The sequence below is a fragment of the Scyliorhinus canicula genome, chromosome 3, assembly GCF_902713615.1.
Source record: "Scyliorhinus canicula chromosome 3, sScyCan1.1, whole genome shotgun sequence".
Classification (NCBI taxonomy): domain Eukaryota; kingdom Metazoa; phylum Chordata; class Chondrichthyes; order Carcharhiniformes; family Scyliorhinidae; genus Scyliorhinus; species Scyliorhinus canicula.
The window spans coordinates 25,356,519-25,644,876 of NC_052148.1; the positions used below are offsets into that span (position 1 = coordinate 25,356,519).

The 288,358-nt window shown below is 47.9% G+C and overlaps 3 protein-coding genes across 10 annotated transcripts; 2 read left to right on the plus strand and 1 right to left on the minus strand.

Moving 5' to 3' along the window:
* The first annotated feature begins 34,399 nt into the window (after window positions 1-34,399).
* LOC119963864 (histone-lysine N-methyltransferase Smyd1-like) lies at window positions 34,400-104,768 on the plus strand. 2 transcript variants are annotated; one of them, XM_038793217.1, is made up of 10 exons: window positions 34,400-34,604; window positions 48,425-48,601; window positions 49,663-49,876; window positions 60,269-60,399; window positions 64,860-64,898; window positions 78,449-78,644; window positions 89,570-89,662; window positions 99,406-99,569; window positions 102,287-102,455; window positions 104,592-104,768. In XM_038793217.1, exons 1-10 carry the CDS (start codon window positions 34,468-34,470, stop codon window positions 104,748-104,750), a joined length of 1,479 nt encoding a protein of 492 aa, XP_038649145.1. In that variant the 5' UTR covers window positions 34,400-34,467; the 3' UTR covers window positions 104,751-104,768. The 2 variants fall into 2 exon arrangements, with proteins under 2 accessions (XP_038649145.1, XP_038649146.1); XM_038793218.1 differs by lacking the exon at window positions 64,860-64,898.
* Window positions 104,769-114,983: 10,215 nt separating this feature from the next.
* Window positions 114,984-145,629, minus strand: LOC119963868 (fatty acid-binding protein, liver-like). Of its 2 annotated transcripts, XM_038793226.1 has the most exons (8): window positions 145,410-145,623; window positions 136,563-136,735; window positions 129,689-129,781; window positions 128,651-128,700; window positions 119,698-119,765; window positions 118,705-118,877; window positions 118,422-118,514; window positions 114,984-115,107 (listed from the first exon to the last, which is right to left on the minus strand). In XM_038793226.1, the coding sequence occupies exons 1-8, from the start codon at window positions 145,474-145,476 to the stop codon at window positions 115,018-115,020; spliced, it is 807 nt and encodes a 268-aa protein (XP_038649154.1). In that variant the 5' UTR covers window positions 145,477-145,623; the 3' UTR covers window positions 114,984-115,017. The 2 variants fall into 2 exon arrangements, with proteins under 2 accessions (XP_038649154.1, XP_038649155.1); XM_038793227.1 differs by lacking the exon at window positions 129,689-129,781 and having other exon boundaries at window positions 145,410-145,629.
* On the plus strand, window positions 127,117-214,053 carry thnsl2 (threonine synthase-like 2). Of its 6 annotated transcripts, none has more exons than XM_038793225.1 (9): window positions 127,117-127,138; window positions 179,353-179,585; window positions 187,319-187,513; window positions 190,163-190,315; window positions 200,282-200,512; window positions 201,544-201,692; window positions 202,801-202,926; window positions 209,076-209,227; window positions 211,361-214,053. In XM_038793225.1, the coding sequence occupies exons 2-9, from the start codon at window positions 179,363-179,365 to the stop codon at window positions 211,563-211,565; spliced, it is 1,434 nt and encodes a 477-aa protein (XP_038649153.1). In that variant the 5' UTR covers window positions 127,117-127,138; window positions 179,353-179,362; the 3' UTR covers window positions 211,566-214,053. The 6 variants fall into 6 exon arrangements, with proteins under 6 accessions (XP_038649153.1, XP_038649151.1, XP_038649152.1 ...); XM_038793223.1 differs by lacking the exon at window positions 127,117-127,138 and adding an exon at window positions 158,597-158,740; XM_038793224.1 differs by lacking the exon at window positions 127,117-127,138 and adding an exon at window positions 169,986-170,159.
* The last annotated feature ends 74,305 nt before the right edge of the window (window positions 214,054-288,358 follow it).

Genomic DNA, 288,358 nt, shown 5'->3' on the forward strand with positions numbered 1-288,358 from the left:
TCGAGGGGCCAGATGGCCTACTCCTGCTCCTAGTTCTTATGTTCTTATGTTCTTATATCTCTCCTGACCTTACTCCCGATGGTGTATGGGCCTGGGTCTCTGTCCATGATTCCTTCTTGGTAGCATAGTGGAACAGTGGTTAACACTGCTGCCTCACAGTGCCAGGGACCCGGGTTCAATACCGACCTTGTGTGGAGTTAGAACCTTTTTATGGTGTCTGCATGGGTTTCGTCCTGGTGCTCCAGTTTCCTCCTACTGTCCAAAGCTGTGTTCATTAGGTGTATTGGCAATGCTAAATTGCCCGTTCGTGTCCAAAGATTAGATGGGATTGTGGAGATGGGGAGTGGGCCTAGGTAGGGTACTCTTTCGAGTCGGCGCAGACTCAATGGGCGAAGTGGCCTCCTTCTGCACTGTCGGGATTCTATCATTCTTCTGGTTCACAAAACTGTCGTCAAAATTTGTTTTTCTCCCATTTTGTTTTCATGGCCCAGGTCATCGTCGCCAGTTTCTCCTTTGTTATATTCTTTCTTGTAGCAGCAAGGAGAAAGAATCAAGATGGCACATGTTGAGTTCGTGTAACATGCGCAAGGGGTTTGTGTACAAGGTCCTGCTCAAACGGTGCAATTGCACTCCCGTGATACCATTGCGTAACAAGTGGCACTACACCAACCAATGGTATTACTCTTGTTAGCAGATGAGTATGGAACTTTAACAAAATGTCTTTTAAAGCCACATGCAGGTGGGAGAGCAGAAACCCGGCTGCTGTAACTGCAGCTTGGTCCAAGTCGCTCTGCCCGAACAAAGCCTATTCACATTTCTTTATACTGTTTGGATGGTACAGATTGATTCAAAGGAACACAAAGCAATTCAAAGTAATACAATGCAATTGATTATCGATACTGGCAACTTGATTAGGTCGCAGGGGCTGGTTTAGCCCACTGGGCTAAATCGCTGGCTTTGAAAGCAGACCAAGGCAGGCCAGCAGCACGGTTCAATTCCCGTACCAGCCTCCCCGAACAGGCGCCGGAATGTGGCGACTAGGGGCTTTTCACAGTAACTTCATTTGAAGCCTACTTGTGACATTAAGCGATTTTCCTTTCATTTCATAGTCATTCTCCTGATTAGATGACGTGGATCGTTCGGTGGATACATCTTGTCCATCTGCTTTACACTAGAAAGAACCAGTCCGTAATGAAGTGGTGACTGTTCTATCTCCCTGATACCTGGATGTACTGCCCCGGGCGCAAGAAGGTATCCCCCTTTTCATACACGGTCGGCACCTCCCAGGTCCTCGCAAGGGTCATCAAAGGAAGTAGGAACCTGGAAAAAGGGTAACATTAGCCCCAGTGGGACGTTAGGCACCTTTTGGTTCTTTATATAACTTTACTTGTGTATAATGTTTCCACCTCGGTGAGCCTCTCATATCTATCAGGGTGCAGGTATCTCCTGCAACAATCACCACATTGGGCGGCGTGTGGCGCATTGGTTAGCACTGGGACTGCGGCGCTGAGGACCCGGGTTCGAATTCCGGCTCTGAATCACTGTCCGTGTGGAGTTTGCACATTCTCCCCATGTCTGCGTAGGTTTCACCCACATAACACAAAGTAGTGCAGGTTAGGTAGATTGGCCACGCTAAATTGCTCTTTAATTGGAAAAAAAATGATTGGGGACTCTAAATTTATTTTTAAAAAAACAAAAACAATCACCACATAGGGCCCTACCCATTGGGGCTGCAAACCTGCTCACCCGGGAAGCACCTTAACCATTACCTTATCCCCACCTTGGGTTTTGATGCACTCTTTTTCCTTTTCTCAATCTTTAATTCTCTGCGTATATCTACCACCTTCCCTTTTAGGCTATGCAGCTGCTTGGCTAAGTGTCTGACAAAACTGAATACTCTTTCCCGGGTGCGGTACGTTTCAGCGCCGCCGTTTCAGCGCAGCTGTTTCAGCGCTGCCGTTTCAGCACCGCCGTTTCAGCGCCAGGACTTTTCAGCGCCAGAAAAATAAATTCTCCAATGTTGTCATATAGTTATGACAGAATTTTTTTTGGCACTAAGCAATTTACAAATCTGTAAGTTCATAAAATGAAATAAAACTCAAGTGTTAACAAAATGTTTTTATTGTAAAAGATCCACTTATAAAGATCCAAAAACAGTACATTAAAACAATTTACAAATCTGTAAGTTCATAAAATCAATCATTAAAAAGAAAGTTCATTGGACATTCATTTAATATTCATTGGAAAAAACGCATTTAGTTTGTTAAATTGTGCCCTATTGAACGAAGGTAGTCAATTTCATTCCTGCTGCCATATTCGGAAACAATTTTCAATATCCTCTCATCAGCTTTTCTATATTTAAGTAATTTTAATTGAAGTTCATTGCCAGCTAAAAGTTTCTCGAAGTGCTCGTCTTTTCCCTTTTGAACATGCTTAAGGACATCAATGAACTTCCGGATAGTTGGGTGTGACATTAACAGTTCACTTTTCAATCTCCTGTTGGCCGCCTCAGCATAGTTATTTGTTCTGTCATCCCCATCTAATGTTCTTTGATACATATTCCACATCTCAGTAGGAAATAAAGGACTTTGTCTGCCTGATCCTCGGCGATTAGGACGGCCGATATAATTGTCTTCGAAATAGTTTAAAACCGGAATTAACTCCTCCAGTAAATTACCTGCTAAAGAATCCATGTGACTGTCAAGGTCGCCAACTGGCACAAAACATAGGGCAGTTATCATTTTCGAATGTAATGCAAAATCGGGATTGCTCTTAAATAAACGCATGAGACCAAAACCACTTATCTGCCTAAGTATATTTTGAGACAGATGAAAAAGGCAGCCTCTTACTTCTATATTGGGGAAGGAGTCTTTCATGGCGGTAAAAGCAGTGCGTTCAAAATCACAATTGATAATGGCAGGTCCTGCGTTTGTAATCATCTCTTTTACCATCGCAAACAACATCATATAGGTCGCATACTGTTTGTTTTGTAAAAGCGTGTACAATACAGGGTGAACTCCGTTATTTTTCCTAACCATGATGATATAAACTTGATAAAATAGGTGTGGTGCTACCGCAAATGTTCCGTCAGCATACCAAGTCGTGGAAGTTGCCATGTGTTCTAACCAACTCTCTCTCCCAAATATAATAATCCGTTCGTTGTTCGTACCACTATCCTTTAAACAGAAATTTTCCTCGGTTTCTGGGGTGGGTTTATACATCATGTATTCATGAGGTAACTGAAGCTCTTGAATCGATCTTGGATTATCGGGGACCTGATTAACTTCGTCTCGTTTTCTATGAATAATTTTTCGCATTGCCTGCCTGTTTAGTAACTGTGCCATACCTGCCACGGACATTTTTTCAATGCACTTGTTGATAATCGTACTTGGAGGCTCACAAGTCTTTTCAGCCCGGTCTCTCGCATCAGTTATGTTCGTTGATCTTTTCGATTACCTCTCTTTCTAACGTGTGAATGCGGGCCTTGCACCTACCATCCTCATGGCATCGCCAAAACTTAACTTGCTTTTGTTTCTTGCTTTCTTTGTCGAAACGATATATAAAACTTTCATGACAGAACTTCTCTCTGCCTCGCTTGCTTTTCACTGATTCAGCCATGGGTTTAAAGATTTGGGGCGCGATTCTCCCAAAACGGGAGAAATCGTAAGGCTGGCGTCAAACCCGGGCGGGTTTGACGCCAGCGCGCCCCTTCCCGACCGGGAACCGATTCTGGTCCCCGGTCGGGGCTAGCAGCCCGACGCCGTAAGCTCCGGCATCATGGGCTTAACGAATTTCGTTAAGCCCGCTTGCCGGAGTTAGCGCCGGCTGACGCGTCATATGACGTCAGCCGCGCATGCGTGGATTGGAAGACTCCAACCCGCGCATGCGCGGATGACGTAATCGCGTATTTGCGCGAAACCCGCCCCTCAGCCACCCCGCGAATGGATACTGCGGGGCGGCGGAAGGAGAAATAGTGCGCGGGCATCGGGCCCATGGCACCCTTGGCACGGCCGTGGTACTGCCGTGCCAATCGGTGCCATGGTTATAAAAAGCGAGTTGTTCCCGCCGTTTTTACGAACGGCCAGACCAGGTGTGTTTGCCGTTCGTAAAAACAGCGTAAAGGGCTGGGACTTCGGCCCATTTATCAGCTGTGAATCGCTGCCGGCCGTAAAAAAACGGCGGCAGCGATTCGTGTCGGGAGTTGGGCGGGGGGGGGGGGAGAATAGCGGGAGGGCGGGAAAAATGTCGGGAAGGCCCTCCCGCTATTCTCCGACCCGTCGTGGGGGGCGGAGAATCGCGCCCATGGAACTTACCAAATTTACCAAAAGAAATTTACCAAATATTATATTTTTTTTAAATTTAGATTACCCAATTATTTTTTCCAATTAAGGGGCAATTTAGCGTGGCCAATCCACCTACTCTGCACATTTTTGGGTTGTGGGGCGAAACCCACGCAGACACGGGGAGAATGTGCAAACTCCACCACAGACAGTGACCCAGAGCCGGGATCGAACCTGGGACCTCAGCGCCGTGAGGCGGTTGTGCTAACCACTAGGCCACCGTGCTGCCCTTAAATTTACCAAATAACTAAGTAAGTATAAAACTTGTTAACAAAACTCTAACATTATCTAAACAGTAATCATAATAAAACTCCAACAAAATCTAAAGACAGTTCGAATGATGAAACGACCAAATAACTAAGTGTAAAAGCTGGTATACCTGTGTCATACCTGTGACCATACTCAAGAATGATTTCTGAATGAATGAGCGCTGAAACGTCCTGGCGCTGAAATATTTGGCGCTGAAACGTCCTGGCGCTGAAACGGCGGCGCTGAACCGTCGGCGCTGAAACGTCGGTGCTGAACTGTCCCATTCCCCTCTTTCCCTTCCATTATAAATCTATGCTCCTCCTGTTACTATAGCCTTGGGAAGCGCCTTGACCCTCCCGGTCATTATCTCAAAGGGTGTCAGTCCCATCCCTCTAGCCCTGTTGGCTCTCATTTATTTTCATTAGTATGGTTGATTAAAATCTTCACCCACCCCTGTCTGATTTCCACTAAGGCTTTGGTCAGGCTGTTTTTGAGAATCCAGTCTGTCCTTTCAATCATACCTGAGCTTTGCGGGTGATATGGGATGTGGAATCGCTGTCTGATTCCCAGCAGGGCACAAGCTTGCTTCATCCTCTGACAATCCTCAACACTATCTGCCACGTCACCAACCTTGGTGTCATCTGCGAACTTACTGATCAGACCGCCTACATTTTCCTTCAAATTGTTTATGTATACTACAAACAACAGAGGCCCTAGCACAGATCCCTGTGGAACACCACTCGTCACAACCTTCAATTCAGAAATACACCCTTCTACTGCTACTCTTTGCCTTCTGTGACTGAGCCAGTTCTGTATCCATCTTACCACCTCGTCTCTGATCCCGTGTGACTTCACCTTTTGTACCAGTCTGCCATGAGGCACCTTGTCAAAAGCTTTACTGAAGTCCATGTAAACAATACCCACCACCCTCCCCATATCAATCATCTCTGTTACTTCCTCAAAAGATTTGATTGTTAGCGAGGCACTACCTCCACTTCACAAAAACCATGCTGTCTATCGCTAACGAGTACCCTAAAACCTTTGGAATTGTGGTCACTACACCCAAAATATTTCCCAACTGAAACCTCAACCACCTGTCCAGGTTCATTCTCCAATACCAGATCCAGTGCTGCCCCTGGTGGTGGCGGTGATTCCGGTGTTGGTCTGGTCCTCGGTGACTCCGGGGGTGTGCCGAAATCCTCGTCATCCTCAGGCTTGGGCAGTGGGAGGATGGATTGTCCTGGGGCTGGAGTTGCGGCTGGGTGCTCCGTGGAAGGGGAGGGTGGCGCGGGGCCGGGGGGGGGGGGGGGGGGTGTGTGTGTGTGTGTGCGTGGAACCTGCTGGTGCCAGTTCCCTGAGGGAGGCAGTATCTTGGCGGCCGTCGGGGTACGCGACATATGGGTGGTAAAAGGGGTGGCGGAGTTGCGCTACTGGTTAGGGAGAATATCACAGCTGTACTATAGGAGGACACCTCAGAGGGCAGTGAGGCTATATGGGTAGAGATCAGGAATGAGAAGGGTGCAGTCACAATGTTGGGGGTTTACTACAGGCCTCCCAACAGCCAGCGGGAGATAGAGGAGCAGATAGGTAGACAGATTTTGGAAAAGAGTAAAAACAACAGGGTTGTTTTGATGGGAGACTTCAACTTCCCCAATATTGACTGGGACTCACTTAGTACTAGGGGCTTAGACGGGGCAGAGTTTGTAAGGAGCATCCAGGAGGGCTTCTTAAAACAATATGTAGACAGTCCAACTACGGAAGAGGCTGTACTGGACCTGGTATTGGGCAATGAGCCCGGCCAGGTGGTAGAAGTTTCAGTAGGGGAGCATTTCGGGAACAGTGACCACAATTCAGTAAGTTTTAAAGTGTTGGTGGACAAGGATAAGAGTGGTCCTAGGGTGAATGTGCTAAATTAGGGGAAGGCTAATTTATAACAATATTAGACGGGAATTGAAGAACCTAGATTGGGGGCGGATTTTTGAGGGTGAATCAACATCTGACATATGGGAGGCTTTCAAGTGTCTGTTGAAAGGAATTCAGGTCCGGCATGTTCCTGTGAGGAAGAAGGATAAATACGGCAAATTTCAGGAACCTTGGATAACGAGAGATATTGTAGGCCTCGTCAAAAAGAAAAAGGAGGCATTTGTCAGGGCTAGAAGGCTGGGAACAGACGAAGCCTGTGTGGAATATAAGGAAAGTAGGAAGGAACTTAAGCAAGGAGTCATGAGGGCTAGAAGGGTGTCACGAAAAGCCATTGGCAAATAGGGTTAAGTAAAATCCCAAGGCTTTTTACACGTACATAAAAAGCAGGAGGGTAGCCAGGGAAAGGGTTGGCCCACTGAAGGATAGGCAAGGGAATCTATGTGTGGATCCAGAGGAAGTGGGCGAGGTACTAAATGAATATTTTGCATCAGTATTCACCAAAGAGAAGGAATTGGTGGATGTTGAGTCTGGAGAAGGGTGTGTAGATAGCCATTGAGATCCAAAAAGACGAGGTGTTGGGCGTCTTGAAAAATATTAAGGTAGATAAGTCCCCAGGGCCTGATGGGATCTACCCCAGAATACTGAAAGGGGCTAGAGAGGAAATTGCAGAGGCCTGGACAAAAATCTTTGGATCCTCACTGTCTTCAGGTGATGTCCCGGAGGACTGAAGAATAGCCAATGTTGTTCCTTTGTTTAAGAAGGGTAGCAAGGATAATCCAAGGAACTACAGGCCGGTGAGCCTTACATCAATGGTAGGGAAATTACTGGAGAGAATTCTTCGAGACAGGATCTACTCCCATTTGGAAGCAAATGGACGTATTAGTGAGAGGCAGCATGGTTCTGTGAAGGGGAGGTCGTGTCTCACTAACTTGATAGAGTTTTTCGAAGAGGTCACAAAGATGATTGATGCAGGTAGGGCAGTGGATGTTGTCTATATGGACTCCAGTATGGCCTTTGACAAGGTCCCTCATGGTAGACTGCTACAAAAGGTGATGTCACACGGGATCAGGGGTGAGCTGGCAAGGTGGATACAGGACTGGCTAGGTCACAGAAGGCCGAGAGTAGCAATGGAAGGGTGCTTTTCTAATTGGAGGGCTGTGACCTGTGGTGTTCCGCAGGGATCGGTGCGGTGACCTTTGCTGTTCGTAGTATATATAAATGATTTGGAGGAAAATGTAACTGGTCTGATTAGTAAGTTTGCAGACGCCACAAAGGTTGGTGGAATTGCGGATAGCGATGAGGACTGTCAGAGGATACAGCTGGATTTAGATCATTTGGAGAATTGGGTGGAGAGATGGCAGGTGGAGTTTAATCCGGACAAATGTGAGGTAATGCATTTTGGAAGGTCCAATGCAGGTAGGGAATATACAGTGAATGGTAGAACTCTAAAGAGTATTGAAAGTCAGAGAGATCTAGGTGTACAGGTCCACAGGTCACTGAAAGGGGCAACACAGGTGGAGAAGGTAGGCAGGAAGGTATACAGCATGCTTGCCTTCATTGGCCGGGTCATTGAGTATAAAAATTGGCAAGTCATGTTGCAGCTCTATAGAACATTAGTTAGGCTACACTTGGAGTATAATGTTCAGTTCTGGTCGCCATACTACCAGAAGGATGTGGAGGATTTAGAGAGGGTGCAGAAGAGATTTACCAGGATGTTGCCTGGTATGGAGGGCATTAGCTATGAGGATCGGTTGAATAAACTTGGTTTGTTCTCACTGGAACGACGGAGGTTGAGGGGCCACCTGATAGAGGTCTACAAAATTATGAGTGGCATAGACAGAGTGGCTAGTCAGAGGCTTTTCCCCAAGGTAGAGGGGTCAATTACTAGGGGGCATAGGTTTAAGGTGCAAGGGGCAAGGTTTAGAGGAGATGTACGAGGCAAATTTTTTTACACAGATTGTAGTGGGTGCCTGGAACTCGCTGCCGGAGGAGGTGGTGGAAACAGTCACGATAGTGACATTTAAGGGCATCTTGATAAATACACGAATAGGATGGGAATAGAGGGATTCGGACCCCGGAAGTGTAGAAGATTGTAGTTTTGTCGGGCAGCATGGTCGGCACGGGCTTGGAGGGCCGAAGGGCCTGTTCCTGTGCTTTACTTTTCTTTGTTCTTTGTTCTTTATAGGCGTACTGTGGGTTGGCGTGGAGTAGCTGTACCCTTTCAACCAACGGGTCCGCCTTGTGGAGTCGTAAGTGATTACGGAGGAGTACGAGTCCTGGAGCTGCGAGCCAAGTCAGGAGCAACACCCTGGAGATGGACTTCCTGGGGACGGCAAAGAGACGTTCATAGGGTGTGTCATTAGTCGCAGTGCATAGGAGCGACCAAATGGAGTGCAGTGTGTCGGGGAGGACGGCAGGTTTAATTCATGTCCCTTTTTTTTTCAAGTTTTAGTGGTGTTTATCTTCAGGGCTAATGAAACAAAAGTTGCTGAAGTCCCATCAGCTGCGGTGCCCTTTCAGGGAGAGCTGCCCTGTGGGGATTTAACTTGAGGGTCACCCCACCTCAGGCAAGGGTGGAAAGGCGGGGCCTTCATGGATAACCTCAGCTGGTATGGGAATTGAACCTGCCCTGTTGGCCTCGCGCCACAAGGCAGCCATCCAGCCAACAGAGCTAAACCTAACGATTAAATAATGGATCAATTCTCCTTTATCCAACTTTTCCTCGTTGGAGAAACTGTTAGGGGATGTTAAATGAGTCGAGTGCTTCAGACCGTATGGAACTTTAACAAAATGTCTTTTAATGCCACATGCAGGCAGGAGAGCAAAAACCCGGCTGCTGTAACTGCAGCTTGGTCCAAGTCACTCTGTCCGAACAAACCCTATTCACATTACTTTATACTGTTTGGATGGTACAGATTGATGCAAACGAATACAAAGTAATACAATGCTTACCTATACTGGCAAATTGATTAGGTTCCAGTCATTCTCCTGATTAGATGACGTGGATACATTGTCTTACATGCTTCACTTCTAATCGTTCATGGACACATCGTGTCCATCTGCTTTACAATACGAGGGAACGTATTTTAGACATAAGAACATAAGAACATAAGAACTAGGAGCAGGAGTAGGCCATCTGGCCCCCCGAACCTGCTCCGCCATTCAATGAGATCATGGCTAATCTTTTGTGGACTCAGCTCCACTTTCCTGCCCGAACACCATAACCCTTAATCCCTTTATTCTTCAAAAAACTATCTATCTTTACCTTAAAAACATGTAATGAAGGTGCCTCAACTGCTTCACTGGGCAAGGAATTCCATAGATTCACAACCCTTTGGGTGAAGAAGTTCCTCCTAAACTCAGTCCTAAATCTACTTCCCCTTATTTTGAGGCTATGTCCCCTAGTTCTGCTTTCACCCGCCAGTGGAAACAACCTGCCCGCATCTATCCTATCTATTCCCTTCATAATTTTAAATGTTTCTATAAGATCCCCCCTCATCCTTCTAAATTCCAAAGAGTATAGTCCCAGTCTACTCAACCTCTCCTCATAATCCAACCCCTTCAGCTCTGGGATTAACCTAGTGAATCTCCTCTGCACACCCTCCAGTGCCAGTACGTCCTTTCTCAAGTAAGGAGACCAAAACTGAACACAATACTCCAGGTGTGGCCTCACTAACACCTTATACAATTGCAACATAACCTCCCTAGTCTTAAACTCCATCCCTCTAGCAATGAAGGACAAAATTCCATTTGCCTTCTTAATCACCTGTTGCACCTGTAAACCAACCTTCTGTGACTCATGCACTAGCACACCCAAGTCTCTCTGCACAGCGGCATGCTTTAATATTTTATCGTTTAAATAAGAATCCCGTTTGCTGTTATTCCTACCAAAATGGATAACCTCACATTTGTCAACATTGCATTCCATCTGCCAGACCCTAGCCCATTCACTTAACCTATCCAAATCCCTCTGCAGACTTCCAGTATCCTCTGCACTTTTCGCTTTACCACTCATCTTAGTGTCATCTGCAAACTTGGACACATTGCCCTTGGTCCCCAACTCCAAATCATCTATGTAAATTGTGAACAATTATGGGCCCAACACGGATCCCTGAGGGACACCACTAGCTACTGATTGCCAACCAGAGAAACACTCATTAATCCTCACTCTTTGCTTTCTATTAATTAACCCATCCTCTATCCATGATACTACTTTACCCTTAATGCCATGCATCTTTATCTTATGCAGCAACCTTTTGTGTGGCACCTGTCAAAGGCTTTCTGGAAATCCAGATATACCACATCCATCGGCTCCCCGTTATCTACTGCACTGGTAATATCCTCATAAAATTCCACTAAATTAGTTAGGCATGACCTGCCCTTTATGAACCCATGCTGCGTCTGCCCAATGGAACAATTTCTATCCAGATGCCTCGCTATTTCTTCCTTGATGATAGATTCCAGCATCTTCCCTACTACCGAAGTTAAGCTCACTGGCCTATAATTTCCTGCTTTCTGCCTACCTCCTTTTTTAAACAGTGGTGTCATGTTTGCTAATTTCCAATCCACCGGGACCACCCCAGAGTCTAGTGAATTTCGGTAAATTATCACTAGTGCATCTGCAATTTCCCTAGCTATCTCTTTTAGCACTCAGGGATGCATTCCATCAGGGCCAGGAGACTTGTCTACCTTTAGCCCCATTAGCTTGCCCATCACTACCTCCTTAGTGATAACAATCCTCTCAAGGTCCTCACCTGCCATAACCTCATCTCTATCAGTCGCTGGCATGTTATTTGTGTCTTCCACTGTGAAGACCGACCCAAAAAACCTGTTCAGTTCCTCAGCCATTCCCTCATTTCCCATTATTAAAACTCCCTTCTCATCCTCTAAAGGACCAATATTTATCTTAGCCACTCTTTTTTGTTTTATATATTTGTAAAAACTTTTACTGTCTTTTTTTATATTCTGGGCAAGTTTACTCTCATACTCTATCTTATTCGTCTTTATAGCTTTTTTAGTAGCTTTCTGTTGCCCCCTAAAGATTTCCCAGTCCTCTAATCTCCCAGCAATCTTTGCCACTTTATATGCTTTTTCCTTCAATTTGATACTCTCCCTTATTTCCTTAGATATCCACGGTCGATTTTCCCTCTTTCTACCGTCCTTCCTTTTTGTTGGTATAAACCTTTGCTGAGCACTGTGAAAAATCGCTTGGAAGATTCTCCACTGTTCCCCAACTGTTCCACCATAAAGTCTTAGCTCTCAGTCTACCTTAGCTAGTTCTTCTCTCATCCCCTTGTAATCACCTTTGTTTAAACACAAAACTAGTATTTGATTTTACTTTCTCACCCTCCATCTGTATTTTAAATTCCACCAGATTGTGATCGCTCCTTCCGAGAGGATCCCTAACTGTGAGATCATGAATCAATCCTGTCTCATTACACAGGACAAGATCTAGGACCGCTTGTTCCCTTACACACCGTTCTAGGAAACTATCGCGGATACATTCTATAAACTCCTCCTCAAGGTTGCCTTGACCGACCTGGTTAAACCAATTGACATGTAGATTAAAATCCCCCATGATAACTGCTGTACCATTTCTACATGCATCAGTTATTTATTTGTTTATTGCCTGCCCCACCATAACGTTACTATTTGGTGGCCGATAGACTACTCCTATCAGTGACTTTTTCGCCTTACTATTCCTGATTTCCACCCAAATGGATTCAACCTTATCCTCCATAGCACCAATGTCATCCCTTACTATTGCCCGGATACCATCCTTAAATAACAGAGCAACACCACCTCCCTTACCATCCACTCTGTCCTTCCGAATAGTTGATACCCTCGGATATTTAACTCCCAGTCGTGACCATCCTTTAACCATGTTTCAGTAATGGCCACTAAATCATAGTCATTTACGATGATTTGTGCCATCAACTCATTTACTTTATTCCGAATACTACGAGCATTCAGGTAAAGTACACTTATGTTGGTTTTTTTACCTCTGTTTTGAATCTTAACATATCCAGTTTTATTCCTTTTGTTATTACTGGGCCTATTCTCTGAGCTCCCCTCAGTCACTGTACCTTGTACTGTCGCCCTTTTAGATTTTTGACTATGTCTTCTCTGCCTTGCACTTTTCCCCTTACTTCCTTTTGCTTCTGTCCCTGTTTTACTACCTTCCAACTTCCTGCATCTGTTCCAATCCCCCTGCCACATTAGTTTAAACCCAATTAGCCAATCAGTCCGTAATGAGGTGGTGAGTGTCCTATCTCCCTGATATCTGGAAAAGGTTCTGTGCACAATGCCCCTTCCAGACATGTCGGAGCCAGGCTGAACATTTCCGATAAGTCTCTATTGCTGAGGAAATGTGTTACCTGAGATATGCCTGCGTGTATAGTGCTAATTCGTGTTTGTCCACATTTGGGTTTTGGAGACTGTCAGGTTTGCCATTTCCAGGCATCCTCTACCCTGCTGCCCCATGTGTACCTCAGATCCTCCATTTTCCCTACTGCAGAAATCATTCTCCTCTCTCTGTGCCAGAGGTTTATGGCCTCTCTGTCAATGAAAACCCATTTGCGCATTCCGAATCACTTTCTAAAACTCCCCCATATTTGTTTTGAGAGAAACCTTGTTAAGTCTTCTCTCAGATCCCTCTGCTCCTGTGAAAATCCCAGCATCTCAAGCTATTTGCAATGCCCTTGTCTGAAGATCATTCGTACATTGATTTGTTGGAGGCTGCATGTTTGGATGGTGGGAAGGCTCTCGGTTAACTTGGCTGGAATTCCCTGGTCATCGGGATTCTCTTTAACCACTGGCGGCGCACCCCTCCCAACGGGTTTCGCGGCAGTATGGAATGGCTTCAATTACAAATCCTATTGACAAACGGCAGGAGGATAGAATCTCAACGGCAGCGAACCGGCACGACTGCAAAACACGCGGCTGGACGAACGGAGAATCCCCTCCCTTGGTTGCGAGGTTGCCGTCCACAGCATCAACTCCTCTGCCATCAACAAGGGAACATCTCATCATCCTAATGTGACCTGCGGCTGGGCCCTACTTCCAGCAGATAAGGGTACCAGCCAAGGCAAATCTCAGGGCTGCTCAGCTCAGTCTACCTGTTCTTATGATCAGATTGGAAAAGCACTTTCAAAGGCGTAGCGATGGCACAATGTGTTGAAAGTGCTTGTCCTCTGCTGTACAAGTCACTGATTAGAGGCAGGGTAGAGGTAGGTTACTATAAAACAGGTTCTGGCACTGCCACATAAAAACATTGTTTGAGTAATCATGCTCCTGTTTCCATAGAATTCCAGTCGCAGGTGCAATCTGTTGTCCTTCCCTTGACTCAGAGTCACGTACAGGATTTTTTTCTGTTAGCTGCACCATGAAGGAAGTGCACAACTTTTCCACAATAGCAGCAGCAGGGATTTGGAAAATATCAGCGGATTTAATGTTTAAAGGGGCGGCTGCAGCGGGCAATGGAGAGGACTACTTAATCTATTAGCCAATGTTCCTTTTTCCTACTTCTTAGGGCTGAACTTTGCCGATTATTGGTAGTTGTGGGTGCAAACTCTATCAGCTGGACTTTCCTCATTGTGGAAAGGGGAAATAGTGATACCTGGGGCGGGATTCTCCCCTACCCGGCGGGGCGGGGGGTCCCGGTGTCGGGCCTCTCCAAAGGCGCAGAATTCTCCACACCTTTGGGGGCTAGGCCGCGCCAGAGTGGTTGGCGCCACGCCGACTGGCGGCAAAACCGGCACCAACGGCCTTTGATGCCCGCCGGCCGGCGCCGGGGCTGGCCGAAAGGCCTTCGTCGGTTCGCGCTTGCGCATGTGCGTCAGCTGCCGCCGACGTAACCACCGGCGCATGCGCGCTGGGGATTCTCTTCCATCTCCGCCATGGTGGAGACCATGGCTGCGGTGGAAGAAAAAGAGTGCCCCACGGCACTGGTCCGCCCGTCGATCGGTGGGCCCCGATCGCGGGCCTGGCCACCATGGTGGCACCCCCCGGGGTCTGATCGCCCCGCGCCCCCCCCACAGGACCCCGGGGGCCCGCTCGCGCTGCCGATCCCGCCGCCACCAGAGGTGGTTCAAACCACGGCAGCGGGAGAGGCCTCTCAGCGGCGGGACTTCGGCCCATCGCGGGCCGGAGAATCGCCGCGGGGGCACGCCAATCGGCGCGGCGCAATTCCCGCCCCTGACAATTCCCGGGCCGCGGAGAATTCTGGCCACGGCGGGGGGCGGGATTTTCGCCGGTCCTGGGCGATTCTCCGACCCTGCGGGGGGTCGGAGAATTTTGCCCCTGATCTTCACACTCACAACTCTTTGGGCAGCGCGCTAGCACTGTGGTTAGCACTGTTGCTTCACAGCACCAGGGACCCGGGTTCGATTCCCATCTTGGATCACTGTCTGTGTGGAGTCTGTACGTTCTCCCCGTGTCTGCGTGGGTTTCCTCCGGGTGCTCCGGTTTCCTCTCACAGGTCCCGAAAGACGTGCTTGTGAGGTGAATTGAACATTCTGATTTCTCCCTCCGTGTACCTGAACAGGCGCCAGAGTGTGGCGACTAGTGGTTTTTCACAGTAACTTCATTGCAGTGTTAATTTAAGCCTACTTGTGACACTAATAAAGATTATTATTATCTGTCCCAGGGATTCCTCAAGGAGGTGGAACCAGGCCTGTAAGACCTGTAAGGCTCAAAGCACCGATATAAATTAGATGAGAGTCTAACCAGAGGCAGATGTTAGAATTCCGATGAAAAAAACAACACGTGATTGGCTTTGCCACCTCACCACCCCCCCCCCCCCCCCCCTCCCCACAACCTTTGAGGCTTGAGACCCACAGAGACAAGAAGGCCCTGGCGTTGGCAGCTAAAGGCCTCTTCATGACTTGCCAGGAGGTTGGTCTATAGCAGGAGAATGCCCAGGCCTCACAACTGGGCCCAGTTGAGAAATTAGTCCACTTAATCCCCTTGTAGGTGCAGCACATGCGTTTGGTGTTTTCGTTATGGAGAGGTCAAAGGCCGTGTTACATGCTTTCTAAAGGTACAATTTCAAATTCTTCTTGTCTGGCTGTATTTTTTAAAAACTGGAACCCTTTAAAGACAATGGAAACTGCTCAGACAGCTACGGTATATAGTTTCACATTTCACCGAGTGGGATGAAAACAACACTCTCAACCCCCCCGTGGAGCATGAAAGACCCCATCCCCTGTTGGCTTTGCACCACCCTGAGTCTCTTCAAATTTTTCTGAAACAAGACATCAAAATACAATGACCTATCCTGAAATAATGACTGCAGCAGACCATGAACTAACAGCATTGCTCTGGAATTTCAGAATTTCTCACCCCACTGGAGAGAAAGAACAAAAAACAATGCTGGCATGGTTTTGAGATTGGTTGACGTTCAGCCAGCATTGATACAATCTTATTACACAAAGGTATGGGTCACGCTCAGTGGCACCTTCAGCTCAAGAACGGCATTCACTAATTTAGGATTAGTCACTGTTTGACTTCAGATATATCCCTAATAATTTAAAAGCACGGGAGAGGAGCCACCTCCTCTAACCTAAGGGGTTGAGTGAATATCAGGTAAGCTCTTCCTTTCTTTCTTTTTCTTGTTTTATCCGCAAGTTATCTCGAGGGGATAGCAGGGAAGGCAATGCAATGTTCCTCCTGCAGAATGTTTGAGGTAAGGGACGCTGTTAGTGTCCCTGCTGATATCATCTGTGGGAGGTGCACCCATCTCCAGCTCTTCAGAAACCGCGTTAGGGAACTGGAGCTGGAGCTGGATGAACTTCGGATCATTCAGGTGGCAGAGGTGGTCATAGATAGAAGCTTCAGGGATGTAGTTACTCTGAAGAACGAAGTTAGATGGGTGAGGTGAGAGGGGATGGGAGAAAGCAGTCAGTACAGGGATCCCCTGTGGTTGTTCCCCTTAGTAACAAGTATACCACTTTGGATACTGGTGGGGGGGGGGGGGGCGACAAACCAGGGGTAAGCCATGGGGTACAGGTCTCTGGCACTGAGTCTGTCCCTGTTGCTCAGAAGGAAAGGGGGGAGTGGAGTAGAGCATTAGTCATTGGGGACTCCATAGTTAGGGGGGCAGATAGGAGATTCTGTGGGAACAAGAGGGACTTGCGTTTGGTGTGTTGCCTCCCAGATGCCAGGGTCCTTGGTGTCTCGGATCGTGTTTTCGTAATCCTTGAGGGGGAGCAGCCCCAAGTCGTGGTCCACATAGGCACCAACGACTTAGGTAGGAAAAGGGGTGGGGATGTAAGGCACATATTCAGGGAGCTAGGGTGGAATCTTAGAGCTGGAACAAACTGTTATTATCTCTGGGTTGTTACCCATGCCACGTGCTAGCGAGACAAGGAATAGGGAGAGAGAACAGTTGAACACGTGGCTACAGGAATGGTGCAGGAGGGAGGGGTTCAGATACCTGGATAATTGGGGCTCATTCTGGGGTAGGTGGGACCTCTACAAACGGGATGGTCTACACCTGAACCAGAGGGGCACCAATATCCTGGGGGGGGGGGGGGGGGGGGGGGGGGGGGGGGGGGGGGGGGGGGGGGGAATTTGCGAATGCTCTTTGGGAGGGTTTAAACTAATTCAGCAGTGGATGGGAACCTGAATTTAGCTCCAGTGTACAGGAGGTTGAGAGTAGTGAGGTCATGAGTAAGGTTTCAAGGTCGCAGGAGTGTACCGGCAGGCAGGAAGGTGGTTTGAAGTATGTCTACTTCAACGGCAGGAGCATCCGGAATAAGGTGGGTGAACATGCGGCATGGGTTGGTACCTGGGATCTCGATGTTGTGGCCATTTCGGAGACATGGATAGAGCAGGGACAGGAATGGTTGTTGCCAGTTCCGGAGTTTAAATGTTTCAGTAAGCTCAGGGAAGGTGATAAAGAGGGGGAGGGGTGGCATTGTTAGTCAAGGACAGTATTACAGTGGCAGAAAGGACGTTTGATGAGGACCCGTCTACTGAGGTAGTATGGGCTGAGGTTAGAAGCAGGAAAGGAGAGGTCACCGATTGGGAGTTTTCTATAGGCCTCCGAAAAGTTCCAGAGATGTAGAGGAAAGGATTGCAAAGATGATTCTGGATAGGAGCAAAAGTAACAGGGTAGTTGTTATGGGGGACTTTAACATTCCAAATATTGACAGGAAATGCTATAGTTCGAGTACTTTAGATGGATCAGTTGTTGTCCAATGTGTGCAGGAGGGTTTCCTGACACAATATGTAGATAGGCGAACAAGAGGTGAGGCCACATTGGATTTGGTACTGGGTAATGAACCAGGCCAGGTGTTAGATTTGGAGGTAGCTGGGGGGAACGAGCTACGGTACCTGCAGCTCAAAAACTTCCTACGAGAGGAGACAAGGATGTACCCACAACCGCCACGACAGACACTACTGGAAGACCTACTGGACGCACGTATCCTAGAGAAAGGGAACTGTAGCGACATGTATGACCGACTGGTAGAAAGGGACAACACCGTACTGGACGCAACAAGAATGAAATGGGAGGACGACCTGGGGATTGAGATAGGGTGGGGACTCTGGAGTGAAGCACTGCATAGGGTCAACTCCACCTCCACGTGCGCAAGGCTCAGCCTGACGCAACTAAAAGTGGTACATAGAGCCCACTTAACGAGAAACCGTATGAGTAGGTTCTTCCCGGAGGTGGAAGACAGATGTGAACGGTGCCAAAGAGGCCCGGCCAACCACGCCCACATGTTCTGGTCTTGCCCCAGACTTGTGGAGTACTGGACAGCCTTCTTCGAGGCTATGTCCAAAGTGGTGGGGGTGAGGGTGGAGCCATGCCCGATAGTGGCGGTCTTCGGGGTTTCAGACCAGCCAGATCTATTCCTGGGGAGGATTTAGGAAAACCCTAAAGCTTTCTATAGGTATGTCAGGAATAAAAGAATGTCTAGGGTAAGATTAGGTCCAGTCAAAGACAGTAGTGGGAAGTTGTGCGTGGAGTCCGAGAAGATAGGAGAGGCGCTAAATGAATATTTTTCATCGGTATTCACACAGGAAAAAGGCAATGTTGTCGAGGAGAATACTGAGATACAGGCTAATAGTCTAGACGGGATTGAGATTCATAAGGAGGAGGTGTTAGCAATTCTGGAAAGTGTGAAAATAGATAAGTCCCCTGGGCCGGATGGGATTTATTCTAGGATTCTCTGGTAGCCGAGGGAGGAGATTGCAGAGCCTTTGGCTTTGATCTTTATAGCGTCATTGTCGACAGGAATAGTGCCATAAGACTGGAGGATAGCAAATGTTGTCCCCTTGTTCAAGAAGGGGAGTAGAGATAAGCCCGGTAACTATAGACCAGTGAGCTTTACTTCTGTTGTGGGCAAAGTCTTGGAAAGATTTATAAGAGATAGGATTTATAATAATCTAGAAAGGAATAATTTGACTAGGATAGTCAACACCGTTTTGTGAAGAGTAGGTTGTGCCTTACAAACCTTATTGAGTTCTTTCAGAAGGTGACCAAGCAGGTGGACGAGGGTAAAGCAGTTGATTTGGTGTATATGGATTTCACTAAAGCGTTTGATAAAGTTCCCCACGGTAGGCTATTGCAGAAAATACGGAAGCATGGGATTGAGGGTGATTTAGCGGTTTCGATCAGAAATTGGCTAGCTGTAAGAAGACAAAGGGTGGTGGTTGATGGGAAATGTTCAGCCTGGAGTTCAGTTACTAGTGGGGTACCACCAGGATCTGTTTTGGGGCCACTGCTGTTTGTTATTTTTATAAATGACCTGGAGGAGGGCGTAGAAGGATAGGTGAGTAAATGTGCAGATGACACTAAAGGCGGTGGAGTTGTGGACAGTGCGGAAGGATGTTGCAGGTTACAGAGGGACATAGATAAGCTGCAGAGCTGGGCTGAGAAGTGGCAAAACATAGATAAGCTGCAGAGCTGGGCTGAGAAGTGGCAAATGGGGTTTAATGCAGAAAAGTGTGAGGTGATTCATTTTGGAAGGAGTAACAGGAAGACAGAGTACTGGGCTAATGGTAAGATTATTGGTAGTGTGGATGAGCAGAGAGGTCTCGGTGTCCATGTACATAGATCCCTGAAAGTTGCCACCCACGTTGATAGGGTTGTTAAGAAGGCGTACGGTAACAGGGAACCGCTGCAAGCACCCACCCAGTACGGTCTGTGAGCAAAGGGGCCCCCCGGAGTGCAGGGAACTACCCGCGTGGCGGACACACAGTGGACGGCCATGGCGGGTGCCCCCGGGACAAGGGGAAACCCCGGAGCGCAGAGACCCGACCGCATGGGGAGAGCAGTGATAGTGGCCATCCTGGACGGCCCCCTAACAAAGGGAAACCCCGGAGGGCAGGGGTTCGTCCACCAGACAAATATGGTTAATCCCACAGGAACGAGGGGGCAGAAGCCCCCCACCAGGATAGTCACCTGGAACGTAAGGGGACTTAACGGCCCAGTGAAGAGATCTAGAGTCCTCACCCACCTCAGAAATATGAGGGCTGACATAGTCTTCCTCCAAGAGACGCACCTGAGGGAGCAGGACCAACTGCGGGTAAGAAAGGGCTGGGTGGGACAAACCTACCATTCCTGTTACGGGACAAGGGCCAGGGGGGTGGCGATCCTGATTGGCAAGAGGACAATGTTTAGGGCGACAAAGACGGTTACAGACCCAGGGGGGCGGTATGTCATGGTCAGCGGGGCCCTGGATGGGGCGCCGGTAGTTCTAGTCAACGTGTACGCGCCCAACTGGGACGACACGAGCTTCATCCAAAAGACCATGGCAGAAATCCCGGACATAGCGACGCACCGACTAATCATGGGGGGGGACTTCAACTGTGTACAGGATCCAAAGACGGACAGATCAAACCCCAGAACGGGGAAAACCTCAAACATGGCAAGGGAACTCAGTCACTATATGGAGCAGATGGGAGCAGTGGACCCCTGGAGATTCGCCCACCCAGGGGAGAAAGAATTCTCTTTCTTCTCCCCAGTCAATTTGGCCTGTACAAAATGTCGGACAAGGCTCCCATCTGCAACAATCATAGGTTCAAACCAGCACTGACTGACACCACCTTCAAAAGGTGGAGGCAGGACGGGGGGACACTGACAGTCAGGGACCTATACACGGACGACAGGATCGCAACACTGGACGAACTGACAGAGAAATTTCAGCTAGCTGGGGGGAACGAGCTACGGTACCTGCAGCTCAAAAACTTCCTACGAAAGGAGACAAGGACGTACCCACAACCGCCATGACAGACACTACTGGAAGACCTACTGGACGCAAGTATCCTAGAGAAAGGGAACTGTAGTGACATGTATGACCGACTGATAGATAGGGACGACACCGTACTGGACGCAACAAGAAGGAAATGGGAGGACGACCTGGGGATGGAGATAGGGTGGGGACTCTGGAGCGAAGCACTGCATAGGGTCAACTCCACCTCCACGTGCGCAAGGCTCAGCCTGACGCAACTAAAAGTGGTACATAGAGCCCACTTAACGAGAAACCGTATGAGTAGGTTCTTCCCGGAGGTGGAGGACAAATGTGAGCGGTGCCAAAGAGGCCCGGCCAACCACGCCCACATGTTCTGGTCTTGCCCCAGACTTGTGGAGTACTGGACAGCCTTCTTCGAGGCTATGTCCAAAGTGGTGGGGGTGAGGGTGGAGCCATGCCCGATAGTGGCGGTCTTCGGGGTTTCAGACCAGCCAGATCTATTCCTGGGGAGGAGGGCGGACGCCCTTGCCTTTGCCTCCCTGATTGCCCGCCGTAGAATCCTGTTTGGCTGGCGGTCAGCAGCACCACCCAGAGCTGCAGACTGGCTGTCCGACCTCTCGGAATCTCTCCAAATGGAGAAAATCAAATTCGCCATCCGAGGGTCGGACGACGGCTTCCACAGAACGTGGGAGCCATTCATGCAACTGTTCCGGGACCTGTTTGTGGCCAACGTACATGAGGAAGAATAGTCGGGTGGCCAAGAACCTGGGGAAAATGGACGGGAATCGGGGGAAGGTAGCCGGGGGGAGGGCGGGGGGGGGGGCTACGGGCTCGGTATGGGGGTTTGATGGCAAGCCAAGGCCCAAAACCAAACTATAAATAAATGCCTATAAACATGTGCCTCGGCCATATTGGGGAATGTAAAATATGTATGCTGGCTAAAGGGGGCGGCCACAATTATTGTTATGAAGATGCTTACCTGTAAATATTCATGTTAAATTTTTGTGTTTTCCTTTTTTTTTTCTCTCTCTCTAATAACTTGTAATTTGTCATATATAAAATATGAAAACTCAATAAAAAAACATTTATAAAAAAAAAGAAGGCGTACGGTGTGTTAGCTTTAATTGGTAGAGGGATTGAGTTTTGGAGCCATAAGGTCATGTTGCAGCTGTAGAAAACTTTGGTACAGCCGCCTTTGGAGTATTGCGTGCAATTCTGGTCGCCGCATTATAGGAAGGATGTGGAAGCATTGGAAAGGGTGCAGAGGAGATTTACCAGGGTGTTGCCTGGTATGGGGGGAAGATCTTATGAAGAAAGGCTGAGGGACCTGAGGCTGTTTTCTCTAGAGCGAAGAAGGTTAAGAATGGGTTGCACAATGTTTGGTCCCTGTTTTCCTTTGCCCACCTGCCCCACTAGGTCAGTTGTCCATTTCTTCTCACCTCACATAATTAGGTCACGGGTGTACATGACTGTCTCACTATTGTCAATGTCAATATGCGCCATCTTCACATCTGGCTTGCAGGGGTCCTTCAGCGGAGGTATGGAAGTCCAGGAGATCGTGAGGCAGCGGACAATTCACCATACAAAAGGAATTTTGAAAAATGGCCACCATCCATCCAGTGAGGAACTTGGTTGGGCCAGCACAGTTGTTGCTGACTTAGCAATGAGTGTTTGCCGATGGGACTAATATGTTCCAGGACATCTGAGTTGGTGACTTTGTCCTGACAAGAGATGTCAAGTATAGATCTGAGACAGCGGAGGTAGAAACGGTTCAGTCTTTTCTCCTGGCTATAATAATATAATAATGTTTACTGTCACAAGTAGGCTTACATTAACACTGCAATGAAGTTACTGTGAAAATCCCCGAGTCGCCACTTTACGGTGCCTGTTCGGCTACATGGAGGGAGAATTCAGAACGTCCAAATTACCTAACAGCATGTCTTTCGGAACTTGTGGGAGGAAACCGGAGCACCCAGAGGAAACCCACGCAGACACAGGGAGAACGTGCAGACTCCGCACAGACAGTGACCCAAGTTTGACTCCAACCTAGGACCCTTGGGCTGTGAAGCAACAGTGCTAACCACTGTGCTACCATACCTCCCATGACTTAGTACGGAGAACACCACCCCTTGTGTATATTTAAGGCTGAGATAGATGGATTCTTGATGAGTGCCATGGAAGTGTCCCTTTAAGAAAGGTTTTTGTCTCATCACATGGCTTCAGTGATGTCATTGTGGTGGGTGGAGCTGGGCTGTGGCTCTATGAGTTTTTACTTTCGCTTTGAGTTTGGACAGGTTGTGAAGCACAGGTTGAAAGAAGTGTTTCTCTACATTTTAAAAACTGTTTCCAGACAACTTGGTATCTTAAAATAGATCATTGCTTTCTGGAAGGAATTCAAACCTGCTGTTTGAAAAGGGGAACAGAGTCTTATACCAGTAAGAATGACGCTGCTGGGCCACACCTTTGAACAGGGATTTCTGGTTTCACTTGGATTTTGTTATTGAATTGGAACAGTTAAGGGGAAATTCATTATGGGTTATACATAGATTACTGTAGCTGTGTGGTGTCTTTATGTTTGTAGTTGATAAAAATTCTTACTGTGTGGGTTTATACAAATGTTAACTGAATTTGTTGAATACAGCTTATTTTTTGATTAAAAGCACCTAAGAACTCTGTTGAATAACACCTGAAAGGCAGGCTCTTGTGCTCATCACAACCAAATTCAATAAACAGTTGTATGTCAGGTGTCTTGCAACTAAATTTCTAAACCCTGGCCCATAACATGAGTAAGATATTAAAGGATTACGGGGAAACGGCAGGAAAGTGGATGTGATGAATGTCCGATCAGCCATGACCCGATTGAATGACAGAGCAGGCCTGAGGGGCCGAATGGCCTTCTCCTGTTCCTATTCCTTCTGGGCTTATGGTTAACACACGGAGGTCATGAGGAAGGTCTCGAGAAGATTCTGGTCAGCCTTGCATGATGACATCACGCAGACGAGTGTACCTATCATCTCGCTGCAGCAACTGCTTCAACTCCTGGGTCTGGCGGGAGGAAAGTACCACTTTCTCCATGATGTCGATGTCTGCCTCACCATCACCTTGGTCTTTGGTGGGTGAGAAAGATCCAGGACTGGACACCGGCGATGTCGGGTTTCTTGCCATGCTTGCACTGTACACTGATGTTGTTGTGTGGCAGCTGTTCAGATTCAGGATGAAGAAGTTTCTTCAAGGTGGTTATGGGCAATTGACCATCAATTTCCACAGTTGCCGGATACCCATCGATGATGTTGTGGAATTTTTGGCAAGCAAAAACCAGGGCAAGGAGCTCTTTTTCGATGTGCGGAAGCCGTGTTTGTGTGTCAGTGAATGTCCTTAAGGCAGAGGTTAGTGATCTACCATTTTGTATGTACACTGCACCAAGACCATACTGTGACGCATCTGCTGAAACTGGGACAAGAGCTTGGATATTGAAGGATTGTAAAACGGGTGGAGATGACAATGATTGTTTGAGTCTGTGAAACGTCATGGTGTTCTTGCCAACACCATTCGATGTCCTGATGTAGGAGTTGGCAAAGTGCTTCAGTGATTTCACTGTAGCAGGGAATTAATTTTGAGAGGCGATTCGCCATACCCAAGTAACTCTGTAAAGTGTGCTTGTGGATCGGAATGTCCATGTGGCGTCTGGCCGCCATCTTCTTCGGATCAGGTTTTACTCCACCATCTGTCAGCAGGGGACCCAAATACTGCACCTGAATTGACCCTGAACTGTCACTTTGCGGGGCTGAGCTTCAAATTGAGATCCCTGACTTTGTTTAGGACACGATGAAGATGCCCATCATGCTCAGCTACACCTCGATCCCAGATCAGGATGCCATCAACTATGATTTCACGTGGGTGATCGGCAAAGGGCTGTTCCATGCAGCGCTGAAAATGGCATTTGGAGAAAACCAGGGACAGGAATGTGGTCAATCTTGTTTTCAGGATATCCTTGAAGCCTTTTGTCTGGTCACTATGGGAGCATGCTCTGTTCTGCAGTTCACCGTAGAAGATTTGCTCAGGGAGTCAGGCATTCTGGTGAGATACCCAGCCCATCGGAGCAGTTTATGTCGTAACATTGCGAAGCTGCTGATCATGCCGGTTCTCCCGAAGACATGTGTGTCTGGGACTTTGTCTTGCCACTTGATGCTGAGGATCTTGCAGCGGCAACAAAGGTGGGAGGGATTGATTTTCGTTGCCTGTTGCTGATAGACAGTCCAGATCTGACTCGCATCGAGGACGATTGCTCAGTAGATCTCGAGCTTAATTTTTAGGCTCACTCCTCCACGTTCCCATGCTGGCATCGGCCTCATCACCAATATGAACACGGCATGAGAGAATGGATAGGTGAATGAAAATCATGCAGCCTATCAATGTCTATCAACACCTGGAGGCATCACAGGTTGAAAAACTCTCCGTCTATTCGATAGTTGATGTCTATTCCTGGGTCCTTATCCTGTAAGACATCAGTGAGCATGGCTGAAAACATGTTGCTGAAGAGGGCTCGACCCAATACGCAGCCCTCTTTCACTCCATTGGTGACAGGGAAGGGCAGGCCGAAACCACATTGTCATTGAGGATGTGGGCCTTCATCCCATCATGGAACTGTCAAGTCATCTGAATGAATTTGTCTGTGCACCCATCCAGAATCTATCCGACAATGGACATGAGAGATATTCCTCTGCGATCGCCACAGGACTGGCCTTTGCCTTTACAATAGTTACAGCATTCGACTGAGTAGTTGGGGGTTCCTGTAGCCACAAACGAGACTCCAGGGTGGTAATGTGCCTCCCCGGTGTTCGGGTCAAAGACGCATCGGAGCGGTTACAGAACATTCTGGAGGGGGAGGATGAACAGCCAATGGCCGTGGTGCACATCGGTACCAACAACGTAGGTTAAAAAAAGGGATGAGGTCCTGAAAGCAGAATATAAGATAGGAAGAAAGTTGATAAGTCGGACCCCAAAGGTAGTGGTCTCAGGATTACTACAAGTGCCACCTGCTAGTCAGATTTAAAATAGCATTAAATATCAAATGAATACATAGCTGAAGGGATGGTATGAGGGGGAGGGTTTCAGATTCCTGGGGCATTGGAATCGGTTCTGGGGGAGGTGCAACATGTACACAACTAGATGGGTTATACCTGGGCAGGATCAGGACTGATGTCCTGTGGCGGGGGAGGGGGGGGGGATACTTGCTAGAGCAGCTGGGGAGGGGTTAAACTAATATGGCGGGGAGATGGAAACCTATGGAAGGATTCTGAGCAGGGAGAATCAAGAACATGAGAAAAAGAGAGAAAGCAGAATAAATGATAGGCAGGGAAATCAAGGGCTGGTATCATATAATGACACTGTTAAAAAATAGTAGGCATTGGACAAGGAACGTTAAAAGGACTAGCCTTAAGGGCATTGTATTTGAATGCACAGAGCATTCAAAATAAAATGGATGAATTTTCTTCAAGAAGATGCTCAATCTCAGCGTCATTTTCATCAAACTTGTCCTGGTGATTGCACCTAGTGGGACCGAGTATCTTGTAAACTGTGCTGTACACAGTATCCTCGTACGGAAGCTCAGATTTCCTCCATGTTGTCTGAGCAGGTCTGAAAGTCACTTAGCTGCTTGTCTAGATCATCAGTGAGCTGCTGTTGGATAGAGTCGATCTTCAGTCTTGAGATGTGCATGCATTTGGGAATCTTCTCCCCTTGAGGGCATTGCTTTGGCTGAACTTTAAGACTTATTTTGGAGATGACAAGTCTGTGGTCAGTCCAACAATCAGCGCCACACATAGAGGGAGAGGGCGGGATTCTCTGTCCTTTTTTGACGGTGGGATTCTCCGATCTTTCTGAGTGAATGACGGAGGGCCAAATATTCCGTCCTTGCCAGCAGCAATAGTGGGATGGACTCACGACGGAGAATCCCAGCCATGGAGTGCTTACAGCACAGAAAGAGGTCTTTGGTCCCTTCCTATCTGTGCTGGCCATCAAGCACCTATCTATTCAAATTCAATTTTACAGCACTTGATCCATAGCCTTGTAAGTTCTGGCATTTCAAGGGCTCATCTGAATGCTTCTTAAATGTTATTAGGGTTCCTGCCTTGACCACCCTTTCAGGCAGTGAGTTCAAGATTCCCAACATCCTCGGGATGAAAAAGTATTTCCTCAAATCCCCTCTAAATTTCCTGCCCCTTACCTTAAATCCATATCCCCTGGTTATTGGCCACTCTGGTAAGGAGAAAAATTCCTTCCTATCTGTTTTATGCTCTTGACGTAGCATAAGCTGCTTCCTTGATTTCACTCTGACAAAGGAAGGTTCAGACGTGGAGATAACTTCAACACGTTTATTAAACTATTTACAATTCTCCTACTCGGGTTCGCCACTACTGTTAATCCTTTAATAGCTACTCAGACTGACAAACCAGTCTGCTACAATCCACGTGGTGGGTGTGATGTTGAATCAACCCTGTGTACTCACTGAGTGTCTCCACTGGAAAGAGGAAGATCATGTGTGCTTTTATATGGGTTGGTGTAATGCCCCCCTGTGGTAGTGTTACCTCTGTGTGTATCGTGAATGCCCATTGGTCGTGTCCTATCTTACGGACCTATTGGTTGAGTGTCTGTGTGTCATGTCTCTGGTGCTTCCTTTAGTGTCTAGCTAGTCTACGTGTACTTAAATTAACCCCTTGTGTATTTACAGTGATGCATATCACTACACTATCCATTCTATCGATGCCCTTCATAATTATGTACACCTCAATCAGGTCCCTTCCCCTCAGCCTTCTCTGCTCTAAGGTAAACAACCTCAGCCTAACCAGCCTCTCTTCATAGCAGAAACACTCCACCCCAGGCAACTTCCTGCTGAATCTCCTCTGCATCCTTTCCAGTGCAATCACATCCTTCCTAAAGTGTGGTGACCAGATCTGCACAGCGTACTCCAGCTGGGGCCTAACAAGCATTTTATACAGCGTAGTCATGGTCTTTTTGCATGGTTTTAGTCATCCTTACCTCTTGTCTGTCATTCTTCCTGACAATGACATAGTCGATGAGATGCCAGTGCCCAGAGCGAACGTGCTTCCAGTACGACTTATTCTGGTTGGGAGCTAGAAAACTGTGCTGGTGAGAAGAAGTTCATGTTCAGCACAGAATTGCAGGAGTAGAAGACCATTTTTGTGGTCTTTCCCAACTCCGCTCTTACCAGTAACATCTCTCCACGTCACGAAGTATGAGCCGTTTGCTTGACTTTAATGTCGCTATCGTCAGGAAGTAGGGATCTTCATAGGATTTCTCCTTGATGACTTCAGGATTAGTCATTGTGGCTGCCTAGGCGCTGGTGATGGGACCTTACTTCTAGTCTGCCGGTGGGATCTTGAGTGACAGGAAGCTGGTCGGCAGTTCATTTTGGACCGCGAAGCTCACACCAGCCTCGCCAGTGCTCTTTGGCTCGGCACTCCAGGATAAAGCGTATCCTGCCCCTATTCCCCTGAGGTGACCTTCCTCTACAAGGTGGGTTTCGCTGAATTCTGTAATGTCACCTTTGTATCTGGTTAGCTCTCTGCTCACTAGGGTAATTCTCTGCCATGGTCTATCAGTTTGGGTGTTGTCCATGAGAATGTGAACATTCCTTACAACAAAGGTGAGATGCGTCATATTTGCTTTCTTTCTCTTTTTGATATTGCTACAACTACAGGATGGTATGGTAGCACATTGGTTATCACTGTTGCTTCACAGCTCCAGGGTCCTGGGTTCGATTCCCGGCTTGGGACACTGTCTGTGTGGAGTCTGCACGTTCTCCCCGTGTCTGTGTGGGTTTCCTCCGGGTGCTCCGGTTTCCTCCCACGGTCCAAAGGTGTGCAGGTTAGGTGGATGGGCCGTGCTAAATTGCCCCTTAGTGCCCACAAAGGTTGGTTGGGGTTACTGGGTTACGGGGATAGGGTGGAGGTTTGGCTTTAAGTAGGGTGCTTTTTCCAACAAGGCCGCTGCAGATTTGATGGGCTGAATGACCGCCCTCTAATTCTATGATTCTACAGTGGGAAGCCGGCCAGCTGCGGTAAGCTGGCCAAGTTTTGGTGAAGCAGGCAATGTTTGGGGCACCTTTTCCAGCCCCTTCCTCAGACTAAGGATAGCAGTGCTATCCTGAAAAGGGCTGCTTGGTCACTGAGGTGACTGCTGGTTTTACCACTGCTTTGGCTCAGTGAAAGACCACCGTATGGCCAGAACCGCCTGTGTACGGGTTTGCGGCTACAGCTCCCAGTCAATTACACCGGCTGCTTCATCACTCACCCAGCGCCACAGGACTTGAGGTTCGATAGATGTATGAAGATGACTTGCGTGTGAATTCAATTTATCTTTTTATCCCGGTCTGCCTTGGTGGCAACTTTCATGACCGCCGTGGTTGATTCCGCAACCTTCTCTCGGTGACTGTCCAAAACAACATTTCCTGTCTCTCTTCTGAGCTCCGTCCAGCTCCTCAAAGAAAATTCTGCCCTGAGGTGGACCGACTTGAATCTATTCTTCTTATCTTGGCGGATTTTCCACTTCTGTTTATACAAAAGAACAGAGGTATGCCATTTATATGCAACTAACCCACCATTGACAGACAAATAGATCATCAGACTCTATGATGGGCTGATGGCTGATTATCCCAAATGACAATGGATCATGAATGGATCATCCTGGCTGAATACATCCTGTGTATTCCAACTAACAAGGTTAAGGCTGAATGGGACAAGGTAACCCAGGTTGTGGGCATATCCCTCTACCTCTTTAGTCTTTTTGACCCCGACATTGCCTGTTCCATCTTGGACCTGAGTTCTGGGCCCACATTCCTAAAATCATCCTATAATGGCACTATGGTGTGCGTGCCTGTAACTGCTTCCTACTCCAGGAATGGCCTATCTAGGGCAGTGTTTTTCAAACTTTTTTCCAGGGACCCATTTTTATCAACCGGCTGACCTTTGGGACCCACCCATGCTGGCCGACCATCGCGACCCAACAATTTCACTTACCTTTAATGTGACAGGTGAACCTGCTTGGTCCTCACGATCTCACTTGCTTTGTCATTCAATGTTATATTTCTGTATTGGCTGTTCACCAGAGGCCCTGGAGCTCACAGCATCCCTGCTTTGTCCAGCTGTGGACTCTCCTGTACAGCTCACACCACCACTGCTTTGTCCTGTTGTGGATTCTCCTGAGCCACTCTCTCCAACACGTTTAGTTGTGAGATCCTGGCTGGTTTGTGTCTCTAGCCCTCGCTTCTTTATTACAAAACGATCCATGTAAAATTTTATCACCTGTTGCTTGTTTGCTGCTGACAAAATGGAGGAATCACAATTGCGCCCAGAGGACGTGACGTCAGTGTTTGGGGCGCGTGACCTGTTCTCTGCCGTCACTTCAGGCAGGAAGACTGCATTGGATTAAAAAAAACTCTTCTCCTGGGTCAGCATGCTGGCATCAGGGGGAGGTGGTGTTTCCCGCTGGGCTCCGAGCATGCTCACTGATGAGCGGCCACGCATGCGAGGCTGGTTTAGCACACTGGGCTAAATAGCTGGCTTTGAAAGCAGACCAAGGAAGGCCAGCAGCACGATTCAATTCCCGTACCAGCCTCCCCGAACAGGCACAGGAATGTGGCGACTAGGGGCTTTTCACAGTAACTTCATTTGAAGCATACTCGTGACAATAAGCGATTTTCATTTCATTTTCATTTCATGCGCTGCTGGCCTTGTTCTGCATTACAAGCCAACTATTTAGCCCACTGTGCTAAACCAGCCCCTCTGGAGACCTGGGGCTGAATTCTCCATCACCTGTCGCCGGTAGTGGAGTTCCCAATTTGATACCTAATCCAGCGTCAGGCAAAAACAGAACAGGGCCGTGTGAAAAAGAGGAAGTGAGAGCACTTAACCGTCTTCTATGTGGTCCAGGAGCTGTAAATCAGAACAAGATTTTTATAAACATTGCAGTTAGTTTCACAGTGGATGACTTAATATTAATTTATCCTTGAAAGGGAGATGAATTAAAACATCTAGAGAGCCGGGTATATGTGGAAGCTGTCAATCACAGCCCAATGAAATCAATTTCACTTAGACATGAATGAAAGGCCTGCAGATCAATGATCTGAGGGGGTTTAAGTATAGCTGACTTGATTTCTCTTTCCAGGAATTGACAGGTGTTGCTTCCTCTGCCTGAGCCAGAAGGTGGATTGCCCGGGTGAGTGCTAAAGCAGTGATTTTTTTATCACTGCCTCTGTCTGGGTTGCTCTCTAGCTTTCAGGCAGGAAGTCTCTCTTCCAGGGGATTCCAGGCAGGAGCCTATTTCATGGAGGGTGTTCCAGGCAGGGACCTCTCTCCTGGGGAGGTCTCTGGTGGGGGTCTCTGTAATTGAGGGGTCTCTGGTGGGCACCTCTGTAATTTGCGTGGTCTCTGATGGGGGTCCCTGTCATGGGGGGTCTCTGGTGGGGGTTCCTATTTTCAGGGCTCTTTGGTGTGGGTCTCTGTAATTGGGGTGTCTCTCATGGAGGACTACAGTGGAGGGGTTGGTGGGGGGTCAGGCCACCCTCATACTGTGGAGAGGGTGAGTGGGTGACCCAGAAAATTCTATGGTGGTGGTGGGGTGAGTGGAATTACTTTCTGGGGGAGGGGGCAATCTCCGGACATCACTATTTTGAATGGACGGCCCATTAGCGGGATTTGCAAGAGAATCCGTCGCAATCCCCGCCACGCATAAATTTGCACGACGTGGGAAGCATTGAAGGTGAGAGGGGAATTCATTTTGATACGAGCACACGGGGAGAAGGCAGAGCAGGTGGAGATGGAAAGGCTAGCGGAGGAGATTCTGCAAGTGGACAGGAGGTACTCGGAGACCCTGTAGGCGGGGCTGTTGAAGGAGCAGCAGAAGCTGCAGATGGAGGTTGGGTTGTTATCCACAGGGAAGGCGGTTGGGAAGCTGCGGAGGACAAGAGGGGGGGTTTATGAATATGGTGAGAAGGTGAGCAGGATGCAGGCGCATCATTGAGGAAACAGGAGGCAGCGGGAGGGATCGGGGAAATGAAGCACAGGGTGGCGTGGGGTGGAATGCGGCTTTGGTCCCGGTGGGGGTGAATGGGGTGTTTAGGGATTTTTACAGCAGGCTGTATGAGTTGGAACTCCCAGCCAGGGTAGAGGGGATGAGGCAAATTTTGGAAGGGTTGGAATTCCAAAGGGTGGAAGACGAACTGGTGGAGGGGCTGGAGGTGATGCAGTCGGGCAAGGCCTCAGGCTCAGACGGATAACCAGTGGAGTTTTACAAAAAATTCTCAGGGGTCCTGGGGCCCTTGTTGGTGAGGGCGTTAAACGAGGTGAAGGAGCGGGGGGGGGGTTGCTCCTCCCAATGATGTTGCAGGCCTCGATCTCTTTGATTTTGAAGCGTGTTAAGGATCTTGACCTGGAACAGTGTGGGTCATATAGGCCGATCTCGTTGTTAAATGTGGATGCCAAGAACGTGGCCTCGGGAATTGTGGACTGTGTGCCAGGGGTGATAGGGGAGGACCAAGTGGGGTTTGTGAAGGGGAGGTATCTGGCGGCTAATATCAGGAGGTTGCTAAACGTGATAATGATGTCCCCCGAGGAACAAGAAGTGGGCGGGGTAGATGGTCGCCATGGATGCAGAGAAGGCCTTTGATTGGATGGAGTGGGACTATTTGTGGAGGTCCTGGAGCGGTTTGGGTTTGGGCAGGGTTTTATGGATTGGATCCGGCTGCTGTATCAGGCACCGGTGTCGAGCGTGCGGACCGACCGGATGAACTCGGCGTATTTTAGGCTGCACTGAGGGACGAGGCAGGGATGTCCACTCTCCCCACTGCTTTTTGCCTTGGCTATCGAGCCACTCGATGGCGCTGACAGTGTCGAGGGACTGGCAGGGGATAGTATGGACAGGGTGTGGAACACAGAGTTTCGCTTTATGCGGACGATCTGTTACTGTACATTTCGGATCCATTGGGTATTGGGGAGATTATGGGGATCTTTGCGGAATTCGGCATGTTTTCGAGGTATAAACTAAACATGGGAAGAGTGAGGTCTTTCTGATACAGGCGAGGGGGCAGCAGAAGAGACTGGGGGAGATGCCGTTCAAGGTGGTAGGGAGAATTTTCAATATTTGGACATCCAGGTGGTGCGGGGGTGGGAGCAGCTGCATAAATTAAATCTGGCTCGGTTGGTGGAGCAGATGAAGGGAGACTTTATAAGGTGGGATGCGTTCCCGTTGTCATTGGCGGGGAGGGTACAGATGGTGAAGTTGACGGTCCTTCCAAGGTTCTTGTTTGTGTTTCAGAGCCTCCCTATCTTCATTCCCGAGGCATTTTTCAGGAAAGTGAATGCGGTGAGCTCAGGGTTTGTGTGGGCGGGTAAAACCCCACGGGTGAAGAAGGTGCTGCTGGTGGAGGGTTGAGGCTGGCTCGCCCGAACTTTATGAATTACTATTGAGCGGCGGATATAGCAATGGTCAGGAAATGGGTGGTGGGGGAGGGGTTGGTATGTGAGCGGATGGAGGCAGACTCATGCAAGGACACGAGTTCAGGGGCACTGTTAACGGCGCCTCTGCCGTTCTCGCCGGTCAGGTACTCTACTGGCCTGGTAGTGGTGGCGGCCCTGAGGGTGTGGGGACAGTGGCAGCAGCACATGAGGTTGGAGGGGGCGTCGGTGTGGGCACCGATATGTGGCAACCATCGGTTTGCTCCGGGGAGCTGGGTGTGGGATTTTGGGAGTGGCAGCGAGCAGGGATCGAGCGGTTTGGGGATTTGTTTATAGATGGGGGCTTTCCATGCCTGGAAGAATTGGAGGAGGAATTTGAGCTGCCTGGTGGGAATGGGTCCACTACTTGCAGGTGAGCAACTTTGTGCGGAGGCAGGTATCGACTTTCCCACACCTACCACCGCAAAGACTACAGGAAAGCGGGAGTGGGGGTGGCGAAGGTATCGGATATCTGTAAAGAGCTTATGGACCGAAAGGGAGCCCCGATAGGGGAGGTGAAGCAGAAGTGGGAGGAAGAGTTGGGTTGGGAGTTGGAGGCTGGGTTATGTGAGGTTGCCCTGAGGTGAGTCAATGCGTCCTTGTCGTGTCAATGCGTCCAAGCACATGTTTTGGGACTTGTAGGAGGAAACCAGAGCACCTGGAGGAAACCCACACCGACATGGGGAGAACGTGCAGACTCTGCACAGGTTTCTGAAGCTTTTTGCAAAGTTTTCTTTAGCCTTTGCTAATGCTTCGGGCCAGTCTGCTGTTAAAATGTGCTGTAACTTTAGAAACTGGTATCTCCCTGCTATGTTTTCACAAGCCTCACAACAAATGGCTGCCACTCTTTGATGGACAAGGCCATCTGTTTTCCAAAAATAAATCCTCTGGCTGCAGGCCCTCTCGGAAGGGGGAAAGGGAGATAACATGCGACATCACGGGATTAATAAAGCACCTCGGGAAAATCTCTTCTGTCTTTGAAAAGATTTATACCATGATTCTGTTGTCAGTAGGTAAAGGGATGTGCAGTCGTTTGTTTGAATTCATCTAGATTTGAACTCCCAGCAGGCGGTGTTCCCCTACCTCTTCCCCCGCACCCCCCCGCCATTTTTGAGTTGGTACAGGCTGGACGAGCCAGACCATTTATAGAGTTTGCTTTCAGCCACCTGAATGTGCCAAGATAGCTGAAGATTAGTGGCCAAGCTTAAAGCCCATTCTAGTGAGCGCTCGCTCATTCCCTCAATGACAGTGGGTAATATGGAAAAAGTAGAAATCTTCAACACGGACAGCAGGGGCAGGGGTTTGAAGTCGAAACAAGACCTTCTGAGTGGGGATGTGGTCTTCGCTGAACCGGCATATGCTGCGGTTGTGTTTGACAAGTAAGTCAGTATGCTTAATCACTGCGCGCACGGACCTTGGGCATGTTGCTCCATTGCAGGCAATGGCATCAAGTTTGGATCTTTTGTTCGGGAGGCTATATTTAAATTGAAGTTTAATATAGTAGCACTCTTCCAATGTTTCATACGTTATTGACTGCCTAATTGACTGAGCTCCTTGACTTCATTGCCCCAATTCTTAAAGGGCATTCCCCTGTTTATCTGGCCACTCTTGATGCGTGAGCTGGTGAGGGAGATCGTTTGGGACCATTTTTTCGTTGCCGTGTGAAGCTATTCGGCTCAGCAATTGCACTTAGTACATTTTCAGGGTGGAGATGTTTCATTAGGGAATAAATTTCAGAGCTTTATCAATTATTCCATATGTTATCAAGATGCGGGCAACATTGAGAAAACCTCATCATTTTTTTGTTGGTCTGGGAAGGCGGTGAAGGGCCTTATTCTTCAAATTACTTCATCTTGATGATGAAGCACCCATTGGTGATGGTTGAGCTGCAAGGGCTCCGAACCCCAAGAAACCCCTGCAGTGACATCCTGGGACGATTACCAATAGCTTCTATCGAGTGTTGGCCGCCTTTATTTTTGTCGCACAGTTTTCCTGTTGGAGGATTTTCCTCCTGTCTCCGGTCGACTTTCTGGTTTTGCTCGAGTTTCTTGGTGTACAACTCTGACCAATGCTGTCTCGAGGGAAATTGGCGTTCTTGCACCCCATGTCATGATCAAAACTGTTACCGCATCTGGAGCGGAGAGATTCTGACAGAAGTTGAACTCAGGGTAAACTGGTTCAAGGTGTTACAAAAACAGAAACTGTTGGACAATCATCTGTAGATCTGACAGCATCTGTGGAGAGAGAATGGAGCCAATGGAGAGAACTGGAAATAGGGTCAGATTTATACTGTTTTGGAGGATGAGGGTCGGGGGGGGGGGGGGGGGGGGGGTGCAGTGGAGGAGGATAGAGGGCCAGCAACAGGTGGAGATTGACAAAGATGCTGTGGACAAAAGAGCTGTTTGGGATGTTGTTTGCTGTTTTTTTTAATACAAATTTAGAGTACCCAATTCATTTTTTCCAATTGAGGGGTAATTTAGTATGACCTACCCACCTGGCCTGCACATCTTTGGGTTGTGGGGGCGAAACCCACACAGACACGGGGAGAATGTGCAAACTCCTCACGGACAGTGACCCAGAGCCGGGATCGAACCTGGGACCTCGGCACCATGAGGCAACAGGGCTAACCCACTGCGCCACCGTGCTGCCCGTTTGCTCTCACTGTTGATGACTCTAATTTGGCAGCACAGTAGCACAGCAGGATAGCACTGCTGCTTCACAGCTCAAGGGCCCCATGTTCAATTCCCAGCTTGGGTCACTGTCTGTGCGGAGTCTGCTCGTTCTCCCCGTGTCTGCGTGCGTTTCCTCCGGGTGCTCCAGTTTCCTCCCACAGTCCAAAGATATGCAGATTAGGTGGATTGGCCACGCTAAATTGCCCTTTGTGTCCAAGAAGGATAGGTGGGGTTACTGGGTTACGGGGATAGGATGGAGGCGTGGCTTAAGTAGAGTGCTCTTTCCCAGGGCCGGTGCAGATTCGATGGGCCGAATGGCCTCCTTCTGCACTGTAGATTCTGTGTGACTTTGTAAATTGCAGTTTTATGAATTGCAAGTGCTTTCCTTAGAGAATCGGAAGAAACTAATGAAATAAAATAAGGTGGAACACTAAAATATTGAATTTATTACATTAATCAATTGGATTAAACAGGCAGATGGCAATACTTAAAAATAAACACATAGTGAATGAGGCAAACACTGTTAATTAAAGAGATATGGCAGTGGGCTGAGTAAAGTCTTGTGTCAGCTGTGGTTCAGTTCTCACACTAATTACTCTGAGTTCGGGAATCAACTTCTGCTTTAGGCTTCGAGCCTGATTTAACAGAAATGTTTCAAGTGTCAATTCAGGTTGGGAGTTTCTCCCTGGCTCTGTCTGCGAGTTCCCCATCTCTATCTAACCATACTTCCTCAATTTTTCGGGTCCTGGGAAGTTTCTTCCCGGCAAACACACACTTAGAATTTATTTCATCACTGGGGGGCTGAACGTGCTGTCCAGACCGGCTGCTCAGAGATTGGGTCACCATTTTGAAAGGGTACCCCACTCTCTAAATGAGCTTCAGGGTCACAAACAACCCCCATCCATGGGCAATGTCACCCCCCCCCCCCCCAATACACATAGGCAGTACCCCAAACTCCCCCAAAGTGAGGGCACTGCGCTATTGAGTAGCATGCCCACTTTTGCCCTCCCCACTTCCAGGACTCCCAACCCTCATGCCCCTCCAACCTTCCAGAGGCCCCTTCTTACTCACCCTTCATCCCACCTATCCTTCATAAACCCCCCCCCCCCCCCCCCCCCCCCCCACCGCCCTCATACCTCCTTCCATGGGCATGAGCCCTCAGGTCCTGACCATTGGCAGTGCCACCCCAACATGGGCATCCTGGCACTGCCACCCTGGCACCCTGGCAGTGCTTGAGAATGCACTACCTGGGAGGGTGGTAGAGGCGGGTTGCCTCACAACCTTTAAAACGTACCCGGATGAGCGCTTGGCATGTTATAGCATTTCACGCTACGGGCCAAGTGCTGGCAAATGTTATTAGATAGGCAGGTCAGGTGTCTTTCATGCATCGGTGCAGACTCGATGTGTCAAAGGGCCTCTTCTGCACTGTGTTATTCTGTGATTCTGTCCCTGGGTGCCACAGAGAGAGCGAGGGTGCCACCCTGCCCTGTCCCTGACCACCCAGAGCCTCCAATGGCCTGGGAGACACCCCAGGTACCATCCAAACATGGACCAGTACTAAATGGCACCCGGCTGATGTCTCCCTGAGGAGACGCCTGGGGAAGGCTTCTCACAGCATTTACCAGCCACGTCCCGCTCCGATTCCGGCGGGACACGGCCAGTAGATCGTAGAATTCTTACATTGCAGAAGGAGGCCATTTGGCCCATCGAGTCTGCATCGGCCCTCGGAAAAGCACCTTACTTAAGCCCACGCCTCCACCCTATCCCCGCAACCCAGTAACCTCACCAAACATTTTGGATACTAAATGAGTAATTTAACATGGCCAATCCATGGAACCTGCACATTGTTTTGACTGTGGGAGGTGTTATACCCAGCCTGAATCCTATTGGCTGGGGATTATTGGTTATCCCGTAATGTGTTTCTGGCCCAATCAACCAAATAGAAGAACAGAAATTAGCTGAGAGATAAATTAAAAGGGGCCACTCCTAAAAGGAGCACAGCCCAAAAAGAACAAAGAGGAACAGAAACTTAAAACCATTAAATCAAAATTTGAAAAGTGGGGTCGATAAAGTAATCCAACCCCTGCGGTGCCCACAAGCATGGAAGGCCTTAAGTGTGTCCGTGGACACCACATGCTCCCACTCTAGGGACATCTAGCCATGAATGAAAGAGTGACAGACTGCCCGGTTGGATGACCCCCTCGGTTGTCCGCTGCCTGGAGCTGTTTATGACGAGCTTCGCCAGGTTCAGGAACAGGTTCACGAGGGGTTCCTCTGCCTTCCCCGCGCCCCTCCCCCCCAGCCCCGCACCGAATGCCCGTAGATCAGGAGCGTGGGACTGAAGTGTAACAAAACTTACGTTGTTAAGAAACTAAAAAGGGAATGCAGCCTAGGGCATTGAACATCGACATGGCCCACAGACTTCACAAGGCCTCAAAAATGGCAGGGCTCTTGGGTGCCCGGTGAAGACGGTGGTTGCAGGATACTGCTGCGTGCATCACCCTCCACCCCAGGTGAAATGAAAATCGCTAATTGTCATGAGTAGGCTTCAAATGAAGTTACTGTGAAAAGCCCCTAGTCGCCACATTCCAGCATCTGATCGGGGAATTGAACCGTGCTGGTGGCTTGCCTTGGTCTGCTTTCAAAGCCAGCGATTTAGCCCTGTGAGCTAAACAGCCCCAGGTTTTAAGGGAAGAGCACCTCTGTAGAGGGACAATGGGCGAGGACAAGGAGGTAGAAGGTGTGCAGCAGCAAGCCGTAAGGAAACACTTCCGCGCAATGTGAAAAGTCATGGGGGGTATTTCCACGAGTCAGCAGGGTTGTGGGGAAGATCCGGGGTTTGAGACCAACATGGGCTCTGGTTATCCCCTAACTCTTGTGGAGTATGAGCTCCCCCAATATATATATATAGGTACCGGCTAGAGTAGGAATCAGTGTTGTAGAACTGCTGCTATTGGTACCGGCTAGAGTAGGAATCAGTGTTGTAGTACTGCTGCTGTGTATATATATATATATATATATATATAGTTGCAACTAAAGTTACTTTCTGTTTGAATCTACAAACTCAGACTGGATTCTTCACGGCCCTCACAAAGGAGGAAACCGGAGCACTCAGAGGAAACCCACTCTGACACGATAAGAGAAAGTGCAAACTCCACACAGCCAGTCACCTGAGGTCAAAAATAAACTCGGGTCCCTGGCACTGTGAAGTAACAATGCTAACCGCTGTGCTACCATGCTGCCCTCCCCTGTACTACCGTGCTGCCCTGTTGACGTAGAAATTTCCTATGGTAAATTTTGGCACAGAACCATAATATAACTGAAACTCATGATAGTAGAAAATAAGGTTTCTTACAAGAATTTTTTAAAATACAGACATTTAACTTTCCTGATGGTGAAGTCAGGCACCTGCGGACTTCAAGCTTTTCTCCCATGCCTGGAAAACCTGGCATGTAACCATTGTTCATTAACATTCAATGGCATTTCCAACGCTAAAACTCCCCATTATTAACATTCTGGATGTTACCATTGAGCAGAAAATGAATTGAACTAGCCATATGCACAGGGCTAAATCGCTGGCTTTGAAAGCAGACCAAGCAGGCCAGCAGCACGGTTCGATTCCCGTATCAGCCTCCCCGAACAGGCGCCAGAATGTGGCGACTAGGGGCTTTTCACAGTAACTTCATTTGAAGCCTTCTCGTGACAATAAGCAATTTTCATTTCATATAAATGCTATGGGTATAAGAGCAGCTCAGAGGCTAGAATACTGCAGTGCACCTACTGACTTCCCATGGCCTGTCCACCATCTCCAAGCCATAAGTCAGGAGTGTGACAGAATTCTATCTACTTGGCTGGATGCAGCTCCAACAACACTCAAGAAGCTCAGCACCATCCAGGGCAAAGCAGTCTGCTTCATCGCTCCCCCTTCCACGAACATTCACTCCTTCCACCACCAACGAATAGTGGCAGCCACGTGTTCCATCTGCACGATGTACTGCAAGGGCAGTATGGTGGTGCTGTGGTTAGCACTGCTGCCTCACGGTGTGTGGAGTTTTCACATTCTCCCCGTGTTTGCGTGGGTTTCACCCCCACAACCCAAAGATGTGCCAGCTAAGTGGATTGGTCACGTTAAATTGCCCCTTAATTGCAAAAAAAGAATGAAATGAAATGAAATGAAAATCGCTTATTGTCACGAGTAGGCTTCAATGAAGTTACTGTGAAAAGCCCCTAGTCGCCACATTCTGGCGCCTGTTCGGGGAGGCTGGTACGGGAATTGAACCGTGCTGCTGGCCTGCCTTGGTCTGCTTTAAAAGCCAGTGATTTAGCCCAGTGTGCTAAACCAGCCCCGAAACCAGTACCAGAATTGGGTACTCTAAAGTTTAAAAAGACAAGAAGCAGTGCAGGAATTCATCAAGACTCCTTAGACAGCACCTTCAAAACCCACGGCCACTACAAACCTGAAGACAAGGGCAGTAGACATCTTGGAATACCACCACTGGGAGGTTCGCCTCCAAGTCACTCATCCTGACTTGGAAATGTATCACCGTTCCTTCAGTGCCTCTGGGTCTAAATGCTGGAACTTCCTCCCTAACAGCACAGCGGCTGTACCTACACCACAGGGCTTGTGGCGATTCAAGAAGGCAGCTCACCACCACTTTCTCCAGGGCCAATAAGGCTGGGCAATCAATGGTGGCCCAACCAACGGCGCCCAGATCCTGGAAATTAATTTTTAAATAAAGTGCTGATCTATAAGCACAGTCTTATAGATGGGATGTTAAACTGAAGCAGATGTAAAAGATCCAATGGGAAGAGCATGAGAATTCTCCTGAAATACTGACTGACAATCGTCTCTCAACCAATTCGCGAAAGAATAAATTATCTGGTAATTTACCCCTTTGCTGTGTAAAGGTCCACCCTCTGCTGGTTTAGCTCACTCGGCTAAATCGCTGGCTTTTAAAGCAGACCAAGCAGGCCAGCAGTACGGTTCGATTCCCGTACCAGCCTCCCCGGACAGGTGCCGGAATGTGGCGACTAGGGGCTTTTCACAGTAACTTCATTGAAGCCTACTCGTGACAATAAGCGATTTTCATTTCATTTCATTTCAATTGGAGGCTGCACTGATATGCCTCAAAATTCCACATTGGCAGGCGGCTGCTTTGGGAGATGCTGAGAAGCATTCCATAACTGCCAGGACTAACTTTCCTTATATACCAAGGCAACAAGGATTTAAGGAATAGGTGGATATTGTTGTGTTATGCTGCTTTGGATAACACAGGCTGCTACTTGATGCAGTCTTAACTAAAGGATGCTCCAGACTCTGAAATGAGTTTAACATGTTTATTGAACTATTAACACAGTTCTCAAATGAGTTCGACTCTCTGCTAATCTAACTGTAGTAACTCAGTCTGTACCAGCCTGCTCTAAGCCACGTGCTGGGGTGTGATGCTGCTGATCAACCCTGTCTAACTCTCTCGATGTCTGCCTGTGGAAAGAGGCAGGGTGTGAGTGCCTCATCCCTTTTATAGTGTTTATGTCATGCCCCCTTGTGGTGATGCCACCTCTGAGTGTCCTGACTGCCCATTGGTTGTGTCCTATTCTGAGTGTTCATTGGTTGTGTGTTTGCATATCATGACAGATATCACCAAGGATATGGAGCTACTGGGCTGAGGAAAATGGAAAGGAGGAAGTGTACACTGGGTTTTGGGAGAGTAAACAATGGGGGCTTGAAAAGGGATGTGTGAGGGAGGGAAGGGAATGGAGCACTTCAGGGTGGAGAGGGAGTGGGGGAAGAGGCCAAGGTGAGACTGGATGGTGTGATTGGATCAAGGCTCTTGTTGGAAAACCTACCAAGGTAATTGAGTCAGGAGGGTGGGGGTGCTATCATTCTCCAGCCAGAACCAGCGCTTCAGGGAAAGGGTAAGATGGGTGGCTGGGGCAAATGAAGGGAGTAAAAAGGATTGCGTCACCAAATGTGTTCAGCAGATGGTGAAACTGAAGAGTAACATTGCACAAAGAAACGTGAAACATTCTTTGCTGAGAACTGACAGATGATATTTTGAAGGAAGGTTAAGATGAAATGTCAAATGAAGTTCATGGAGTTGCTGCCATCAGGGAATGCTATCATCTCGTATCACTATTTAATGCTAATGGACCACTTCTCATTGTGACTTTTAACTCCAATTACCACTATTCAAGAGTCACGTTCATGCCCTTTAGTGTACTGTGTGGTTCATTTGGTAGATATCTGGCCTTTGAAGCAGAAGTTTAAAGCGTCAAGGGAAGAAGCTCCCTCAGCTGACAGGTCAGTGCAGATCTGAGGGAGCGCTGGGCTGTCAGAGGTACTGTCTTTCAAGCTTGTAGAGGAATTTTGCAGGAGATGGAGTTCTTTCTGGGTGGCAGAAGCTGGGCATTTGGAAGGTGATGGCACAGGAGCCTTGGTGAGCTCCTGCAGTGCATCATGTAGATGGCACACACGGCCGCCATTGTGCGTCAGTGGTGGAGGGAGTGTTTAAGGTGGTGGGTGGGGTTCTAATGGAGCAGGCTTCTTTGCCCTGGATGGTGTCGAGCTTCTTGAGTGTTGTTGGAGCTGCACATCCAGGCAAGTGGAGAGTATTCCATCACCTGACTTGTGCCTTGTAGATGGTGGGCAGGCTTGGGGTTGAGGGGGGTGGGGGGGGGGAGGGTGTCAGGAGGTGAAATATTCTCCTCAGAATTCTCAGCCTCTGACCAGCTCTCGCAGCCAGTTTTATATGGCTGGTGAATGTTTTTGCTACACACCCTCTAGTTACATGCATGTCTGAAATGCCAAGGGATTACTGGTAGAGAATGAGATTTCACATTCCTTACCACCTGCTGAGAGACACAATACACAACAGTAGAGTTGTATAAACATTCCACTGCCAGTTGCTAAGGGATTAAAAGAGGGAACGCTGATAAGGGAAAGGTCATTGCAGAACACTTCAAACTGCAGATAGTGCTGTTCAATTTTATTTTCTAAAATCTTGATTTGTGCAAAGGATTGAGCACAGGAATAAACGGAATGAAGGTGATGAGGATGCGTGTTCGCGTAGAGGGGAAATGCTGACGGACCAAATTGCCTGTTGCAACCGTTAAGTAAAGTTCCAGATGACCATAGGCTGCTTTCCTCTTTGAGGGGGGAGAGCTGACTGGTGGTGATTTAACCTGAGGATCACCACACCTCAGGCAAGGGGCAAGGGTCAGAAGGCGGGGCCTTCAGGAATAACCAGGAACACAGGGCGAAGCGTTGCAAGGTTGAAGGAGGTTGCAGAGTTGGGAAGGGGTGAGGCCACGGAGAGGATTTGTACGTAAAGAGGGAAATTTTACAATCAAGGCTTGGGGGACTAGAAAGGATGAAATAATGCAGCAGAATTTGCAAACCACCCAGGCCAGCATTCCTCTCCTGAAACAAAAACAGGGAATACCGGACAATCTCAGCATGTGTGACAGCACCTGCAGAGAGAGAAGGGACCTAATGTTTCGAGTCTGGATGACTCTTTGTCAAAGCTGGAGAGAACTGGAAATGAGGTCGGGGCGGGATTCTCCCCCCCCCCCCCCCCCCCCCCCCCCCGGCCAGGTTGGAGAATCGCTGGGGGGGGGGGATCTGGCCCCAGGGGGTGACCCACAGTGGCCTGGCCCGTGATTGGGACCCACCGATCCGCAGGCGGGCCTGTGCCGTGGGGGCACTCTTTCCCTCCACACTGGCCGCTATCAACCTCTGCCATGGCCGGTGCGGAGAAGAAGCCTCCTGCGCATGCGCTGGGATGACGCCAGCACAGGCTGGCACTCCTGCGCTTGCGCCAACCCGTGCCGGCTGGCGGAGGTCCTTCGGCGCTGGTTGGCATAGCGCCAAGCCCTTCTGCACCTTCGGGGTGGCCCGACGCCGGAGTGGTTCACGCCACTCCTTGGCGCTGGAGTGGCCCGCCCGGCCGATTCGCGGAGAATCCCGCCCCAGATTTATACTGTTGTCAGGGGTGGGGGGGGGGGGGGGGGGGGGAGGTGGGGGGGATGCGCAGAGCACTGGGGCTGGATAGGGGGTCAGCGATAGGTGGAGATTGACAAAAAGTAATGGACAGAAAGACAAAGGGAATGTAAATTTTGGCAATCACAATCATGAAGGGAGCTAGTCAGGGCACATTAAGAGATCAGAATGTATTAATAGAATAAAGATAAGCAGTGTGTCAAAAGACAACGAGGAACAGGGAACAGGTGCCCCAAGTGGGGTGGGGTGTGAAGAGGGGGGATAATGGTGAGGGAAAAACAGATCGATGGAAGAATTTAAAATAAACCAGTAGAAATAAAAATGGGGTGAAGGTGGAGGAGAGCGGTCACGGTCTGTTGAATGAACCTGTCTGTAAAACCTCTGGCAAGTGTCCTTCAGACACAAGAGTTCCCTTCTAAAAATGAACAACGTCTACTTGTCTGCCAGCCTGTCTCCATATATAGGAACCTGTCAGATCCTAATTATTCAGCAAGCATTGGTGCATGACTGGCGTGAAATTCTGCTTCTTGCGCAACCGACACTGGCTGATGAATTAAAGGCAGATAACAAAGGTTGTGCAGGGGATCACATTGCTTTGCTGCTTAAACCATCGGCGCACATAACACAGCCAGGTGCTCCTGTAGTTTGCAGAAGACTTGTTGCTCCACGAGACTCTGAATCTCAGCCTACTCAGTGTGAGATGTCTGAGTGAGGCTGGTAGGCAGTACTGGATGCTCTTTTCCTTCTTCTGTTAAAGAAAGACAAGGAGGCTGAAATCCATATATTCTTTGCAAATTGTAGGCCAGCAAAATAGAGTCAAAAGTGATGGGATTCATTTCGCACCTTTAACATAGTCAAACTTCCCAACACACTTCACGGGACTGCTATCAGTGTGAAAAAAACAACATTTGACAAAAAAAGGAAGCAGTTATGTCTGAAGGACACTTACAGAAGATTTTACAGACTGATACATTGTCTTTTTTCTTCGAAAGAGGACGTTTGATGATTTTCCGTGATAGCAAATCCCCCACTGGCAAAAAAAAACAACAGCAACTTGGATTGATCGAACCAAATTGGAACAGAGTCCCGTGACAGGCGCATTTAACCAGATTCCTGGCACTCACAGCACTGAGAAACACCGCAAATCCATTGGGACTCAGTTGCAATTTGGGGCCTCAGCGGGAAACGCCTTGCCAAAGCCACACATGGTCCCATTTCCTGCACTGAGGAGATCCACTCACCTGTACTCCTAAGTGCTAGAAGAGATTGGGCGCCATTTCTAAATGTTATTATTATTATTAATATTATTATTATTATATTATGATCTTTCGACCCTCAACGTGACCCCTGAACCCCTCCAAAGCCCCAACTTACTATAAGGGTGTCCTCGGGACCTCCCCCCACACTCCAATACCCGCTGTAGGAAACCTCCAGCCTGGCACCTTGGCACTGCCAGGTTGGCAGTGCCAAGGTACCCGGGTGGCACCAGCAGTGCCAGGGTGCTACTCTGCCCAGGGACCAACCACCTGGGGGCCTCCGATCCCGAGACCTCCACAAGTGCCATTCCGTTTGGTTCCCATTCGTGGAGACCAGCACTGAACAGCATTCGCTCGAGGTGGCCAAGGCAAAAGGGTTAGATCCCAACACCTCAGGTAGATCAGGTGAGTGAATACTAGGGTGAGGCTGGTTGTCTTACTCTAATATGCAGATTTACAAAATAGTGACCCTGTCTCGTGAGATTGCTATAGATCTCACCAGGCATGACAAGCCGGGTAGATCCCAGAAGAAGTATCTCCTGGCATCTACCGGCCACGTCGCCGAATGGGTGCAACGCAGCTGGGAAATTGTGCCCAACATCTTTCACAGATAGAGAGATAGAGAGGTACAGACCCGGGGGCCCTAGACAGGTGGGAGAGCAAAGGAAGTTCAATTAATTTTGAAAGGGGCCAGTAATGGAGGCTCATGCCCCCCCCCCCCTCCCCACCCCCAATTCGCGCTCCCCTCCTCCCCCCAAACATTCTCCACTCAAGGCACAAGTAGGATAAGCTGACGGGCCTGACCTTGAACACCTCCTGCCGACCTCAAAATTGGAGAACGGTCAGGGGGCACAGGAAGGACACAGAAAGGCACTCAAGGAATTTTACTGGTCCCTCTTCCTGCACACCTGCCCATGTGGGCCCCTAAAATGCTGCCCACTGTTTCACCTAGAAGAAGTGTGCGGAGTGCTGAACAGTTGGCAGAGAGGAAGTGAGAGGGCACACTCACATTTTTCCAACCGGGAGTGGGAACTTTAGCTGAATTTCCTCCCCTCCTGAGGCACCACCTTGCAGTTCTGGTTAAGACCGGTTCATAAAAATAATCGGGTTTTTGTTCTGTATGTCAGAAATACATTCGACCATTATCAACTGAGCTTTTAGGAGTCCGATTACCGAGTATTTTTGCACTGTTTATTTTGAACACATGTTTCTAATAATTAAAGAGCTACATTTACTGCGTTCTCTTGTTCCGCTCAGAAATATGCTCCAGCCTTTCATATACATTGAATTGTTTCAATGGTAAACTAGCAGGCCTGAGGCCCTGCATTGTAAACTGTTAGTATAAATCAGGGGAATTTATATAACCCATCTACACTGAGTCTGGAATAAACACCAGAGGTCCGTGGAAACATAACGTCATTGTGATGATATGTAGACAGACATGTAACTAAAGGGTTAATCACAACACCTAGCTGTAACACTATCACTAGGCCTGTAACACTACCACTTTTTTACCTCGAAAGGCAGAACAATGCCTGAACTTCAACAAATGGATGAACATAACTATCGCAGCAGCAGGGAACTAGTAATTTGTCGCATAAAAAGTGAAGAGCGCATTAACAAATCCGAAACAAAAGAAGAGGATTTGTTAATTAAATGTGAAGAGCATTGTGGATAGCACAATCACTTCACAGCTCCAGGGTCCCAGGTTCGATTCTGGCTTGGCACAATCGCTTCACAGCTCCAGGGTCCCAGGTTCGATTCTGGCTTGGGTCACTGTCTGTGCGGAGTCTGCACATCCTCCCCGTGTATGCGTGGGTTTCCTCCGGGTGCTCCGGTTTCCTCCCACAGTCCAAAGATGTGCAGGTTAGGTGGATTGGCCATGCTAAATTTCCCTTAGTGTCCAAAATTGCCCTTAGTATTCAAAATTGCCCTTAGTGTTGGGTGGGGTTGCTGGGTTATGGGGATGGGGTGGAGGTGTTGACCTTGGGTAGGGTGCTCTTTCCAAGAGCCAGTGCAGACTCGATGGGCCGAATGGCCTCCTTCTGCACTGTAGATTCTATGATAATGATAATAACCACTAGAGGGCATTACTAGATCCACTACATAACTGAGTTCACAGAAGCTCTAGCCCTCTTTCCAAGCAGGAGTTACCAAATGGCAGCAGTGTAGCAGAGAGGATCTCAGCCTAGACACCACGTGTAGCTTAGATACAGCTTGCACAGTTGTTTATCCTTACTTTATTGCTAGAGTTAATTCAATGGAGTGTCAAACTCATTTATTAGTTTTATCGTTACTTAATAAATTCTTTCAGTTTACTTCGAAGACTCGAGTGTTCTTCAACATCATCTACAGTTAGTAACAACATATATTACTTAAACCAACATGCGACCAGGAGTAGCAATATAATATAACAGTCATGACCATGACAATTGGACAGGATTGAAAACGTGCACATGGGTGGTGTGGTGGGATTAACTTGCTCCCATTCCATCTGCTGTCATTTTATTCTGTTAAAATTGGCTCCAATATTTGTAATTTCAGCCCGCTCCCACCCACTGCACTCTTTGCTCAAATGAAAGATAGGCACATTAGGTAAAGTTAGGAACAGGAATTGCTTATTTAATCCTTTGGACCTTCCCTGTCATTCAATTAAATCGTGATTTAGCTGACCAGAACTCCTGCCTTTACTTCATATCTTCGGCCTGCTTAGTCTGTTTATCATTATTGTGGGTGTGAGCTGAGGTTGTATCTGGTCCAGACCAATAGACGCTGCTGGAGGCAATGCTGTTGATAAACTTTACCATTTATGAAGTATTTCTCTATTGATGCACAGGACAAGACTGAAAACGAGGCCTCACACAAAATCATCCTTCAGTATGGTCTGTTGTCATGTGATCTTACATCACACAGCACGGTGGCACTGTGGTTAGCACCACAGTCTATTCCAACTGTCTATTCTATTGTAAGAAAAAGCAAAATATTGCTTGATGTTAACGAGCATGATTTTCCCACCCCGTTGCCCGCGGCGCCGATCCTGTTGCACTGGGTGCATTGTGGGAAAGGCCCCAAACGAGCATTGCACAAGGCGGCAAGCTGATCACGAGTCACCCAACCATTTGTACAGCTACAGACACCCGGATACCCTAAAAAAAAAGCCTTGTCCTGCCTCCTTCAAAAGTAATTCCCTGCATGGAGCGTCTCATGTGGCTTCAACAGCACAGGCCGGTGCAAAGTAAACACAAGCTTTTCTTTCCTTCTCTCCATTGCAGCCTCACCTACCATGTGTGCCACAGCTGTTTTAAGAAGCAAGCTCGGCTCCAGCGCTGTGGGCAGTGCAAGTTTGCCCACTACTGCGACCGGACCTGCCAGAAAGCAGCGTGGACGGAACACAAGAACGAGTGCGCCGCCATCAGAAACTATGGAAAGCCCACCAATGAGACCGTCAGGTGAGCCAACAATGCTGCTCCCTCCAGCTTTGCAGCACTCTGTGAGTGGGCAAGGGGAGAAAGCAAACTGGATGGGTGGTCAGAGATAGATGGGGATGGGAGAAGTGGAGATCACTTGTGTTAAAAAAATATGGCCAAAGTCTAAGCTTAGATGTCCGGAAGTATGGCGTCCCGCAGAGAATGATCATCCTCTGGTTACTGAATGGTGCACCCAGGTGCGGATTCCCAAACATCAAAACAGAGCTGACTACGTGCCTGAGAGAGGTGGGATTTCCTGTCAAATTGGATAAACTGTGGAGAGCGAGGCTAGTTATTCCAGAGCTTGCTCGATTGCCTTTGGCGTCTGGATAGGAGCTCCCCAGGGCTTTTCTTCAGATGGGCTGTGTTTGATTTCCCCTGTTCCTTTATTTTGTTCCCCTGAGGAGATGGTGTGAATTGGTCAATGGTGCACTGTCTATATTGAAGCACCACATGATCATGTTCAAATCTTTTATATGTTCCTTTCTGAAACTCTGAGGTGGGATTGATCTTCACCACCGAAGACATCAAACAGGGGGATAGAACTTGGTTTAAAATGGGGTTGTCAGTTGGCTGGGAGCTTGTTTCGCCATGGCTGTTTTCTGGAAGTCAACTTTCTAAATTCTCTACCGTGATAATTGAGATTATAACAGGAAACTTATACTATCTTATATTAACCTCATGGGACAGGGAAAGAGTGTTTATGCATTGAGACAAATATGGGATAATTTTTTAAAAGGGGTTAAGATGAAGGAGAAGGGTCACAGTGTAAAGATGCCAAATTCAATGTTGAGTCCTGAGGGCTGTAACATGCCTATAGGATCTGAATTGCACTGCCGGAAAGGTTGATGGAAGCAGATTCAATAGGAACTTTCACATGGCAACTGGATAAATATGCTCGAAGGTGAATAGTTTTCAGGGATATGGGGAAAGAGCCAGTGCCTGGGACCATTTGGATAGCTCTTCTTAAAACACAAAAATGCCACAGGGATGATGGATCTGCTGTGTGACTCAATGCTGCTGAGCTCTTGTGCTTCTCTTAGGCTGGCTTCCCGTATCTTATGGCGGATGGCGAGAGGGGAAGACATTGTCGCTGAAGACCGTCTCTCATCCCTCAAGGACCTCCAGGACCACGTGGATGACCTCAGCGAGGAAGAGAAGACAGAGCTAGCTTCAGATGTTGAGGTTTTGAGCAGCTACTGGCACCCAAACAATCAGCACTTTGACAATCAATTCCTATCTCACATATTTGGAGTGGTAAGTTCTGTGGAATCAGTGACCTCATCCTGTTAAACAAAGATCCTTATGAAAATAACTTACAAGGACAAAGGCAATGCGAGCAGATCATTCTTGCCAGGCCATGGGAATTTGGTGTCACATTGATTGGTACATTGATACCAACTGGGTTCTATTTCAATTCTGAGCACCAATACAATGGATTCTGTCTCTCTCTTTTCACCTCGGGGATATGTGTTGAATGCAGTTTAGGTTCATGAGATAATTAGGGCGACACGGTGGTGTAGTGGTTAGCACTGCTGCCTCACATTGCTGAGGACCCGGATTCGATCCCAGCCCCGGGCCACTGTCTGTGTGGAGTTTGCAGTCTCACGTTCTGTGTGGGTATCGCCCCTTAATTGGAAAAAAATAATTGGCAACCCTAAATTTATTTTTAAAAGTTTATGAGTCTCTCCATGGGCAGCACAGTAGCATTGTGGATAGCACAATGGCTTCACAGCTCCAGGGTCCCAGGTTCGATTCCGGCTTGGGTCACTGTCTGTGCGGAGTCTGCACATCCTCCCCGTGTGTGCGTGGGTTTCCTCCGGGTGCTCTGGTTTCCTCCCACAGTCCAAAGGTGCGCAGGTTAGGTGGATTGGCCATGATAAATTGCCCTTAGTGTCCAAAATTGCCCTAAGTGTTGGGTGGGGTTACTGGGTTATGGTGATAGGGTGGGGGTGTTGACCTTGGGTAGGGTGCTCTTTCCAAGAGCCAGTGCAGACTCGATGGGCCGAATGGCCTCCTTCTGCACTGTAAATTCTATTCTATGATATTACAATATTCAGACATGAGAAATCTTTTGTACACAATGTGAGGTCGAGATTTGGAATGTATCACCAGATTCAACAGCAACATACAATGGGGAATTGGGAAAATACATGAAAGTGTTTCTTAAATAACTAACATTCCACCGCCCCACCCTCCCTGCCATTACCCTCCACCCAACCTCCCTCCTTTTTTAATCCCAGAGTCCTCCACCCTCACCCACCCGCTGACTTCTTAACTATCCTTGAATAAATGGTTTCCATCTCCGGGCAAACCCCTCCAAAGTCCCTCCCAAGGCAAACTTGATGTTTTTCCAACTGAAGGAATTCCGCGAGGTTGCTCACCCACACCCCGGGCGAAATTCTCCCAACGGGAGACTGAGTGCCGACGCCGAAGTGAAACCCGGAGTGTTTCACTCCGGCGTCGGAGGTCGCTCCTCGCATCCTATTCCCCCCCCCCAGGGGGCTAGGAGCGGGGGTTCGTGAATCCCGAATGCCCGGCCTTGACGCTTGCATCAAAGCGGTGCGCCGGGAATGACGCTGCCGGCAGCGCCGAGGTGACGTCAGCCGCGCATGCACGGTTGCCGTCTTCCCCTCCGCTGCCCCCGCAAGACATGGCGGCTTGATCTTGCGGGGCGGTGGAGGGAAAAGAGTGCGTCTCTTAGAGACGCCAGCCCGACGATCGGTGGGCACCGATCGCGGGCCAGTCACCTCATGGGCACGCCCGTGGTGTTCGATCCTCCCTCCGCCTCCCACAGGCCCCACACTTACCTGTCGCGCGCTGTTCACGACGGCAGCGACCAGGTGCGGTTGCCGCCAGTGTGAACCGGTCGGGTTCGTGAGGCCGCTCGGCCCATTCGGGCCGGAGAATCGCCGGTCGCCGCGAAAAACGGCGAGCGGAGATTCTCCGAGCGGCATGTCGAAAAACGCGACACGCCATTTATGGGGGGGTGGGAGAAACGTGCGGGATGACAGGGCGGCATGTCGTGATTCGCCCGGCCCTCCCGCGATTCTCCCACCCGGCGTGGGGAGCGGAGAATCGCGCCCCCCCCCAGTTTCGGCGGCCCCGAGTCTCTCCATTCCAGCAAGATCCATCTTTGGGCTACCAGGGAGGCAAAGACCAAGATGTCGGCCTCTCTTGCCCCCTGGACTCCCGGGTCTTCTGGCATTCCAAAAATCGCCGCCTCTGGACTTGGGACAACCTTCACCCTCAGCACCTCTGACATCACATCAGTGAACCACCGCCTGAATCCCTCTAGTTTCGGATAGGCCCGAAACATGTGGACATGCCCTGCGCACACCTATCCTCCACCCTCTCAAAATACCTGCTCATATGCGCCCTGTGGACTACTTTGAATTGAATAAGGCTGAGCCTAGCACATGAAGAGGATGCATTCACTCTCCTCAAAGCCTCCTCCCACAGCCCAGCCCAGCCTCCAACTCACTGCCCAGCTCTTCCTCCCACATCCGCTTAACTTCTCCTATCGTGGCACCATCCCAGTCCATTAATTCCTTGTAGATCTGCGACACCCTACACTCGCCAACCCCTGTTTTCGACACCACCTTGTCCTGCAACCCCGGGGGCGAAAGGTCGGGATAGGACATAATCCCGTACCTGTAAGTACCAGAACCCATTCCCGCTGAGCAGCTTATACTCCTCTACCAGTCCCTCCAAGTTTGAAAAGCTGTCCCCCATGAATAGGTCTCCAAACTGCTCAATCCCTGCCTGTCACCACCGCCCGGTACCTCTTATCCAGCCCTCCCGGGGGCAAACCTGTGATTCCTGCAAATCGGTGCCCAAGACGAGGCGCCCTCCAGCCTCAGGTGCTGCTGTCACTGTCCCGATCCCTCAGGGCTGCCACCACCACCACCGGACTTGTGGAGTGCCTGGCCAGTGAGAACAGCAGAGGTGTCATCAACAGTGCTCCTAAGCTAGTGTCCTTGCAAGAGGCTGCCTCCATCCGTCCCGCACTGACCCTTCCCCCACTACCCACTTCCTGACCATGGCCCAGTAGTCGTTCATCAAATTTATCAAGGCTAGCCCGGCCCTCCTCCCTGTGTCCCCGCTCCAGCAGCACCTTCTTCACCTGAGACGTTTTCTTCGCCCATACAAATCAATGCATTAATCTTCTTAAAGAAGGCCTTCAAAATCAAAATCGGAAGGTTCTGGAACACAAATAAAAACCTTGGTAGTAAAATCATCTTTGTGGATTGCATCCACCCCACCAACGACACTGGGAATACGTCCGACCTCTTAAAATCCCCCTTCACCTGCTCCATCAGCTATGCCAAATTCAAGTTATGTAGCTGCCCCCACCCCGCGCCACCTGGATGGCCAGATACCTGAAATGCGCCCCCACCAGCTGAATGTCAACTCGCCCATCTCCTCTCCTGCCCCCTCGCCTGAATTGGGAAGATCTCACTCTTCCCCATATTTAACTAATACCCAGAGAACCGGCCAAATTCCTCCAAAATGTCCATGATCCCCCCAATACCTTCCAATGGGTCCGATATGTAAAGCAACAGATTGTCCACCTATCGCGAGACCCTGTGCTCTACCTGTCCCGCACTATCCCTTGCCAACCCCTTAACGCTCTAAGAACCATTGCCAGTGGGAGAGTTGGCATCCCTGCATTGTCTAACGATGCAGCCTGAAATACCCTAAACTCACCCGGCCCGTCCTTACACTTGCTCCCTGCATCCGATACCATAACAGGACACAATCCCCAAACCCCTGCTCGAACCCTAACCGCCTCAGTACCTCCCACAAATATTCCCAGTCTACCCAATCAAAGGCCTTCTTTGCATCCATAGCGACTGCCACCTCCACATTCTGTCCCTCCGAGGGTACCATTGGAATGTTCAACAAACACCTAACGTTAGCCGACAGATGCCTCCCCTTTACAAACCCCGCCTGGTCTTCCCCTGGCACACAGTCCTCAATCCGTGATGCAAAGATCTTTGCCAACAACTTGCCGATTACATTCAGCAGTCATATCGGGCGGTAGGATCCACACCGTTCCGGATCCTTATCTCTCTTCCAAAGTAAGGATATCGAGGCCTGCGATAACGTGGAGAGGTGCTCCTCCTTCTCCCTCGCCTCATTAAATGTCCTTATCAGCAAGGGCCCCAGGTCTCCCTAAAACTTTTTGTGGAAGTCTACCGGGATGCCATCTGGGCCCGGGGCCTTTCCTGCCTGCATTTCCCCCATACCCTCCATCACCTCCACCAATTCAGTGGGTGCTCTAAAACCCTCTACCACTTCCTCCTCCATCTTGGGAACTCCAACCCATCCGTGCCGGGGGCCCCGATTCATATAACCTCTTATATGAAAACCCCATTCACCCCCACCGGGTCTAAGATTACTCTTCCCCTCCCATCCTTCACCTTTCCAATATCCCTCGTCACCTCCTGCTTCCTCAGTTGATGAGCCGACATTCTGCTCAACTTCTCCCCATATTAATTGACTGCCCTTCTGGTCCTCTGCAACTGCCCCCCTGCCTTACCTGTAGACACCAGCCCGAACTCCAAGTGAAGTTTCTGCCACACTTTCAAAAACACAGCCTCCGGGGCCTCTAAATATCTTCTGTCAACCTACAGGATCTCATCCACCAGCTTAGCCATCTCTGCCCGCTCCTTCTTGTCCCTATATGTCAATATCGATTTAAACTCCCCTGACCACTGCCTTAAGCATATCCCATAGCGTTGGTGGCCAAGACATCACCCATATAATTCAACACCACATACCTGCGTAAAGCGGCCCTTACCCACTTACACACCACCTCATGCCTCATGCACTATCATATCTAACACCCCCCCCCCCCCCCCCCCCCCCCCCTCCCCGGTCTACCCAATGCGTGGACCGAGACCGCAATCGGCGAATACTCCGAGCCGATCATACCGGCCAGTTGAGTCTTATCCATCACAAGGTAATCAATCTGGGAGTACACCCTGTGCACATGGGAGAAGTACGAAAACTCCTTCACAGGTCCACTCCCCCCATGCTCTCCGTAAAGCCCTTTAGCTCCCTCATCACTGCCGATATCCTCCCCGACCGTGGACATGACCGGTTCAATCTCGCTTCGATAACCGTATTAAATTCCTCCCCGATTATCAGCCGGCGCGAGTCCAGGTCTGGGATCTCCCCCAGTCATCCCAATTTGGGGCATAAACGTTCACCAAGACCACTGGCATCCCCTCCAATTTCCCTCTCACCATCAGGAACATTCCTCCCGAATCTGCTACTATATTCCTCACCTCAAATGCTACCCACTTGTTTAAGCCAACAAGGGATGGCAGAGAGAACCAACATCCCCTCGCACCTCCTCCAAAGTTCAATGTCCTCCTTCTCCTGCCAGTCCATTGTCTCTCACAAACTCCATTGCCCCCTCCTATGCTCCAAAGTAATACACGTAACCATTGTGGGTCACCCAGAGGCTGTGCCGGGTACAGCATCCCGAACTTCACCCCCTTCTTAAAGAGGGCAGCCTTGACTTGGTTGAATCCCACATTCCTCTTGGCCAGGTCCGCACCCAGGTCCTGGTATACTGGGAGCTCATTACCCTCCCAGGTGCATCTCCTCGTCTCCAGGAATCAATATAACCTCACCACCATTGCCTTGGTGGCTTGTTCGTCTGCGGCTTCCTCATCATCACCCTGTGCGCCCGATCAACCTCCAGCGGCCTGTCAAAGGCCCCCTCCCCCAAAAGCGTGTCCAGCATTTTGGCTACATAAAAGCCTGCGTCCGCTCCCTCGATGCCCTCAGGCAGCTCCACAATTCTCAAATTTTGGCTTTGGGAACTAGTCTCCAAATCCTCCACGTTCTCTTTAAGCAGCATCTGGGTCTTCCACATCATCCCAATCTCGGGCAGCAATGAGGTAAGCTGCTCCTCATGCTCACCCAAGGCCTCCTCCACCTTCATAGAATTATAGAGTTTCCAGTGCAGAAGGAGGCCATTCTGCCCATCGAGTCTTCGCTGGTCCACTGAATCCCACGCATCTACCCTATCCCCATAGCCCAGTAACCCTCACTTAACATTTTTTGGACACTTGAGGGAAATTTATCATGGCCAATCCACCTAACCCGCACATCTTTGGACCTGTGGGAGGAAACCGGAGCACCCGGAGGAAACCCATGCAGACACGGGGAGAACGCGCAGACTCCGCACAGACAGTGACCCAAGCCGGGAATCGAACCTGGGACCCTGGAGCTGTGAAGCAACAGTTCTACCCACTGTGCTACCGTACTGCCCTTCTGGATCACCTGGCTCTGGGTCCCCAACCTCAGCTCCTCACGGTCGATCCCCATGCTCAGCGGTTCTACAACCTTTGCTAGCTCCTCCAGAGCCTCCCTTCTCTGCTGACTGACCTTTTCGTTCAGAAAGCCCTCCAACTGGTCCGTTGACCATTGGGCTGGTAGGGCCAACCCCTTGCTCTCCGCCATCATTCCCTGTGTCGCACAAAGAGTTTCTTGTTCTTGCAGCTCCTTTCTTCTAAACTAACTTTTGGTCCATGAATCCATTCACCAGTGGAGTATAGTCTTCCTCCGCCACCCCTGCATCCTTTTCCTTCACAACATCCACCCGGTAACTGGGGAAAAGGACCGAAAAAACGCCACAAGCGGGAGGTGCCAAATGTGTGACCACTCACTCCATGGCCACTACTGGAAGTCATGAAAGTGTTTCTAGTGGGACCATGCCATGCAACAGATTAGCATAATTTGACATGAGGTAATCTCACAAAGAGAGGCCACAGTGTCTGGTGTGGAATATTCAAATGGTAATATGATGCAAGAGAGGTTCTTGGGAACTTGGGCTAAAATTCCTTGCATTGGGAACTTGCGTTGGGAAGGCCGAAAGGCTTTCACCGGTCCGCGCATGCGCCGGAGCGTCAGCAGCCGCTGACGTCACCACCGGCGCATACGCGGTGGAGGGGGTCTCTTCCGCCTCCGCCATGGTGGAGGCGTGGCGGCGGCGGAAGAAAAGGAGTGCTCCCACGGCACTGGCCCGCCCGCCGATCGGTGGGCCTCGATTGCGGGCCAGGCCACCGTGGGAGCAACCCCTGGGGTCCGATTGCCCCCTCGCCGGACCCCGGGGGCCCGCTCGTGTCGCCAATCCCGCCGGCACAGGGGTGGTTTAAACCACGTCGGCGGGATTGGCCTATCAGCGGCGGGACTTCGGCCCATCGCGGACCGGAGAATCGCCGCGGGGGGCACGCTGATCGGCGCGGGGGGGCACGCCGATCGACGGGGCGTGATTCCCGCTCCCGCCGATTCCCGGCTGGCGGAGAATTCCGGCCACGGTGGGGGCGGGATTTACGCCGGTCCCGGGCGATTCCCCTGCGGGGGGTCGGAGAATTCCACCCCAGATTCATGAAACTACTGTTTTGCTTGGAATTTGGTTGCAGCAAGTGACTTCCGGGAAGTCAGGGAAACGCTTTATGAATGTCCTCAAAGCATTCCTGAAGTGATCAAGCATTTGAACGGTACAGCGGCACAGTGGTTAGCACTGCTGACTTATAGCACCACGGACCCAGGCTCAATTCTGACCTTGACTGTGCGGAGTCTGCAAGTTCTCCCTGTGTCTGCGTGGGTTTCCTCCGAGCGCTCTGGTTTCCTTCCACAGTCCAAAGATCTGGCAGTTTAGCTGGATTGACCATACTAAATTGCCCCTTAGTGTCCAACCATTAGATGGGATTAGGGGACAATGCGGGGAGTGGGCCGAGGTAGCGTGCTCTTTCAGAGGGTCGGTTCAGACACCATTGGGCCAAATGGCTTCCTTTTGCACTGTAGGGATTCTCTGATTCTATGAACCCCACGACCCCATGGCTTGTGACCAACCAAAATGGAGAGCATGCATTCGGAAAGGCAGTGAAAACATCGAGACTCTGTCAGGAACACTCAGAGTCTAAGACGAGACATTGGATACAACACACAAACCTCGAAACAACTGATCAAATCCACCCTCTACTACCCAAGAGCCTCGCATGTGGCACATTGGCCTTATCAGTGATCTCAGAACTCATCGGACAGAGTCAGCCTTGATCTCGGGGGACTGTCCTACCTCTCCTCAAATATCATCATGTGTGGGCGTCACGCTGGTTCGAACTACTGCCTCACCACGCTGAGTCTCTGGAGTGGGACTTCAACCCACTACTTTCTTGACTCAGAGACAAGAATACTATTCACTGATTCACGGGTGACACCGACAAAACTGTGGTTTTACAAATATTCTGCTGGGTTCAGATGTCTGCAAGGAAAGTAAATTGATAGGGCTGGTCTCTTAGACTTACTCTGCGAGTTTGATGAATTATCCGTCAAATCGCAGAACACCTGTTCTGTCTGACTCTTGACAGTAAATAGAAAAGAAGTGAAGCATAGAACCTGCTATATGCAAACAGGAACAGAAACCCCTAATCTAAAAGCTCTTACTAATACTTTCCTTATTATAAGGAATAAAACAGAGCACCCTGTAATCTACTGCACCAAAAAAGGCAGCACGGCTAGCATAGTGTTAGCACAATTGCTTCACAGCTCCAGGGTCCCAGGTTCGATTCCGGCTTGGGTCACTGTCCTGTGCAGGAGTCTGCACATGCTCCCCGTTTGTGTGTAGGTTTCCTCCCGGGTGCTCCGGTTTCCTCCCACAGTCCAAAGATGTGCAAGGTTAGAGTGGGATTGGCGCATGATAAATTTGCCCTTAGTGTCCAAAAGTGCCCCTTAGTGTTGGGTGGGTGTTCTGGGTTATGGGATAGGGAGGGAGGTGTTGACCTAGGTGGGTAGGGAAAGCGGTGCCGATGGGCCGAATGGCCTCCTTCTGCACTGTAAATTCTATGAAATCTATGATATGATGGCAATGCCATCGCCTCCGATTTCACCTCCAAGTCGCATGCCATTCCAAATTGGACACTTTTGTAGCTGTCCCTCGCCTGGAACTCAAACCGGCGCCAGCTCCTGAAGTGCCTACCCGGCTCTCGAAGCGCCAGGCCCGGCCTCCAACCACGGGACCTGGCCTGACAGAGAGGCCCGCCCAGCATCCCGAATCCCTTCAAAGAGGAAAAGAAGATGATTGACGAGTATGCCTGACCTGACCTAGATCGAGGATTAACCTGAGGAACGCCAGAACTGATCACAGGCGACGTGACCCAGCCCGAAAGACCCAGAAAAACTCTGCCAGTGTCCCAAACCCAGCCTACAAAGAACAAAGGAAAGAACAGCACAGGAACAGGCCCTTCAGCCCTCCAAGCATGTGCCGACCATGGCGGCAGTCTAAACTAAACACTTTTACACTTCCGTATCCCTCTATTCCTATCTTATTTGTGTATTTTTCAAGACACTCCTTACATGTCACTATCGTACCTGCTTCCACCACCTTCTCCAGGCACCCACCACCCTCTGTGCAAAAATTCTCCCTCGCACATCTCCTCTTAACTTTGCCTCTCGCACCTTAAATCTATGTCCCCTAGTAATTGACTCTTCCACCCTGGGAAAAAGCTTCTGATTATACACTCTGTCCATGCCCCTCATAATTTTGTAGACTTATATCAGGTCGCCCTTCAACCTCCGTTGTTCCGGTGAGAACAAACCAAGTTCATCCTCATAGCCAAGGCCCCCCCATACTGGGCAACATCCTGGTAACCTCTTCTGTACCCTATCCAAAGCCTCCACATCCACCTGGTAGTCTGACAACCAGAATTGAACACTATGTTCCAAGTGCGACCGAACTAAGGTTCTATAAAGCTGCAACATTACTTGGCAATTTTGAAACTCAATGTCTGGCCGATGAAGGTAAGCATGCAGTATGCCCTCTTGACTACCTCCTCCACCTGCGTTGCCACTTTCAATGACCTGTGTACCTGTACTCCAAGATCACTCTGCCTGCCACTATTAACGGTTTACTGCATATTTTTCATCTGTATTAGACATTCCAAAATGCATTATCTCACATTTGTCTGGATTAAACTCCGTCTGCCAACTCTCCACCCAAGTCTCTAACCAAGTGTTCTTCAAACGTTTTTTCCGGGGACCCAATTTTACATACCGGCCAACCTTCGGGACCCAAACCGGCCGTCCTGCACGACACACGCCGGCCGACCTTTGCGACACACGCCGGCCAACCTTCGCGACATACGATTTTCTCTTACCTTGTTTGCTGCTGACAAAAATGGAGGAAGTGCGGCCTTGGTGGGGCATTCCTTGCCGAGGCCCAGAAACGGAGCTGAGTCCAGTTTAATTGCGAGGTCGGTCTCGGCGCTCCCAGCACCGGGAAACACCCAGGACCCTGTTTCATTTCCGTTAAATCGCGTCCAGAGAGAAAAATCTTCTCCCTGAGGGCTGCGAATCTTTGGAACTCGCTTCCCCAAAATGTGGTGGGAGCAGAGTCTTTGAGCACTTTTAAAGCAGAGGTGGACAAATGTTTGATAAGAAAGGTTATCGGTGAGGGCGTGGGGGCGGGGTGCAAGTGGGAATGTGGAATTGAAGTTACAATCAGATCAGCCATGATGGTATTGAATGGTGGAGCAGACCCGAGGGGCTGAGTGGCCTACTCGTGCTCCTAATTTGGATGTTCGCATGTTCACCTGTTTAAAAAAAAAACTCATGTTTTTAATTCTGCAGATAAACTGCAATGGTTTTACAATCAGTGACCAACGTGGCTTGCAGGCTGTGGGAGTCGGATTATTTCCAAACCTCTGCCTTGTGAATCATGACTGCTGGCCAAATTGCACGGTTATATTGAACAACGGCAAGTAAGTAGAAAAAAAAAGAAGTAAATATAGTTGCATGAGAACTTTCTTTCTGCGGAGAGTGAAAAATCTCTGAATGCAATTTGGCGAGTCAAATATAACGTGATTTTTATTGATGTTAGGTTGCTACTGTACAATATTTGAACCTGGCATGAACAAATAGTAGTTACTGGATTATAGGAATACTAGCAGGCCATTCTGCCCTCTTGAGTCTGTTCTATCATTCAGCTGATGTATCTTAACTCCCCCTAACTGCTTTGGTGCCGTAGTCCTGAATTCTCTAGCCGTTCATTGGCAGAGGGTTTCACCGATCCTACGCCCCGCCCACAGGATTCCCCGCAGTGTGGGTAGCTCCAATGGAAATTCCATTGGTACCGGCGGGAATAGAGAATCCCATCGCCAGCGAAGCCGCGCTGCCTCCCGACGCCGGTAAACATGCGGCCAGGAGACCAGAGAATCACGCCCTTAACCTGTAATGACCTCTTCAGTTGACTTCCCAAAGACGGGTCTGACCAGAGTGCCATAACTATAGCAAGGAGACATGTCCCAAATTCACCTCCACCAGAACAGGGATCAAACCCAAGCTGTTGGTATCAATCTGACCCAGTCCCCCCGCTGGAATCTGAGTGGTTGTGGCCAACATATACGTTTACATGCAAGCTGTTGTCTGGAGCGATATACATGGATGATAGGGGCCCCAATTTATTTCCATCGCATGGCTGACTAGGGATCTCCACCACTGGTATAAATTAGAAAAATTTACAAGTTGATAGTCAATCTGTTTGGTTGTTTGGCGAACAGACTTTCCTTGGCCATCAAGTCCTGGAGCGGGACTTGAACCCAACACCTCTGGTGGATCACTATCCACTGCACCACAAGATTTCCTTAATAACATTATTCAACACAAATCCATTAAAGTTCTCGAGCCGAGGACATCACAGACAATTGTTAGCTGATTTGATTAATGGCCTGTCAGGGTCCCTGTGCCACCCTGGCACCAGGAGGCAGCAATCCTGCCTCAAGTTCGGAAGTACATAGAGCATAGAGCATACAGTGCAGAAGGAGGCCATTCGGCCCATCGAGTCTGCACCAACCAATTTAAGCCCTCACCCTATCCCCGTTACCCAATAACCCCTCCTAACCTTTTTTTTTGGTCACCAAGGGCAATTTATCATGGCCAATCCACCTAACCTGCACATCTTTAGACTGTGGGAGGAAACCGGAGCACCCGGAGGAAACCCGCGCAGACACGGGGAGAACGTGCAGACTCTGCACAGAGAGTGACCCAGCGGGGAATTGAACCTGAGACCCTGGCTCTGTGAAGGCACAGTGCTATCCACTTGTGCTACCGTGCTGCCCGTCTAACTCCCGAACCGGAGCTGACACTGAGGGAGTGCTGCACTGTTGGAATATCTGAATTTCAAGGCCCTCTCGGATGGACATAAAAGAATCAATTTACCATTTTGAAGGAGATCACGGGGGTTTATAGCTTTGAGGAAAATGTTTATCCCTCAACGAATGTCACTGAAAAAAATATCATCTGGTTATTAATCTCATTGTCACTGTGGGAGCTTTACCTCTGCAAATGGCCTTATGTTTCCTATATTCCAGCAGCGATGAGATTTCAAAACAACTTCATTGACAGTAAAGCATTTTGACACATCATAAACAAGTGCTCAGTATATTCCTATAATTAGTTTTTAACTAGCTTCCTGTCATCGTACATACGTAGAACAGTACAGCACAGAACAGGCCCTTCGGCCCTCGATGTTGTGCCGAGCCATGATCACCCTACTCAAACCCACATATCCACCCTATACCCGTAACCCAACAACCCCCCCCCCTTAACCTTACTTTTTAGGACACTACGGGCAATTTAGCATGGCCAATCCACCTAACCCGCACATCTTTGGACTGTGGGAGGAAACCGGAGCACCCGGAGGAAACCCACGCACACACGGGGAGGACGTGCAGACTCCGCACAGACAGTGACCCAGCCGGGAATCGAACCTGGGACCCTGGAGCTGTGAAGCATTTATGCTAACCACCATGCTACCGTGTTGCCCCATGAAAGACTGTAAAAAGAACAAATAGAAATAGGCCCAAAATAGGTAGGGAGTGTAAAACTTCCACTGGCATAAAAATAGGATCCTATTAAAAAGGGAAATGCTCCTCCCTTGATTTCAGATTTATGCAGCCCACAGCTAGTCTGTGCGACTGTTGTAACAGAGTTCCTTTATTCTTTCATGGGATGTGGGCATTGCTAGCATTCCTAATTGCTCTTAAACTGAATGGCTTCCTCGGCCTTTTCAGAGCCCAGTTCAGAGTCAACCACATTGCTGTGGGTCTGGAGTCGCATGTCAGCCAGACTGGGTAAGGACGGCAGATTTCTTTCCCGAAAGGACAATAGTGAACCAGATGGGTTTTTACAACAATCGGCAATAGTTTCGTGGTCATCACTAGACTTTAATTCCAGATTTGCTGTGGTGGGATTTGTACCCTGGTCCTCAAGAGCATTACCACTACACTACTGCCTCCCTTTGTGGAATTCCTGGGATAGCCTGGAGTACCGTGCTCAAAATATGTCCTATGTATATGATGTTGATGGTACCAACTATTTGCCTTTGGGGGCATCACAATTTGTTTATATTCTTTCTTGGATATGGGTGTCACTGCGTAGGCCAGCATCAGTTGCCCATCCGTAATTGACCTTGAGAAGGTGTGGTGAGCCACCTACCTGAGCTGCTGCAGTCCATGTGGTGCAAGTACACCCATAGTGCTGTTAGGAAGGGAGTTCCAGGATTTTGACCCAGCGATAATGAAGGAACGATGATATGTTTCCAAATCAGGATAGTTTGCAGATGGGGTCTTGCCATGTATCTGCTGCCTTTGTCCTGGTAGGTGCTAGATGTGGGCTCCACAGAGTGGAGCTCATCTAAAACCTGTATCCTAACTCCCATCAGGTCCCCTTCACCTCATGCTTGCTGGCCTACCTGGGCTCCCATTTTCCAGCCTATCCTGATGTTTCTTTCATTCAGCGTTTTCCTGCAGGGGTCACAGAACCGGGAATACTGAGGCCCTATTTGAGCTTCTATATTGGTGTCATAGTGGACTTCAGCAAAATAAGCCAACAGAATTGATGAATTATTGGGGGGTCTTTTGGGGTCCTTGGGGGGCGGTGAGGGGAAGGACTTTGTCCTAATCAATGGGATTCAACAGCACACCGCTCAGAATCCATTTATTCATGTAAATTATGTTGAACCACCTGTAAATTACGTCACCTTCTGTCATTCCGGGGGGGGGGGGGGGAAATCACTTGGGGAATTTCAAAACCTGTGAAGGTGGGTTGGGGCTGGGAAGGCCTTTCAGCTTACAAAATGTCAACTTTGACCCCCTGGCTAGCTGGCTCAAACACTGGGCTGAATTCTTTGCCGGCGGGATGGTCCATTCTGTCAGCAGCCCGGGGGGTTTCCCGACGGAGTGGGGCTGCCCCACAATGGGAAACCCATTGACCTAGGTGAAACGGAGAATCCAACGGCGTGTCGCACCAGAAATCTGGCATGGGGGGGGGGGGGGGGGGGGGGGGAGAACCCGCCCAATGTGTTTATTGCTGAAAGGGGGTTAAAAGTTAGCTGGTTGGACTACTGGGCCCCAATCCAGAGTTCTGGACTGGGGCCTAGTAAACCCCAGCTTCAAATACTAGCGGAATCATTTATTTCTCCGAGGTGAGGCAGGGATGCTCCGCAGTATTTCTCACCTTGTTTCAGTACTTGGATAACAAGACTGACGTCAAAGAAAGATAAGGCCAGAATTTCATTGTGTGGAAGCAGAATGGGGCGGGGAGCTCAATAGGGCAGATGGTGGTAAAACCCACTTTCTATATTAGATTATCCTCAGTTCTATGCGTTCATAGTTTGTGCCAATCCGGGCGTTGATGCTTACTATTCTAACATGCACCTGGACCACCACTATCCATGGAGTGGAGCTCATCTAAAACCTGCACCCTAATTCCCATCAGGTTCCCTTCACCTCATCAACCCCCTTTGCTTGCTGACCTACGCGGGCTCCCAGTTTAGCCGGGCCCCATCTATAAAACCCTGCCTCGAGCTACCCCCCACCTCCTTTCCCCCCACGGCCCAGATTTCTGCATTCCTCCAATCCCAGCCTCTTGCGCATCCCCGAATTTAATTGCTCTTTCTTTGCAAGCTGCTATCTAGGCCGAAACTCTGGAAATTCCCTCCCTAAATTTCTGCATCTCTCCGCCCTTCTCCTCCTTTAAAACTAGCTCTCTGACAAAACCTTTGGCTCCCTCTTTGTGTGCCTCGATGTCAAATTTTGTTGGCTAATCACTCCTGCCACGCACCAGGGGAACTTTACGGCGATAATATTGAATGTTATTGAGTGTGCTTTAATCATTCCTGTTTTCGTTGTGAAATGTAGTTTTGAAAATTTTTGTTTTACAGTCGTTCTGCGGTTAATTCAATGTTTCACACACAGATGAGGTGGGTTCTGCTGCTGTGGATGCCAGTTTTCTCTCTTCCTCTTCCTGTTTGACATTAACCCTGCACAGTGTTCATTGTCTGGGAGATGTAACCATTCCTACTTTTTCCGAGCTTAATCCTTCCAAAGAAGAGACCTGAAAAAGTAACAGAGAATGAGCATGTGATAAAGGTGAATCGGTTGCAGTTTTCTCAAAAGAGAATCCAAAACAAAATGAGAACATTCTCAAAATGTTCAATTGAAACACAAAATGATGACATTGGACAGCAGGCAGTCAGCATCTGAAACAGAGACAGGTGTTAATGTTTAATGTGGGATGTGACAACTGATTGGAGAGGCTCCTTTACAGGGCTGACTAAAACAAAGTGGGTAGGGTTGGATTGGACAGGAAGTAATAAGCTTCAAAACTGAACACTTTTAACTGGAGACACACCGAGGGACGGGTGACCAATTCATTCTCAGAGGACATTCATTTTAGGAAGGCTGTGGCCCTTCCTTTTAAACACGCCTTCTATTTTTGACTTATACTGGTCAGGTTCTCAGGCCTTGGATACCAGATGGTGAAAGGAGATGAAAAAGACTGGATTCTTTCGCTAAATTTCTTTTCGGCACTGCTTGTGGGCTCAGAGAAGCAGGAGAGTTACCTACAGACCCAATAAGCAAGTCTGTAAACTTTCCTTTCCTTCGCAATCTCTTATGATCTTCACCAATTCCCCCTGACTAGCCCACTTTCAAGGTCTCTCTCCCACAGCACCCCCATCTCTCCCACCAAATTTCCCCATCATCTGTCTTTTTTCTCAGCATTTGACCAAGAACACCAACTAAGATCTATTGCCATGGAATCCCTACAGTGCAGAAGAAGACCATTTGGCCCATCACGTCTGCACCTTCCCTCTGAAAGAGCACCCAACCTAGGCCCATTCTGTCGCACTATCCCCACCATGTTTGGCGGGGTCCCTCAAACATGTTTGACTCCCCTTCCCCCCCCCCCCCCACAATTACTGCCCCCCCCCCCCTAATAAACATCCCCAACCACATTCTATCGTCATCATAGCTATCGACTCCCCTCCACAATTGCCAACACCCTCAGCCATGCTTGGTGCCTCCCATAATTCCCAAATCCCATCCCCACTTGATCCCCTCACAATTACCAACTCCCAACCACACTCGAACCTCTTGTGATCTTCCGACGCCCCAACCCTCCTTTACTCTCCCATCATTCTCTAAACACCTTTACAATGATGTCTCCCTTCCCTCTGCCATCACTGAACCTACTTCTTCCTGGATTCAATGAATTTATTTGATAAGCAGCCAAGCCAGTCAATCAAGCTGATTAAAAGCAAATTACTACGGATGCTGGAATCTGAAACCAAAGAGAAAATCCTGGAAAATCTCAGCAGCATCTGTAGGGAGAGAAAAGAGCTAATGCTTCGAGTCCAGATGACCCTTTGTCAAAGCTTTGACAAAGGGTCACCTGGACTCGAACGGTTAGCTCTTTTCTCTCCCTACGGGCGCTGCCAGACCTGCTGAGAGTTTCCAGCATTTTCTCTTTGCAATCAAGCTGATTCTTGGTGGCGAACCAGAGGAACCAGGAAAAACTCCACAAATCCTGGAATTAAAAATGTTAACCTCTGGGTTTCTCAGCCACAACTCTCCCTCACTGCTGCAACACCCCGCCCCTGTGCGTATAGCGGCCAATGAGATGCTGGAGAGAAACAGCAGGTAGAGATCAGGAGATTGGCTTCAATATGAGTTTAGAAGAAAGAACAAAGAAAAGTACAACACAGGAATTCCCTACCCTTCCGGGGTCCATTTCCCTCTATTCTCATCCTAGTCTGTATTTGTTAAGACACCCCTTAAAGGTCACTATCATATCTGCTTCCACTACCTCCCCCAGCAGCGAATTCCAGGCTCCCACCACCCTTTTTTAAAAATCCTCCCTTGCACATCTCCTCTCAACTTTGCCCCTCGCATCTTAAATCAATGTCCCTAGTAATTGACTCTTCCACCCTGGGAAAAAGCTTCTGGCTATCCACTCTGTCCATGCCCCTCATAATCTTGTAGATTTCTATCAGGTCACCCCTTAACCTCCGTCGTTCCAGTGAGAACAAACCAAGTTTCTCCAACCTCTCCTCATAACTAATGCCCTCCACACCAGGCAACATCCTGGTAAATCTCTTCTGTACCCTCTCCAAAGCCTCCACATCCTTCTGTAGTGTGGCAACCAGAATTGAACGCTATACTCCAAGTGTGGCCTTACTAAGGTTCTAAAATCTGCAACATGACTTGACAATTTTTAAACTCAGTGCCTCGGCCATTGAAGGCAAGCATGCCGTATGCCTTCTTGGCTACCTTCTCCACCTGCGTTGCCACTTTCAGTGACCTGTGGAACTGTACACCCAGGTCCCTCCGCCTATCAATACTCTTAAGAGTTCTGGCATTTACGGTATATTTCCCAGCTGTATTCGACCTTCCAGAATGCATCACCTCACATTTGTCCGGATTAAACTCCATCTGCCAGCTCTCTGCCCAAGTCTCCAACCGATCAATAACCTGCTGTATCCTCTGACAGTCCTCATTGCTATCTACAATTCCACCAACATTTGTGTAGTCTGCAGACTTGCTAATCAAACCAGTAACATTTTCCTCCAAATTTATATATACTACAAACAGCAAAGCTCTCAGCACTGATCCCTGAGGAATACCACTAGTCACAGCCCTCCATTTAGAAATGCACCCTTCCACTGCTACAGTCTGTCTTCTGTGAACAAGCCAGTTCTGTATCCATCTTGCCCAGCTCACCTCTGATCCAGTGCGATTTCGCCTTCTGTACGTCTTCCATGAGAGTCCTTGTCTATGGCCTTACTGAAGTCCATGTAGACAACATCCACTGCCCTATTGTCATCAATCATCTTCGTCATTTCCTTGAAAAACTCGATCACGTTACTGAGATAAGACCTCCCCTTCACAAAACCATGTTGCGCCTCACTAATCTGTCCACTTATTTCTCAAAGAATTCTCTCCAATAATTTCCTTACCACTGATGTAAGGCTCACCGGCCTGTATTTATCTGGATTATCCTTGCTTCCTTCTTAAGCAAAGGAACAACATTGGCTATTCGCCAATCCTCTGGAGCCTCCCTTGTAGCCAGTGAGGATACAAAGATTTCTGTCAAGGCCCCAGCAATTTCCTCTCTTGCCTTTCCTTACTAATGTACTTCCGTCGAATATGGAGCAAAGAAACAATTGGGAAAATGCAATGCTCGGACAGAGTTGGAGTGTTCTGTGCACTTTGGGTGCAATCATTATTGAAAGAGCGCCGGTGCATTTGGATGGTGCCAGGGATGGAGAGCTTTGACTGATAGTGTGCAAAAGCAAGAAAGGTTTGCTAATTCTTAATACAAATAACTGGTTATGACTCAGCTGAATTATTCTGTTCAATTCTGGACACTACAGCAACGTTCTCTTTAAAACTCATGGCTGCACAGCATAGATGGCCCCTTTAAGTTACAATGTTATGCGCGATTGCACAAAATAAAATTAAAGCTGCAGTTCCATTAAAGTGCACATGCACTTCAAAAACACAAAACTAGAGGGCGCCACATTGTAAAGACGGATGTTAAGACCTTGAAGAGAGTGCAATAGATATTGTAGAATAGGAAGATGTATTTCATTTACATGGGGAGACTAGAGGAATTGGGTTTGTTCACCTTAGAGCAGAGAGAGTTCAGATGAGATTGAATAGAGGTGTTTAAAATCATGACTGGGTGGGATAGGATAAATAAGGAGAAAGTCTCTCCAGTGGCAGAGGGTCAGAGGACCTAAGGTTGAAGAAAGAACCAGAGGCAACTAAAGGAATTGTTTTTTCTATGTAACCTAGTTGTTGCGATCTAGAATGAAGTTCCTGAAAAAGGGATGGATGCAGGTGGATTACTAACAACTCATAAGAGAATTGGACAAACATTTCAATCAAAAAATAAATTGCTGGGCTGCGGGGAAAGAGCAGAGGATTGGGACGAGTTGCCAGTTGGGTAGTTCTACCAGAGAGTGAGGCATGATGGTCCGATTGCCCTGTGGTTGTATCATTCGATGATTCGCACAGGTTTGAGACACTGAGGGTTGATTATACCCTAATACCCTAACCCTCCTGGGTGGAAGCTGATGGGTTGATTGTATTTCCACAGGATTTTGTTGTGGGGCAGGGAGTGGGGGTGGGGTGGTGTGTGTGTGTGTGGGGGGGGGGGGGGGGGGGTTAGTGGTATATGTCCGATCCAGGTAGTGTTCCAACAGGCAGTTTCCCCCAGGGACAGGGAACAGAGAAGGCTAGGACGAGCCTAAATCAATGTCTTAAAATTTATTGAAGGTTTTGTTAGAGTGAACAGATGCTGACTATTTCCTCTGCTTTCGTGGTTGCTTGGGAGGGTTGGTTGTTTTGGGGTAGGAAGTGCTTGAGGCAGATTGAAGGTAAAAGTAAAAAAATATTTAGAGCAGAGGAACAGGCAGGGTGTGGGGTGAGAGAGGGCCACTTTGTGTAAATGTCTATGCTGGCATATCATCATCTGAGATAGATGAATTTTAAATTCTATTAAAAATAGTTTTCAAGTCCGATATTTCTAGTTCAGATGTTGACTGTTTGGTGTTTTTAGCATTTTTTGTATGTACTCTGTTTATAATCCCACACCCACCCACCCACAAGAGGAGATAATGAGATTGACATCTTGTGTGGGACCAAAACATTTACACTCCAAAAAATTAACCATTCTGATTCTTTTAAATGCGAACGGACCTTGTCTGCAGCATTTTCTATTCCTTTAAGGAAATATGAAAGAATTGTTGCCTCCAGGTTTCCAAACAAACCCACAATGTCTCACTGTTCACCCATCCTCATCCTCACTACTGACAACTTGTTAACAGGACATTGAGGTGTTCCAGATCACGCACACATGTCTTGGTCACTTGGCTGTTTGAGTTAGCATGCAGACAGCATCATGTATGCTTTGGTACACGGCATGGTACATGAAAGGTGCAACATAAATGCCAGTTCCATTAACCTTTTAAGAGCAGAGTGTAAGGGGAACCTGTACAGATATTCTAGACTAGCACTCCATGGTGGGAAGATAATTAATTCTTTGGGTCAGGTGGTTGCCTTCACATGAGGTGTTAACATTGAGTTCTGCCCAGGTATCTGAGGAGAATGTCTACTCAAGATCATTGGAGATCAGTTCAGCCTCACCGAATAACAGAACTGCTATGGTGCAAAAGGAGGCCGTTTGCCCCATCGTGTCTGCACCAGCTCTCCAAATGAGTGTGGTAGTATGACTAGAGGTACTACGGTGCCTGGGAGTGTGAGCTACCATTGGTGGAGAAGGCCCAAGTGTTTGCATTTCATTGATCGGAACGTAAGGTAGCTCCACCCAGTGAGGCGGGGTATAAGAACCCGTGTTTCCCAGCAGCCGGCCTTCTTTCTGTACTCGAGCTGCTGGGTAAACATCTTGTTGATTAAAGCCTTCAATTCGGACTACATCCTCGTTTCAGTAGTTATTGATCGCGCATCAGTGAGCAAGTGGCATTGTCACTGGACTAGTAATCCAGAGACCCAGGGCAATGTTCTGGGTACCCGGTTCGAATCCTACCATGGCAGATGGTGACATTTTAATTCAATACAAATCTGGAATTAAAACAATGACTATGAATCCACTGTCGTAAAAAAAATCCCCTCTGGTTCACTAATGTCCTTTAGTGGAGGAAATCTGTTGTCCTGACCTGGTCTGGCCTATATGTGGCTCCAGACCTACAGCAATGACTCCTTAATGTCCTCCGAGGTGGGCATTAAGTGTTGGTTACTGCCAGCAACGCCCATATCCCATAAATGAATAAAATAAATTATGACTTTGTGCCATTCCCCTGCCTTTTCCCCATATCCCTGCACATTATTTCCGTTCAAATAATCAGCTAATGCCCCCTTGAATGGCTCGATTGAACCTACCTCCACCACACTTCCAGGCAGAACATTCCAGACCCCAACCACTCCCTGTGAGAAAATATTTTTTCTGACATGGGATTTGCTTCTTTTGCAAATCACTTTAAATCTACGCCCTCTAGTTTTCGATCCTTTTACACATGGGGACATTTTCTCCCTCTCTTCTCTGTTCAGTTTTGCTCTGATTCACAGGAAGGTTCAATCAGGTGGGATAGAGAAATGAAGTCGTAATTTTGGGAACTCAGCTTGCACCAAGCCAAATGTACCCATCGCAAATCCTTATTTTTTTTTAATAAACATTTTATTGAGGTCTTTTTGGTATAGTAACAACAACAAAATAAACAATATACATGAAATCATAAACATAGTGCAAAAGCCATTTACCTCTCACACAGGTCCCACCCTTATTGACTCTAATCTAAACTATTTCCCCCCCTCCCTCCCCCCCCCACGTCTGCTGACAATTAATTTGCCGCAAAGAAGTCGACGAACGGTTGCCACCTCCGGGTGAACCCTCACAGTGACCCTCTCAAGACAAACTTGATTTTCCACATACAGAGACAGCTAGCCATGTCTGATAGCCAGATCTCCGACTTTGGGGGCTTTGAGTCCCTCCAAGCTAATAGTATCCGTCGCTGGGCTACCAGGGAAGCAAAGGCCAGAATGTCTGCCTCTTTCTCCTCCTGGAGTCCCGGGTCTTCTGACACCCCGAAAATCGCCATCTCTGGACTCAGCACCTCCCTTGTTTTTAACACCGTGGACAGGACATCTGCAAACCCCTGTCAAAATCCCCTCAGCTTTGGGCATGTCCAGAACATGTGGACACGGTTCGCTGGTCCTCCCGCACATTTTGCGCACCTGTCCTCAACCCCAAAGAATCTGCTCATCCGGCCACTGTCATGTGAGCCCGGTGAACGACCTTAAATTGTATCAGGCTGAGCTTGGCACATGTTGCGGACGTGTTGACTCTGCTCAACGCGTCTGCCCATAGACCATCCTCTATCTCACTTCCCAGCTCCTCCTTCTACTTGCGCTTCAGCTCCTCGGTCTGCGTCTCCTCCGACCCCATAAGCTCCTTATAAATGTCCAAGACGCTCCCTTCTCTTACCCACCCTCTGAAAACTACCCTGTCCTGAATCCTCCATAGTGGTAGGAGCGGGAAGGTTGACACCTGTCTACGTAGGAAGTCCCGCACCTGCAGATACCTGAATTTGTTTCTCCTCACCAACCCAAACTTTTCCTCCAACGCCTTCATACTCGGAAAGCTCCCCTCTATGAACATAACCCCCATCCTCTCAATTCCCGCTCTCTGCCATAACCGGAACCCCGCATCAATACTCCCTGGGGCAAACCGGTGATTATCACAGATTGGGGCCCAGACCAATGCCCCCACTGCTCCCACATGCAGCCTCCACTGGCCCCAAACTCTCAGGGCTGCCACACCACTGGACTGGTGGAGTACCGTGCCAGCGGGAACGGCAGAGGCGCAGTTACCAATGCCCCCAAACTGGTGCCCTTACATGAAGCCGCCTCCATGTGCACCCATGCCGATCCCTCCCCCACCACCCACTTCCTGATCATGGCTATATTAGCCGGCCAGTAATAGTTGCTAAAATTTGGCAGCTCAGCCCGCCCTCTTCCCGATTCCACTCAAGCATTACCTTCCTTACTCACGGGGTCTTGCCCGCCCAGACGAAGCCCCTGATCACTCTGTTGACCCGCTTAAAAAAGGGCCGCGGAATAAAAATGGGGAGACACTGAAATACAAATAGGAATCTCTGGAGGACCGTCATCTTCACCATTTGCATCCTCCCAGCCAGAGACAACAGAAGCACGTCCCACCTTTGAAAATCGTCCTTCATTTGGTCCACCAGCCGGGCCAGATTGAATTTAGGCAGCTGGTCCCATTCCTGCGCCAGATGGATGCCGCGGAACCTAAAGCTTCCCTCTACTAACCTAAACAGCAGCTCTCCCAGTCGCCTCTCCTGTCCCCTCGCCTGTACCACAAACATCTCACTCTTTCCCATATTAATCTGATACCCCGAAAACTGGCCAAATTCCCCTTGAGCCCTCATGATTTCTTCCATCCCCTCTATTGGGTCCGAAAGGTACAGAAGCAGGTCATCCGCATAGAGTGAAACCCTGTGCTCCACGCCCCCCCCCCCCCCCCCCCCTCTTCCCCCGGACCAGTCCTCTCCAGCCCCTCAAGTCTCTCAGAGCAATTGCCAATGGCTCTATAGCCAGCACAAACAACAGTGGGGAGAGGGGGCATCCCTGTTTCGTCCCCCGGTGCAGTCTAAAATAGTCCGATGTTGTCCTATTCGTCCGTACACTTGCCACAGGAGCCTGATACAGCAACCTGACCCAGTCAATAAAGCCCTGCCTGAATCCGAACCGTCCCAGTATCTCCCACGGATAGTCCACAGATAGACCCGATCAAAAGCCTTTTCTGCATCCATTGCGATCACTACCTCCACCTCCCTACCTTCCGGGGCATCATGATCACATTTAATGGCCTTCTTACATTGGCCACCAACTGCCTGCCCTTAACAAACACTGTCTGCTCCTCCCCAATAATGTCCGGAACACAATCCTCAATACTGGAGGACAAGATTTTGGCCAATAACCTGGCATCCATATTTAACAGGGAGATCGGCCTGTAGGAACGGGGTCCTACAGCTCCGGGTTCTTGTCCCACTTAAGAATCAGCTAAATCATTGCCTGTGACATCGTCTGGGGCAATGCCGCTCTTTCCCTTGCCTCATTGGCTCAGAGGCTGGTTTAGCGCAGGGCTAAATCGCTGGCTGTGAAAGCAGACCAAGGCAGGCCAGCAGCACGGTTCAATTTGTGTACCAGCCTCCCCGAACAGGCGCCGGAATGTGGCGACTAGGGACTTTTCACAGTAACATCATTGAAGCCTACTTGTGACAATAAGCGATTATTGTTATTGAGTAGAGACTTACTGGGCAATCTGATTGGCCAGAAGCTCTATAAGGCGAAACTTCCTCCCAAATGAGGGGCAGAAGTACAGCCTGCAGTCAATTAACGCGCATTCACACGTGAAATAGCTGCAGAGCAGTCAGAGTCGGCGTGTACTCCCTGCCATCTGAAATATTCAGACCAGCTTCACACCCACCACAGTATCTGAGGATTTCACTTTAATGAATGAAATTAAATCTGGAATTAAGCTATTTTGGTATCAGTTATAGTGACCATTGAACATCTTGTCATCAAAGCACATCTGGTTCATTCATGACCTTTAGGAAACAGAATTTCCTGCCCTTACCTGATCCAGCCTATATTTGACCCCATTCTCTTCACTGCCCTCTCAAATGGCCTAGCAAGCCACTCAGCGATATTCAAGGTGGCTCGTCACTGCTTTTGTGAAGGGAATCAAGGATAGCAAATAAATTTTGGCCTTTCTGGCGAAACTCACATCCTATGAATGAACAATGGGGATAAAGAGCACCTGAAGATATTTTACTGTGACAATGATGCAATATAAATACAGGTTGTTGAGTAAATCTGTCTGTTGGGTCCCAACTATAGGCGCGATTTTCCCAGCCCCGCGCCAGGCTGGAGAATCGCCGCAACCGCACCACTCCGCCCCGATGCCGGCGCCCAATTCTCCGAGGTGCGGAGAATCGGCGCCATTTGCGCCGGCACGTTTGGCGCAACGCCGCTATCCGCGGCCAAATCGCCAATTCTCTGGCCCGGATGGGCCGAATGGCTGCGGGGAAACAGCAGAGTCCCGCGGGCATTGTTCTCCCCTGCTCACAGCCGGGCGGGAACTCTGCGCCCAGGGTCGGGGGCGGCCTGTGGGGTGGGGAAAAGTGCTCCTTCAGTGGGGGCGGGGGGGGGGCCGCGATCGGGCCCCACCCCACTGATCGGCGGGCCGGCCTCTCCCTCCCCCGGGCCTACTTTGTTGCGCGGGCGACCCATGAACCCCCACATCATGTTGCGTCAGGGCCTGGCGCGCTGAAGAAGTCCCACAGGAATGTGCGGGTAGGCGCGGTACAACTACGCATGCGCGGGTTGGTGCGGCGCTCATTTGGCGCTGGGAAAGGAGGCTGGAGTGGCATGAACTGCCCCAGCGCCATGCGGGGGCCAGAATCGGTAGTCCCCGCGCCCGTTTCGCGCCGTCATGAAACGCGACGGCGTTCACGACGGTGCGAACACTCAATCTCAATTTCGGAGAATTGCGCCCAATGTGTCTCAAAATGAATCTCGGAAGAGGGCTAAACTAGAATGACACAGAATATTTGTTCCAGCTCTTTGGTCGAGCTATCCAAAATCACTTCTATTTTGCCATTGCCGTAAATTTCCCCTTTATTGATGTTCTGGCAGGTGACCGAGTGGCTTGCTGGGCCATTTCAGAGTCAACTTCATTGTTGCGGATGTGGAATCACACTTGGCCAGACCTGATAAGGACTGCAGATTTCCTTAGTGAAGGCAATGGCTTTTTTCTGACGATGGTTTCACAGTCATCATTAGGCTTTTAATTCCAAATTTTTATTTCTTGAATTCAAATTCCACCATCTGCCGTGGACTTCAAACACAAGCATTACCTTGGTTAATAATCTAGTGACAATACTCCTGCACCACCCCTCTCCCTAACAGCACTGTGGGTGCACCAACATCACATGGATTCCAGCAATTCAAGAAGGCAGATCATACTCACCTTCACAAGGACAATCAGGGATGGGCACATCCCATGAATGAATTAAAAATAAAATCCCTTTTCAGGATTATCCTATTTCCTTTTCAAAGCTAGTATTGAATCTGCTTCCAATGTTCTTTTGTATAAGTAAAATAGTTAATTAATTTGAACTGATCTAATTGATCTCAACAGCAGCCTCATATGCTTTACCATGTTAGGTAGTGGCTTGTTTTGTGCACTTTTACCTGTGAAAATTGGCTTGAAATTAGCAAAAAAAAACTAATTTCACATGGGGACGCTTACAACTTGCAGGAGTCGCAAGAGTAAATATTGTAGACCTCAGCCCAGTGTCAGGTTCCAGAGACTGACTGCAATATATGCTGACACTGCAGAGTAGTACTGAGGGAAGTGTAAAAGATTCCATGGAACTATTTTCAGGAGATAGTTGACCTAGCCAACATTCATCCCTCCACCAACATTTAAAATGCATGATCATTTCATCGCTGTTTGTGGTATGTCACCGTGTGCAAATTGGGTGCTGCACTTCCTTCATTACATCAGCGATCTTCAAAAGTACTTCACTGATTGTGAAGGGGTTTTGAATGTCCTAAAGTCATGAAAGTGGCTATATAAATGCAAGAGACCGATATTTATCTTCTTCCATCTTGGTTCCATTCATTGACTGCTTTTCCTTTGAATTGCCAAAATACCTGTTGCCTGCATTTTTTAACTTTTCTTCCCCAAAAATATGCTTTATTCCTAAAATTTGTAAAAGCACATTACAAAACATTTCAACTTGAAAATTACAGAAAGTGCAATAAAATTCACTTTTCTTCAGATAGCATATTCCTCTCTCGGGTGCCTTAATACAATTTCAATACTCCTGATGATCTCAGAATCATCCCATGTCAAGCATACTGCAGCCCCTGACTCTAGTATGGTTGAAAAGCCTTAGATAGAGGCCTCCTCTACTAAATTATATTGGGAGTGCAAACATAACACCCAAAAACAGACCTAATGTAAGGTTGATTACACCTACCTGTCCACAATCGCCAGCAGTTTCACTAAGTAAGGTGATCTTTCCTGTAGGAAGGTATGTATTTTATCGAGCATGGCCGTGCCTTACCTTATTGTGTAAATGTATCATTTTACAAAAATTGAAACTGCATGATCCTGACCATCTTCTCGGTAAAAACACTTCTTGGAAAAAAAGTCACTTTCAATTGGAATACCGGTCAAGGTTCTTCTGAAAAAATAATTTGGTCAGAGATGTTTGAAATTGCAAAGAACCTGAAAATGTGCAGTATGGGTGTAATGATGTATTAACCCTTTCGTATGAAATTGATGTTCTTGCTGTCTGAGCAGTGATATTAAACAGTGCTGCGGTCTCCATTAGAACTGTTGGCATTTCAGAAGAAATTCGAGCTTCCATTTGATACCTGAAAAGATTTCACGTCTTAAGACTTTTACTATAACAACCAAACTAAAATATAACAAACCAAACTAAAACCCCGGACAGGCGCCGGAATGTGGCGACTAGGGGCTTTTCACAGTAACTTCATTGAAGCTTACTCGTGACAATAAGCGATTTTCATTTCATTTCATTTTCAAAATCACGAATGACTAAATACTGTTGTTGTAGTCAACTTATACTTTAAACTGCAAAACAGATTTTACCCCTTTTACTTTTAACAAAACCAAAAACTCACTTCATAGGTGGAGCCATAGTCATAAAGGTCTACAGCACAGAAAAGGTGCTTCTGCCCATCGCGTCTGTGTTGGTCAAAAACAAATACCTAACTATTCCAATCCCAGTTTCCAGCACTTGTCCCATAATCTTGTATGCCATGACACCTCAACATTTCTTAAATGTTAGGATGGTCTCTGCCGCAACCACCCTCAGATACAACCACCCTTTCAGGCAGTGAATTCCAAACTTCCACCACCCTCTGGGTGAAAAGGTTTCACATCTAAACCTCCTCCCCCTTGCCTTAAATCTATGCCCCAGGTCATTGATCACACCGCCAAGGGGAAAAGTTTCTTCCTGTCTTCTCTAGGCCCCTCAGAATTTTATATATCTCAAACATGTCCCTCTCAGTCTCCTCTGCTCTAGGTTTCTCCTGCCCCTTTCTGTAATCATTTGATTTTCCCCATCACAGCCCAAAGTGGTTCTTAGCTTCCCATGTTTACTTCCATTCCTTTCCTTTCCCAACATGGAAACGTTTAACCCCAGAACTGTCATTTATGCTGAGGGTTTCCCCTGGTGATTTTTTTCCCTTGGGTAGTGTTGGGTGAATCTTCCAGCCTCATTTCGAATCTTCGCAAATTTGGACTTTTCAATCCAAGCATGAGCTCTCCTGTATGGTGAACAAATGTAAATATTGTCCTTTAGCAACTTCCTTTCTTCTGGATCCCGGCAAAATTTCTGTGTCTGTGATATTTCAGGGATTTCATAGAAACCTTCTCAACAGGAATCTCCATGACAACATGAATCACATGGGCCTTCTATCCAGGTAGAAATGTCTAAAAGTATGAATGCCTTGCACCTTATCTCCAGCAAAACATCCCAAGCCTCCCATTAATCTTTAGCAGCCATTTCATGCAGGCAACGTTTTTAGTCAGAGATCAGAACAGGTCATATGGCCCCCTTCGTTTTATTCTCAGTTAAAAACGCAGTTCCGAAACACAGGAATCTTAAACATTTCATATTTGTAACAGCAGTTGAAACTGAATAGGTCTCTATTAGAATAGCTAGCACAGTAATTCCATGTAAATGCCAATATCCGATCTTGAGCTAACACATTGAAGGTACCTTACCACATATGGATAAGAGGTAGACAATCAGACCAAGAGCCATGATTATGACATCCCCACTAAGTTCAGACTTGCAACGATGGATTTCTTTATCAACAGAATTGAACTTCGGGCAATCCATCAAATCAAGGCAGGAGAGGAGCTGACAGTATCGTATGTGGATTTCCTGAACTTAAGTGCGGACAGGCGTAACCAGCTCAAAAAACACTATTACTTTGATTGTACCTGTGAGCACTGCACCAAGGGAATCAAAGATGACCTGATGCAGGCTGTCAAAGAGGAAGATGGGAAAAAGGTAAGCCAGCAAGAGTATGAACCCATTTGTGCTCTCAGTATCTGAGGCACAGTGAAAGCCAGTGTGTAATTTAGTTTGAAAAATCTGGGAACAAGGAGCCAGTATCAGTAAATGTCACTGTGAAGCAATTAGATTCTTGTCAAAATCCAGACAGTTCACCAAAGCCCCTTGAAGAAAACCTGCCTTCCTCCATCACATTGGACAACATGTGACTTGTGACCCAAATCAATGTGGCAACCTTATTGCCCTCTGAAAGCACCGAAAAATACTCAACTCTATCAACATGCTGCAAAGAATATCAAGAATTACACTTCCTTTTCTGCAGTTCAACAACATAGCCCACCACAATGCTTCCAGAGCAATTAGGGTTCGGCAAGTGATGCCTTTCTGGCTAGAGATACCCCATTCCAAGTGTAGTGTACAAATAATAGAGTTCCTATATTTTAATGAAAGCCAGCACATTCAACACTCGCCAGACCCAACTCATTCAACATTCCCCAGCCCCAACTCATTCAACATTCCCCAGCCCCAATTCATTCAATATTCCCCAGCCCCAATTTATTCAATATTCCCCAACACCAATTCATTCAACATTCCCCAGCCCCAATTCATTCAATATTCCCCAACACCAATGCATTCAACATTCCCCAGCCCCAATTCATTCAATATTCCCCAGCCCCAATTCATTCAATATTCCCCAGCCCCAATTCATTCAACATTCCCCAGCCCCAACTCATTCAACATTCCCCAGCCCCAATTCATTCAATATTCCCCAGCCCCAATTCATTCAACATTCCCCAGCCCCAATTCATTCAACATTCCCCAGCCCTAATTCATTCAACATTCCCCAGCCCCAATTCATTCAACATTCCCCAGCCCCAATTCATCCAACATTCCCCAGCCCCAATTCATTCAACATTCCCCAGCCCCAATTCATTCAACATTCCCCAGCCCCAATTCATTCAACATTCCCCAGCCCCAATTCATTCAACATTCCCCAGCCCTAATTCATTCAACATTCCCCAGCCCCAATTCATTCAACATTCCCCAGCCCCAATTCATCCAACATTCCCCAGCCCCAATTCATTCAACATTCCCCAGCCCCAATTCATTCAACATTCCCCAGCCCCAATTCATTCAACATTCCCCAACACCAATTCATTCAACATTCCCCAGCCCCAATTCATTCAACATTCCCCAGCCCCAATTCATTCAACATTCCCCAGCCCCAATTCATTCAACATTCCCCAGCCCCAATTCATTCAACATTCCCCAGCCCCAATTCATTCAACATTCCCCAGCCCCAATTCATTCAACATTCCCCAGCCCCAATTCATTCAACATTCCCCAGCCCCAATTCATTCAACATTCCCCAGCCCCAATTCATTCAACATTCCCCAGCCCCAATTCATTCAACATTCCCCAGCCCCAATTCATTCAACATTCCCCAGCCCCAATTCACTCAACATTCACCGCCCGCAACTCAGTCAACCTTCTCCAATCCCAACTGATTCAACACTCACCAGCCCCAACTCATTCATCTGACCACATGTCCATTCTCCTGCAGGATCCTCAGCCGATGGTGTCCGCCCATCCGGGGTGTTAGGGTTGGTAGGTCGAGCCTGTGCCAAGGGGCCTGTGCCGACCCGCCCTTGCGGCCTTGGTGGAGGTCATTGATCTTTTTACAGCACTGGGCTCCAGTCCTCCTGGTGGCCCTCCCCGAGCTGATGGCCATTGCCATTTCATCCCAGGCGGTACTGGCTGCCCTGTGGCTGACCCTTTGAGTCCCTCGCGGGAACAGGGCATCCCATCTCATATCGACCGTGCCCAACAATCTGGCCAGGTCGGAATCGTGGTTCTGGTCTCCACGGTGTCATGACTGCGAGCTGTATGGGATTGACTGTGGAGGAGCCATTTAAGTGCTGCACTCCCCTTTGGCAGGGGGTTGGCAAGCAAAGTTCCTGCGAATCAGTCGACGGGATAATCATTTGTGGCGTGAAGCCTGTGGGGCCTCGTTAAGTGGATCAGTTAATGTTTTATAATGGTGGTGGGATTGCTGGGCCGAACGGCGGGAATCTCACGGCGGTTCCTTCTCGCTACCAACCTTTCCATTAAACCGGGCCCAAAATCTGTCTTAACGCATGCAGTGGTTGAGCTAAACATTTTACCAGCAGATATTCTGAGAATGAGAGATCGTGGTCTCGAACACCTTCAGTTACAAGTTGAAGAATGTTGCTTTTACGGAAAAGAAAATTGAGTTGCTGTTGAATGAAAAAAGGGACTTGAGAGAGAAATAGTGGTGAAGAAATCGGGGTTGGAAGAATTGAGATTAGAGCAAGAAATGAAAATTGCTTATTGTCACAAGTAGGCTTCAATGAAGTTACTGTGAAAAGCCCCTAGTTGCCACATTCCGGCGCCTGTTCGGGGAGGCTGTTACGAGAATCGAACTGTGTTGCTGGCCTGTCTTGGTCTGCTTTCAAAGCCAGCGATTTAGCCCAGTGTGCTAAACAGCCCCTGTTTAGGAGAAGGAATCAGAGTGACAGAAATTAGAGTTTTTCAAATGGAGCTTGAAAGTTTTTTTTTCATTCATTTATGGGATGTGGGCATCGCTGGTTAGGCCAGCATTTATTGCCCATCCCTAGTTGCCCTTCAGAAGGTGGTGGTGAGCTGCCTTCTTCAACTGCTGCAGTCCTTTGGGTGTAGGTATACCCACTGTGCTGTTGGGGAGGGGGTTCCAGGATTTTGCCCCAGCGACAGTGAAGGAACAGTGATATATTTTCAAGTCGGCATGGTGAGTGACGTGGAGGGGAACCTCCATGTGATGGGGTTCCCAGGTATCCACTGCTCTTATCCTTCGAGACGGCAGTGGTAGTGGGGTTGGAAGGTGTTGTCTAAGGAACCTTGGTGAGTTACTGCAGTGCATCTTGTAGATGTGCTGCCACTGCTCGGTGGTAGTGGAGGGTCTGAATGTTTGTGGAAGGAGGAGCAATCAAGCGGGTTGCTTTGTCCTGGATGGTGTAGCGCTTCTTGAGTGTTGTTGGAGTTGCGCACATCCAGGCAAGCGGAAAGTATTCCATTACACTCCTGACATGTGCCTTGTAGCAGGCACACTAGTGCCTCCTTTTGAAGAAAAATAAGTGAATAAGTACTTTGCTGTACTTTGAAAAAGTGGCAACAAATTTGAAGTGGCCAATGCCAGTTCGGGCTCTTTTATTGCAATGTGTACTGACAGGTAAAGCTCAGCAAAGTTATTTCACCTTAGCCGCATAACAAAATTTGCAGTATGAAGATATTAAAATGGCTACATTGAGAGCTTACCAGCAAATAGATGGAGAATTAGAAACTATAGCAAGCATTCAGGCCAAACATATGTTGAATTTGCCAGAGAGAAAGAAAATCCTCTTTGACTGATGGTGTGACTCACAGGAAATAGATTCTGACTTAAAAAAAACCTGAGAGAGCTGATGCTTGTGGAGGACTTCAAAAGGAATCTCCCTAAAGACTTGGGAACTTGGTTGCTTTTATTGTAAAAGGAAGTAGCATGAAATGTCTGTATGTTAGATCCGGCATTAGAAAACCCAGTCTTCCAAAGGGGTGGTTCCGGTGAAAATGCAGTCACGTGGGCTGGAGTGTTCACTTTGTGGAGAGTTGGATGCTGGAATTAAGCAGCCAGTTCTAAAGGAGTCTCAGCCGTTTATTATGGACGGGGTGGTGTCTTTATCTCATGAAGGTGAGAATGTTTCCTAACCAGTTATTTTATTGAGGGATACTGCTGCAGCCAAGTCTTTCATATTGGAAGTGATTTTGCCTTTCTCTGAAGAGTCCTCTACAGGAACTAATGTCCTCATTCAGGAGATAACGTACATAAAAAAGCAAGAGGGTAGCCAGGGAAAGGGTTGGCCCACTGAAGGACAGGGGAGGGAATCTATGTGTGGAGCCAGAGGAAATGGGTGAGGTACTAAATGAATACTTTGCATCAGTATTCACCAAAGAGAAGGAATTGGTGGATTGTTGAGTCTGGAGAAGGGTGTGTAGATAGCCTGGGTCACATTGAGATCCAAAAAGATGAGGTGTTGGGCGTCTCGAAAAATACTAAAATAGATAAGTCGCCTGGGCCTGATGGGCTCTACCCCAGAGTACTGAAGGAGGCTAGAGAGGAAATTGCTAAGGCTTTGACAGAAATCTTTGGATCCTCACTGTCTTTAGGTGATGTCCCGGAGAATAGCCAATGTTGTTCCTTTGTTTAAGAAGGGTAGCAAGGATAATCCAGGGAACTACAGGCCGGTGAGCCTTACGTCAATGGTAGGGAAATTACTGGAGAGAATTCTTCGAGACAGGATCTACTCCCATCTGGAAGCAAATGGGCGTTTTAGTGAAAGGCAGCACGGTTTTGTGAAGGGGAGGTCATGTCTCACTAACTTGATAGTTTTTTGAGGAGGTCACAAAGATGATTGATGCAGGTAGGGCAGTGAATGTTGTCTATATGGACTTCGGTCAGGCCTTTGACAAGGTCCCTCATGGCAAACTGGTACAAAAGGTGGAGTCACACGGGATCAGAGGTGAGCTGGCAAGGTGGATACAGAACTGGCTACATCATAGAAGGCAGAGAGTAGCAATGGAAGGATGTGTTTCTGATTGGAGGGGTGTGACTAGTGGTGTTCTGCAGGAATCAGTGCTGGGACCTTTGCTGTTTGTAGTATATATAAATGATTTGGAGGAAAATGTAACTAGTCTGATTAGTAAGTTTCCGGATGACACAAAGGTTGGTGGAATTGTGGATAGCTATGAGGACTGTCAGAGGATACAGCTGGATTTAGATTGTTTGAAGACTTGGCCGGAGAGATGGCAGATGGAGTTTAATCCGGACAAATGTGAGGTAATGCATTTTGGAAGGTCTAATGCAGGTAGGGAATATACAGTGAATGGTAGAACACTCAAGAGTATTGACAGTCAGAAAGATCTAGGTGTACAGGTATTGACAGTCAGAGAGATCTAGGTGTACAGGTCCACAGGTCACCGAAAGAGGAAACACAGGTGGAGAAGGTAGTCATGAAGGCATACGGCATGCTTGCCTTCATTGGCCGGAGCATTGAGTATAAAAATTGGCAAGTCATGTTGCAGCTGTATAGAACCTTAGTTAGGCCACACTTGGAGTATAGTGTTCAATTCTGGTTGCCACACTACCAGAAGGATGTGGAGGCTTTAGAAGGCGCAGAAGAGAACTACCAGAATGTTGGCTGGTATGGAGGGCATTAGCTATGAGGAGAGGTTGAATAAACTCGGTTTATTCTTACTGGAACGACGGAGTTTGAGGGGCGACCTGATAGAGGTCTACAAAATTATGAGGGGATTAGACAGGGTGGATAGTAGAGACTTTTTCCCAGGATAGAGGGGTCAATTACTACGGGTAATAGGTTTAAGGTGTGAGGGGCAAGGTTTAGAGGAAATGTATGAGGAAAGTTTTTTACACTGAGGGTAGTGGGTGCCTGGAACGTGCTGCCGGAGGAGGTGGTGGAAGCAGGGACGATAGTGATGTTTAAGGGGCATCTTGACAAATACATGAATAAGATGGGAATAGAGGGATACAGACCCAGGAAGTGCAGCAGATTTTAGCTTAGACGGGCAGCATGGTTGGCACATGCTTGGAGGTCTGAAGGGCCTGTTCCTGTGTTGTACTTTGCTTTGTTCTTGGTCAGGGGCTTGAGATGGATTTTGTGAATGTACCTCTTTATGTCATTGATGTGAGGTCGGAGTTAGTGTCGCTGCATGTTGTAGTTAGGGTCTGGCCTGAACTTCCTGTTGATGTTGTGACCTTTATTTTAGGAAATGATTTGGCTGGTGATAAGGTACCTGTTAATCCAATAATGTCTAAACAGTTCTTACTACCTGAGCATCAGATGAATTGACAGAGAAATGCCCTAAAGTGCTTCCTGCTGGTGCTGTAACACATGCTACGTCTAAAACAGAATGTGGGCAGCACGATCACACAATGGGAAGCATTGTTACTTCACAGCTCCAGGGTACCAGGTTCTATTCCTGCCTTGGGTCACGGTCTGTGTAGAGCCTGCACGTTCTCCCTGTGTGTGCATGGGTTTTCTCCGGGCGCTCCGATTTCCTCCCACAAGTCCCGAAAGATGTGCTTGTTAGATGAATTGGACATTTTCATAGATCATAGAATTTTTCATAGATCATAGAATTTACAGTGCAGAAAGAGGCCATTCGGTCCATCGAGTCTGCACCAGCTCTTTACAGCATCTCCACAATATCTCGCTGCGTTCTGATCTTATATTCTCCTCTCTTCTTTCTTCAAGGAAAAACTATTATAAACTGGCTGACTTCAGCAGAAGTTTTCTTTTGTTATGGCCACAGTCCAAACTCAATTAATACCAACCAAACCCAACACCTTCAACACTGTCCAAACCCAACTTCTTCCACACTGTCCAAACCCAACTCCTTCAACACTCACAAACCCAACTCCTTCAACACTCCCCAAACCCAACTCCTTCAACACTCACAAACCGAACTCCTTCAACAATGCCCAAACCCAACTCCTTCAACACTCCCCAAACCCAACTTCTTCCACACTGTCCAAACCCAACTCCTTCAACACTCACAAACCCAACTCCTTCAACGCTCCCAAACCCAACTCCTTCAACACTCCCAAACTCAACTCCTTCAACACTCCCAAACCCAACTCCTTCAACACTCACAAACCCAACTCCTTCCACACTCCCCAAACCCAACATTTCCACACTCCCCAAACCCAACTCCTTCAACACTCCCCAAACCCAACTCCTTCAACACTCACAAACCCAACTCCTTCAACACTCACAAACCCAACTCCTTCAACACTCACAAACCCAACTCCTTCCACACTCCCCAAACCCAACATTTCCACACTCCCCAAACCCAACTACTTCCACACTTCCCAAACCCAACTCCTTCAACACTTCCCAAACCCAACTACTTCCACACTTCCCAAACCTAACTCCTTCAACACTGCCCAAACCCAACTCCTTCAACACTCCCAACCCAAACTTTAAACTAATGTGACAGGGGGATGGGAACCAGATTAGGAAGTTAGAGGTCAGTAAAGAGGCAGCAACTAAAGCCGGTAGGGTACTAGATAATAAACTAATTGTGACTCAGGGGAAGAGTAGACAGGGAAGAGATGATGAACGCAAAGGGACAGGTGGTCTGAGGTGCATTTGTTTTAATGCGAGAAGTATAGCAGGTAAGGCAGATGAATTTAGGGCTTGGATTAGTACCTGGGAATATGATGTTATTGGTATTACTGAGACTTGGTTGAGGGAAGGGCAGGACTGGCAACTGAATATCCCAGGGTATAGATGCTTCAGGAGGGATAGAGAGGGAGGTAGAAGGGGTGGAGGAGTTGCATTACTAGTCAGAGATGATATCACAGCTGTGATTAAGGAGGGCACTATGGAGGATTCGGGCACTGAGGCAATATGGGTAGAGCTAAGAAATAGGAAGGGTGCAGTAACATTGTTGAGACTTTACTACAGGCCTCCCAAAAGCGAGAATGAAGTAGAGGTACAAATATGCAGACAGATTATAGAAAAATGTAGGAACAATAGGGTGGTTATGATGGGAGACTTTAACTTCCCCAACATTGAATGGGACTTGAGTAGTGTTGGAGGCGTAGATGGAGCAGGGTTTATAAGGAGCATCCAGGAAAGTTTTTTAGAGCAGTATGTAAATAGTCCAACTCGGGAAGGGGCCATGCTGGACCTGGTATTGGGGAATGATCCCGGCCAGGTGGTTGAAGTTTCAGTCAGTGATTACTTTGGGAATAGCGATTACAATTCCGTAAGTTTTAGAATACTCATGGACAATGACGAGAGTGGTCCTAAAGGAAGAGTGCTAAATTGGGAAAAGGCCGAGTATAACAAAATTCGGCAGGAGCTAGGGTATGTGGACTGGGAGCAACTGTTTAAGGGTAAATTTACCACATTTGAAATGTGGGAGTCTTTTAAGGAAAGGTTAATTAGAGTGCAGGACAGACATGTCCCTGTGTAAATGAGGGATAGAAATGGCAAGATTAGGGAACCATGGATGACGGGTGGAATTGTGAGACTAGCTAAAATGAAAAAGGAAGCATACATAAGATCGAGGCAACTAAAACTGATGAATCTTTGGAGGAATATCGGGAAAGTAGGACGAATCTCAAACGCGCAATAAAGAGGGCTAAAAGGAGTCAGGAAATATCTTTGGCTAACAGGGTTAAGGAAAATCCCAAAGCCTTTTATTCGTATATAAGGAGCAAGTGGGTAACTAGAGAAAGGATTGGCCCACTCAAAGACAAAAGAGGGAATTTACGCGTGGAGTCAGAGGAAATGGGTGAGATTCTTAATGAGTACTTTGCATCGGTATTCACCAAGGAGAGGGACATGACGGATGTTGAGGCTAGGGATGGATGTTCAAGTACTCTAGGTCAAGTCGTCATATGGAAGAGGGAAGTTTTGGGTATTCAAAAAACACATTAAGGTGGACAAGTCCCCAGGACCGGATGGGATCTATCCCAGGTTATGAGGGGAGTGAGGGTCGAAATAGCTAGGGCCTTAACAGACATCTTTGCAGCATCCTTGAGCATGGATGAGGTCCCGGAGGACTGGAGAATTGCTAATGTTGTCCCTTTGTTTAAGAAGAGTAGCAGGGATGATCCAGGGAATTATAGACCTGTGAGCTTGACGTCAGTGGTAGGCAAACTGTTGGAGAAGATACTGAGGGATAGGATCTATTCACATTTGGAAGAAAATAGACTTATCAGTGATAGGCAGCATGGTTTTGTGCTGTGAAGGTCATGTCTTACAAACCTAATAGAATTCTTTGAGGAAGTGACAAAGTTAATTGATGAGGGAAGGGCTGTAGATGTCATATACATGGACTTCAGTAAGGCGTTTGATAAAGTTTCCCATGGCAGGTTGATGGAAAAAGTGAAGTCATATGGGGTTCAGGGTGTACTAGCTAGATGGATAAAGAACTGGCTGGGCAACAAGAGACAGAGAGTAGTGGTGGAAGGGAGTGTCTCAAAATGGAGAAGGGTGACTAGTGGTGTTCCACAGGGATCCATGCTCAGACTACCGTTGTTTGTGATATACATAAATGATCTGGAGGAAGGTATAGGTGGTCTGGTTAGCAAGTTTGCAGATGATACTAAGATTGGTGGAGTTGCAGATAGCGAGGAGGACTGTCAGAGAATACAGCAAAATATAGATAGATTGGAGAGTTGGGCAGAGAAATAGCAGATGGAGTTCAATTCAGGCAAATGCAAGGTGATGCATTTTGGAAGATCTAATTCAAGAGTGGACTATATGGTCAATGGAAGAGTCCTGGGGAAAATTGATGTACAGAGAGATCTGGGAGTTCAGGTCCATTGTACCCTGAGGGTGGCAACACAGGTTGATAGAGTGGTCAAGAAGGCATACAGCATGCTTGTCTTCATCGGACGGGGTATTGAGTACAAGATTCAGCAGGTCATGTTACAGTTGTATGGGACTTTGGTTAGGCCACATTTGGAATACTGCGTACAGTTCTGGTCGCCACATTATCAGAAGGATGTGGATGCTTTAGAGAGGGTGCAGAGGAGATTCACCAGGATGTTGCCTGGTATGGAGGGCGCTAGCTATGAAGAAAGGTTGAGTAGATTAGGATTGTTTTCGTTGGAAAGACGGAGGTTGAGGGGGGAACCTGATTGAGGTCTACAAAATTATGAGAGGTATGGACAGGGTGGATAGCAACAAGCAACAAGCAACAAGAGTGGGGGTGTCAATTACAAGGGGTCACGATTTCAAGGTGAGAGGGGGAAAGTTTAAGGGAGATGTGCGTGGAAAGTTTTTTACGAAGCGGGTGGTGGGTGCCTGGAACGCTTTGCCAGCGGAGGTGGTAGAGGCCGGCATGATAGCATCATTTAAGATGCATCTAGACAGATACATGAACGGGCGGGGAACGGAGGGAAGTAGACCTTGGAAAATAGCGGACAGGTTTAGATGAAGGATCTGGATCGGCGCAGGCTGGGAAGGTCAAAGGGCCTGTTCCTGTGCTGTAATTTTCTTTGTTCAACTCCTTCCACATTCCCAAACCCAACCCCTTCACACTGTCCAAACCCAAATCCTTCCACACTCCCCAAATCCAGCTCCTTCCACACTGTCCAAACCCAACTCCTTCAACGCTCCCAAACCCAACTCCTTCAACACTCCCAAACCCAACTCCTTCAACACTCCCAAACCCAACTCCTTCAACACTCCCAAACTCAACTCCTTCAACACTCCCAAACCCAACTCCTTCAACACTCCCAAACCCAACTCCTTCAACACTCCCAAACCCAACTCCTTCAACACTCCCCAAACCCAACTCCTTCAACACTGCCCAGACACAAATCCTTTCACACTCCCCAAACCCAACTCCTTCCACACTTCCCAAACCCAACTCCTTCAACAGTGTCCCAACGCAACTCCATCGCAATACTGCCCAAACCCAAGTCATTCAACCTAACTCAAACCAAATTCCTTCAACTCTGCCAAAACAAGCTCCTTCAATGCAACTCAAACTCATCTCCTTCAACACTCCTGAAACCCAATTCATTCAACAGTCCCAACTTATGAAACACCTCCCAGAGACAACTCCTTCAACACTACCCCAGTCCAACCCCTTTGACAGTCCCCAAGCCCATCTCCTTCGACTCTTATAAATCCATTACGGTAATCTGGTAAATTTTAATGAAACATGGACTTGTCATATACGTGTACACCAGTCAGATTTTCTCGATACAATTCAGATCCATTCCACTGAGAGGGTTGACTGGAATGGCAACAACTAATCCACCTGAAACAATGGTTCTGTTGTAAGAATATTTTTAAATGATGCTGCATCAACCAATTACCACCATGTTTGTTACATTTTAGCCATCAGATGAAACAGTGAAGGGGGTTATCGAGTTTTCAAAGATGGCGTTGGAAAAAATTGATAAAGACCGATCTGAGGGGCTTTGGAGTAATGTAAGTACATGTCAAAGTTCATTGAATCCAACTAACCTTAAGGCAAGAAGTATTGGACATTTAGGCATATGCTAATTATTCTTCTCTGAGTTGTATCCTCAAGTATTTGAGGGTTGCCTAATTATGGCTTGACCAGTTATTTTAGTATGGCCCATGGCAGAAGGATTCAAATTAATCTCATTTGGAAGAGAGATCAAACCCTGTGCTGTTGGTGCAATTCTGAAACATATGATGTTCTAGTCAAATGAGCTAACTGCCTCCCAACATAGGAACTTTGCGGAGATTTATTTACTTAACTTAACTTCGCCTGGAACGCTTGGATTTGTACTGAGGAGTTAATTCCTCCTATTTGAGAGAGGTTTGAATCATTATTGCAAGTGGTAGATGATAACATAGCTGTAGAGAATCTGACCAAAGAGGGGCTTGCAAAAATATAGAAATAAACACTTGATTATCTTTAACTTCTCTAAATGTCCTAATTGGTAGTTATTCTGCTATCCTTCACCAGTATGTGTCATAGTTGTGGGCCAGATCACCCAAAATAAAGGAAATGATCACCATAGAGCCAAAGTTTATCCCTATCTCTCCTTTCATAAGAATAGAACAGATTTATTAATGGTAACTGAACTTTAGCCCAGATTCTGCTGACAAAACAAAGGCATGTAACTGACTCACATTGTTTTAAATGTGCAAATTGAGCAACAACTTGTGATGAGGAAGACCTCCCACATGAACTGCAAATTGCCACACGTTTCTAGATGATTTGCTACTTTTCTTTTCTGTCTCTTTAGCGCTATTCCTCTTAATTCAATCTCTCAATTCCACCTTTTTAATGTCCTGCCAGCACTTGATTTGACATTGAATCCATTCACTCCAATTCACTTTCCTTCTCAATTCTTTCTCTGTTTAGACAGTCGTTGAGTCATTACAGTCCAGAAAGAGGTCATTCAATCCATTGAAATCAAACCAGCTCGCTATAGAACATGCAATTTCCTTCTGAAATTATTCCTCACCTTTGCTCCCTTCCACTCATAGGCAGCGAGTGCCGGGTCATTACCACTTGCTGCATAAAAAAGATGTTCCTCATATCTCCCCTGTGCCATGTTTTTAGAGTAATATAATAGGCACCAATCACTCAAACATATTGTGGGTTAATTTATTAAGGCAAGGCCTATGGGAACAGTCTTACATGGTGGTATAGCTTGGAGAAATTAGGAGCTGTGTGCTGTGCTCTTTCTATGCGAAGGTTTAACGAAGACTGAATGATAAGACACACTTCTCTCCTAGTGATGTCATCCTGCTGTCTCCCAAAGGCATAATACAACATCCCCCTTTTTTTGTCAGTGATGCAATAGGACCGTACAGTAGACTGGATATTTTCACGCGGTTATGCCTCACTGTTGCGTCTTTGTGAGTAATGATTTTATAGGACCTTGGCTCGAAACAGATCCTTGTCACCTCGGCGTCTTGCTACGCATCTTCTATGGGATCCTGGATCAGAACATTTTGTCCCAACTGTGAACTTGGCAATTCTTTTCCTGCAATTTTATTGTCCAAGTTGGTCACCTTATCTTGTAGTTTTAAAAGTTGCTCTCCAGATTCTGAGAGAGTAGAATGGGTAAGAGGAGGGAACTCGTCTGACAAACATTCGTTCATGGGATGTGGGCATCGCCAGCATTTATTGCCCATCCCTAATTGCCCTTGGGGGGCAGTTAAGAGTCAACCACATTGCTGTGGGTCTGGAGTCATATGTAGGCCAGGCCAGGTAAGGATGGCACATTTCCTTCCCTAAAGGGCACTAGTGAACCACATGGGCTTTTATCACAATCGGCAATTGTTTCAACATTTTAATTCGAGATTTTATTGAATTCAAATTTCACCAACTGCAGTGGTGGGATTCGAACCCAGTTCCCCAGAGAACTACCCTGGATTTCTGATTTACCCTTCCAATGGCAATGCCACGAGGCCACCGCCTCCCCAATAATGAGTTAGTTACGGAATAGTTGCTCTCAGATGTAACATTGTAATGGTTGTGCACTGCAGTCTCATCACAAGAGCGGCAGCACGGTAGCATTGTGGATAGCACAATTGCTTCACAGCTCCAGGGTCCCAGGTTCGATTCCGACTTGGGTCACTGTCTGTGCGGAGTCTGCACAACCCCCCCATGTGTGCGTGGGTTTCCTCGGGGTGCTCCAGTTTCCTCCCACCGTCCAAAGATGTGCAGGTTAGGTGGATTGGCCATGATAAATTGCCCTTAGTGTCCAAAATTGCCCTTAGTGTTGGGTGGGGTTACTAGGTTATGGGGACAGGGTGGACGTGTCGACCTTGGGTTGGGTGCTCTTTCCAAGAGCCGGTGCAGACTCGATGGGCTGAATGGCCTCCTTCTGCACTGTAAATTCCAATTCTAATTCAAGGGATATGTCTGTTTACCTGCTCTTTATTTGAGCACTAACACGACATTGTGTCTCCAAATATTTTGCTTCACAGTCACCTTGCTGCCTTTTCAACATCGTTTGACACTGAGCAAAATATCAAACACCTTCTCATGCCATGTTTTTCAAAATTAATTGACAGGTTGTGGGCATCGTTGGCCACGTCAGCATTTATTCCCCATCCCTCGGTGCCCTTCAGAAGGAAGCATTATCTAAGGGTGTTCCCCACGTTTTCCCTCTATGTAATCTTGCTGCCACTGTCTAACCATTGCTAGTCAGCAAGTTGTGTTGTTACAATGATATAAAGGCACCAATTACGCATTAGGATTTTGATTCATTTATTTAGATTACCCACATTGGAACAGTTACATAGTGATATAACCTGGAGACAATAAATGAAAATGAAAATGGTTTATTGTCACAAGTAGGCTTCAAATGAAGTTACTGTGAAAAGCCCCTAGTCGCCACATTCCGGCGCCTGTTTGGGAATTGAACCATGCTGCTGGCCTGCTTGGTCTGCTTTCAAAGCCAGCAATTTAGTCCTGTGCTAAACAGCCCCGCTGTTTAAGAGATATGTGCTGTGCTCTGCTCAAAACAAAAATAGAATTTAGAGTGGATCACAGGATGCTCTTCCTTACTAGTGATAAGGACATCAGAGCTAGCCCCTCGAGTCTGCTCTGCCATTCAATACGATCATGGCTGATCTCATCCTGACCTCACCTTGGACTCCCCGCCCACTCCCCATAACCCTTCACCAGGGCCGGCCCAAGGCACTGGCAACTCGGGCAGTCGCCCGGGGCGCCATGTGCTCGGGGGCGCCAGACTCGGGTCCCGCGCATGCGCAGTTGGGCCGGTGCCAAATGCGCATGTGCGGTGGCCGCCCTCCCCCAGGGCGGCCCCCTCCGCCCCCCCCCCCTCGGCCCTGCCCCCGCGCCTCGGGCCCGCCCCCCCTCGCCTCGGGCCCGCCTCGGGCTCGCCTCGGGCCCGCCCACCCCGTCTCGGGCCCGCCCACCCCGCCTCCGCCTCGGCCCCCCCCCGCCTCGGGCTCGCCCCGCCTCGGGCTCGCCCCGCCCCCCCCCCGCCTCGGGCTCGCCCCCCCCCCCCCCGCCTCGGGCTTGGCCCCCCCCCTCGGCCCACCCCTCTGCCCCCCCCCCTCGGCCCCCCCCTCGGCCCCCCGGCCCCGCCCCCCCTACACCCCCGGCCCCGCCCCCCGGCCCCGCCCCCCCTACACCCCCGACCCCTCCCCGAAGGGCGCCGAAGTTCAGCTTGCCCGGGGCGCCAGCAACCCTAGGGCCGGCGCTGCCCTTCACCCCTCTACTAATTTTAAAAAAACAACAATCTCCTCCTCTAGTTTGTTTGGTGTTCTGGCATCCACTGCACACTGGAGTAGAGAATTCCAAAGATTCACGACCCTTGAGTGAAGTAATTCCTCCTCATCTCTGTTTTAAATCTGCCACCCCATAGCCTAAAGCTATGGCCTCTATAACAAGGGGAACGTCCGCTCTACGTCAACCCTGGCAATCTTCTTTAGCATCTTGTATTCCTCAATTAGGTCTCCCTTCATTCTTCTAAACGCCAGTGGGTGTAGGCCTAAACTTCTCAATCTCTGGAATCAATCTCTGAACCGCCTCTTTTGTATTTACATCCTTAAGGAAGGGGATCAAAACTGCGCGCAGTTCTCCAGGAATGGTCTCACCAATGCGCTATACAGTGGCAACAGCACCTCCCTAATTATACGCTCTATTCCATTATCTTCTTTATTACCTCCTTATTATTGAGCTGGTTTAGCTCAATGGGCTAAACAACTGGTTTGTAATGGTGAACATGGCCAGCAGTGGGGGTTCAATTCCCGTACCAGCTTACCCGAACCCGTCGGAATGTGGCGACTAAGGGCTTTTCACAGTAACTTCATACTTCTGACAATAAGAGCTTAATATTACCTCCTGCACCTACATATAATTTTGTGATTCATGCAAGAGGACACCCGGATCCCTCTGCACCAAAGCATTTTGAAGTTTCTCTCCATTTGGATAACAAGTTGCCTTTTTATTCCTCCGTCCAAAATGAATAGCTTCACACTTATCCACATTAAATTCCATCTGCCAAATTTTGGCCCACTCACTTAACCTATCTACATGCATTTGTAAATTTCTTATTTCCTCATTGCAACTTGCTCTCCCACCAATGTCATGCTGCTATCTCTTAAAGACAATATTACAACAAATTGCACCTGTGAGGTTTGTGTACCCTGATCCTTGTACCATAGGACTATGGGAACAGCTTTTTTTTTACCTTGCCTGAATCTGCCATAATCTTGTATACCTCTATCTCCTTTCAAGCACCTCTCAACCTCCTTTGCTCCAAGGATTACAATGCCAGTTTGTCGCACAATTCCTTAGTCAAGAAAGATCCCAAATGCACTGACGCCCATTGCTCAGCAACTTTGTAGATTGGTGGCACAGTGGTTAGCATTGATACCTCACAGCACCATGGACTCGGGTTCAATTCCAGCCTCAGGCGGCTCTCTGTGTGGCGTATGCACGCTCTCCCTGTGTCTGCATGGGTTTCCTCCAGGTGCTCCGGTTTCTTCCCACAGTCCAAATATGTGCAGGTTAGGTGGATTAGCCATGCTAAATTGCTCCTTAGTGTCCAAATGGTTAGGTGGGGTTACTGGGTTACGGGGCTAGGGCGGGGGATTGGGGCTAGGTATGTTGCTCTTTCCAAGACCCGATGGGCCAAATGGCCACATTCTGCATTGCAGGGATTCTGTGTCGAACTAACAAGGCAGCTGCAAGATGCACATTTCCAGACAAATCTGGTCCTTAGAGTTTCAACCACTTTAAAAGAAACCAACATTAGATAGGAAGGCTAAAAGAAAGTCGGACAATGTTAGGAGCGTTGTTGAAATGAAATGAAATGAATGAATCAATACAATCAAAATCTGATAACATTCTAAGATAATTATTGTAAACATCTATATAATATTTAAAATCATTCATTTACTTGCACATTGTATGCAAAATTCTACGTCCCATCCTGGTGTTTCTGTCACAGGTCTGTGTCATTTTCCTGGTTCTGAATTCCTTTACGTTTACAATGGAATTTTATGTTTCACTTTCTGGCTGTAATTACAACTTTTATTTGAGTGGTGGTGCTGTTGTGCTGCTGATCAGCCTTTTCCCACGTTCCAACCAACTCAATTCTGCTTCCCAAGTCGCCGTCCGATGTCCGACTTCACTATGAACGTTAACATAAACACAAGTTTGTTGGAAGAATGTCTGGTCCCATTGTGCCCGTCTGCACCTGGGCACTACAATTGGGGATAGTGAAGGAGGGTCAACTTGTTGAGGGATATTCCTGGTCTTCTGCTCTAATTTTGGCAGAGAAACCCAACAGGAGTGGTGACAATAAATGGTGTAAATTCCAAAGAATGAGTAGGCAGTTGAATCCCTGCAGCTATCTGCTTGCCTGAGACCCCCCCCCCCCCCTCCCCCCCCAACAACTCCCTCCGTAATATTTATCTGGACACCCTAAAAAGGACACAATCACAGAGAGAGGCTTTTCACCCAAAACATCTGTACTGGCTTTCTGCTTATTCCCCGTAGTCTTCCCAATCTTCCATTTCACATCATAATTACATTTCCTCTTGATCTGCCCCGATTGACCCTGCCTCTACCCCAGTCTCAGGCAGTGCATTCCAGATCCGAACCACTCGCTGTGTGAAAATGTTTAGCCTCGAGTCAATTACCTTGCCAATCTCTTGCCAATTACCTGAAATCTGTGTCCTCTCATTCTCCATCCTTCCATCAATGAGAACAGTTTCCCCCTGTCTATTCTGTCCAGATTCCTTGTGATTTTGAACCCCTCTATCAAATCTCCTCTCAACATTCTTTTCTCCAAGGTGATCAGCCCCAACTTCTCTACCGACGTAACTGAAGTTCCTCAACCCTGGGGCCATTCTTATGAATCTTTTCCACACCCTCTCCAAGTCTTCACATCCCTCCTAAGGTGTGGCACCCAGAATTAGATGCAATACTGCAGCTGCAGCCAAACCTGTTGTCTGTACAATGTGGTCTCCTCTGTATCGGAGACACCAAAGGCAGGGTGATCGCTTTGCTGAGCATCTTCGGTCTGTGCGCATTCAGGACCCTGATCTTCTCATTGCTTGCTATTTTAACAAAAGACCCTGCTTCCATGCCCACATGTCTGTCCTTGGCCTGCTGCAACGTTCTAGTGAAGCCCAACGCAAATTGGAGGAACAACATCTCACCTTCCAGTTAGGCACGCTACAGCCTTCCGGTCTCAACATCGAATTCAACAACTTCAGATGATTAGCTCGACCCCACCTCGACCCATTTGTTTTCACCCCATTTCATTTTAACAGTCTTTTACCATTTCTTTCTTTCTTGTCTTTCTTAATATATATTTAACCCCTCCCCCCATCTTATCCACATTCCCTTACCGTTTCTCCTCTTTGCTTCCCCCTTCCCCTCCCCCCACATCTACATCTGTCACAGTTTACCCTCATATTAGTTTATCTGCTGTTTGGCCTTTCACATCTTTTGTTCTCTCTGGGGACTGCCATTAGCACTCTTTTCCCTTGGTTTCTGTGGCTATTAGCACCCGGTTTCCCTAGGTATCTGGCTTTGACTCATCTTTCATTCTCACTCCACAGTATAAGGGCAGCACGGTAGCACAAGTGGTTAGCACTGTGGCTTCACAGCGCCAGGGTCCCAGGTTCGATTCCCCGCTGGGTCACTGTCTGTACGGAGTCTGCACGTTTTCCCTGTGTCTGCGTGGGTTTCTCTGGGTGCTCCGGTTTCCACCCACAGTCTAAACATGTGCGTTAGGTGGATTGGCCTTGATAAATTGCCCTTAGTGTCCAACAAGGTTAGGAGGGGTTATGGGGATAGGGTGGAAGTGAGGGGTTAAGTGGGTCGGTGCAGACTTGGTGGGCCGAATGGCCTCCTTCTGCACTGTATGTTCTAAATATTTCCCACCTTCTCTGTCTGTTAGCTTTGGCAAAGTGTCATCGATTTGAAACATTGCTCTTTTCTCTACCTGCAGATGCTGCCAGACCTGCTGAGATTTTCCAACATTTTCTCTTTCATACTTGAAATGAAATGAAAATCACTTATTGTCACAAGTAGGCTTCAATGAAGTTACTGTGAAAAGCCCTAGTCGCCACATTCCGGCGCCTGTTCGGGGAGGCTGGTACAGGAATTGAACCGTGCTGCTGGCCTGCATTGGTCTACTTTAAAAGCCAGCGATTTAGCCCAGTGTGCTAAACCAGCCCCTTGCATACTTGCATATCCTCTTTGCTTTTGTATTGCATGTCCCTGTTAATAAAGCCTAGAATTCTGTATGCTTTATTAATTGTGTGCTCAGCCTACCCTGCCGTCAATGATTCATACACCTATTCACCCAGATCGCTCTGCTCCTGTCCACCTTTTTGGAATTGTAGCCTTTATTTTCCATTGTTTCTCTGCGTTCTATCTAAAATGAATCACTTCACCATTCTCTGCATTGTATTTCACCTGTCACTTGTCCGCCCATTCCACCAATCTGTCTAGATGCTTTTGGAGGTCTACATTATCCTCCCCAAAGGTTTTGTGTCATCTGCAGGTTTGAAATTGTGCTCTATACACCAAAGTCCATGCCATTAAAAAATACCTGGAAATGTAAGTGACCCAACATCAACCTCTGGGGAATTCAACTATAAACCTTCCCTCTCTGTCCTGTCACTCAACCAATTTCATATCCATGTTGCTACTGTCCCTTTTACTCCATGAGCTGCAACTTTTCTCACAAGTCTGTTGTGTGGCACTGTATCAAATGCCTTTTGGAAGTCCATGTAAACTACATCAACAGCATTACCCTCATTGACCCTCTCTTGTATCTTCATAAACCTCCAGTAGTTAGTCAAACACGATTTTCTCTTATCAAATCCATGCTGGGTTTCCTTAATTAACCAACATTTGCATTAGGGACTATTAATTTTGTCCAGAATTATTGTTTCTAGAAGCTTTTATAGAGAATCATTCAAGAAAAAGGACAGAATGACCTCTGTGTGGTGGAAACAGAGATTGGAGGTTAGGAGCAGGATAGTGAAGGAGTGGGAGGTGGTATCTCCTGGTTTCTCACTGGTGGTTTTCACATTGGTAGCTTCCGGAAGCAGATTAGAGTAAGTGATTGGGATGGTTAGCCTTATTTCACAGAAGGGGTTTAGTCTTCCTATAACTCATCAGCAGGGGGCACCAACACTCACCCTGCGCCATGGTCCCTCTCAATCCAATTTTGTTTGTGGAGCTCCAGTCTTTATTCACTCATGCTGTCTAGAGTATGTTATATTTTAAATAATCACTTATCGAAAATATATATATTACCCTTGAATCCACCAGGATTATAAAATGACCAATAGTCTTCTTGTTGACAGATGAACTATTTATGAGTAATACAGTAATAAAACTATGAGTCCTTTTACTCAATACTAAACTAACAATCAAGAATTAAAATACAATGCAGATAACTATATAACTATACACTGTTATATCAAACTTGCTCTAACTTCTCTCACTCTAGCTATTCTATGTCTTGCTTGTTCACTGTTCAGCCAGGCCTCAGTGGGTGTTGGGACAGCAGGTGGGGTGGGGGGCGGGGGCGAAGTCCTCTGCAGAGCGGCCAGGGACTGCCCCCAAATGCTGGAAGACAGGAATGCCTCTAGGTCTGCCTGGAGTGCGGAGTACAGGCCCTTCATCCAGGCATGAACTGGGAAGCTGCTTCCAGGCACCTACAATAGACTCTTCATGAGCCGGCAGTTACCTTCCAACCAGACTTGCTGTGCATGCCCCCATGCTGCTTTAGCAAAAACAGCCCAGGGGTGGGATGGAGCTGAGGAACCTGAGCCTGCTGTGGCTACTTCTAGCTTCCACACACCTCTGGTCCAATTGGCCTACTGTACTCAAGTGGCCAGAATGGTAAAACACGTTCACTCCCACGAAGTGTCTTTAAGACAGATATAGATAGGTTCTTGATTAATAAGGGGATCGGGGATGAGAAAATATCAGCCTTGATTGAATGGCGGAGCAGACTCACTGGGCCAAGTGGCCTAATTCTGCTCCTACGTCTTATGGTCTTATCTCCAAGACAGGGTGAAGTTGAATGGCTTGGCAGACCACTGAGATGATGTGTTTGCATCTGAGCGAATAGACACCACTAACATAAACCTATCTTTTTCTCTGCTGTTCCTTTCTCCTCCCTGTCTCTGTCCTTATCCATGTGTTTCCACCTTCCCTCTTTGTGCACATTCAGGTTACGAAGCTGTGTCGGGAATGCTTGAAAAAGCAGGAGCCTGTTCTGGCTGATACAAACCTTTACCAACTGAAGTTTCTTAGCCTTGCCTCCGAAGTGCTCTCCTATCTGCAGAAGTTTGAAGAGGCAGCAGAATATGCCCGGAAAATGGTGGAAGGGTACCAGTAAGTGGCCAACAATTAAAAATGACAAGCTGAGTTACAGATATGAACGGACTTGCTGTCGGTGAGAGGATCCATGTCAGTATGGTGGTGACATTCTGTCCCCTTTGAAAATTATTTCCTTTTCAGGGTCAGCACTAGCTCCATTAGGGGGCAGCATGGTAGTATGGTGGTTAGCATAAATGCTTCACAGCTCCAGGGTCCCAGGTTCGATTCCCGGCTGGGTCACTGTCTGTGCGGAGTCTGCACGTCCTCCCCGTGTGTGCGTGGGTTTCCTCCGGGTGCTCCGGTTTCCTCCCACAGTCCAAAGATGTGCGGGTTAGGTGGATTGGCCATGCTAAATTGCCCGTAGTGTCCTAAAATGTAAGGTTAAGGGGGAGTTGTTGGGTTACGGGTAAAGGGTGGATACGTGGGTTTGAGTACGGTGATCATTGCTCGGCACAACATCGAGGGCCGAAGGGCCTGTTCTGTGCTGTACTGTTCTGTGTTCTGTGGTAGCACTCTCGCCTCTCAGTCAGAAAGTTGTAGGTTCAATCCCTCCTCCAGGCACATGAGTGAAATCCTGGCTCACCCTTTGGGGTGCAGTACCAAGTAGGTGCTGCACTGTCAGAGGGTGCTTTCTTTGGGGTGAGATGTTACACTGACATCCTGTTTGCCCTCCCAGGTGGGTGCCAAGGATCCCATACTCCTCATTCCAAGAATAGTGGGGGACAGGGCGTCCTATCCTATGTTTATCCCACAATCAACATCACTGAATCATTCTGATGGAAGATCATCCATGTGGAACGTTAAATTTGTTCCTCCCCTCTCCACAGACGCTGCCAGACCAGCTGGGGATTTCTTATTATCGGTCTGTGATCTCATTCCTGTTTGCAGGAACCTGCTGTGAGAAAATTGGCTTCCCCTTTCCTGCCTTACACTGCAAAAGTACTTCATTGGTTGTCAAATGTTGTTAGGATGTCCCTTGGGGGTTCTGAGGTGCTATATAAATGCAATTCCTTTCCTGGCTAGAAATGCAGACTTGCTAGAACACCCATTCCACAGATGTCTATGGCCGCCTGGCACCTTGCCCCACTGGCCATTTTGCAGGAGGTGATTTACCCATATTCAGCCATCAAGACCTAGCCTCATTCTACTCCCACAAAATATGATGTTCACTCGTATTTCCCAGCAATAGTCCGTGATGAACATTTGGGCGTGGGAGTTATGACTGATCTTTATTACCTGACTCCTTAACTCAGTGAAGTTGAAACAAACTCACAATCAGAAAGCAATCATCAGGCTTGATTATGATTGGTATTATTGTATGGTATTATTGTTCATTGCTACTCACTACACTTTAGAAAGGAAATGGGGAGGGGGGAAAGTGGGACAGGTTACTGAGTTGGAAGATCAGCTATGATCATAATGAATGGCAGAACAGGCTCAAAGGGCTGAATGGCCTCCTTCAGCTCTGATTTTCTATGTTTCCGGCCAGAATTCTCCATCCGTTTACGCAGGCGGGACTTGCTGGACCCGCTGCAGTGAATGGAGTTTCGGCTGAGAGCCAAATTCTCCGTTCTCGCTGGCAGCGGTGGTGGGGGAAACCCGGATCGGAGAATTTCGGCCTACATGATTCGGTTTAGAAAGGGTTTAGAAAGGGTGTGGAATTGAGATTTATGATATGGGATTTTGGTTTGTGGAAGGGTTTGAGTTTTCGCTTTCCAGTAGGGAACGTTAAGAGGCGATTTGATAGAGGTGATCAAAGTTGGTTTTGATCCAGTAAAGAAAGATAAATTGTTTTTAGTGGTTAAAGGATCCGGAGGACCCATGTTGAAGGTGACTGGACAGGAACCAAGTTTAAAAAATCAAGCTCGCTGGAAGCAGATTCAATAGGACATTCCAAGGGAAATTGGATAAATGCACCTCTGGGGGACGAGCAGGGGGTGACGGACCAGATGGTCTGAAAGGCGTCCTTCTGAACTATAATGTAAGGGGAATAGATAGCTGGCCGCAAAGGAGACCCCAAGATGGTATGTTGTCTCCCTGGTGCCAGAGTTAAGGATGTCTCGGAGCGGTTACAGAACTTTCTGGAGGGGGAGGATGACCAGCCAGTGGCCAAGCTACACGTTGGTACAAACAATATAGGTTAAAAAAAAGGAATGAGTCCCAAACACAGAATATAGGGAGCTAGGAAGAAAGTTGAGAAATCGCACCTCAATAGTAGTGATCTCAGGATGACTGCCAGTGCCCCATGCTAGTCAGAGTAGAAATAGCAGGATATCGGATAAATACATGGCTGAAGAGATGGTGTAAGGGGGAGGGTTTCAAATTCCTGGGGTATTGGGACCGGTTCTGGGGGAGGTGGGACCTGTACAAACTGGATGGGTTAAACCTGAGCAGGACCGGGACTGATATTATCCTTTGGGGTTGTTGGGGGGGGGGGGTTACTTGCTAGACCGATTGGGGAGGTTTAAACTAATATGGCAGGGGTCAGAACCTATGTAAGGATTCAGAGCAGAGGGAATCGGATGAGGGCATTGAACTTGATGATCGGCCATGGTCATAATGAACGGCAGAGCAGGCTCGAAGGGCTGAATGGCCTCCTCCTGCTTCTATTTTCTGTGTCTGTTACTATGTATATCATTCTAGTGCTCTGTTTGAACTTCGTACAAGTGGGCCTATAATTTTCTATCATCTGGCAACGATTTTTAATGAAGTATTTTTTTTACTGTTAATAGGAAACTCTACCATCACAACAATGCCCAGCTGGGTATGGCTCTGATGAGGGCTGGCGTGACACACTGGCATGCTGGACTCATAGAACCAGGCCATGCGATGATATGTCAAGCAAATGGGATACTCCTGGTGACGCATGGCCCCACCCATCCAATCACCAAAGATATTGAGGTTAGTTTTCAATTCAGCGTTGCACTTGGAGCTGAGGATTTAGGGTGCGACAGTGTTGGAATCTTGAGCGCAACGCATTTCTGTTTGATTTTCTTTGAACCCAAACCAACCTTTCAACTCTGCTTGTGTTCGTGAATTGGTTACCATTAGGATTGGGGAGGTGGTAGCGTAGCGGTAATATCACCAGACTAGTAATCCAGAGGTCTGGGCTAATGCTGCAGGGTAGTGGGTTCTAATCCCACCATGGCAGCTGGTAGAATGAATTGAAGGGCAGCACGGTAGCCTAGTGGTTAGCACAGTTGCCTCATGGCGCTGAGGTCCTAGGTTCGATTCTGGGTCACTGTCCGTGTGGAGTTTGCGCATTCTCCTCGTGTCTGCATGGGTTTCGCCCCCACAACCCAAAAATGTGCAGAGTAGGTGGATTGGCCATGCTAAATTGCCCCTTAATTTGAAAAATATAATTGGGTAATCTAAATTTATTTTTTAAAAAGCTGGAATTGAAAGCTTGTCTTAATAATTGTGACTATGTGACAAGGTGCCGCGTGGGAAACTGAAGAAGGTGAGAACCATAACCAAGTTGGACCCAAAATTGGCTGAGTGGCAGGAGGCATCAGTGATGGTCCTGGGCGCTTTTGTGACTGGAAGCCTATGTTCAGTGGTGTACCGCAGGAATCGGTGCTGTGTCCCTTGTTGTTTGTAGTTTACATTAATGATCTAGACGGGAATGTGGCGGTTATGATCAGCAAGTCCGCAGATGACATAAACATTTGTGGTGTGGTAAATAGCAAGGAGGAAATCCTTAGATTACAAGGTGATATAGACGGGCTGGCCGGATGGGCAGAACAATAGCAAATGGAATTTAACTGTGAAAAGTGCAAAGTGGTGCATTTTGGGAGGACTAACAATGCAGTGGAAAATGTTGTGTTATGCTTCTTCACATATCATAAGCTGCTTCCTTGATGTATACTCTGGCATCTGCAAATTTGAAGCTGTTACATTTAGTCCCTTCATCCAAAGCATTAACATCTATTGTGAATAGCTGGGTTCCCAGCGCAGATCCCTGCGGTACCCCAATAATCACTGCCTTCCATTCAGAAAAAGACCCATTTATTCCAACTTATGGGCTGGTTTAGCACAGTGGGCTAAGACAGCTAGCTTTTAATGCAGAACAAGACCAGCAGCGTGGGTTCAGTTCCCGTTCCAGCCTCTCCGAACAGCTGCCGGAATGTGGCGACTAGAGGATTTTTATAGTAACTTCACTGAAGCCTACTTGTGACAATAAGTGATTATTATTATTATTGTTTCCTGACTGCCAATCCGATTTCTATCCATCTCAATACACTACCTCTGATCACATTTGTCTACAAAATCATGAGGGACATAGACAGAATGGATAATCAGAGACTTTTTCTCAGGGTAGAGGGGTCAATTACTGGGGGGCATAGGTTTAAGGTTTGAGGGCAAGGTTTAGCGGAGATGTACGAGGTAAGTTGTTTTTTTACACAGAGGGTAGTGGGTGCCTGGAACTCACTGCTGGAGGAGGTGGTGGAAGCAGGGACGATAGGGATGTTTAAGGAGCATCTTGACAAATACATGAATAGGATGGGAGTAGAGGGATACGGACCCCGGAAGTGTAGAAGATTTTAGTTTAGACGGGCAGCATGGTCGGTGCAGGCTTGGAAAGTCGAAGGGCCTGTTCCTGTGCTGTACTTTTCTTTGTTCTTTGTTCAAATGCGCTTAAACTTTGCATGCTGATCTCTTATGTGGGTCTTTATCAAACGTTTTCTGAAAGTCCAAATAAACCACATCCACTGGCTCCCACTCATCAATTCTGTTATATCCTTGAAGAATTCCAGTAGGTTGTTGGCTACACCTTCAGCTTCCAAGGCCCTAAGTTGTAGGATTGTGTCCCTGAACCTCTCCACCCCTCTCTTCTTTTAAGATTCCTGAAAGATACGATTGAGTTTTTATTCATCTGTCCTAATGTGACCAGGTGTAAAATTATATCTGATTTACATTCCTCAGATACTTTGCTACAGTAAAGGTGCTTATATAAATCCAAGTTATTCTGGTAGTTTATTTCACAGGCTCTTTTCTAAAACAGCACTGATTAGTTGAATTGTGCCTGTCTCACAGACTATGCGGTGCCAGACGGAAATGGAACTGCGAATGTTCAAGGACAATGAATATCTTTATTACCAGATGAGAGAGGCAGCCTTGAAGAACCAGAAAATGCATATGATGGCAGAGCCATCCGGCGAGTACATCAAGGAGCTGTTCCACAGGAAAAAATAAAATGTTTGCGTTTGGTCATTTGTTGCGTGGGTTCTGAATTGATTAGTGCGGCGTAACGCGCAGTTGAAGGTGGGTGTGGAACAAAAGCGAAGAGAATCCAGTTGCAGCCAGAACTTCCGACAGCAATCAAGAAAAATTGGGCAGCGCTTTTCCCCTCGCAAAATGGCATTTTGTGCAATCATGTGTTTCCACATGACGCGTGTACTTGTAAAGTAGTAACAAACTGTTTGTCGAACATGCTTTTCACAAAGGCAGTATCAGCCTTGGCTAGTCAGGGTGGAATGGGGTGGGGGGGAGAACTGCACATATCGGGAGTAATTTTACTCTGGGTGGAACGCCATTTCTGTGTTCTACCCACTATAACCCCTCGTTCATTGCAGTGGACAATAACATTGGGCATGGAGTGAGTAATCAAAGAGTGATAAACAGGGTTAGGTTAAAATTACCCCCCCTCAATAAGATCATATATTCTTTCCTTCTATCATGGTGCTCAATCATGTGCAGCTCTCCTTAATTGTTTTTCCATTCAGTGTGTTGCCAATCCAGTCCTGGGCCAGTTCAGACAGATCCTTGAGGTTTCTTTGCCTCCAGTGGTTAGGGGACAGAGAAAGGAAAATCCTGGTGAGAGCTGTTTGCCTCCTCCCCTAAGGCTGATGGTGTGCTGGGGGCTGCAGGTACACTGTATGGCTGCCAATGGAACACCATCAATATAAACACTGGATTATGGTCACAGGTTGATTTTGTGCTAGTGATATACTCTTATGCGCAGACCAGGGATCCATCTGGCAATAGCAATTCTTCAATGCCCAAGGGAGCCAGCATTAGGTAACAAATATTTCTTTTAACTGGTTAGCACTGCTGCCTCAGAGCGCCAAGAACCCGGGTTGGATCTAGTCCCGGGTCACTGTCCGTATGGAGATCGCACATTCTACCCGTGTCTGCGTGGGTCTCACCCCCACAAACCCAAAGATGTGCAGGGTAGGTAGATTGGCCATATTAAATTGCCCCTTAATTGGAAGAAAGATTGGGTACTCTAAATTTAATTTTAAAAAAACAATAAGCTGCCCATGGCAGTCACTATCTACAATCACAGTTCCTAACGGGGCAGGAAACTACCCGGTCCTTGCTTGGGCCAGCCTTTCTGTTCAGTTCTGCTCGAGCCCCACGGGAAGATCGATAATGGTTTCCCCGTGGGTCTCATAGGGATTATGACCAATTCATAGGATTGTCCAGCCAAGACGGAGGCCATTCATCCCATTGTACCTGTGGCGGCTCATTGAAAGTGCTACCCATTTACTTCCACTCAATCCTCTCTTTCCCCATACTCTTACCATTTTTTTACCTTTTAATGTATATACCCAATTTTCTTTTGACAGTTTCTATCGAATCTGCTTCCTCAAGCCTTTTGGGCTGTGCATTCCAAGTAAACAACTTGCTGTGTTGAAAATAAATCTCCTTTCATAGAATCATAGAATTTACAGTGCAGAAGGAGTCCATTCGGCCCATCGAGTCTGCACTGGCCCTTGGAAATAGCACCCCACCTGAACCCACACCTGCACCCTATCCCCGTAACCCAGTACCCCACCTACCCTTTTTGGACATTAAGGGCAATTAAGCATGGCCAATCCACCTAACCTGTACATCTTTGGACTGTGGGAGGAAACCGGAGCACTCGGAGGAAACCCACGCAGACACGGGGAGGATGTGCAGACTCCGCACAGACAGTGACCCAAGCAGGGAATTGAACCTGGGACCCTAGAGCTGTGAAGCAACAGTGCTATCCACTGTGCTACCGTGCCGCCGCTTTGGGGAAGAAATTAATGGGTGGAACAGCGCTGAGTACCAGATCTCGTGATTTCCAGACCGAGCTCGTGACATTTGTCTGGAATGAGTGACTTGCATGTGTATAACCCTTCAAGTAAATAAAACTCTGCTCTTCCTGTAAATGGCCCCAGTCTTTTTAATTGTAAATCTGAATCCTAAAGTTTCCTCAATGGCAGAAACGGTAGAATAGATATTCTATGAGCTCTGGTGTCATGGCCCATCTGATGACTAGAGCCACAATAGAGCAGAAAGGACACGTGACTAACGGAAGGTAGACTCACCGTTATGACTTAACCCCCACTTCTCAGTCTCTGGTGCGGTTAAGAAGTGGAATGAGTTAATTGGCATGACTGCTGTCATTCTGGTTACCCTTGAAACTCAGGAATGGGCCCAACTTTATTATTTCATAGAATCATAGAATTTTCAGTGCAGAAGGAGGCCATTCGGCCCAGAGTCTACACCGACCCTTGGAACGACCACCCTACTTGCCCACACCTCCACCTTATCCCAGTAACCTCACCAAAACTTTTCAGACACTAAGGGCAATTTAGCATGTCCAACCCACCTAACATGCACATCTTTGGACTGTGGAAGGAAACCGGAGCACCCGGAGAAAACCCACGCAAGACACGGGGAGAATGTGCAAACTCCACAGACAGTGTCCCAAGCCGGGAATCGAACCTGGGACCCTCGGGGCTGTGGTTTCTTCAGTTCAAAGGGATTGCTTTGTTTAAATAGGTGATTTCAAAAAATCAGCTTTGAAACCCTGTGTTACAAACTTGTGCGGAAAGAAAGGCTAGGAGACAGAGCATACAGGACTTCGGACCAAGTGCTGGAAAATGGGGTTCGAGTAGATAGGTGCTTGATGGCTGGCACAGACATGATGAGCCAAAGGGCCTCTTTCTATGCTGTATGACTCTGAGGTAAATTTGGCACTTTTATTTATAGGCAGACATTTTTGCCTCCAGATCTGTGGAGATTTTAGCTACTAAGTTTCTATGATTTTCTCACTTTGCAAGGCAAGCATCAGAAGAGAATCTCCAATTTCCCCCATGTCCCACACGCATACAAGCACACGACCAGTTTTGGGCTTGGCAATAGATTCCTTGACAGAGATGCACCTCCTGTTGACCTGGGAATATATCTGACTGCTTTGCTTTCACTCTCCGTCTGAGAAACACTGGTCCTCTCACTCAAACTAATAAAGAGAATCGTTTCAGAAAAATAAGGTAGATCGGGATAATTCTCCCAATACCGGAAGAATTGTGGGATCGATACTGTGGGTTCGTGCCCCAGAAACCCGCATTTGAGAACGTAGGGTCAAATCCCACCACAGCAGTTTGGGAATTTAAACTTAAAATAAATCTGGAATTTAAAAAAATAGCATCAGTAATAGTGTCAATGAAACTACTACTGGTTTGTCATGAAACTCATCTCGTTCATAATGGCCTTTGAGAAGGATATTTGCCATCCATACCCAGTCTGGACAATATGTGACTCCAAACCGACACCATCATGGTTAAGCTCTGAGCTCTCAACCACTGTCTGCTTGAGGGTGTATTTGGAGATAGGCAATAAATGCAATAAATGCTGCCTTTTCAATGGCGTTCACATCCTCTGAATGAATTAAATAAAAATTTGATGCAAGATTAAGAGCAATAATTTTTTAGGCCATGTTGAGACCTTCCCAGCTGCCTACATGACTCTCCCTGGTATGGTTAAATGGGGAAATAAAATAGTTAAGCACTTAAGATCAGAATGGCCTTCCAAATTCAATATTTCACTGAATGGGTTTACAATAAAAATGTTACAATGCTTTGTTGCCTTGTTGTGCTCTAAGCTGCCCTGCTTTACTTAAATGCCTGAGAACACTTTGTAATAAAACGTATTAAGCTACCAAAGGGCATTAGATGATAAAAATATATATTGCATAAAATGGTTGAATTATATTCATCATGTACTTGAAATTACAAACAATGCCAGCTGCAAACATCACAAATAAAAGTTTTATTTAAAGAAATCTTATTGCTTTCTCTTACTAATCGCACTAACAAAGATTTTTTTTTAGCATCAATCTATCGGAGCTGTCTCCTACATTGGAATTCCTTTTTTCCTGTCCTTTTCCATTCCGATGGCACAGAAAAACAATTCCAAGGCTAATTTCTCTCTAATTCACTTCACAAAGATCATGTTAATGGCACATTTTCCACTGCTCCGTTCTGTTGTTGAACATCAGGCTTTTTCCATAATGGGGTCTGTCTGCTCCTCTGATCATCCAACAGGACTCTCATTTCTGCCGACATCCCCCCCCCCCCCCCCCCCCCCCCCGACCACAAGACCTGACCCCCCACCTCCTATCTACTTCCTCCGGCAGCTCCGGTTTCCACCCACAGTCCAAAGATGTGCAGGTTAGGTGGACTGGCCATGCTAAAATTGTCCCTTAATGTCCGAGGGCGTGGGTTTAAGTAGGGTGTTCTTTCAGATGGTCGGTGCAAAAATCGATGGGCCGAATGGACTTCTTCTGTAGAGATTCTATGGAAGTTCTATGCAGCAAGACCTGGCCAACATCCATGCTTGGCCATCACTCCCAATAACCAGCTAACATTCCAAAACTGAGATGGAACATTAAAGCTGGTCAACTGACCTGCAGCCCCACATCTTTCTTGTGCCTCTTGCTCTGAAAGTATGGCTAAATTACAGTCATATGGAAATTCATTTCCCCAGATGTTTTCCTAGTCATCCCTTATAATGTTGGTGGAAGAACCACTGAAAACCTAAAATAAGCATTTGCTCTATTTTTCTTTGCACGGCTCTCTCGCCAAGGCTATTGGAGTAACAGAAGAATTTTGTACCTCACAATTCCTTTGGTTCACAACGCAATAGTGATGCTACTTCACCACCTATTACATACACATTAAATACACCACCTGTTACAGGCGCACTAAAGACACCACCTATCACAAGCATACAAAAGACACCACCTATTACAGGCACAATGAAGACACCACTAAAGACACTGCCTATTACAAGCCGGTGGGATTCTCTGTAGCCTGGCACAAAAATTGGGATTGGCGATTGGGAGAAGAATGGCTTCCAATGCCGGATTCTGGGTAGGCGGCGGTTGGCGATGCTCTGCCCCCTCCAAATCAGCGGCATCGGGATGTGTGCCTTGTACAGTCGCAAGGCCGTTGCTGCGTCATCAGCTGGCCCACCTGCGACGCTCCACCCTGATGGACCGAGTTCCCGATGCCGCAAGCCACGTGTGATCCCAGCGGTCGGGAACCTGGTGTACCGTCTGCCACAGCGTTCAGCGCCGCTACACTTGTCTGGGATCCGTGCCGCTAGCTGTGGGCTGCTGCTAGGGCTGTGGGGCTGAGGGGAGGGGGGGGGGGGGGGGGGCACATGCACAGCCCTTGACACGGTGATTCTGTGGCTGTTTTCTATGCAATCCGCAAATGTTCCATGCAGTGCCGTCACTAGCCCTACACTGGTACTGGAATTGGTGAGGGGTTCACGCCTATTTTCCCGTCGTGAATCACCTACGGATTCTCCGTTGGCGCCGTCACCTAGCCTCAGGAACAGAGAATTCCGCCCACTGGCTATTACATGCACTCTAAAGACATCGGCTATTACAAGCACACTAACGATACCGGCTATTACATGTGCACTAAAGGTGCTGGGCTGGGTTCCCCACCCCGCCGTGCCAAATTTCAGACTCACCCCACCGGCGGGAAGCTCCTTTACACCGGCTGGTCAATGGGGTTTCCCATTGTGGGGCAGCCCCACGCCGTCGGAAAACCCCCAAGGTGCTGGCCAAATGGAGCACCCCGCCGGCAGAGAATCCAGTCCACTGCCTATTATATGCGCCCTAAAGACACCTACTATTACAACCACACTAAAGACACCACCTATTCCAAGTACACTAAAGACACCGCCTATTACATGCGCACAAAAGACATTGCCTATTACATGCACATTAAAGACACCGCCTATTGTATGCACATTAAAGACACCGCCTATTGCATACACACTAAAGACACCTCCTATTGCATGCACACTAAAGACACCGCCTATTACATGCACATTAAAGACACCGCCTATTACATGCACATTAAAGACACTGCCTATTACATGCACATTAAAGACACCGCCTATTACATGCACATTAAAGACACTGCCTATTACATGCGCACTAAAGATGTTGCCTATTACAAGCACTCTGAAGATACTGCCTATTACACAAGATCTGGGTTAGGCTACCGGGTTGAGTCTCATGCACTTCCAGGTAGAGGCCAGGGTCGGGTCATTGGAGGAGATTTAGGAAGGGGATCTGTGTGTGAGAGCTCACAGAAAGTCGCCACGCTCCGGCGCCATCTTGCTTTGTGGACAGCCAATGTAAACATTGCGGCATAACTGGCCACACCGCAATATCTGGCTGGAGTAAAATAACTTCTCCAGAGAAGAGCGCCCAAAGTAAGACACAGAACTCAAAGGAAGAAACAAGACAAATTCAACTAAGAAAATTCACATTGTGGAAGAAACGAACAACCACAGTGAAGCGGGAGCAGTTCATTCTGATGAAGAATTGAAGCTGAACGTGCTCTCAGTTCAGGGTGGTTTCAACAAGGAGAACAAGTGTTAGTGTGCAGATACACCACTAGTAAGAAGTGGGTCTCTGTGATGGTATTGGATCAGACTGGTCCAATCTCCTACATGGTCTAAACGACAGACGACCTTGTGTGGAGATGCCATGTGGATCAATTATTGTCAACACGTATCAGTGTGCCAGAGCTACTTCAAGAGGTAGTGGTCTCCATCCCATCCGACTGTAACTTCTAATCCATGCACAGAAGCAGAGATTGCACCAGGTGTACCTGCCACTATGGGTTTTCCCCTTAGATAAAGAGACTGCAACACCTTCCAGGGTAGAGACATCTACTGGAAAACCTGAAGTTACATCTAAGGTTGAGAATTAAAATGGCCCAGAAGTGCACAGGCAACCAGCGAGAAATAGACACCTCCCTGATCGCTGCAATTGACTGTGTTATTACAATGTAATAACGTGACGCCTCCACTTATCTAGATATGCAAATGACTATTTTAAAATTCTAGTCATTCGTTGTGTTGGGCCTTGGAAGTAAAGGGGGCGGGATATTATATATTTGGTTATTGTAGTTGTGTGCAATTTCTCTTTAGGAACCAAGTCACGTGACTTCATCGGCTACTTCATGGGCTTTTGCTTTAGTCTAGTACTAGCCTTTGTACAGTGAAGATCTATTTAATAAACCTCTGTTATGTTTATTGCAACCTATGTGCATCTGCAATCTATTTATTTTGTCCTGTTAGCTAAAGATACAATTGGGAAGGGTGCTGGTGAGGAGTGCCAGTGAGGGTGTGAGGATGCTGGTGGGATGTTGGGTCCTGGGGCCTTGCGAGGTTTCGGCATGTGTGATGGAGGTGATATTCTGGGGGGTGACGGGAGGATGCAGTGCACAGAGTAGACAGGAAGCACTTATTCTAACTGATTGGAGAGTAATTCATTTTTCTGAATTGCACAGCCGGCCTCTTGGATAGGCTGTTGGCAGCGTCTCCTGCCAGCCTGAGGGCATATTGTAGCCTGTATCTCCTCCACGGCATTCAGTAAATGGCTCCGTAACTCTAGGAGCTGGTTTGGTGGCTGCTATGCTCTTGGCTTCAATGAGAGTAAGTTCTGTGGAGCCGTTAAAATGCAGCGCCCCCTTTATTGAAGTGCTCAGATGACCCCCGGAGTGGGCGAATCAGACACTTTGTGCCTCTGGTGTGGCAGTTTCACGTGCAGGAAAAGGAAATTGGGCAGCGTGGTGTTGCACGTTCTCCCAGTGTTTGTGTGGCCGGGTTTCCTCCGGGTGCTCCAGTTTGCTCCACAGTCCAAATGCCCTATTCCTGTAAAAAAAAACTAGTCAAATCCAACAAGTCTTGGGAATGCCATTATGAGCACTTCCTCTTCACTACAATGACCACACTATCCCTTTCAAGGCACTAATATGAAAGGGGACGTTTTGCTACAACTCTGGTTTGACGATATCTGGAGTTCAGGATACACCAACTTAACAAGTTACGAGGAATCTAGTGGGGCTAAAGGTCGTTAAGTCCCCGAGACCTGATGGATTGCATCGCAGGATATCAAAGAAAATAGCTACAGATGTAATGGATGCACTTGGAAATAATCTAAGAATCCTTAAATTCTGGAAAAATTCTAAGGTAACACCTTTATTCAGAAAAGGGAAATGTCATTAAAAAGGTAGTTATAGACCAGTGAGCATAACATCTGTCATTGGGAAAAGTTAGAGTCCATTATAAAAGGATGTAATAACTTCATTAAGAAATACATGATACATGGCTTCATGAAGAAGAAATCATGACTCGCAAATTTATTAGAATTCAAGGTGGTAACGAGAATAGATAAAGGGGAACCAGTAGATGTAATATACTTGGATTTCCAAAAAGCAATGAATTCCACGAGCTACATAGCCTGCCCACCCATGGAAATCCACTTGGGTTGCGTGCACCCCAGACAGGGTGCCCCTTCCCCCTGCCAAGCACTGGGGCAGCAAGCCCAGCATCCCCAGGCTCTTTGCCTGTGGGTAAATATAGCTACTCAGGAGTACTAATGGTGCCTGCGTGACCACTTGCTGGGGAGGCTAATGGACAAGGGGTGCCTCCTGTTAACTCTATGGAAATAGTGCTGATGGCTTCTCCCCATGCTCTGGTGGGATCCTGATTGCACCAAGAGAACCGCGCCGGTTACATCACAAACTGTTGGCCATGCGGTTCTCGTTTTCGGCTTCTCCTGCTTTTCGGCCTCTCTCGCTATTCACTGACCCTGTTTCACCTGAACGAGAGCGCAATGTGGCTGGGCAATTGTGCCCCACATGTCGAACTATTTTACTCAATTGGAGATTGATGGGCCATTGCTAGAGTGAGCCAGGATAGCTGGATGGAATGACTACATCTCCCTGAATAGGCTCAGATGGTGACTGCTGGGCTATTCAGCTATTATTTCAGCTGCTACAACAGCTCTAACTATATTGGCACCAAGAGGTAGCCTGAAAATTTCTGAAATTAAAAAATCACATGCCCTCAGTTATTCTTCTAGCAATTGTGTTCTTTGGTGCTAAGTCAGTGACAAAAGAAAAACTTTGCAGATGAATAAAAATGAATTTTAGTGAAGACTAAGGTTAGGACTTTCCACTCCATTTGTTAGGCAGGTACTCGAAAATCACTTGCCACTGACGTAAATGCATGATGGATTGTCCACTCCCCCAGTGACAGGGCCCATTGCCTGCCCACCATTCAGTGCCGGAACATTTGTATCTGACAAGGCCTCTTCCATCTGAAATATTCTTTCCCCACACAGGTCATAATATCCATTCACATCAGTGCGACTTCAGGAACTGTACGAATCACAACTGGTCTCCCCAGCTGTGTATCTGGCAAGCAGGTTTCCCACTGAAGTGCAGCAGCTCCAGATGGACACTTGGCATTGGGGGCTGTCAGGAAGTGAGAGAATCACAACTGGTCTCCCCCGGCATGTATCTGGCAAGTAAGATTCCCACTGGAGTACAACACCTCCAGGTGGACACTTGGCATTGGGGGTAGTCATCAAAAAGAAAATGGCAGCTGCAGCCTGACCTTAGAAGGACAATATCACTGGCAGGCTGACCCTTTTAAGGGGAGCTCCGAGGCTCATGTGACCCATTCAGCTAAATCAGGGAAGAGCATTGATGCACTATCAATTACTACAAGACAAGAGTAGAGAATAATCGAGGCTTTATTAAGCAGAGACATGTGGCCGCCTGCAGCTGCTACCAGAATGGAAGCAGCTTGGGTGTGCACACATTTATACTCTGCCTACTGGGCAGAGCCAGCAGGTAGGGATTTACCCCTGTACCTACAGGAGCCTTACAGTATTACCTCTAATAATCATCATTACAACTACTATACAATCAGTGGTGACTACCACATGTGAATCCTGGGACTGTTTGGATTCAGGCACTTGGGTACAGCAGCCTTTACCTCTCATCATCTTAATACACCATTTTCTTGGTGGTCACCAGTTTGATGCTACTACACCAACCAGCTTCCTTTTTTTTTTAAAAACCAAGCATGGGACTATATGGCAGAGGATGCCACAGTTGCTTGAACAGCTTTTCCTGCCCGACATTGGGGTATCAGGGGAAATTGTGACCAAGTTTTCAAATTCCTAGATAGCCCGAGCTGTTCCAGCCACAAAACCCTCCATATTTTAATTGGATGTTAAAGCTCACTTCTGATCCAAGCTCATTTTTTTTTCTTCTATACACAGTTGAGTGTTTGGCACAGGACCAGAACAAAGTTTCTGAAGTTCAAATGAGGAGCAACTAGTCACGCTACTGATCTGTGCACAAGTTTTATTTTTTTGCAATTACAATGAACTACAGGCATCTTCTTCAACATCCGGTTCTGTAATCTTTTTGCTTATTTGCTTGAAAACAACATTTCCAAAAGTGATCGTCTGAAAGAGAAGACAACAAGCAGGTGAAGTGACAGTCAAGCTGTATTAAAATGCCATGGATATTTGCAGGCCTAAGGCCTAGTGAACAAAGGTCCCAAGCTGCAACAAGTCAATACAAATTCCACTTCACTTGAGAAATAAAGATTGAAAACATTTTTTATAAGTCACATTTTCACTGCATGGTCTTCATTGGTCAAGCTTTACTGCATGGGATGTAGGAATTTTTGGCAAGGCCAGCATAGTTGCCAATTCTTATTGCCCTCGAACCGAGTGGCTTGCTCTGCTGGTGAGGCAAGTACAACAATCCAGTTTCATCTCATTTCCCAGCTTTTGGTCTGTACCCTTGCTACAGCTCTTGGTCTGTCACCTTGAAGCCAAGTGCATTGATGCATTCATTGCAAAACATAAAATTGAGTAATCGGGGTCACTGTTGGGGGAAATGTGGAGAGTTCCTAACCCTACCACATTGCTGGGGTAGCATGGTCAGAGTGGTTAGCCAGGTTGCTTCTCAGCTCCAGGGTCCCAGGTTCGATTCCCAGCTTGGGTCACTGTCTGTGCGGAGTCTGCACGTTCTCCCAGTGTCTGCATGGGTTTCCTCCGGGTGGTCCGTTTTCCTCCCACAGTCCAAAGATGTGCAGGTTAGGTGGATTGGCCATGCTAAATTGCCCTCAAGTGTTCAAAACAAAGATTGGGTTGGGTGGGGTTACAGAGAGGGTGGAGGTGTGGGCTTGTGTAGGGTGTGTTTTCCAAGGGCCGGTGCAGACTTGATGAGCTGAATGGCCTCCTTCTGCACTGTAAAGTCTTTGATTCTATGATTTGGGGTGAAAGCTTCCTTCCCAGTTATTAGGCCCCACCTGCTATCCAAGTTCCTCAATAAAAAAATGCAAGAATTCTCCAGTGCCAAGACTAGAACCCAAGACTACCTGATCATTCCCCAGTTAAGATTCTCCTTTCCTTTGCATCTGCCCTCAGTGCAGCACATCTTTCCTGAAATGAGACATTTTACAGATTCTAGTATCACTTTCCAGCTCGCGGGGCAGAAGGAATCTAGTTAGGAACAACTTTCAGTGATCAGTGGATATGGCATCTCAAGACTCCCCTTGCTCTACACTTCTTCACACTGTCACACTGTCCTACCATTCATTGTGTATTCCTAGTGTTTGACCTCCAAAAACTTTGCCAGCTTCAGTCCCAGCTGCTTACCAGACCAATTCAAGTATTCCTGCAGTTTTATACCTTTCTCCCTCACCATCAACCTCAACTAATTCTGGATCATCTGCAAGCTTCTCCCTACATTCAATTATTGATATGCCAAAAACAAAAGCAAACTTTGTAGAAAATACATAGGGCAGGGCAAAAAAGAAATCAAGGGAGCGAGGGTAGGGCCTCAAGGATCTACAAGATCATCTATGTGCAGATTCACAAGAGATGGGTGAGATCCTAAATGAATATTTTGCATTGTATGGAAGAGGCATGGATGTTAAGGTACTTGGGGGAAATAATGTCTCGAGGAGTGTACATATTACAGAGAAGGAGGTGTTGGAAGTCTTACTCTAAAGTGAATCAAGGTAATTAAATCCCCAGGACCTGATGAAATGTATCCCAGGATGTTGAGGCAAGGGAGGAAATTATGGGTCCCCGAGAAGACATATTTGAATGGTCAACAGTCACAAGTGGGGTGCCTGACAATTGGAGTGTTGCAAATGTTGTGCGTTTGCTTAAGGGCCGTGGCCACAGGGAAAAGTCTGGGAACTAGCCTGGTGAGCCTAACATCGGTGGTGGGCAAGTTTTTAAAGAAGATATTCTGAGAGACATGGTCTACAGGCATTTAGTGAGGCAAGGACTGGTTAGGGACAGATCAGCATGGCTCGAGTGGAAAACCTATGTCTCATGAACTTAACAGAATTTTTTGAAGCAGTAACCAAGAAGGTGATGAGGGCATTGCAGCTGACATTGCCTACGTGGACTTTAGCAAGATGTTTGCCAAGAATGGTATGTTACAGGACCCAGGGCGAGGTAGCCAATTGGATACAAAATTAGCTGGATGTAACCAAGGATTGTTTTTCAAAATGGAGGCCAGTGACCAGTGGTGTGCCTCATGGATCAGTGCTTGGTTTCATTGATCAGAAGGTAGAGTACAGAAGTTGGGATGTCTTGCTGAATTTGTACAGTGCATTAGTAAGGGCACACTTTGAATACAGAGTACAGTTCTGGTTACCCTATTATATAGAAAGGATATTATTAAACTAGAAAGTGTGCAGAAAAAATATACTAGGATGCTACGAAGACTTGATGGTTTGAGTATATTATGAAGTATATTATGAAGTAGAAAGTGTGCAGAAAAGATATACTAGGATGCTACGAAGACTTGATGGTTTGAGTTACAAGGAGGCTCAATAGACTGGGACTCTTTCCTTCCCCCACCCCCCAGAGTGCAGAAGGCTGAGGGGTGATCTTATGGAGATCTATAAAAGAATGAGGGGCAGCAGTGGACAGGTTGGGACACACGCACACACCCTCTGTCCCTTCTGCTTTTGAAATTTGGAATGTAGAACAGGAACACCTTCCACCCGTTTTCATTTCCTAACATCCAGAAGTATTCCTTCTGTTTATTCCCCCCCCCCCCCCCCCCCATGTTGCAATGCTCTATCCCAATTCTAGGATAAACCATTGCTTTTGTTCCTCAGTTCAACTCAGGGGTTTGTGATCCTGTCCAGCTATAATATGGCCACTTTTAACCTCCTTTCACCCAGTTTGAAAATTCAACCAGGCATTCAGCTACTATTCCTCCTTTTAATGCCCACAGCTTCTCCACCTTGTGCTAAACTCTTGCATCAACTATACACACCAATTCCTTGGTCATCTAGCCGTTGCCCTTGGCTCTCCATTTCCATTAAGATCTTTCATGGGGAGGAAACTGCAGAACATCCCAAACCCATGACCTCAAGGACATGGGCACCTACAAGTACTCAGTAAAACATCTGGATTTGGGAAACTTTACCCAACATTTAACAGCTCCAACTGCTCAAGGGCAAGTGACCATGCGATTACCCACAGTCAGAAAACCCACCCCCATTTTAAAAAAAATGGGTTTTAAAAGGTGCATGCAGCTGTCCATATTCAGCATTTCATTGTGGATCTTCCCCCCCCACCAAAAAAAAATAAACGTGATATTTATCTTCACAAAACCACATTTTTCAGTGGTGGTTTCCTTATGACCTTACAAGTTAGCCATTCCCCCAATTGACATTTAACTTAATGCATGTATCAGGTTTGCCAATAGAAACTGCCAGGAATATTAATGAAAAACCTACATTAGTCAACTGATCTCCATCAAATTCCGCAATGGAAGTAAAGTCTCTTGCTTTAACTACTAGTTTATTTCCTCCTTCAAGGTTCATCGTGGCCTACAACATGGAGAAGTTAAATCACAGTCAGTTATAGCAAATTCTTATGGCCTATGACATGGAAAAGTAAAGTCACAGTCAGAGTCTAATATTGAATTAAGAAAGGTTTGGATGTGCATGAAAATTATACTGGAAATGGAGTGGATAGTCATTTTCTGATCATCCAATCAAAAGAGGCTTGTTATCTTACCCTTATCTTCTCTCCTGTAGGAGTTTGCATCTGTGTCTCTTGTCCAAGGGTAAAGTTATTGATTAACAGTTCTTCACCAGTTTGGATAGCAACTATGAAATCTTCTCCATTTTGAACAACTTTAGTAACTCTCTTGAGGCCTTTGATTTTTTCAATCATGTCATCTGGGACACCTGTAAAGCACAAGATGGACCACATATGTAGCAAATACAGATTTATGGACTTGGATGTCAAACTACAATAATTTACGTGCATTTAAAAGTAATAGAGCAAGTTTGTGTATGGATGACTAGTTTTAACGAGAAGCATTAAAGTGCAAAAGCAGGGGAGAGAACTAATCAATGATAAGCAGGTCAAGTCAATTGAGGCCAAATGTCATAGGCTAGGCTTGAACTTGAGAAAGATCAAAGATAATCTAATTTAAAACCATTCAATTAGATCATGGTGTAACAGACCAGAGGCCTACTTGTGTAACAGACCAAAGGGACAATGACGTACTTCAGTTCCTGGAGTCTTCAACCCATTAGGTCTCAAATACTCCCATTTTTAGAAACTATGAAGAGGATAGAGATGGTCTAATATGATGACAGGGATGGAAGGCTTCTGAGGCACTGGAGAAAATGTTAGGTGCTCACGTAAACCACATGTCATTAGCCAATGAGTTGGTAATGGAAGCATACAGGTTTATTTTATTTTAAAAATATCAGGAGTAAACAGGTTTTCAACCAAAAGGAAAAAGCAGAATTTGAATAGCTCTAGCAAAGAGCTGTATCATTAAATTCCAACCCATGTGCCTCAGAATGGAAAGGCATATCAAAACCCATCAAAGATACCAGGCAGATAACCAAGACCAGCATAAACCAAGCCCCCCCACCCACCCACCCACCCCGTGCTTTCAATGTTCAGCATCTCAATCCAGTCTCCTGGGAAAGCAGTGAATGGTTAAGCTTGTCCATCAATATTTTGACATTCTACAATTGATCTTCAGCTTACCCAGAGCTTCCATGAATAGTTCCACATTTTCTTGACTCTGGAGTTCATAACGTCCACTGAAGTCCATTCTAATGGTTAAGAATTTGAGGGATAGGGATAGATTATATGGATCCTTTACCAGAGACAGTAATCAATATCAAGTTTTATTTAGCAAAGTACTCAATAGTCCATTCCGTGCATATTTGTTCAATATCAACTCATCATCATGTATCAAGAACAAAACCCACCCCTTTCAGTAAAAACAGTAAAAATCAGTCCAATTCTTTGTGGAGTCTGTGCATCTACCCACTTCTATGAAACTGCAAATTGCGTTAATTACTTCCCAGCATTATTGTGCTTGCTCAAGGACCATAAGAATGCCATGCAGTATTTCCAATGTCTTATGCCACACAAAGAGGTCCTTTATATCTGCACTGGCCATCAAGCACCCATCTACTCATCCCCATTTTCCAGCATCAGGCTTTTATGCTTATGGAGTTTCAAGTGTTTCAAGTGCTCATTTAAATGCTTAAGTGCCTGGATATCCTTGCTGTAAAACTAGCCACTCCTAAGGCCAAGATCCAACTTTTGATTCCTGATGGTGGTCACATTCTGTACTAGTGGGTTTCAACAAGTTACCTAGAAGTACACCAACTGTTCATACTTTACATTCCTTTTAGCTTCACCTGCCAGTGTAGTTATTATAAATGCCATTTCCTCTTGTACAAGCATCTACTTCTGCCCTTATCTGCTCAAAATATCCCATTTTACCAAAATGCATTATTAATGTGGTATCAATGTTAAAAGTCAAATTAGCTCCATTAAGCTCTCCGATGTGAAATCAAGATTTGATAAAGGGAGTGTTTGAACCCATCTTTGGGTGACTGCACAGAGACAAGGAACCAAGTAAATGACATCCACTCCACCAAAGGGGAATTCGAGTCAGCTCCAATTCCCACCTCCAGAGTTCATCTTCTATCCCATATTCCTACACTGCAAACTATGGAACACCAGTAACATATCAGACAGCAGCTCACAAAAATGTATTTAGGGCCCAAAACAGGTTTCATTTTTTTTTAAACTGTCAAACAAAAAAAAAGCAATTAGGAAAAGGCAATAAATGCTGGCCTGGTCATAAGAATCCCAAAGGCAATTACACTTCCAGCTTATTATTTGCCACAAGACAAAAACCAAGTAGCAAGGAACCATTTAATTATACAAAAGTGACATTTTGGATCAAATTAGACCATTATCTTGACAAACAATATCATGATTCAATAAAATACAACATTCTGATCAAAGCAGCCTGACAATTCACTCAACTCAAAGCAACCCAGGAAATACTGGATTAGCCACATTGAACCAATAATTTATACCACAAAAAAATACCAAAGCCTTCTTTTAAAAAATGCCATAATTAAACCAAAGGCTGAATACCAATACACATGATAGCCACTGGCAGCAAAAACTAGACTTCATAATATACACAACTCAAAAGAAAAACAGTTTGTTCCCCAAAAACAAAACATCCTTTACAAATTTAAGATACAGGTTTCCTGACTAACTTTTGGCTCTCTTATCATTCCCCTGCTCCCAAATCATCTAGAAATGTAAAGTTGTAGCAATGTTAGATGAAGTGATTTTCCACAAAAAATCAACCTGCTGCTCAGTTTAAATTAGCCCTAACCCAACAAACTACAATCCACTATGGAAGAGGAGGACTGTATAAAAACCACTTCATCAATGGGTGACAAAAGAGACAGCTAGTTCAGCAAAAGAATACCTTAGAAATAAAAAAAAAAGCTAAAGAGACTCTTGAACAACAGGCAAAAGAGACAATTTATAGGACCTTCAGCCTGGTGCGATTTAGAAAAAATAAGAGCTTGTTAATTGAAATCAGGCTATTTCCAGAGGAATTCAGAGAAAGATGCCAATGTTTAAATCATAACAATCAACTCTGATTAACCTTCAATTAAGAAAACAATTGGTAAAAGATTCTGCAGAACTCAGCTTCTTGCCTGCACACAAGAGTGGTGAATGATAATGCCACCAGAACAACTAGAGAGAGCTCCAAGGGAAGAGTTGACACTAATAAAGATTACAGGATTTATTTAACTTAAAAATGAATACCTATGATAATTTTAGGGCAATGTTTTGTATTGTGGATTTACGTACAGTTTTTAAAAATGAAATTCAAAAGAAAATCTACCAACACATTCTCCTTACTGTTCAACCAAACATTGAGCCATCGAAGATAACCTGGAAGAGGAATTCAGAATGAAGTATAAGGCCATAAGATACAGGAGCAGAATTAGGCCATTCGGCCCATCGAGTCAGTTCTACCATTCAATCATGGCTGATATTTCTCATTCCCATTCTACTGCCTTCTCTCTGTAACCCCTGATCCCCTTATTAATCAAGAACCTATGTATGTCTGTCTTAAAGACACTCAGTGGCTTGGCCTCCACAGCCTTCTGCGGCAAAGAGTTTCACCACTCTCTGGCTGAAGAAATTCCTCCTCATCTCAGTTTTAAAAGATCGTCCCTTCAGTCTGAGGCTTTGCCCTCGGGTCTTAGTCTCGACATCCACTCTATCTAGGCCTCTCGGTATTCTGTAATTTTCAATTAGATTCCCCCCTCATCCTTCTAAATTCCATCGAATACAGACCCAGAGTCCTCGACCGCTTCTCATATGACAAGCCCTTCATTCCCGTGATCATTTTTGTAAACCTCCTTTGGACCCCCTCCAAGGCCAACACATCCTTCCTTAGATATGGCATACAAAATTGCTCATAAATGGGGTCTGACCAGAGCCTGATACACCTAAGCAATAGATCCCTGCTCTTCTATTCTAGCTCTCTGAAAATGAATGCAACATTGCTTTTCCCTTCCAACTGCCAACTGAACTTGCATGTTAACCTCAGAGAATCCTGAATTAGGACCATTTGTGCTTCAGATTTCCAAAGCCTTTCCTCATTTAGAAAATTGTTTTATGTCTGTTCTTCCTTCCAAAGTGCATAACCTCACATTTACCCACATTGTATTCATCTGCCACTTCTTTGCCCTTTCTCCTAGCCTGTCCGAGTCCTCCTGCAAGCTCTCCGCTTCCCCAGCACTACCTGTCCCTCTACATGGCTGAAATCTACCTCAATGGGAACGGACGGATCCCCATCGTGGGGAAAAATGCCAGCTTGGCAATGTCAGCCTGGCAGTGCCTCTACTAGCTGGCAGTGCCTCTTGGGAACCTTGACAGTGCCAGGCTGGCACCCAGGTACCACTGCCATGGTGTTACCATCGGGAATTGTTACACATTAAACACCCTCGTGCACAACCATTATGACGCCTCTGTCACTTTCTTCCGCAATGTGGATTGACCTCTGAACTCTTGGCCCATCTCTCCAGACACCCCCCTGGCCCGTGCACAGTGCATGCAGGTGATTGGTGTGAACGAACACTCAGCAGACGGGTAGGGGGTCAGACAATGGCATAGATTTAGGAGCACTGGCGTTCAGCTCTCTGCGGGTTATCAACACCCCCCATGCCCTCGACAGCGACCCACTGATAGCGCTGGAGTGATGTGGCACATACTCTGGGAAGGTGGGAAATGGGAGTGGGGTATGACAGACAAGGCCACATCCTCGGTGTATCGGCCGATTATGAGGGCCTCCCTGCCCCTCTGGACTTTCCAGACCCTTACTGCTGCCAACTGTCCTGCAGTCTCCGGCTGGTCCTCAGGATTCCCCCTGGCCTCATCCTTTAGCCCGTGCTGGTCCGGCGCTGCCTCATCATCATCGTCCTCAGGGCAGCATGGTGGCGCAGTGGTTAGCATTGCTGCCTCATGCCGCCGAAGACCCGCGTTCAATCCCTGCCGCGGGTCACTGTCCGTGTGGAGTTTGCACGTTCTGCCCGTAACTGCGTGGGCCTCACCCCCAACAACCCAAAAGGATGTGCGGGCTAGGTGGTTTGGCCACGTTAAATTGCCCCTTAATTGGAAGAAAGAAGTGGGCACTCTAAATGTATTATTTTTTTTAATTATCCTTGTCCTCCTCCTCGTCAAAAAATACATTCTTGGCACATGTGAATTTCTGGCAAGCCTGCCCTTTATTGCCCTTGTCACGCGACAGAAACTTTAAGGCAGCTGTGTAGCTGGCTAGGCCATTCACATCAGTTAAGGGTCAACCACATTTGTCTGGGCACTGGAGCCTCTAAACCAGTGAGGAACCAGATTGTGAGCCTGTTGCATTTTTACGCCAATTTGACATCCCATTCCACCAACATTTCGATTTCCAGGGTTTCTTAAACTGACAGCAAGTGCCACGGTGAGGTTTCACCTCACATCATCTGGATTAGTTATCCATATGATTGGGTTATTACCCTCTCTAATTGGGCTCAATATTTTGAATATAGTTGGACTCATTTTCCTCAGGCTGGGGAAGAGAATTAAGAAAGAACACAGACATAGGTAATAATTTGTGATGAGAAACAAAGGGAAGAGACAAAGATCATAGAGCAGCATATTTGAAGAGATTTCCTCTCCCCCCCCCCCCCCCCCATGCACCCCATGCTGTTTGTTTGCAGACGCGGAGGCAGCCTAACCATTGGCCGATGGAAGGGTCTTCAGCCCAGCCACTGTCAACAAGGTCTCTTGTTGTTCGCATCCTTTATTGCCAGGAAGCCTGTGGAGGGGGCGCCACCGTCAGTGAGATTGGAAGATCCCGCTGGCGGGAATGGCTGGAAAATACCACCCAATCAGTAGAAAGTAATGATCCATTCATTGGGTTTAAAAGGGTGTACAAGGGTGAGATTGAGGCATGTAAGGAACTGCACTTTGAAGGTTTTGAGAAAAACGATTCGGGTTAGGAGGTCCTAGTCAATCTTAATTTCAGCCCTTTATCATGAGAGAGCTGCATGAAGGATGGAAGAAGATAGGGGAAAACATCTGACCTTGGCGGGCATTCTCCAGCCGTTCGCTGGCGGTGGGATTCCCTGGTTCCGTGGGCAGGGCACTCCCACCTGCAGGTTTTCCGGTGGCATGGGGTGGCTTCAATCGGAATTTCCATTGAAAGCGGCAGAAGCAGAGAATCCCGCCGCCAGTGAATGGCGGGCGGGCTGCCGAGAAACACGTGGCTGGGGGTCCGGAGCATCCCGCCTTTTGTTTTACTATTTTTTTGGAATGTACACGCTATGCTGTTTAAATCATCATGTGTAATTTTCATGGAGTAACGATTGTATTGATTTGCAAACTACATTCAATGAGCAAAGTAGGAATACAAGGCACCAATCTAATGTTTACTCTATACAATTGAACTTTTGAATCGAGAGAGGCTTCTGCAGCCCCTATGCTTTAACCAATGGTGCAAAAGCAGATTTGCTGGTCGTTTATATTGCTTCAGTGTGCATTTTAGCTGCCACCGATCCTGCATTTTAAAAGTAATTACACTTCGAAAGTAGTACATTCAGCATTGGATGGGTAAAAATGTGCTCCACTTAAATGTTGAAAAAAGCAAGTTCTTCATCCCTGCCACGATCTTCATTCCCTACCCTGACCACTGCCGGAGTTGAACCAAGATTTTGCAGTCCTGGCAACCCAGTTGATTCACCGCGAATGCGATTGCTTATATATCCCTCTCCTCTGTTACATTCAACCCTGTCCCAGCTTTTCTGCTGCTGAAACCTGCATTCATGTGTTTTTTACCCCTGGAATTGGTTATTCCAATGCATGCCTGGCTGGTCTCCCATCTTTCTTCCAATGTTGCTCTTCATCCAGAACACCTCTGACCTCATTTGTGTTGAGTGCGGTTCACCTATCATCTCTGTGCTTACTAACTGACATTGCTATCTGGCCCAGCAGTGCCTTAATTTTAAAGCTCTCACCCTTATTAGCAAACTCCCTCTCTTTCTTATCTCCATAACCACCTCCAACCCTCCGAGATTTCTCCACTCCTCCAATCCTTGCCTCCGGCGTATCCCAGATTTCCATCATTCCCCAACTGGTGGCTGTGCCTTCAGCTGTTTTCGACCCCGGAACTTCCTCCTGAACCTCTCTGTCTCTCTCTCTTCCTGGCTCCCCTCCTTTAAAATGTTGCTTCAAACCTAACTCCTCAACCAACATGATGCTCAGCTGTCTGAATATTTTCTTTCTTCCCAATATTGCAACAGTGGCTGCAATTCAAAAAGTATTTCATTGGCTGCCAAATACTTTGGGACATTGTCAAGTCATGGAAGGTGATACGAATGTAAATCTGCTGACATAGAGCAGATCTGTTAACTGTGGCAGCAGGGTAGAATAAGTGGCTAGCACTGTGGCTTCACAGTGCCAGGGTTCCAGGTTCAATTCCCTGCTGGGTCACTGTCTGTGCAGAGTCTGCACGTTCTCCCCGTGTGTGCGTGGGTTTCCTCCGGGTGCTCCGGTTTCCTCCCACAATCCAAAGACGTGCAGGTTAGGTCGATTGTCCATGATAAATTGCCCTTGGTGACCAAAAAGGTTAGGAGGGGTTATTGGGTTACGGGGATAGGGTGGAGGTGAGGGCTTAAGTGGGTTGCTGAAACTCGATGGGCTGAATGGCTTCCTTCTGCACTGTATGATCTATGTTCTATCTCCTGAAATGGCTCCATGACTGTTTTGTTTGATAATGTTCCTGTGAAGCATTTTGGGATGTTTTGCAATGTTAAAGGGACTGTCAAGTTGTGGCTGTTCTCATTGGCTGTAACCATTTTGGAAGTCATGAAAAATGCAGCATCAATGCAAGTTCTTCTCTCTGAAAACTGGATGGCCTATGTAGTGAGTGTGTTATTCTCCATAGCTGGTGTTTCCCTTTTGTACACCGGAATGTGTTCCTCTGCCATGATGGCAAAAAGATAAGGCTACAGTCCTTTTCATTTTTGGATTTCCATCAGATGGGTGTCAAGGAATGTAGGCTTCCAGACATCACTCTGAAGGTGTGCCCTTCAAACAAAAATTTGATATTATCAGAAGTTGTCAGGCAACCTGATAGAAGAAGACATCTCAGCATTCATGAGGAGACTCAAATCAGAGGATGCAATCAGAGGTGGCACGATAGCATAGTGGTTAGCACTGCTGCTTCACAGCTCGAGGGTACCAGGTTCGCTTCCCGGCTTGGGTCTGTGCAGGTTAGGTGGGTTGGCCATGCTAAATTGACCTTAGTGTCCAAAAAGGTTATGTGGGGTTACTGGGTTACCGGGATAGGGTGAAGGTGTGGGCTGAAGTCGGGTGTTCTTTCCAAGGGCTGATGCAGGCTCGATGGGCCGAATGGCCTCCTTCTGCACTGTAAATTCTATGATTCTATGATCCAGCTATCTCTAAATTCTGGGAACTTAATTTTTCAGGAGCCTCTGAGCTGGTGACTGTTGTGTATTATTCCAATTACCCTGAAGAGATGCAGACATATTGATAATTGTGGACCTTGAAAGCAAAACTGAGCAACGTGTCCTTGGGTTAACTGGTAGGTGCCCATCAAGTCTTTCCCGTAGATCTTTCAGGCAATAAAAATAATAATCTTTACCAGTGTCACAAGTAGGCTTACATTAACACTGCAATAAAGCTACTGTGAAAGTGCCTCATCACCACACTCCGCCGCCTATTCGGGTACACACAGAGAGAATTCAGAATATCCAATTCACCTAACAAGCACGTCTTTCCGGATTTATGGGAGGAAACCTGTGCACCTGGAGTAAACCCACGCAGACAAGTGGGTTACTTAATAATACAATGAGAAGGTATCCAAAGTCATACATATGGGGCGAAATTCTCCCAAAACGGGAGAAATCGTAAAACTGCAGTAAAACCCGGGCGGGTTTTACGGCATTGCGCCCCTTCCCGACGGGGGACCGATTCTGGTCCCCCGTCGGGGCTAGCAGCCCGACGTCGGAGGCTCCGACAAGTCGGGCTTAACGAAAATCGTTAAACCCGCTTGCCGGAGTTAGCGCCGGCTGACGCGTCATATGACGTCAGCCGCGCATGCGCAAGTGGGAAGACTCCACCCGCGCATGCGCGGGTGACGTCATCGCGTTTTTGCGCGAAACCCGCGCATGCGCGGGCCGGGTTGCCCCTCAGCCGCCCCGCGTATTGATACTGCGGGGCGGCGGAAGGACAAATAGTGCGCGGGCATCGGGCCCGCTGCCCGCGATCGGTGCCCACCGATCGCGGGCCCATGGCACCCTTGGCACGGCCGTGGTACTGCCGTGCCAATCGGTGCCATCATTATTTTTTGCGAGTTTGTCACGACGTTTTTACGAACGGCAGGACCAGGTGTGTTTGCCGTTCGTAAAAAGGTCGTAAAGGGCTGGGACTTCGGCCCTTCTAACAGCTGAGAATCGCTGCCGGCCGTAAAAAAACGGCGGCAGCGATTCTTGTCGGGATTTCGGCGGGGGGGGGGGGAGAATAGCGGGAGGGCGTCAAAAAAGTCGGGAAGGCCCTCCCGCTATTCTCCCACCCGTCGTGGGGGGGGGAGAATTTCGCCCATGGTTCCCATTGGGGACTTAAACTGACATTGAGGAATTTATAAACTGCTACACTGTTCATTATAATGTGGAGATGCCGGCGTTGGACTGAGGTGAGCACAGTAAGAAGTCTTACAAATCCAAGTTATAGTCCAACAGGTTTGTTTCAAACATTAGCTTTCGGAGCACTGCTCCTTCCTCAGGTTAGTCACCTGAGGAAGGAGCTGTGCTCCGAAAGCTAGTGTTTGAAACAAACCTGTTGGACTTTAACCTGGTGTTGTAAGACTTCTTACTGTTCATTATAACCAGGCATCTATACCTCCTTAGAGCATTCCATTGATTCAAAGTGATTAATACCGATCTCTGAAGTGAAATGTAGTTAGTTGATTTATAATACCTGTCACTGAAGAGGTAAATACAATTCAGACAAATCATTGCAGAGTAGCATCGGATTTATTGTAATATTATACGATGATATACAATTAGCTACATAAAGTGTTCGTCCATGGTTTCACCTGACTCTCTTGCTGATTCTCTTGTAGGCGATGTCTCCAATTGCCGTGATCTGAAATGTGAAAATAGAACTTAAATCATTTCATTTTATCCAGGAATGCTGGGCACCATTGAGATTGATCCCAGCTTTGGTTGGTTGACAGCACATTTCCCTCCGAGTCAGACATTCCTGAGTTCAAGATCCTCTCTAAACTGACACTTTAATGCCAAAGAAAGAAAGTAAGGTTTTCATTTATTTGGCACCTCACATGACCTCAGGATCCTGACATGCATTATAGCCAACAAAATATTTTCTTGACGTTTAGGCTGGGATAGGTGGGCCAGCCTCTCCCCACCGGGCCTACTTTCCTGCACGGCCGGCCCCTGAACACCGATGCCATGTTGAGTCGGGGCCGGCGCACTGAAGAAGTCCCCCTCGCATGCGTAGGTTGGTGCGGCCCAACTGCGCACGTGCTGGTTGGCAAAGGAAGCTGGAGTGGCGTGAACCACTCCAGCACCGTGCTGGCCCTCTGTGGGGGCCAGAATCGGTTGTCCCTGTGCCCGTTTCGCGCTGTCGTGGAACGTGACGTCGTTCACGACGGCTCGAACACTTTGGCTTCATATTGGAGATTGCCCCCATAAAGATATTTGTTCTTTTCCTGTTCTGAAGGATGGCGTATCATTCCATTGACTTTGGGCAACCTCCGGTCCTCACTGAAGTGTGTTCCTTGACAATGAGGGCCAACAAGCTACTCGATCATGGCAATTTTTTTTTAATCCAACCCTGACATTCTCCTCAGTCATGTTTGAGAAGGAAGGATTGTCGGACAGCAGGTGAGAGTCTGGGCATTTTTTCTCCCCTTCCCAATCTGTGGAGCCTGAAGGACCCATGATGTTGAATGCCATTTGAAATCCTGTTATCCCATCATCATACGTACATCAACGTCACACTCAGCCAGGGAAACATGGCCACTGCCTTCAGCTGCTCATGACTGGTTCAAAGAATCAAACCCAGAGCACAAAATACAAGAAACCCCAAAAGAGAATTTGTCATAACTTACGTTAACTAGTTGGTCTCCAGTGACCTCTGTAACTGAGGTAATGTTTTGTATCTTGGTAACAAGTTTTTTTTTTCCTTCACGTTTAATTATAATCTAGATAATTAAGAAATAAGACATTAAAAACTAAGTTTTCAAATGAATCCTGATGTTCATTTAACTTTTAAAAATTATTTCATGGGATGTGGACATTGTTAGCAAGGCCTGCATTTGCCCTTTGAACTGAGAGGCAGTTAAGAATCAACCATGTTGCTTTGGGACTGAAGTCACAGGTAGGCCAGACCAGGTAAGGATGGCAGATTGGATTGGATTGGATTTGTTTATTGTCACATGTACCAAGGTACAGTGAAAAGTATTGTTCTGCTTACAGTCCAGACAGATGATTCCGTGCATGAAAAGAAAATACATAAGTCAAAAATAAAATCCACAAGACAAATACATAGACACTGGCATTGGGTGAAGCATACAGGAGTGCAGTACTACTCAGTAGAGAAGACGTGTGAAGAGATCAGATCGGTCCATAAGAGGGTCATTTAGGAATCCGGTAACAGTGGGGAAGAAGATGTTTTTGAATCTGTTTGTGTGTGTTCTCAGACTTTTGTATCTCCTGCCTGATGGGAGAAGTTGGAAGAGTGAGTAAGCCGGGTGGGAGGGGTCTTTGATTATGCTGTCCGCTTTCCCAAGGCAGTGAGAGGTGTAGACAGAGTCAGTGGATGGGAGGCGGGATCACATGATGGACTGGGCGGTGTTCACGACTCTCTGAAGGTTTTTGCGGTCTTGGGCCGAGCAGTTGCCATACCAGGCTGTGATGCAGCCAAATAGGATGCTTTCAATGGTGCATCTGTAAAAGTTGGTAAGAGTCAATGTGGACATACCAAGTTTCCTGAGAAAGTATAGGCGCTGTTATGTTTTCTTGGTCATAGCGTCGACATGAGTGGACCAGGACAGATTGTTGGTGATGTGCACACCGAGGAATTCGAAGCTATCAACCATCTCTACCTCGGCCTCATTGATGCAGACAGTGGTGTATCCGACACTTTGCTTCCTGAAGTCAATGATCAGCTCTTTAGTTTTGCTGACATTGAGGGAGAGATTGTTGTCATTACACCACTCTACTAGGTTCTCTATCTCCCTCATGTATTCTGACTCATCGTTGTTTGAGATCCGACCCACTACGGTTGTGTCATCAGCAAACTTGTAGATATAGAACAGTACAGCACAGAACAGGCCCTTCGGTTGCAGACACATTTTGCCGCACAATCAAGTGTGTCTAGGGAGTATAGTACGAGGGCTAAGTATGCAGTCTTGCTGGTCGCCAGTAAATTGTGGTAACTATCTCCAAAGTGCTCTCCCACAAACAAATCTAACACTTGGCCCAGTACATTACCCAGTACCAAATCCAATGTGACCCCACCTCTTGTCGGCCTATCCACATATAGGGCGCGATTCTCCGCCCCCCCCACGCTGGGTGGGAGAATTATTGGGAGGGCCTCCCGACATTTTTCACGCCCTCCCGCTATTCTCCCCCCCACCACTCCTGACCCACGCCATGAAGCGCCGCTCGCCATTTTTTACGGTGAGCGGCGATTCTCCGAGGCCGATGGGCCAAGCGGCCGGGCCTTCAAGCCCGTTTCAACACGGCAGCAAACACACCTGCTAGCCTGCTAGCTGCCGTCGTGAAACGGGCGCCAGATGCCCGTTTGGGGCATCTGGGAGCCCGATTGGCACGGCAGTACCACGGCCGTGCCATGGGGGGCATAGGCCCGCGATCGGTGCCCATCGTTCGCGGCCCGCGCATCCGTAACGAACGCATTATTTTCCCTCCGCCGCCCCGCAAGATCAAGCCGCCACGTCTTGCGGGGCGGCTGAGGGAAAAGACGGCAACTGCGCATGCATGGGTTGGCGTTGTCCAACCTGCGCATGCGCGGCTGACATCATCGGCCACGTCAGCCGGCATGCCGCTTGGCGTGCGGCCTTGACGATCGTTGTCAAAGCCGTGACGCACGGGGCCACGCTCCTAGCCCCGCCCGGGGGGGAGAATCGGCCCTGGAAGTGGCCGTGAAGGCTGCCGTGGGTCACGGCCTGTCCCACAGCAGCCTTTACGATTCTCCGCATTTGCGGAGAATCTCGCCCATAGTGTCAGGAAACCCTCCTGCACACACTGTACAAAAACTGCCCCATCAGAACTGTTTGACCTATAAAGGTTCCAATCAATATTTGGAAAGTTAAAGTCACCCATGACAACTACCCTGAGACCTCCACACCTATCGATAATCTGTTTTGCAATTTCTTCCTCCACATCTCTATTACTATTTGGGGGCCTATAGAAAACTCCTAACAACGTGACCGCTCCTTTCCTATTTCTAACTTCAACCCATATTACCTCAGTAGGTAGAACCCCCTCGAACTGCCTTTCTGCAGCCGTTAAACTATCCTTGATTAGCGATGCTACTCCTCCACCTCTTTTACCACCTTCCCTACTCTTACTGAAACATCTATATCCCGGAACTTTCAACAACCATTTCTGTCCCTGTTCTAAGCATGTCTCCGTAATGGCCACAACATCGTAGTGCCAAGTACCAATCCACGCTCCAAGTTCACCTACCTTATTCCGGATGCTGCTTGCATTGAAGTAGACATACCAACCTACCTTCCTGTCTGCCGGTACACTCCTGCAACCTTGATACCCTCCTCAGTACCGCACTACTCTCAACACTGGCTTCTGGATTACAGCTCGTTTTCCTATCCCACTGACAAATTAGTTTTAATATTAGACAATAATATGAATAGTTCTTGAACTAGAATGTCAATTTTTTTTAAAAATTGCACTGGTCTCTGAAAGGAGATCCAGGACTGCCACACATTTGCGTGATTTTCTACTTAATAATTTTAGTCTACTTATGGGTTGCAGGTGTTACTGGCAAGGCCAGCATTTATTGTTCATCCGCGGGGAGGCGGCAGCATAGACTAGTAATCCAGAGACCCAGGACAATGATTTGGGGACCCGGGTTCGAATCCCACCATGGCAGGTGATGGAATTTAAACTCAATAAAATATCTGGAATTAAAAGTCTTCTGATTGTCAATTGTCATACAAACCCATCTAATTCACTGATGTCCTTTCGGGAAGGAAATCTGCCACCCAGACCTACATGTGGTTGGTTGACTCTTAACTGCCCCCTCTTCAATTAGGAATGGGCAATAAATGCTGGTACAGCCTGCAATGCCCATGTCCCATGAACACATTTTTTTTTAAGTTGCTTGAGAAAGTGGTCATGAGTCACCTCAAGCACAGCAATCCAGGAAGTGTTGAAACTCCCAGAGATTCTGATAGGGTACTTCACGATTTTGACCCTAATTGTATAATTTCCAAGTTAGGATTGTGAGAGATTTGTAGGGAACTTAAAAGGGGTAGTTCCTCTGCATCTGCTGCCCTTGCTCTCCCAAATGGTAGTTGCCAGGAATGTGTATGGTGCTGTTGAAGGAACCTTGGTGAGTTATATCATTGAATATAAATTCATCTGGAGTTTCAAAAAGGTGCCCCATAACAGAACCAATGAATAAACACAGAGAACGTGAAGTAAGGGGGTCAATTGACATATTGGACTGCTCACTGGCTTCAAAGGAAAGAGTTAATAAACTTGCAGAATGGGCATATAATTGACAGATGAAGATCAACACAGTTGTACATTTTGCTCGTAAAAATAGGTCACTCCTTACTTGGAGGGTGCAAGTCTTGGTCAGGTAGAGGAACAATGGAATGTCAGAGTACAAATACATCAATCACAAAGTTGTTTGATAGGTTAACAAGGCCATAAGAAATACACACGAAGCACTAAGCCTTATTCCAAGCAAGGTGCAATTTAGAAGTAGGGACGTTGTGCTGAAACCTTGGTTAGACCCACATTTAATAATTTTTATTAGCGTCATTCCAATATAGATCATTCCAAAATGGCCTGATTGCCATATTGTAAAAAGGATATAGAGGTGACGCCGGGTCACTGTCCGAGTGGAGTTTGCCCGTTCTCCCCATGGCTGCGCGAGTTTCACCCCCACAACCCAAGGATGTGCAGGCTAGGTGAGTTGGCCATACTAAATTGCCCCTTAGTTGGAAAAAAATGAATTGGGTACTCTAAATTTTTTTTTAAAAATGTATCAACCACATTGCTGTGCATCTGGAGTCACATGTAGGCCAGGTAAGGATGGCAGATTTCCCTCCATAAAGGTCATTGGTGAACCAGATGGGTTGTTATGATAATCGACAATGGTATAATGGTCATCATTAGACTTTTAGCTCCAGATATTTTTCTTGAATTCAAATCTCACCCTCTGCCATGGCGTGATATAAACCCGTAATGACCCGGATCCCGGGTTTATGACTCGCCGTCTCGGGATTACTAGTCCAGCGACAATACGAATACGCCACTGCCTCCCTAGCCTGCATGTGACTTCAGATCCACGGCAATGTGGTTGACTCTGAAGTCACCTAGCAAGCCATTCAGTTTAAGGCCAATCAGGGATGACAATAAATGCTGGCACAACCAGCGATGCCCACATTAATGAATTTTTTAAAATCTCTCCCCTTCTCCCGTTAACCTGAAATTCCGTTTCTCTTCAGACCCTAATCCGATTCCCTTTTGAAGGCCACAATTCTATCTGCCTCTGCCACAAGTGCACTCCGTTGCTAACCACTCGCTGCCGAAGAAAAGTTTTCTTCTTGTCACCTTTGTCCTTTTGCCAAACAATTTTAATCAATTTGATCCCTTGAGCAATTTCTCCGTAAGTTGGGTACGATGTTGAAACATCAGTTTTGCATTTACCATTAAAATATATATAATAGGCTGGTGGATGGTGAGGTGTTTGTTTATATGAGTTACTTGCTACTATACACATTTTATTTTTTTTAAATAAATTTTAGAGTACCCTATTCATTTTTTCCAATTAAGGGGCAATTTAGAGTGGCCAATCCACCTAGCCTGCACATTTTTGGCTTGTTGGGGGGGGGGGTAAACCCACACAAGCAGGGGGAGAATGTGCAAACTTCACATGGACAGTGACCCAGAGCTGGGATCGAACCTGGGACCTCGGCGCCGTGAGGCAGCTGTGCTAACCGCTGCAACACCGTGCTGCCGCTACTGTAAACATAAATCAAAAGCAAAGTGTGTTCAAGTCTTGATTGTCTTCCAGAATGAAGGAGTGCCTCTCCATGGGGAGGACACAAATGGTCAGATAATCAAGATGCCTGTGCTTATCCATTTTAAAACTGGCCAGTGCTTGCAGCCTTCACACCTGCTGTTCTCCCGGCTGACTGAGCAGGCTAATCTCCTGATGATCCTTCAGAGTCCACATCTGACAGAAACCTCTGGAAGAAAAGGAGTCCAACAAAAATTACAAAGATTTTGAGGCTCATTGTAACTTGGCACAGTGGTTAGAACTGCTGCCTCGTAGCGCCAGGGACCCGGGTTTGATTCTGACCTCAGTTGACTGTGTGCAGATTGCATGTTCTCCCCATGTCTGCGTGGGTTTCCTCTGGGTGCTCCGGTTTCCTCCCACAGTCCAAAGATGTGCAGGTTAGCTGGATTGGCCACGCTAATATTGCCAAAGGTTGGGTGGGGTTATGGGGAAAGGGATAGGGAATTGGTTCTAAGTAGTGTGCTCTATCTGAGCCAGGGCCGGTGCAGACTCGATGGGCTGAATTGCCTCCTTCTGAACTGTAGGAATTCTAAGATTCTATTCTATGATTTTATGACTAAGTCTCTTGATTAAACTTACTGCAAGTTTGATGTAATAATATGCAAACTGTAGTTAGAAACGTTCCCTGTACTGGAAGAGTAAAATCCAAATACGTGGATGGATATTGTAACCTCAGGTTACAGGTTCATGTAACAGGCAGCAGTGCTAACCGCTGCGCCACCGTTCCGCCCCTTGGTTGACGCTGAAATGCCCTCAGGGATGGGCAATAAATGATGGCCCAGTCAGTGATGCCCACATCCCATGAACAAATTTTTAAAAGCCGAAAGATTCCCTAAATGTCAGTAAATGGGTTTTTTTTATCATAAATTTACAGTACCCAATTTATTTTTTCCAATTAAGGGACAATTTAGCATGGCCAATACACCCAGCCTGCACATCTTTTGGGTTGTGGGGGCGAAACCCAAGCAAACACGGGGAGAGTGTGCAAACTCCTCATGATGTGGAGATGCCGGCGTTGGGCTGGGGTGAGCACAGTAAGAAGTCTTACAACACCAGGTTAAAGTCCAACAGGTTTGTTTCAAACACTAGATTTCGGAGCGCAGCTCCTTCCTGAGGAACCTGAGGAAGGAGCAGTGCTCTGAAAGCTAGTGTTTGAAACAAACCTGTTGGACTTTAACCTGGTGTTGTAAAACTCCTCAGGGATAGTGACCCACAGCCAGGATCGAACCTGGGACCTCGGCGCTGTGAGGCAGCAGGGCTAACCCACTGCGGCACCACGCTGCCCTATCATAATCAATAATAGTTTCATTGTCACCATCAGACTTTTAAATCCAGATTTTTCATTGAATTGAAATTCCACCATCTATCGGGATGGGATTTGAACCCAAATCCCCCAAAGGATTGCCCTGCGTATGCAGGATTACCAATCCAGTGACAATATCACAATGCCACCGCCTCCTCTCAAGTCAGTGGGACTATTTAAATTGCACTTGCAGAGAGCTGGCATATCTCAATAGACTAAAAGGCCTCCTCTGTATAACTTCATGACTTCATCATTCCAGTTTGAGTCATTAATGAAGAATACACATGAAATTAAGCCATAGAATGGCACAGTCCCATGCATCCAGCAACAAGAAGCATCACCTTCATATTTGTCCTTAGTATCTAATGGAGGGAAGGGTTACCTTAATTTTGTCTCCTGTGGGAGAATCTACTTCTGTCTCCTGTCCAATTACAAACTCATTAACGAGCACTTCACTGCCCGCTGTGACAGTGATCTTAAAGTAGTCTCCCGTTTCGATAATTTCAGAGGTGCCTTCTTTGTACTTTCCTCTTTCAATCAAATCATCGGCGATTCCTAGAAATTGGATAAAAGCAACAGAAATTGACATGCCTGAATAGCCAAAGCTTTCACAGTTCCATAAAATCCAGAGAACCCCCCAGAAGGAGGCCATTCGGCCCATCAAGTCTGCACCTACCCTCTGGAAAAGCACCCTTACTAGGCCCAATACCCCGCCCTATCCCCGTAACCCCAGCTAACCTGCACATCTTTGGACTGTGGAAAGAAACTGGACGAAACCCACGCAGACATGGGAAAAACGTGCAAATTAGGCACAGACAGTCACCCACGACCGGAATCGAACCCGGGTCACTGGTGCTGTGAGGCAGCACTGCTAACCACTGCGCCACCTTGCCGCCCAAGTGCCGCTTGGTGAGGCGAAAGTGAATGGAAGTAGGATCGAAAAGGGCCTGAAAAATGTACCTACCGAAGGGAAATGGGCTCACACTTTGATTCTACCATGACACTTGAGATTGAGAGTTTGGTTGGCAAATACAGTGAAGAATAGGTTTTTAATGTAATGCTGTGGTACTATCAATAAACTGGCTGATCTTGCTTTGTAAATCGTACTTGTAGTTTAGAACCTGTCTTGGGATGACACAGAGATTTCTATACGCAAAAATGGACCAGCTAGTCGTGGCTCCAATTTAGTTGGTTAATTGTAAATTCAAATGCTTGCTGTTGCGAAGAACCCAATTCTTTCTAAGGAAGAAAGTGATACAGGCCCCCTTCCAGTGCTTGAGTTCATAACCTAATCTGACAATGCAGAGCAGGACTCCGAACCCTGTGTTATTGTCCGTGCCATACTTCAATTCAACGTTGGGCTGGATATTTCTCACTGTTACTGACGCCTGCTCAGTGCTCAGCAGATCTTTTCTGTCCTTCAAGGGCATTTGTGTCTGCTCCATAACTTTATGGCTCCCACAGTGTAGATCAAGGCCCATGGAGCAGTCAAAATGGGTGAGTGCTTGAATCGAACACTATCCAAAAAGCCGCACTGGATTCAGGTCTCTATCCCGTGTGAATCACAATGACCTCTACTGCCCCTTCCCTCTGCCCCACACACACACACACTCCACTTCCCACTGAACTATGGATCTGTCAGAATTTTTTTACAAATTATTATTTCACAGGATGTGGTCATCTTTAGCTAGACCAGCATTTATTGCCCATTCCCGGTTGTCCGTGAGAAGGTGGTGGTGAGCTTCCTTGAACCGCTGCAGTCCATGTGGTGTAGGTACACCCACTGTGCTGTTAGGATGGGAGTTCCAGGATTTGGACCCAGCGGCAGTGAAGGAACGGGGATATGTTTCCAAGTCCGGATGGTGAGTGACTTGGAGGGAAACTCCCAGGTGGTGGGGTCCTCATGCGACTGCTGCCTTTTTCCTTCTAGATGCCAGTGGCCATGTGTTTTGAAGGTGCTGTTGAAGGAACATTGATGAGTCACTGCAGCGCACCTTGCAGATGCTTTGTACTGCTGCCACTGGTGGGACCCGCCCGCCATTTTTAAATATCCAAGATCTGCAGAATCGGGAAGCTTACATGAAAAAGTGAAAGGGCCATTCTAGAGGTTCTGATAGACCTTCAAGATTGCAGCCTTATTCAAAGAAGGCAGGTAGGTCTCCCCATGCTCCTACCCACACTCCTTTCTCAACTAAGCCAAAAACAGATACATTATCCACTCATTAAGCTCCTTAATGCTACTGAAAATTGATTCCTATTTGAGCTTGTTGTTTTGCTAATTATATTTTAACATCCTGCAAATGACCCAATATTGTAGCAGTCATAATATCGCAAAATACATTGATCACAAAACGTCCACTGCCCTTAGATACTCAGTGTGTTGGCGACCAATGAAGTTTTGAATTGGAGTCATCTGTCAGTTGGTAGAACTGATATATCCAAGGATTCTATGGGAAGTAAGAGATGAAATTGCAGAGCCGTTGGCAATGATCTTTTCGTCCTCGCTGTCAACAGGGGTGGTACCAGAGGATTGGAGAGTGGCCAATGTCGTGCCCCTGTTCAAAAAAGGGAATAGCGATAACCCTGGGAATTACAGGCCAGTTAGTCTTACTTCGGTAGTAGGCAAAGTAATGGAAAGGGTACTGAGGGATAGGATTTCTGAGCATCTGGAAAGACACTGCTTGATTAGGGATAGTCAGCACAGATTTGTGAGGGGTAGGTCTTGCCTCACAAGTCTTATTGACTTATTTGAGGAGGTGACCAAGCATGTGGATGAAGGTAAAGCAGTGGATGTAGTGTACATGGATTTTAGTAAGGCATTTGATAAGGTTCCCCATTGTAGGCTTGTGCAGAAAGTAAGGAGGCATGGGATAGTGGGAAATTTGGCCAGTTGGATAACAAACTGGCTAACCAATAGAAGACAGAGAGTGGTGGTGGATGGCAAATATTCAGCCTGGAGCCCAGTTATCAGTGGCGTACCGCAGGGATCAGTTCTGGGTCCTCTGCTGTTTGTGATTTTCATTAACGACTTGGATGAGGGAGTTGAAGGGTGGATCAGTAAATTTGCAGATGATACGAAGATTGGTGAAGTTGTGGATAGTGAGGAGGGCTGTTGTCGGCTTCAAACAGACATAGGTAGGATGCAGAGCTGGGCTGAGAAGTGGCAGATGGAGTTTAACCCTGACAAGTGTGAGGTTGTCCATTTTGGAAGGACAAATATGAATGCGGAATACAGGGTTAACTGTAGGGTTCTTGGCAATGTGGAGGAGCAGAGAGATCTTGGGGTCTATGTTCATAGATCTTTGAAAGTTGCCACTCAAGTGGATAGAGCTGTGAAGAAGGCCTATGGTGTGCTAGCGTTCATTAGCAGGGGGATTTAATTTAAGAGCCGTGAGGTGATGATGCAACTGTACAAAACCTTGGTCAGGCCACATTTGGAGTACTGTGTGCAGTTCTGGTCGCCTCATTTTAGGAAGGATGTGGAAGCTTTGGAAAAGGTGCAAAGGAGATTTACCAGGATGTTGCCTGGAATGGAGAGTAGGTCATACAAGGAAAGGTTGAGGGTGCTAGGCCTTTTCTCATTAGAACGGAGAAGGATGAGGGGCGACTTGATAGAGGTTTACAAGATGATCAGGGGAATAGATAGAGTAGACAGTCAGAGACTTTTTCCCCGGGTGGAACACACCATTACAAGGGGACATAAATTTAAGATAAATGGTGGAAGATATAGAGGGGATGTCAGAGGTAGGTTCTTTACCCAGAGAGTAGTGGGGGCATGGAATGCACTGCCTGTGGAAGTAGTTGAGTCGGAAACGTTAGGGACCTTCAAGCGGCTATTGGATAGGTACATGGATTAGGGTAGAATAATGGAGTGTAGGTTAACTTCTTCTTAAGGGCAGCACGGTAGCATTGTGGATAGCACAATTGCTTCACAGCTCCAGGGTCCCAAGTTCGATTTCGACTTGGGTCACTGTCTGTGTGGAGTCTGCACATCCTCCCCGTGTGTGCGTGGGTTTCCTCCGGGTACTCCGGTTTCCTCCCACAGTCCAAAGATGTGCAGGTTGGGTGGCTTGGCCATGAAAAATTGCCCTTAGTGTCCAAAATTCTATGATTAACCTAGGACAAAAGTTCGGCACAACATTGTGGGCCGAAGGGCCTGTTCTGTGCTGTATTTCTCTATCTCTATCTGTCTAACTCTCGCATCACAAAGTCCTGGGCTTAAGCACATGAATCAAGGTTCACAGACTGGTGGTGTACTGAGGGAGTGCTGCACTCTCGGAGCTGCTGTCTTTAAATGGGATGTTAACCCGAGCCTTGGATGGATGTAAAAGATCTCATGGCACTATTCTGAGGAAGAGCAGGGGAGTTTGCCCCGGTGTCCTGCCCTCGATTACAAAAGAGCAGATTATCTGTTATTATCAAATTGCTGGTTGTAGGAGTTTGGCATATTGGCCACTGCATTTCTCACATTACAGCAGTGACTTCACTTGGCTGTAAAGCATTTCAAGATGTCCGCTGATTGTGAAAAGTGTTGTAGAAATGCAAATTCTTGAAATGGAAATTGCTTATTGTCACAAGTAGGCTTCAAATGAAGTTACTGTGAAAAGCCCCTAGTCGCCACATTCCGGCACCTGTTTGGGGAGGCTGGTACGGGAATTGAACCGTGCTGCTGGCCTGCCTTGGTCTGCTTTCAAAGCCAGCGATTTAGCCCTGTGCTAAACCAGCCCCTCTTATTTCTTTCATTCATAGAACCCCTACAGTGCAGAAGGAGACCATTCGGCACATCAAGTCTGAATCGACCCTCCGGAAGAGTACCCCACCTCGGCCCAATCCCCCATAACTCCAGCTAACCGTTGGACACTAAGGGGCAATTTAGCATGGCCAATCCAGCTAACCTGCACATCTTTGTACTGTGGGAGAAAACCAGAGCACCCTGAGGAAACGCCCGCACACACGGAGAAAATGTGCAAACTGCACACAGACAGAGGTCAGAATCGATCCCTAGTACTTTGAGGCAACAGTGCGAACCACTGTGCCACTACGTAATAATGTAGGGAAAAGCAGCAACTATTTTGGAGACACTCAGCTCCTACAAACAACTATGAGATAGTAAATGAGAAGATAATTTGCATATGTGTTGCTGACTGAGACATAAAACTTCCCTCCCCTCCTCCACCCCACCCCCACGAGAGCTGACAGGGCCTTGGGTTAATGAAAGACAGTGCAAGCACTCCTTTGGTACTGCTTTACTCTGGTACTGTCCTAGCATGTCAGCCTGAATCATGCTTTTAACCCTTTGGAGCAGGGTTTGAACCCAGGGTCTCACCATTTCAGTGGTGAGAGGATTTCACAATGACCCAAGGCTGCTGCCTAAAATGAAGGTGACACTTCGACCTGATTCAATCTTGTCACTCCAAGGTGCTGATCCACCAGATCACACCGTAAACCTGGATGAGGGAGACCCTCCACAACGGCAGAATATTCTGATCTAATGAGCTTCTTCTTCCAGGTTCAATTATGTACCTCAGGCTCGATCTTTTAAACTGGCACTGTCTTTTTTTAAGCATTAACCTTCCTTCACTTTGGAAGCTGCCTAATAGGTTCACCAAGCTTTGATATCACACTATTTGTGCAAAAGGAATCGAAAATGGAGGCACAGTACATCTCTGTAAAGCACCCAGTGGCACATGCATTTCAGTGTCAATTTGCCATGTTTAATTCCCTTGACTTTTCTAATCTTTTACAACAAGTGCTGTTCACAGTCCCTTTGGTAAACTCTCGGAATTGCAAAGCAATAGACAACACTACGATCAACCCTTGAACTTTCTTCAGAGGCTCCGTTCCTCACGTCGGGCAGCTGAAGCAACTCCATTCAAGTTGAAAACCAAAGGAAGTCAAGATGTGGATGCTGTCAGAGCTGAAGGATATCAACAGATATATCATGGATATTACATGGTAGTGTCTTTCTCCTGTAGGCAATATTCATAATTGAGATTCGAGAAGTTTAAGCGTGCCACTGAAACAATACAGTGACTGTTAGTTGTTCTGCTTAAACACCGGGGGCGATTCTCCGAGCCCCGCGCCGGGCCGGAGAATCGCCGCAACCGCACCACGACGTCCCAACGCCGCCACACGATTATCCAGGGTGTGGAGAATCAGCGCCATTTGCGCCGACACGTTTGGCGGGGCTGACGATTCTCCGGCCCGGATGGGCCGAGCGGCCGCTCCGATATGACAGTCTCGCTGGCGCCGTTCACCCCTGGTCACTGCTGGCAGGAACTCTGCGGGGACAGTCGGGGGGGCGGCCTATGGGGGTTGAGGGGGGGCTCCTTCACCGGGGGGGGGGGGGGGGGGGGGGGGCTCCGATGGTGTCTGGCTCGCGATCGGGGCCCACCGATCGGCGGGCCGGCCTCTCCCCCACCGGGCCTACTTCCTGGCGTGGCCGACCCCTGAACACCGACCCATGTTGGTTGGTGCCGGCGCGCAAAAGAAGTCCCCCGCGCATGCGCAGGATGGAGCTGGCCCATCTGGGGAAAAGTGAGGTCTTTGTAATACACCCGGGAGACCAAGGGGAGGGAATTGGGAGGCTCCCCTTCAAAAGAGCAGTTAAAAGTTTTAGGTATTTGGGGGTGCAGGTGGCAAAGAACTGGGGGACCCTCCACAAGTTGAACTTTTCCAGACTGGTGGAACAGATGGAGGAGGAGTTTAAGAGGTGGGACATGGTGCCGCTGTCGCTGGCAGGGAGGGTGCAGTCAGTTAAAATGACGGTCCTCCCGAGGTTCTTGTTTTTGTTCCAGTGTCTGCCCATCTTCCTCCCCAGGGCCTTTTTCAAGAAGGTAACGAGTAGTATCATGGGGTATGTGTGGGCACATGGCACCCCGAGAGTTAGAAGGGTCTTTTTGGAGCGGAGTAGGGATAGTGGAGGGCTGGCGTTACCCAACCTTTCAGGATATTACTGGGCGGCAAATACATCGATGGTACGAAAGTGGATGATGGAAGGGGAGGGGGCAGCCTGGAAGCGCATGGAGAGGGCGTCCTGCGGCAACATAAGCTTAGGGGCACTGGTAACGGCACCATGGCCGCTCCCTCCCACGAGGTATACCACGAGCCCGGTGGTGGCGGCCACCCTCAAGATCTGGGGGCAGTGGAGGCGACACAGGGGGGAAGTGGGAGGTCTGATAGGGGCACCACTAAGAGGGAACCACAGATTTGCGCCGGGAAACACAGGAGGGGGATTCCAGAGCTGGCAGAGGGCGGGTATTAGACAACTAAGGGACTTGTTTATAGAGGGGAGGTTTGCGAGCCTGGGAGAGCTGGAGGAGAAATTTGGGCTCCCCCCGGGGAACACGTTCAGGTACCTCCAAGTGAAGGCATTTGCCAGACGACAGGTAGCGGGGTTCCCCGCGCTCCCCGACAGGGGGGTGAGTGATAGGGTGCTATCAGGGGTCTGGGTCGGGGAGGGGAAGATCTCGGACATCTATAAGATTATGCAGGAGGTGGAGGAGGTACCAGTAGAGGAGCTGAAAGATAAGTGGGAGTTAGAGCTGGGGGAACAGATAGAGGACGGGACATGGGCAGACGCCCTGGAGAGGGTCAACTCGTCGTCGTCATGTGCGAGACTAAGTCTCATTCAATTTAAGGTACTGCATAGAGCCCACATGACGGGGACAAGGATGAGTCGGTTTTTCGGAGGTGAAGACAGGTGTATTAGATGTTCGGGAAGCCCTGCGAATCATGCACATATGTTTTGGGCATGTCCGGCACTGGAGGAGTTCTGGAAGGGGGTGGCAGGGACGGTGTCGAGAGTGGTGGGGTCCAGGGTCAAGCCAGGATGGGGACTTGCGATCTTCGGGGTTGGGGTGGAACCGGGGGTACAGGAGGCGAGGGAGGCTGGAATATTAGCCTTTGCATCCTTGGTGGCTCGGAGGAGGATCCTGATTCAGTGGAGGGACGAAAGGCCTCCGAGTGTTAACACCTGGTTAAATGACATGGCAAACTTCATCCAATTGGAAAGGATCAAATTCGCCCTGAGAGGGTCGGTGCAGGGGTTTTTCAGGCGATGGCAACCCTTCCTAGACCTCTTGGATCAGAGATAGAAACTGAGGCCGTGACAGCAGCAACCCGGGAGGGGAGGGGGGGGCGGGAGGGAGGGGGGAGGAGGGGGGGGGGGGAGGGGGGCCAAAGACGAAGGAAGTACGGTAGCGGTGGTGGCACGGGCAAGGCCTGCCCGAGGACGCTGCTAGAAATGATAAGTTGGCCTGACTGTCGGTTCGCCGGCGGGGGGGGGGGGGGGGGGGTGGGGGGGACGCGCGGGTAGGGGGGGGGGGAGACTTTTTCTTTTTCTTGTTAAGTAGGGGGGTTTGACTTTGTTTTGTTATAATTTAAATGTGAATGTAGGGGGGGTTAAAATGTTTGTATTTTGAAAAATTCAATAAAAATTATTTAAAAAAAAAAAGGATGGAGCTGGCCCAACTGTGCATGCATGGGTTGGCGCAGCGCCAAATTGGCGCAGCAAAAGGAGGCTGGAGCGGCATGAACTGCTCCAGCACCATGCTGGCCCCCTGTGGCAACGGCGTTCACGACGGCGTGAACTCTTGGGCCCAATAAGGGAGAATCGCCCCCACCGTTTTTCGAAAGCATTGCACTAGGAGCTATGAAAACAGACTGAAATGAAATTCATCATTTCGGTTCACTATTTGAGTTGCTCATTTAAAGTAAACTGTACCCCAACCAGTTTAGTCATTCAGTGATGTACACGGAAACCCACCCCTGAGTCCCCAAACCGAGGAACCGAGTCACGCACACAACAGATTTTATGATTTGTCTGGTATGGAGCGACTGGGGTTGGTCTTGTCTTTTGTGTGATACCCTATTATAGGCTCTACAGGGCCAGTCACCTCCTGGTGTTGACACCAAATTCAGCAAGAGGCAAAGCGAACTGATGATTCACAGTTACCGTATCACACAGTCAAAATCAACCTCACCCTCTCGCTACACAGGGAGACCAACATTACCCAATGTATTTCGGTGTACGTTGGAATAGCTAATCCTCATCCTTTGCAGTTTTGTTACTTTAAACAATGCAGTTTATGCTTTCATGCAAAGTATCATTTGTTTTGAGGTCACTTTGCCCATTAAACAGACTTACCGTGACCTCAGTCAAATCTTTTAGAATTTCACACCATGATCTCAAACACAAACACACTGTAAATTGGCACTGTACACTTACCAATAGCTTTCATAAAAGATGCAAAATTCCTTTGCCTCTGCAGCTTATAGTGTCCATTGAAAGCCATTGTGAGGGAGTCTTCTCTGCGCAACAGAGCAGGATGAGAACGTCTACGAGACTGCTACCTTGCTTTGTAGGGATTTCTTTACCTTGAAAGGATAACGGTGTGATGTTGAATCATTAACTCACGTACACAATGTATGAGAGTGACTCAGCTCTGATGTGGCAAGAAGCAGTGCAGCCATTAACACCCCTTTTCTCCAACCTTCTCACTTGGATGTGCTGACTCATGCTCTGTTAGAGCTGCCAATAAGGTGCAGCTTGGCCAGTTGGCTATACTCCCTCAAAGGGTTATGGCCCTGAAGTTGCACAAGTGTTATTCTGCTCTGCTGCTTAAGCATTGGTGCTGGATCATTGAAGGGAAATGGCACACACCAAATTATGTTGACGCCACACCATTGAAACAAGCTATTCTTTCCAGCTGGTTCATGTTGTCTTTTTATATTTAACGGAAGCCTCCTCCTACCTCTCGTGATCTAACATCATCTGCTTATCTATCTTCATCTTAAAAGCATCTATTCTATTCACCTCAAAGACTCACTGCGGTTGCGAGTTCTACAATCTCACCACTCTCTGAGTGAAGAATAGTGAAATAAAATGAAAATTGCTTATTGTCATGAGTAGGCTTCAATGAAGTTACTGTGAAAAGCCCCTAGTCGCCACATTCCGGCGCCTGTCCGGGGAGGCTGGTACGGGAATCGAACCGTGCTGCTAGCCTGCTTGGTCTGCTTTAAAAGCCAGCGATTTAGCTCAGTGAGCTAAACCAGCCTCTGCATGTATGAACAATGGATTATATTATATTTTCGACCCCAGGTTTGGATTCCCTCATAAATTAGAACATCTTCTCTCCGTCTACAATATCAAAGCCCTTTCATAAATACCCTCAGGTCACTGCTCAACCTGCTCTTGCCTCGAGAGAAAGAATGTTTTCCGGCTTTATGGTATTCCGGCTGAATGTCGAATGAAGTGATGGCTGAAGATTGGAAAAATTGTGGGCGTGATTCTCCGCACCCGGGAGAAATCGTGAGGCTGGCGTCAAAAACGGACGGGTTTGACGCCAGCCTCCGCCCCCCCCCCCCCCCCCCCCCCCCGACCGGGAACCGATTCTGGTCCCCGGTCGGGGCTAGCATCCCGCGGCCGTGAACTCCGGCATCGCGGGCGTAATGAATTTCGTTAAGCCCGCTAGCCAGAGTTAGCGACGGCTGACGCGTCAGATGCTGTCAGCCGCGCATTCGCGGATTGGACGACTCCAACTCGCGTATGCGCGGATGACGTCATCACGCATTTGCGTGAAACCCGCGCATGCGCGGGCCGGTATGCCCCTCAGCTGCCCCGCGAATGGATACAGCGGGGCGGCGAAAGGATAAAGAGTGCGCGGGGTAAGTACCCGCTGCCCGCGATCGGTGGGCACCGATCGCGGGCCCATGGCACCCTTGGCACAGCCGTGGTACTGCCATGCCAATCGGTGCCATGGTTCCCCAGATCGGGACTTTACGGCCGTTTTTACGAACGGTCAGACCAGGTGTGTTTGACGTTCATAAAAACGGTCGTAAAGGCCTTGGAATTCGGCCCATCGGCCAGCTGAGAATCGCTGCTCGCCGTAAAAAAACGGCGGGCAGCGCTTCGTGTCGGGAGGCGGGCATGGTGGGGGGGGAGAATAGCTGGAGGGCGTCAGACCAGCGTGGCCGTAAAAATTTACGCCGCCCGCTATTCTCCACACCGTCGTGAGTGCGGAGAATTGCGCCCTGTGTGAGAATTCAGAGCTTCTAAATTTAGGCCCCACCAAGGCATTGAGCAGAAATAATCAGGAAGGTTCTTGTCCCAATACTGAATGTAAGCCCCTTTGTCAGAGGGAGAGTCTTCAAACAAAACGCTGAGGGCCCTGATTTTCTGCTCAGGTGGATGTTTAGGTCAGAAACCTTCCCTCAACCTATGCCACCATATATTGGCTCATTCAACTTGCATTCACAAGGGTTTTGTTATGTGCAATCTGGTTGCTCTGAGGGCCAGGTGCTGAGGTTACTGTTAAGATGTGGAAAGTTGTCTATAAATACATGTTCTTCCTTACTTAAAATCCTTTGTGCTTGCCGACACCCTTCAAGTGCAAAGATAAGACATTAAGAGATAAAATTTGCTCTTCAGGATCCAGGAAGAAATTATATTTTGGCAGGCCAGATAAAGCAGTGTTTTTCAAACTTTTTTTTCCCCGGATTCATTTTTGCCAACCAGCCGACCTTCGGGACCCACGCCGGCCGACCGTCGCGACACATGCCACATTCACTTATCTTCAATGCGAAAGTGAAGCCTGCTTGGCCCTCACAATCTCACTTGAATCAGGTTCAAAGGAGGAGGGGGCAATGTGCATATCAGATGCAGACTTCACCCAGATCCTTGGTGCCGTCTTCACGTTTGTGAAATGGGAAAATCCAACCTTGCACATGTAGATCGTTGTGAAGGTGTGGTGAATCACAGTCCGTGTAATTCACACTGTTATTATATATGATGTACTGTGTCTATGTAAGCTCGGTATACGAGCAGTTGCGCGGCTCTGCCCATAGGGGGAGATGAGGAGTTTGTACTGGGCTCCACCCTTGGCTCTGCCCATGGCTCCGCCCATGGCTCCTCCCACTAACCGGAAGTATAAAGCTTGGCAGTCGAGAGCCTGCCTGCCAGTTCACCTCGTCGCAGGCAGGCTCTGTTGAAAGACTATTAAAACCACTGTTCACTTCCAACCACGTGTCGTGTAAATTGATGGTCACATCAGAAGGGCAATAGCAACAAAATCTGTGTTTTACTCAGCACTGGATACTGCTGGGGGATGCTACACCGGAATGCTGACAGCCTTATGAGCTTTTAGCATGTTTTTAATGTGGTATTACAGGTCAGCTACAGGAGCGTAGTCTTTTCATTTGGAGTCAGCTGTAAGGTAATAACTGGCTCTGAGGTCTCAATGTCAAAATAAATTTTTCACCCACCACTTCTCTTTCAAAATCTGAAGCTTCTCCTCTCATTTGCCAGTACTTCCCTGCATATAACATACATGAGCTTTGCATCGTTATTTGCATTGGATAATTGATAAAACCATACCTCAAGAAATCATCCTTAGACTGCTTTATTCCCAAATTAAGTTTCTTCTTTGTCAGCTGTTAACCAGAGGCCCTGGAGCTCTGCACAAAACTAATACTAGCACTGCTCTGGTCCTGCCTTGGACTTTCCTGTGTAAGCTCTCTCTAGCAGATTCTGTTGTGAGATCCTGTCTAATAGGTAAACTGCCTATATGAGTCTTTGGCCATCTCTTATTTTTAAGAAAACCTTCACAGTTCACTTGCCTTGCTTGCCAGGAACATGGAAGCAACACTGCTCCATGATTTGGCGCCAGAAGCATGTACCTGGAGGGCGCTTGATGTCAAGTGTGCATGCTGGGCACATGACCTGCTCACAGTGCTCTGGCTAGAAGACTCCACACAACCTAATTTATTTCCATTTAAAAGGTAGCAGTGGCCGCCATTCTCTTTTTTTTTTAAATTTAGAGTACCCAATTCATTTTTTCCAATTAAGGGGCAATTTAGCGTGGCCAATCCACCTAGCCTGCACATCTTTGGGTTCTGGGTGTGAGACTCATGCAGATACGGGGAGAATGTGCAAACGCCACACGGACGGTAAACCAGGGCCGGGGATAAACCCGGGTTCCTGGCGTGGTGAGGCGGCAGTGATAACCACTGCGCCACTCTGCCCACCCTGGTGCCATTCTCGATGTAAAAGCTGATAGCGGCTGTTGGGCACTTCTCCCACAATTGGGACCACCGCGGGAATGGCACGACTTATCTCTCCGCAGCCCTCCCGACACCCGCCCTCCATCCACCTGTGAGTGGCAACCTGCACTTTGAAAAACCCTGCTATAAAGGACAGGCAGCCCAGTAAACCAGACTGTCACCAAGGAAGATGAAAATCTGCCCACCGGGTGTTGGCAGAATATCAGAGGGAACCAATTCCTCCTCATCCTCTTCAGAGGATTGTTGTGTGAGAATGGGAGTACCATGCACAAAGATCTGGAGCGGAAACAATGGTTGATTTTTCATAACTGCATCGCCAATTATGCCATTACTGCTAACCATCACCACAATCAAGCTTCAAACAAGAGGTGAGGTGAGAGTGACTGCCCTTGACATCAAGGCAGCATTTGACCAAGTATGGCACCAAGGAGCCCTAGCTAAACTGGAGCCAATGGGAATCAGGAGGAAACCTCGCCGCGGTTGAAAGATGGCACAAAGGAAGATGGTCGTGGCTGTTGAAGGTCAATCATCACAGTTTCAGGATATCACTGCAGGAGTTCCTCAGGGTAGTGTCCTTGGCCCAACCATCCTCAACTGCTTCACAGAAGTTCACAGATAACACACAATGGGGCAGCAGGGTAGCATGGCGGGGCAGCAGGGTAGCATGGTGGTTAGCATAAATGCTTCACAGCTCCAGGGTCCCAGGTTCGATTCCTGGCTGGGTCACTGTCTGTGTGGAGTCTGCACGTCCTCCCCCTGTGTGCGTGGGTTTCCTCCGGGTGCTCCGGTTTCCTCCCACAGTCCAAAGATGTGCGGGTTAGGTGGATTGGCCATGCTAAATTGCCCATAGTGTCCTAATAAAAGTAAGGTTAGGGGGGGGGGGGGGGATTGAGTAGGGTGATCATGGCTCGGCACAACATTGAGGGCCGAAGGGCCTGTTCTGTGCTGTACTGTTCTATGTTCTATGTTCAGCACCATACGCGACTCCTCAGATAATGAAGCAGCCTTTGTCCAAATGCAGCAAGGCTTGGACAATGTTCAGACTTGAGCAGATAGGTGGCAAGTAACATTCGTGCCACACAAGTGCCAGGCAATGACCACCACCAACAAGAGAGAATCTAACCCCCTTGACATTAGGCGGCATGATCATCGCTGATTCCCCCACTGTCAACATCCTGGGGGTTACCATTGACCAGAAACTGAACTAGACTAGCCATATTATTACTGTGGTTATCAGTGCAGGTCAGAGGCTGGAATTTTAAAAATATTTTCACCGAATGTGGGTGTGAGTGACATGACCAGCATTTATTGGCCATCCCTAATTATGCTTGGTAACATGGAGGTGAGCCACTTTCTTGAATCGCTGAAGTCCTAGAAGGTGAATAACTCATGTCTTGTGTTGCCAGTGGGTAACTCACCACCCAACACCATCCTATACCATCTCCCCCCCCCCCCCCCCCCCCATTCCTTCACTATCGCTGGGTCAAAATCCTAGAACTCCCGCCCTAAGAGCATTGTGGATGTGCCTAAATCACATGGACTGCAGCGGTTCAAGGTGGCAGCTAACCACCACCTTCTGAAGGGCAATTGGAGATGGGCAACAAATGCTGGGTGAACTAGTGACACCCACGCCCCATTAAATCATTTTTAAAACCTCAGCACAGATTATGGATTGAACAGTGAATGTTGTTGGTCTATATAACTCAGCACCATATTGAGCATTCATCCACTGATCCATTTAATTAGCTACAGCACCATTACCATTTCCAACAATCCAACAGTAATGCCACTCCAAAAGTATTTGATTGGGTGCAAAGCGCTTTAGAACCTGCCGACAGCCTGAGGTTGTGAAAGGCAAAATCTAAATGAAAGCCATCTTCTTTATTTCTGAGAAGGCAGAGGGGCCTTGGTTTAACATCTCACTCCAAAGACTCTGGGCTGGGTTTTTGTGATCGAGGCAGGCAGCCGAGTTGGGATGTTTTGCGACTCATTTGACTAGCCTGTGTAAAAAGGACCCCAAATCAGGGGCTGGGTTGGTGGAGTGGTGATGTTGTGGGGAGATGTGGGGTCACAGGGAGTGCAGGTGGGGGATGGTGATAGGCCCATTGACCCTTGGAGCAGAGCCCAGGCAGCCATGTGGGTGGACGCGTGTCTCGGAAAGCTAGTTAGAAAGCGACCTCTATCCAGATCTGGTGGTTCAGGTTGCCATTCATTAACTGGATAAAAGCAATTCATTTAAATGCCTAATCTGCACACAAAACATCATTAAGGGTCTTCAGAGTAAGCGACTGAGAATTCCACTGATTTCCTCATTGTCGAATCTTCATGTTCACATTCTGTCTTGAGGGAGACATGGCCCACTCACCAAAGCTCAAGCCCAGCTTGACCACAATCTCGCCCCGGTGGGGGAGCAGCCAGAGGTCACCTGTGGAGAGATTTAGCCCCACGTTGGTGCTGATGATGTTTTTTTCTGATATTGGTTTTTGGTGAGAGGGCGTCTCCACATTGAAGTACCCCCTCAGTTACTGACCCTTTACTGCAATCTGTCTTCTTAAGCCATATGGTTTCTGATTGGCCCCCCAGTTTCAAGTGCATTTTCAGTGACCCAACTTTCACTGAACCGAGAAACGGTCTCCATGCTAATTGGTGCCATCAGGAGAATCCCGGATCAGTAAATGTTTTCCTCCAGGAGGTAGGTTCAGGACCCAGAAACAGTCCCGACTCCTGTTTCCCATACCCAAAGTGAAAATCCCAAGCCTTGTGCGACATGGAGCCCAATATCTTCTGCCTCCTTCTTCACAGGATTCCCACTCTTCGCTAATAATAATATTAATAATCTTTATTATTGTCACAAGTAGGCTTGCATTAACACTGCAATGAAGTTACTGTGACAATCCCCTAGTCGCCACACTCCGGCGCCTGTTTGGGTACAGGAGGGAGAATTCAGAATGTCCAAATTACCTAACAGCACGTCTTTCCTGACTTGTGGGAGGAAACCGGAGCACCCGGAGGAAACCCACGTAGACACGGGGCGAACGTGCAAACTCCGCACGGACAGTGACCCAAGCTGGGAATCAAACCTGGGACTCTTGAGCTGTGAAACAACAGTGCTAACCACTGTGCTACTTTGTTGCCCACAGGCAGATGAATGAAAGGTTATCCTAACATCTTTCCTTGTTAATTTACCTGATCTACTTAAAAGTATTAAGAGTAAGAACTTATTTCTTAATTTAGAGTACCCAATTAAGGGGCAATTTAGTGTGGCCAATCCACCTAAACTGCACATCTTTGTGTTGTGGGGTGAAACCTATGCAGCCACAGGAAGAATGTGCAATCTCCACATAAGAGTAATGAACATTCAAAAAATAATCCCTTCTGCTACAAGAAATAGATTATCTTTTACAAATATAAGTGTCAGAAATGTTCAATTGTTAGAGACACCAGGCCTATGATAGAACACCCAGATCGGAAGAGGGGGATACTAAGGAGGGGACAGGGAAGGGGGGCAGGGAGGGGGAGGAAGGGGGGGGAGGGGAGAAGATATACCAAGAAAGATGTATGTAAATAAGGAACTGTATAAATTGTAAATATCGGACACAAACGTTTCACTCTGGCAATGGGTAGCACTGTCACTTCACAGCTCCAGGGTCCCACGTTCCTCTGGGTGCTCCGGTTTCCTCCCACAGTCCAAAGACATGCAGGGTAGGTGGATTTACCTTGCTAAATTGCCCTTAGTATCCAAAGGGGTTGGGAGGGGTTGCTGGGTTACGGGTGGGATGGAGGTGTGAGCTTAAGTGAGGTGCTATTTCCAAGAGCCGGTGCAGACTAGTGCAGATTAGGGGCTGGTTTAGCTTACTCAGCTAAATTGCTGGCTTTTAAAGCAGACCAAGCAGGCCAGCAACACGGTTCAATTCCCGTACCAGCCTCCCCGGACAGGTGCCGGAATGTGGCGACTAGGGGCTTTTCACAGTAACTTCATTGAAGCCTACTCGTGACAATAAGCGATTTTCATTTCATTTTTCATTTTTTAGACTCTATGGGCCAAATGGCCTCCTTCTGCACTGTAAATTCTATGTCTATGTCAAAAATTGAAACTGCCAATAAAAACATTTTTAAAAATAGGAAGGCACCAGGCCTTGGCAGTTCAAGGCAGGACCGCGAACAAAACTGGGAAACTTTACAGAACAGTAGAAAGGGCTCTGATATCTTTGATGTGAACCATTAAGAGTTTTATCAGTGGCAACGGAAAGAGTCCACACCGAGTTTGTAGAGAAAAGTAAAACTTATTTTGTTTAACACATTATTACGTGCAGCTCCAGTATTTCCTTCCTGGGTCTTCTCTAGTCAGAACCTGACTGGACAAGTCTATTTATACAAAAGCAGATGGACTGAGTTAAGGGTCCTCCGCCTTCTTATTGTGGGAGTTCGTATTCTGCAAGTGGATTATCCCTACCACACGTATTCCTTCGACTGAGAAAATCAGTGTTAATATCTAACGTGAATTCAATTGCACCTCTGAGCTTCTGCTAAGTATTAACTCTGATTCTCTCTTCACCCATGATGTCTGACCTGCGGAGCGTTTACAGCATTTTCCGCTTCTATTTCAATCTTGAAAAGCTTCGCAGATTGTTGGCGCTGGAACTCATAACTTATGGACAACTTCACTGACGTGGCGAAAGGTGAGCCGGTCACATAGTGTATTGGCAACCTGAGGTAAAAGAAAAAGCACCTGCCGTGGGGGAGCATCAGGGAAAAGGTGGAGAGAGAACAATAGGGGAGCGCGGATCCCACTGGGAACTGTATGAGACCGACAGCTGTGAGGACAATTACCAGTGGCTGCCCTGGCTGTCACTTTAGAGTGGAGACTGGGAGAGAGATTCATTAATATCCACCAATGGCAGAATGAACATGGGCCAGGATTTGTGCAGCCTCACAATGGTTTGCGTCCCCATGGTGGGCCATTCACATTGCTGTTTACGTCAACAGAACTGAAGTATCCTGCTGAGCAGGAGGAGCTGTAAAATCCAGGCCATGGCATATTATATAGTTGCATTCCAAGGAATAAAAATATAATTTACTGCTTTCCAGTTTGTGTAGCCTTTAATCAGGCATGAAACATATTGGCAGCTTGTTGTTTGTGACCATGCCCTTTGTAATTGCTTAATGAGTTTCATATTGGCTTTAGGCGATTGAAGATTAGATAATCTTTGATGAACTTGAATTGATTGTCAATCAACTGCAATGTTGATGCAGTACATATATCTGTAAAAATAAATACCTGCAATTTTAAAAATATGTTCCCTATTTGCTGAGTAAATTGGAACATGCATTGAATGGTTGGACTTCTGTGTTTGTTCAAGCGTCACTTAGATTGGGACAGGAGTGTCTTACTTGGTACTGACATTGCTCCATTTCATATTCAAATTGGCAGCAGTAACTAGTGGGGTGCCCCAGGGATCGGTGCTGGGACCTCAGCTATTCACAATATATATTAATGATTTGGACGAGGGAACAAAATGTAACATCTCAAAGTTTGCAGATGATACCAAGTTGGATGGGAGGGTGAACTGTGACGATGGTGCAGAGATCCTTCAGCATGATCTGGACAGGTTGAGTGAGTAGGCAAATCAGTGGCAGATGAGGTATCATTTGGATAAATGTGAGGTTATTCACTTTGGAAGCAAGACCAAGAAGGCAGATTACTACCTGAACGGCTGTAAATTGGGAGAGGGGAGTCTGCAGCAGGACCTGGGTGTCCTTCTGCACCAGTCGCTGAAGGTAAGCATGCAGGTGCAGCAGGTGGTAAAGAAGGCTAATGGTATAGAACATAGAACAGTACAGCACACTTCGGCCCACGATGTTGTGCCGACTATTTATCCTAATCTAAGGTCATCCTAACCTACATCCCTTCAATTTTCTGCTGTCCATGTGTAAGAGTCGCTTAAATATCCCTAATGACTCTGATTCCACCACCTTTGCTGGCAGCGCATTCCACGCACCCACCACTCTCTGTGTAAAGAACCGACCTCTGATATCTCCCCTATACCTTCCTTCAATTACCTTAAAATTATGTCCCCTCGTGACAGCCTTTTCTACCCTGGGGAAAAGTCTCTGGCTATCCACTCTATCCATACCTCTCATCACCTTGTACACCTCTATCAAGTCCGCTCCTCCTTCTTCAAAAGGTTTAATTGCGAAAGGTTTCGAGTGCAGGAGCAGGGTTGTGTTGTTGCTATTGTACAGGGCCTTGCTGAGGCCACACCTAGAATATTGTGTGCAGTTTTGGTCTCCTTTTCTGAGGAAGGATGTTCTTACTCTCGAGGGAATGCAGCAAAGGTTTACCAGGCTGATTTTGGAAATGACGGGACTGACATATAAGGACACAAAAGGCTTTGGGGTGGAATTTGCCTCAGGCAGAAGTTCAGTGGCAACAAGGATTTCTGTGCCTGCGCTGATCACAGCACCATGGATTCTTACAACACAGAATGTGGCCATTCAGCCCATCGTGTCCCTGCTTGGCTCTGAAATGACTGTCCTATTTAGACTGAAATTCCAGCTTTTCCCTTTCCTGACAGCCCTGATAATTAATCCTCTTCAAGTATATATCCATTTGCTTTTCGAAGATTCTTGAGGAATCTGCTTCCACGACCCTTTCAGATAGTGCACCCGAGAATGCAACAACTCTTTGCGTGAAAAGAATTTTCCACATTTCCCCTCTAGTTCTTTAACCAACTATTTTGGATCCATGACTGATGATCAATCCACTTGCTAGCAGACATAGAGCATGATTCAGAGGACATAAGTTGGTTTTCGGGTATTTGGTGGGGTGTTTCTCGACAGCTGCAGCACCAAGAATCACCCCGCTAATCATCGCCACTTTGCCGTTTTCTTTGGCCTCGGTGAGTCTCGCCCTGCTGAGGCTGACGAGGCCGCAGAGAAAGATTTCCAGTTGGAGAGCTACGCTCGCAGATCAGGACACCATTTTCATCGACAGCCCGGATCTTCTCCCCCATTCAGGCCCCCGTCGCTTTCTGGACCATGCCCCCACCCCCAACCTTGTCTAGGCCCCTGGGAACTCTCCACCAATCCCCCCTCCAATTGGCAAAGCCCCCACCCCCAACTCCCCCCCCCACCGAGCCCGACCCTGGAACTGCCAACCTGCCACCTGCGCACTCTGACATTTCCAGCCCGTCACCCTGGCAGTGCACCTGGCAACCTGGAAGTGCCACTCAGACCCCTTGGCAGTGCCAGGGTGCCAGTCAGAGTGCCAATGTCCCACCCTGCTTTGTCCCTGACCACCCGGGTCTCCAATGTCCTGCATTAACACTACACCCATGTCTGCTTCATCCGATGCCAATGCTTATGTAGTACATTGTATATATTGTGTTGCCCTACTATGTATTCTCATGTATTTTCTTGAATTCTGTTTAATTCCCTTTTCTTCCCATGTACTGAATGATCTGTTGAGCTGCTCGCAGAAAAATACTTTTCACTGTACCTCGGTACACGTGACAATAAACAAATCCAATCCAATCCAAGACCCTCAAGGTGCCGTTCCGCCTGCCACAAGTCTGTGTGGACCAGTATTAAATGGCACCCTGGCGCGGTCTCACGGGTGCAGCTGTTGAGTCTCGGGCGCAGTGCGCAGGGTGCATCTGGGTATTTAAATGAGTCATTAGGCTTGTTTAAATATGCATTGAGAGTGAGATCCAGAGGGCGCTGGGCGGAGCGAGTCGGGTGACTCGTGATGGGTCCGGTGCCTGGCGCGGAGCCTTATTTTGGGCTCTCGTATGATTCAACAGTTGCGCCCGGGCGCAAAGGGGTCCCTGAATCGTACCCAGTTTCTTTTCACTTGCTTTAACAAGCCAATCATAATTTTGAATATCTCAAGAAATCAAGAAGATAAGAACAATGAGCAGGAGTAGACATAGTCTGTCAATTCAGTACGGCTACGGATTTCAACTCTACTTTCCTGCCTGCTCCCATATCCTTTGGTACCCTGAGAGATTAAAACTCTGTCCATCCCTGCCTTAAATATATTCAACCCTTTGGGGTCGAGAATACAAAGGTTCACAAGCCTCCAAGTGGAAGAATGTCTCCTCATGCTCAATTTACTCCTTCACCGGTGAGCTGCGATGTGTTAACAATTTAAACCCCAAAATTCTCCTACCTTCTAGATAATTGGATGTAAATGGAATCTACTTCAGTAAATGGAATCTACTATTGGGTGAATGGGTTGTATCCTTACAAGGAATGGAGTGTGAACTCAGCACCTTGTCAAGACTCTTCTGCGTGGGTACAGATTTCATCTTGTCAGAGGTCCAGCTGAGCAAATCAGGAGTTAAATTGAGACACCTGCAAACTTTGGGGGCAATTCTCCGAGCCCCGAGCTGGGCTGGAGAATCGCCGCAACCGCGCCACGACGTGGCACCGGCCGTGGGCCGCTGGAATCAGCGGGGTCGCCGATCTCCGGCCCGGAGGGGCCAAGCGGCCGCTGGTCACGGCCAGCAGGAACTCTGTGCGCAAGGTCGGGGGGGCGGCCTGTGGGGCGGAGAAAAGCGCTCCTTCACCGGGGGGGGGGGGGGGGGGGGGGCCTCCAATGGGGTCTGGAACGCGATCGGGGACCACCGATCGGTGGGCTGGCCTCTCCCTCCCCGGGCCTACTTTGTTGCGCAGCCGGCCCCTTAATCCCAATGCATGTTGCATCGGGGCCGGCGCGCTGGAGAAGCCCCCACGCATGCGCGGGTTGGCACGGCTCCCATTTGGCGCTGGGAAGGGAGGCTGGAGCATCAAAATGGGCATGGGGACGACCGATTCTGTCCCCCACAGGGGGCCAGCACGGCGCTGGAGCGGCGTGAACGTCGCGAACACTTCGTCTCCATTTTGGAGAATCGCCCCATTTGCCTTTGTAGTTTGCACTCTGCTGAAATGTTTCACCTTATCAATCAGTTTGTAGTTTGGCTATTGATTGGACACTGTCTCTTTTTGTAAACAACGCAACAAGCTTAATAACCAATAACTATCATCATACATTTACTGTTTTCACTGGATCAAATGACAGCACAGTGAGGGAAACAAATCTGGGATCTCCTGTTCTGAATTTTTAAAAGTTAATTTACCAGATGTGGGCGTTGGTGGTTAGGCCAGCATTTCTTGCCCGTGCATACATGATGCGGTTGTGCAATTGTTGCTCTCTGTTCCTTATTAAGTCACAAAGGGGGATTGCTCACATTGTTAGGTATTCCGTTAATGTAAAGAAAGAAGGTTCCTTTTGTATTCAAACTGAAGCAAACTTCTGAAGATTTCGAAACAACAACAGAAAGTACTGGTCAACCTCAACAGATCTGGCAACTTCTGTGGAGAGAGAAACAGAGTTAACCGTTCTGGGTCAAATAGCTCACCGTTCTGATAGCGGCAATAAAGTGTTAGTCTAAATATTTGTGCTCAGCTCCCTGAATTGGGAACCATGACCTTGTGCCTCAGAGGTGACTAACTGAGGTACGCTTGATCTTCATACTCTACAGTAATAGTGAAGTGTTGACGCTTCTTGTGTCAATATAGTGATTAGCACTGCTGCTTCACAGTGGAGGACCCGGGTTTGATTCCGGCTTGGGTTACTGTCTGTGCGGAGTCTGCAGGTTCTCCCAGTATCTGCATGGGTTTCCTCCGGGCGCTTCGGTTTCCTCCCACAATTCCCAAAAGACGTGCTTGTTAGGTGGATTGGACATTCTGAATTCTCCCTCTGTGACCCGAACAGGCGCCGGAATGTGGCGACTAGGGGATTTTCACAGAAACTTCATTGCAGTGTTAATGTAAGCCTACTTGTGACACTATGTGGGATTTCGTTGTTTATAGTAATATATGGTTTCCTTTCTTTCTTCTACGTTGTTGTTCGCTGGTGAGGTGCGCAAGTTAAATGGGGTTTTGGTAGTTTTTTATTTGATCTATTTTTCCTTTTCTCCAGTTGGGAGTCTCCCTGTTAACTAGACAGTTAATGGGAGTGGTTTTGGAGAGTTCGCTGCAGCTCATTAGAGGGGTTGTTTTAGAAAATGAGCTGAGAGTTTTCATTTTGTTTGGTTTTCTTAAACGTAGGTTTTTGTTTTCGGATAAGTCCTTGTCTGCCTCGCTTTTATTTGCTTTTGAGTGCTGTCACATTCAATGGTGATGGTGCTGTTGGGTGGGGTGGAGGGGGGTAGTCTGCTGATGGTGACTGTTGGTTTTGCTTTGTCCAGTGTGTTGACTTGGATTGGCGGCCATCTTGTGTGGATCTTTTTGCTTTAATTTTTCAATGCGCCTTGGTTAATTGCTCTTGATAGAAATGGCGGACTCCGAATTAAGGGAGATGGGAGACCTCCAATCCGCTTGGTCACCTGGAATGTTGGAGGTTTGAATGGCCCAGTGAAGAGGTCAAGGGCATTTGTCCACCTCAAGATGTTAAACTCCGATGTTGTCTTTTGCATGAGACCCACTTGGGATCAGGCCAGGCAGTGCAAGGGATGGGTGGGGCAGGATTCTCATTCCAGTTTTGATGGCAGGTACGGCGATTCTAATTAACAAAAGGGTCCGGGTTTCATCCTCCAAGATTATAGCCGACCCCATAGTCGATATGTCGTTGCTGCGGCTACCTGTTAAAAACTCCTGTGGTCATGGCCAACATTTACGTCCTCAACGGGGATGATACGAATTTTATTAACTCCCTCCTTCCTCCCTCCCCAACCTCGACTCACATCAGCTTATTTTAGATGGTGATCTGAATTGTAATAATAATCTTTATTATTGTCAAAAGTAGGCTTACATTAATACTGTAATGATGTTACTGCGGATTTTTGTTTTGGACCCTAGACTGCATCGTTCCAAGCCTAAATCCTTTGTTCCATTGGGGATGTCCAGGGCTTTGTCTTCTTTCATGACTCAGATGGGGAGAGGGGTGGGGGGGGGGGGGGGGGGGGGGAGTGGGGTGGATCCTGAGCACCTTTTTACACCCGAACCATGCGTATTCCCGCAATGATTTTTCCGGGGGGATAGGATACTCCTCCATAAGGTGGTGGTGGCTGAGTACTCAGTAATTGCTATTTCAGACCAAACCCCGCATTTCACCCACCCAATGTCCACCCTGGAGATTAAATACTACATTGTTAGCTGATAAAAGCATGAGTAAGTTTATGTCCACTTCCATAGATGACTATATAAAATCTAATAGGTCCGATTCAATCACGACTTCCACGTTGTGGGAGGCTCTCAAGGCAATCCTGGGGGGGGGGGGGGGGGGGGGGGTTATCTCATATTGAGCATATATGTTGAGGACAACGAGGTTGGAGCAGCAGAGGCTGGTGGATTCCATTCTAGAGGTGGGTCACCACTACTAGCTGGATCCTATCCCAGAGCTATTGGCTAGTAGGAAACAATTACAGGCCCAGTTTGAGCTATTGCCTACTGGTGTAACATTACATAAATGCAACTATTGCAATGACAAAAGATTCTCCCCCCCCAGCCACCCGAACAAACCTCTACCCTCATCATACACCCAGAAGTCAGTTTGGATGTTAATTGTTTTCCCTTGCGATTAAATCCTGCCAGACAACAAGGCACAAATTGGGCCTTTCACCGGTTTTAAACTGTGCCTCAATGATCTATTTAGCTGCAGGGCTCCGTATTTGCCCTCTCTCTGTCTCATTCATAAAGCAGAATAAATTAATCCAGTTATAATAAGCTGATTGCGCATTTGAAACTGAACCCGCAACGTTAGGAGGGAGGGGTGGTGGGGTGTGGGCAGAAAGTTTTCCACGCAGATCTGGTGATAGCTTGCAAATTCTTTAAATCCAAATAATCTTATCGTATTCATTACTATCAGGCTACACAAGAGCCTGAAATCGAAAAGTTTTGTTGTTAAGTTAAAGGGTACACAGAGCTGAGCTAGGCTAAGTAAAGTTCAGCCCAGTGCACTTTGCCTCTGGTGAGGAAATCTGCATTTGGCAAATTGTTATTTTGTGTTAAATCAATCAAATCGCAATGTGGCTTTTGATGGGGGGGTAGTGATGAAATGATTTGTCTGATATGGTTTACACATGATTTACAGACTGTCTCGTTTAAGTGGGATGGCGTATGAAAGTAGCGAGGTCTTGCTGCAGCTATACAGGGCATTGATGGGACCACACCCAGAGTAATGTGCACAGATTAGGCCTGAGGAGTGATGTACTGCATTGGAACTAATTCATAAAAGGTTCATGATGTTAGGAAAATTGGTGGGATGGTAAATCGTGAGGAGGATAGACAGGTTACAGGAGGATATAGACGGGCTGGTCAGTGGCAAATGGAATTCAGTCCAGATGAGTGTGAGGTGATGCACTTGGGCAGGACAGACAAGGCAAGGGAATACATGATAAAAAGCAGGACCCTGGGAAGCACCAAAGATCAGAGTAACATTGGTGTACATGTACACTGGTCCCTTCAGGTAGAAGGGCAGGTGGACAAAGTGGTTAAGAAGGCATTTATTAGCTGAGGCATAGTGTTTAAGAGCAGAGAGGTTATGCTGAAACTGGATACAACATTTGTTGGGCCACAGCTAGAGTAGTATTGTGTGCAGTTCTGGAATCCACAATATAGGAGGGATGAGATAGCACTGGAAAGGATGCAAAGGAGATTTACCAGGATGTTGCCTGGGCTGGAGAATGTTAGTTATGAAGAGAGATTGTTTTCCTGTGGGCAGCACGGTAGCAGAATGGGTAGCACTGTTGCTTCACAGCTCCAGCATCCCAGGTTCGATTCCCGGCTTGGGTCACAGTGTGGAGTGTGCACGTTCTCCCTGTGTCTGCGTGGGTTTCCTCCGGGTGTTCCGGTTTCCTCCCACAAGTCCCGAAAGATGTGCTGTTAGGTAATTTGGACATTCTGAATTCTCCCTCAGTGTGCCCGGAAAGGCGCTGGAGTGTGGCGACTAAGGGTTTTTCACAGTAACTTCATTGTACTGTTATCATAAACCTACTTGTGACAATAAAGATTACTTGCTTACTTACTTAGAGCAGAGGAGACTGAGGGAGGACCTGTTGAGATGTATAAAATTGAGGGACATAGATAGAGTAGACAGGAAGAAACGTTTCCACTTGGTGGAGAGATCAATGACCAGTGAGCACAGATTTAAGGTAAAGGGCAGGAGAATGTGCGCTGAAGAAGCCGAGCACATTCAGTTTGTCGGCAGGTTGCTGAGTCTCCTGCGCTCTTTCCATCTATCATCTGATCTTTAGGTCATGAGTTCTTTGCTGCACCTCATATTTCAGTTTCCTGCAGCTTTTTTCCTCTCACTCGAGTTTTGATGGAGCTGCCAGTTCAGGAGAACCTTGCATTTGTGGTCAAGGAGATCCTGGATCCCTGATCATTTTTGTCAAACCAGTCTTGGTGTTTCCTGGTCGCGAGCCCGAGGGCCGCCTCGCAGGTGTTGACTATGGTGGCTTTTGACGTGGATCAGGTGCTGTGGACATTCTGCGGCTCTGGCTCATTGGTCATCGCCAGGTTAGCTATGAAGCGCAGACTGAGTCGCTCGTTCTTCTCAGGGTCTCTGAGTCCAGCGACATTGAGTCTCCTGCAGCAGAGTTTTTTCTGCCTGTGCTGGTTTGGAGCCTGGGTGGCGGAGATGGAAGAGTGGATTAGCCGGTGGTCAGTCCATCAATCGTCGGTTCCGATCGTGGTGTGGGTGATGACAACACCTTTATGGTGCCTTGCCCGGACAATGATAGGTGCCAGTGTTTGGAGCGGGCGGTGTTGCCTTAAGGTCTTCTGCTTATCTCTCTGGCAGAACAGGGTGTTTGTGGTGATCAGGTCACATTCTAATCATTTTGTCAGGAGGAGAACTCCGTTGGTGTTTGTTTTCCCCACCCCTTCACTGCCTAACACACCTTTCCAAAGGTTTGCATCCTTCCCAACTCTAGCACTGAAGTCACTGAGGAGAATCAGCTTGTCTCCCTCTGGGATGTGGGACAGCCAATGATAGAAGCTGGAGTAGAATGCCTCTTTTGTCTCGTCCGCTGCATTTAAGGTTGGGGTATAGGCACTGACGGCTGTGACTGGGCCAGGGTGAGCCGTCATGTCATAAGGCATCTGCTCAACCTGCAGGGCAGTTCGTTGAGATGTCTTATAGGATACAGTGAAGAAAGCTTGTGAGTTAGTACATGGGGCTTACAGACAAAAGTTTCAAAATGCGCGAGATCAGTCTGGACAGACTTATATTAAATTCAAAACGGTTAAACAGAGTAATTTTGACAGGTGGATAATAACAACAAAGATAGAATTAACTTATCAGGTTCTTCGAAATCTAATTCTTTCAGAAGAATTCAAAAACTCATTACCTGGAATGATAAGGACTCATGTGGAGGAACAAAGAGTTAAAACTGGGGCTGGTTTAGCACACTCGGCTAAATCGCTGGCTTTGAAAGCAGACCAAGTCAGGTCAGCAGCACGGTTCAATTCTCATACCAGCCTCCCCGAACAGGTGCCAGAATGTGGCGACTAGGGGCTTTTCACAGTGACTTCATTTGAAGCCTACTTGTGACAATAAGCGATTTGCATTTCATTTTCAGACTGCCAGGCAAGCTGCAGCACTTGCAGATGACTATGACCATAGAGCAAAACTTTTTTTCGACACACTTTTAGATCTGAGTGGGGTAGTACATGGGAAGGTGAGAAAAATGCATGTCAGGTAAGAGAAGAAAGGGGCAGCATGGTGGGGCAATGGTTAGCACTGCTTCCTCATGACACCAATGACCTGGTTTCAAGCCCGGCCCTGGGTCACTGTCCGTGGTGAGTTTGCACATTCTCCCCGTGTCTGCGTGGGTTTCGCCCCCACAACCCAAAGATGTGCAGGGTAGGTGAATTGGCCACGCTAAATTGCCCCTCAATTGGAACTCTACTCTAAATTTAATCAAATCTTAAAAAGGTGAGAAGGAATAGTTGAAAGTTTCAAAGAGATTCCACCCCAGAATACAAAAGGACATAAGAATACAAGAGATATGAGGAAGGTTAGATGCTTTCATTTTAATAAACTGGGCCATACAAAGTCAGTTTGCTGGAGATTAGTAGGCAAACCGATTGGAATTGTGGGACTTAATAAAGGAAATATTAAGTTAGAGACTGTAGAAGAATTTAAAAAAATCAATGGTAGCTATACACAGAGAGGAAATTGTACAGTGTAGAAGTGTGAAAATGGGTGTACAGAATATTCAGGGACAGAGTGAACATCAGGTGGCTGATGTGTTTAAGGCTTTTTTGTGTGAAGGAAAAGTCTTTCCATATTTATGGAATGGCATGGGTAAGGATATTACAATTTTAAGGGATACTGGAGCAAGTGAATTAATAATGTTGTGAGATGAAGGCATCAGTTGTCCAGAGGGGCTGAATTGCTACTTCTGCTCCTAATTCCTATGGTCCTCTGCTCTATCCAGGATGTAAAAGTACTGACGTGGAGTTTATTTATAAACACTTTGGAGTTTTTTTTCATGTTAATGCACTCTTTTCGATGCCTGTAATTTTAGTAAAAGTAGAACTGACAAGTAGTTGAGAAGAACAATCTTTTAATTATGACACTTCATTTCTCAAAATGGGGGGAGATGCTAGGAAGTTGGAATGAAATGAAAAGCAAAGAATTAGATACAAAAGAAACCAATCGGTATTTAGCTCCACTGAGGAGTTATGAGATGCAGGGTAGCCTATTGAACCAGATCCCAACAGTAGAGACCAGCAGTCTAGGGACCTGGATCTTAGCCACACCCAATTGCAAAGCAGGGCTCCCTCAGAGACACAAGTTGCTGTGCAGAAAGAAAGCAGAAAAAATCTGTCTGCGTGACACTCCATGAACTCTACTCTAAATTAGAAGAAAGGTTTCCCAATAGAAAGCTACAGGTCTGGTTTGGTAATTATTTGCTGGATTTGGATTTGCATGGTAAAATAGGATTGAGTCAACACAGCTTTGTCAAGGGGAGGTCATGTCTGACACATCTGTTAGAGTTCTTTGAGGAGATAAGAGGAAGTTAGACAAAGGAGAACCAGTGGATGTGATCTATTTGGATTCCCAGAGGAGTTTGACAAGGTGCCGTACAGGAGGCTGCTAAATAAGATAAGAGTTCATGGTGTCAGGGGAAAGGTACTGGCATGGATAGAGCATTGGCTGACTGGCAAAAGACAGAGTGGGGATAAAGGGGTCCTTTTCAGGATTGCAGCCAGTGACTAGTGGTGTGCCTCAGGGGTCTGTGCTGGGACCACAACATTTCACATAAACATTAATGATCTGGAAGAAGGAACTGAAGGCACTGTTGCTAAGTTTGCAGATGATACAAAGCTATGCTGAGGAACAGGTAGTATTGAGAAATCAGGCGGGCTACAGAAGGACATGGACAGGCTAGGAGGGTGGGCCAAGAAGTGGCAGATGGAATACAATGTGGAAAATTGTGAGGTTCTGCACTTTGTTACGGAAGTCAGGCCAGATCTCAACAGTGCCAAAGATACTTGACCAGAACTTCAACATTTAAAAAGACATTCAAGTCTGTGCAGAAAGATCGATTCGCTCCAGGAGAGATTGCATGAGAAATAGGGCTTGGGTATTTTACAAACAAAACTTTATTATAAGAAAAGAAAAACAATATTTAAAGTTGGAACTTTAAAACTAAGAAGAGCAGCTTACATATATCTCTTAACCCGAACACACGATTTCCCATTAAATAGCACATAAAATGGAACTACAGCTCTCAACTCTACTTACTCAGAGAGCAAAAATAATACATTAAAGAACATATTCCTGCTGGTAGTGAGGCTCCTTCAAACCCTGTCCGAAAGCCTGTCTCTGTGGGAGTTTTTCATGGTCTCTCCCAATTGTTCTCCAAATCCTCTGCCTTCACCTGTTTGAACAGGACTCTTTTATCACTCTGAGCTCCCCCAAGCCACTCAAAGGTGGTTTTGTTCAGACGTGTCCAGACTTAAATTCAACATCGCTACCTGGACTTTTGATTACACACTCCTTTTTACACAAAGGAACAGGGCCATGCTATGAATATGCAAATAACCTCCAATTCATGTACAAAAGAGGCCATCAGACTCAATAATGGGCTAATGGCTGGTCAGACAAGAGTGTCCCAGCTGACAATGGACCTTGGGTGAATCACCCCTGCTGAACAGTGATATCCTGCTTATTCTCATTAATGGGTTTAAGTCTAAATGGAACAATGTAATTCAGGCTAGGAGTTGGTGTATGCCTCTGACTCAGTGATAGCAATTTTACCCTCAGGCTGTTAACCCCTAAATTGTCAACAACATCTTCAAACCAAATTCCTAACATCTCCCAGTCATCACAAGTTTGGTAGGAAGAATAGAGGCATAGATTATTTCGAAATGAGAAAAGGCTTTGGAAATCAGCAGCACAAGGAGATTTAGGAGACTTAATTCAAGATTCTCCGAAGATTAACATGAGAATTCAGTTGGCAGTTAGGAAGACAAATACAATGGACGGAAGTCTCCGTAGCCTGATGCCAAAATTGGGATTGGCAATCGGGCAGAGAATGGCTTCCAACGCCGGAATCGGGGCAGGTGCCAGTTTGACTCCCGTTGATGTTCCGTCGCCTCCAAGTCAACGTCATCAGGATGCACGCTGCGCACCGTCGCAATGCCGTTGACACATCATCAGCTGGCCCACCCATGATGCTCTGCTCCCGATGGGCCGGGTTCCCGACAGCGTTGGCTACAAGTGGTCCCAGCGGTTAGGAACCTGGCGTGCCGGCTGCAGACAGTGTCCAGCGTCGCCACACTTGCCCGTGATCTGTATCGCAGGCTGGGCGGCTTCTGCTAGAGCAGGCGGGAGTGGTGGGAGGTGGCCAGGGGGATGGGCTGTGGGATTGGGGTGTGCAGGTATGTGGCCCAGCATAGCTGGCGCCATGTTTTCCAGTGCGACTGGTGCAGTTTGTCAGCCCCGTGCATGCGCGGCCCAGGTTCTGGTGATTCTCCAGCCATTTCCACGCGATTCACGGGTGTTTCACGCATTGCCGGTGCTAGCCTCTCACTGGTACCGGAATCGGTGAGGGTTTACGCCAATTTTCCCAATGTCAAACACCCGAGGATCCTCTGTTGGCGCCGACACTTAGCCGCAGGAACAGAGAATTCCGCCCAATGTTTGCATTCATATTGAGAGGGCTAGAGTACAAGAGCAGGGATGTACTGTTGAGGCTGTATAAGGCTCTTGTCATAGCCCATTTGAAATATTGTTAGCGGTTTTGGGCCCCATATCTAAGGAAGGATAGATATTTTTTCATAGAATTTACAGTGCAGAAGGAGGAAATTCGGCCCATCGAGTCTGCACCGGCTCCTGGAAAGAGCACCCTACCCAAGGTTAGCACTTCCACCCTATCCCCATAACCCAGTAACCCCACCCAACAATTAAGGGCAATTTTGGACACTAAGGGCAATTTATCATGGCCAATCCACCTAACCTGCACATCTTTGGACTGTGGGAGGAAACCGGAGCACCCGGAGGAAACCCACGCACACATGGGGAGGATGTGCAGACTCCACACAGACAGTGACCTAAGCCGGAATCGAACCTGGGACCCTGGAGCTGTGAAGCGATTGTGCTATCCACAATGCTACCGTACTGTACCGTGCTGGCCTTGGAGGGGGTCCAGAGGAGATTCACAAGAATGATCCCTGGAATGAAGAGCTTGTTGTATGAGAAGCAGTTGAGGACTCTGGGTCTTGACTCGATGGAGTTTAGAAAGATGAGGGGGATCTTATTGAAACTTACATAATACTGCGAGACCTAGACAGAGTGGACGTGGAGAGAATGTTTCCACCAATAGGAAAACTAGAACCCGAGGGCATAGCCTCAGACTGAAGGGACGATCCTTTAAAACAGAGATGAGGAGGAATTTCTTCAGCCAGAAAATGGTGAATCTGTGGAACCTTTTGCCGCAGAAGGTTGTGGAGACCAAATCACTGAGTGAATGTAAGACAGAGATAGATAGGTTCTTGATTGATAAGGGGATCAGGGATTATGGGGAGACGGCAGGGGAATGGGGATGAGAAACATATCAGCCATGATTGAACGGCGGAGCAGACCCGATGGGCCGAATGACATAATTCTGCTCGTTTATCTTATGGTCTTATAGTGCTAAAACCTACAAAAGATGTTGCTTTGGGCACGGTGTATTCTCAGAGTTTAAGAAAGATGATGGATTTGGATTGGGAAGAGGGGTAATTTAAGCATAATGTCTGGGTAACCATTATTGTAGTTAATTGTAAATGTTGTTCTTTACTGGTGCCATTATTATTGTGTGTTTTAAAGTTCAGTAAACGTTTTGGTACTTGAATCATTTAGAACAAGACTCAACCCTTTCCAAAGGGGCCTTTGAAAAAGGGTCACCTGGGCTTGAAACGTTAGCTCTTTTCTCACCCTACAGATGCTGCCAGACCTGCTGAGAATTTCCAGCATTTTCTCTTTCGCCCCTTTCCTGGCTGAGCTTCAGATCTATTTAAGAACCATCAATCCAAGCTTCTCTTTTAGGATTTGGGATACCCTCACATTAAACATCAGTGGGGATCAAATTGAAAAATGAAAGAAATTTGCGAATCTTAGACCAGGCCCATCTTAAATTGATAATCCTACTCTCAAAATGATCTGCCTCATCTTGCATAAACACTCGCTCAGTTGTGGGACTGTCTCGCATTGGTATTATTAATATGGAAATGAAAACTGGGACAACCTTGGGTCTAAAATTCTCTGAGAGATCCGATGGTTCCCGTACCAGCCTCCCCGAACAGGCGCCAGAATGTGGCGACTAGGGGCTTTTCACAGTAACTTCATTGATGCCTACTCATGACAATAAGCTACACAACTAGTTGTTTGGTAGTACAGAACATATTGTTGAAAAGTGACACATGAAATGAAATGAAATGAAAAATGAAATGAAATGAAAATCGCTTATTGTCACGAGTAGGCTTCAATGAAGTTACTGTGAAAAGCCCCTAGTCGCCACATTCCGGCGCCTGTCCGGGGAGGCTGGTAGGGGAATCGAACCGTGCTGCTGGCCTGCTTGGTCTGCTTTAAAAGCCAGCGATTTAGCCCAGTGAGCTAAACCAGCCCCTATGCTGTCTTACTTTTTACTTGTTTGTTCTGTGTATTATGTGTATGCGTGTTATGTGTATTTGTGTTATGTCCCTGTGTGTTAAGTGCATGCGTGTTATGTGGGTGTGTGTTATGTGCGTGTGTCTTTTTACTGGTTAGATTTTGGGAATAAAAAGTGCTTGCACATGTTCATCTCTTGTTTTTCATGCTCGTTGAGATCCACTGTTACATGTTTCATAAGAAAAATCTAAGCAAAAACCTATTATCATTCTGTTGAAGAACCCAATGGTTTAATGTTTGCTCATGTTTCTTAAAAAATTTCGTCAGAACGGGTCAACTTTGTTTTCTAACAGGTGGAGAAAATATTGTCGCGCATTGTGTCACCTTCTGTCTCAATTGTTAAAGAACAAACCCGAACACATTTTTCTGGTACGACCAAATAATTAATCCCAACGAGTCAATTCCCAATTCACAGGATCAAACATTTCAAATTTAAAAACTGCCAAGCTTTAGAGGTCACCTTATTATCTGGATGTGAAGGCCAGATATTTTGACAATGTAACCAGAATGTCAATATTGTGTCTGTCTGGATTGCCTGTAAACCTACGCATTTTCCATCTGTAATGGGCATTTTACTATGCTGCAATTGTACCCCACTGTCAGTGGTGGAGCTGCTGGACAGAGGTCAGGACAGGGTTGGAGGACACAGCAGATCCTTACAGCCAGTAGTTTACTCTGTGGCCGAATGCTGGACGCTGATTGTCTGTGCTCTAGCAACAGATGACCCTAGCTCTGACCTGAATTTGTTGTCGGTGCCCATTGCCAGAGGTAAGTTTGCTTTGGTTTTAAACATGGAGCAAAAGATTTTGACAGCTTTTTAGAACATACAGTGCAGAGGGAGGCCACTCGGCCCATCAAGTCTGCACTGACCCACCTAGACCCTCACTTCCACCCTATCCTCATAACCCAACAACCCCTCCTAACCTTTTTTGGTCACTAAGGGCAATTTATCATGCCCAATCCACCTAACCTGCCCATCTTTGGACTGTGGGAGGAAACCGGAGCACCCGGAGGAAACCCACACAGACACAAGGAGAACGTGCAGATTCTGCACAGACAGTGACCCAGCAGGGAATTGAACCTGGGACCCTGCGCTGTGAAGCCATAGTGCTAATCACTTGAGCTACCGTGCTGACATAATTTTCTTTCTCGAAAAAGAGGACATAATAAACGTGGACCCTTTTACCCAATTCCCTTTCACTCAATGACCTAACTGAGCACCTAATAGGTGGCACGGTGGCACAGTGGTTAGCACTGCTGCCTCACAGCACTAGGGAGGGGTCTGTGTAGTGTGGTCTTTTCGAGGGTTGGTGCAGGCTTGATGGGCCGAATGGCCTCTTTCTGCACTGTTGACAATCTAAATGTGCATATTTGCTGAAAAGCACAGGCATGGTTTGGGAGAGTGGCACTGCCATCTCACAGTGTGATTGGAAAGCCGGTTGAGGCTTTCCTGTGTAGAGGGTGCTGTGTGAGGAGTTTAAAGTCTCAGCAGATCTTAGCGTTCTTGTTCCCAGCTGTCATTAAAACTGGTGCCGAGCAAAGTCTGCAGAGCGTCGGGCAAGCACAGAGGAGTTATAAAGGTGAAAATTAATACCAGTGATTTAAACTGTACCAAAGAAGGGAGTGAGCTGTGAGTTGAGCCGAGGACCGGCTTTCCAGCTGAACAATCTCGGTGTTTTACAGGTCAGATTGACCAAAAAGGAATGTTTAAAGAGGCTGTGCTGCTGAACTCTTGTGTGACACATCAATGTATTTATACTGGGCTGCCAGCTCTGGAGGTGACATTGACTGCAGTCTGCCACTGTCATCGCATTGGCTTGACTTCTGTGCTTTGCTGAGGGTGGCACTGACCGTCACTGATCATTTTCACAGCTGGCCAGGGGATGACAGCGCTCAGACTCAAACACAGGGGTGGGATCACACGCACTTCTGTAACCTTGGGAATCCAAATATCCGCCCGTGCAAATTTAACATTAACCTGGTCTTTGGAAGATATGACCACTTGCAGAGGAGGTCGATAGGGGCCATAATGATAAGATAGTTGCTAATAAATCTGAAAGGAATTGAGGATAAAATTATTACAGGAGTGGTTGAAGTGAGGATCCTGCCACTAGATCGATAAATTGTGAAGATGATTGGTGGATGGAAGGGAAATGAGATAAACAGGTGAGAGAGGAAGGAATAGAGCAGTGTTTTTCAAACTTTATTTCCAGGGACCCATTTTTACCAACCGGCCAACCTTTGGGACCCAACCTGGCCGACCTTCGGGACCCAACCCGGCTGACCTTTGCGGCCCACATCGGCCGACCTGAACGACCCACCATTTTCTCTTACCTTGTTTGTTGCTAACAAAAATGGATGAAATGGTTTTGGGTGCCTTTGGCCCCAATGGTCCCTTTGTCCCTTTGGCCTCCCCGAACTAGAAAAGAAAAGGCTGCGACCATGAAAAACAAAATGCAGCCGCACTGCGCATGCGTGCCCGATCATCAGTGCGTATGCGCAGTGTGGCTGAATTTTTAAAACCTGTTCTTGGCCATTTTGAAGGCCTTTCGCAGCCGGCATTATTATACGCTGGCTGCTGTGGCTGTTGCACGCAGATTTGCGCGATCGGGAGCGCCGCAACGGACGGCTACGCGACCCTCCCGACACCCGACCCTGACCCACTCGCAAGTCACGCTCCTGAGTTTGACAATGCCTGGAATAGAGAATACTCTGTGACAGAGTGAGGCACTTGTGAAGCCTAAACACCGGTATAGAGCAGTCGGGCTAAAGGACCAGGTTTCTGTGCTGTACATACTATTTCACATAATTTGTCACTGACCTCTTTTTAAAAATAAATTTAGAGTACCCAATTTTTTTTTTTCCAATTAAGGGGCAATTTAGTGTGGCCAATCCACCTAACTTACAGATCTTTGCCATGTGGGGGTGAATACACAAAGTCAACTGGGACAGTGACCCAGGGCCACGATTCAGACCCAGGTCCTCAGCGCCCTAGTCCCAGTGCCAACCACTGCACCACGTGCCGCCCTCATTGATCTCCACTTTGTAGTAGATGCATTAGTGGTCATTTTCCCGGATTCTATAGACTCTGGAACAGTTCCTGTAGATTGGAGAGTGGCTAATGTAACTCCACTATTTAAAAAGGGAAGTAGAGTGAAAACTGGAAATTATAGACCACTGAACCTGACGTCGGTGGTGGGAAAATTCTAGAATCCATTGTCAAAGGTTTTATAGCAGAGCACTTGGAAAACAGTGGCAGGATTGGACAGAGTCAGCTTGGATTTATGAAGGGGAAATTATGGTTGACAAGTCTACCGGAATTCTTCGAGGATGTAACTAGCAGAATTGATGAAGGGGAGCCAGTGGACGTGGTTCAAAAAGCTTTTGACAAAGTCCCGCATAAAAGATTAAGATGTATAATTAAAGTGCATGGGATTGGGGGTAGTGACTTGAGCTGGATAGAAAACTGGTTGGCAGATAGGAAACAAAGAGTCGGAATTAACGGTCTTTTTCAAATTGGTTGGTTTAGTTGGTTGGTTTAGGGGCTGGTTTAGCACAATGGCCTCAAGAACAAGGCCAGCAGTGCGGGTTCAATTCCTGAACAGGCGCCAGAATGTGGCGACTAGGGGCTTTTCACAGTAACTTCATTTGAAGCCTGCTTGTGACAATAAGCGATTTTCATTTTCATTTTTTCAATTGGAAGGTAATGACTAGCAAAGTGCCGCAGTGATCAATGCTAGGACCCCGGCTATTTACAATATATATTAATGACTTAGATGAAAGGACAAAATACATGGACTGGATTCTCCGTTCGCGGGATGCTCTGTTTTGCCAGCAGCCCGGGGGTTTCCCGGCGGCATAGGGCTGCCCCATGGGGCTGATCAGCCGGTGTAACGGCATGCTGAAACAGAAATGTAGCATGGCGGGGTAGGGAATCCATCCCCATATCTCCAAATTTGCACCAAGTTGGGTGGGAGGGCGAGCTGTGAGGAGGATGCAGAGATCCTTCAGTGTGATTTAGCCAAGTTGAGCGAGTGGGCAAATGAATGGCTGATACAGTATAATTTGAAGAAATGTGAGGTTATCTGCTTTGGTAGCAAGAAGGCAGACTATTATCTGAATGGCCATAAATTAGGAGAAGGGAATGTGCAGCGGGACCTGGGTGTCCTCATACACCAGTCACTGAAAGTAAGCATGCAGACGCAGCAGGCGGTAAAGAAGGCAAATGGCATGCTGACCTTCATAGCGAGAGGATTCGAGTGCATAGGTAGGGATGTCTTGCTGCAATATTACACGGCCTTGATTAGACCACCAATATTTTGTGCAATTTTTGTGTCTTTATCTGAGGAAGGATGTTCTTGCAATGGGGGGAGTGCAGCAAAGGTTTACCAGGCTGATTCCTGGGATGGCGGGACTGACGTATGAGGATTGATTGAATTGGTTACAATCATTCGCTGGAGTGCAGAAGAATGAGGGGGAATCTCATAGAAATGTATAAAATTCTGACAGGACTAGACAGGGTAGATGCAGGAAGTATGTTCCCGATGGTGGGTGTGTCCAGAACCAGGAGTCACAGTCTGAGGATACAGGGTCGAGTTTGTGGAATTTGTGACCACAGGAAGTAGATGATTCCAAAACATTGTATGGTTTCATGAAGCAGTTAGACATAGCACTTAGGGCGAAGAGGATCTAAGGATATGGGAGAAAGCGCGATTAGAGTTAGATGTTTAGCCATGGTCGTGATGAATGGCGGAGCAGGCTTGAAGGACTGAATCACCTCCTCCTGCTCCTATTTTCTTTCAATGTATCTGAAGGCCTTGCCTCCTTGTGTCCATGTGATAAACTTCACCAGACCCACGGAGATACCTCAAATGATCTCCTCGGAGGACTTGTGGAATACGATCTCCCCCACTAATGGGCGGAGGCCTGCCCAACTGGAGCTCGTAAAAATCTGCCTCCAAAAGCCGGCCCCTGCTGGGACCAGCGTGATCTGTAGTATCGGTTGGGATCTTTCAACTGTAAACCGCGTTGCGCCCTTTACCTTGTGTTGGTTTATTAAGTACTGTTCAACTCACCTTCTTGGGCTCCCTGAGTTTTTATACGGCCGATGGATAAAACGGCGGCTGTGAACCAAGACTTCCTGACCACTTCGGAATAGCATGGGAGTGAAGTCAGTGGTTGTTTGAAAATGCTGCTTTTGGAAATTACAGGCATTTGACACAGGTGTGGAAAACTGGGCCCAGTATACAGAAAGGATGCGGTATATCTTCCAGGCAAACGGTACTGATGAGGATGACCGACAGAAGGTAATACTCCTGACAGCCTGCGGGGCCCTGACAATTAGTGCAATCAACAGCCTCACCTACCTGCCGGCCCTGGACCGGAAGACGTACTGAGCGGTTGTGGAATTTGTTGCAAATAGTTAAGACCCTTAGCTGTCAGTAATTAGGCAGAGGTGCTGTTCAATACGGCCCGATGAACCACGGGGAAATTGGTTACGGAATTTCTGACGTGCCTTCGCAAGCTAGCCGAACATTGTGACTTCGGGACATCCCTCCCTGAGATGTTAAGAGGTCATTAGCTTTGTGGCATTAACAATATGGCGGCTCAAAGGCAGCTGTTAGTGGAGCCGGCCTGGGGCCTGAAAAGGCCATAGAGCTATCACCCTCCCGTGACAATGTGGGAAAGGGGTCCAGGAGCTCCAGGAATGCAGGAATTATGGTGGACACAGCGTTGGCCAGCCCCCGAGGATAGTGCTCATGTAACCCAGTCACGGGCAGATCCAATGGTCAAGGATCGCCACGGTCTGACTAGAGGACGATGAGGAGTTGCACAACAGTGCTGCCCTTGTGGTCGCAGGAGCCATGGTGGTCGAGGCTACCTGAATCAACAGTGAACACGTCGCCCTAGTTGGGTGGCACAAGTTCCTCAAGCCGGGGCTTTTCATATTGCCCCACCTGAGGAAGAAGACTTAATTCAGTTAAACATGTAAGGGTCCTTCCTGTTTGTTCCCTGTTTATTCCCTTATTTACCCTTTCTTTTATTTTTCGTTACATTTTTGATCCGTGGATTATTATTGGACCTGCCACTTTAAGACTTACAGCCTGTCCGAAGCCTGTACCTTGAATTGAAACAGACGAATCAAGGAGGCTGTGCTCTTTTAACATTGTGATTGCAGACTGGCCGGTATCAGTGAGGACTCGGTTTGATTGATTTGTCTGCTGGCCAATGAATGGGCCCAGAGTGCTGTCCTCTGCCCTGTAACAGGTAGTGAATGGATCTGATCCCACTGATATGTTTTTTCAGAGTCCCGAGGTTCCAGTTTGGTTTCAGCTTTGTTTCTGGCAGCTTGATGAAGAGATCTAACTAACTCTCTCCAAAAAGATCCAGCTAATTCTCTCGAAAAGGCCACTGCGAGGGCTGACTCTCTCTCTAGTAAGTCTGGATGCTGTTCATTTGAGACTGCAGAGGCGTAAGTCAAACTATGAGCTGAAAGCAAGGGTTTGATGTGAAATAAAGTGTCTCTACAGAAAGATAGAGGCCTGAGTGTGAACCTCGAGCTGAAGGTCCAGTTTGATGAGAAATAAAGTGCCTCTCCAGAAAGGCCTGCTGCTTGTGAAAACTGCATTTTTCTGAATGACTCTACAAAGAAGACAATTACCAGCTGCAAACTAAAGACTTTAACCAGCAAGCTTGTTGTGAAGAAAGTGTGCTAAAGAACAACCATCTGAAGCAAAGACTTATCTTTTGACCTTCATCCTGTTTTTTTTTTACCCCTTTCTATCCCTTTGAGTTTGTCTGTCTTGTGTGTGTGGGTCGAGGGTGGGACAGTTAAAGTGGGTAGTAGGTATTAGCTTGTCATTAACTAGTTGAATGACTGTATGTTTCATGATAGACCTTGTTATAAATAAACAGTAATCGTGTATAAACTTACAAACTTAGTGAATGTAATTATTGGGCAGCCAAAGGCCAAATACTGGGTATTTTTATAATAATTATCGATTAATTCACTTGTGTCATGACTCCAGGGCACATGGGGCTAGAACACTAGAGCCCAGTGTGCCGTCACAATCATGGACCCCAGAATAGCCCCAATTACAATACGGCTTCAAATCAATGGTCATCCCTTGGACATGGAAAGCAACATGGGGGCTGGTGCCTATAGAATCAGACAACAAACTTTCTATAAGCTCCGCTTGGGAACCGTGCACCTGGGGTTTAGGGATACACATGCCCGGCTAGCGACTAAGCAGGGCAACTATTGACCATCATTGGTAGCATGATGACCCCAGTTACTTATGGACAACAGTTGATTAGGCTGCCACTAGTAATGGTGCAAGAACCTGGGTTCAGCCTCCTAGACCGTGTTTGGTTACAAAACTCCATCTAGACTGGCAATGGATTTTCCGGATTGGTACTGGTGGTCTGTATGAAGTCCTCGTAAAGTATCCAGAGGTTTTCCAGGAGGACCTAGGAAAAATAAAGGGGGCCAAAGCAAAAATTTATGTTGACCCAGAGCCTCAGTCCAAATACTTCAGGGCCTGGCCGGTCCCATAAGCCGTCTTTACGAAAAGGAATAAAAAATTGAGCCGACTACTAGAGAACTTGGGCATCATACGGCCGGTCCAGTTCTCAGTGCTAAAGCCAGACATGTCCCTCCGCCTGTGTGGCAATTATAAGATTACAGTAGACAGGGCCACCTCCTTGGGCCGGTGCCATTTGTACCTCCAGTTGGTGTTCGACACGGCATCATAAAAATATGTCATCATCAACATCCACGATTACACCCGGCTTCCATTCGGGATGTCATCACCGTGTGCAATTTTCCAGCAGGTGATGGAAAACATCCTCCAAAGGTTTCCCAGGGTGGCTGTCTACCACAAGGCCAGAATTTAACCCAGGTCCCTGGCGGCACTGTGAGGCAGCAGTGCCATCGTGCTAACTGTTTTGCTCTTCGAGCCTGCTCAGCCATTCATTGTGATCATAGCTGATCATCCAACTCGTTAACCTATTCCCACTTTCCCACCATATCCTTTGATCCCCTTCACCCCAAGTGTTATATTTAACTCCTTCTTGAAAACATGTTTTGGTCTCAAAATAGTTTCTGTGGTAACGAATTCCACAGGCTCACCACTCTCTGGGTGAAGACATTTCTCCTCATGTCTATCCTAAATGGTCTACCCCGTATCCTCAGACTGTGACCCTTGGTTCTGCACACACCCACCATCAGGGAACATCCTTCCTGCATTGTGGATAGCACAATGGCTTCACAGCTCCAGGGTCCCAGGTTCGATTCCGGCTTGGGTCACTGTCTGTGTGGAGTCTGCACATCCTCCCCGTGTGTGCGTGGGTTTCCTCCGGGTGCTCCGGTTTCCTCCCACAGTCCAAAGATGTGCAGGTTAGGTGGATTGGCCATGATAAATTGCCCTTAGTGTCCAAAATTGCCCTTAGTGTTGGGTGGGGTTACTGGGTTATGGGGATAGGGTGGAGGTGTTGACCTTGGGTAGGGTGCTCTTTCCAGGAGCCGGTGCAGACTCGATGGGCCGAATAGCCTCCTTCTGCACTGTAAATTCTATGATAAATTCTATGATAAAATTCTATGATCTACCCTGTCTAGTCCTCTTAGAATTTTATAGGTTTCTATGAGATCGCCCCTCATTTCTCTGAACTCCAGCAAATATAATCCTAACTGACTCAATCTCTCCTCATATGCCAGTCCTGCCATCCAGGAAGCAGCTGAGTGAACCTACTCTGCACTCCCTCCAGAGCTAAACATCCTTCCTCAGATAAGGGGACTAAAAGAACAAAGAACAAAGAAAGGTACAGCATAGGAACAGGCCCTTCTGCTCTCCAAGCCGGTGCCAATCATGATGCCCTAACCAAGACAAAACCTTCTGACCTTACTCTGTCCGTATCCCTCTGTTTCCTCCCTATTCATGCACCCATCCAGATGCCTCTTAAATGTTGCTAATGTTCCTGCTTCCACCACATCTTCTGGCAGCGGGTTCCAGGCACCCACCACTCTCTGTGTGAAAAACCTACCCCAAACATCTCCCTTAAACTTTTCCCCTCTCATCTTGAAGCTGTGCCCCCTTGTAATTGACACTTTCACCCTTGGAAAAAGCCTCTGACTATCCACCCTGTCTATGCCACTCATATAATTTTGTAGATCTCTATCAGGTCTTCCCTTGGCCTTTGTCTTTCCAGTGAAAACAATCCTAGTTTATTCAACCTCTCCTCATAGCCAACACCCTCAAGACCAGGCAACATCCTGGTGAACCTTCTTTGCACTGTCTCCAAAGCTTCTTCGTCCTTTGTTAATGTGGTGACCAGATCTGCACGCAATACACCAAATGTGGCCTAACCAAGGTTTTATACAGCTGCAACATGATTTCCCAACTCCAGTACTCAATGCCTCGGCTGATTAAGCATGCCATATACCTTCTTACCTGCACGCCCAGATCCCTCTGTATGTAAATGAACCTAAAGGTTCTGCCATTTACAGTATAATTCATACCTAGATTTGATCCCCAAAATGCATCACCTCACATTTGTCCAGATTAAACCCCATCTGCCCATTTCTGTGCCCAAATCTCCAATCTATCTATTTCCTGTCGTATCCCCTAACAATCCTCAGCACTATCAACTCCGCCCATCTTTGTGTCATCAGCAAATTTACTAATCAGACCTCCCACATTTTCCACCAGATTATTTAAATGTACAACAAACAACAGAGGTCGCAGCACTGATCCCTGCGGAATACCACGAGCTACAGGTCTCTTTTCTATCCACTTTCTATCTGCCTAAATCCTACCCGTATGTCTGCTGCAACACGCACTTCAACCGGTTGTTTAGTGAAGATAGACGTGAAGTTTTCTAAGTGATGCAAAGTACCCTCTGTCTGGAGAAGCCGGTTTGTTTTTCTGTTCTCACTTTTTCCTTTTTAACTCTTGTCACACAGGTGGAGCAAAATGAAATACACCAGTACGCGGGGTGAAGTGACCGACGTGAGCTTCGAGGAGGTCCTTTTCTCTGGCTATGCCCGGGATGGTGGCCTTTTTATGCCTGAAGAAATCCCAAGCCTTGACTTGGCCACACTGCAGACATGGAGCACTCACACTTACCCGCAGCTGGTAGAGGAGATTTGCTCACTTTTCATTTCCAGCGAGGACTTGCCAAGGGAAGATTTAAGTGGTAGGCATTTCTTTGACTTATTTTACAGTTCCTCCCTTCACCTTGTTAGGTCATGATGAGGCACAGGTTAGTCACTGCCAGATAGTCTGCCAGTGCCTTGCCTAAATGCTCACATTTTCCATGTTAGAAATGTGGTGGCTAGAATAGGACAACACAAAAAAGAGGCCATTGGGCTCATTGTATATGCACTTGCTCTCTCCAAGAGAATCAGCCTAGCTCTACTCGCCAAATCTTCCCCTATAACACTTCAATTTTCTCTCTTTCAAGTATTTTTCCAATTCCCTTTTGAAGGCTATTGTTGACTCCATATCCACGACCCTGTCAAGCAGTGTATTCCAAATTAAATAAATCGCAGGGTTGTTTTGCCAAACATCTTAAATCTGTGACCTTTGACCCTTCTACAACTGGAAAAAGGTTCTCATTATTTAATCTGTCTAAACACTTCATAATTTTAAACACATCCATCAAACTCGGTCTCAGCTTCTCCATGTATCTACCTCACTCAATCCAGGAACCATTATCCATACCCACTTCATACTTTCACATCCTTCCTAAGGTGTGCCTTGCTTCATACACCCCTGCTCCCACTCAAATACCAAACCTCATGACCATCTGAACTGATAATTTTCCCAGCCACACTCTCCCCACCTACACTCTCCCCACCCACACTCTCCCAGCTACACTCCTCCAGCTACACTCTCCCCACCCACACTCTCCCAGCTACACTCTCCCAGCTACACTCTCCCTACCTACACTCTCCCACCCACACTCTCCCAGCTACACTCTCCCCACCTACACTCTCCCCACCCACACTCTCCCAGCTACACTCTCCCCACCTACACTCTCCCCACCCACACTCTCCCAGCTACACTCTCCCCACCTACACTCTCCCCACCTACACTCTCCCAGCTACACTCTCCCAGCTACACTCTCCCCACCCACACTCTCCCAGCTGCACTCTCCCCACCCACACTCTCCCTACCCACACTCTCCCACCTACACTCTCCCCACCCACACTCTCCCCACCCACACTCTCCCCACCTACACTCTCCCCACCCACACTCTACCCACCTACACTCTCCCCACCCACACTCTCCCAGCTACACTCTCACAGCTACACTCTCCCCACCCACACTCTCCCACCCACACTATCCCAGCTACACTCTCCCCACCCACACTCTCCCAGCCACACTCTCCCCACCTACACTCTCCCCACCCACACTCTCCCCACCCACACTCTCCCACCCACACTCTCCCACCCACACTCTCCCCACCTACACTCTCCCCACCCACACTCTCCCCACCCACACTCTCCCACCCACACTCTCCCCACCCACACTCTCCCAGCTACACTCTCCCCACCCACACTCTCCCAGCTACACTCTACCCACCCACACTCTCCCTACCTACACTCTCCCAGCTACACTCTCCCAGCTACACTCTCCCACCCACACTCTCCCCACCTACACTCTCCCCACCTACACTCTCCCCACCTACACTCTCCCCACCCACACTCTCCCCACCTACACTCTCCCCACCCACACTCTCCCAGCTACACTCTCCCCACCCACACTCTCCCCACCCACACTCTCCCAGCTACACTCTCCCAGCTACACTCTCCCCACCCACACTCTCCCAGCTACACTCTCCCAGCTACACTCTCCCCACCCACACTCTCCCAGCTACACTCTCCCTACCTACACTCTCCACACCTACACTCTCCCCACCTACACTCTCCCAGCTACACTCTCCCCACCTACACTCTCCCCACCTACACTCTCCCCACCAACAGTTTCCCAGCTACACTCTCCCTACCTACACTCTCCCACCTACACTCTCCCCACCCACACTCTCCCAGCTACACTCTCCCCACCTACACTCTCCCAGATACACTCTCCCCACCCACACTCTCCCAGCTACACTCTCCCAGCTACACTCTCCCCACCTACACTATCCCCACCCACACTCTCCCAGCTACACTCTCCCAGCTACACTCTCCCAGCTACACTCTCCCAGCTACACTCTCCCCACCCACACTCTCCCACCTACACTCTCCCAGCTCACTCTCCCACCCACACTCTCCCACCTACACTCTCCCAGCTACACTCTCCCCACCTACACTCTCCCCACCCACACTCTCCCCACCCACACTCTCCCAGCTACACTCTCCCCACCTACACTCTCCCCACCCACACTCTCCCAGCTACACTCCCCTAGCTACACTCTCCCCACCCACACTCTCCCACCCACACTCTCCCCAGCTACACTCTCCCCACCCACACTCTCCCAGCTACACTCTCCCAGCTACACTCTCCCCACCCACACTCTCCCACCCACACTCTCCCAGCTACACTCTCCCAGCTACACTCTCCCCACCCACACTCTCCCCACCCACACTCTCCCAGCTACACTCTCCCCACCCTCACTCTCCCAGCTACACTCTCCCCACCCACACTCTCCCAGCTACACTCTCCCCACCCTCACTCTCCCAGCTACACTCTCCCCACCCACACTCTCCCAGCTACACTCTCCCCACCCTCACTCTCCCAGCTACACTCTCCCCACCCTCACTCTCCCAGCTACACTCTCCCTACCTACACTCTCCCCACCTACACTCTCCCACCTACACTCTCCCACCTACACTCTCCCACCCACACTCTCCCACCCACACTCTCCCACCCACACTCTCCCAGCTACACTCTCCCCACCCACACTCTCCCAGCTACACTCTCCCAGCTACACTCTCCCCACCCACACTCTCCCAGCTACACTCTCCCAGCTACACTCTCCCAGCTACACTCTCCCCACCCACACTCTTCCCACCCACACTCTCCCAGCTACACTCTCCCTACCTACACTCTCCCAGCTACACTCTCCCAGCTACACTCTCCCCACCCACACTCTCCCAGCTACACTCTCCCTACCTACACTCTCCCAGCTACACTCTCCCAGCTACATTCTCCCCACCCACACTCTCCAAGCTACACTCTCCCTACCTACACTCTCCCCACCCACACTCTCCCAGCTACACTCTCCCTACCTACACTCTCCCAGCTACACTCTCCCAGCTACATTCTCCCCACCCACACTCTCCCAGCTACACTCTCCCAGCTACACTCTCCCAGCTACACTCTCCCCACCTACACTCTCCCACCCACACTCTCCCAGCTACACTCTCCCCACCCACACTCTCCCCACCCACACTCTCCCACCCACACTCTCCCAGCTACACTCTCCCAGCTACACTTTCCCCAGCTGCACTCTCCCACCCACACTCTCCCAGCTACACTATCCCCACCCACACTCTCCCAGCTACACTTTCCCCAGCTGCACTCTCCCACCCACACTCTCCCAGCTACACTATCCCCACCCACACTCTCCCAGCTACACTTTCCCCAGCTACACTCTCCCACCCACACTCTCCCAGCTACACTCTCCCCACCCACACTCTCCCAGCTACACTATCCCTACCTACACTCGCCCACCTACACTCTCCTCACCCACACTCTCCCCCCCCCCCACACTCTCCCTACCTACACTCTCCCAGCTACACTCTCCCAGCTACACTCTCCCTGCCTACACTTTCCCCAGCTACACTTTCCCCACCTACAATCTCCCTACCTACACTCTCCCCAGCAACACTCTCCCCACCAACACTCTCCCAGCTACACTCTCCCTACCTACACTCTCCCCACCCACACTCTCCCAGCTACACTCTCCCAGCTACACTCTCCCCCCCCACACTCTCCCAGCTACACTCTCCCAGCTACACTCTCCCCACCCACACTCTCCCAGCTACACTTTCCCCAGCTACACTCTCCCCACCCACACTCTCCCAGCTACACTCTCCCAGCTACACTCTCCCTACCTACACTCTCCCCAGCTACACTCACCCCACCCACACTCTCCCAGCTACACTCTCCCCACCTACACTCTCCCCAGCTACACTCTCCCCACCAACACTCTCCCAACTACATTCTCCCTACCTACACTCTCCCAGCTACACTCTCCCCACCAACACTCTCCCAACTACACTCTCCCCAGCTACACTCTCCCCACCAACACTCTCCCAGCTACATTCTCCCTACCCACACTCTCCCCACCCACACTCTCCCTACCTACACTCTCCCTACCTACACTCTCCCCACCTACACTCTCCCCACCCACACTCTCCCTACCTACACTCTCCCCAGCTACACTCTCCCCATCTGTCTCACTGCCGGATAAATTCAAGTATAACAGGTGTGAGCGGCACAGTCAACTGCAGTCATGCGCGACCTCAAATATCTCACAGCCTTCAAGGAGAGAGCCCTTGGGTTGGCCAGAGAGAAGCCAGACCGTGTCTGCGCAAAGGGCAAAGTGGGGGCAGCAGACAAACGTCAGAACGCTCAAGACACGCAGTCATTCCTCAAGCTTCACACGAGTAAAAGTTGTACTTTCAGCATCAGGAAGGGATTGCAGGAGTCCCATTGCCTTCGCTCTGAAGCGGAGATGCTGTACCGCCTACACAATGAGGCTAACACTGCAAGGGTCACATCCGCAGTGGAGACCTTGGTGCAGAACCTGCACTCCATGGCGGGGGATGTTCGCTCCAAGGCTCAGCTCGACCTCCACAGCTGAGGGCATGAACGCCAGGGTGCAGAGCTTCAATGCATGCTGCAGGTACTGGTGGGTATCCGTGAGCGGGATTCTCCGACCCCCTGCTGGGTTGGAAAATCGCCGTTGGGGGGGGGAATCCCAGCCCCCACCCCTGCTGGCTGCTGAATTCTCCGGCACTGGAGATTTGGCAGGGGCGGGAATCGCGTTGCGCTGGTCGCAGCGCCCCCAGCCCCCTGCGATTCTCCAGCCCGTGATGGGCTGAGTGGCCGCCCGTTTTCAGCCAGTCCCGCCAGCGTAAATTACAACAGGTCCTTACCGGCGGGGTCCTCGGTGGGGGGGTGGGGGGATCTGGTCCCGAGCGGGCCTGTGCAGTAGGGACACTCTATTCCTTCGCGTCGGCCGCTGTAAGAGTCCGCGATAGCCGATACAGAGATGAGCCCCCTGCGCATGTGCTGCGATAACACCAGCACACGCTGGTGGTCCCGCGCATGTGCCAACTCGCGCTGGCCAGTGGAGGCCCTTCAGCGTGGTGCCAAGCCCCTTCCGCGCTGACCACTCGGGCGTCGACCTAGCCCCTTAAGGTACGGAGGATTCCGCACCTTCAGGGCGGCCCGACGCCGGAGTGGTTCACACCACTCCTTCGTGCTGGAGTCACCCGCCCCACCGACCTCACCGCCCTCTATCCCATGAGGGAGACCATGATGCAGCCTGGGTACTTTCATTATGAGACCCTTTGGGTGTTCAGTCCATCGGACAACCCCCTCCCTGTGAGCGACTCACCTCCAGCCCCGCATACCGAGAAGAGCAGCACTGCCAAACCTGTGCAGCCTGAAAGTATGTCCAGATGTGGCAAATGTGGTCCACCATCCTCCAGGACAGGTGCAATGTTCTCCAACACTGAAGCTCCAACATCTGCATGCGGAATGTCCAATGTTGGAATACCCTTTGCCGGTAGTGTCTGCTACCAGGCTCCACCAACTGTGATGCTGTTCATGCAACAGCTATAGTCCCAGACTCCCCCTCCACTACAGAGCAAGCTTGCACAGGGGGACCAAATATAAGAGCAATATTTTTTCAGGCTGTGTCGCATATGACCTCGAATTTATTTTATATCTATGTTCCCATTAGTTGCAACTTTGCCAGCTTTAACAACTTTCTCAAGTTGTTGATAGTAATCCTCGTGTTGTGAGTTAGAATTTCTCCAGCAGAAAGGCATCAGCATTGTCCAGCTCTCTGGGCCTATACATTCTGGTTGATTGCTGAGCCTCGTGGGTAAAGAACATGTTTCTGAAGGAGCTGGGAACAGAGTAGCAAAGCAACTTGAGCATGTGCGTAAGGGGACAAAATAAAACACTAAAAATATTGAGCAGGGCAAGTCTCACAGTTTGTGAAATAATAATAAAAGCATTTGTACAGAGTGGGTCAGGAGGCAGTATCTACAACTAATAATTTGGATGAGGTACTGGCAGATTCCAAAGGAGGGAATAGTGATTTATTTAAATCATGAACGGGCATCTAAGACCTACAGCTTGTAAATCCTGCTCCATGTGGGATCTTCAGGACATGGAGAGGGTATTTGTTATGGAGGCAACGTGCCGGGGCCATCGGATGGAGAGCCAGCAAGCCCGAGCTGAAAAAAGCTATTACTGTGGAACTGGTTCTGATTAAAGTTCATCTCGACCTGAAACATTGGGCCATAACTTCTGGCTCGCATCGGAAAACAAATTGAAAGACGCTAATACACACTTACCTGGTGTTGAAAGCTGTGCTGTAACTCTGATGGCTGGAGCTACTTAGGGTCTACCTCAAAAAACATCCCTGCAGTCCCCAGTTTAGTCCAGCTCTGGCGGATTCAAGGAGACCCCTCCCCCTGTTTTTAAAATACTGTCTGTCATAAAGCAGGTACGTTTAAAGGGCCCAGTGAGGTTGACAGGCCAGGGAGAAGGTGAGTGTCTAATAATAATAATAACCTTTTATTGTCACAAGTATGAAGTTACTGTGAAAAACCCCTAGTCGCCACATTCCAGCGCCTGTTCAGGTAAGCTGGTGCGAGAATTGAACCCACACTGCTGGCATTATTCTGCATCACAAACCAGCTGCCTAGCCCACTGAGCTAAACCTGTCTAAGGTAAGTGGATTAGATTTGGATGGTCAGAGAGGTGTTGGAGGTCAGGCAAAGGGCTGGGAGTTGGTGGGGTGGGTCAGAAGTCGGGGTGGGAAGGTCAGAGGTCAAGGGCTGGGGGGATTGGCGGTCATGGGTGCGGGAGTCAGATGTGAAGCTTCAGGGGTGTCAGGGGTGAAGGGCTCAGAAGTCGGTCATGGGGAATCAGAGGTCAGGGTGGGGTGGTGATGTTAGGGGTGGTGAGGTTCAGAGGTGAGGTTCAGCTCATGTCCACGTGTTTGGGGCAGTGGGTCGGGTCTGCGGGTTGGATAGGGGTTCGGATTGGGCCTGTGAGTCGGGGGAATCCTTCGGGGATAGGGAAAGCAACGGGGGCGGCGGGGAGGGTTGAGTAGGCCTGGACATGGGGGAGTGTCCTGATGGGTGGGGGTTGCAGAAGGAGTGCTGTGGGAGGGGAATTGGTCTGTGTGTTTACAATAGTTGACCAGAGGTTAGAAGGGGGTTTAATTTTTCTAACTCTGTCAGTGTAACTATTTGTGTAACCCTGTTGGAACCATCTGAAGTTAGCGATTTAAATCACATTTCCATATGGTTCGCAGTGCAGTGTAATTGCCCAAGTGACGTTTATGTTTCTGGGCAACTGTGTTGCAAATCTAACCTGTGAAGTTCTGAGAGGAATTCGGCAGTGCATCTGTGGGGTATGCCGCCTTATCCCACGCTGCCAAGTTCGGAAGTTTTTTTAAATTAATTTATTTTTCCAATTAAGGGCAAGCCACCTACCTTGGACATCTTTGGGTTGTGGGGGTGAACCCACGCAGACACGGGGAGAATATGCAAAGTCCAAACGGACAGTGACCCAAGGCCGGGATTTGAACCCGGGCCCTCAGTGTCGTAGGCAACAGTGCTAACCACTGAGCCACCGTGCCGCCCTTTGCCAAGCTCGGAAGTTACGGCTCAAAAATGCCGTCTTGTTTTTAATCCCAGTTTTTAACATGGCTGATTTTATCATTTTCAGACCTGATTAGCCGGGCATTCCGGAGATTTCGACACAAAGACGTCGTGGAATTAGCCAGTCTGGAAAACGGGTTGAATGTTCTGGAGCTGTGGCATGGTGTGACGTATGCCTTTAAGGACCTTGCTCTATCTTGTGTTGGACAGTTGCTCCAGTATTTCCTGAAGAAGAGGAAGAAGCAGATCACTATTGTGGTAGGTAAGTGGAATATGAGGAGAGAGGGTTCTTCTGCCTGAAAACCTTACAGGTTGGTTTATTTTGCATGATTCCTCTCAAATTACTTGATAAATCATTGTTTGGGCCTCAGCTGGAGTATTGTCTCCAATTCTGGGGACTTTAGGAAAGTTGGCAAGGCGTCGGAGAGGGTGTAGAAAATATTTCTATACAGTGTTACGGACAATCAGATCAGCTAAGATCTTATTGAATGGTGGAGCAGGCTCAAGGAGCTGAATGACTTTACTTCTCCTAAGTTCTATGTTCTTATGTTTAGTCAGAGACTTGGAGCAGAGTATGTTAAGGGGAGATTATTGGAAGTATTGAAAATGATGAGAGGTTTTGATGAGAGTTGATCGGAAGAAACTGTTTGCATTGGAAGGTAGGTTAGTAACCATGGGGATAACTCAACCCTTTAAATATGTAAAGTAAGGCAATGTCGTGTATGCCAACAACTTTCATCCTTGCTTCCATTAGCATGCTTGGATGCACCTTATCCAGTCCTTTCAGTATTCACACAGCCTATCCAATAGCTCCTCAACATCAATTTTAAAACCTTCAAGTGCCTGATGATCTCCAATTCACAATGACTGCTTGAGCATCTTCTTCCCTGGTAAAGAAAATATCTCAACCATGCCTCTCTCTGAATGCATAGTTCTACTCATTGATACCCAATCGGCCCACCCATCCACTTACCACCCATTTGCTATTTATCTGCCTGCAAATTTATTTCCCTTTTTGTGAGGTGGCAGTCTCTTCGCACAGACCTGAATTTTCAGGGGAATAAAAGGGCTCCGCGCCACCATGCCTGATCCCCGAATCCGTAAATCCCACCCACCTGCCCCGATCTTGGCATCCACCATTTCTTGCCGGGCTGGAAGGTGAGGAAATACCAGTAAAACGTGGGAAATAACTGTTACTAGTCCAAAGTGGTTTTTGTATACTTTAAAATGGAGCTCCAGTTCAAACCAGTTACAGTCAATTCCAGGTTTTAATGGTTTTTCATTCTGGGAGGAACGGGTCAGACTTGCAAAGGCAGCGGCACATTTAACAGTGCAGCTGTCTTCACTGAAGAGTGATTTTGGCCACTCGGGTTTCTGAAACACACCGTGTGGTGTTCATCCATTTGAGGAGAAGGTCTAAACTTATCAGAGTTCTTTGGGGAGGTCAGGCTCTCTTTTGTTCAGCAAGTCCCGCGGCACTTCCACAAGTTCAATCACACCCAAGGGGCGTTGGAAGAGAAGATAATCCACTCCCTCTAATGACTCAGACACCCAAATGGCAGGGGGGAGAGTGTGCTAGAGAAGGGAAGACTGCCCAGCATGGCTCAGAAGCTGCAAGGTGGGGGTGGCAGCTTCACAAGTTCTCATCCTAAAGGCATTTGAGCATGGGTAGCATCAGGCCAGCAGGAAGTGACCAGGCCACAGGTTGGAGGAGGCACACCGCTCACAAGGGCAGAAGAGGACAACCAGGTAGGGGCCTACCGACCACAGACGTCATATCTCAATATGGCTGGGGCTTAATAGTAACCTAAATCAGAATTTGGTGAGCAGCTGTTGCTGCCAAGATGCTGCCAATTCCATACCTCTGTCCTGTGAAGTTTTACCAGCCAGAACTTGGTTGAATGTGGTCCTCCATTACAATGTGAGTGGGCACCAACAATGGTTATATTTCTCACTGGAAAGCCCATGAAGGGCCAACTCTTCCATTGTCAGCACAGGTTGGACAATGATTGATGTTTCTCACCCGGTTATTGAATGCGTCTCCTCCAAACAACAGTAGCATTTCCATCCACGTCCTGTCCCACAGATTCCTTTTAATCTCGCCCGAGTCACGTAGCCCGCTGTGGCCCTGTCTCTGCCTCTCTATTACCTCAGCGTCGCCCAGCCTGACTCCAGTTAGTATCCCTATGGAATTATTCTTACTTTGGATTGTACTTTGATCTTTTCCATAGTCAGCCGTAACCTTATGATACAATGATCACTGTCGCCTTAAATGTTCCCTGTGTTTGCGTGGGTTTCGCCCCCACAACCCAAAGATGTGCAGGCTAGGTGGATTGGCCACGCTAAATTGTCCTTAATTGGAAAAAATGAATTGGGTACAGTAAATTTATTTTTTAAAAATGTTGTTTAAACAAGTGGCATTCACAGGAACGTAATCAGATAAAAAAGAATTGGCATTGAGCCAAGAATTGACTTGACCAAAAATTTGGTCAAAGAGATTGAAGGGTCATCTTAAAAGAGAAGATAAGGGGAGCAATTCCTGGTTTTTGCGTTAGGACTGCCGAAGATGCAGAGCAAAGGAATTGAGGACTGCTCAAAATACTGGAATTGGAGGAATGTCGAGTTCTGAGGACTGGAGGAGCTGGGAAGAGGTGAGGCTAGGGAGGAATTTGAACACATAATTGACTATTTTAAGTTTGCGTCATTGATAGATCGGGTGCCAATATACTAAACATAAGGTTAATGAGTGAACAGGACTTATTTTTAATTTCATGGGGTGTGGGTGTCACTGGGACGGCCAAATGGCTTGATTTACTGTTTTCTTTCTGTTGTGATTACTGCCTGGGTTCTCTGAAACTTAAGCCATTAACTCCAACAAAGCAAAAAGCCATCAACTTGGTCTCAACCATAGGAACATCAGGAGACACTGGCAGCGCTGCCATTGAGAGTGTCCGGGGCGTGGACAACGTGAATATCATCGTGCTGCTGCCACGTGGTCGATGTAGTCCAATTCAAGAGTTGCAGATGACGACCGTCATTGAAGATAACGTCCACGTTTTTGCAGGTTAGTGAGTGTTTCCCATCCATAACACTGACATTGTGCGGTGACCTTGCGAGGCCCTTTCACATCAGCAGGAGTTTGCAAAGAGTCACCATATGCTGGATAATGGCGAGCTGCCCATTGAGTGATTGGTACCTGGAAAATCAGAGGCAGCACAACTGGATTTTCCAATGTGCCTTGGCTAGGTGAGAGGTCCTCCTAATGGCACAAAGCTAAGTCACATCCAATATTTATATTGGACATATAAAGAACAAAGAAGTTACTTTCATTTAAGTAGAATGAGGTAAACTGCCCCCGCCCCCCCCCCCCCCCCCCCCCCCCCCCGCCCCGGCTCCTTAAGCACTTTACAAGGTATTTGAAACATTTGCATTTGTATGGGAGAAAGAGCAGAGGAGTTGGACTAATTACAGACCCAGGGCCTCCTTCTGCCTGGATAATTCCATGGGGATGAAATTGGTCTAAGCCAGCAATGCTAAAAGGGCTCCGAGTGAATCGACGGCATGTTAAGCACTGTGCCAGTGTTTATTTTCATTGACTTGGAAAATATTACCAAGAGTTTTAATATGAAACCCTGGCAGTGATACTTATAACAAATGTCCAAGAAAGAGGCTGGACCACTGTTCTGTGAACTTCAGTGGAAGCAAAATCAGGCGCAGTGGAAAATTCAATACATATTTGTGACAAGCCTGTATTTTACTGTTGGTATCACCCAATTTCACCCCATATATGCCCAGTTGATCTGTGCTGTGTTCAGGGCAGTGGTAACAGCAAAGGGCAAGATCCTTTATGTTGCCTGCAGTGACCTAACATGTGGGCTAATAAAACTTAAAATATTGAACAGTAGTGAGGATTCTATATTATTTTGTTTTTGTTGGAGATACAGACCAATGACACCATGCATTTTGTTGCATTTTGGCTACTTATGAAGCAGTGTTACCATTACATAATTGAAAATGACTCAAGGAAGCTGGTGGAATTTAAATTCAATTCGTCAAATCCAGAATTATAAAACTAGTCTCCGTTATAGTGACCATGAAACTATCATTATCTGTTGTAGTAGCCCAACTTGTGAACTAATGCAAGGAAATCTGCAGCCCTCACCTGGTCTGGTCTACTTTTGACTCCTGATCCACACCAATGCGGTTGACTCTTCACTGCCCTCTGAAATAGTCAAGCAAGCCACTCAATTCATAGAACAAAGAACAATGAACAATACAGCACAGGAACAGGCCCTTCGGCCCTCCAAGCCTGTACCGGTCATGATACCAACCTTTGCCAAAGCCCTCAGCACTTCCTTGTGCCATATCCCTCTATACCCATCCAATCCATGTGTTTTTCAAGATGACTTTTGAACGCCGTTAATGCAAGGTTCTATACAACACTGGCATGACTTGCCAGTTTTTATACTCGATGCCCCGTCCAATGAAGGCAAGCATTCCGTATGCTTTCTTGACACCCTTGCCCACTTGTGTTGTCACTCACAAAGATCTGTGGACCTGCACGCCCAGATGTCTCTGACTTTCTATATTCCTCAGGGTTTTGCCGTTTACGGTATATTTCCCCTCTATGTTTGACCTACCAAAAATGCATTACCTCACATTTGAATGAAAAAAATGAAAATCGCTTATTGTCACGAGTAGGCTTCAATGAAGTTACTGTGAAAAGCCCCTAGTCGCCACATTCCGGCGCCTGTCCGGGGAGGCTGGTACGGGAATCGAACCGTGCTGCTGGCCTGCTTGGTCTGCTTTAAAAGTAAGCAATTTAGCTGAGTGAGCTAAACCAGCCCCTGCTGGCCGGATGAAACTCCATTTTCCATTTCTCTGCCCAAGTCTCCAACCTATCTATGTTCTGCTGTATCGTCTGACAATCCTCAAAACTATCTGCCACTCCACCAACCTTGGTGTCATCTGCAAACTTACTAATCAGACCAGCTACATTTTCCTCCAAATCTTTTATGTACACTACAAACACCAGAGGCCCCAGCACAGATCCCTGTGGAAGATCACTAGTCACAACCTTTCATTCAGAAAAACACCCTTCTACTGCTACCCTTTGCCTTCAGTGACCAAGCCAGTTCTATATCCATCTTACCACCTCACCGCTGATCCCATGTGACTTCACCTTTTGTACTAGTCTGCCATGATACACCTTGGCAAAAACTTTACTGAAGTCCATGTAAACAACATCCACCGCCCTCCCCTCATGAATCATCTTTGTCACCTCCTCAAAAAGTTTGATCAAGTTAGTGAGGCATTACCTCCCCTTCACAAAACCATGCTGTCTATCACTAATGAGTCCATTTGTTTCCAAATGGGTATAAATCCTGTCCCTGAGAATTCTCTCCAATAATTTACCTGCTACCAACGTGAGGCTCACCGGCCTATAGTTTCCAGGATTATCCCTGTTACCTTTCTTAAACAGCGGTACCACATTAGCTATTCCCCAGTCTTCTGGGATCTCACCTGTAGCCAATGAGGATGCAAAGATGTCAGTCAGGCCCCAGCAATTTCCTTCCTTGCTTCCCTCAGTATTCTGGGGTAAATCCCATCCGACCCATGAGACTTATCTACCTTAATATCTTTCCAAAGACCCAATACCCCCTCCTTTTCAATGTTTTTAAAATAAATTTAGAGTACCCAATTATTTCTTTTCCAATTAAGGGGCAATTTAGTGTGGCCAATCCACCTAAACTGCACATCTTTGGTTGTGGGGGTGAAACCCACGCAGACACGGGGAGAATGTGCAAACTCCACATGGGCAGTGACCCAGGGCTGGGATTCAAACCCGTGTCCTCAGTGCCATAGTCCCAGTGCTAACCACTGCACCACGTGCTGCCCTCTCCAGACTGTCCACATGCACTACCCAAGAATCATCTTCCATAAAGTCCCTTTCTTTGGTGAAAACTGACCGAAAGTACTAGAACATAGAACATTACAGCGCAGTACAGGCCCTTTGGCCCTCGATGTTGCACCGACCTGTGAAACCACTCTAAAGTCCCTCTGCACTATTCCCTTATCGTCCATATGTCTATCCAATGACCATTTGAATGCCCTTAGTGTTGGTGAGTCCACTACTGATGCAGGCAGGGCATTCCACCCCCTTACTACTCTCTCAGTAAAGAACCTACCTCTGACATCTGTCCTATATTTATCTCCCCTCAAATTAAAGCTATGTCCCCTCGTGCTGGACATCACCATCCAAGGAAAAAGGCTCTCACTGTCCACCCAAACTAATCCTCTGATCATCTTGTATGCCTCAATTAAGTCACCTCTTAACCTTCTTCTCTCTAACAAAAACAGCCTCAAGTCCCTCAGCCTTTCCTCATAAGATCTTGCCTCCATGCCAGGCAACATCCTGGTAAATCTCCTCTGCACCGTTTCCAATGCTTCCACATCCTTCCTACAATGCGGCGACCAGAACTGCACGCAATACTCCAAATGCGGCCGCACTAGAGTTTTGTACAGCTGCAACATGACCTCACGGCTCCGAAACTCAATGTCCCCTCAATGTACCAATAAAAGCTAACACACCGTATGCCTTCTTAACAACCCTCTCAACCTGGGTGGCAACTTCAGGGATCTATGTACATGGACACCGAGATCTTTGCTCATCCACACTACCAAGAATCTTACCATTAGCCCAGTACTCTGTCTTCCTGTTATTCCTTCCAAAATGAATCACCTCACACTTTTCTGCATTAAACTCCATTTGCCACCTCTCAGCCCAGCTTTACAGCTTATCCATGTCCCTCTGTAACTTGTAACATCCTTCCGTACTGTCCACAACTCCACCGACTTTAGTGTCATCTGCAAATTTACTTATCCATCCTTCTATGCCCTCCTCCAGGTCATTTATAAAAATGACAAACTAGTAGCTGGACTCCAGTCTGAACATTTCCCCATCAACCACCACCCTTTGCCTTCTTCCAGCTAGCCAATTTCTGATCCAAACTGCTAAATCACCCTGAATCCCATGCCTCCGTATTTTCTGCAATAGCCTACCTATTTTCTGCAATAGGGAACCTTATCAAATGCTTTACTGAAATCCATATACACCACATCTACTGCTTTACCCTCATCCACCTGTTTGGTCAACTTCTCAAAGAACTCAATAGGGCTTGTGAGGCACGACCTATCCTTCACAAAACCATGTTGACTACAGTATCTCTAATCAAATTATTCCTTTCCAGATGATTATACATCCTATCTCTTATAAACCTTTCCAATACTTTGCCCACAACAGAAGTATGGCTCACTTGTCTATATTTACCGGGGTTGTCTCTACTCCCCTTCTTGAACAAGGGGACAACATTTGCTATCCTCCAGTCTTCTGGCACTATTCCTGTAGACAAAGATGACTTAAAGATCAAAGCCAAAGGCTCAGCAATCTCCTCCCTAGCTTCCCAGAGAAGCCTAGGATAAATCCCATCCAGCCCAGGGGACTTATCTATTTTCACACTTTCCAGAATCGCTAACACCTCCTCCTTATGAACCTCAAGCCCTTCTAGTCTAGCAGCCTGTATCTCAATATTCTCCTCGACAACATTGTCTTTTTCCTGTGTGAACACTGATGAAAAATATTCATTTAGCACCTCTCCTATCTCCTCGGACTCCATGCACAACTTCCCACTACTGTCCTTGACTGGCCCTACTCTTACCCTAGTCATTCTTTTAATCCTGACATACCTATAGAAAGCTTTAGGATTATCCTTGATCCTACCTGCCAAAGACTTCTCATGTATTCTCCTGGCTCTTCTTAGCTCTTTCTTTAGATCCTTCCTAGCTAACTTGTAACTCTCGAGCGCCCTAACTGAACCATCACATCTCATCATTACATAAGCCTCCTTCTTCCTCTTGACAAGTGTTTCAACTGCTTTAGTAAACCATGGTTCCCTCGCTCGACCACTTCCTCCCTGACAGGTACATACTTATCAAGGACACGCAGTAGGTGTTCCTTGAACATGCTCCACATTTCCATTGTACCCATCCCCTGCAGTTTTCCTCTCCATCCGATGCATCCTAAGTCTTGCCTCATCGCATCATAATTGCCTTTCCCCCAGATATGACTTTTGCCCTGCGCTATATACCTATCCCTTTCCATCACTAAAGTAAACGTAATTGAATTGTGGTCACTACCACCAAAGTGCTCACCTACCTCCAAATCTAACTCTTGTCCTGGTTCATTACCCAGTACCAAATCCAATACAGCCTCGCCTCTCGTTGGCCTATCTACATACTGTGTCAGGAAACCCTCCTGCACACATTGGACAAAAATGGACCCATCTAAAGTTCTCGAACTATAGTGTTTCCAGTCAATATTTGGAAAGTTAAAGTCCCCCATACAACTACCCTGTTACTTTCACTCCTATCCAGAATCATCTTTGCAATCCTTTCCTCTACATCTCTGGAACTTTTCGGTGGCCTATAGAAAACCCCTAACAGGGTGACTTGATAGAGGTTTATAAGATGATCAGGGGAATAGATAGAGTAGACAGTCAGAGACTTTTTCCCCGGGTGGAACAAACCATTACAAGGGGACATAAATTTAAGGTAAATGATGGAAGATATAGGGGGGATGTCAGAGGTAGGTTCTTTACCCAGAGAGTAGTGGGGGCATGGAATGCACTGCCTGTGGAAATAGTTGAGTCGGAAACGTTAGGGACCTTCAAGCAGCTATTGGATAGGTACATGGACTAGGGTAGAATAATGGAGTGTAGATTAATTTTTTCTTAAGGGCAGCACGGTAACATTGTGGCTAGCACAATTGCTTCACAGCTCCAGGGTCCCAAGTTCGATTTCGACTTGGGTCACTGTCTGTGTGGAGTCTGCACATCCTCCCTGTGTGTGCGTGGGTTTCCTCCGGGTACTCCGGTTTCCTCCCGCAGTCCAAAGATGTGCAGGTTGGGTGGATTGGCCATGATAAATTGCCCTTAGTATCCAAAATTTTATGATTAACCTAGGACAAAAGTTCGGCACAACATCGTGGGCCGAAGGGCCTGTTCTGTGCTGTATTTCTTTATATCCCGTTTCTAACCTCAGCCCATATTACCTCAGTAGACGAGTCCTCATCAAACGTCCTTTCTGCCACCGTAATACTGTCCTTGACTAACAATGCCACCCCTCCCCCTCTTTTACCACCGTCCCTGAGCTTACTGAAATATCTAAACCCCGGCACCTGCAACAACCATTCCTGTCCCTGCTCTATCCATGTCTCCGAAATGGCCACAACATCAAAGTCCCAGGTACCAACCCATGCCCAAGTTCACCCACCTTATTCCGGATGCTCCTGGCATTGAAGTAGACGCACTTTAAACCACCTTCCTGCCTGCCGGTACACTCCTGCAACTTTGAAACCTTACTCATGACCTCACTACTCTCAGCCTCCTGTATATTGGAGCTACAATTCAGGTTCCCAATCCCCTGCTGAACTAGCTTAAACCCTCCTGAAGTGCATTAGCAAATTTCCCCCCCCCCCCCAGGATATTAGTACCCCTCTGGTCCAGGTGTAGACCATTCCGTTTGTAGAGGTCCCACTTCAACTGCTCTCCCTCCCTATTCCTAGTCTTGGTAGCACGTGGCTTACCCCTGGCTTACTCATTTAGTACCTCGCCCATTTCCTCTGGCTCAACACATAAATTACCCCCACTGTCCTTAAGCCGTCCAATCCTTTCCCTGGCCACTCTCTTGATTTTTACATATGAATAAAAAGCTTTGGGATTCATCTTAATCCTACTTGCCAAGGACTTTTCGTGACCCCTCCTAGCCCTCCTAATTTCCCGCTTAAGTACGTAGAACATACAGTGTAGAAGGAGGCCATTCAGCCCATCGGGTCTGCACCGACCCACTTAAGCCCTCAGTTCCGCCCTATCCCCCGAACCCAATAACCCCTCCTAACCTTTTTTGGACATTAAGGGCAATTTAGCATGGCCAATCCACCTAACCTGCACATCTTTGGACTGATGTGGAGATGCCGAAGTTGGACTGAGGTGAGCACAGTAAGAAGTCTCACCTGAGGAAGGAGCAGTGCTCCGAAAGCTAGTGTTTGAAACAAACATGTTGGACTTTAACCTGGTGTTGTAAGACTTCTTACTGTGCTCATCTTTGGACTGTGGGAGGAAACCGGAGCACCCGGAGGAAACCCACGCAAAGACAGGGAGAACGTGCAAATTCCGCGCAGTGACCCAGCAGGGAATCGAATCTGGGACCCTGGCGTTGTGAAGCCACAGTGCTAACCACTATGCTACCATGCTGCCCTAGAAGGTACTTCCTTCCTACTTTGTTTATACTCCTCAAAAGTTTAAACTGTCCCCACCCTTCTAGACTGTATAAAAGTCTTCTTTTTCTTTCTGACAAGGTTTACAATATCCTCGTTATCCAAGGCTCCCTAAACTTCCCATATTTATCCTTCGTTCTCTCAGGAACGTGACTTTCCTGAATCCTAATCCACTGTCGCTTAAAAGACACCCACATGTCCGATGTTGATATACCCTCCAACAGCCGCACCCAATTGAAATTCTTCAATACTACAATGGAGTTACTGTGAAAATCTCCTAGTCGCCAACTCCAGCACCTGTCCGGGTACACTGAGGGAGAATTCAGAATTAGGGATGGACAACAAATGCTGGCCTGAGGGCAGCACGGTGGCACAGTGGTTAGCACTGCTGCCTCATGGTGCCGAGGACCCGGGTTTGATCCTGGTCCTGGGTCACGATCCGTGCGGGGTTTGCATGTTCTCCCTGTGTGTGTGGGCCTCACGCCCACAAGCCAAAAAGATGTTCAGGGTAGATGGATTGGCCAAGATTATTGCTCCTTAATTGCAAAAAAAGATTTAAATGCTGGCCTAATCAATGACACCCACACCCCATTAAAAAATGAAATAATTTTTTAACATTTAGACAGGAAATTAACCAATTGAGACAGATTGTGTAAACTTGATTGAGAGTAAGATGCAAAAATAAATTGCTAGAATTATATCAGAACTCAGAAATTGCCAAGGATTGAACAAACTGGAATTGTTTTTTATTTCCTGGCCTAAAGATGACTCCACATCCGCAGCAATTTGGTTGATTCTTAAATGATCTAACAAGCCACCAAATCCAAGGACAATTAGGGTGGGCAATTGTGGTATTCACAGGAGTCCTGTGAAGACTTAAACACAGAAAAGCAAGGCGGGTGTGCAGTGCTCCAGTCCCAGCCGGGAGTATCCAAAGATTCCGGTTCCATTCCTGGCCGGCTTGAAACTGCCCTGCTGTTAGGTCTCCGCCCCTCAGCGGGGGAGTTTATATCCAATGAGCTCCACAAGGAGATAAATCGGGTCATCCTCGTCGGTCTCACCCTCCCCCCGAAGTCTGTAAGTCCCTCTGTCGTTGAGGCTGGGGGAGGTCTCCTTTGTCGCTTCACCCGTGAATACATTTCCAGTGGTTGCAGGCCAGATCAGGGTGAGCGTAACGCACGGGCAGTGTTGCTTCCATGCTGAACGTCTGGGGGAGGGGGGACTGATGGTGCCCTGTCCCTGGTCAAACTATCGTTTGTGAATGGCAGCATGGTAGCACAAGTGATTAGCACTGTGGCTTCACAGCGCCAGGGTCCCAGGTTTGATTCCCCGCTGGGTCACTGGCTGTGTGGAGTCTGCATGTTCTCCCTGTATATGCGTGGGTTTCCTCCGGCTGCTCCGGTTTCCTCCCGCAGTCCAAAGATGTGCAGGTTAGGTGGATTGGCCATGATAAATTGCCCTTGGTAACCAAAAAGATTAGATGGGGTGATTGGGTTACGGGAATGGGGTGGAAGTGAGGGTTTGGGCCAATGGGCCAAATGGCCTCCTTCTGCACTGTATGTTCTATGTTCTATAGACTATGGAGCCTTCTGTTTCAATGTCTGACCCAGAATCTTCCGTCTGCACATCTCTGCGTCCTGGCTCTTGGGGAGTGTGGCTCCTTGGCCCCTGGATGATGGGAAGAAAGGACAAAGAGCTGGTTCATCTGGCGGGGCCGTTCCTGGCACGGGCTCCCTGCTCCCTCCTCTTTCCCGTGGAATACACACTGCCTCGAAGAGCTGGCAGAGGACTTCCTCTAAATTATCCAGGTGTTTCTTCCCAGTGGCATCGGTGATCAGGACGTTGTCTAAATAAACCGCCGCCCTTGGGAGCCCTTGGAGGGTGCCCTCCGTAATCCGCTGGAATATCGCACAGGCGGATGATATCCAATAGAATGGAAGGATAGGTTGATGGAATTCAATGAAGAAAGGTGAGAGGAGGCACAGAGCAGCTGCCGAATGCCTTGTTTTTGAACTGTAAATTCTATTTGATGTGATGATCTGCAATGGGTGGAGAGCAAAGCTATGTTCATTTTAACTTTGGTTTTTTTAACAGCAAGCAGGGATTTAACCGAGCCTCATATTCCCTTGGGTAAAATCTAATGTTGGAAATACGCTGACTTTCTAACTCTGGTGTCCTTACCATTCAGTATATTACCTGGGCCATGGCCAGGGGCTGGTTTAGCACAGTGGGCTTAGAGCTGGCTTGTAATGCAGAACAAGACCAGCAGCGCAGGTACAATTCCCGTACCGGCCTCCCCGAACAGGAGCCGGAATGTGGCGACTAGAGGCTTTTCACAGTAACTTCATTGAAGTCTACTTGTGACAATAAGCAGTTATTATTATTATAATGTTGTCTGGTTATTCACTGATCATTTGATATAGATGGTGTAGAGTGTGATTCTGATTGTAAATATGTCAGTCAGCTCAAACTGTTCACCTCTCGTGGCTATGGTGATTGTCCCTTTAAAGACAACACAGTGGCTAAGGCAAAATCCATTGCAAATTAGGTGGGACAGATGGTTGAAGATATATGTGAATGAGATGGGTTTATGTGACTAGAGCTGTTTGCTCTCTGGTTTGTGTGAACACACTGTTTCCATGTTGTCTTCTCCACATCATTGCTGTGTTGTGACTCTGCCCTTTGCTTTTCATTCAGTTGATGGCACAAGTGATGAGCTGGACGAGCCCATCCGGAATGTGTTTGCTGACACCGAGTTTGTGAAGAAACACAACATAATGAGCTTAAACTCCATCAACTGGGCCCGCGTCATGGTACAGATCGCGCACCATTTCTACGCATACTTCCACTGTAGCCCTTCGATGAAGGAGACTCCCCTTCCTGAGGTGGAGATTGTTGTAGTGACTGGAGCAGCGGGCAACGTCACAGGTAAGAGTGATGCAGAATACCCTGGCTCACACAGCAGCCCTGCTTAAACTGCACAGTGACAGTGTTTTACCAGATGCTCTTCTTTTCACTTCCATTCACCTGTGAAGACAGAGGATGGCTTGGCTTAATATCCCAGAGGAAAGAGGGGGGCCTCCAACAGTGCAGAATTCCCACAGCACTGCACCAGGAATGTCAGTTTATGAGCTCGGGGATGGAACCTTCTGTTCTCGTCGGCAGCGAGCTTGGACGTGGGTAAGGGGGCTGTAATTGGATGGGATGGTGAAGCCGCAGATTTATATTCTGGACGGGATGGCCCAAGGTCGACCTTCCCACTGAGCCAACTCTTGAAACCCTGCAGTGGCCGACCAACGGCCATTTAAAGGCTTCATTCTATTGGTGTAAACCCAGCTGCAGGTGGGCCTGGCACCATGAGGTCAGCTTTCCACCATGGCTGGGTGGAGGGGGTGGGGTGTCCACCGATCAAAAGCCCTCAGTCCCTGCTCGAGCAATTGGCTATCGAGAAGGGGGACTTGCTGCCGACCTCCCTGCACCTCTCTGCCTGTGAACCGCACCGCCCAAGCACCCACCCACCCATCCCATGAACTCCCCGACCTTGCTCATTAATTACCTGTGGCCTGGATCGCACTGTAACCCTGGGGCTCTGCCAAGTGTTTTCTGGCAGCAGACACCTTTCCACCAGCGACGATGCTTAGCTGGCCTCTGGCTGGCTTGTATCTCTCGACAGGTGGGACTTCTGTCCTCCCGCCGCGAGGGCTGGGGGGGGTGGATCCTGAGTCCAGGGGAAGGCCCACTAATGGCCGCACCACTGACTGACTTGTGGTTCGGCATTCTGTCAGGTGTGCTAGGCTTAATGTAGCACGGAGATATGTGCATTCCCGGTTGTTAAGGACTATGGGAAAACAAGCTAGGAATTATGATTTGCTGGGGTTGCCGCCAAGTTCAAAGTTCCTTTTAGATATCAGGATTTTATTTTTTTGTCTCTCTTTCACCTCCTACCCTATCTTTCCCAGCTGGATATATTGCGCAAACGATGGGTCTTCCAATTCGATTAGTCGCAGCCGTCAACGAAAATGACATAATTCACAGAACCATTCAGAATGGTGACTTCTCTTTGGCCGATTCAATTAAACCTTCCTTGGCACCATCCATTGACATTCAGGTATGCTAATGCAAAGTGAACAAAGAACAAAGAAAAATACAGCACAGGAACAGGCCCTTCGGCCCTCCAAGCCTGCACCGATCACATGTCCTATCTAGACCAACCACCTGTATCCTGATCACGTGTCCTATCCAGACCAACCGCCTGTAATATTAAGGTTAATTCCTGGGACTGTTGATTGATTCTCCATGACAGTGTCCGACGGTACAGATGCGTGTGAACATGAAGCCTGCTCAATAGAGGCGGTCAGTGACTCCACAGCAGACAGGGATCTCCCAGCTCTGTCCCTGTGCAAGAGATGAGAGGCTCCTTAATACCTCCTACTCAGCCAGGCAAGCTGAATAGGAAAGAAAGATTTGAATTCACACGGGTGTTTTGAAATGTCACAGACAATGCAATAATTTTGAACTCCAGTCACTTGTAATTTGGGAAATTTGGCAGCCAATTCATACACAACAAGCTCTCACTATCGCCAATTTGTTCACAAACAGATAAGCTGCTTTTGTGCTGTTGATTCAGTGATAAATATTGGCCAGGACACTCTAATGTTATCCATAATCAATCAAACAATCATCTAAATAGTAAAGTAAACGACCTCCAACCAGCAGGTGGCAGTGTAAATCTACCACGTGACTCTGTACCTCGAGCAGTCTGGAGATAGTCGTGTTAATGGATAGTCATACTTCCAGTAGCTTGAGGATAATTTATCATAATTAGTAGTTTGCAATATATTTATCATAGTTATCTGAAACCACACATTTATTTTATAATATATTTTAACTAGTTAAGAACTAGACATTCTATTGTGCATAATTCCTACCGGCCAAGCACCAGAACATAACAGACACCAGTGATTATATCACTACTCTCCTTCTACATAATGCCATGGAATCCTTTATATCCACTTGAGAGGGCATGTGGGGCCCCTGTTTAACTACCCATTTGGAATACAGCACCTCTGACAGCGCGGCACCCACTCTATACTGCATTGGAATGTCAGCCTTGATTTTTGTACTCAAGTTCTACAAACTTGAATCCCCAGCCCTCTGACCCAGAGATGACAGTGCTCCGAGTTGACACCGTGAACCAACTTTTCTTACTTCTGCAGGAACCGTACAACATGGAGAGAATATTTTGGCTGCTGTCAGGAAAGGATAGCGTCTTGATAAAAACGATGATGGAGGAGTTCCAGAAAATGGGCAAAGCCAATGTGCCGGAAGCCTTGTCCACAAAGGTCTGTACTTGGCTTTTCCTTTTTGATAATTGATTTGGTGTTCTGTGTGGATTTGGCGCTCCGTGGGCAAGGAACGGCGTTGGCCATTCTCTTCGCCGACAACTGCCCACAGTCACTATATGAGTTTGTCGCTGGGGATTCCCGGTTTTCTCATGTGGTGCCCTCTATCACTGATGTGTGGCATCTGTGAACAGGGCAAGCAACAGTGAGACTACATAATGTCTCGTTGAAGAATCCACACTGAGGCACAAACAGCCCAAACTAGTAAATATACAGCAGGAAATGAAAATTAGACTTGAATGAGGTAGAAAATATAAAATAAAATTGTGAAATCTAGGGGGAATTAAGGGAGAGAGAAAAAAGAGACACACAGAAAAAAAAATAAACAGAATTTCTGAAAAAGGAGGCACGCTGTCAAAGCTTTTCATCTTGCACTCATCAGGACAGTTCCCAAGAATATCAATAGTAAAGGGAATGACTATTTTTACTGCACAAGAAGAGGGTGCGGACCGGTTGGCAGGTGGACTCTGACTGGTAGAGGTGCTGCCACAGAATGCAACAGGGAATAGCTAACCACCAGGCTTTTATTCAAAGTCAAACCTGGCACGTCAACTCTGATTGGTCAAGGCATTTCCATGGGGAATGAACTAGGGAATGACTGGTCAATGGCTGGTTGAAAAAGGCACAATGTGCGGACATGCTCCATCAATCTGCAAAGGACAGGGCTCTGTGTGTGAATATATATAGGGCGGAATTGTCACCCCCCCCCCACGCCGGGTGGGAGAATCTCTGGGGCACCGAGCGAGTCCCGCCTCACCGCCCCGGCACCCGCACGTGATTCTCCCACCCCCCCAAACCGGCGTGGCGAGATTCACGGCTGGCCGATCGGAGAATCGACGCTCGCCGTTTGTAACGGGCGAGTGGCGATTCTCCGGCCTGGATGGGCCGAGCGGCCTGCCCAACACGACAGGTTCCTGCCGGCGCCGTCCACACCTGGTCGCTGCCGGCGGGAACGCTGGGGGGGGGGGGGGGGCGGCCTGTGGGGGGGGGGGGGGATCCTGCACTGGGGGGGGCCTCAAAAGTGGTCTGGCCCACGATCGGTGCCCACCGATCGGCGGGCCGGCCTCTCTGAAGGAGGACCTCCTTTCCTCCGCTGCCCCGCAAGATCCATCCGACATTTCTGGCGGGGCGGTCGTGGGGAGGACTGCAACCGCGCATGCTCGGGTGACGTCATTTACGCGGTGCCGGCCGTGTAATTTATGTGGCGCCGCTTTTATGCGGCGCCAAGGCCCACCGCGCATAAATGACGCGGTGCCACTCCTAGCCCCCCGGGGGTGGGAGAATAGGGGGCGGAGAGCGGCCTCAGACGCCGGAGTGAAACACTTTGGGCGATATTCTCCCCCCCCCACGACGGGTGGGAGAATAGGGGGAGGGCCTTCCCGACTTTTTTGACACCCTCCCGCTATTCTCCCCCCCCCCCCCCCCGCCGAAATCCTGACAAGAATCGCTGCCGCCGTTTTTTTACGGCCGGCAGCGATTCTCAGCTGTTAGAAGGGCCGAAGTCCCAGCCCTTTACGACCTTTTTACGAACGGCAAACACACCTGGTCCTGCCGTTCGTAAAAACGTCGTGACAAACTCGCAAAAAATAACCATGGCACCGATTGGCACGGCCGTACCACGGCCGTGCCAAGGGTGCCATGGGCCCGCGATCGGTGCCCACCGATCGCGGGCAGCGGGCCCGATGCCCGCGCACTATTTGTCCTTCCGCCGCCCCGCAGTATCAATACGCGGGGCGGCTGAGGGGCAACCCGGCCCGTGCATGCGCGGGTTTCGCGCAAAAACGCGATGACGTCACCCGCGCATGCGCGGGTGGAGTCTTCCCACCTGCGCATGCGCGGCTGATGTCATATGACGCGTCAGCCGGCGCTAACTCCGGCAAGCGGGCTTAACGATTTTCGTTAAGCCCGACTTGTCGGAGCCTCCGACGTCGGGCTGCTAGCCCCGACGGGGGACCAGAATCGGTCCCCCGTCGGGAAGGGGCGCGCTGCCGTAAAACCCGCCCGGGTTTTACGGCAGTTTTACGATTTCTCCCGTTTTGGGAGAATTTCGCCCAATAGTTTTCAGTCCGGCGCCCGGACTTAGTCTCCCAATGGGAGAATTTCGCTCTGAGCTTCTAGCATGGGTAAGTGAGCCACATGGCTCTATTTGGAAACACTTGTTAAATTTATTTTTCTGGGCCAAAGAAGTTGTTCATAAGTAATTTTCAATTATTACTCCATTTAATAGTTCAATTGCTCCAAAATGTGCCACCTGCCATTTGGAATAAAACCGGTTTATTCCTATCCTTTGCTTCCTGTCTGGCAACAGGATTTCTATCCATGTCAGTACACTACCCCTAAACCCATGCACTTTAATTTTACTGACTAATCTCTTATGACGAGAGGTGCTGGTGTAGTGGTGTTGCTATATGGGCTGGTAATTCAGAGGCTCAGGATAATACTCTGGGGTCCTGGGTTTGAATCCCACCATAGCAGATGATGGAATTTGGATTCAATAAAAATCTGGAATCGCCGGCTGGATTCGGAATGATGGCACCTCCTGCTCCTCCCGCCTGGTGTGCAGCGCTGGCATGCAGGGGACTGGTGGCTTTGTGTTTGCCTCGACCTGCAGAGTACTGAAGACAGATGGGGCACCCCCTGGCATGGCCACCATGGCACAGGTTTGGCTTCCTGGGGTGTGGTCACCTTGGTCGACCCAGTAAGCAAAGCACAACTTAAGTAGTCGGGACGCCTCAAAGGATCTGCATCGATTGCCGGCGACGCTACAAGGGGCATGAGAGATAGATCTGTGCCTCCCCCCCACCCCGCTCATCCCCAAACCTTCAACGTAAATGTTAACCGTCAGGACAGACGCAACGAGAGCCCGGACGATAAAGATCTGCTCCCGAGGAAAGGGGGCGTCAAAGTGAATATTCTTCAGGGAACTCCTTGTAACTCTGCTTCCCAGTGTAGCGATCTGCATATACATAAAGGGTTAATGAATAGTCATAACAGCTAAGTGATCACTAGGTGGCAGTACTAACAAACGGTATAAGGACAGACTCAATCTGAGTTCCCGCCTCTTCGTGTGTATTGTGACTAGTGACCAGAGGTGTAGAGAGTTAGCTTCGAGTGCAAGTGTAGTTAATCATAGTTTATTCTTATTCAATCTTGCTTATTTAATATCTAGTAAAAGTATTGGAGATAAAATAAACTCACAAGTTTATTTGTTTTAGTTACTCGATAAATTATTGTTTTTTATTGGACGACTACGAGTGTTAATCAACATTGAGTTTAAGAGCATCTTGGCATGAAGCAAATGAATAACATATATTAGAGTAAGTAATATAGCAAGCGGTGCACCTCTGGGTGTCCAGGGAGCGTGGCAAATGAATAGTTCTGCCTTGAATCGAATGAACGTTGGTCTGCCCGCTCCTTAATCACTCTTTTTCTGCAATTTAATCAGGTTTGCCTCACTGTGGGTTAGCCCTGCTGCCTCACGGCACCGAGGTCCCAGGTTCGATCCCGGCTCTGGGTCACTGTCCGTGTGGAGTTTGCACATTCTCACCGTGTTTGCGTGGGTTTCACCCCCACAACCCAAAGATGTGCAGGGTAGGTGGATTGGCCACACTAAATTCCCCCTTAATTGGAAAAAATGAATTGGGTACTCTAAATTTAAAAAAAAAAGGTTTGCCTCACTGTAAGATCGCCAATCCAATTAAAAAGTCAGAGCGACTCTGGGAAACCTTGTAAAAAAAAAACAACAAAAATCTAGAATTAAAAGTCTAACGCTGAACCATGAAACCATTATCGATTGTCATAAAAACCCATTTGATTCGCTAATGTCTTATAGGGAAAGAAATCTGTCGTCCTTATCTGGTCTGGCCTATATGTGACTCCAGACCCACAGCAATGTGGTTGACTCTTAATTGCTCAGGGATGGGCAGCAAATGTTGGCCCAGCCAGCGACGGTCCTATCCCATGAACGAATTTTTAAAAACTTTGTTGAATGCCTTTTGAATGTCCAAATAAACCACATCCACTGGCTCCCCCTTATGAACTTTACAAATTACATCCTCGAAGAATTCCAGTAGATTTGTCAAGCATGATTTCCCTTTCATAAACCCATGCTGACTCTGTCCGATTCTGCCACTGTTTTCTAAATGCACTACTATAAAATCTCTGATAATGGATTCTAGAGTTTTCCCCAATACTGATGTCAGGCTGCCAGGTCTATAATTCCCTGTTTTCTCTTTACCTCCCTTTTTAAATAATGGGGTTACATTAGCTAACTTCTAATCAGTCAGGACTGGCCCAGTCTATAGTATCTTGGCAGATGACCACCAATGCATCCACTATCTCTCAGGTCACTTGCCGCACTCTGGGATGTCGATGGTCAGACCCTTGGGATTTATCGACCTTCAATCCCATCAGTTTCCCCAACACTATTTTTCCACTAATGCTGACCTCCTTCAGTTCCTCCCTCTCACTAAGCCCTGTATTCCCCAACAATTCTGGCATCTTATTTCTGCCCTCCTTTGTGAAGACAGAACCAAAGTATGTGTTTAGTTGCTCAGCCACTTCTTTGTTCCCCATTATACATTTCCCTGTTTCTGACTGTAAGGGACCTATATTTGTCTTCGACAGCCTTTGACTTTTCACGTACCGATAGAAACCTTTACAGTCAGTTTTGTATGTTCCCCACAATCTTATTCTCGTACTCTTTTTTTCCCCTTCTTAATCAATCCTTTGGTCCGCTGCTGAATTCTAAACTGCTCCCAATCCTCAGACCTGCTGTCTTTCTTAGCCTATTTGTATGGTGCTTCCTTGGATCTAAAGAATGACACGAAGAGTCTACAGAGGGATTTAAACATGTTAAGTGAGTGGACAAAATCTTGGCAGATGGAATATAATGCAGGAAAATGTGAAATTATGCACTTTCCTAGGAACAATAAAGGTGCGGTGTATTATTTAAATTGAGAAAGATTGCATAGAAGGATTTGAGGGTGCTTGTGCATAAAACAGAAAAAGCTAGCATGCAGGTTCAGCAGGGAAGTGGAATGTTGCCGTTTAGTTCAAAGGGAATGGAGAATAATAGGGAAGTCTGCTTAATCCTACAAGGCACTAGTTTGACCACACCTGGAATACTTTGAGCAGTTTTGGTCCACTTATCAAAGGAATGATATGCTGCCATTGGAGGCAGTCCAGAGAAAGTTCACAAAGTCTGATCCTGGTATGGAGGGATTTTCCTATGGGGAGAGGCTAAGTAGGTTGGGCTTGTCCTCATTGGAGTCACGGAAAATGAGAGGCCACCTCATTGAGACATATCAGATTCTCAGGGAGCTTGACAGGATAGATGCTGAGAGGTTGATTCCCCTTGTGACAGAGTCCAGGACCAGAGGTCATGGTCTCAGAGTAAGGGGTCATATATTTAGGACACAGATGAGGAGAAATTTCTTCTCTTAGTGTGGGATTCTTCACCACAGAGGGCTGTAGATGCTGGTATTTTCAATGCTGAGATAGATAGATTTTTAATCAGTAAGGGAATCCAGAGTTATGGCAATAAGGCGGGAAAGTGGAGTTGAGGGATTATCACATCAGATCAGTCTTGATTTCATTGAATGAACGAGCAGACTCGATGGGCCAAATGGCCTACTTCTGCTCCTAATTCGTATGTTCGTATCAGACTCCACTATGATGCCGCCGCGATCAGAGAACCTGCCAACTTGTACATCATCCAGGCTCTCACATGTGGAATGGTTACTTCAGCGAGATATCAGTAGGGCAGCCAACAGCAGTGAAATAGTGCCCCAGCAAAAATTAACAGCCTCTGCATCCAAAGTGTTTTGAAAGCAATGGTCTCATTCCTCCCAGCTCTTAAACATGACGGTGACTCCAAAGCATACCAGGCGCCTGGCTGAACCCTAACCACGAGCGACCCTCCCACCCTCCATCCCGTTCCACCCCCCCCGTTCCCCACCACCCAAAAGAGTAAACAGTGAGGCTTGCTGAAGGCCACAGCTGAAGTGAGGGAGGTTCAATGTAACTATGATAATTTCTGGGTCACTGAGACGACCTCTAACCTGTTGACTTTCTTACTTAACATGCAGCTCTCGCTAGCTTTCAATTCGTCCACTGTGAATGATGAGAATGTGATTGAAACTATGCTCCGCTGTTGGAAGGAGAATCAGTATCTACTGTGTCCTCACTCTGCTGTCGCTGTCTCCTACCATTATCAGCAAATGGACCTGGGCACAAACAGGTAATGGGACTGACCAACCGTTCACTCACTCAACTGTTCAACCTTTAAATCAGTGCACCGAACATGCAGGAGCTGTTCAGCTGCGAAACAAGGTGTATTAACACCCATTTATCTGCAAAAAAATAACTTACAATTCATATCACACCTTCTTACACCTGGATGAAATATCTTGAAGCACTTCACATGCACTGCATTGCGATGATGGAGACTGTTATGGGAGGCACGATGGCACTGTTGCCTCACAGCGCCAGGGACCCAGGTTCAATTTTGATCTTGGGAGACTGTGGAGTTTGCATGCTCACTCCGTGTCTGCATGGGTTACCTCCGGGTGCTCCGGTTTCCTCCTACAGTCTAAAGTTGTGCAGGTTGGGTGGATTGGCCATGCTAAATTGTTCCTTAATGCACCCCCCGAAAATAAAACGTTAGGTGGGGTACGGGGATAAGCAGGAGCGTGGGTGGGGGTGCTCTTTCGGAGGGTCGATGCAGACTAGATAGGCCGAATGACCTCCTTCTGCACTGTTGGGATTCTATGATTCTACGGCTAAAGAGGCATTGGTTTTTCACACAGCAGGATCCCAGAGGTAGTAATGAGATACATAGAATCATAGAACCCCTAGAGTGCAGAATTAAGCCATTCAGCCCATCTAGTCTGCAGCGACCCTCCAAAAGATCACCCGACCCAGGCACACTCCCCCACTCCATCCCCGTAACTTCACTCAACATTAAGGGACAATGTATCATGGCCAATCCACCTAACCTGCACATCTTTGGACATTGAGAGGCAATTTTTTATCATAGCCAATCCACCTGACCTGCACATCTTTGGACTGAGGGAGGAAACCAGAGTACCTGAAGGAAATGCAATTGAGATGTTCAAGAGCATTAACGGATTTGATGGGTAGATAGACAGAAGCTAGTTCCTTTGGTGCAGGGGAGACCAGAACAAAGGGGACATAATATTAGAGCTGGCTGTTTTGGGGTGATATTAGGAAGCATTTCCTCACACGTGGAAATCTTGCACTCTCTGCCCCAAAAGCTGTTGTGACCAAAGAGGTCAGTGGAAATTTTAGGCGTCACTGACTGAGCCAGCATTTATTGCCCATCCCTGAGGGCACTTCAGAGTCCACCACATTGCTTTGGGTCTGCAGTCACATGTAGACCAGACCAGGTAAGGATGACAGGTTTCTTTCCCTTCGTTTAAACAAACTTAAGAGTACCCAATTCTCTTTTTTCCCAATTAAGGGGCAATTTAGCTTAGCCAATCCACCTACCCTGCCCATCTTTGTGGGGGTGAAACTCACGCAGAAACGGGGAGAATGTGCAAACCCCACACGAACAGTGGCCCAAGGCCAGAATCGAACCCCGGGTCCTCGGTGCCATGAGGCAGCAGTGCTAACCACTGCGCCGCCCCACTGCAGGATTCCTTCCGAAAGGACATTAGTGAACCAGATGGGCTTTTACGACAATCGACACCGGATTCCTGGTCATCATTCGACTTTTAAGTCCAGATTTTTATTGAATTCGAATTCCACCATTTGCCCTGGCGGAACTCGAACCCACGTCCCCAGAGCGTTACCCTGAGTCTCTGGATTACTAGTCGCGTGACAAAACCACTACGCCACTGTCTCCCGAAATGTATTAAAGGTACCAAGGTGAATTTAAGACAGAGATTAGTTTTGACATAATTGAATGTTGGAACAGGCTCGAGAGGCTGAATATCTTGTCCCTGTTGGCTGACTAGTTTTGATGATGTGAGTTGAGGGAGGGCCGATAGTCAGCAGCGAAGACCCCCTGTTGTTCTTGGATTAGTGACTGACCAAGCAAGCAGATTCGGGCCTTTGTTTCAGGTCTCTTCCAAACTACAAAGGAAGTATGAGTGGGAGAGGGGTGTTGCGACGAGGATGGAGAATGTTTGTGGGCATGATGCACGGGGCAGGAAGAAAGAAACAGTCAGAAAGAGCTGGTTACCTTGGGGAAGAGTCGAATAAGTGACGATTCGACATTGTAAATTGGCACCATAAAGAGACAGACATCTTTGCCTCTTTTTCCTTCATTGTGACTGTCCATAAATAATTAAATGAATCAAAAACATATTTCCTGATCCTTAATTCTCTTCATCTGACTGCCACTTAGCGTCCCTCGATGTTGCCTCGCGACTGCTGCTGCGGCGAAGTTCCCGGAGGCTGTGCTGAAGGCTGGACTAACCCCAGAGATTCCACCTGAGATCCGTGCTTTGGAGACAATGGACACTCGCTGTACGGTCATGAAGAGAGGAGAAGACTGGGAAAAGATTCTCCACATTAAAATTGAGGAAGTTAATGCACTCAGAAAATCGTGAATGCCTTCCCAGAATCAAAGATTCACCTCGCAAGCCTTTTTGGAACTTGATAATAGAAAGTCAAATCCTCTGATTCAGCGTGTGTGTGTGCATATAGTCGTTAGCTGCCCAAATCCCAAGGATGTCTCTGCTCTTGATTTGTTACTGGATTCAGATCGACTAACCTATTGCATTCATCAGTTCAGTCCCTAACCCTTGGCCCTTTGTCTCGATAGGGGCTGGACTTCATTGTTCTTGATGCCTGCTCTCATGGGTTCAGGTAATGCAGAACAGATACTGACTGTCATTGAGGTTATCAATCAAAGAAAACTCCCAGTATCCAGGGAGGACCTCCATCCATCCCAGGATAAAGGATTCTGTCAACGTGGGCTTGCTCCTCTCCAACTTGCTTCCTTCACACCTTCCACAAGGTCTTCCCTTGTGGGCTGGGCCTGGTTCAGAGCTGAGTTTTGGAAGATTTTATTTTAATGCCCTGAGCTGCCAAGTTTGCTTATTTTCTAGTTCGCTAGTTTCACCATTCAGTACACCCTTGAATTTCCTACTCTCCTGTTGGGATCAAAGTCTTGACTCTCTCTTCGACAAGTCTACAGCCTTCCTCTACCTCTCACTCAGCAACTCATTAAGGGCTCCTTACCCCAGCTCCTCCATCCTGCTCTGCCTGGCCAATCTCTTTCAAACCCCAGCTAGCCTGTCCGAATGCTGCCCTTGTGGGCTTGGTCCGTGGTCCGGTTGTCATCGTTCCTCGCCGCATCTCCCCTCACAACGTCCCTTCGCTCGGGAGTAAAGAGTCCTTGCCACATGTGACCTCATTGCGGACGATTGCTTTGACATCATGACCTCAACTGAAACCTGGCTGATGGCTCCTTTCCACCCCTGAGAAAACATTCTGCCACTTGCACTTGGGACCACCATGGTGTTAGTGTTGCTCTTAGCACTAAATCACACCTCATTTACACCTCTGGCATCTTCCCCTCCTTTGAGCATCCCATCTTGTTCCACCTCCCTCGCCTCTCATTTAAAACCCTCATTCTCTATTGTCCAGCCAGGCACCAGGCCGAGTTACTTTATGAGACACCTTCACTGCTGTATTCCCTCAGCCTCTGCACCAAGTGACTCGTCACCCTGAATGATTTCAATTAATCTGAGATCACTGCCCAATCCTTCCTTCATCCCTTCCCCAACGCAAGCTCCCCAACACAAATTCGCTGCCACCTGTTTGACCGCGCAGTGTCATGTGGCCTCGTCACTCCCAATATATCAATCACAGTTCAGCACATCACTTCCTTGTCTCGCTCTCCACTTCAGTGTCCCAACACTCCTTCATTCTCTCTTCCTATCCAGGGAAAAAAAACTGCCCCCTGGTCTACTTATAATCACACTTTCAAATTCACAGTTCTCTAGCTTTCGGCCCTTTATTTACCACAATATTTCTGCTGATCTGCTCTACCACACCCTCACCTCCACCTTGGTGTTTTAGTTGGCAGTAAATCCATGACACTCTCTGACCCTGGCCATTCTCCCCCTCGTATGGTTCTCTCCTCCACTTCCGTGAGTCCATGGAATGCAGGCTTGAATGCAGATAACAGACAACTGGTGTGGCCAACCACCTCCAGGTCTGGATGGATCACACAAAGCCCTGTTGGGTCTGGCTATATTAGTTTCCACTTAAGCAACACCTTGATTTTAAAATTCACAGCCTCGATTTCAAATCCTCCATTGGAATCATAGAATTGATACACTGGAGAAGGAGGCCATTCGGCCCATTGAGTCTGCACCTACCCTCTGAAAGAGCACCGGTACACCCATTCCCCGGTAACCTCACCTAACCTGCGCATGTTTGGACACTTGAGGAGCAATTTAGCATGGCCAATCCACCTAATCTGCACACCGTTGGACTGTGGGAGGAAACCGGAGCACCCGGAGGAAACCCACGCAGACACGGGGAGAATGTGCAAACTCCACACAGTCACACAAGATTGGAAAGGATCCCAGGTCACTGACACTATGAGGCACCAACCACTGTTCCACCTTTCTGCCCTGACCCTACCTAATCTCTGTAATCTCCTCCAACCCCACAACATGCCATGTAAGATATTACACTCTTTCAATTCTGCCTTCCTGTGCATCCCCTATTTTCATCAGCCACATTGGTGCTCATGTCTTCAGCTGTGAAGATTCTAAAGTCTGCTCTTCCTTCCCTAAACCTTTCCACCTAACTATCTACCTGACCGGGTTTTTGAGTTACCAGTTCTTTGTGTGGCTTGGTGTCAAATAGTGTTTTATGTTAACTCTAAGAAACACCTTGTGATAATTTATTACCTTAGCAATGCAATATTTTGTAAAGCTGTTATTTTTTAGTGTCCCAAATTCCAGAGAGACACTGGTCAACCTCTACATGTAATAACCATGATGATGTGTGTGCTGTGCGAGGTTCAGATACTCCTCCAGTTTTCCAGTCCGAAATGTTATTAAATTCCTCTCCAGTGACCGTTTGTTTATTTTGCTCCTTTCCTTTAACCGTCCACATGTTTTTTTTAAATGTCACGTCTGCGCTCTCAGTGTGTAGTGTATGTGAGTACGTTGAATAAGTACATGTGAAAATACAAACCTGTAAATTAGTATCAGGGGTAGCCCACTCAGCCCATCGAGCCTGCTATGCCATTCAATAGATCAAGTGTAATTTTACACATTGAGGGGGGGTGAGTTACACAGTGAGAATGGTGGCCTGGGCTCAAAATCTGAAGAGAATGGGAAAACGGGATTCTCTCCGGTGAGATCAGGATTACGGTTTTCACCCACCCACTCTGCTGGGGTAGTGTGGGTCATGCCTTGGAAGCCCAGGAACCTCATTTTAATATATTTTTTTTAAATTATCTTTATTGTCACAAGTAGGCTTACATTAACACTGCAATGAAGTTACTGTGAAAAGCCCTAAGTCGCCACATTCCGGCGACTGTTCGGATGCACAGAGGGAGAATTCAGAATGTCCAATTCACCTAACAGCACGTCTTTCGGAACTTGTGGGAGGAAACCGGAGTACCAGGAGGAAAACCACGCAGACACGGGAAGAATGTGCAAACTCCACACAGACAGTGACCCAAGCCGGAAATCGAACCTGGGACACTGGAGCTGTGAAACAACAGTGGTAACCACTGTGCTACCATGCTACCCATCAGCATGTCATTGGCGAGCACTCACTCCAAATCCTCTCCCTTCACCGAATATTCAACGGGCGCTGGCGTGACATTACACCGGCACCATTTACTTGGGCCCGGGGTTGGGGTTCAGTCTCTCATTCTCAGAGGGAGGGTGCCTTCCCTTCCCTTCATTTCAGATGCCCCTTGTTTTAGGGGGGGTCTGGAGGCTTGGCATGCATGCAATCACTGCTGAGGGAGTGCCCGTCTTCAATGGGAGCTGGAAAGTGGGTGGTGTGGTGATATGCATCACTGTAAATACACAAAGGGTTAATGTAAATACACCTAGACTAGATAGACACTGGAGGGAGCACCAGAGACATGACACACAGATATTCAACCAACAGGTCAGTAAGATAGGACACGACCAATGGGCATTCACGATGCACACAGAGGTGACACTACCACAGCGGGGCATTACACCAACCCATATAAAAGGACACAGCACACATGATCATCCTCTTTCCAGTGGAGACACTCAGTGTGTACACAGGGTTAGTTCAACAAATCACACCCACCACGTGGATTGTAGCAGACTGGTTAGTTAGTCTGAGTAGCTATAGCAGGATGAACAGGAGAGTCGAAACCAAGTAGGAGAATTGTTAACAGTTTAATAACTGTGAAATGAAAAATGAAAATCGCTTATTGTCACGAGTAGGCTTCAATGAAGTTACTGTGAAAAGCCCCTAGTCGCCACATTCCGGCGCCTGTCCGAGGAGGCTGGTACGTGTTAAAGCTATCTCCAAGTCTGAACCTTCCTTTGTCAGAGTGCAGATCAAGGAAGCAGTTTATGCTATGTCAAGAGCATAACAAAACAGGTGGGAGGAGGTTGTTATAGAGGATCAGCACTGGGGCGACTCTGGTTAAATCTGTTTGCCAACTAAGTTTAACTATCAGGAATTAGTATTGGGCTGGAATGGCTGATAGAATGCTTGTCAACTGTGCAGAATTTATGAAATGGGAGAATGAGGGTGCCTTCTAGGTATGTGCTTGTCAAACTAACTGCAGGCTTCAATCTAATCAGCGGCACGGCAGCACAGTGGTTAGCACTGTTGCTTCACAGCAGCAGAGACCCAGGTTCGATTCCCAGCTTGGGTCACTGTCTGTGCAGAGTCTGTACGATTAGGGATAGTCAGCACGGATTTGTGAGGGGTAGGTCTTGCCTTACAAGTCTTATTGACTTCTTTGAGGAGGTGACCAAGCATGAGGATGAAGGTAAAGCAGTGGATGTAGTGTACATGGATTTTAATAAGGCATTTGATAAGGTTCCCCATGGTAGGCTTATGCAGAAAGTAAGGAGGCATGGGATAGTGGGAAATTTGGCCAGTTGGATAACGAACTGGCTAACCGATAGAAGACAGAGAGTGGTGATGGATGGCAAATATTCAGCCTGGAACCCAGTTACCAGTGGCGTACCGCAGGGATCAGTTCTGGGTCCTCTGCTGTTTGTGATTTTCATTAACGACTTGGATGAGGGAGTTGAAGGGTGGGTCAGTAAATTTGCAGATGATACGAAGATTGGTGGAGTTGTGGATAGTGAGGAGGGCTGTTGTCGGCTTCAAAGAGACATAGATAGGATGCAGAGCTGGGCTGAGAAGTGGCAGATGGAGTTTAACCCTGACAAGTGTGAGGTTGTCCATTTTGGAAGGACAAATATGAATGCGGAATACAGGGTTAACTGTAGGGTTCTTGGCAATGTGGAGGAGCAGAGAGATCTTGGGGTCTATGTTCATAGATCTTTGAAAGTTGCCACTCAAGTGGATAGAGCTGTGAAGAAGGCCTATGGTGTGCTAGCGTTCATTAGCAGAGGGATTGAATTTAAGAGCTGTGAGGTGATGATGCAGCTGTACAAAACCTTGGTCAGGCCACATTTGGAGTACTGTGTGCAGTTCTGGTCACCTCATTTTAGGAAGGATGTAGAAACTTTGGAAAAGGTGCAAAGGAGATTTACCAGGATGTTGCTTGGAATGGAGAGTAGGTCTTACGAGGAAAGGTTGAAGGTGCTAGGCCTTTTCTCATTAGAACGGAGAAGGATGAGGGGCGACTTGATAGAGGTTTATAAGATGATATGGGGAATAGATAGAGTAGACAGTCAGAGACTTTTTCCCCGGGTGGAACAAACCATTACAAGGGGACATAAATTTAAGGTAAATGGTGGAAGATATAAGGGGGATGTCAGAGGTAGGTTCTTTACCCAGAGAGTAGTGGGGGCATGGAATGCACTGCCTGTGGAAGTAGTTGAGTCGGAAACGTTAGGGACCTTCAAGCGGCTATTGGATAGGTACATGGATTAGGGTAGAATAATGGAGTGTAGATTAATTTCTTCTTAAGGGCAGCACGGTAGCATTGTGGATAGCACAATTGCTTCACAGCTCCAGGGTCCCAAGTTCGATTTCAACTTGGGTCACTGTCTGTGTGGAGTCTGCACATCCTCCCCGTGTGTGCGTGGGTTTCCTCCGGGTACTCCGGTTTCTTCCCACAGTCCAAAGATGTGCAGGTTGGGTGGATTGGCCATGATAAATTGCCCTTAGTATCCAAAATTCTATGATTAACCTAGGACAAAAGTTCGGCACGACATCATGGGCCGAAGGGCCTGTTCTGTGCTGTATTTCTCTATCTCTATCTAAATTGCCCCATAGTGTCCAAAGGTTAGGTGGGGTAGCTGGGTCACGGGGATAGGGTGGAAGTGTGGGGTTGGGTAGGGTGCTCTTTCAGTGGCTGGTGTAGACTCGATTGGCCAAATGGCCTCCTTCTTCACTGAAAACTCTGATTCTATGAGCTGTGCTTCATCTGCCACAAGAGGCAGCCATTTGCTTGATATGATATCTCACGCTCATTGATCAGTCAATTGTACCAATAAAGTCTGCAGAGCTAAACATCAGTGCCACTGACTGGAGCCAAGTTATTAATCCTTTGGAAGCATTGGTCCCAAGTATTATACTCCAATGCTCATACAAGCGTTACCATGACCCAGATAACACTGATGTGTTCCCCTATGCAAATAATGATGGTAAGGTTTATCATCTCTCACCCCGTGTTAGACAAGGTCATGACGGGACTATCTTTGAGGTACCCCATGAGAATGCGGATATTGATCTCATGCACCCACTCAACTGCTCTTTCACCGAATGCCAGGTTCGGGGGCGAGTGGGGTTGGGGAATGGTCAAAGGAAAGATGCCACTGAGACTCTCGCCCCTCATCCAGAATCATTCACTGAAAAGAAGAGAACACCCGAGTGAGCACCGAGGACTCCTGACACAGCCCTGAGCCCCATAGTACATTGCAAGCTTTGGATAGCAAGACCCAGGTTTCTCGGCACCCGAGAGATGGGGGGGACTCGGTTCGATTGATTGACTGGTGGCTAATGAATTGGCTAAAAAGCTATATCCTGCCTGGTAACAGGTGGTGATTGGGTCCTACGCAAGTGGAATGATTTGGAAAGACCCAAGGAGCTCAGTTTGAATCCTCAGACACTCAGAAGAAACCATTACAGGGTGCAGATAGATACTTGGCTACGAAAGCTTACTTTGAAGGAAGGTCTACATAAAGAGAACCATCTGAAACAGACTCTTTTTCCATTTACCTATTATTTCACCCCCCCCCCCCCCCCCCCACCCCCCGCTCTGTGTTTGTCTGTCTTATGTGTGTGTGTAGAGGATGGGGGGGGGGGAAGTAAAAGTGGGGTATTAGGAATTAGGTAATAGTTTACCAGTTGTATTTGCTGCAGACTTCATTATAGTTCTTCGAACCATAGAATCCCTAGACTACAGAAGGAAGCCATTCAGACCATCGATTCTACACTGACCCGCCCAAAAGAGCAACCTACCTGGCCCAATCTCCCACCCTATCCCTGTAATCCCACCTAGGGAAAATTTAGCGTAACCAATCCATCTAACCTGCACATCTTTGGACTGTGGGAGAAAACTGGAGCACCGGAGGAAACCCATGCAGGCAAGGGAAGAACATGCAAACTCCGCACAGACAGTCACCCAAGGTCAGAATCGAACCCGGGTCTCTGGCGCTGTGAGGCAGCAGCGCTAACCACTGTGCCACCATGCGTCCCTTATAAATGTTATAAATAAAATGTAATTATGTTTAAATTTACAAACCTGGTGACTGGAATTATTGGGCAGCCAAGGGCAAAGACGTTGGTTATTTTTCTAAGAATTATTGGTTAATTCAATTGTGTTGTGACTCCGTGTCTGGAGCTAATAAGTTCAAGCGCAAAGCTTTTCTGAACCTGAAACGGTAAACCTAACTCGAGAGCAAGAAAGCGACTCTACAGACGGCTGAAGGCTGGGGTCCAGCAAAACAAAACACAACCTACAGAATAGATGGTGGGTAGGGAAAGCACAGGAGACTCTGTGGTTAGTGACAACCATGAGAAGTGAGGTTTCATTAACACAGTAAAGACCTACAGCTCAAACACCCAAGGCTCCTCCCCCACTGCTGGCAATGAACAGAAAGGTGCTCATCAAGAAGAGAGGCAGTCATCGTCCCCTGGAAGGAACACATTGAAGATCTCCTTATTAGACACTCTGTCGTCAATGTGAGCAGCCTCGACTCCATCCCACAGTACGCTACCCGCCACCATCCCAGCACGAGGTAAAAAGGCCGTCTGACAGTTAAAGAACAACAAGGCATCAGGAGTAGATGGAATTCCCTCCAAAGCACTAAAACATGGTGGAGAAGCACGATTGGCGTGAATACATGACAACATTTCCCAGATCTGGAAGGAGGAGAACATGCCAGGAGATCTCAGAGGTACCGTAATTGTGACCATCTCTAGAAAGGTGGCAAGTCTGACTGCAGTAACTGCAGAGGAATGTCCCTGCTGTCGGCCACAATGAAGAGCATCGCAAGAGTGCTCCTTACTCGCCTTCTCCCTGTGGCTGGAATGTTCCTCCCAAGAGTCCCAATGTGAATTCCGCTCACAAAGGTCATGATCTTCAGCATGCAGTAACTACAAGAGAAATGCAGGAAACAGTACACGGCCTTCTTTGACCACACAAAGGCCTTCAACACTGTTAACTGCCCCATAAGTTTGTCACCATCCTCCGCCTGCTCCACGATGACATGCACGCCGTGCTCCTGACAAACAGATCCACCACAGACCCCAATTCATATTCGGACTGGGGTCAAGCACGGCTTTATCATCGCACCAGCGCTCCACTTGATCTTCCTTGCTGCTCTGCTCCATCTCATCCTCAACAATCTCTCCTCTGGAGTGGAGCTGAACAATAGATCAAACTGAAAGCTATTCAACGTTCACCACCTGCAGGCCAGTTCGAAGGCTGTCCTACCCTCTGTCATTGAACTACAGGCGATGCTTGCGTCTGCGTACACCGTGAGGCCAAGCTCCAAACCATTATCACAACCTCGCCGAGGCATATGGGAGCATGGACTAAACATCGATAAGACAAAGGTCCTCAACCAACCAGCCCCCCCCCCCACACACACACACAGCATGGCCCTCCATCACCACCCCCACCCCGCTCATCAAAATCCAGGACAAAGCCATGGACCACTTCCCATACCTTGGGAGCCGACTGTCAACCAGGGCAGACATTGGCGATGAGGTCCAGTGTGCCAGTGCAGCCTTCAGTCGCCTGAGCAAGAGAGTGTTGGAAAACTAGGCCGGCATCAAGCTCATGGTCTATAGAACAGTAGTGATACCCAACCTTTATAAATAAATGATAAATCATCTTTATTGTCACAAGCAGGCTTACATTAACACTGCAATGAAGTTACTGTGAAAAACCCCTAGTCGCCACATTCTGGCGTCTGTTCAGGTACACAGAGACACAGAGACACAGAACATACAGTACAGAAGGAGGCCATTCAGCCCATCGAGTCTGCACCGACCCACTTAAATCCTCACTTCCACCCTATCCTCATGATTTCCTCATAACCCAATAATCCCTCCTAACATTTTTGGACACTGAGGGCAATTTAGCATGGCCAATCCACCTAACCTGCACATCTTTGGACAGAGGGAGAATTCCGAATTCCGAATTCCGAATTCTCAGCTGGTACGGGAATTGAACCCGTGCTGCTGGCCTTGTCCTGCATCACAAACCAGCTGTCTAGCCCACTGAGCTAAACCAGCCTTACGGCTCAGCGATGTGGACTATCTACAGCAGGCACCTTGAAAACCTGGAGAAGTACCATCCATGCTGCCTCGCAAGATCCTGAAAATCTATTGTCTGGATGGACACATCAATGTAAGTGTTTTCACTCAAGCTAACATCCCCAGCATCGAAGCATTGACCACGCTCGATCAGCTCCGCTGGGCGGGCCAAATTGTCCGCAAGCCTGACGCGAGACTCTGGAAATAAGCACTCTACTTGGAACTTTGGCATGATGAGTGAGCCCCTGGAGGGCAGAAGAAAATCTTCAAGGACATCCTCAGAGCCTCCTTGAAAAAGTCCAACATCCCCAATGACACCTGGGAATCTCTGGCTCAAGGTCGCCCAAAGTGGAGGAAAAGCATCCGGGAAGAAGCTGAAAGCCCCGAATTTCATTGCCCAGAGCAAACTGAAGCCAAGGGTTGGCAGGAAAAGAATTGCGTGGCAATCCGGGCACCCTACTCACCCACCCGCCTGCTCCTCATACCCCCATCTATCCCACCTGTGACAGACACTGCAGGTCACGCATTGGACTCCTCAGACACCTGGGAACTCATTTTTGGTGAGGAAGCAAATCGTCCTCAAACTGAAGGGACTGCCTAAGAAGAGGCACCAGTGACCATAAAATGACTGAATTGTACATTCAGTTTGAGGGAGTGAATGGGTCCCAGTCTACGAGTCATGATTTCCTGGCTCCCCAGCGTCAGATTTGGGGGTTTTACCTCAGAGATGTGCTGGGGATTCCCTCATGGAAGTCCTGGAATCCAGTAAGGGTTTACCCAGCAATTGTCCAGAAGTGCTAAGCTCTCCTCGACTATTGCGCTGTGCTGGAAACATCCAACAAAGCGATTTAAATTGCTAACTCTGGGTAGTTCTGTCAGTTTTCACCTGTAGTTACTCGAAAAGAGTTAGAAAGAAAAAAATGTACTTCTAACTTCAGATAACTATTTTAAACACTCAGACTAAAACCGGCACAACCCCACAGCCCCAGTCCCCCCTAGGGGATGCCCAACACCCCGCAACTAAGTACCGCACCTCCCACAGTATTCCCCAACCCCCACCAGCCTAACCCACATGGGATTCCCCACCTCAACCCTCGTGGCCGGGCCCAACCTCTCATCGGCCTGGCGACCTACCCACCCTGAACCAAACAACATCCCCTCTCCCACTGACCCAACTCCCCCCCCCCCCCCCCAACCAGACCCTTCTACGACCCAAACATCCTGACCCAAACGACATGCGCTGACCTAACCTCTCCTGTCCCGATTGACACCCTTGTCCCCACCTGAAGTGACCCACTCAGAGACCCAACCACCCCACACTTGACCGCCCCCCCCCCCTCCCACCCACAACCTGGCCCGCCTCTGACCCAATCCTCTCCCCACAACCCGGCCACTCCACCGCCGACTCAAATGACCCCCGCGCCCAAACAGACACCAACCCACCTGATCTGGACACTCTCCCCGATCCAAATGACACACTCCCTGAGCCAATCCACCTCTCCAACCAAAAGCACCCCTGTGAACTGACCACACCCCCTTACAGAGCTGATCACCCCCTCTATCTCGACCTCCCCTCCCCCCTCAACCTGGCCCCATGTCCCGCTGCAAATCCTTCCGGATGTCCAAATTCCCAATCTGATGTCTGAATCCCCACACCCCTAGGTCAGCTAGTGCCGTAAAAATTCCTCCTTCCTTCTGCCTTTTTCCCACTGGAGTCACAGACGTTGGATGTTGGATTTGTTTATTGTCGCGTGTACCGAGGTGCAGTGAAAAGTATTTTTCTGCGAGCAGCTCAACAGATCATTTAGTACATGAAAAGAAAAGAAAATACATAATAGGGCAACAAAAGGTACACAATGTAAATACATAGACACCGGCATCAGGTGACGCATACAGGAGTGTAGTATTTTTGCTTGCTATAAATATGGCCGTCAATAAGGTTGCCCTTCTTTTATCTAGATAGTGATATGATATGATCTCAGAGTCGCCAGGTATCAAATGATACCGCCACAAGGTTCAACCGGGTTTCGATCAAAGAGCCAAACAACCAGTTAGATCAATGGTACTTTATTTACACACAAGATTAACTTACACATGCAACATAAACACTACTAGTTAAACTACACCTAACAACTATGACAACCTGTACTTAACTTCAGGCACCTGCTTAGGTCAGAGGAACAGTGGCCTTTGTTCGAATCTGGATCTACTGGGTCTGGAGAAATAACTGCTGTTCCGCTGGGCTCATTGTCTGGAGCGTTGAACTTGAACTTGCTTCTGGTCGTGGTGCTGCTTTTGGAGATGGACATTGCCGGACTGCCAGGTCCAAAAGAGATCGAACACATGGCAGTGTCTCTCTTTATCCTTGGGGAGTTTCACGCTCTTTTGGGCGGTCCTTAGGTTTGGACCCAATTAATTGGGCAGTTCGCGATCACTGCCTTCGATCTGAGCCAGTAAAGGGGTGGGCACCATCATGTCTGGGCATGTCCTAAGCGGTCATTGACCCTGTTGTTGAGGCTTCCTGAGAAGGGGAGTGGCGCCAAAATGTCTGGACTTGTATCGGATACCTGAGTGTCAATCCTTTGTCTTACGGAGATGGGCCATTAAAATACTAATTGGTTGGGGGTTTCGATGCTGTCTGGATTCTTTGCTCACAAATATACATTCAGGCTCTGTGCCTGCCTGAATCTTACATTGTCCACATTTCCCTTTAGGCTTTGCGAACATCCATGTTTCTTGTTGCAAGTGGCCATCCCAGATGGCTACAATATTAATCAGGTCAGTCCATAAGAGAGTCTGGTAACAGTGGAAAACAGTGTTTTTGCGTGTTCTCAGACTTTTGTATCTCCTGCCCGAAAGAAGAAGTTGGAAGAGTGAGTAAGCCGGGTGGCAGGGGTCTTTGATTATGCCGCCTGCTTTCCCCAGGCAGCGGGAGGTGTAGAAACAGTCAATGGATGGCAGGCGGGTTTGTGTGATGGACTGGGCTGTCTTCACGACTCTCTGATGTTTCTTGTGGCCTTGGGCCGAGCAGTTGCCAGGCTGTGATGCAGCCAGATAGGATGCTTTCTATGGTGCACCTATAAAAGTGGGTAAGAGTCAGTGTGGACATGCCGAATTTCCTTAGTTTCCTCAGGGAGTATAGGCCCTGTTGTGCTTTCTTGGTGGTAGCGTTAACGTGGTGGACCAGGACAGATTGTTGGTGATGTGCACCCCTAGAAATTTGAAGCTGTCAACCATCTCCATATCGGCCCCATTGATGATCAGCTCTTTAGTTGTGCTGGCATTGAGGGAGATATTGTTGTTGTTACACCACTCCACTAGGTTCTCTATCTCCCTCCTGTATTCTGACTCGTCGTTGTTCGAGATCTGACACTCCAGTCGTATCATCGGCAAATTTTGCCACGCAGTTGTGTGTGTATAGGGAGTATAGTAGGGGGCTAAGTACGCAGTCTTGTGGGGTCCGGCATTGAGGACTATTGTGGAGGAGGTCAGAAAGTCAAGGATCCAGTTGCAGAGGGAGGAGCCAAGTCCTCGGTTTTGGAGCTTTGATATGAGCTTGGCTGGGATTATGGTCTTGAAGGCGGAGTTGTAGTTAATAAATAGGAGTCTGATGTAGGAGTCCTTGTTGTCAAGATGCTCTAGGGATGAGTGTAGGGCCAGGGAGATGGCATCTACTGTAGACCATTTGCAGTGGTATGCGAATTACAGTGGATCTAGGCATCTTGGGAGTATGGAGTTTATGTGCTTCATGACCAACCTCTTGAAGCACTTCATTATGATTGATGTCAGGGCCACTGGACAGTAGTCATTGAGGCACGTTGTCTGATTCTTCTTTGGCACCAGTATGATGGTGGTCTTCTTGAAGGACGTGGGGACCTGGGAGCGGAATAGGGATAGGTTGAAGGTGTCCGCGAACACATCTGCCAGCTGGTCCGTGCAGACTCTGAGTGTACGACCAGGGATCCCATCTGGACCTGTTGCCTTCCGAGCGTTCACTTTCAGGAAAGCTGATCTGACTTTTGAAGCTGTGACAGTGGATATGGGTGTGTTCGGGGCTTCTGGGGTACTCGATAGCAGATTGATGGTTCCTGCTCAAACCGAGCATAGAATGCATTTTCATCGGGGAGGGGGTGCACTACTGCTGGAGATACTGCTCGGCTTCGCTTTGTCGCCTGTTACATTATTTAGGTCTTGTTACAACGGACGAGAGTCTGCAACGCTAGTCTGTGACTCCAGCTTGGTCTGATATTGTCTCTCGGCATCCCGGATGGCTTTGTGGAGGTCGTACCGGGATTTCTTGTATAGGACGTGCTTCACCTCTTCACTCTCAGCCAATCAGAGTCAGGCAGGTTGGACAAGACAGACGCTTTCCAATTTAGCACAGATAGACCGTTGTCACTCCAAGAAAGTTATGGGCTATAATATATGCCTTTAAAAAAAAATTTTTCTTTAGAAATTTAGAGTACCCAATTATTTTTTCCAATTAAGGGGCAATTTAGCATGGCCAATCCACCTACTCTACACATTTTTGGGTTGTGGGGGCGAAACCCACGCGGACACGGGGAGAATGTGCAAACTCCACACAGACAGTGACCCAGAGCCGGGATCGAACCTGGGACCTCAGCGCCGTGAGGCGGTTGTGCTAACCACTAGGCCACCGTGCTGCCCACTATGCTTTTAAAATTAACAATGGCCATCTAAACAGTGAGAGATTGCAGAGCTGTGAGATGCAGAGGGATCCGGATATCCCAGCGCGTGAATCACAAAATACTGGTAGACAAGTAGGAAAGCTGACAGAATGTTAAAATTTATTGCAAGGGCAATTGATTACAAAAGTAGGGTGGTTATGCTTTAGTTATACAGAGCACGAGTGAGATCACATCTGGAGTACTGTGTACAGTATTGGTCTCCTTATTTAAGGGAGGATGTAAGTGCATCGGAAGCAGTTCAGAGAAGGTTCACCAGACTAATACATGGAACAGGTGGGTTGTCTTATGGGGAAAGGTTGGACAGTCTCAGCCTGAATCTACTGGAGTTTCAAAGAGTAAGAGGCAACTTGATTGAAACATATTAGATCCTGCGAGGTATTGACAGGGTGGATGCGGAGAGGATGTTTTCTCTTGGATTGGATTGGATTTGTTTATTGTCACGTGTACCGAGGTACAGTGAAAAGTATTTTTCTGCAAGCAGCTCAACAGATCATTCAGTACATGGGAAGAAAAGGGAATTAAACAGAATTCAAGAAAATACATGAGAATACATAATAGGGCAACACAATATATACAATGTACTACATAAGCATTGGAATCGGATGAAGCAGACATGGGTGTAGTGTTAATGAAGTCAGTCAATAAGAGGGTTATTTACGAGTCTGGTGACAGTGGGGAAGAAGCTGTTTTTGAGTCTGTTCGTCCGTGTTCTCAGACTTCTGAATCTCCTGCCCGATGGAAGAAGTTGGAAAAGTGAGTAAGCCGGGTGGGAGGGATCCTTGATTATGCTGCCTGCTTTCCCCCGGCAGCGGGAGGTGTAGATGGAATCAATGGATGGGAGGCAGGTTCGTGTGATGGACTGGGCGGCATTCACGACTCTCTGAAGTTCCTTGCGTTCCTGGGCCGAGCAGTTGCCATACCAGGCTGTGATGCAGCCCGATAGGATGCTCTCTATAGTGCATCTGTAAAAGTTGGTAAGGGTTAATGTGGACATGCCGAATTTCCTTAGTTTCCTGAGGAAGTAAAGGCGCTGTTGTGCTTTCTTGGTGATAGCGTCGACATGAGTGGACCAGGATAGATTTTTAGTGATGTGCACCTCTAGGAATTTGAAACTGCTCACCATCTCTACCTCGGCTCCGTTGATGCTGACAGGGGTGTGTACAGTACTTTGCTTCCTGAAGTTGATGACCAGCTCTTTAGTTTTGCTGGCATTAAGGGAGAGATTGTTGTCGCTGCACCACTCCACTAGTTTCTCTATCTCCCTCCTGTATTCAGACTCGTCGTTATTCGAGATCCGGCCCACTATGGTCATATCGTCAGCAAACTTGTAGATGGAGTTGGAACCAAGTTTTGCCATGCAGTCGTGTGTGTACAGGGAGTAGAGTAGGGGGCTAAGTACGCAGTCTTGCGGGGCACCGGTATTGAGGACTATTGTGGAGGAGGTGTTGGTGTTCCTTCTTTCTGACTGTGGTCTGTTGGTCAGAAAGTCAAGGATCCAGTTGCAGAGTGGAGAGCCAAGTCCTAGGTTTTGGAGCTTTGATATGAGCTTGGCTGGGATTATGGTGTTGAAGGCGGAGCTGTAGTCAATAAATAGGAGTCTGATCTAGGAGTCCTTGTTTTCGAGATGCTCTAGGGATGAGTGTAGGGCCAGGGAAATGGCGTCTGATGTGGACCGGTTGCGACGGTATGCGAATTGAAGTGGGTCAAGGCGTTCCGGGAGTATGGAGGTGATGCGCTTCATGATCAGCCTCTCGAAGCACTTCATTACAACTGACGTCAGGGCCACCGGGCGGTAGTCATTGAGGCACGTTGCCTGGTTCTTCTTTGGTACCGGTATGATGGTGGTCTTCTTGAAGCAGGTGGGGACCTCGGAGTGGAGTAGGGATAGGTTAAAGATGTCTGTGAAAACCTCTGCCAGCTGGTCCGCGCAGGCTCTGAGTGCACGACCAGGGATCCCGTCCGGGCCCATCGCCTTCCGTGGGTTCACTTTCAGGAAGGCCGATCTGACTTCGGAATCTGTGATGGTGGGTATGGGTGAATTATGGGTTGCTGGGGCACTCGATAGCGGATTGTTGGTTACCTGCTCAAACCGAGCATAGAATGCATTAAGTTCATCGGGGAGGGGTGCATTGCTGCCAGAGATACTGCTCAGCTTTGCGTTGTAGCCCGTTATGTTGTTTAGTCCTTGCCACAACCGCCGAGAGTCTGTCTGTGACTCTAGTTTAGTTTGATATTCTCTCTTGGCATCTCGGATGGCTTTGCGGAGGTCGTACCTGGATTTCTTGTATAGGACAGGGTCGTCTGCCTTGAACGCCTCAGATCTGTCCTTCAGTAGGGAGTCAATCTCGCGGTTGAGCCATGGTTTCCGGTTGGGGAACGTACGTACTGCTTTCTTTGGCACGCAGTCGTCCACACATTTGCTGATGAAGTCTGTGATGGTGGTGACATACTCATTTAAGTTAGTCGCTGAGTTCTTAAATATGGACCAGTCCACTGTCTCCAAGCAGTCACGTAAGAGCTCTTCTGTCTCTTCAGACCAGCACTGCACAACCTTCTTAGCTGGATTCTCCCGCTTGAGTTTCTGCTTGTAAGCCGGGAGAAGGAGCACAGTCTTATGGTCTGATTTCCCAAAGTGCAGTCGGGGGATGGAACGGTAGGCGCCCTTGATTTTTGAGTAGCAGTGGTCAAGAGTGTTGTCGCCCCTGGTGGTACAGGAGATGTGCTGGTGGAATTTTGTTAGTACACTCTTGAGGTTGGCTTTGTTGAAGTCTCCGGCCACAATGAACAAGGCCTCCGGGTGTTCTGTTTCATAGTTGTTTATGACTGTGTACAGTTCATCCAGCGCCTTCCTCACTTCTGCCTGGGGTGGGATGTAGACCGCTGTGATAATGGCTGAAGTGAACTCACGTGGAAGATAGTATGGGCGGCACTTTACGGTCAAGTATTCCAGGTCTGGGGAGCAGTAGGTCGCCAGGGTCACCACATCCAAGCACCAGGAGGAGTTGATGAGGAGGCAAACCCCTCCACCCTTCGCTTTGCCTGAAGATGCCGTGCGGTCCGCCCGGTGAATAGAGAAGCCTTCAGGTTGTATGGCACAGTCCGGTGAGGCGGTGGTGAGCCATGTCTCTGTGAAACAGAGCACACAGCAGTCTCTTACTTCCCTCTGAGAGGTAAGTCTGGCGTTAGGTTCATCCAGCTTGTTTTCAATCGCTTGGACGTTTGCCAGGAGTATGCTGGGGAGAGGGGTCTTGAAACCGCGTTCCTTCAGTCTAACCTGCAGACCGCTGCGTTTCCCTCGCTTTCTCGGTCGGCGGCTGCTGCTGGATGATCCTGGGATCCGATGGGAGACGTCCGCCCTTGTGGAAGGTAGGTGGTTGCATCTGGCGGGGTCCAGGGCGCTGGCGGAGTCCTGGGCGCTAGCGAGGTCCAGGGCGCTGTTTACATTTCCGGGGTCGCGTCTGGCAGGGCCCCGGGCGCTGGTTGAGGTAATGGGGTTGCTGGGGGGGTGAGTTTGCGATCCGGATGGGTCCCGGCGTTCTGCGGGCGCGGGAATACCTTGCAGTGTGTTGGGGTCCTCGCGCGCGGTCTCCGTTGTTTTTGGGGTCCTGGGTCGTGGGCAGGGGCTTCCTGGGGCAGATTGGGCTAGGTCCCATGGTCTGTTCCCTTCCTGGACGCTCCTGGGGTCAGATCTTGAAGTCGGCACGGTGGGGCCTCCATGTGGATTTTTCTTTCTTCCATCACCAGGTAGGTCGGGTTGCTGGGCGGGCCTCTCCGGGTCGGGTCGCTGGGCGGGTCTCTCGGGGTCGCATTGAGCCGTGTCTTGCCGTCGGGGGTCGGGTCGGGAGCTCCGGGGACAAGGCCGGGCGATCCGGGGGCTGGCGTCAGTTGTTAGGCCGGGTTTGGAGCTCCGAGGCCCGGGTCGGCTCCAAATCGAGGTCGGGGCTTCACTTCCGGTTTGGGCCCGATCTTCTTCCAGGTCACGGAGGTCAGGTCAGGTCGAGTCACAAGGTCTCCAAGGGACTCGGAGGATCTTCAAGCCTGCAAGAGAAGATAAAAGAGAGAGGTTAGTAATAATGTTAGCTTTAGAATTAATTTTTAAAAGGTTAGAACGAGTATAAATAAAGTTAAAAGTGGATCTGTTAGGGCAGCACGGTGGCCTAGTGGTTAGCACAGCTGCCTCACGGCGCTGAGGTCCCAGTTTCGAATCCCGGCTCTGGGTCACTGTCTGTGTGAGGTTTGCACATTCTCCCCGTGTCTGCGTGGGTTTCGCCCCCACAACCCAAAAAAATGTGCAGAGTAGGTGGATTGGCTACGCTAAATTGCCCCTTAATTGGAAAAAATAATTGGGTAATCTAAATTTAAAAAAAAAAAAGTGGATCTGTTGGGGAGAGCCTGCAGAGAGTCGCCTCGCTCCGGCGCCATCATCTCAAAAATGAACCAGTGGTCACTCATTTGAAACAGAGATGAGGCAAAATGTCTTCTCTCAGAGGGTCGTGGACTTTGGAATTTTGTTTCCTGAAAAGGTGTTGGAAACAGAGTCTTTGAATATTTTCAAGGCAGTGGACGATAGATTTTTGCTAAACAAGAGGCTGAAAGGTAATTGGGAATAGGCAGGATGCAGATCTGAGATTACTATCAGATCATCCAAGATCTTATTGAATGGTGGAGCCAGCTCGAGGGGCCGAGTGGCCCACTCCAGCTCCTTGTTTGCATATTTATTAAAAAATTTAAGAGTACCCAATTCATTTTTTCCAATTAAGGGGCAATTTAACATGGCCAATCCACCTACCCTGCACATCTTTCAGTTGTGGGGGCAAAACCCAAGCAAACACGGGGCGAATTTGCAAACTCCATACGGACAATGACCTAATGCTGCAATCGAACCTGGGACCTCAGCACCATGGCTAACCCACTGCGCCACTGTGCTGCCTGTTTGTTTGTATATTTATTCTCCACATCTTACTTCATCTATCCCTATCAATATCACCTTCTGTTCCTTTCTCCCTCATGTACTTCTCAAGTTTCCCCTTGAAGACATCTACGTTATTTGCCTCAACTACTCCGTGTCACAATAACTTCCACATTTCCCATGACTCTCTGATTTAAAGGAGTTTCACCTGAATTATTTATCGGATTTATATTTCAGGTGTCCTCCACATGGAAACGTCTTCTCTGCAGCCAGCCTATCAAATGTCTTCATCATTTTAAATATCTCCGTCAGAACAAGCCCTTTTGTTTTGGACAGAGGAGACCCCCCCAGCCTGGTTTACCCTTTGCACTTGATCCAGTTTGTGCAGTTGAAGGATGAGCTAATGTCGTGAGATATTGTGCTAAACACATTTTAGTCAGGATGACAGCGGGGATAATGAATAAGCTTCGGTGTGCCCTAGCGACAGAGGAGAGAGGTGCGTCCCAGTTCATCAAGTTTTACCTTCCCCAACCAGCTCCCACCCCAATACGGGAAAGTGGTCCCCCTGGGTGAGGGGGTCTGCTGTAACTTGACTCTGGTGGGCCCTACCTACTGTCCAATGGCCTGTAGCTTCTCGCTGCCTGAACCCACAAAGAACAGCCACTCACGCTGATGGCACCTGGCAAACAATATAAATCACTGCCTGCAGGCGAAATTGGATCCAAAATAAAACAAAGCAATAATGTTGTCTGCCTAACTCCAAAGAGTGCAGGAAAAGGCACGAGTTCCCTGAATCATAACTAATCTAATCACCTTTCTTGTGTGTTTAATGATATAATAAGAGTACTTTATTTTTTAATGACAGCCAGGCACATTCCACATGAGCTGCACCTGACAGCTGCTCTGTTTGACAAATTTGGACTCCCTCCACCATTCCGTATGAAACAAAAGCACGGGGAAGGGTTTGCTTCCAGACCACCCAAAACTTTGAGGCGATAGCGATGGCACCTGTACATCTCCCTGCTTCTTCAGGATCTGCTCCAACACATCCATAGACTTGGCATCAGCCTGGGTAAAGCTTTTGCCGTTTGACTTTCAAAGTCTCACCACGTCACGTGAATGTAAGCAATGATTAGTCCTCAGCCAAGAGTACGGTGTCCAATTTGAAGCACCTTGCTTCAGGAAGGATGTCAAGGCCCTTGGAGGCAGGATGTGGAGATGCCGACGTTGGACTGGGGTGAGCACATTAAGAAGTCTTACAGCACCAGGTTAAAGTCCAACAGGTTTGTTTCAAATCGCTAGCTTTCGGAGCACAGCTCCTTCCTCAGGTGAAGGAATTCGCCTGAGGAAGGAGCAGTGCTCTGAAAGCTAGTGATTTGAAACAAACCTGTTGGACTTTAACCTGGTGTTGTAAGACTTGGAGGCAGAGCAGGGAACATTCACCTGAATGCTACCAGGGATGAGGGACGTCAGTTACATGAAGGGGTTAAAGAAGCTAGGCTTGCTTTCCACGGAGCATACGGTGCTGAGTTTGCGCCTGTATCAGGCTTGTGAGGCTGAACTGGCAGAATTTTCTGTGGTAATGACTCTAAATGGTGAAGGAGGCCACTCAGCCAATCATAAATGTGCTGATTCTTTGAAACGTCGATCCAATTAATGCCACCCACATACAGTATTGTGGCACAGTGGTTAGCACTGTTGCCTCACGGCTCAAGCGACCCGGGTTCAATTCCAGCCTTGGGTGACTCTGTGTACATTTTGCCCATTCTCCTCGTGTCTGCGTGGGTTCCCTCCGGGTGCTCGGGTTTCCTCCCACAATCCAGGTTAGGTGGATTGGCCATGTTAAATTGCCCCTTAGTGTCCAAAAGGTTAGCTGGGGTTATGGGGATAGGGAGGTGGAGTGGGCCAAAGTAGGGTGTTCGGTCAGAGAGGCAGTGCAGACCCGATGGGCCAAGAAGCCTCATTCTGCACTGTAGGAATTCTATGGTACCCTCTCCTCATTGCCCTGCAAATGAGTTCCGATAAAGCATACATCCAATTGCCTTTTGAAAATGACTATTGAATTTGTTTCCACAATCTTTTCTGACAGTGCATTCTGACCACATTATCTACACTGACACTCCACTGCAACATTGAGGGAGTTCAGCATTCATTTTTACGATTAGATGTGGGGTGCAATTCAACTAAATGGGAACTCAGTCCCAATGGGAGCGCGTGTAGCCATGTGTTTTGCAGCACTTGCAGCACTGAGAAATACATGGCAATAAATAAGCTGCTTCAGTAGGGAACGTGTAACCGAGGCCACACACAGCTCCATTTTCCAGAACGATCAGCTCTGCTCGCCAGAACCACTCAGTATACCGAGAGATCGGGGCACCATTTTTAAATGCCGTGCAAACTCCTGAACTCCCCCACCAAGCCCCAACACACGATGGGAGGGTCCCGCTTCTGCCCCCGCAACCCCTACACAGAGCACCCCTGCCCAATCGCCAGCGCACAAAATATGCCAGCTTGGCACATTGGCAGTGCCAACCTAGAATGCAGGCAGTGCCACCTGGGCACATTGGCAATGCAAGGCTGGCACCCAGGTGGTACTGCCAGGGTGCCCAGATAACACCAGAAGTGCTAGGGTACCACCTAAAACGTTAGCTCTCTTCTCTCCCTACAGATGCTGCCAGACCTGCTGAGATTTTCCAGCATTTTCTCTTTCATTGTATGAATGCAAGTACTTTCCCTTCAAAAGACCCTTTGGCCTGTAGTTGGGAGAAGGCCAAGGCTACGGCAGACAACGTGAACTCCTGCTTCTAGTGACGGGGAGAACATTAGCACCCCTCGTGCACATTCTACTTTCAGTAGAAGCAGTGTTGCTGATGTTGGTGGGTACAAACTATTAAAATACCAGCAAAGGAGATTCCCATCAGGCAAACAATGCCATTAGAGTGGAGATAAAGAGAAGGCCAGGATTGTTAAGAAACCCAAAGTAAACATTGAAATTCTGGCAATGGGTGGGCAGGCTGGGCAGACTTAATGAACAGCAAAGTTTTACTGAAATGCAAAGTGTGCTCACAAGAGGGCAGCATCATCATTCCCTCAGTGCCAAATCTGTGTCAAAATTAACTGGTTTAGACGCGCTCAATTGCAGCAACCTGCATGATATATGGTAGCACAGTGGTTATGCGCTGGGCTACTGAACTTGAGGCTGGGCTAAGGGGCCAGAAGAAGTTAATTCCTATCGTGACAGCTAGGGAATTTATAAGCAATTTCTGAAATAAGTTTGGGATAACTTTTTTAAAGAAGCTACGGCCAATAATGGTGAAACTACCGATTGTTTGAAAGACTGCCTGGGTCACTAATAATAATCTTTATTATTGTCACGAGTATGCTTACATTAAAACTGCAATGAAGTTACTGGGAAAATCTCCTAGTCGCCACATTCCGGCGCCTGTTCAGGTATACTGAGGGAGAATTCAGAATGTCCAATTCACCTAACAAGTACGTCATTTGGGACTTGTGGGAGGAAACCGGAGCACCCGTAGGAAACCTACATGGGGAGAACATGTAGACTCCGCACAGACAGTGGCCCAAGCCGGGAATCGAAGCCGGATCCCTGGAACTGTGAAGCAACAGCGCTCACCACCGTGCTACCGTTTCGCTCTAATTATATTCATTAATTTTCTTAATAGTCTTTGTGTTGCAAATAGGCTGCTGACACAAGGTCTGGCCTACATGTGACTCCAGACCCTTAGCGGTCAAGTTTTAACTGCCCTTTGATATGGCATAGTAAGCCTCTCAAGGGCAATAAATACCATCCCTGCCAATGATGCCAAAATGCCAATGAGGGCAGTGTTGAATCCTTCTGAAAGACTAAATAAGCCACATCCACTGGTTCTCCCTGGTCAACTCTACTAGTTTCATCTTCAATGAATTCTAGTTGATTTATTAAGCATGATTTCACAGATGCCAGTCTTCAGGCAGTTCGATTCGCTCCGTGCAATATCAAGGAACGGATCAAAATACTGGGTGAAGGGAAGACTATGGACACGGACAACATCCCGGCTCCGTCACCGAAAACCTGTTTTCAAGAACAGGCCACACAGTCCATCCCACTACAGCTACAACACTGGCACCTGCCCGACAATGTGTAAAGTTGTCTAGGTACGCGCCATCCACAAAAAGCAGGACAAATCAATAGCAACAACCCCTAGCAAGTTGGGGCTGGTTTTCTTTGAGAAGAAAAGATTGAGGGGAAGTTTTGATAGAAGAAGTATTCCAACTAATGTAGGGGCAAGGACAGAGTAGATAGGGAAGAAAAACTGTTGCCATTGGTGAAAGGATTGAGAAAGCGAGGACACAGATTCAAAGCAATTGAAAAAGAAGCAATCGCAATATAAGGAAAAACATGGGGAGTGGTTATGATCTGCAATGCATTTCCTGAGAGTGTGGCAGAGGCAGATTCAGTCAAAGTGGAACTAGCGCCAGGATTTTATGCTGACCGTCTCCGAAAAGGTCCTGAGGTGGGGGGGCAGGGGGGGGGGGGGGGGGGGGGGGCATGAAGGGATGGGGAAAGGGGAGAAGGAGGGTGAAATTGTATGGCGGGGATTCCCTCCAGGTTCTCACCTTCCCCGACCTGGCTGCAATTCTACTGTGGGGCAGACAGGGCCTCAAGTGGGACACCCTTGCCCTAATTGAGGCCCTTAAATAGCCACTTAATGGCCTTTCGCCGCCCAGTCTCAATTTCTAGGCCTGCGGGAGTGAATGACAGAACAGGGGTCAAAGAAACATGACCAAACATACACTTTGGGTAGAACGTGGACGGTGGGTGAACGGGGGGGGTGGGGGCTTACCTCCTTAAACCTCCCCCCCCCCCCCCACTTCTGACTGGGGCACCCTCCCCTCAAGGCCGGAGACATTTGGACCTCTGTCTCCTGCTTATCCTGCAGAACGGCAAATGCCCTCGCTGTGACCTCCCGTGAACCCTTGTCATTTCTCTTCACTCAGGCTCCCTGCACTTAGTTCCATCCACATTACCGCAGTGCCTCTTCCGTCCACTCCAGTGCTGTGCCTGAGGGGGCTGGAGAGCTGCCGGCCAATCAATGCCCGTTTGAGAGTAAATTGGCAGCAGGCCTGTTGGAGTCAGCGCAGAAGTGTCCAGGCCTGGGTGAATTGTTCCTTCAGAGAGCCAGTACAGATATGATGAGCTGAATGGCCCCCTACAGTGCTGCAAACAATCTGGGACTCTGTGTCTCTCTCAAGTCTAAACCTTGTGGTAAATTCTCTGGCATCGGATTCGAACCCACATTTATCTGACACTGAGATGAGGGAATTTCCAAGATTCACAGCTGAGACATAGCACAAGTTTAGCCAAGAACTTCAAAATCAGCTGGTGAATTTAATTTACTGTTAATTTACTGCTTTCCATTACAACTTGAATCATTATGTTTACATGCGGTTCCTTCTCTGGCTCTTAACTCTCCTAATTATTACATTTGAAATAGAAATTCAGCGCTTTAATGTACGGCTGGGAGGGAGGCAAGTACTTCGCGATGAGTCCTCATTCACAACGAAATGAGCAGCAAAAGTCCTTTGATGTAAATATTCCTGTGCTAGAAACGTAGCCACTTCTCTAAGCGTCAATTCTTCACGCTAAAATGCACTTGAATGAATAAACATTGCTCCTATTTACTGTAGATGGTTGTTTATTTAGCTACTGACAATTACAAAGGCTGAACAGGTAACCTCCCTGCTTATTATGTCAAGCTGTGTTGAGTAGGTTCATTGTATTTGGCCACCTATACCTGGAGGGATCTGGTATTGGTTTCCCTTCAACACCCAGTGATGCACCATCACAAAACCATAAAGCTGAGAGGCTGGTTGGAGAGTCCAGAACCACGAGTCAACTTGTTGGATTAAAAGCTGAGGGTGGATTGCCTGCAGCCCGGCGTGAATGACTTCAGTCATTGTGAGATGAGACTTTCGCAGCTCACCAGGAAAATGTCCCACCTCATGGCGGCTACTGGCCAAGCAGTCGGGGGGGGGGGGGGGGGGGGGGGCAGCTCTGCAGCACTGGCAGTGCCAGTGCCACAGGGAGCAGCAGCCTCTATTGGTTCTGCAGCAGGCCCTGGCACGAAGAGCAATCCTGGATGCAGCTGAACGCAGGTAAAGCCAAGGTCTCACCAGGGGCAGGCCTGGCAAAAGGGGCTAAGTGGACAGGGCAAGGGGACACGTCGGGGATGTTTTGTGGGAAACTGTCGGGGAGTGGGGGTTCTGCCTCTGATTAACACCAGACGCCTGAAAAGGAGGCACACTCTCCCTTTTCGCAAGCCAGCGGCCCCCCCGGGGTCAAACCTGTCAGCTGCACGTTGGGCACACGCCACACTGTCTGTGTGGAGTTTGCACATTCCCCCCGTGTCTGCGTGGGTCTCACCCCCACAACCCAAAGATGTGCATTGTAGGTGGATTGGCAACGCTAAACTGCCCTTCAATTGGGAAAAAAAAGAATTGTGTACTTTAAATTTAAAAGAAAAAGAATCTGAGCGGCAGGCAGATGTGGCCATTAAGTGGGCAATAATTATCCACTTGAAGGCCTCAATTGGGCCACAGGTGAACAGCTACTAGATGCTTCTCCCGTCACTTGTAAAATTTTGCCGGGACTGCGGCGGCAAATGGGCACACGGCGAGCCAGCGGCATTCACATCCCGTAAAAATGAATAAGGACCTACGTGACTGCACAAAAAATGTGTGCAGGACACATTGAAAACGCGAGGATAAAAATACAAGGATAAGAATAGTTGTCAGGTATGGACTATGACCCATTGATCCAGCTCCGACATTCAATCAGACCATGGCTAAAATTTGAGAATAACTTCACTTTCCCACTCTATCCCCATATCCCTTGATTCCCTTAGTGCTCAAAAATCAATCAATCCCAGCCTTTAATATGCTCAATCACTGAGCGTACCCAGCTCTCTGAGCGAGAGAGAGTTCAAAATCCTTTGAGTGAAGGAGTTTTTCCTCCTCAGAATCCAAAATGGCCGACCCCTTCTCCTGAAGGCCTGGATTTAACAGGCCACCAACATGTGGGAAAGCAAACGAGTGGACCTGTAAAATAGAGCACTGTGCCATCAATGGCAGTCCCTGCGGTTCTATTAGGGAGGGTATTCCAGGACATAGGCCTAGCGATAGTGAAGCAAAGGCGATGGTCGGGATTTTCCGAGCCCGCGCCGGGACGGAGAATCGGTTGTTACGACGTTTGCTACAGCGCCGTTCGGGGGCCACTGAAATAGGCCTCCGCGGCGATTTGCCGCGGCCGACGGGCCAAACCCCCGCTGAGTCCCGCCGAGTCCCATCGCCGTGGTTCCAACTTGGTACCACCCGGTGGGAGCTCAGACCCGCGGCCACGGTGAACGTCCTGGTGGAGGGGCGGGGGGGAGCTGACTCCGGGGAGGGGCCTCCACGGGATCCAGGCCCGCAATTGGGCAGCCGCGATCAGGATGGGGCCTACCTCCTTCCGCGCGACCCGCTGTAAGGTCCCTGACATGTTGCTCCGCGCTGGCGCAGAGACGGCAACCACGCGCATTCGCACGCGCAGGGCCACCTTTCGGCGCCGGAGCAGCATGCACCACTCTGGCGCCGTGCTAGCCTCCTAAAGACCGGTGAATTGCTGGGCCAGGAGGCCCATTAACGCTGGCGTACACCACTCCGGTGTTTCCACCAGCGTCAACACTTGTCCGGGATTTTGGAGAATTCCGACCAATATATTTGCTATTCGGGGGGCGGGGGGGGAGTGACTTAGAGAGGTACCTCCAGCTGAACAAGAAGGCAGCTCACCACCACATTCTCAATGGCAATTAGGGTCAGGCAACAAAGGCATACCTAGCAAACAAAGCCCATATCCCTCAAATTATTATTTTTTTATCCTGTAGATTTATGAATCAAGGGTGCACCAAGAGACCTGATTTGAAATGAAATGAAATGAAAATTGCTTATTGTCACGAGTAGGCTTCAATGAAGTTACTGTGAAAAGTAAGGGATGGCAAGGGATGTGAGTGGGGGAGAGCTATGAAGGACTGGAGGGTCCCAGGGTGGAAGTTATTGCTGGCAGTCTGTCTCTCGCCATCTAATTCCTTACAGATATTACATGAGATGGACGATATCTTAGACCCCGCGGAGGCTGCGTTCACAGTGCTAGTCGCAGGCCAGGTGGCCAGATGCCGGAGAAGGCAAAAGCAGCAGCATCAACAGAGGCTTGAGGTGGCAGTCCATGTGCAGGGCCCCACCCCAAACCCTGAGGACCCGGTCGCACTACAGGCCAGGGAGTGACCCAAAAGGGGAAGCTGACAATGGCCCAACGTGTCCGGGCGTCGCTGGTCTTTCGAGCAGATGACGGACAGCATGTGCCGCAGGAGGCTCTGCCTCAACAAGGGGAGGGTGCGGCACCATTGCCATGTGGAGGAGGAAGATACTGGCTCCCGGTGGCCACCAAGGAAAATGCAGCCCTGAACGTCTATGCCTCAGGATCATTCCAGGGCTCGTGTGCATGTAAGGATGCCTTGTTTGCCCAGGTCCAGGAGGTAATAAATGGCATGCATGTCACCTTGCATGCACTAGGGCGTGAGGGAGCACCCTACATCAACAGGAAGGGGTTCCACTCCTGAATGTTCAACTTATGTGCAACCACCACCTCCAGATCATCCACGTGTGTGCACGCTTCCCCGGGGGGGTGCATGGCAGCTACACCTTGGGCAGTAGGAGACCCACGGCATGTTCAAGGGCCACCCCAGGATAATTGGTTGGCTCTTGGGGGATCAGTAGTATCTGCGATTAGGATCTGGCTAATGGCGGCAGTATGGAGGCTGGTGACTGGTTCGGAGACCCGGTACAACAGCGGGGGGGGGGGGGGGGGGGGGTGGCCTGGGAGGACACCTATATGACCCGCGTTCACAGTGTTCCACCCCGATCCCACAGCCCACCTCCTGGCCATCCCCTCTCCTCTCCTCCCAGCCGGCGGGACAACTGTCAGCAAACTATGGTGAAGTTGGACACTTTCCCTCTCTCCCCCTCAGCAGCCACGTCGCCGGTTTCAGAAATAAAAAAAGAACAAGTGAACTGCACCATCGGGAACTCGGCCCATCGGAGACAGAGCATCGCGGAGGCCCGGAGATTTACCGGGTCGGACCCGCTATTGACATGCAAACGGTGTTTACTGTACCTGTATTCCGGACCACATTGATGCTGCTGTTGAGGTGACGGGGAATAGCAATTTGGCGTTAAATCGGCACCCGCTGCGATTTTACCGTCGGAATCTATTCTCCGCGCCATCACCAATAGAGGACCCCGGCCCATGTGTTCAAAAAAAAAAGGTTAGCTGGGGTTAATGGGTTATGGGGATAGGGTGGAGGTATGGGCTTGAGTAGGGTGCTCTTTCCAAGAGCCGGTGCAGATTCGCTGGGCCGAATGGCCTCCGTTTGCACTGTGACTTCTATGATTTTTTTTTTTTAATTTAGATTACCCAATTATTTTTTCCAATTAAGGGGCAAATTAGCATGGCCAATCCACCTACTCTGCACATTTTTGGGTTTTTTGGAGCGAAACCCACGCAGACACGGGGAGAATGTGCAAACTCCACACGGACAGTGACCGAGAGCCGGGATCGAACCTGAGACCTCAGCGCCGTGAGGCGGTTGTGCTAACCACTAGGCCACCGTGCTGCCCTACGCAGACACGGGGAGAATGTGCAAACTCCACACGGACAGTGACCCAGAGCCGGGATCGAACCTGAGACCTCAGCGCCGTGAGGCGGTTGTGCTAACCACTAGGCCACTCTGCTGCCCTACGCAGACACGGGGAGAATGTGCAAACTCCACACGGACAGTGACCCAGAGCCGGGATCGAACCTGAGACCTCAGCGCCGTGAGGTGGTTGTGCTAACCACTAGGCTACCGTGCTGCCATCTGTAACTTCTATGATGAGCTATCAGGGCCAGGGACTTATCTTTAGCCCCATTAGTTTGCCTAACACCACTTCTCTATTGATGGTGATGGTATTTAATTCCGCCCCCATATTTTTTAGTATTAATGGAATGTTCAAACTATCTCCCACCAAAATGTTCAAGTGGTTTGCACTGCAGCCTCATGGCACCGAGGACCTGGGTTCGATCCCAACACCGGGTCACTGTCCATGTGGAGTTTGCACATTCACCCCATTTCTGCACGGGTCTCACCCCTACAACCCAAAGATGTGCAAGGTAGGTGGATTGAACATGCAAAATTGCCCCTTAATTGGAAAAATGAATTGGATACTCTAAATTGACATTAAAAAAAAGAAGGCAGCTCACCACCACCTTCTCAAAGGCAATTAGGGATGGGCAATAAATGCTGGCCCAGCCAGCAAAGCCCACATCCTAAGAATGAATTTCAAAAATTGCAGAAGATTTTCTGATTGCCAGGTGCTTGTGAGTATTTTCCCCCGATTAGTTTGATGTTTTTTAGTGAGATAGACACTCAAACATCATATGGAACCAGCAGACCCTCTGTGGTATTTTGGCTTAGTCACGTTGCGAAGAGATTGCTGGGCCGTGAAGGTGTGAGAGCAGCCGAGGTTCATAGATCTCTCTCCGAGGGATTTGGAATTAATGCTTCATGAAACCTGCTTAGACACAGCAAAGTAAATTTTTGGTTGGTTATTGGAAACTAGGTCATAGTTTTTCTCATCCCCCATTGTTCATAGGAAGAAAGGGCTGGGATTTATGGCCCTCTGCTCATGGGTATGTGCGGGGGTGGGGGTGGGTTTGTAAAATGCAACACATGGCCTGCATGTCTTTCCACCCTTCTCTGACCTGTCTCCCACTTAATGGTGGGTGGTTAATCCGGAGCTTAATCCGGACAAATGTGAGGTAATGCATTTTGGAAGGTCTAATGGAGATAGGGAATATGCAGTGAATGGTAGAACCCTAAAGAGTATTGAAAGTCAGAGAGATCTAGGTGTACATGACCACAGGTCACTGAAAGGGGCAACACAGGTGGAGAAGGTAGTCAAGAAGGCATACGGCATGCGTGCCTTCATTGGCCGGGTCATTGAGTATAAAAATTGGCAAGTCATGTTGCAGCTGTATAGAACCTTAGTTAGGCCACACTTGGAGTATAGTGTTCAATTCTGGTCGCCACACTACCAGAAGGATGTGGAGGCTTTAGAGAGGGCGCAGAAGAGATTTACCTGGATGTTGGCTGATATGGAGGGCATTAGCTTTGAGGAGCGGTTGAATAAACTCGGTTTGTTCTCACTGGAACGACGGAGGTGGAGGTTGATAGAGTTCTACAAAAGTATGAGGGGCATAGACAGAGTGGATAGTCAGAGGCTTTTCCCCAGGGTAGAGGGATCAATTACTCGGGGGCCTAGGTTTAAGGTGCGAGGGGCAAGGTTTATTGTCGATGTACGAGGCAAGTTTTTTACACAGAGGGTAGTGGGTGCCTGGAACTCGCTGCCGGAGGAGGTGGTGGAAGCAGGGACGATAGTGACATTTAAGGGGCATCTTGACAAATACATGAATAGGATGGGAATAGAGGGATGTGGACCCAGGAAATGTAGAAGATTGTAGTTTAGTCGGGCAGCATGGTTGGCGCAGGCTTGGAGGGCCGAAGGGCCTGTTCCTCTGCTGTACTTTTCTTTGTTCTTTGTTCTTTATTTAAGTACTTAAATCTTCATCCTGCCCTGACTGCTATTTTTCCCATATCAAGGGGACGTGCAGGCCAAACGAGTAGCCGGTAGTTTTTACTGGGCAAACTGGTGTTAGGAAGAAGGAAGGAATCTCCTTTGGAAGGGTCTCTTGTGTTCATTGGAGGCACCCTCCTCATGGTCATGTCCCCTCTTAACCCTCCCAATTGACTCTTCCACCTTCCTCTTCCCCCAACCCCACTCGCTGGGGCCTGCCAGCCAGGCCCTGCAAAAACCCAGGATGTACCTTTGGTCTGGCCTCCATGATTGTCTCTTCCTTATCTTCTTTGTGTTCTAGCTGTACCTCCTTCATTGACCACTGCTCGAACCTGGTGCTCCTGGGACAGCAGAGCTGCCAGCCAATTGGATTGGAGCATCCGTCCCACCCTGAGCCAATTGGTTGGCATCCTGCCGATTGTAATATGGCTGCCAGGCAGTCAGTTTTTTCATGGGCCATCACCCCACTGACTATGAATCAGGGATGGAAGCGGACAGGGAACATGATACCAGATAAAGTCCAGCCCAAAGGAACATGAGTGGACCCTTTAGTCCCATCATTCAATCTAAATCAGGCTGATCTCTGATCTAACTCCCTTTAGCCAATATAGAACATACAGTGCAGAAGGAGGCCATTCAGCCCATCAAGTCTGCACCGACCCACTAAAGCCCTCACTTTCACCCTGTCCCCGTAAACCAATAACCCCCCCTAACCTTTTTAGGTCACTAAGGGCAATTTAGCATGGCCAATCCACCTAACCTGCACGTCTTTGGACTGTGGGAGGAAACCGGAGCACCCGGGGGAAACCCACGCAGACACAGGGAAAACGTGCAGACTCCGCCCAGACAGTGACCCAACAGGGAATCGAACCTGGGATCCTGGCGCTGTAAAGCCACAGTGCTAATCACTTGTGCTACCCTGCTGTCTTGAACTCTAGAACTTTAAACAATATTAAGCTCAGAACATCGCACTGCAAGACACTAAGAGAACAGCTGTTGCCAGACTAAGAAATAACTCAAGCTAAGATTGGATAATGAAATCCAGTCCGAATGGATTAGGTTCTGCTCAGCAAGATTCTGGTTTGCTGCATATTACTGAGTGGCATAATTGGGTAACAACAGAATCATCAACGTTACCAAGGATAGAATTCAGAGATAAAAGGGGAAAAATAATCAGCTATCTGGTTTGCAAGTACCAACTTTCAAGAAAATAACTTTTAGACACGAGTAAAAACACAATACTGAACTCACAGAACCGATATACAGCTAGGAAAAACAAGTGGTGAGCTGTGAATAAAGCCCTGCAAGCATCATCCACATCCTAGCAATAAAGTATAAACCAGTCAATACACCCATTTTTGTTTTAATTTTTCATGGAATAGTGTGTCACTGGCTGGGCTAGCTATTGATGCACATCCTTAATTGCCTTGAGAAGATGGTGGTGAACAACCTATTACAGTCTCAGACCAGACCCCAACAGTGGCACAGGTACTAGACCGAAACCCCAATGTTTTAGTCTACTTTGTAAGACTGTGTGGTGCTCCAGGAGTGATTGCATGGAAAAAATAGGGATTTTTAAAAAAAAACTTTATTATGGTGTTTGAATATCTTTAGTTCACAAAAATCCATCGATCACAGTTAAAGTTAACAACCGCTATTTGTGGAAGAGCGTTCCAAACATCTGCAACCCTTTGAGTGCAGCAATGTTTTCAAACTTTACTCTTGAAAGGTATGACTCTAATTTTTCGGTTAATTCTCCTTGACCTGGACTCCTCATGCAATGGAAATAGCTTCTCTCTACACGATCTGCTTCCCTTAATATCTCATTAACGTTGATCAAATATCCCCTTAACCTTCAAAATTCCAGCTAAACTCAAGGAATTAACTTATTCTTTTTCATACCACAAATTGATCAAATAAATCTCTGCATGCCTCACTGGGAGCAAATGGCTTTTAATCAATGTCTGGATGAGTGTGGCTCTAACAACACACAAAAAGCAGCTTAAATGGCACCTCAGTTGCTACCTTAAACATTTTGGGTGGAAGATGCATTGTGTACCATTTGCAAGATGCACCGCACTCCAAGGTTGGTAGAGTGGCAGATAGTGTTGAGGATTCTCAGAGGATAGAGCAGGACATAGATAGGTTGGAGACTTGGGCAGAGAAATGTCAAATGGAGTTTAATCTGGATGAATGTGAGGTAATGCATTTTGGTGGGCCTATCATAGAGGGGAAATATACCATAAATGGCAGAACTCTTGGAAATATAGAAAGCCAGAGAGGGCCACAGATCTTTGAAGGTGGCGACACAAGTGGACATGGGTGTCAAGAAAGCATACGGAATGCTTGCCTTCCATGGATGGGACATTGAATGTACAAACTGACAAGTCATGCTACAGTTGTGTAGAACTTTGGAAAGGCTGCACTTGGAATATTGCGCACAGTTCTGGTTGCCACACTACCAGAAGAATGTGGAGGCTTTGGAGAGGGTGCAGAGGGTGATAGCTATGTGGAGATGCTGAATAGATTCAAACTGTTTTCATTAGAAAGTCGGAGGTTTATGGGTGACCTAATAGAGGTCTACAAGATTATGAGGGGTATGGATAGAGTGGATGGGCAGGCACTCTTTCCCAGGGTGGATGGGTCAGTCACCAGGGGGCATAGGTTGAAGATCTGTGGGAAAAGTTTAGAGGAGATGTGCAAGGCAGGTTTCTATGCAGAGGGTAGTGAGTGCCTGGAATGCGTTGCCAGGGAAGGTAGTGGAAGCAGATACATTAACGCTGTTCAAAAGGCATCTTGACCAACACATGGATAGAATGGGTATAGAGGGATACGGCACAAGGAAGTGCTAAGGGGTTTGGCAACGCTTGGGCAATAAATGTTGGCCTAGCCAACGATGCCAACATTACATGAAAGAACTAAAAATCATTAAATCGACAGCATGCCTCATTTGTTGAAGTCATTGGCATTTCTGACAAAGACCAAGAAACATAGAATTGGCAGAGGATTAATTATGTGCAAAATATTACAGCCCCAACATAATCCTCTGTTCACCCTGAAGTGATTGGAGTTTCGAATGACTTGCTGACGTTTTACAGACGTGACATGTTAAGAAGGCGTACGGTGTGTTAGCTTTTATTGGTAGAGGGATTGAGTTTAGGAGCCATAACATCATGTTGCAGCTGTACAAAACTCTGGTGCGGCCGCATTTGGAGTATTGCGTGGAATTCTGGTCGCCACATTACAGGAAGGATGTGGAAGCATTAGAAAGGGTGCAGAGGAGATTTACCAGGATGATGTCTGGTATGGAGGGAAGATCTTATAAGGGAAGGCTGAGGGACTTGAGGCTATTTTCGTTAGAGAGAAGAAGGTTAAGAGGTGACTTAATTGAGGCATACAAGATGATCAGAGGATTAGATTGGGTGGACAGTGAGAGCCTTTTTCCTCAGATGGTGATGTCTAGCATGAGGGGACATAGCTTTAAATTGAGGGGAGATAGATACAGGACAGATGTCAGAGGTAGGTTCTTTACTCAGAGAGTAGTAAGGGCGTGGAATGCCCTGCCTGCAACAGTAGTGGACTCGCCAACATTAAGGGCATTTAAATGGTCATTGGATAAACATATGGATGATAAGGGAATAGTGTAGATGGGCTTTAGAGTGGTTTCACAGGTCGGCGCAACATCGAGGGCCGAAGGGCCTGTACTGCACTGTAATGTTCTATGTTCTATATGTTCTATATAATTCCACTTTACCTTCCACCATCTCCATGAAGGGATTTAGTCCGACTGAAAGACTCTGCTTCAATAAGCATGCTTGAAATCAAGGATTTTAATTCAGTATCTGGTAGTAATGATGAGGAATAGCACTGTCCTACAAATAATTGGGCATTTCTTCCTGCTAGTTTGTTTTTAAAATTTCTCTCATGTAAACATAAATTATGGAAGTACACCTGGTGTAACCATTTAAAAATCATTACAAGATATGAATTCAGATTAAACAATATCAACCTGTATTTGCCACATGTCAGATTAAGAAACAATCCTTTAAACATAAAACTACACTTATGGTGGCACAGTGGCACAGTGGTTAGCACTGCTGCCTACGGCGCTGAGGACCCGGGTTCAATCCTGGACCAGCATCGACGTCTGTGTGGAGTTTGCACATTCTCCCCGTGTCTGTGTGGGTTTCAACCCCATAACGCAAAGGTGTGTAGATTAGATGGATTGGCCATGCTAAATTACCTCTTAATTGGGGAAAAAAAATAATTGGGTACTCTAAGTTTATTTAAAAAATAAATAAAACTACCATTGCTCAGAGCATGGAAAGATCCCAATCTGCCTCATTTGGCCTTATCTCACTGATTTGATGCCAAAACTAATCGAAATTGGACCCCCCAACTGTTTCTTTCTCCTTTAGCTTTGTACCAGTGGGGAGAAGTTCTCATATCCCTGGGTTAGTAATCCAGTGGTCCAGGCTAATGCTCTTGGGATGTCAGTTCAAATCCCACTACGGCAGCTAATAGAATTTAAATTCCATGAATAATATCTGGAATTGAAAGTTGGTCTCATTAATAGTGAGCATGAAACACATCATCAATTGTGATAAAAACCAATCTGGTTCACTAATGTCCTTTAGGGAGGGAAATCTACCATCCCTACCTGGCCTGGCCTACATGTGACTCCAGATCCACAGCAATGTGGTTGACTCTGAAGAGTCCTCTGACGTGGCCGAGCAAGCCACTCAGTTCAAGGACAATTAGGGATGGACAACAAATGCTGGCCTTGCCAGAGACCTCTCCATCCCATGAAAGAATAAAGAAGAACAAAAATTTTCCAGTTCAACTTTTTCTCCATCTTACGCTCAAAAGATGCAATGGTTTCGGCACAACTATTCCCTGAGGTAAACCACTCAAACCACTCTGCAATAAAGAGTCTTTATTCATCTCTCTGCTTTCTGATCAATGCCAGAGTGTAGGATGGATGACATTCAGCTGGATTGCACAACCTTCGCATGGTTTGGTTCATAGTCATCTAATTGTAGCCAGACAGTTACCTGAAATAGTGTTTATTTTTTGCCCCCTCACCTTTACTTCTGGTTGTTCCTCAAGGACTCACCCTTGACCTCCCACCTATTTCTTATCTACATGCTGTCCCTTGCAACATCTTTCAAAAAACTGTATCAGTGAGCTGGCAACACACAATTCAAGTCATTGCCTTCCCTTATTGCCAGTTCCATCCTTCGCCCTGGCAACGGTCTGAGACTCAGAGTATTCATATGCTTTGTGCTGTTTTTGGTCCCAAGATTAGCTACTGACTACCAATAAGGCCAGCTATTTACACCGCTGTAACATTACCCTGGCTCCACCCTGGCCTCAGCTCACCTGTCGCTGAAACCCTTGTCCATGCCTTTATTATCTTGAGGTGCTTCAAACACAACTGAGCTCACCCAAAATTCTGCTGCACATTTCCTAACTTGCAAGTCCCATTCATCAGTGAGCACTGTGCTCATCGACCTGTCTTGACTCCTGCGGTCAAGCATTGCCTTGATTTTGAAATGTTCATCCTTGTGATCAATTCCCTCCATTCCCTTTGCCCTTCTGAAATCTTTCATTTCTCCCGCCCTCTGAGATGTCTATGGTCTGCCTATCCTGGCCTTCAGAGATTCATAGAATCCCGAGAGTGCTGAAGGAGACCATTTGGCCCATCAGGTCTGCACTGATACTTTGACAGAGCACTCCACCCAGGCCTACACCCCTGCCCTGTCCCAGTAACCCCTGAACCTAACCTACAAAGCTTCAGACACTAAGGGGCAATTTAGCATGACCAATCCACCTAACCTGCACATCTTTGAACTGTGGGGAGAAACCAGAGCACCCAGAGGAAACCCACACAGACATAGAACAGACAGTGCAGAAGGAGGCCATTCGGCCCATCGAGTCTGCACCGACCCCCATTAACCCCTCACTTCCACCCTATCCCCGTAACCCAATAACTCCTCCTAACCATTTTGGACACGAAGGGCACTTTATCATGGCCAATCCACCTAACCTGCACATCTTTGGACTATGGGACGAAACTGGAGCACCCGGAGGAAACCCACACAGACACGGGGAGAACGTGCAGACTCTGCACAGACAGTGACCCAGCTGGGAATCGAACCTGGGACCCTGGCGCTGTGAAGCCACAGTGCTATCCACATGTGCTCTGGTGCTGCCCATGGGGAGAAATTGCCAACTCCACACAGTCATCCAAGGCCGGAATCGAACCTGGGTCCCTGGCGCTGTGAGGCAGCAGTGCTAAACATTGTGCCACCTTTAGTGCATTCATAGCACCAAATTTCCATCTCTCTCTTCCTTTAAGATGTTCCATAAAACTTTCCTTGTTTATGAGGGGCAGGTTGATGACGTAAATGGTACTGCCTCTAGACAGAAAGCTTCTGGGGACCAAGGTTAGAATTCTACCACAGCAGATGGTGAAATTCTAAGTCTATGAAAATTTGGAATTAAAATTCCAATGGTGACCACAAAGCCGTTGTTGTAAAGAGAAAATCCCACATAGTTCACGAATGTCCTTTAGGGAAGGAATTCTGCCAGGCCTAACCAGGTAGGCCTACATGTGGCCCCAGACTCTTGCTTTTCCTCATGAAATAGCTGAGTAATGGCAGCAAGGTGGCACAGTGGTTAGCACTGTTGTGTCACGGCACCAAGATCCCAGTTTTGATCCTGGCTCTGGGTCACTGTCCGTGTGGAGTTTGCACATTTTCCCCGTGTCTGCGTGTGTTTCGTCCCCACAACACCAAGATGTTGGACGCAAAGAAACTGTTTCCGTTAGGCGAGGAGACGAGGACCCAGCCTTAGAATTAGAGGGGGTAAATTCAGAACAGAAATGCGGAGACATTTCTTCAGCCAGAGAGTGGTGGGCCTGTGGAATTCATTGCCGCAGAGTGCAGTGGAGGCCGGGACGCCAAATGGCTTCTAGGCAGAGATAGATAAATTCTTGATGTCGCGAGGAATTAAGGGCTACGGGGAGAATGCTGGTAGGTGGAGTTGAAGTGCCCATCAGCCATGATTGAATGGCGGAGTGGACTCGATGGGCCGAATGGCCTTACTTCCACTCCTATGTCTTATGGTCTTATGGTCTTATGTGCAGGGTAGGTGGATTGGCCACACTAAATTGCCCCTTAGTTGGAAAAAATGAATAGGGTACTCTAAATTTTTAAAAACTGGAATAGCCTAGCAAACTATTCAGTTCAAGGGCAATGAGGGATGGGTAATAAATGCTGGCCCAACCAGCAACACCATATCCCATAAATAAAAATAAATGGCGTTATTTTGTTGTTACCAACTGTTGTTTGCTAATGTTCCTGTGAATTGGCTATTATTGGCTAGGTTATTGACACAGTGGTTAGCATTGCTGCCTACGGCGCTGAGGACCCGGGTTTGAATCCCGGCCCTGGGTCATTGTCTGTGAGGAGTTTGCACATTCTCCCCGTGTCTGCGTGGCTTTCACCCCCACAACCCAAAGATGTGCAGGTTTGGTGGATTGGCTACGTTAAATTGCCCCTTAATTGGAAAAAATGAATTGCATATTCTAAATTTAAAAAAAAAAATTATTGGCTAGGTTAAAGGTGCAAGTTATTGTTTTTGTAGCAGCATACATAGATTTCATCAATGTTAAGTTTAAAAAACTGGGGCAGCACGGTGGCCTAGTGGTTAGCACAACCGCCTCACAGCACTGAGGTCCCAGGTTTGATCCCGGCTCTGGGTCACTGTCGGTGTGGAATTTGCACATTCTCCCCGTGTCTGCGTGGGTTTCGCCCCCACAACCCAAAATGTGCAGAGTAGGTGGATTGGTCACGCTAAATTGCCCCTTAAATGGAAAAAAAATTGGGTAATCTAAATTTAACAAAAAAAAAATTTTTTTTAAAGTTTAAAAAACTGGAAACGATCGTGTTTTTCTTTGTATTCCTGTTTAATATTGCTTATAATTTAACATACCGATTAACATTGCAGATGAATATGTAAATAGTGTAGTATGCATCACTATGGAAAGTGATCCATGGAAACGTTAACTATAGTAGTTGCAGCAGTATTGTCCAGCATGTTAGATATGAATGCAAAGTTGGCAGCACGGTGGCACAGTGGGTTAGCACTGCAGCCTCACGGCGCTGAGGTCCCAGCTTCAATCCCGGCTCTGGGTCACTGTCCGTGTGGAGTTTGCACGTTCTCCCCGTGTTTGCATGGGTTTTGCCCCCACAACCCAAACATGTGCAGGCTAGGTGGATTGGCCACGCTAAACAGGGGCTGTTTAGCACACAGCTAAATCGCTGGCTTTGAAAGCAGACCAAGCAGGCCAGCAGCACGGTTCGATTCCCGTAACAGCCTCCCCGAACAGGTGCCGGAATGTGGCGACTAGGGGCTTTTCACAGTAACTTCATTTGAAGCCTACTCGTGACAATAAGCAATTTTCATTTTTCATTTCATTTTCAATTGCCCCTTAATTGAAAAAAAATGAATTGGGTAATCTAAATTTTTTTTTTAAGGGTATGAAAAGTTGTCCTAGAATTTTTCAGTAACTGACAATTTACTAAGCCCCTCTCCCGCCACGTCCCACCCCGTGGTGGGTTTCTCCAGTGGTGGAAACAGCCCGCCATGGGTCAGAGCAGGATGGTCCAGTCCCGCTGATGGAAATGGTGTTTTCCAAGGCTCACCGACCAATAACAGGCCCCACCTCCAAAAAACCCGCTATTGGGTTGGGCAGTGAGGGAGGTGGGAGGGAGTGGGGGGACCCGGGCTATGGTGTTTGGAACATTTGTGTAAAGTACCAATTGAAGTGTTGGCTAGTGTAGGCTTGAAAGATGAACAGACACTTCCAACATTGATGAAGGTTCAACTCAATTTTATTAACTACTTCTAACTAACTAACACACGATGACTGTGGGTCTAAATGATGCTAACTTAAACTAGAGACCTAAGCCTTGTCTGAATCAGTTGATTCTCTCAGAACGTGTTGTGAGTCTGTGCTAGGCTGGATGAGTTCCTGTTACACTCAGAGGCAGCACCCAGAATGAGCGGGAACTATGGTACCCTCTGCCTTTATAGTGTGTGTATTCTAACTGGTGATTGGCTGCGGTGTTTATAAATGTTGATTGGTCCCTGTGTGTGTCCAGCGGTGTGTGTCTGCACCATGATATACTGGTGTATATTATGACATCCTCCCTTTTATTAAAAAAATGTTGATATAGGCATGTGATAATAAATAGTGTGGGTGTGTGGAGAATGTACCTAGCTATGTGTGAGGTGCGAAGACATATGTACAAAGCTATATACAGGGAACAAGACTATTTACAGAGGAAGGTACCTGGTGCAGATAACTACCATGAACTGGAACAACCAACGAATCTATTTACAAATCACTGGATCACGAATGCAACAATAAAGGATATAGGAAAAAAAAACATTTCAGAGTCCACATGTGTACAGAGTTCATAAGTTCAGTCTCTGAGGTGGGCGACGAACTCAGGTTGACCGCCTCAAGGGTGGGGCAATGGCTGGCGCCTCAGTAGCCGGGAGGGCTGCAGTACCGTCAGGGGCAGGCAGAGTGACCGGAAGCGCCACACAGTCCACGGCGGAATCAGTAGAAGAGCTGGTCGAAGGATCCAGTGACGACCCTGGAACCAGGAGAAGAGCACACCTGTTGCGATGCCGAATGGACCCATCCGGTAAGCGGACCAGGAATGAGCGGGGGGGGCCACCTGCCTTAGAACGACAGCAGGTGCAGACCAGCCACCATCCGGGAGGTGGATGCGAACCTTGTCGCGTGGATGGATGTCGGGAAGGTCAGCAGCCCGTGAGTCATAGGATATTTTCTGCTGCAGTTGCAACATGTGCATGCGGTGGAGCACGGGGACATAATCAAGGTTGGGAGCAAAAATTGATGGCACCGTCATTCTGAGGGTGCGGTTCATTAGCAGCTGAGCAGGCGACAGGCCGGTGGAGAGTGGGGCGGAGAGATAGGCCAGCAGAGCAAGATGGAAATCTGAGCCGGCGTCGGCGGCCTTGCTGAGGAGCCGCTTAACGATGTGGACCCCCTTTTCCGCCTTCCCATTGGATTGGGGGTATAGGGGACTGGACATAACGTGCTCAAAGTTGCAGTGTTGGGCGAAGCCGCCTCATTCCTGGCTCACGGAACAGGGGCCATTGTCTGACATGACCGTCAGCGGGATGCCATGTCGGGCAAATGTCTCCTTACACGCCCTGATCACAGCCGAGGATGTGAGATCGTGCAGCCTGATGACCTCCGGGTAACTGGAGAAGTAGTCAATGATGATGACGTAGTCCCTGCCCAATGCATGGAACAAGTCGATGCCCACTTTGGTCCAAGGCAATGTGACGAGCTCATAGGGCATCAGGGTCTCCCGTGATTGGGCGGGCTGAAAACGCTGGCAGGTAGAGCAGTTGAGCACCACATTGGCGATGTCATCATTGATGCCCGGCCAGTAGACGGCTTCACTGGCCCTGCGGCAGCATTTCTCAATTCCTAAATGGCCTTCATGGAGTTGCCCCAGAGATGGAGAAGGCCGAGACACTCTTTCTCAATTTGCGCATGCTTTGTGGGACGATGATGCAATCCAATTTCAGGAGCACCCCGTCGACAACCGCCAGGTCATCGCGGGCGTTGTAAAATTGTGGGCATTGGCCCTTAAGCGGAGTTGTGATCGACCTTGAGAGGGCATCAGCAACAGCAAGGTCCTTGCCAGGGGTATAGATCTGTTGAAAGTCGTACCTGCGCAGCTTGAGTAGGATATGCTGGAGGCGAGGCGTCATGTCATTTAAGTCCTTTTTGATAATATTTACAAGGGGGCAGTGGTCGGTTTCAACCGTGAACTGCGGAAGTCCATAGACGTAGTCGTGGAATTTCACGACTCCAGTGAGAAGACCGAGACACTCTTTCTCAATTTGCGCATAGCGCTGCTCTGTGGGAGTCATCGCCCGCGACGCACACAAACGGAGGCCCATGACGAGGCCTCGTCTTGTTGCAGGAGCACGGCACCAATCCCCGACTGACTGGCACCAGTAGAGATTTTGGTCTCTTTGGTCGGGTCGAAAAAGGCCAACACTGGGGCCGTGGAAAGCTTGGCCTTCAGCTCCTGCCATTCACGCTCGTGAGCAGGGAGCCATCGGAAATCTGTGGTTTTGCGAATCAGGTCTCTGAGGGCCGTGGTGTGTGAGGCGAGATTCGGGATGAACTTCCCGAGGAAATTCACCATGCCCAGGAACCGGAGGACCTCTTTCTTGTCCTCGGGCGTCTTCATGGACGTGATTGCTGCAATCTTGTCCTCGTCCGGACGCACACCCTGGTGGGAGATGTGATCCCCCAGAAACTTGATACTCGACTGGCCGAAGGAGCATTTGACCCTATTGAGGTGGAGGCCGTGTTCATGGATGTGCCTGAAAACACGCTGAAGGCGGGCAATGTGTTCCTGCGGAGTGGTTGACCAGATAATAATGCCGTCGACATATACCCGGACGCCGTCGATCCCCTCCATCATCTGCTCCATGATCCGGTGGAAAACTTCGGATGCAGAGATGATGCCGAATGGCACCCAGTTGTAGCAGAACCTGCCAAAGGGTGTGTTGAACGTACACAGCTTCCTGCTTGACTCATCTAGTTAGATCTTCCAGAAACCCTTCAAGGCATCCAGTTTTGAGAATAGTTTGGCATGAGCCATCTCGGATGTGAGCTCCTCACATTTCGGAATCGGGTAGTGCTCCTGCATGATATTCTGATTCAGATCTTTAGGATCAATACAGATCCGCAGCTCGCCGGACAGCTTCTTGACGCAGACCATGGAGCTTACCCAGTCTGTGGGTTCGGTGACCCTAGAGATGACTCCTTGGTCCTGGAGGTCCTGGAGCTGTTGCTTGAGGCGGTCCTTGAGGGGCGCTGGGACTCTGCGAGGTGCTTGAACGACAGGCGTGGCGTTGGGCTTGAGTAAGATTTTGTACGTGTATGGGAGCGTGCCCATGCCTTCGAAAACATCATGGTATTGCTGGACGATGGAGTCGAGTTGCGCCGTGAAGTCTGTGTCAGAAGATGCAGACACATCGCTTGAAGAGAGAGAGTGTACTCTCTGCACTAAGTGGAGCAGCTTGCATGCCTGCGCACCAAGCAAGGAGGCTTTTGAGGCAGGAACAATCTCGAACGGGAGAATGACTGTGTGAGCACGAGGTGTCACCTCAAGGCGGCAGGAGCTGCTGGCGGCGATGGCATTGCCATTGTAGTCCAGCAATTTACACGCAGATGGCAGGACAGCAGGGTGTACGCAGAGCTTGCGAAAATCAGACGATGCAATGAGATTGGCAGAAGCGCCAGTGTCCAGGTGGAACCTGACAGGGGACCGGTTGATCGTAAGGGTGGCACACCACTCATCATCCTGGCTGATGCTGTGGATGTGGGCGGGTTCAGTGCCACGGTTGGGGGACACCCTGTTCATAGTGACGACGGCAATTTGGAATGGGACCTGTGGGTCATTGCAGGCACAGTCGGAATCAAGGTCTAGAGTAGGATCATTGATGGCGGGCTGGATAGCCCTGACGTCTCTGTGGGGCTGGCTGGACCTCCGAAAAGCAGCAGGCATGGAAGATCTGCACATTGCAGCGTAGTGACCTCGTTTACCACACTGCAGGCAGCGTCGGGACTTCGCGGGACATTGCCGCTTTAAGTGGGCGGAGCCACAGTTGCCGTACGCCGGAGCGTCGGGACGTTCGTCGCGCCACCGCGCATGCAGGGGATGATCCAGCATAGCGCGCACCTGTGAGAAGCGGTCTGTGACGTCAGCACACTCGCTGCGTGTAAGCGCGGGACTCCACGAAACAATCTGGTCACGGAGCATGGAGTCAGAGGTGGACCCATAGTTGCAGGACTGCGCAAGGACGCACAGGTGGGTAATGAAGGACTGGAAAGGCTCGTCCTTACCATGAATTCGCTGCTGAAACATGTATCTCTCAAAGCTCTCGTTGACCTTGACCACGCAGTGGCTGTCGAACTTCAGAATTATGGTCTTGAACTTCGATTTGTCCTCCCCCTCATCGAAGGTGAGCAAGTTGTAAATGTGCAGAGCGTGGTCACCGGCTGTGAAGAGGAAGAGAGCAATCTTCTGTGCATCCGAGGCAGCTTCCAGGTCCCTGGCTTCAAGGTACAGCTGGAAGCGCTGTTTGAAAAGTTTCCAGTTCGAGCCCAGATTCCCTGCAATGCGGAGAGGCGGCGGCGGGCGAACGGAGTCCATTCTGTAGGATGGCGCGAGACTGGTGGAAGGCAGATCACTGAAAGGTAGGTCTCAGAAGTGCGAGCATCCCTCAACTTCTGGTACCATGAAGTGTTGGCTAGTGTAGACTTGAGAGATGAACAGACACCTCCAACACTGATGAAGGTTCAACTCAATTTTATTAACTACTTCTAACTAACTAACACACGATGACTGTGGGTCTAAATGATGCTAACTTAAACTAGAGACCTAAGCCTTGTCCGAACCAGTTGATTCTCTCAGCACGTGTTGTGAGTCTGTGCTGGGCTGGATGAGTTCTTGTTACACTCAGAGGCAACACCCAGAATGAGCGGGAACCGTGGTGCCCTCTGCCTTTATAGTGTGGGTATTCTAACTGGTGATTGGCTGCGGTGTTTGTGCATGTTAATTGGTCCCTGTGTATGTCCATCAGTGTGTGTCTGCACCATGATATACTGGTGTATATTATGACACCAATAGCACAACATGGTGGCAGCAGCTGGCAAAATGGTGATAGTGATTCACATTTAGTGCAAGCAAACACAAAATAGTGACATCACTTGGCATCAGCAAAAGCCTAAGATGGCACAAGCAAATAGCTATTAAGAACCCGTAACAATTCTCACCATCCCTACAAACTGTTTGCCTGCAGAATTATAGTCCTTAATACTTGCATTACCACACAGCAGTGGAGGAGGGGATGCATTTCTAAGCAGTACATCCAGACATTCCTGCTGTCATTCTTAAAGGAATTCTGGGTATTCCAGGGGCAGCTGCTTACTGGGACTAGGACACTGCCAATCTCACACCCTGTCACTATGCATCCAGAATCCATGGCACCAAAGAATTAGAAGCAGAAGTGGGCAATTCAGCCCTTCAATCAGATCATGGCTGATCTCTTCCTGGTCTCAAATCCACCTCCCCACCTGTTCCCCATGTCCCTTTGACCCATTTTATAAATCAGAAATATGTCTCTCCCCTTATTCTTTATAAATTTAACAATAATTATTATCTTTATTAGTGTCACAAGCAGGATTACATTAACACTGCAATGAAGTTATTGTGAAAATCCCCTAGTTGCCACATTCCTGCGCCTGTTCGGATACACTGAGAGAGAATTCAGAATGTCCAAATTACCTAACAACACGCCTTTTGGGACTTGTAGGTGGAAACTGGAGCACCCGGAGGAAACCCATGCAGACATAGGGAGAACGTGCAAACTCCACAAAGACAGTGACCCAAGCGGGGAATCGAACCTGGGACCCTGGAGCTGTGAAGCAACAGTGTTACCCAATGTACTACCGTGCCGCATATATTTAGAGTACCCAATTCTTTTTTGTTCCAATTAAGGGGCAATTTAGCGTCGCCAATCCACCTACCCAGCACATCTTTGGATTGTAGGGGTGAGACCCACGCAGATACAGGGAGAATGGGCAAACTCCACACGGACAGTGACATGGGGCCGGGATCGAACCCGTACCTCACTAGCATGAGGCAGCAGTGCTAACCACTGAGCCACCGTACCACCCTATCTATCGCCTTCTTATTTTTTTTTTATTTTTTTTTTTAAATTTAGATTACCCAATTATTTTTTCCAATTAAGGGGCAATTTAGCGTGGCCAATCCACCTACTCTGCACATTTTTTTTGGGTTGTGGGGGCAAAACCCACGCAGACACGGGTCTATCGCCTTCTTGAAACCATTTAATGAATCAGACTCCACCACACTATGGGGCAGCGAGTTCCACAAATTCACCACCCTCTGCGAGTAGTTCCTCCTCGTCTCAGTTTTAAATCTACCGCCTCTCAATCTGTGACATCTCATTTTAGATTGCCCCACAAGGGGGAACATTTGGTCTACATTTACTTTATCAATCCCATTTAGTATTTTATATGCCTCGATCAGATCCCCTCTCATTCTTCTAAACTCCAGCAAGTATAAGCCCAAACTGTTCAATCTCTCCTCATAAATCAACCCTTTCATCCCGGAATCAATCTGGTAAGCCTCCTCTGAACTGCCTCCAATGCCATCACATTCGTCCTCAAATAAGGAGACCAAAACTGGACACAATACTCCAGATGTGGTCTCAGCAACACCCTATACAATTGCAACAACACTTCTTACACTCTAGTCTTCTTGCAATGAATGCTAACATTCCATTTCCCTTTTTAATTACATGCTGTACCTGCATACCAACTTTCTACAATTCATGGACAAAGACAGCCAGATCCCTTTGTCTAGACACATTTTGAATCTGCTTTCCAATGTGGATAACTCCATACTTATCCACATTAAACCCTATCTGCCAAATATTGGCCCATTCTCCTTGCCTATCTATATCTGTCTGTAAACTCTTTATCTCCTCTTCACTGATTACTTTCCCAACTATTTTAGTATAATCACAAATTTTGCTATATTACACTCTGCTCCTGCTTGCAGATCATTTATATCAATTGTAAATAGTTGAGGTCCGAGGAGTTACCTCTGAGCAACCCCGCTAGTTACAGTTCGCCAGCCAGAGAAGGACCGTTTATCCCAACCGTCTGCTCTCTGTCAGTCAGCCAATCTTCAATCCAATCTCTTATTTTACCTCAATCCCCTGCAATCTCACCTTCTGGATAAACTTGTTTTGCAGCACCTTGTCAAACACCTTCTGGAAGTCTAGATATACCACATCCACAGGTCCCCCATTATCCACTTTGCTGGTTCCATCCTCAAAGAACTCAAGCAAGTTTGTCAAGTATGACTTACCCTTCATAACACCATGCTGACAATGGTGGACTGAGCTTTGTCTTTCCAAATGTTCTGTCATCTCCTCCTTAATGATTGATTCCAGCAACTTCCCATCACAGAGGCCAAGCTAACAGGTCTAAAGTTTCCTACTTTTTCCCTCTCTCCCTTTTTCAATAAGGGAATTACATTAATCGTGTTTCCGATCCACTGGGACCTTTCCAGAACCCAGGGAATTTTGAAATATCATAACCAATGCATCCACTATCTCTGCTGCCACCACCCTTAATATCCTAGGGTGCAGGCCATCAGGTCCCAGAGACTTATCTGCCCTTAATCCCATTTGTTTATTCAATACCGTCTCTCTAGTGATGTTTATTGCACTAGGTTCCTCTGCATTAACTGCAGCTTTTGGAAATTTTTATTGTCTTTTACCATGAAGACAGAGGAAAAATATTGGTTCAGTGCCTCCGCCATCTCTGTGTTCCCCATTATTACCTCACCAGTATTGTCTTCTAAAGGGCCAACATTTACTTTAGCTATTCTGAAGGGCAACTAGGGATGGGCAATAAATGCTGGCCTAACCAGTGACACCCATATCCCATAAATGAATTTTTAAAACTATTCTCTTCCTCTTTATACATATAGAAGCTTTTGGTATTAGCATTGCCATATTGCCAATAAGCTGATAATCTGGTGAGTGATTCATACATCTTTGAGATTGCAACAACTGTAATTAGCTCTGGTCATGAGCAAATGCGTTTCTAAGTCAGGGATGATGGCAGAGTTAAAAATAGAAAGAGTTGTGTTGTCAGATGAAACACTGGAAATCAAATTCTGTGACTTAGTTGTATTTTGAGTACACAGTATGTATACAACAGGCATGAGGTTGTGAAATAAAACACATATAACATCAACGAGTTAGATCAACAGGCACCCTCACCAACAGGCAGGCAGACTGATGCATAGATACAACAACAACAACTTGCATTTATATAGCACCTTTAATGCAGTGAACAGGAGAATGAACCATCAAAATTTGGCACTGAGCCACAGAGGGAGATATTGGGCCAGATGACCTAAAGCTTAGAGCAAGGTTTTAAGGAACGTCTTAAAATAAACTGAAAGAGAGGCAGAGAAGGTTTTGGAGGGAGTTCCGGAGCTTAAGTCTTGGCAGCTGAAGATGAGACCGGAGAAATCAGGGATGCACAAATGGCCAGAATTAGAGGGACGCAGAGATCTTGGTGGGTTGTAAGGCAGGAGTGGATTGCAGAAATAAGGAGAGAATTGGAAATTATAATAATAATCTTTATTGTCACAAGTAGGCTTACATTAACACTGCAATGAAGTTACTATGAAAATCCCCTAGTCGCCACATTCTGGCACTTGTTCGGGTACACAGAGGGAAAATACAGAATGTTCAAATTACCTAAAAAGCATGTCTATCGGGATTTGTGGGAGAAAACCAGAGCGCTTGGAGGAAACCCACGCAGAAACAGGGAGAACATGCAGACTCCGCACAGACAGTGACCCAAGCCCGGAATCGAACCTGGGACCCTGGTGCTGTGAAGCAACAGTGCCAACCACTGTGCTATTGTGCCGTCCATGAGCCAGTGTAGCTCGGTGTGGTGAATGTAACTTAGTAATTCACACTGTATTTACCAATACCATTGTAAGCGCAGTAGCGTTATCCGACCACTAGGGGGAGTAGCTCTGGGAATGCTCAGGAGTTTGTACAGGGCTCCACCCTTGGCTCCACCCACGACTCCTCCCCCTGGACTGCTGTATAAATACCCTTGTCCAGAGCCAGCCTGCCAGTTCATCAAGAGTTCAACGGGTAACAGGCTGGCTCTGTAGTAAGTAGATTAAAACCACTGTTCATATCTTAAAGCATGTGTCTAGTGAATTGATGGTTCCATCAATTTAATCTACTTAAGAACAGTCAGGATCGATCATGGAATCAGCCCTCAAGCCTGGACGCCTGGAACTTGACCCACAGGATGCAGAGGCAAAATAAATCTTCTCCCACTGGCTGCGGTGCTTTAAGGCCTACCTGGCAGAAGCGAGCACAGCTGAAACAACAGAGGAACAGAAGTTAAGTCTACTGCACGCGAGGGTGAGCCACAGAATCTCTACGCAACTAAACTCGGCCGGTTCATATACTGCAGCGCTAGTGATACTCGATAAGATGTATGTAAGGCCCATTAATGAAGTTTACGCACGCCATGTGTTCACGATTCGCCGCCAGCGGCCTACAGAATCACTCGCCGAATTTTTAAGAGAGCTCAATAGAACATAGAACAGTACAGCACAGAACAGGCCCTTCGGCCCTCGATGTTGTGCTGAGCAATGATCACCCCACTCAAACCCACGTATCCACCCTATACCCACAACCCAACAACCCCCCCCTTAACCTTACTTTTTAGGACACTACGGGCAATTTAGCATGGCCAATCCACCTAACCCGCACATCTTTGGACTGTGGGAGGAAACCGGAGCACCCGGAGGATACCCACGCACACACGGGGAGGACGTGCAGACTCCACACAGTATGGTGACAGTCTATCAAATGACTGTAACTATCAAGCGGTTACCGCGGCTGAACACAGAGAACTTGCTGTACGCGATGTTTTTGTAGCGGGCCTCAGGTCTAATTATGTGCGCCAACGACTGCTGGAAAAGGGGGCCCAAGACTTAGAAATGACTGTGTGAAGCTGCTACCACGATGGAGGTCTCCTTCCGCAGCCTCACCTTGTTCCCTGCGGTCCCCACGACCCAATCATGGGCCCGCGACCAGCGACTCCCCCAGGCCTGTGCTACGCGGCCGCCCAGCCACCATGCTGCCCCAGCCAGCCACTATGCTGCTCCAGCCAGCCACTATGCTGCTCCAGCCAGCCACTATGCTGCTCCAGCCAGCCACTATGCTGCCCAGCCAGCCACTATGCTGCTCCAGCCAGCCACTATGCTGCTCCAGTCTGCCATTTCTGCAGCCAGAATCAGCACCCGCGGCAGCACTGCCCGGCCCGCAACGCGACCTGCAGCAGCTGCGGGCGGAAAGGCACTACGCGAGAGTGTGCCTCGCAAAAAGGGCCCCAGCTTCCAACTCTCCAGCGGCACGAAGTAATCGCTCCCCTCACCCGCAGGCCAGCGGGGCCCGAGACGCTGCGGCCTATGCCCCAACTCTGCCCCCTCCCGCCACGTGCAATCCATGGGGGCCGCCATCTTGGACGCCATCTTCCTCGCCGCCCGCCACGTGCGATCCACGGGCCCGACCTGCATCTCCACGCTCGGACAACTCATCAGAAGAGTACGACCTCCCCGGGAGCTCATCACGCGGCCCGCAACTCGGCGCAGTCACCCTGGATCAATCACGCCCGAAGCATCTGCGAAATGCGATGACAGAGATCCAAATCAATGGTACAACACGCCATGCCTTTTCGACTCCGGGAGCACTGAGAGCTTCATACACCCAGATCTGGTAAGACGCTGTTCGCTCCGTTTTCCACGTGCGGCAAACTATCTCGCTCGCTTCAGGCTCCCATTCTGTTCAGATCCAGGGGCGCACCGCCGCAACACTCACAATCCGGGGCGCTAGCTACTCAAAATTTCAACTCTACGTTTTGCCCGACCTCTGCGCGCCACTCTTATTAGGCCTAGATTTTCAGTGTAACCTTAAGAGCCTCACCCTCAGCTTCGGTGGGCCCCTGCCCCCACTCACTATCTGCAGCCTCGCTACGCTGCGAATCTCCCCCCTCCTCTTTTCGCCAATCTCACAAAGGACTGTAAACCCGTAGCCACTCGTAGCAGGTGATACAGCCTGCAGGATAGGGTATTTATCAGATCAGAGGTCCGAAGGCTTCTCAGTGAGGGGATTATAGAGGCCAGCAATAGTCCCTGGAGAGCTCAGGTGGTGGTCGTTAAGACCGGGGGGAAATTCCGCATGGTTGTCGACTATAGTCAGACCATAAATAGATTTACGCTCCTCAACGCGTATCCCCTCCCCAGGATTGCAGACATGGTAAATCAGATCGCCCAGTATCGGCTCTTTTCCACGGTGAATCTGAAGTTTGCATACCACCAGTTCCCAATCTGGCCGGAGGACCGACACTACACGGCATTCGAGGTCGATGGCCGCCTCTTCCATTTCCTCCGGGTCCCCTTCGGCGTCACTAATGGGGTCTCGGTGTTTCAACGAGCAATGGACCGAATGGTGGACCAGTACGGGCTGCGGGCCACGTTTCCGTACTTAGACAATGTCACCATCTGCGGCTATGACCAGCAGGACCACGACGCCAACCTCTACCATTTTCTCCAGACGGCTCAGAAATTAAACCTCACTTATAACAAGGAGAAATGCGTTTTCTGCACAAATCGACTGGCCATCCTCGGCTACGGCGTGGAAAACGGAGTCCTGGGCCCAGACCCGGACCGTATGCGCCCCCTCTTAGAACTCCCCCTCCCCCATTGCCCCAAGGCCCTCAAACGGTGCTTGGGCTTCTTCTCCTACTACGCCCAGTGAGTCCCTCAATATGCGGACAAAGCCCGCCCACTCTTTAAGGCCACACAATTTCCCCTGTCAGCTGAGGCACACCAGGCCTTCAACTGCATCAAGGAGGACATCGCTAAAGCGGCCATGCGGGCGGTGGATGAATCCACTCCATTCCAGGTTGAGAGCGATGCCTCAGATGTAGCTCTAGCAGCCACACTAAATCAGGCAGGGAGACCAGTCGCATTTTTCTCCCGTACCCTCTCCGCTTCAGAACTCCGACACTCCTCAGTCGAGAAAGAAGCACAAGCCATTGTGGAGGCTATTCGTTACTGAAGGCACTACCTCGCAGGTTGGAGGTTCACCCTCATCACCGACCAAAGATCGGTTGCCTTTATGGTTGATAACTCGCAAAGGGGCAAAATAAAAAATGATAAAATTCTTCGGTGGAGGATCGAACTCACCACCTATAGCTACGATATTAAGTATCGACCCGGGAAGCTCAACGAGCCTCCGGGTGCCCTATCCCGCGGGACATGTGCCAGCGCGCAGATTGATCGACTGAAAGTCATCCACAACGACCTCTGCCACCCGGGGGTCACCTGGCTCGCCCACTACATCAGAGCCCGAAACCTGCCTTTCTCCAATGAGGAGGTAAAAGCGGTCACCAGGGACTGCCCGATCTGTGCAGAGTGCAAACCGCACTTCTATAGACCAGACAGGGCCCACCTGGTCAAGGCTTCTAGGCCTTTTGAACACCTCGCGATTGATTTCAAAGGGCCACTCCCCTCAACTAACAAGAACGTTTACTTTCTAAACGTCGTAGATGAGTTCTCCCGTTTCCCATTTGCTATCCCGTGCCCCGACATGACGTCCCACACAGTCATTAGGGCCCTGCATAGCATCTTCACCCTGTTTGGTTTCCCCAGCTACGTGCACAGCGACCGGGGTTCGTCCTTCATGAGCGACGAGCTACGTCAGTACCTGCTCGACAAGGGCATTGCCTTGAGCAAGACTACCATCTACAACCCCAGGGGGAACGGGCAGGTGGAGAGGGAGAACGCGACGGTCTGGAAGACCGTCCTACTGACCCTCCGGTCTAGAAAGCTCCAAGTCTCCCAATGGCAGGAAGTCCTCCCAGACGCGCTCCACGCTATTAGATCCCTCTTATGCACAGCGACCAATCAGACCCCTCACGAGAGGCTCTTCATTTTTTCCAGGGGCACTACCACGGGGGTCTCACTTCCGGCATGGCTGAGGACACCGGGCCCGGTACTCCTGAGGAAACACGTCAGGCCACACAAAATCAACCCCCTTGTTGAGAAGGTGCACCTGCTCCACTCCAACCCCCAGTACGCCTTCGTCGAGTTCCCTGACGGCCGTCAGGACACAGTATCCCTCCGGGATCTGGCACCCGCCGGATCCAGCGCCCCCTCTACCACCACGGAAGGACCCCTCACCCTACACCCCATGCTGCCGCCCCCTCGCGCTCCCGAGCCCACGGGCTCGCTCCAACAGTTCAGTGCACCCGCGCCGGCCAGCCCCCAGCGCCCCCAGTCCCCGGTCAAACCAGAAAAGTATGAAGCTCGGACACAACCCTCCCTGGAGTCCGCCATCATACCCCAGCACACAACACCCATCCAGCCACCGCAAGAGGATGCAACCCCGGTGCTCCGCAGATCACAGTGGACAGTTCGACCACCGGACAGACTGACGTTGTAGGCCACCACCCCCGCCGGACTTGATTTTTTGCAGGGGGTGAATGTGGTGAATGTAACTTAGTAATTCACACTGTATTTACCAATATCATTGTAAGCGCAGTAGCGTTATCCGACCACTAGGGGGAGTAGCTCTGGGAATGCTCAGGAGTTTGTACAGGGCTCCACCATTGGCTCCTCCCATGACTCCTCCCCCTGGACTGCTGTATAAATACCCTTGTCCAGAGCCAGCCTGCCAGTTCATCGAGAGTTCAACGGGTAACAGGCTGGCTCTGTAGTAAGTAGATTAAAACCACCGTTCATATCTTAAAGCACGTGTCTAGTGAATTGATGGTTCCATCACTCGGCAAGCTGCGGGGTCATTGAATTCAAGGGACATTGTCACCAGTACTGGAGGAGGAGGGAATTGTTCCGATGAAGGGTATTCTTGCTCTCGAAGGAGTGCAGCGATGGTTTACTGACTGAGTCCTGGGATAGTGGAACTGATGTATGAGGAGAGATTGAATCGGTTAAGATTGTATTCGCTGGAGATCAGAAGAATGAATGGGGATCTCTGAGAAACAGGGTAGATGCAGGAAGGATGTTCCTGATCGTGGGTGTGTCCAGAACCAGGGGTCACAGCCTGATCCCATTTTCACCCCCTATCCTTTGATTCCCTTTGACCAATGTGCTACATATAACTGCTTTGCTATATCTAAAAGCACACATGGTGGGATTCTCCATTTCAGAGACAGTGCTGACACTGGGACTGAATTGCGGGAGTTCTTTGGCCCCGCAAGTGGTGCCAGTCCAGGAGCGATTCAGGACATCCTAATGGGCTAGCACCGGCGCCACATGTAACTAGTGCAATTCCAACGAACGCTGGCATGTGATTCGCCAGGGTTGCGATCACTGCTCAAAGGCCTGACAAGCAGGAGCTGCATTTAGAAACTACACTCGTCACACAACCTCATCCCAGCCAAGAAGATGCACTGGTTGCGCTGGAGCTCCCATCCCATTGGTAGGTCAGCTGGGGCCAGAGGGAGGTGGCCTGGGGTGGTACCCATGAGCAGCGCCGGCCCTAGGGTTGCTGGCACCCCGGGCAAGCTGAACTTCGGCGCCCTTCGGGGGGGGCGGGGCCAGGGAGGTGGGGGGGGGCCAGGGAGGTAGGGGGGGCGGGGCCGGGGGGCCGAGCCCGAGGCGGGGGGGGGGGCCGGGGCCGAGCCCGAGGCGGGGGGGGGGGGCCGAGCCCGAGGTGGGGGGGGGGGCCGAGCCCGAGGCAGGGGGCGGGGGGGGGCTGAGCCCGAGGCGAGGGGGCGGGCCCGAGGGGCGGGCGGAGGGGGCCGCCCTCCGCCCCCCTCGGGCCCGCCCCCCTCGCCTCGGGCCCGCCCCGGGGAGGGCGGCCACCGCACATGCGCATTTGGCACCGGCCCAACTGCGCATGCGCGGGACCCGAGTCTCTGGCGCCCCCTAGCGCATGGCGCCCCGGGCGACTGCCCGAGTTGCCGATGACTTGGGCCGGCCCTGCCCATGAGACCAGTGGTACTAAATTCACAGTGGGCAGTCTTCGGAGTGCGCAGCTGCATGGCTGCATTACAGGCTGTGGCAATGTCCACCCCGATCACACGGCTCACCTTTTGGCTGCCCCCCCCATCTCTGGCAGGAGCCCCCCACCCCCGCCGGCTAGGGGCACAACTGTCAGCACACTATTACTATGTTGGACACTTTTTGTACCCCCCTCGCTCACTCAGCCTGTCAAGTTGCAGCTGCAGATAAGCACTCCACTCCCCACACACTCCCATTCCAGCCAAGAAGACCGGCACCGAGATTTGCTGATGCCGAGCTCGAGCCACTGTTGGATGTTTTGTCCTCATTTGTGAAGTCAAAACTAAACTATGCATTTAGTTGGTCAGCCATTTCTTTGTTCCCAATTATACATTCCCGTTTCTGACCGTAAGACATTTGCCTTCATCAATCTTTTTCTCTTCACGTACCTTCACAAACCTTTACAGTCAGTTTTTATGTTCCCTGCAGGCTTACTCTCGTACTCTATTTTCCCATTCTTAATCAATCCCTTGGTCCTTCTTTGCTGAATTCTAAATTGCTCCCAATCCTCAGACCTGTTGTTTTTCTTGGCCAATGTGTATGCTGCTTCCTTGGATCGAATAATATCTCTAATTTCCCTTGTGAGCCATGCATTGGCCACCTTCCCCATTGTACCTTTGTGCCAGACAGGAATAAACAATGGTTGCAATTCCCTCATGCGCTCCTTGAATGTTTGCCATTTCCTATCCACCGTCCTCTCTTTAAACAACGTGGCCCAATTGATCAAAGCCAACTCACACCTTATATCATCGTAGTTTCCTTTGTGAAGATTCAAGACCCTGGTCTCATAGTCAACCACTTCACTCTCCACCTCGATGAAGAATTATATCATAGAACATAGAACAGTACAGCACAGAACAGGCCCTTCGGACCTCGATGATCACCCAACTCAAACCCACGTATCCACCCTATACCCGTAACCCAACAACCCCCCCTTAACCTTACTTTTAGGACACTATGGGCAATTTAGCATGGCCGATCCACCTAACCTGCACATCTTTGGAATGTGGGAGGAAACCGGAGCACCCGGAGAAAACCCACGCACACACGGGGAGGACGTGCAGACTCCGCACAGACAGTGACCCAGCCGGGAATCGAACCTGGGACCCTGGAGCTGTGAAGCATTTATGCTAACCACCATGCTACCATGCTGCCCCTATTATGGTCATTCATCCCAAGGGGTCTCGCACAACTAGATTGCCACTGATTTTGTTCTCATTACACGGTACCCAGTCTAGGATGGCCTGTTCTCTAGTTGGTTCCTCAATGTATTAGTCCAGAAAACCATCCCGTATACATTCCAGGAATTCCTCCTCTGTGGCAGTGTGGCTAATTTGATTTGCCCAATCTATATGCAGTTTAAATCACCCATAATTACAGATATTCCTTTTAATCTTTTAACTGGACTACTAAATGTATGAAAAAGGGAAAGACTTCCAATTCAATTCCCACTCTGTTACAAATTCCTGTGTTTGAAACTCACTCTGGGTGTACTTCACTCTGGATGTGGGGCTGGATTCTCCACTCCCCAAAGCCAAAATCGCGTTTGGCGACCGGGCGGCGAATCCATTTTGGTGGCAAAATCAGGAGTGGCACTGGTTTTTCAATTTCCACCTCCTGAAAATCGGCGTACTGGAGGAGTACACCGCGCCGAGTATCCACCACCTCAGGCTATTGTCTGAGGCACGCCCCGCGATGCTCCGTTGCAGACGGCCCAAATTCCCGATGGCGTGGCTTATGTGTGCTCACACTGTCCGGCATCCTCGCGTGGTGGCTGCGGACTATGTCCGGGGCCGCCACAGTCGGGAGAGTGCCTATCGGCGGGCAGGGGGTGCTGCATTCGGGGCTGGTGACAATGTGGGCGGGTGGTCTGGGGCGCGCGAGCGACCGATGCGGGGCACTACTTTGGCGATCCAGGTCTGCAGGCTGAGTCTGCCATGGAGCGCGGCATTGGCACTGCAGGCCGTTTCCCTGCGCATGCGCAGCCTCTGAATCGAAAGTGCTGGGTCCGAATTGGCAGCTGGAGCTGCAAGCTCTATGATGGCTCCCTGCTAGCCCCAAGCAAAACAGTGAATCTGTGGCCTTTTGACGCCGGTTTTCCTGTCGACGGCGTAGGGACTTATTCCCTAAAAACGGAGAATCCAGCCCATGGTCTCTCTAAGTGCTCATGCACAAAGTTCACTGTGAGGATGAATGGGTCTCGGTATGCGTTTGAAACCAGGTAGCAGATAAGATGACGTATACGCAGGATGCAAAGGGGGCAGGATGGCTCAGGAGAGCAATTAAATCTGAATTCTGCCAATTTATTCTTCAAATGCCAGCAAATAGGACAGTCTTCACATTCTCAATAAAATAAACTAAAATGCAATGATCCTCTCCCTGAACATAATCCCATGTTCTTTCTGCACAAGAGATAATAAAAATTAACCTGCATTGAGAAGTAATGGATAAGGCAGATTTGCAAAGGCAGAGAAAGTCTTTTTATTTGTATTCAGTAATAGCTTACTACTTAGTGATTATTATTCTGGTGCATTTTGCTTCGAGTGCTTGTCAAACTGTCAATTAAAAACGTGAATTTTGAGGTTGAAAATTACAATACTGTAATTACTTCTTCCTGCAGACAAAACTTAAGTGGGTTTGTCTCCGAGTTTGATGTTGCTGTTTATTAGCCACCTGAATACTTTGATCTCGACTTCTACTGATATCCAGTCTATGGCCCCATTTGGCAGACAGTGCAGATGACTGTTTATATAACACGGCACTTTACTTAATATACACCTTGCATTGTAGACCCAGACAATGTAGGTTATACTTTTTCAGACCCCCCACCATGACTCTTATCTGTAACAGATACAAGTTTGGAAGAAATGCTATATTAATTAATACATTGATGCAAATTATGTAATTGTGTAACCCAAGATATTGCTATTAAAGTATCAACTAAGGAATGTCTGAATTTTCCCCTCATTTCAGAAAACAAACTAAGACTTGCATTTTATTTTTTATAAATTTAGAATATCCAATTCATTTTTTCCAATTAAGGGCAATTTAACGTGGCCAATCCACCTAACCTGCACATCTTTGGGTTGTGGGGGTGAAACCCACGCAGACACGGGGAGAATGTGCAAACTCCACACAGACAGTGACCCAGGGCCGGGATTCGAACCCGGGTCCTCAGCGCCGTAGGCAGCAATGCTAACCACTGTGCCACCGTGCCACCCAGACTTGCATTTTAACAGTGCCTTTTATAATCTCTTGCTGTCCCAATGTACTTTAAACTCACTGAAATATTTTTGAGGTGCAGTTACTGCTGTAATGTAGAAAGCGTGGAGGCTTAATTGCATACAGCTATGTCCCACACACAGCAATGTGATAGTAATCAGATAAACTGCTTCAGTGCTTTTGGTTGAGGCTGGTTGGACTTCCAGAGAGAACTCCCCTGCTCTTCTTCAATAGTACAGTCCAATCATTTATGGCTACCTAACAGGCAAACCAGGGCCTCAGTTTTAAGTCTCATCTGAAAGGGGCACTTCTAAGTCACATTCCATCAGTACTGCATTAAAGTGCCAGTCCCGATTACTCACTGAAATTAGGGTGGCATGGTGATACAGTTGTTAGCACTGCTGCCTCACGGCACCAGGGTCCCAGGTTCATTTCCGGCCTCGGATGACTCTTTTCAACTCATTCCATCCACATTTTGGCACTGTAGCACAGTGGTTAGCACAGTTGCTTCACAGCTCCAGGGTCCCAGTTTCGATTCCCAGCTTGGGTCACTGTCTGTGTGGAGTCTGCACTCTCTCCCCGTGTCTGCGTGGGTTTCCTCCGGGTGCTCCGGTTTCCTCCCACAGTCCAAAGATGTGCAGGTTAGATGGGATTATGGGGCTAGGGCAGGGGAGCAGGCCTCGCTGGGGTTCTCTTTCAGAGGGTCAGTGCAGACTCGATGGACCAAATGCCCCCTTCTGCACTGTAGACATGCTATGGGGAGGGACTGTGAGCCTATGACCTGGCTCAGATGTGAAAGTGGTTTTTAATTCACTCGTGTGAGCTTCATTAGCAAGGCGAGTACATATTGCCCATCCCTAATTGCCCTAGAGAAGGTGGCGGTGAGCTGCCTTCATGAACCAGTGACAGTGAAGGAACGGTGATATATTTCCACCTCAGGATAGAGTGATGTAGAGGGGAACTCAAGGGGAATGATTGTCAAAGGAGCCTAGGTGATACTCCAGTACATCTTGTAGATGGTACACACTGCTGGCATGCTGCGATGCTGGTGGAGGGATTGAATGGTTAAGGTGGTGGATGGGATGCCATTCAAGCAGTTGCTTTGTCATGGATGATGTCAAGTTTCTTGAGTATTGGTGAAGCTGGGCTCATCACACTCCTAGCTTGAGCCTTGCCGATAGTAGGCAAGCCTTGGGAGAATTCTCAGCCTCCGACCTGCTCATGCAGCTACAGAATTTATATGACTTGTCAATGGTAAGCCTCCAGGCTGTTAGGGGGATTCAGCGATGGTAATACCATTGAATGTCAAGAGGAGATAGTTAGATTCTCTCCTATGAGGGATGGTCATTGCCTGACACTTATGCAGCTTGAATGTTACTTATCAGCCTAAGCCTGAATCTTGTCCAGGATTGATACATGCAGATAAGGATTGCTTCAGTATCTGCCGAGTTGCAAATGGAGCTGAACACACAATCATCAGCGAACATCCCAGTTTTCTACTAAAAACAAAAAATGCTGTCAATCATCAGCAGATTAGGTAGCATTTGTGGAGATGGAAATACAAGTCCAGAAAGATGTGCTGTTAGATAATTTGGACATTCTGAATTCTCCCTCTGTGTACCTGAACAGGCACCGGAATGTGGCGACGAGGGGTTTTCACAGTCACTTCATTGCAGTGTTAATGTAAGCCTACTTGTGACAATAAAGATTATTTTTATTATTAGAACTAACATCAATTCAATGGCTTTTCATCACTACTGAAGGAAGATAGCAATGTAAGAGTTTTTAAGCCAATGGGAGGAAGGGAGAGGGAAGGAAGAACAAAAGGGACCGTTTGTGATTAGGTGGAAGGCAGGAGACATTTACTAGGTGATTCCTGGGATGGCGGGGCTGATGTATGAGAAAAGATTGAATTGTTTAGGATTATGTTTGCTGGAGTTCAGAAGAACGAGGGGGGGATCTCATAGAAACCTATAAACAGCTAACAGGATTAGTCAGGGTAGATGCAGGAAGGATGTTCCCAATGGTGAGTGTGTCCAGAAGCAGGGAAGGTATAATACTTCCAAGTGAAGATGGTGTGTGTCCTTGTTCTTCTATTTCCTTCTCGCTCATGTGATACCCCCTTAAATACCACCATTTAATTGAATTTGCTCCCTAACAGCACTGTAAGTGTACCTACACCACATGGACTGCAGTGATTCATGAAGGCAGCTCACTTCCACCTTCTCAAAGGCAATTAGGGATGGAAAATAAATGCTGGCCTAGCCAGCAATGCCCACATCCCATGAATGAATTTAAAAAACAAAAAATGTTGCTGTTTTGCAATTTATTTCCTGCAATCTTTATGAGATATCTCCAGCAATTTGGATGTGGTTTAATTTGGAAATGGAAGCCTCAGGGAAGGGAAGTCTGCAAACCCGTGAATAACTGCAGTAGTTTGTACCTGAATAGAGTGCAGCAAATAAAATGCTGCAACCTGCAACGTTAAAGTTGATGACAAAGCATAAGGATCGCAGTTAGTTTTAAATTTGGTGTTATAAGTGGTGGCCTCTCTATAATCAAATAACTTATTCAGTGGTTATCCAACCCTAAGACTGGCACAGTTTTGCTCTAGCAGGGATTTGGTCACTAATTATTTTGTTCAGTTCTTCAAAGAGAAGAACCCATTTCCCTTCGTGACTGGGCCCTGCATTCGAATCTTGCCTCAAAACGTCACGGTGATCTTTTCTCTGCTCAGCTACTGACTAACCTTCCAGAACTTTCTGTTCTCGTTTCGGAGTTCGTTGACTCTCCAATGTTATCGGCTAATGCGGGAGCATTTAACATGGCCGTGAATGTACCGTCGGCAGGTTTCTGACTTCTGGGCTCCTTGCTCGATGTTCCGCTCCCACCCACCACCCAACCTGCCACGGGCGGCATGAGAGAATTCTGCCCTAAGCCTTCTGGACTCAATATTAAATTTAACAACGTTGCATCATAACCCCATGACCTGATCTTGTGCTGTGTATTTTATTTTTCTGGCTTCTTTCTTTCTATATCTCTTTATGTTGCATTCAGCTGGTTGCACTGAAACCATTGACAGTTCTTGTCATCTATAATGTTCTTGTCGGATGACCTGATTTATATTACAAGAACACTTTTAGCTAAAACTATATGATTTATTAACACTAACTGTGGGTAAAATATATACAAAACAACAGATGAATATCAGTATTTTCTTTGTAATAAATTTAGAGTACCCAATTCATTTTTTCCAATTAAGGGGCGGGTTTAGCACACTGGGCTAAATCGCTGGCTTTTAAAGCAGACCAAAACAGGCCAGCAGCACGGTTCAATACCCGTACCAGCTTCCCCGAACAGGCACCGGAATGTGGCGACTAGGGGCCTTTCACAGTAACTTCATTTGAAGCCTACTTGTGACAATAAGTGATTTTCTATTTCTATTTCTATTCAGCATGACCAATCCACCTAGCCTGCACATCTTTGGGTTGTGGGGGTGAAACCCATACAAACACGGGGAAAATGTGCAAACTCCACACGGAAAATGATCCAGAGCCGGGATCAAACTTGGGACATGTTAATCCACTGCGCCACCGTGCTTCAGATGAATACCAGTATGAACATGCAGAAGCAACCTCTCTCCTCCAGCTCCCTAATCAGTCTGATGTCACCTGACTCTAACATTCACTTATATACTAATGAGACTCCTCGTGGTCAGTCGGTGGATTACAACACAACCATGATATTACTACATCCCCTTTCCTTTGAAGAAATAAATTAATACATTATCATCAGTATGTGATATCATTTCCTGTGAGTTTAACAATATTAATCATTTCTTTAACATTCTTAAAACTGGTTTAACAAGTTTGACTTTGCTGCTCAGAACTTCTAGATTCAATGTTCTCCATGACACTCTCATGCTCAGGAACTGTTGAACTATCTGACACTGCAGCTGACGTTGATTCTGACGTGGATTCATCATCCATCACGTTGTTGTGGAAGGTTTTCAAGAGCGCGCGACGATTTCTTCTTAAAACCTACCCATCCTCTGCCTGTACATTGTAGGAACGAGATGCTACTTCTTCAAGTACAATGGCTTTTCTCGACCAATTGCTTGAATCTTCTAGTCTCACAATGTCATCACTGCTCAGAGGTTGTAAAGTTCGAGACAACTCTATCATAGAACTGCTTTTGTTTTGCTTTAATGCTTTGCATTTCCTGCAGTATCACTGCATTCTCCTCCTTCTTTTCCAAGTACTGAATGCAACCTTCTATTCATGAGTAACTCTGCTGGTGATTGCGAAGTGACAATGGATACGCTGTGGAACATGATTTCGCGAGACATGGATCAGATTGGCTGTCCGTTGCTTTCTGTAATGATTGTTTTGTAATAAATACACTTTTTTCATTGAGATCTTTGGGACCGCCAAACATGATTCCATCCTCCATGCCGGCACTAGAAACCGAGGTAATCCAGCATGTTGATAAGGCCGCAGAAATAGGGCGTGCTGACAAGGACCAGAGATGCGGAGACACCTAAATCTCTTCGGACACCTCATCACATGACGATAGCCAGCGCCATGCCAGAGGCTGCTACAAAGAAGACAACCTACAAACACACTGGAATACTTCACCTTGTCCAGAAAATGAAAAAGAAAATGAAGAAAAGGCTGGGAGGACTATCACATCCCGCCAGTCAACCAGTATCGACAGCACTTGAAGGTAACAAGCAAAAACGTGCCAGAAAACGAAAGCGAAAGCGATTGGTGATGCAGATATGGTGACCTTGGGCACAGGCCTTTCAAAGACACAGGGCGAAGCATAAGAAAAGCAAGAAGGCGGCAAGCATGTCAAATACTGCAGAAGTGGACACCAACTTGAAACAATGACGTCTGCACAAAATACAAATGGACAATTTGTGTATAACCTGCTCACTGTACCAGCTACATGCCATACCTGTATTAATTGTAATGTGTAATGTTGCCTGTAAAAAAATAATTTTATATTAATGTTTTGTGAGGAAGGGGAATATGCTGATATGCTTATGGGCTATACCATAGTTGGATTGTGTGAGCCCTCAAAGCAGCAGGTGGCAGTATAGACACACCATGCGGTCTCCAGACTAAGGTCATATGACCTGGGACCCGGATATAAGGAGAGGCACGTTTGGCCATCTTCAGAAGAAGAAGGAGAGGGTAATAAGATGTGCATGAAATTGGTCAGTGCTAGGTGTAAGTTCCAGAGAAGTAGCAAGACTCCACAATAACATGCTCTGTATCAGATTGCCATCCTACCACGAGACACAATAAAAGGATCTTGGTTTGGACAGACCAAAGTGTTTGGTGAGTTACTTCTTAAAGTACAAGGGACCAAAACACAACACATTCCATGTGATATAACCCCTCACTCACAAAATCTAGCTGGGCAGTCCATTGCAGTACTAAGGGGGTGTATCTCTATTGGTCGCTATTGATCGCTTTCAGATCTCAAATTGGGTACTCTGTCATCCCTCTCACTGGAATGTGAAAAATTCCCATGTCCTATTTGAAGTAAAGTGGGGGAGCTTTTCCTGGTCTCTTGGACAATAAGTGTATCCCTCAGCCAATGCCACGAAAACAGATTATTTGGCCGGTCCCACATTCTGAAGATGCTGTCCCATTTTTTCAACTTTCCTTTCAGACACTATCCCCTAATCTCTTCCTTCCTATCTCTACTTTTTCACTGATTCCCATTTTGTGAAGAGCCCTTGGGATATTTCTTGCATTGAAGGCCATGTATAAATGTGACTAAGTCATGGATGGGTCGGCAGACTGAATGGTTGATGGAAAAGACCCAATGGCATAAGCTTGTCTCACCTGCCCAATTTTGAACGAGAATTTGCTTCAGGACACATAATGGACCAGTGACGAGGCAAACACCATGGTGTTTGAAAGGTTAGGAGTAAGTGGTCTGGGGTAACTTGACAGAGGATTTTGAAAACAGATGAAGAATAGCGAGCTCCTGTGGGACTTTTAAACCTCAGCTTTATTAATCCCTGACAATTCCTTATCTATGTCCTGAGGTGATCTGATAAAGGCTTTTTGTACCTTGACACACTAATCTGAAGGAGTGAGATTTAAAGAAGAATTTAGCAGTCCTTTTCCAATGTGCATTTAATTCCTTGGAAGTGTCAGGGATGGTTTTACATGGAACACAACGGGTGGGATTCTCTGCTGGCCGACAGTGAAATCACAAAATGCGATTGGACGGAGAATAGCTTCCTACGCCAAAATTGGGGTATGCGCCGGTTTGACGCCAAATCAAGGTGCTCCTAACAAAGATTATTATTATAATAAGTAGGCTTACATTAATACTGCAAAGACGTTACTGTGAAAATCCCCTAGACGCCACACTCCGGCGCCTGTCCGGGTACACAGAGGGAGAATTCAGAATGTCCAATCCACCTAACAGCACGTCTTTCAGGACTTGTGGGAGGAAACTGGAGCACCCGAAGGAAACCCACGCAGACACGGGGAGAATGTGCAGACTCCGCACAGACAGTGACCCAAGCCGGGAATCGAACCTGCGACCCTGGTGCTGTGAAGCAACAGAGCTAAAGCTGTACATTGAGAAAGATGTAACAAGTATGCGGGGCAAGAAGAGAGGGAGGTTGTGGGGCAAGGGCGTGTCAAGGGGAGGGGGGGTGTTGGAGAGAAATGCAGGATTATGGGCGAGGAGCAGGGAGGGAGGGGTATGGCCAGCTCATTCAAAGCACAGGCATAATCTGCCAAATGGCCTCCTCTTGTGCTGTATGGTTCTGTGATTCCATGATATAATTAGTCAAGCAGATGCAAAGGAATCCATACTGATATTCAGTTATTTCTGTCCTGAATGTTTCTGTTGCCTTCAAAGGCAGGTTGTAATATGAGAGGTGCTGAAGGAACATAGTGAAATACGATGCTGAAGCTTAATGAGGCTGGAATTTGCTGGGAAGAGCAGTGCAATGAAGCACTCAGCGAAAACATATTATCACCAAGCATTCACTCAGCCCTTTTAGTTAATGACAATCAGTGAGGGAGGAGGGGTAGTGATTATAGTCTGATGAGGGCTCTTCAGTACGTACTTTATCAGATGTGCTTCAACACAAAGAGGCTACAACAAATAACAAATGACAAAAGAGTCCCTTTTTTTTAAAGATGGCAGTGATTCATTAAACAAGGGATGGACAGCATTAGCATATGTATGAACCCAGTGCTCCAGAAGATTTTTCCAGGGTGACCAACTCTAAGGAAATAAAACAGGGGACACTTTGCCAGTGAGGCAAAACAGTGCTGTCGGGAGTGGGTATTGGGGGGAGGGGAGTAGGGGTTGCTGGTGAGAATGGGGAAGCTGTTTGTGAGAGGGGTTGGTGTAGACCAACATTTTAGTGCATAAAGTTTGAGTTGTTAAGTCAACTATGAAAATCACTCTTTGTCACAAGTAGGCTTCAAATGAAGTTACTGTGAAAAGCCCCTAGTCGCCACATTCCGGCGCCTATTCGGGGAGGCTGGTATGGGAATTGAACCCGCGCTGCAGGCCTTGCTCTGCTTTAAATGCCAACTATTTAGCCCAGTGTGTTAAACCAGCCCCTATATGCATCATTTCACAGTTTTATATGACATTTTGTGTATTTTACCCCATCTGTACCACTTGGGATGATTGACAGCACCTGCGGAGAGCCCTTAGTCTGCTGAATGTATAAATATCATGTCTTCAGTGGGCTAACGTAATGTAACTCCTAGCTAATGTAACTCCACTATTTAAAAAGTGAGGTAAGCCTGACGTCAGTAGTGGAAAAATTCTAGAACCCATTATCAAAGATTTTATAGCAGAGCACTCAGAAAACAGTGGCACAATCTACTGTAGAGTGATGAAGAGGAGCCAGTGATGTGGTATATTTGGACTTTCAGAAGACTTTTGACAAAGTGCCGCATGAGAGATTAGTGTGGGCGGCACGGTGACATAATGGTTAGCTGCCTCGGGTGACTGCCTGTGTGGAGTTTGCACTTTCTCCCTGTGTCTGCGTGGGTTTCCTCCGGGTGCTCCGGTTTCCACCCACAGTCCAAAGATGTACAGTTTAGGTGGATTGGCCATGCTAAATTGTCCCTTAGTATCAAAAAGGCTAGGTGGGTTACTGAGATACGAGGATAGGTGGAGATGTGGGCTTAAGTAGGGTGCTCTTTCCAAGCACCAGTGCAGACTCGATGGGCCGAATGGCCTCTTTCTGCACTGCAGGGATTCTACAGATGTGTAAAATTAAAGCCCATGAGAGGAGGGGTTGTGTATTGAAGTAGATAGAAAACTGGTTGGCAGACAGGAAACAACATAGGACAGTACAGCACAGAACAGGCCCTTCGGCACTCGATGTTGTGCTGAGCAACAAAGAAGAAGAATTAACGGATCTTTTTCAAATTGGTAAGCAGTGACTAGTGGAGTTCCACAGGGAGTGGTGCTAGGACCCCAGCTGTTCATAATATATATTAATGACTTAGATGAGGGAACTAAATGTAGTAGGCTGGATTCTCCGTTTCAGCGGCTACGTGCCGGCTGAAACAGAGAATTTGCGGGCGTTGTACAATGCCAAAATTGGCACCGAACCCTCACTGATTCCAGGACAAGTGAGGGGCTAGCAGCGGTGCTCCTGCGGCAAAAACAACCGGAGAATGGCTGGGTCCGTGCTGCTGTAGGCGTTGCGCCGTACAACATGGCGCCGGCCGTGCGCGGACCCTATCCGCCATCTGCGACCCCACAGGCCTTTCCTGGCCAACTCCCACCAGTCCCCCCATCCCACACAGAAGCCCCACCCCTCCCCACCTCGCCCAGGGGCACGGATACCGGCCGAGTGTGGCGGCGCTAGACACAGTCGGCATCCACCACGTCGGGTTCCTGACTGCTCAGACCACACGTCAACCGCACAGTCAGGAACTCGGCCTATCTGGGGCGGAGCATCGCAGGAGGGCCTTCCAATGACGTGCCTACGCCATTGCAACGCCGTGTAGCTCCCAATGCAATGACGTCACTTCCAAGGGGGTGGAGCATGGCTGACAAGCGTCAAACCGCTGCCGGCCCCAATTTGGGCGTCTGAATAGATTCTTAGCCCGATCGCCGATAACGATATCGGTGTCGGGCAATGGAGAATACCGTCCAGTATCTTCAAATTTGCAGATGACACCAAGTTGTGTGGGAGGGTGAGCTGTGAGGAGGGTGCAGAGATGTTTCAGTGTGATTTGGACAAGTTGAGTGAGTGGGCAAATGAATGGCAGATGCAGCATAATTTCGTGAAATGCGAGGTTATCTACTTTGGCAGCAAAAACAACAAAACAGACTATTTTATGAATGGCCACATTTTTAGGCGAGGGGAATGTGCAATGAGACCTGGGTGTCCTTGTACACCAGCCACTGAAGGTAAGCATGCAGGCGGTAAAATAAGGCAATAGATGCTGGCCTTTGTTGCAAGAGGATTCGAGTACAGCAGCAGGGATGTCTTGCTGCAATTATACAGGGCCTTGGTGAGGCCACACCTGGAATATTGTGTGCAGTTTTGGTCTCCTTATCAGCGGAAGGATGTTCTAGATATAGAGGGAGTGCAGCGAAGGTTTCCCAGACTGATTCCTGGGATGACGGGAGTGACATTCGAGGAGACATTGAATTGGTTAGGATTGTGTTCACCGGATTTCAGAAGAATGAGGGGGGGATCTCGTAGAAACCTGTAAAGTTCTAACAGGACCGGTCAGGGTAGATGCAGGAAGGATGTTACCGATGGTGGGTGTGTGCAAAAGAAGGGGCACAGTCTGAGGATACTGGGAAGACCATTTAGGACAGAGATGAGGAGAAATTTCTTCACCCAGAGAGTGGTCGGCCTGTGGAATTTGTTACCACAGAAAGTAGTTGAGGTCAAGGCATTGCTGAAGAAGCAATTAGATATCGTACTTAGGATGAAGGGACTGAAAGGATATAGGGGAAAAGCGGGATTAGGCTATTGCGTTGGATGATCAGCCATGATCATAATGAATGGCGGAGCGGGCTCGAAGGGCCGAATGGCCTCCTCCTGCTCCTATTTTCAATGTTTCTAACCTGGGAGAAAGCGGGGGGGACAATTCGGTGACTACCTTCACAGACAAGACTCAGGTAAATAGCATCCATACCTTTACTGAAATAAATACAAAAATGTTAAATAAGCACATGACTTAGTCACTATCCACAATGGTGAAGTCACAGCATCACAGAAACTTTACAATGCAGGTACAGCAGGTGGATGTTAGCCCATTGAGCCTGCACTGGCTCTAATAGAGTATTCTACCCAGTCCCACTCCGCCCTGCCTTATCCCCGTAACCTTGCACATTCTGTCTTTTCAGATAGCTATCCAATTCCTTTTTAAATGTGTCAATCAAATCTGCCTCCACCAACCTCTCAGGAAGCTCATTCCAAGACTCCAACCACCCTCCGGGTGAAATCCTTTTCCTCGCATCCCTTTTACTTCTTTTGCTGATTGTTTTGACTCTGTGCACTTTAGTCGTTGAGGATCTCTTGAGTAGGAACAGCTTCTCACTATTTACCCTGTCCAGACCCCTCAGTATATTAAATACCTTTATCAAGCTTTCTCTCAGACTTTTTCTCCAAGGAAATCAGTCTCAACCTCTCCAATCTATCCTCATAGCTGCAGTTCCTTGTCCCTGTTTCCCAATGTGGCGGAACAGAGGATCCCACCGACGGAGAATCCCGCAGATTGTCCTTGATGGCTTTGTCTTTCGGGACTAAAGTCCAAGGGAGACATTCTCTGACCACAAATTCCTGCTTGAAGTCCAAAGACCATTTCAGGGCCATCCAGGATTTTCATCCCACCTGTGACAATTCCAGCAGTGGCCGGGCCAGAAAACCCGGCCCCAATCTTCGGCAGCGAATTAGAAAGGCAGAGAAAAGTTTGCAGATCTTTGGGGCAAAGGGGAGTGGGACCAGGTGAGTTGCTCTTGCAGAGAGCTGGCACCAACAGAGCAGGCCGAATGGCCTCCTTCTCTGCCGTAACCATTGTATGATTCTGTGCCCATTTAATATTTCCCTGTATGTTTTTCTGTGGAGAGAGAAGCAGATGATCTGAAACATTAACTCTGTTTTTCTCCACAGGTGATGCCAGACCTGGTGAGTTTATCCAGTATTTTCTGTTTTCTTTTCAGATTGCCAGCATTTGCTTGTATTCCTTACTTCATTAATTCCATTCTCCTTGCAATAAACGGCAACATTCCATTTACCAGCAAGTCCTGGTCACTTGCTGCACCAGTGGACATCCAGATCACTCTGTACTTCACAGTTCTACAATCTGTCCTCATTTAGATAATACAATGCTTTTCCTGCCAAAGTGGGCTAGATCATATTTTTCACACCGGGTTCACGGCAAATCGCAATTCTCTGGTGCCTCGACAACAGTGTCAATGCGTTCCACTCCACATGTACAATAAATACTGTTTGCATATCATTAGCAGGCCTGACACAGTATTCCATGGGGCCTCTGCGATTCTGCACCTCCACCGGGGAGAATTCCAGACGGCGAGGTTCACTTGTGCTTTCAAAAATTGTGAAACAGACGGCGTGTCTGCTTAAGGGGAGAGAGGGAGTCTGAGAAGTCTCCAACATCGCCATAGTGTTCTGACGGTAGTGCCGCTGGTTGGAGGCTGCTGCCAGGGCCGGGAGGAGTAACTGGGGGTGGCCAGTGATGTGTTATCTGTCCTGGTCTAACGTCGACTGCAACTGGATGCAGTAAAACGAAAAACAGGCTCCGACACAGGAGGTGGTCCAACACTGTTTTATTGAACCTGTTGATTGCTGTACATAATCTGCTGTGGATTGACACTCTATTAACCTAACTGATAACCTCCTACTGGCTTGACCAGACTAGCTCTCTACCACATGGTGATGATGTTCATTGACCTGTGCACTGTGACTATCTCCCTAGCCGTGTCCTGTGAGAGAGAGAGCCTTAATGCCCTGTGGGCTTTATAGTGGTGGTGTCCTGTCTGGTGATTGGTTGTTCTATGTCGTGTGTGTTCATTGGTTATCCTGTGTGTCAATCACTGCCTGTCTGCGTCTCATGATATACATAAGTGGATATTATGTCAGCCAGGAGGTGGGCTGTGGGGTCGTGGTGGGTGGGCATGGAACACCATTACTGCAGCCTACAATGCTGTTCCCCTAGGTGCCATCTGGCCCCAGTCGACCCATCAACAGGATGGACGCGCTCTAATGCAGCCAGTGCCATTTTGTTGGCTGGGTTGGTGTGAGTGGGGAGTGAAGTGTGAACATGCGGCTGCAGATTGTCAGACTCCTGAGTGTCAGTCATGGATCCGGCGAATCAGACACCATTTTTCATTGGAATTGGCCGTGCTCCACGTGACTCCATACAATGCAGAAGGAGGCCATTTGGCCCATCGAGTCTGTACCGGCCCTCTGAAAGAGCACCCTACCTAGGCACAATCCGATACCCTATCCCCATAATCTCACCTAACCTTTGGACACCGAGGGGAAATATAGCTTGTCCAGTCCACTAACTTGCACATCTTTGGGCATTAAAATCTGCGCATCTTTGGATCGTAAATAAATAGGAAAGATTGATTGGTTGCCTTTAGTGAGGATGCACTATCACATTGGACAACTGGAAGCTGAGGTTTCCCCTGGACATTTTGAGCAGCCTGGCCCATGCCCATCCCCCAACAGAACGGTAAGGAGCTGCAACAGAATTTCAGCGGCCCTGCAGAGTGCGTGCTGTGGCACTATAACTGATCCATGCACCAATCCATTGTGTTAACAACACCTTCCCAGAGTTTCAGGACTCAGCGATGATGGGGGAAGCCACACCGTGTGCAGCATCAGGATTCTCCAGGTTTCTTCTGGGGGAGGGGTAAGAATATTAATGGTGTATTCAGGGAAAGTTGGATAAGAGCATAAGAACGTAAGAACTAGGAGCAGGAGTAGGCCATCTGGCCCTTCGAGCCTGCTCCGTCATTCAATGAGATCATGGCTGATCTTTTGTGGACTCAGCTCCACTTTGCGGCCTGAACACCAGACCCTTTGATTCCTTTATTCTTCAAAAAACTATCTGTCTTTATTAAATGTTTTATCTGTCTTTCAAACTATCTTGAAAACATTTAATGAAGGAGCCTCAACTGCTTCACTGGATAAGTGCCAGAGAACATCAAAATAGTTCTAAAATTTCACTTAGTTCATGTGGGATTAGCTTAGTGATAGCAACTGGGTGGCATGGACAAGCTGGGCCGGAGGCCTGTTTCCATGCTGTAAATATTCATGACTACATGAAGAAGAGAGGAATAAAAGGATATGCTGATAAAATGAAAAAGAGAGGGGGCTTGTGTGGAGCGCAAATCCCAGCATCTAGCAGATGGACCGAAAGATTTTTTTTTCCTGTGTGTAACTGTTATTAAATTTGACATAATATGAAGGGGCTGGAGAAAATGGGTTGGAAATTGACATTAATAAAATAAAACTTCCAAGGTTAATAGAAGCAGGGCAGCAGAATGGACTCTCGTTTCAATGTCCTGACCTATAATATAAAGGTTCCTCGGATTCGTCCAAAGTAATTGAACCAGCCCGTAGCAAGTTGACAAAACATATCCCATCAGCATTGAGGTTTCCTTGTCGTCAGTTTAATAAGGAGACGGGGAGTCCACAGCGAGTAAAAATAAGAAAGAAGTTTTATTTACAAACAATATATATACACTTCCTGGTAGATCCCTACTGGGTTCCTGCTTGGTCTGTGCCTTACTGGCCGACCTTATATACACTGGGTAATTGAGATCCCCCCCCCCCCCCACGGGGGAGCTCGTACTCCGCAAGAAGCACGGGGGAGACAAGCATTCCCACCCTGTCGGGCCTGTATGGGATATTACAGAAGTAACGAGGCAGCTGACCACTAATGGTAGGGTCTTTGGTGCGGGCTGAAACATCTTGACTGATTTTTGAAACAGACTTATCGATGACCGAGAATCCAGTACATCCCTCTTCAAACTCTTTGAATGGCCATTGAGGAGTCCTCCTTTTGCCAGCACCAATGTGCTGGTTTTGTAAGTAAACATGGACATTATCTGTCAAGTACAAGCTCTTGGCGAAAGGCAACAGTAAACAGTCCTCTGTGGGCCGCAGCCACTCAACACCAGGGCTAGCGCTGGCCTGATAAATACACCAGGCCGGCCTTCACGCACTTATGTCACACGAACATACAAACATATGAAATAGGAGCAGGGGTAGGCCACCAGGAACCTCAAACCTGCTCTGCCATTCAACAAGGTCATTGCTGATCTGATTCTAATGTCAACTCCACAATTTCGCCAGCCCCTAATAACCTTCCACTCGCCTTGTTCATTCAGAATCTATCTACCTCGGCCTTAAAAATATTCAAAAACTGCCTTTTGAGGAAGAGAGGCTCTGAGGGAAAAGATTGAGGGCACAATATACTGGCCGCATCCATTGGAATCGAGGCAGGACACGAGAGGCTTCTCCCATGATTCCCAATGACTGTTCCACCTCGTGAGATCTAACCAGAGTGCCCAGGTGGCACAGCCAGGCGAGCAGGGGCACAGCCATGGTGCCAGGCTGGCATTTTTCCCACGCTGGGGATCAGGACCAGGAGTGCCCTGCTGGTATGTGATGGGGTGCGCTGAATCTCAAGAACCCCCAAACAGGGAGCATTGGGGATGGTCTGGGGATCGTGTTGGAGGGTCGTGAGGTCGGCGCACCATTTAAAAATGACGTCCTGATTTCTTCCTGCACATCGGAGCTCCTCTGTGCAACATAGCAGCAGGTAGGCCATAAAGGCCTTCTATTGGCGAAAGTATCTGCCTCCACTTGTTCCATTTTGACCCGATCCCTTATCTGCTGAAAGGGTCAGTCAAGAGTTCCCTTCATCAGCCCGCCTTTCCTGCTACTGCAATGATGCCATGGCCACAATTCTGCTGCTGGGCTCCAGTTTGCCGATGCGGAACCCACCAGGGACCCTCTATGAATTCAGAACAAGCTCCAATTGCATGAAAAGTGGGTTAGCGTTGCCCCAGGGTTGGAGGACTATTGGGAAATCCTGCATCGATCCTAATCGAACTCTTACCCATTATAAGAGTACAGCCCCCTCTTCAAACCAGCCCTAACTTAGGTTCTTTGTTCCAATGTATTTGCTGACGTCAAATTCATTCTTTGGCTCTCCAGATGTTTAAGTCCCTTTTCTCAACACACCAACCCTCTATCAAATTGTTCGATGATCTGTTTCTATGAATGACTCATATATTACACTGATTGCAAGATACTTACTGCACAAGAACAGGGCATTTGGGTCTGTGCTCATACTTATGCTCCACACAAGCATCCTCCTACCCCCTTTTCATCCAACCGTATCAGCGTGTCTTTCTGTTACTTTACCTTTGAGGTGTTTATCTAGTTTTCCCTGTATGCATGATGATATTCACTTCAATTATTCCATGTGACCGTGACTTCCACACTTTACCCACGCGGTGAAAGTGTTCCAAAGTGCTTTCTGTTTTTAAAGAGGTTTCTCCTGCATTCCTTATCGGATACATGCTCCTGAAGATTTGCTCCAGGTATCCCTGTAACAATGCCGAGCGTCAATCTTCCAACATGTCCACTGGATCCTCAGATAATCGCTTCCTTTCTTTACTTCCAAACTCCAGAGATTCTGACTGATGGTTGCAGGATTTCCGTTCCTGTTGAGCGTGGGCAATAAATGTTGGCCTGGTCGGTGATGCGACAAACCACAAATGAATAGAAAGTTTTTAAAATGTCATCGACAAGTGGCGGGAGGATAGATTCCCGCCACCAGCAAACGGCTGGTCTCCGAGAAACACACGACTGGGAGCCTGGAGAATCCAGCCAGTGTCACATTATAGCATCCTAATGGGCGATCGTGCAACCCAGAATATCAGTCCTGTTTCAGTAATAGCGGTTCAAGTCCTAGTCCAGAGACTGGAGAACAGAATTTAGGCTGACCCTTCAGTGTCGTATTGAGATGGATGTCAAAGATTCCATGGCATTAGTGAAAGGTGGTCAGGGGAGTTCTTCCTGATGTGCGAATCAATTTTTTGCCCTCAAGTAAAATCATCGAAATATGTTCCCTGGTCACTGTGATGATATGTGACCATCTTCTATGTATATAATATAATAGCCAAACCGTATGTAACCATTAGTGCCTGCATGTATAGATTAGTATTCTAGCATCCGATCACAGGTGGCATGGCGACAGGAGAATGTTACTGGAACACAGACATGTGACACAGAAACGGGACCGCAAACACAGAGTGCAGTCACAGATCGAGCAGTTCCTGAGTCAACAATAATTAATAATAGTTAATCATATTTGTTTCTATTTAGCCGTCGTATCCAACTGTAATCTTAGGGGAAATCATAGGACATAGAACAGAGAATATTACAGCGCAGTACAGGCCCTTCGGCCCTCGATGTTGCGCCGACCTGTGAAACCCCACTAAAGCCCATCTACACTATTCTCTTATCGTCCATATGCCTATCCAATGACCATTTGAATGCGTTTAGTGTTAGCGAGTCCACTACTGTTGCAGGCAGGGTATTCCATGCCCTTATTACTCTCTGAGTAAAGAACCTACCTCTGACATCTGTCCTACATCTATCTCCCCTCAATTTAAAGCTATGTCCCCTCGTGCTAGACATCACCATCCGAGGAAAAAGGCTCTCACTGTCCACCCTATCTAATCCTCTGATCATCTTGTATGCATCAATTAAGTCACTTCTTACCCTTCTTCTCTCCAACGAAAACAGCCTCAAGTCCCTCAGCCTTTCCTCATAAGATCTTCCCTCCATACCAGGCAACATCCTGGTAAAACTCCTCTGCACCCTTTCTAATGCTTCCACATCCTTCCTATAATGCGGCGACCAGAACTGCACGCAATACTCCAAATGCGGCCGCACCAGAGTAATGTACAACTGCAACATGACCTCATGGCTCCGAAACTCAATTCCTCTACCAATAAAAGCTAACACACCGTACGCCTTCTTAACAATCCTCTCAACTTGGGTGGCAACTTTCAGGGATCTATGTACATGAACACTGAGATCTCTCTGCTCATCCACACTACCAAGAATTAGCCCAGTACTCTGTCTTCCTATTATTCCTTCCAAAATGAATCACCTCATACTTTTCTGCATTAAACTCCATTTGCCACCTGTCAGCCCAGCTCTGCAGCTTATCTGTGTCCCTCTGTAACTTGTAACATCCTTCAGCACTATCCACAACTCCACCGACCTTCGTGTCATCTGCAAATTTACTAACCCATCCTTCTACACCCTCTTCCAGGTCATTTATAAAAACGACAAACAGCAGTGGCCCCAAAACAGATCCTTGCGGTACACCACTAGTAACTGAACTCCAGGATGAACATTTGCCATCAACCACCACCCTCTGTCTTCTTTCAGCTAGCCAATTACTGATCCAAACCGCTAAATCACCTTCAATTCCATACTTCCTTATTTTCTGCAATAGCCTACCGTGGGGAACCTTATCAAACGCCTTACTGAAATCCATATACACCACATCAACAGCTTTACCCTGATCCACCTGTTTGGTCACCTTCTCAAAAAACTCAATAAGGTTTTTGAGGCATGACCTACCCTTCACAAAACCGTGTTGACTATCGCTAATCAACTTATTCTTTTCAAGATGATTATCAACCCTATCTCTTATAACCTTTTCCAACATTTTACCCACAACCGAAGTAAGGCTCACAGGTCTATAATTACCAGGGTTGTCTCTACTCCCCTTCTTGAACAAGGGGACAACATTTGCTATCCTCCAGTCTTCCGGCACTATTCCTGTCGACAAAGATGACATAAAGATCAAGGACAAAGGCTCTGCAATCTCCTCCCTGGCTTCCCAGAGAATCCTAGGATAAATCCATTCTGGCCCAGGGGACTTATCTATTTTGACATTTCCAAAATTGCTAACACCTCCTCCTTGTGAACCTCAATTCCATCTAGCCTGGTCGACTGAACCTGAGTGTTCTCCTCGACAACATTGTCTTTCTCCAGTATAAACACTGACGAAATATATCCATTTAACGCTCCCCCTATTTCCTCTGATTCCACACACAACTTTCCACTACTATCCTTGATTGGCCCTAATCTTACTCTAGTCATTCTTTTGTTCCTGATATACCTATAGAAAGCCTTAGGGTTTTCCTTGATCCTATCCGTTGTTGGAGATCAATCATCTCCTTTCCAGAGCATTACTGCAGGGGTTCCTCAGATCATGTCCTGGGTTAGGCTAGATCCTGCATCAATGATCAGCATAACATCAGAAGTGGGATATTGACTGATGATTACACATTGACCAGTTCCAATGGTAACTCCTCAGATAGCTGATCACAAGTGCCAGACAATGAGCATCTCAAAACAAAAGAGAATTACACTACTTTCAACATGCACTGCCTCCACCACTGATGAGCAGTGGCAGCATTGTGTGCCATCTACAAGATGCACTGCAGGAAACTTGCCAAAGCTCATTCAGCAACACCTTCCAATCCTGTGGCTCTACCACCTAGAAGGGCAAGGGCAGCAGATTCGTGGGTACACCACCACCTTCGCCTCCCATCCCTGCTTGGTAATATATCGCTGTTCCTTCATTGTCACTGGATCGAAAGCTTGGAACTCGGACAGTGACCCAGGGCCGGGATTCGAACCCGGGCCCTCAGCGCCGCAGTCCCAGTGCTAACCACTGGGCCACATGCCGCCCCGGAACCCCCTTCCTAACAACACTATGGGTTTTACCTGCACCGCATGGACGGTAGTGATTCAGAAAGGCGACCTTCTCAGGGACAATTAGGGATAAACAATAACTACTGGTTTTACCTCAATCCCAATTCCCATGAACCAGCTGAGGATACATGGCAAAATACTGAACTGCCTTTCTGGGGAACTTCAAGAGCTGACAAATCATGGGCGGGATTCTCCATTTGCCGACGTGGAGAACAGGTTCCAACGCCAAAATCATGGTGGGCGGCGATTTGACGCCTAATCGTGATTCTCCGTCACCTCGACAGTGGCATAAATGCATACC

Coding starts and splice junctions, on each gene's coding strand:
- LOC119963864 (XM_038793217.1), top strand. CDS start 34,468: ATGACAGTGGGTAATATGGAAAAAGTAGAAATCTTCAACACGGACAGC. Junction 64,899..78,448: donor ATGTTTCACACACAGATGAG/GTGGGTTCTGCT, acceptor CTTTATCAACAG/AATTGAACTTCGGGCAATCC. Junction 99,570..102,286: donor AAAATGGTGGAAGGGTACCA/GTAAGTGGCCAA, acceptor TACTGTTAATAG/GAAACTCTACCATCACAACA.
- LOC119963868 (XM_038793226.1), bottom strand. CDS start 145,476: ATGGCTTTCAATGGACACTATAAGCTGCAGAGGCAAAGGAATTTTGCA. Junction 136,736..145,409: donor ATCTTTTATGAAAGCTATTG/GTAAGTGTACAG, acceptor TCCAATTTCTAG/GAATCGCCGATGATTTGATT. Junction 119,766..128,650: donor AGAATCAGCAAGAGAGTCAG/GTGAAACCATGG, acceptor CTTAACCATTAG/AATGGACTTCAGTGGACGTT.
- thnsl2 (XM_038793219.1), top strand. CDS start 174,678: ATGAGGATGACCGACAGAAG. Junction 187,514..190,162: donor GCAGATCACTATTGTGGTAG/GTAAGTGGAATA, acceptor TCTCAACCATAG/GAACATCAGGAGACACTGGC. Junction 201,693..202,800: donor CACCATCCATTGACATTCAG/GTATGCTAATGC, acceptor TTACTTCTGCAG/GAACCGTACAACATGGAGAG.